General features: G+C 42.2%; 5 protein-coding genes, 1 long non-coding RNA gene and 1 other non-coding gene across 15 annotated transcripts; 4 read left to right on the plus strand and 3 right to left on the minus strand.

Moving 5' to 3' along the window:
* The first annotated feature begins 15,671 nt into the window (after window positions 1-15,671).
* On the plus strand, window positions 15,672-37,670 carry Slc24a5 (solute carrier family 24 member 5). The gene is made up of 9 exons (XM_006993930.4): window positions 15,672-15,781; window positions 16,345-16,547; window positions 29,392-29,475; window positions 29,562-29,665; window positions 30,000-30,100; window positions 31,989-32,269; window positions 34,722-34,928; window positions 36,698-36,799; window positions 37,273-37,670. The coding sequence occupies exons 1-9, from the start codon at window positions 15,672-15,674 to the stop codon at window positions 37,593-37,595; spliced, it is 1,515 nt and encodes a 504-aa protein (XP_006993992.3). The 3' UTR covers window positions 37,596-37,670.
* A 439-nt stretch (window positions 37,671-38,109) lies between these two features.
* On the minus strand, window positions 38,110-69,560 carry Myef2 (myelin expression factor 2). 4 transcript variants are annotated; one of them, XM_076570537.1, is made up of 17 exons: window positions 69,297-69,560; window positions 62,563-62,771; window positions 61,311-61,363; window positions 59,914-59,921; window positions 59,720-59,813; window positions 54,977-55,168; window positions 54,174-54,327; window positions 53,665-53,714; window positions 53,495-53,558; window positions 48,961-49,062; window positions 47,456-47,506; window positions 47,109-47,177; window positions 46,694-46,792; window positions 46,342-46,413; window positions 44,570-44,778; window positions 44,354-44,405; window positions 38,110-38,343 (listed from the first exon to the last, which is right to left on the minus strand). In XM_076570537.1, exons 1-17 carry the CDS (start codon window positions 69,443-69,445, stop codon window positions 38,180-38,182), a joined length of 1,791 nt encoding a protein of 596 aa, XP_076426652.1. In that variant the 5' UTR covers window positions 69,446-69,560; the 3' UTR covers window positions 38,110-38,179. The 4 variants fall into 4 exon arrangements, with proteins under 4 accessions (XP_076426652.1, XP_076426654.1, XP_076426653.1 ...); XM_076570539.1 differs by lacking the exon at window positions 46,342-46,413; XM_076570538.1 differs by lacking the exon at window positions 47,456-47,506 and having other exon boundaries at window positions 69,297-69,559.
* A 14,086-nt stretch (window positions 69,561-83,646) lies between these two features.
* Window positions 83,647-93,575, plus strand: Ctxn2 (cortexin 2). 3 transcript variants are annotated; one of them, XM_006993929.4, is made up of 2 exons: window positions 83,647-84,268; window positions 93,118-93,574. In XM_006993929.4, the coding sequence occupies exon 2, from the start codon at window positions 93,175-93,177 to the stop codon at window positions 93,418-93,420; it is 246 nt and encodes an 81-aa protein (XP_006993991.1). In that variant the 5' UTR covers window positions 83,647-84,268; window positions 93,118-93,174; the 3' UTR covers window positions 93,421-93,574. The 3 variants fall into 3 exon arrangements, with proteins under 3 accessions (XP_006993991.1, XP_015842909.1, XP_015842911.1); XM_015987423.3 differs by lacking the exon at window positions 83,647-84,268 and adding an exon at window positions 84,330-84,616 and having other exon boundaries at window positions 93,118-93,575; XM_015987425.3 differs by lacking the exon at window positions 83,647-84,268 and adding an exon at window positions 84,648-84,853 and having other exon boundaries at window positions 93,118-93,575.
* A 7,059-nt stretch (window positions 93,576-100,634) lies between these two features.
* Window positions 100,635-184,290, plus strand: Slc12a1 (solute carrier family 12 member 1). 3 transcript variants are annotated; one of them, XM_076570542.1, is made up of 26 exons: window positions 100,635-101,185; window positions 109,981-110,112; window positions 110,258-110,333; window positions 114,943-115,038; window positions 118,407-118,546; window positions 119,593-119,703; window positions 120,493-120,604; window positions 123,235-123,362; window positions 128,796-128,880; window positions 137,655-137,806; window positions 138,914-139,021; window positions 139,363-139,486; window positions 141,077-141,178; window positions 143,036-143,191; window positions 146,495-146,594; window positions 147,368-147,479; window positions 152,655-152,795; window positions 155,533-155,639; window positions 158,024-158,106; window positions 167,481-167,624; window positions 174,040-174,171; window positions 174,376-174,487; window positions 175,963-176,049; window positions 180,169-180,304; window positions 181,900-181,967; window positions 183,000-184,290. In XM_076570542.1, the coding sequence occupies exons 1-26, from the start codon at window positions 100,778-100,780 to the stop codon at window positions 183,133-183,135; spliced, it is 3,288 nt and encodes a 1,095-aa protein (XP_076426657.1). In that variant the 5' UTR covers window positions 100,635-100,777; the 3' UTR covers window positions 183,136-184,290. The 3 variants fall into 3 exon arrangements, with proteins under 3 accessions (XP_076426657.1, XP_006993988.1, XP_006993989.1); XM_006993926.4 differs by lacking the exon at window positions 114,943-115,038 and adding an exon at window positions 115,565-115,660; XM_006993927.4 differs by lacking the exon at window positions 114,943-115,038 and adding an exon at window positions 116,112-116,207.
* Window positions 184,291-185,261: 971 nt separating this feature from the next.
* On the minus strand, window positions 185,262-185,334 carry Trnas-cga (transfer RNA serine (anticodon CGA)). The gene has a single exon. It is a non-coding gene; the product is annotated as a tRNA-Ser (tRNA).
* A 17,079-nt stretch (window positions 185,335-202,413) lies between these two features.
* Dut (deoxyuridine triphosphatase) lies at window positions 202,414-213,317 on the plus strand. 2 transcript variants are annotated; one of them, XM_076570543.1, is made up of 7 exons: window positions 202,414-202,566; window positions 203,004-203,136; window positions 204,729-204,820; window positions 206,186-206,230; window positions 211,131-211,205; window positions 211,346-211,416; window positions 211,626-213,317. In XM_076570543.1, exons 1-7 carry the CDS (start codon window positions 202,455-202,457, stop codon window positions 211,680-211,682), a joined length of 585 nt encoding a protein of 194 aa, XP_076426658.1. In that variant the 5' UTR covers window positions 202,414-202,454; the 3' UTR covers window positions 211,683-213,317. The 2 variants fall into 2 exon arrangements, with proteins under 2 accessions (XP_076426658.1, XP_006993987.2); XM_006993925.4 differs by lacking the exon at window positions 202,414-202,566 and having other exon boundaries at window positions 202,753-203,136.
* Window positions 213,318-232,234: 18,917 nt separating this feature from the next.
* LOC143272761 (uncharacterized) lies at window positions 232,235-235,252 on the minus strand. Its single transcript, XR_013050348.1, has 3 exons — window positions 234,917-235,252; window positions 233,819-233,893; window positions 232,235-233,649 (listed from the first exon to the last, which is right to left on the minus strand). It is a non-coding gene; the product is annotated as an uncharacterized LOC143272761 (long non-coding RNA).
* Window positions 235,253-254,671: the final 19,419 nt, after the last annotated feature.

A 254,671-nucleotide genomic window follows, 5' to 3' on the forward strand; every position in this document is an offset into this window, starting at 1 on the left:
TATATATGTCCTCTCAGACTTTATTCCATCTGCCTCCTCCTCCAGGAGCTACGGGACTTACAAGAAATCTTGAAAGGAGAGCCAGGCCAGATCTATCTTTTCTCTCTCTCTCTCTCTCTCTCTCTCTCTCTCTCTCTCTCTCTCTCTCTCTCTCTCTCTCTCTCTCTCTTTCAGATCTAACATAATTCTCAGAGTCTGACTGCCTGCCAACAGATCATTCAGGCCCATCTTTCCCAGCTGCCCTGGCAGCCTTTTCCTCAGAAGCAAAACACACACACACACACACACACACACACACACACACACACACACACACACACACACACATTGCCAAGCATTAGATCTCGGTGCTGTCTGAACTGTAACCTCAGTCACTTCTTAGGATCTGGAAGTCTGCCACTCTTACCTGGCCTCCAACATTCTGCTCCACTCAACACTTACAAAACTTCCCAGGAAATAAATATCTTTCTAGGAAATACAAATAACCTTGTATGCCATGAAACTGGAACACAATAACTAGGTAAAGGCGCACACCAATTAATATCCCAATATCTTATTCCACAATGAAGACATAAATAGGATGCGGGTGTCCACGGACAGATCAACTCTTTTCAGATAAGAGCGACGTGAGACATGCAGAGAAGAAATCAATGTGTACCAGAATTAGTCTAGAAAAAGATGATCTCTAAGTTATTTGGGGGGAAGAGGGGAGAAGAAAGGAGGGCAGGGGGCTGAATAACATCTCTTCTCAGTCTGAGGTCTACACTTTTAGGAGTGTCCTGAAACTCAAGTTACAGAGTGCTGACTACACGTTAGACACTAGGTCTATGTCACCAAGTGCTAGACACTGGGTTTGTGGGATGCCCACCTGATCATAAAGTCAAATAGGAGGCAAGCTAGATATACAGCTCTCACTTTTGTTTTGGTTTTTTGTTTGTTTGTTTTTGTTGTTTTTTGTTTTGTTTTGTTTTGTTTTGTTTTTCAAGACAGGGTTTCTCTGTGTAGCTTTGCGCCTTTCCTGGGACTCACTTGGTAGCCCAAGCTGGCCTCGAACTCACAGAGATCCACCTGGCTCTGCCTCCTGAGTGCTGGGATTAAAGACGTGTGCCACCACCGCCTGGCCAGATATACAGCTCTCTTGAGAGGACTGTCTCATCCAAGACTATTGCCATCTGTATGAACAGAATGGGAAAACCAAACTTTTACATAGCACAGGTGATTTGAAAAGTAGTCCAGCCTTTGTCCAACTTATTATGGTCCTCAGTTACTCGAGAGACAGACATTTTGGAAATCAACCATCAATATTTAATGCAAAGATTAGCACTTGCCAGAAGGGAGATAAGCCCAGTTTGTCATGCCCATTACATACCCAGCCAGCACAAGGCACAAATCTTCCAACCGTAATATATGGTCTCAAGACTTTAATATTTTCCCGTGTAATTATTTGCAAAATAGTCCTGAGTGGAAGAACAGAAGAATCTTAAATAGGTTTGGTGACCAGGCAACCAGCCAGACTACACACATGTGGGAAATGATGCAGCGGAGCCTCACATTGCACAAATAACTCATTAGTCCATTTTTATTGTTAAACAAAGAATCCTGGAAATGATGTAGATTAGCTAATAGCAGAAGTGAAGGACTGCCTATTATACTATCACCTGGTAATAACTATGATTAATAACTTGGTATGTATTTTTACATGCACCTAGGACACATTTCTAATTTTTACAGGAATGTATCATTGTGTATATTGACTTTCTTTTAGCTTACTTTTAAATGTAGGAATATATTTTCATATAAACAAACAAACTCCTATCTAATCATTTTTCTATTTACAGGGCATTCAGTTACAGCATCTTAGAAAATGCAGAGTCTCCCCAGTTTTTAGTATTGTTAACAACACTACAATGAATGAATACACTATGGATGCACTTGTGATCACTCCTTTGAAACAAATTCTTTCAAAAGGAAGTTATGGTGAAAGCTATTCAGATTTCAAAAGCTGTTTTGATCCAGGCTGCAGAATTGCCCTTCAGAAGAGTCATTCCGATTTACACTCCCACATTGTCTGGATGAGGGTCCAAAACATAAATCTTAATGCTGAGTAGCCAACTCACTGACAGATCAAACTTGTGATTTAAGGATCTGAAGTCCTTTCAACACACGTCCATCATGCACATGAGCACACCCATGAATAAACTGATCATGTTAATAAACTATATAAACATATACCTATGTACACATATTTCAACTAAAATAGAAACCCTTAGCTAAGGAGTAGGCATTTGCCATTGACGCCAACATTATAGTCTGTTTTCTAAAATCTTGTTTCAAGTCACCATCTGAGTCTCAGGTTCTTTATCAACTAGATCTGCTCTGCCACGCTTCTGTTACAAAGTCTGTAGCGCCTTCCTGCAAAGGAGGACAAGGGGCCCAGCTCTCCATCTGGCTCAATCTCCTCTTAGCTCCACCCTCTACATCTCTGCAGGGAATCTTGAAGCCACTGTGTTGCTTCTTGAATGAACTTGGTCAGTTCTGAATTCTGAGTCCTGTGTATGCTCCTTCTGTATCTAAACATTGCTGTCCTTGCTAGTACCCCTGACAGTTCCTCTCACCTGTGAAAGTCCACTTGTTACAACAACATATTTGTGAAGCTTTTTTTTCATTCCCCAGCAGTCACTCTGTTCCCCACCACACACATTGTTCTGTTTATGCCTATTTTGCAATATTTATCACACTGAAAAGGAAAATATTATTCATGCCTGTCTCTTCCTTATTACAATGAATTCTCAATATTTTCTGGATTTAGATTTATTATGCTATAAGAGATGTTTAATATGGAGTTGGTAAATGTGCAACAGGCAAAAGAATGAATAGGTTATGCATTTTCTTGCTTCATCTGTTATTTCTTTAAAAACCTCAGACACTCAAAATCACTAGAAGAGCATCAGTTTTTTTTTTGGGGGGGGGGGGTTGTTGGTTTTTTTTTTTTATCTAAGGGTCAGAATCTCTTCTGGGACTCATCAAAATCTAGTCACCCTCAATAGCATGTTCTTTTCTTTGTGTGGCAGGTGCCTGCTGCCAGTTCTGACAAGGGGAGAGGTTGACAAAAGTCCTACCAGACACTTAGTACAGTGGGATCAGCCAGGTCCTAGCCCCCATCCTTGGAGGAAGAGGAGAAAAGGTTACAGGAACTCTGGATGAACAAGGGTGGGCTCATAAGCGTACAGGGAATAGGGTTTTTGCATTCCCTTCCATCAGTGACTACACCATGGCAAGGAAATAAACAAGGAGATTATGTGGGGACTCTGTTTCCACTGTAGTTACTTATCCTGCAGAACTCAGGCTAAGAAATAACAAAATGCTCTCATGCCATGTGAGCTGGTTTCAGCTTGGGTGGTGCTGACACCACACAGCACCAAATCCCAAGGCACGCCCCATCCACTGTTTCCACAGCAGAACATACTCCCTGCTGTGGTACGAATCTTAAAAGTTCTTATTAATACAAACAAACTCAGAGCCAGGTATTGGGGTGAAAGCTGAAAGATCAGAGAAGCAGAACAAGCCACAGCTGCCTCACCTTGCCAATTCCTCAGCTGATCCTGTTTCCTCAGATTGGAAGCCTCTGAGTCCTCATCCGGTATGGATCTCAGCTGAACTGCTGCTAAAAGCCTAAAAGCTTAACCAGCTCTAGTTCCTGTTCCTCATACCTTATATACCTTTCTGCTTCCTGCCATCACTTCCTGAGATTAAAGGCTCTTATTACAATGCCTAGCTGTTTCCAGTGTGGCTTTGAACTCACAGAGATCCAGATGATCTCTGCCTCCCAAGTGATAGGATTAAAGGTGTGTGTGTGCCACCATTTTCTGGCCTCTATGTCTATCTAGTGGCTGTTCTGTCCTCTGACCCCAGGTAAGTTTATTAGGATGCACAAAATATTGGGGGACACAATATATCACCACACCCTGCTGCTCTGCAAGTTAGCTCAAATCATAGACATATGCACCAATTTTCCATGACATTGAAGCCAAACACCCTGCAGCAGCCATGGCAGTCCTACCACTGAGCATCTGCAGGCAGCAAGGAGTTTGGAATTCTGGGATCAGGAATCTGCATTCCCAACTGCATTCTGGGCCAGTGGTAGAATTAGCCCAAAAGGTGGACGTAGGAACAGGACGATTCCAGAGTCCAACATCCATGACCTTGAATTTCAGCTCTGCCATTTTCTATTGTGTAACCCTGGGCAAATAATTTGTCTCTTTTATGAAGTGCCAACTTCTCGGGCGTTTTGGGCGTTTTCCCCTCAGAGAGGCACTTGCAGTCCGTACTGTGTGAAGTGGCCCTTTTTGTCACTCTCCATCATCGCCGTGGCGTTTGACATTCCTTCTGGCACTTGGTACTATCAGGATTCCATAAGATGCCTCAGTTTTTGTCCTCCGCTAATAGAAAAGCACCAAGAGAGATAGCCAGGTCTTTGTCTCACTCAGCACTTCGTAGAAACTTGAAAACTTGTTGGGTAAATAAATGGGGATAGTGGCAGCATTAACCATCAGATGGCCAAAGGAATGGGAAACTAAAGACAGGGAAAGCTTGGGAAGTTGCCTAGAAGCATGCAATGTGCACTAGTCAACAAGCATTCCATTACCTATCATTTCAAATCCAATAGTGAAAGTATGGCTTCAGATTGTCATATTTTATATTTCCCTAATAAATGACCCAGCTTCTTGCAAGAAAGGCCTTTCAGCTTACAAAAATATATAAGATTACCTGCACCCACATAACTTACTAGTCCCAAAGATTTGTATAGTTGTTAATAAAAGTTCAATGCATTTTTTTGCTTATTGATCTATTTCATGGTAAACACAAAGGAGAATCTCGTTCATTCCATGTGAAGCACTTTGTGCTTCTAGTGAACAGAGTTGGGAGAAAGGAGCACACAGCCATCCCTCACCACACTGCAGGCCGAGGTCTGGTGACAGCATGAGTCTTCAGGGAATAAGACTCCTAAGACCTGCCTAGAAACCCTACATTTTACTCTGGTCTCCCCAAAAACGATAGTGGAAAGCCTCACACTCCTGGCAGCCCTGAGTGTGACTTCCCACAGCATAAGCTGAGCTTGCTTGGAGTTACTGACTGTGTGAATGTTAGATGGGGTGCAGGTAAGTCACTCTCCTTCAATGGGAAATCCAAGTGATGGTAGTTCAAGGTTCACCTCTAGCCACATACCCAGGGACATGAGTGTGAGTCTGCAGGCAGGCAGGCTGATGGCTGAACTGTCACACTCAAAAGCAAGCATAGAAGGGGCTTAAGGAGAAGCTGTCTTTTAACTTGAACCTCTTGTTCCTTCTGTATCCCATTGGACAATCTGCCAACCTCAGAATTAGAAGGATCCCCAAGAGCAACAAAAAACAATTGTGTGGATTGGAGGGAAGATAGGAAACATTGAGCAAAAGAGAGGCTGAAACAAGACTGTAACCACACTACAACCACCATCATGGATGTTGGCTCTTCCCATCCATGCATATTAACCTTCCGTGATACCCAGGACAATATGGACAAAGAAACAATGAGGCCCACTGGGAGGACTCTTGGGCTACAGCCAGGCCCAAGAACAGCTCCCATTGGGTTCCAACAACCAGAGCTGGCCTGATACCCAAGAGTTCATAAGTCTCTAACACAAACACCTTGGGAATAATGTTTTTAATCACATTCTGACTTTGTCTTCATTTACTTTAGCCCTGTGGCTACCACCCATTGAATCAATAGCATCTATGGCTTCCAAAATCCATTGCTTACATGCCACAAAAGAAATCTGGAGTTCTGAGTGCTGACCTCCACAGAACTCAGGAAGGCCAGTGCTCATCACTAAAATGTCTCTCCAAAAGTTGTCACTGGGGTACATTGGATGGTGGGGCACTTGTGAAATAAAAGCAAAATAGAGGAAGCCCAAGTCTCAGGAAAGTTTCAGGCTCAGCCAAGCCAGCAGGGAGTTCTCATGTCTCACCCACCATGGTTGTCTATTTTAGGCTGAAATGGCCGAACATTATGCCTGCCCTGGCTACAGCTGCCTGTGCTGGCATGATCTCAGGTGAGGTAGCCTTCTGTAGCTGAGGCCTTAGCTGAAGGGTTTGGATGCTGGAGTCCATGTGTGCCTGTATATCCAGCTGCTGGGACAGCATTCCTTCAAGGGGTCAGGGAAGCTCTTGTTCATGAATATATCCTTCCAATTTGAAGAAGAAGACAAGGGATAGAGATCGGGGGTCACTGAGTGAAGGTATGTGTGTCTTCAAGTTTGAACAAACAGGAGTTTAGTTCTAGTCTGGGTAGCCAGATGGAACGCCAGCAGCATGGGACACAAGGTTTCTTCTCATGAAGTTCTTCAGACAATGCATTCAGGAGGCTGACTCGGTAGATATTGCTCCATTCTGAGGAGAGTGTGGGCCTGCAAGGTCTAGTGCACGGTCATGGAGTGTTTGCAATCCATCCCCTTCTCCCCCAGTTCTTTGACCCTGCCCCCAAACAACAGGCACGAGGCCCACCTGCAGCTGATTGTGACAGAAGGCCTTCGGGGGATATTAAAAATTTGCAGAGCCTGAGCAGCATGGAGAGAATTACAAAGCCTGTATTGGGTTTCTCTTTTCAGAACCAGAATCTCTCCTGTTCAGCCTAGACGAGCTCTGTGACTTTTGATTGCCAAGCCTAGGGGAGAACTTCCAAGCCCAGACAATTCTGAAGAATCCCTGCTGAACTCCTTCATCGCGAGCAGAGGGAGCATCAATCTCCCCTCGTCGGGATGGCAGCCTTCACACAGCAGCCAGAGGAAAAAATGATTATGCTAACTCAGACCCTGAGGGCGTTATTATATTAAAGCAAAGAAAATAAATCTCTACACCCCAGCACGCTCGACTCAGGGTCCTCGGCTTCTTTGTGCCCTCAACCCCTCCTCCGGACTCACAATGAAGTAGAGATGGAAGAGAAAATGATAAAACCGGGCTGGAGACAGGCCACTTTCCAGATCACTTATTAAACCACAAAATAGAGATGCTCTGGGAGAGCATTGTCTGAGCCCTGAGAGCTAAGATTGAGCGAGATGGGCCCAGATGAGCGAAAAGTAACAAGTATCAAAAATGTCAAATTTCACTGAATTTAAATACAGCCAACAAAAATCTGTTGAATTTTCCCCAGCTGAAGATTTCTGCCCAGCACATTCAGATTCCCTGGGAGCCAGGCTACCAGCCAGCTCCCAGGAATCACCGAGTGCAAAATGTACTATCCTCATGCACTGCCTCAGAAAGGATGGAAGAGGGGGCATTTAACCTGGGTTCTCCTAATTCTAAAGTTGTTTCAGGCCTAAAATGCTCATTTTTTTTAATGTGTGTTGTCTCCATGTATGTCTGTGCATCACGTGTGTGTAATGCTGATAGAGGCCAGAAGGGGGCATCAGAACCCCAGAACCTGGACTTGCAGATAACTATGAGCTGTGATATGAGTGCTGGGAATTGAATCCTGGTCCTCAAAAGAACAGTCAGTGCTCTTAACCACTGAACCACCTCTCCAGAACTGAGTTGTGTATTTTAAATAATACCTGATATACAAAATTGGAATAGTTCCCAGTAATTCAGAGGACTGGGATGTGCCCTACACATCCACTGGGATGTGGAAGAAAAGGGGAAAGTACAAGCTTAACCAGGCACTGGTAACTCACACCTTCCATCTCAGCACTCGGGAGGCAGAGGCAGTTAGAGGACAGTGTGGTCTACTGAGTGAGTTCCAGGACAGACAGGGCCACACAGGGAAACTCTATCTTGAGGGTGGGGAGGTGGGAGGAGAAGGTGCAAGTTTTGAGAAGGCCTAAAAGCCTACAAGTTGTTGGCTTTGTTTACCTGAGGGTTTTTGTTTTATCTTTTTTGAATTTTTTTGACAATTCTATACCTGTATATAGTGCATTCTGATTGCTGTACCTCCCAGACCCAGACCCTGACCGCTGGCTCTGCAGTCCTTTCTTCTTCCTCCTATGTGATGGGCTCTAAACCTAGGAGTGGTACAGGCGTCCCATTAATGGCTGAGCAGTCCACTGGCACTCTAGCCAGATGTGGGTTTCTGAGTTTCCTACCATCACTGCACAACAATGAAACCCTGCGGTAACATTGTGTTCCCCAATATACTGTGCACCCTAATAAACTTATCGGGGTCAGAGAACAGAACAGCCACTAGATATAGAGGCCAGAAATAGTGGCACACACACCTTTAATCCTAGCATTCTAAAGGCAGAGATCCACCTGTGAGTTCAGAGCCACACTGGAAACAGCCAGTCATGGTGACTCACGCCTTTAATCCCAGGAAGTGATGGCAGGACGCAAAAAGGTATAAAAGGCGTGGAAACCAGGAACTAGAGCCTGGTTAAGCTTTTAGGCTTTTAGCAGCAGTTCAGCTGACATTCATTCTAAATGAGGACTCAGAGGCTTCCAATTTAAGGAAACAGGATCAGCTGAGAAGTTGGCAAAGTGAGGTTAGCTGAGGCCTGTTCTGTCTCTCTGATCTTTCAGCGTTCACCCCAATACCTGGCTCCGGGTTCATTTTTATTAATAAGACCTTTTAAGATTCGTGTTACAAAACCCATTTTGACTGAGTTGCAAACTGCAGCTGCTTACTCATGCCCAACGTCAGGGCTCAGTCTTGGTTTTGATGCTCAATGTTAGTGGGTTTCCTGGCTGTCTCACTAAGGATGGGGGTCTGCAGAAGGTGACAAGGCTCGTGCAAATATGTGAAACCCTGAGCACTGGCTTACTTCCAGCTTTGGCTGGGGCTTGAGTTAGCAGTGCCACAAAAATCAAAGACTGAGAGGTCGGATCCCAAGCTCCTGTTCATGTTGAACCCCAAACTGCTTCCTAGTGACGAGTACAAGAGAAAGAAGGTTCGGGAAAGCAGCTGCGGAGACAGTGAGGACTCCAGGGAGCGATGCACTCACACTCAGTGCTCACTCCACATCTGTCTCCTCAGGCTGTTCAGGACATGGCGACAGTCACTCAGCGCATTAAATGCTACCTGTGAGACCTGAATCTATGATTTAAACAGCAAGTGACAATTACAAAAAAAAAAAAAAAAGTGCCCTTTTACATAAATGCATTATCTATACTAACCAGGAGTTGGGAAACAAAAAAAAGTTATTAACAAGCTGAGTCGGGCATAGGCATAGGCGTGGCCTCCCCTTTGCCGTGCTCAGTCCTGGTTGTCGTAGGGCAGCCTATGAGAGCCTTCGTTTCAGAGACTGGTGTGCAGGTAATAAAAGCAGAGTGACCAGCATACATGCTAACTTTCCTTCCCTATGTGTCTGTTCTTCATCACAAAGCCCAGCACCTACTCGATGCATCAGCAGGTGGAGCTGGAGAGCTGTCTGAGCCACCGAGTTAGGGGGACACCCCAGACAACTATTTGGAGACTGTGCGGATGGCATTTTATGTCAGATAAATGACAGGGAAGATCTGATGTTTTCTTACGGGTCCTGAGGGTGTTTTCTAGAGAAACCCAGTGAGAAATGAATGCATCACCCATTTCATTCCTCTGTCTTTTCGCTTGCTCACCCACAGTTGCAGGGCGCCCGCCATGCTGAACACTGAAGAGCTGGAGAAAGGCAAGTAGACAGAGCCCTCCCTGTCCTGGTGAAACTCGTCACCAAGGAGCACAACATAGTTTTCTTTCATGTTCTCTGGCATCAGACAGGCCTTGTTCAAGCCACATCTTGACTGTCACGTGGAGAATCGGAGAATGCACCCTCAGATTTTAGGAAACTGACTCATCATCACATATGAAGGAAGAACTGGTAAACCCACCACAGTAGTTCTCCATCTTCTAGTGTTACCTGAAGATCTTACTTTAAGCTTCCTTGCCTGGGCCCCTTACAAATTTTGGTTCAGTTGGCCTAAGTAAATACCACGTCACCAGTAATTTTCGAAGTCACGGGTACTTCTACTGAGGAGCCAGTGAGAAAGCCTTCCTTCTTTAGAGTTGGGTGTTGAGCAGCACACACCAACACTGCCTGCTTAATGAGCATGCAACCATTGGCTTTGATGCCCAAGCACAAAGAGCGGTTGTCTGCATCAGTGAATGTGAGGTACCCGGAGCCTTTATCTGAAACTGACACATGAGCAGAGAGCACTGAATTCTGGCAGCTTGCTTTCAAAGAAAAAAAAAAAAATGACTTCCTCTTTACAACCTGACCAAAATGCACCAACCTCCTGCATTATTCATTTCTGTTGCTATGATAAAATACCCTAATGGATGCATCTTTAAGAGACAGGAGGTTTGCTGTGGATTACAGTTGCAGGGAAGGGGTGGCAGAAACAGATGCTAGCCTGTCACACCGCATGCACACACAGGAAGCAGAGACAGAGGACAGGAAGAGGATCCAGGCTGTAAAAACTCAAAGCTCATGCCCAATGATGCACATCCTCCAGCAAAGCTCTCCGCCCCACCACAGATTGCATAACTTTTCCAAACAGCGCCACCAGCTGGAGACTGAGCATCTGGACGAATACCAGGAGTGGTGGCTCATGCCTGTAATCCTAGCACTTGGGAGGCAAAAGTCCAAAGTCATCCTCTGCTCCACACCAAGTTCCAGGACAGCCTGAGCTCCAAGACACGCCATCTCTAAACAAGATAAACATTCTAAGAAAACAAAGAAAGAGGGAGTTTCATGAATTAAGAAAAGCCAGGCTGAGCAAGGACATTCTTCTGTGAATTCAGGAAAAAGTAATTTTGTGTAAAAGTCAGAACAGGTGAAATCCCACAAAACATGATGAGAAGAGGAGCTACGCAATGTCCCTTCAAAGACGCTTGAGACACACCCTGGAACAGTCGGAGCTGTGGCGTCTACACTCTAAGACATAAAGGAAATCAGAAGACACGAACATCAACCAGAATGAGAGAAGGGAAAACTCAGAAATGAGGTGATACAAAATGGGGAGAGACTTCAAAATTGAATCTTAAGCCAGAGGGAACTAAAGAGCAATAGACACAACTGATGACATCATAAGACATCCTGAGAAAAGTGGAAAGGAAAAAGTAAGTAGACAAAATGAGTGTAGTGATAAAACAGGACTTTAACACTGGGGAAACTGAGGCAGAGGCAGAAGGGGGCAGTGGGATTATCCTGTCCTACATGGGAGAACTCATCTGAAAGGAAAGTGTGGAAGGAGTGTAGGGAAGAGAAAAGGGAAAGAGCATTGATGAGCAATTTGGAATGCTGGATACTCAATATCTATGATAGGAATTATAGAAATTGTTCAAGTCTGTGAAAGAAGAAATCCGAAGAAAAGAGAATAGAAAAACACTTTTTAACAAACACTCTAGAGATACCCTCAAAAATGATACAAAAAAGAACACATTGCACTCTGAAGAAATGAGCTCAGAACATTCAGTGCTTTAAAAAGGTCAAGAAAATAATCCTTTGAGTATGCAAAAAAGGGGGCACATGGCCCATAAAGGAAAGAAAGAGCCTATCAACTTCTCATCAACAGTGCTTCATGATGGAAGAAAACAAGGTAACATGTTTAAGATAACCTAGGGAGCAGTGTGAGCGAACAGTTTCTGTCTAGCTGCGCTGCTCCTGGGACTCTTCTTCCTATTGGGTTGCCTTGTCCAGCCTGGATAGGCGGTCTTTCACCTTGTCTTACAGTATCTTGTTCGGTTCTGTCCTCTCTTGGAGGCCTGCTCTTTTCTGAAGAGAAAACAGAGGAGGAGTGGATCTGGGGGAGAGTTGGGGGGGTGGGAGAGCTTGGAGGAGTGGAGAGGGCAAATTGTGGTGGAGATGCATTGTGTGAGAGAAGAATCTTCAATAAAAAAAAAGGAATCTCTTAAAAAATTCTCAGCATGGTAGAACTCAAACATTATCATTCCATTTGTCCTTCCACGAAATCGAGAAAATGAGTTTCTGGCACCAGATATTTAAAGGAACATCAACCTGAGGACTTGGAGAACATCTAACATGCACACTTGTGAGTCCAAGGCCAATATGGAGCTACCGGGAATGACAGAGCTAAGGCTGTATGCTCATGCTTGAGCTCTTCAGGTGAAGCGTGGTGCTCACACGGAACAGGGGGAGAGCAGAGGGCATCAGAATGCTGGACTCCCTGGAAGTTCCACTGGGGTCCCTCCTGGATGTGTTCATCATGGCAGGACTCTCTCACGGTAGCATGGGGCCAGCCTAATCCCATTATTCCCCAGGCTCATGAGAACAGGCTCCTTGCAGATGAAAGAAGGGGCATCAGATTAGAGCAGAAAAGGCTTGATGTACAGTCTTAGCTGTGAACTGAAGCGAGGTGTCACGGGGAGTCTCGAGTTACTTTATTAGGAGGTAGAGTTGTCAGAACTCTACCTGTGATGTCAGATAAGGCAGGAGGGTCATGGATGTCATACATGACGAATGACAGCCAGGCTAGACTACATAGTGAAGCCCTGGGTCCCAAAAACCAACAGAGGGAGAGGGCCATGAATTTGCATGTGAGAGAGAGACGGAGACACAAAGAGAGACAGAGACGGAGACACAGAGAAAGAAGCAGTAGCAATAAGCATCTCTAACATGTACTCTTAGACCGAGGTCTGGCAATGCTTCTTAAGCTGCTTTAATTGTATTTGTTTATTTATCTGTGTGCACATGCCTATGTCAAGGTGCACATGTGGCAGTCAGAGGACAACCTGCAGGAGTCCCTTCTCTCCTTGCATCATACGGTTCCCAGGATCACAGTCAGGTGATCAGGGTTGGTGGCGGGCACTTTTATCCGACATCTCCCCAGCCCCGCCGGCCTTGAAATGCTTTCAATTTAAAGAGTAAATAAGCATTTTGGAGGAAAAGTGCTAATCGCTAGGGTAAGCCTGGAACGTCCTTTTCTACCAGTTGATGAGGAAGCTACTGAACGCAGTTGAGACCATGTCAGGACTCTCACAAGGCATGATGAAAAGGTTCCCCCTAGCTGAGGCAACTCCGCCTTCAAAGGGAGTAACCAGTGCAGTCGATCAGAGCCCACCAAATCTAAACGGATTAGTTAACTCAAACCATTTTCAGTCTAATTAGCGACATTGGAGGAAGATAAAGGCCTTGAGGACTAGTGGCTTGTGGGAAAGACTCGGGCATGCTTTATCTTTAACTGCTCACCTTTGGGTACAAAGAGGAGGTGGTAGGGACCACCTCTGAAAATGATGCAGCACCTTGACAGCCTCTCCTCTCGAACACTCCAAAGAACCCAAGCGTCTAACGAATGAGCATGAATAGGCTGCTCGCACGGCAGAGAGAGACAGCAGACGGGGTGTGGTTCCTGAGAGCATGCCGCCTGCACTCGGCCAGGAGCATAGGGGTGAGTGTGAGGAAGCCTTGGCATGCAACTGCCCACCTGCGGCAAAAGGGCACACCCGGGAGCAGCCTGAAGGATGACACATGGAGATAGATGTCAGGACAGTGGCTGAGAACTAAGGGAAGGGGGGAAGAAAAGGAGGCCAGCATCCCAAACCCCACATAGAGGGCATCAGTGGAGACAGGACTAGACTGTGGCTTCCTGAAGGTGTCCCCAGTGAGGGGCATTATACTGCTGATCAGATACACACACACATACACCAAAGCATCCAGAGCACAGATCAGGAGAGTGGTTTCCTTAGCAAAGCCCACGCTGGGGTGCATGAAGGGGCACTAGGGGTGGCTACAAAGTTCTATTTCTTAACCTAGGGTGTTTACAAGGATCTTCAATATATATACACAACACTATAACAAAAACTGTACACTTAACTTATGTGGCTTTATCTAATTTTGTTTCACAGATTTTTTAAGACTGACGCAAAGGGAGTAATAAATATTTAAAGCCAATCTAACCTCCAACGCCTTTTTCTTGGTAAATTCATGTTTAATAGGTTACTTTATTTAGACTGGGCACTTGCATGTTTCTGGGACCTTTTCCAAGAATCATTACTCTTTTAGTTAACCACCTAATATTCCCTGTGTGCCTACTATGTGCCATGAATTTCTGCTGTGTGTCATGCATGAGCTTGGACCTTCTGGCACTCACTTCCTTTCCTAGCTCGGGTGACATGTGTTGGTAAGGCCTCCCTGTGTTTGGGCTTCTGCTGTTGCTGACACTCCAGTTGCGAGTGATGCTTTTGTTGTATGAACTGGTTTGTGTATTGAGAAGGACATCATGAAGGGCATCCAGTCAGCAGCAGCAGCAGCAGCAGCAGCGAGCGGCCTGCCTCCCTGTCCCCGCCCCATCATTACCTGGCGCTGCTCCCGTGAGCATGTGGGCAGCTGCTGCTCCACTTGCTGAGAACAGACTCTTCTTGTCTATATTTGGATATCTCGGCGTCCCAGCCTGAGCACCACACGGCACATGCAGAGAGCTGAGGGTCTGGGAGTTTACACCAGGGAGGTTCCCAGCAAAGCCCCAGTATTCCAGGTTCATGAGCATTGGGAAGCAGCTTGAAGCAGTTTCTCCGTCAAAGGCTTGGCACGTCGATTTTCAAAGTTTTTCAGTTAACTTATTATTTGATCATTGCATACATGTACATAATTCGCTCTCACCACACCGATGTTATGTACAAAGCAAAGGAACCATAACAGTTGCAAAGCTACAGAATTTCTCTGTGGAAGCTTTTTAGCTCAACCCAAGAAATAATGATAGATAGGCAGGCAGGCAGGCAGGCAGACAGACAGACAGACAGACAGTGATAAGATGACAGAACACTGGCCACATGAAAGAGACTGTCCTCAACAGATTACATGCATCTATTATGTAGTACTCACCCAACCCAAATGTAGGTAATCCCTGTTTTACAGATAGTGGGAAGGAGGAACAGAGAGGTTAAGTGCCTTGCCCTAGGTCACACAGCTAATACACATTGCTAGAACTCAACCTATGAGGTCTCCTTCAGATCCTGTGCCATCAGCCACGCCACTGCCACAGGTTTTCCAGGATCTTGGCAAGCTACAGAATGTATCTGAACGCTGGCTGCCTTGTCCAATTAGCATTTTATACAGCTCCTTCTGGCAAAAAGCACAGCTGATCTATGATCAAACAGCATCCATCCTGTCTCCTTCATAGTTCATGGCATGTGGGCTTCTCTCCATGCCCATTGCTACTGCCTTCATTCATGCTGCCCTCATTCCCCAGTTCCACTGGGACAGTCGCCTCCTTATTGACCTTTCTGCCACTAGTTCTAACTGGAGATGAAGATGAGTGATCCAAATAAAAATACTAAAGGTGCCCTGGTAGCCAAGCAGTACATATACACCAGCCCAAACAATTCCTAGAAGCAAGGGCTGGAGAGAAAGCAGGGGCAGTATCAAGCAATCCCAGGTCCTCATCAGTCTAGAGGAAGTCAGGGGCAGTGTCAGTATGAAGACATTCAATAGATGCAGCATGAGCATAGATGCAGGCTGCCTGGGCCTGCTCTCAGAGACCCCGTGTGGAAACAGCTGGAGATGCTCATCTGCGCCCCTCCCTAACTCCTCCAACTTCCCTGGGGCTTGGGTCTTCTGATCAGAGGAGCTAGGCTCCTGTGCTGGCCTCCTAAGCCGTGCCCCCCGGCAGGCACTGGGCAGGAAGGAGACTCCTCACATGATTCAGCATAAGCCTCGGTTGCTCCCTTCCTGAACCACACACTGCAAAGAGCATGCCTGAAATGCAGACGAAATGGGGCCCCGCTTGGACAAGAAGGGTCCTGCTGCTCGCGATCTTCTGGGTCTCTGCATACCTGCCTGTCCGTGGTGCCTCCCTACCCCGGCGTCTCCCAAGGGCCACAGGTAGGTGGGCAGTGGGTCCAGACACCCCAGCCTCACATCTAAATATGGGACAGAGGGGAATGCCACCCCCCCACACACCCCGCCCGACTCCTGCTGCGTCTGCTCTGTGGCTGCTTCTTGATGAGCCAGTGCATTCTCAAACGTTCTGCAGTAGTTCACAGAGACTAGGGTGGACTGGGCTGCACTTTTATTTGTTGGAGAAATGATCAGAGCATTCTTCCCTCCTAGAAACTGCAGCAGGGAATGATTCTCTGAACGTCCGAGGACAGCTTGGGCTCTGACAACAGAAAATGACATTGGACGGTGGCCAGAAACCTTTACTCACCGGGGCTATGGTTTCTTCTTGGGCAGTTTCAGAAATACCATTTAGAAGCAACAAGCAGAAGTGCTGTAATAATTCTTTGATTCTTCCCTATCAGCTTATTTCATGAAATAATCTCTTTCAAAGACTTTGTAAGGCTTTGTATCATACTCATACTTCACATGGCCACCGATTTCTCCATATTCCATCCAAACACCCCAGTTTTGTCTTTGTGGACTTGAGATGTGTAACTCCAACATCTTGTGATCTCCTTTTCCTTAGCAGGAAACAGCACGCAATGTGTTGCCTCTCCAGCATCGGAGTTTCCGGAAGGGTTCTTCACGAAGCAGGAGAGCACAGACGGAGGCATAGTAATCTACTTCCTCATCATCCTCTACATGTTCATGGCAGTGTCTATCGTCTGTGACAAGTACTTCTTGCCCTCCCTGGAAATCATCAGTGACTGTGAGTTGCTGGGAAGCTTTCCTGTGACCTTCCAGAAGCGCTGTCACACAGATCGGGTTGAAACAGCGCGGTAACAGCTCTGTCCATCTCAGCTGGTGGCAGAGTGCCAGTGTCTGTCCTGGGGTCCTGTGTGGTTCAGCCTGGGAGTTCAGGCAGGAGCACAGCTTACAGTCATTATTACACACTGCTTACTTCCAGAAGCTTCCTGTCTGGTTATTACCTAGGTGACCGTTAGAGAATATCCCCAAGAATGTACCCCGGGTGTGCTCCTGATACACTGGATACCTGGTACTCCATTCCCTATTTCAAAACCTTATTTAGTCATTTGTATTCTGAGTAGGTGATAAGCAGACGTGACTGAGGACCTCCTTTCTCTCTACTCCATTATTGGCATCCTGCCATTATGAAAACCGATATTCAGGGGTTGGAGATTTAGCTCAGTGGTAGAGCACTTGCCTAGAAAGCACAGGTCCTCAGCTCCAAAAATAAAAAATAAAAAAAAATAAAAAAAATAAGAAAACTGATATTCATGAACCAAAAAAATGAGTAAATCCTAAGCTCCATATAAAGTGAACTCAGCAATCAGATAATAATAAATTTAGATATTAAGCATTACGTGTTGGTATTTTCTGGAAACAAGATCAGATAGTCGAGGCCTCTTGCACTGTAGCGTTCCCAGAACTCTGATATAGGCCTTTTTGGGTGCACTGGTTCCTAAACCAAGGGTAAGGGATGGTTACACCATCTACACAGAAAGGTCAGTGTCTGTAGTCTGTCTCAAAGTTAAATAGCTGAGTACCTTCATTTCACAGAAAAGTCAAAGTTAAGGGCTGTGTCCTATTGCAAGACCACAGAGAACAACATCCTCCCCGGCTCCATCCCACACATGTGCTGCCCACTCAAGTAAACACACACACACACACACACACACACACACACACACGCACACGCACACGCACACGCACACGCACACACACACACAAGAATTGTCAATTCTCTTTTCTCCATCCTCCCACCCTCCACCCTTGCTGGAATGCTAGGCAAGTTATCTTTCCCTTTCACATACAGCAGCAGCAGCATTAAGAACTAAAACAGCACCTGTAACAGCAGAAGAATGAAGCCTCCATTTGTGCCATAACAATAAGAAGTTTATCATCATTACTAATATTTAAGTGGGCGCAAGTGTAGTTTTTTTTATATCAGTAGTGTATTCTATGTTGATAATACAGTTATTTTAATGTTGCTTATTTTAGCACATTATTTTAACTTAATGAAATGCAGGAACAAGCCTAAACCCACCTACATTTGCACCTCTTGAAGATCCCTAAATATCCCTAAACCTACCATTTTGTGGAGCACTTTCTGTCAGCCTTGAGTATTGCTATTATATACGTATCCATCCATCCATCCACCTATTTATCCAAGGGTCTTTATTGTTCCCATATATGTTATTGTATATATTTTCCCATATTGCATATCTTCAAAAGCATTATTTTTTAATGTTAGCATGACAGTTCATTATCTTATGACCAATTTGAGAACCTAACACTAGATTTTACTTATTATAGTGTCCAGTGAAAATTTATCATTTTAAGCTATTAATCTCATAGGCTTGCTGTAAGTAATATGCCCATATTGTATACATTCTTTGCACACTTCTCAGATTATTTTCTGATTAAAGGATAAAGCTATGCATGTTTAAGCCTTAAGCCTTATGATAAATATTCCATGAAGGGTGTGCCAATTCCAACCTCCATAGCATACAGTAGTGTCCATTCCTGGAAATGAGTATCACTTTTAATAGCTTTGTCAATTATGTTAAACTAAAACTTCATGCTATAGAGTTCATATTTCTCCGATTTGTAAGGTTAGCTGTGTTTATGGAAAATCAAAGCCTTACTTTGGTGCTTTCTTGCCTGCACTTGGTTGAGGAGTGTTTGTCTTGTTTTTCTTACTTTTTCAAGACTTTAAAAAGTTCACACAGAGCCGGATGCTGGTGGCACATGCCTTTAATCCCAACACTCGGGAGGCTAGCCAGGTGAATCTTTGTGAGTTCCAGGCCTGCCTGGTCTAAAGAGCAAGATCCAAGACAGGCACCAAAACTACACAGAGAAACCCTGTCTCAGCCATCCCCAAAAAAGAAGTTCACACAGATACTAACACTAACATAATTTTTATAATTTTCTATGGTTTGTCATTTCCTTTTATATTGTGCACATTCATAGTGTTGAAGTTGAAATATTTTAAAATAAGGAAGTCTTTTCAGCTTTCCTTTGGTTTTATATTTGGAAAGATTTCTTTACCTGCAGCCTCCAGAAGGTACTGTTTCTTCCTGGTTTTCTTTTACATTAGTTCTCCCACCCAAACTCATCTTTGTAGAAAATATCATTTTTGCAAACTTGGTCAATTCTCACATGCTAAGTGCATATATATGTCTGTTTCCATAATCCTAGCTATAATGATCTTTTCATGCTTATGTCAGTACTGCACATTTAGTTAGAAAATGTGAAAAACAGAAAATGTAAAATATTGCTCACACTTCACTAAGAATTGTAAAGTTCAATGACTCAGCTGAGCTGGCGGAATAAATCTAACAAGATTTCTGTTTATAAAAGTTGCTTGTAAAAGGCAAAATAAAAAAAAAACAACTTCCATTCCTACAGAGGACATAACTTACTGCATTAGAAATCACACGCCCTCCATATTTTCTCCATTAAGTGATTTCCCTCATTTCTCCTAACAGTTCCACCATACCACTTACACAATTCTTTGAATCATTGGCAAATATGCATTTCTCAAGAAAAATCACTGTTGTCAACAAAACACAGTAGCTTTTAGGAATGTGTGACCAATGGCCACATGACATGACACAAAAGCCAATCCTCCTCAGCTGTAATATTTGACGCAGCTCTTGAGTATCAAAATGACTGCCAATCACAGGAGCTACCCACTTGTTAAAATCTTATCATTCCTCTTTCAAGGTCTGCTTTGAAATGTCAAAGGACAACATCAGCAATAAGTAACAATCCCCACAGTTTGTTTCCATCCACGGGAACTTGCTTCCAGCGTCTGCAAGCCTTTCCTCCATGCTCCTTGATAAGCACAGATGTACACTTCTACTCATTCCATTAGCTAATGAGTAATACCATAATCCTCAGAATATCCCATGAGTATTCCACATTCATCAGAGCAGCCCCTTACTCAGATACCTATCATGATGCAATCATGGAAACCAAGCACGTCGTGCATTTGCATATGTGTGTGTGCATATATACACGTATATACATATATATGTGTGTATGGATTTATATATACATGACTTCATCTACATAAAAACCTTATAAAATAGGGACTAATACATTGTTTTACTGAGGAGGAAAGTGAAGCTAAAAGCACACAGCCAATACCAAGAGAGTCCTCCTCTCCCTGGTGTTCCGCAACCCAAGCATGATGGATGTCACCTGCTATGTGCTGTAATTTTACACATCCTCTTTTGAGATTAGTTACCATCATATGGTTGTTTCAGAAGGCCAGTTCTATTTTAGCAATCTTACAAGCAATTTTCTGCCCAAGGGCACAGAAAATTTTGACAAAAACATGTATGAGACATTCACTGTAACTATGAAGTATACTGCAAAAGCAAGAGTTGTTTACTGAAATAGGTCTAGACTCTTAGAACCTATTGAGGGATGTAAATTAATTTTATAAACATTTCCAATATGTCTGGGTTTTCAGCCTAGCATTTTGCCTAATATACAGATGGGATTACTGCACAGCAGTACGGAACTCAATGGTCACATATAATGCTGTAACTTCCTGATGGCATATATTCTCTAGCTGAAGTGAGACTGATGGGAGAACTGACAGGCCCCTGTCCCAGTACAGTGTTATCTATCACCCCAGTGCTCCCTCCCCCGGTCATCAGTGGCTTACTCGGTCAGCAGCAGAGTCTTCAGCATGGTGAAAGTCTAGGGACCTCAAGTCTACAGTCTCTGTGCGGGTTAGGGAAGGGTAGAAGCAGTGGGAAACAGTACCTCTTATTGACAATATGGCAGGACCCTAGCTAGGTCAACAGGTATTCCTACTCATCTCTGGTATGTTGGCAATTTCTCCTAGAGAAAGGAGGGTCATAAAAGTCACACAGCCCCTTCCATAGGCATCAACCCTGGAAAAGCATGCATTTGTCTCTACTGGACAGCCAGAGACAGTCCGCCGGTATCTCAGTTGTGTGAAACCACTGTAAGAAAGTGATGCTGCCTCTACCCCTTTCCTCTGATTCCGCCATCATCGCCCTCCTCCTCTGCCCATTCTCACTCTCGGATTCCAATTCTGTTTTGTCTCCTTTTCATTTAGGTTGAGTTATAAGGGGAGTTACAGGAGATTCTCTGAACACTGAGGTCTAAGTTATTATACGGGGAGAATAGCTGTCCATAGTGTTTTAACTGGAGAAGATCTGGCTTCTGTGGTGAGAAACAGAATGTAGATTCTGTAAAGGGAGGTAAAAGATCAGTTCAGCTAGAGCCAGGGGAACTAGGATTTGAGGTCTTAAACCCAAAGACTTTCCTCATCCCCGCCAGTTGTGCTCGCTAGACCCTGACTTGGAGGATGCTAAGGAATAGGTGGGGGTGCAAGAGACGGAGATGAGGTGAAGGATTCGAAATGACAAGGGAGGATGGGGCCTTGGTGGGGTGTGGTCATTTCAGTAAGACTGGCTCAAGAAGCTCTGTCAACAACTATCACGCTTGGTGTGTGAAGTCAGTCACACTGGCCTGTAGCTGTGTCTGACTTCTTGGGGCTCCCCCCGCCCTGTATCTCTTCCTCCTATATGTTCATGTGCTCAGTGGAAGGTCTATGACATTGCTGAGCATACAGGAGGGCTGGAGGGGGAGACGCGGCGGCGACCACACGCAGTGCTGGCATAACTGCCAGAGTGAAACTATTACAAGTGCCCAGCCTAGAGACAGACATGCCTGGGTCCAACTCCCAGCTCTGCAAGCTGCTAGGTCTTGGGCAGTGTTTAACATCTGTCTGCCTCAGGTACGTCAGCTGTGGAACAGCTAATTATAGTTTAGTTCAAAGACTTCTGTCCTACGTACATGAGAAAATGGCCGTCAAGTGTGGAAAGTGGATAGCCACTGAGTGCTATTACAGAATACACTTAGACAGCTTTTGACACTCCTTCACCAAGGAAAAATCAAAGTGTAGAAGGGAAATAAGTCAATAAAAATGTGCCTGGAGCAAATATCAAATCTATGGTGCATCTATGACAGCTTGACGCCAATCTTAGGGTGAACAACACCAGACAGTCTCATAAGGCAAGATGTAAGCTTCTAAGACTTTCACCTAACAACCTATGTGGCAACTTTACACTATTGAGAGTGCCTTTGGGTTTTTTTTTTTTCTTGAATCAACATCCTTATCATATTATTATATTTTAGTAATCTTTGTTCAAAAAGCAATCTCTAAATATAAACTAATGTACGTCTTTATAGTACACACATGAACACACAGCTTAACTAAGATCCCCTCTCCAGCCTACACAGAGATGAGATATGCATCTCTGTAAAAACAGAATACAGTATAGAAGCGATATCCTCTTGCTGTCTTGTGGGCATCTCGGGTACACAGAATCACTCTTGAACAACTTTCTTTACTTTTTAAAATATCTACATAGAAAGTACAGTAAAGTTCTTAATAGTCATTTGCTCTAGCCCAAATTCCAGTGAACTAGCTATAAAAATCTTTTATTTAAATGTTACTCCAATATGCTATTCAATTACAGCATCTAATCTATCCACCATGCTAACACATTTTAAGTGAAAATGATCTTCCTATGTTTTAGAAAAACACTTCAAATATTTACTTTGTTTTTAAAAATGACTTTCACTACCTCTGCCTTGAACCAGTATTTGCCTATGTTCTACACTGTGTGTCAGAGGTAGATGATTTAAAAAAAAAAAATAAAAAAAAAAGATAAGTTTTAATTCCAGGTAGAGTCAACTCTAACTGGTGAAGTTAAGATTTAGTAATTCTGAGTCTGACATTTGGATGGCCTACAGTTTGGGGGGATTATCTGACTCTTAAGCCTCATGAAATTTACAGAGGCAAAAGCTGTCTCAAAGAACAAAGCTACAGAACAGCGCCCCTTCCTCTTCCCTGCTGTGTGAGCAAGCGCAGCTCCGGAGAACCTGGCAGCGGCCCCTCGGGTGCTTTTTCCCTCCGGCCTGAACTGTGATGTCTTTGCACTGCATCTGCATCTAGAGCAGAAGAAGCTAAGCACTCTGTGTACTTCCACGATGCCAGTGCAGGAGCAGGCAGAAATGATAAAAGTCGGGCTGTGTACTAATTGCTTTCTCAGTGGGTGGCCAAAAGGGCCATTTCTTTGGCAGCAGAAAGATATTGGTCCTATCCCGCCTCTGACCTTGGGCAACAGTAACCACGAGGTTCACAGGACAGGTGGATGTGCTGTAATAAAACAGCCAGTGGTTTAGGGGAAATCCCGCTTCGGCAGAATCGGACCTTTAAAAGCATTATAGAGATATTTCAGAATTCATTCAGTTTAAAATATGAGGTGGTGAAATAAGGCTTCTCTGAGTGACCTCTCTAAAGTCTCCCATCAAATTCTTCGGCAGTGCCAGAATTTGGGTCTCCATTTTATTTTAATTCTTTCTACTACATGATATGGAAGGGTATTCCCAAAAACTATCACAAAATTTCCAACTGGGCATTACAGAAAAGAATACACTTAGGAGAAAATCTGGTGGATTTTAGAATCATTATATAAAATATAATGCTGTACATTATATAAACAATATGTTGGCACCTGAACCTATAAAGCAAGCATACCTTGGACATCTATGTCTACTATATCTTGAAGTAAATGTGGTTGTTCTTTCAGAAAAATAGAGAAAAAGAATAATAGCAATAGGGAAAACCGAACAATTTAATAATAAACTACAGCAGAGGAAAATGTTACCCAAAGGTCAAGAAAGACAATGCCAATCTACTGTAAAGTTCAGAGGTACAAACCATTTTACAAAATATTCTTACAACAATACAATAGGATTTGTAAAAATCCCCTTGAAGTTGTATTCAGCCATCTAATGGAATCTTTCCTTTCACAACTATGTTAGATCCCAGCAACATTGCCTTTTGAGAGCCAAAGAATTCCCAAGGGCCACTGCTTTTCCCACCGGACACAGCCCGCTCCACCCTGGCTCTCTCTGGAACAGTTTGTGTAATGAAGCCGTCTTCAGGCAGCACTAAAGGAAGATGGGTCACTGGGTGTGCACTGTCCCTGGAAGATGAAACACTGTCTTCTTTCCAGTGTCTTCCCTCACTGGCTTTGGAAGGCAAAGCCTAAGAATTTGTAATGCTTTTTTTTTTTTATAATATTTTTATTTAAAAAAATTTCTTTCCTTTTACATACCAACCCCTTCCCCCTCCCTTCTCTTTTCGCACTCACCCTCCCCCTCCCCCTAGCCCACCTCCATCCCCTCCTCATAGAAGGTAAGGCCTCCCTTGGGTAGTCAACACTGGCTGGCATACCAAGTTGGAGCCAGATCTACCCTCCCCCTCCCTCCCCCCCCCCCCCCCGCCCGCATCAGGGCTGAGTGAGGCATGGCACCATAGGGAATGGGCTCTAAAAAGCCAGTTCGTGTACCTGGGTAAGTCCTGGTCCCATTGCCAGGAGACCCACAAACACACCAAGTCACTCAACTTTCACCCACATTCAGAAGGCCTAGTGTGGTCCCACACAGGCTCCCCAGATGCCAGTCCAGAGTCCATGAGATCCCACTAGCTTGGGTCAGCTGTCTCTGAGGGTTTTCTCCCCTCTTCAACTGAACTCCAGGATCTTGGTCAAGTGCTTGGCTGTGAGTCTCTGCATCTGCTTCCATCAGTCACTGGATGTAGGGTCTATGATGACAATTAGGGTAGACACCAGTCTCAGTTCAGGAAAGGCTAGTTCAAGCACCTTCTCCACCATTGCTGAGTCTTAGCTGGGGACAGTCTTGTGAGTTCCTGGGGTTTTCCCTATCTGCAGATTTCTCCCCATCCCCTTAATGGTACACTCTGTCAAGATATCTCTTTCATTGCTTTCCCTCCCTGTCTCTCCCCAAACTGGGCCACCTCAAGCCCTCATGTTTCCACATCTCATCCCCTCCCCTCTATTCCCCACTCCCAGTTTAGCCAGGAGATCTTAACCTTTTCCCCTTCTTGGGGCAATCCATGTGTGTCCCTCTTAATGTCCTCCTCTTTACCTAGCTTCTCTGGGGTTGTGGATTGTAGCTTGGTTATCCTTTGCTTTGTATCTAATATTCACTTATGAGTAAACAGTGTGTTTGTCTTTCTGGATCTGGGTACCTCACTCAGGATGATTCTTTCTAGTTCCATCCATTTGCCTACGAATTTCATGATGTCATTGTTTTTTACTGCTGTATAATACTCCATTGTGTAAATATACCACATTTTCTTTATCCATCTAGGTTGTTTCCAGGTTCTGGATATTACAAATAATGCTGCTATGGACATAGTTGAGCAAATGTCCTCATGGTGTGGTTGAGCATATTTTGGGTATATGCCCAGGAGTGGTATTGGTGGGTCTTGAGGGAGATTGATTATCAATTTTCTGAGATACTACCATACTGATTTCCAGAGTGGCTGTACAAGATTGCATTCCCACCAATAGTGTAGGAGTGTTCCCCTTGTTCCACATCCTCTCCAACATAAGCTGTTATCAGTTTTTTATCTTAGCCATTCTGACAGGTGTAAAATAGTATCTCAGAGTCATTTTGATTTGCATTTCCCTGATAACTAAGGATGTTGAGCAATTCCTTAAATATCTTTTGGCCATTTGAGATTCTTCTGTTGAGAATTCTCTGTTTAGCTCTGTAACCCATTTTCCATTGGATTATTTGATATTTTGCTGTCTAGTTTCTTGAGTTCTAACTTTCAAGTTCTTGGAAATGTGCTAGAAAACTGTCAAGGATTCTTGGCTTCCAATAACTAATTTTCTCCTACTTAAGAACAGAATAGAGGGCTGAAGAGCGGCTCAGTTGATAGAGTGCTTACCTGGCTTGCACAAAACCCTGGGTTCAGTCCCCAGCACTGCACAATCTGGGAGTTCCGACACAACTGCAATCCAAGCATTTGGGAGGCAGAGGCAGGGAGATCAGAGGTTAAAGGTCATCTTTGGCAACACAGTGAATTCAGCGCCAACCTGGGATACATGAGACTATTCCAAAAATGGGGAGGGGGGTAAAAAAAGAGCATCAAATAGAGATGGTTATGGTACCAACAGCATGAAGCCATGGCAATGCTATCCCCCACATAGGTCTGCACCTATAATTCCCACATTTACAAGTTTTACAATCCATAAGACCAGACTTTGTTTCTTCACTCCCAGGTTCTGATTTGTTTGTTTGGATGTGCTACGTATTAATATTAAAGCTAGGGACTTGTGAATAGTGGGCAAATGCTGTTTCTTTGTAAAATATAAATTCCAAAACTCACATCTGAGGAGAGTTGATATTATGAATGTGAAAGTTTAAGTTGAATGACATATTGTAAGATAGTGCCTTCATTTCTAAAATGAAACAATGAATTATAGAGCAGTCCACTTTGCCTTTGTGTTCAATTGTAAAATTCTACAGCAAGTTAGTAATACATATATATCTATAAATGTACATATTGGTTACATTGTATATATTAAGACCAACAAACACAACTCAGTACTCTTGGAGGTTTGGTTCTGGGACATCTCCAAGAACATCAAATTCTGAGGACACTCAGATCTGGCATATAAAATTATCTATTGTGTTTGCATAGTATTCACCACCCTCTGAAGTACTTCAAATTATTTCTAAGTGGTTTATAATTAATACAACATGCAGTGTGTGCAAATAGCTCTACACTGTACTCAGGGGAAGTCTTGTCCATATTCAGAATGAAGGTAATTTTTTCTCTGAATATTTTTGATGCATGGGTGGTTGGATCTGAGGTATGGAATGTGTGGGGACAGGGTATGTAAGATTTACATATGTCCCATATGTATGTCAGTCTTAAGTACTAAAAGAAACACTATGAAAGTCCACAAGTCATTTCTTTCTTCTCCCTTCATTGTTCACTGAAGCCAAATATAATTGACACAAAGGCAAACAGGAATAGACGAGGCCTGGACTGGATTCTCTCATTCCAACTGCTCTCAACCCTGTTCACAATTAAGGTATCAGGGGGCAGAAGACTCAGCAGATCTGTTCAGAGCCTCACACCAGATAGTTCCAAAGGATAAACATGGTAGCCGGGGCCTTTCCACTAACGTTTTCTGTGTTTCAGAAGAAAAGCCAAGGCTTAGTTTGTAGGGTCCCCAAGGCCATTCGTGATGTACCTCCAATCTTACCACCTATTGTTTTCCCTTGGCGCTCTTCATTCCAGACTCAGGTCCATTTCAAATACACAGGTTCTATAGATGCTGCCTCAGCATGGCTGTAGGCACTTAACCTGTCTATAATACTTGTACCCACATGCATGGGGTAACACCTTCATTTCAAAGCCTCCCCTCTGAAGCTACTTCTTATTCCATGACATTTTAGATCTTCTCTATTTTCACTCTTTGCTGCTTCTAAAACCCATGTATTTTGCTTGTCTGCCCCTCCCCCACACTATAAAGCCACAAGCCTTTGTCTCTTCACTGTCACATCCTGGCACATGAGTACCTGGCATAGTTGACATCGGTACTCAGCAAAGAAAGGCAGGTGGTGACAGCTGCTTAACAAACTGCTTCCCAAACATCGTTTTTATTGTCCCTCACAGTCTGAGGGCTTTACTGAGCTCAGCTAGCAGGTTCTTGCTCAGGGTCCCTACTGCAGTCATAGTGAGAGGACTGATATGCAATCACTGAAGGCTTGCTCTACCACATGCCTGGTACCTAAGTCTGGAAGACTCAAACTCTGGAGGCTGAGAAAGCAAGGATGTTGGGGGTTTGTCTTTCAATATGGGTTCATGAGGTCTCTCCTACTTGGAGGTTTCAAGATAGCAGGACTTACATGGTGTCTAGGGCACTAAAACAAATGTCCCAAGAGAGGACACTTGAGGAAATTCTATCATTTTTTGGTGTCCTGGTCTTGCAAACATTCTTACTCTGCCATGGCCCTCAATTAGTCAAAGCAACAGTCATAAAGACTCGTCTGTGTTCACACATGCTAGCCAGGTGCTCTACCGCTGAACCATATGCTCAGTCCCCTTCTCTAATAAGACAGAAAAATTATTGGAAAGGATGTGGAATAAAAATATTATAGTAAATTTTGGGGAATTCAATCTGCTACACCCCAAACAAGGAATTTCTAAGGCCAAAAATCAATGTTCCAGCAGAAACGAAATGAGTACTTAAGAGCAAGCAAGAACAGTCTTCATAGACAAGCCTAGGGAAACACTGCCACCCATGACAGAGACTGACCCAAGTAGACCAGAGTTTGAAAACCAAAAAACTAGGCACAAAGCAGTAGGAACGGTAAAAGCAGTTCTCACCAAGAAAGGACTGCCATCAAGTCTTAGAAACCCCAAATTCTAGTGTCTGGGGATGATATGCTTGGCACATAAGCTTGCGGAGTTCAGAACCCCAGAACCAAATATGAAAAGCCAGGGGAGGCAGAAACAGGATTCTTGAGGCTTCCTGACCAGTCAGTTTAGCCAATGAGTGGCAGGTTCAGTGAGACTTCCTCAAAGTGATAAGTAAGGAAAAGACACTCGACACTGACATTGGCCTCCACATTCATACACACATAAACATGTACACACACATACACACACATACACACACACACGTTCTAGTTGAGTAATTTACCATCTAGCATACTACCTCCACCTTAAACTTGACCAGTACCTGGAGATTTCTTAAAAAAAAAAAAAAAAGACTGAGTTGTTTCTTCATTATGGCTTTTTTTTTTCTTCCTTAAATAGACCTCTCAGCTCTAACACTGAAAAAGCCACACAAGACTTCCTAACATCAGTTACGTGAATGGATTTGCATGCTAAGTCTGGAAGATACCCACAAACTCCTCAAGTAATAACACAGGACTTTCTCATGCTTTAGTGTAATTTTTGTAATGCTAGATCAAGCTTTTTATTGACTTCCTCTTATTTCCCATTAGATAATGTTGATATTAGAAGTGTGTAAACTCAATCCAACCTCATTGTAGATCTTAAGAACTTTTCTTCTTCCAAGTTAGGTTAGGAATCCTGAATTACTATAATGTGGTTTTCAAAGGAGTTATTTTTGCAGCTCACCTACAGCTGGAAGCCATCCACTCTGAATTGGCTAGTTTTACATTTATTTATTTGTTTGGGAGTAAAGGTGTGCCATGGCACATGCTGAGGTCAGAGGACAACTTTCTCATTCAGTTATCTCCTGCTATGTGGGTTCTGGGAATAGAACTCAGGCCACCAGGCTTAGTGGCAAGCACCCTTACCCCCTAAGCCATCTTATTATCTTGTATGTGTGTATATGCATGTACATGTGTCATGGTGCAACTGTTGAGGCCAAATGACAAGATTTCTTTCCATCTTTCCATGGGTTCCAGGAACTGAACTCAGGTTGCCAGGCTTACACGGCAAGCATCTTCACCCACTGAGCCATCTCGCCAGCCCTCCTCTCCTTTCTGTAAAAATGTTAAGTAAAGAATTCATAAGAAAGCAAGACACAAGATCCCTCTATTTTCTAACCTGAATGTTTCACTTTCCAGCTTCAGGTATAATGTAAAGGCATACTTTCTGAGTATCTTTATGCAGCTCGGTTATATACACTTGTCATTTCATCAGCCCTAGTAATCATTTCCTTTATCTCTAGCCCTTGGACTGTCGCAGGATGTTGCAGGTGCAACTTTCATGGCAGCAGGTAGCTCCGCCCCCGAACTAGTTACAGCCTTCTTGGGTAAATATTCCTTCAACTTGCTGCTTATTCAGTGTGTTTTTAGTTTCTTCAAGTCAGCTTTAACTTAGCTACTATTTTGCTTCCAGGTGTATTTCTCACAAAGGGAGATATTGGCATCAGCACCATTCTAGGATCTGCCATTTACAACCTCCTTGGCATCTGTGCGGCCTGTGGCTTGTTATCCCACACGGTAAGAGATCTATTCAGTGAGATGTACTGTCTTGACAGATTCTAAAATTAAACAGCCTGATGAACAACACAGCCCTGAAATGCATTCAATCAAATTTTATAACCAGTAGAAAAACATTCATTCAATTTATTTAACCCACAAATACCTTTTATTAATCAAATTTTTAAAAGTCAGTACAGGTTTAGAACAATTGTTCTTTAAAATCATTTTTCTCTATGTAAAACATAACAATATTTTTCCACAAATATACAAGCAATTTCGGTATTATACTAAGCATTGTTCTTGAATGACTTAGGCTGTAATGTAGACAGTAAATCAAACCACCCTTTTCCAGGTTTCAACACTCTCATGCTGGCCCCTGTTCCGAGACTGTGCAGTGTACGCAGTTAGTGTAGGAGCGGTTTTTGGCATAATATTTGACAACCAAGTTTACTGGTAAGCTTCAAATAACTGTCACTTGTATGTGAAACATAATTACAGAGATTTTTTGCAGTCTGATGGCTTAGTAGTATAGTTTTTCTAAAACGTTACTTCAACTCACTTCTCAAGGACCTGTCACTTCAGCAGCTACTCCAGTCTCAGCTGATGTCTTCACACAACTCCTGACGGCTTCTTCTTTCCTTCCCATTGTCAGCCAGGCAGCTTCCCTCTCCTCGTCACTGGAGGCAGCCACTCTTCCTTTTTACCATGGCCTCCTTGTTCAGAACTTGCCCAGTTCGTTGTCACTTCAAGCTCCAGCTGTTGGTGCTCTCTTCTACGAGGCTGTTGCCTACCTGGCCTTGGTTAGAAGTGGTCATAGTCACAAAAGCTTGGAGAACAAGCAGAAGCCCCTGCATTCCTATAGTTTCTCCCATCCTCCCAGAACAGAGGGAACTGCAGCCTTCTCTAACCACCAAGAATGTTACATGTCAATACTAGAAACCTGCTGCTTTCCCACAATCTCTCCACACCTAGCTGGCCGAAGAAAATGAAGAAGCAAGGGACTCGGTGGGCAGATAGAAACTTCCCAAATCGGCCCAAGCATCTCCTAGGCCAATGGTCCACAACCTTCCTAACCCTGTGACCCCTTAATACATTTCATGTTGTGGTGATCCCCAAACATAACATTTTCATTGCTACTTCAGAACTGTAACTTTGCTACTGTTATGAATCCTAATGTAAATATCTGATATGCAGATAAGTCTTAGGTGACCCCTGTGATAGGGCTGTTCAACCCCAAAAGGGTTATAACCCACAGGTTGAGAATCACTGTCCTACCTAGGATTGTTTTTCTAACAAAACATTATCATTATGCTGGGCACCACAAAATAAAGAAATATAAAACATATGGCCACACATGTATGTGTCCAGATGATGCCCAAACAGAGAGAAAAACAAGATAAATGGAAAGCCAGGCTACTATTCAACAAAGAACCCTGGGATTCAGCTGTCATCTGTGACAGGGAGCATGACAATATCCAAGCACATATAAACACATTCCCTCATTAGGGAAATCAAAAACTTTTTTTTAAGCTACAGCAGAGGAGTGATTCATTGGCTATGAAATAAAATAACAATATTCAAATGTGATGAAATTAGCTAATAATTACAGTAAAGTGGTGGGAAGCCAAATAATAGACAATTGTTGGTGCCTTAAGTTGGAAGTTCATTTTTTAAGAATTATCTTTGATCTCTTGTGAGTATAAGCCAAATTCAGGTACAATAAAATAGTCAAAGGAGGAAATAGTGCAGACCTAAAACCCCAAAACTCAAGTAGAAGAGGTAGGAGAATTGTGAATTTGAGTATCTGAGGCCAATCAAGGGTATACAGTGTTCAAGACCAGCCTGGGCTACACAGTGAAACCCTGTCTCAAAAGCCAGTAAATTCCCACCTCCAAATTTCTTCTAAATCTCTGGAGAGCAAATTGCAAAGTTCTACCTAAATCTAACATATTTTGAATATTTCACACAAAGTTCCTACACCAGAAAATCTAACAGTATATTCTTTTCTAATTATTAAATATTTGAGGAATGTAGTAAGTATGTCAATGAATAAGTTAGAAAATGTCCATTATTAGAGTTTTAGTTTGAAAAACCTCCAACTATTTTCAGGGCATATTTAAAGCAATCTATAAAGACAGATGATGGATTTTATAATCTTTTTTTGAAAAATAAATAAACTGTCTGGCTTTTATCAATGAGTTTATAACAATACTATAACCAAGACTGGGCAGGAAAAGTGTTTCAGAAAAGTTCCTTGACTTTTTGAATGCTGCTTTTGTTAGAAAACATTGTTTAAAATTATTCTAGATTGGCTCAATTATACACACACTCTCATTTCCAGGTATGAAGGAGCGCTGCTGCTGCTCATTTACGGGCTCTACGTTTTACTGCTGTGCTTCGACACTAAGATCAGCCGTTATGTCATGGAGAAGTGCGGTCCCTGCTGCCCCTGCCTTGCCAGAGTTATGGAGAGAAGTGAACAGCAGACACTGCTGGGATGGGAAGATGAGAGCCAGCTCTTCACTCGCCGCCAATCAAGGACAGACAGTGGAATATTTCAGGAAGACTCTGGCCACTCCCAACTTTCTCTAGGTTTACATGGTCTTAGTCCTATTTCTGAAGGTAACAACACCCGGCCCACTATCCCATCTAACCATGAGAAACAGTTCTCATTTCAAGTCGGTAATTAGCACATGCTTATGAAACACATTATGGAGGCAGAGATGGTGGAGTGCAAGTTCTGGCCTTTAAGAGCTTCCAATAAAGCCGGGCGGTGGTGGCGCACGCCTTTAATCCCAGCACTCGGGAGGCAGAGGCAGGCGGATCTCTGTGAGTTCGAGGCCAGCCTGGGCTACCAAGTGAGTCCCAGGAAAGGCGCAAAGCTACACAGAGAAACCCTGTCTCGAAAAACCAAAAAAAAAAAAAAAAGGGCTTCCAATAAACATTCTTAAAATGATCTAAAAGTGTGGGCCAGGGGGATATACACAGACATGGAGGACAGAGGTCAGCACCGGGTGCTGTTCCTCAATCCTTCACCACCTCACTGAGACCAGCCTTTCATTGAACTTGTAGCTCACTGATTAGTTTAGACCAGCTGGCCAGTGAGCTCTAGGGATCTGTCTGTCTCTGCCTTCATAGCACTGGGATTACACAGATGGGCTGCCATGCTTTTTCACGTGGATTCTGAGGATCTGAACTCATATGCCTACACACCAAGCATTTTACTCACTGAGCCATCTCCTCAGACCCAAAATCAGCTAAAATTTCAAAGTGTAAGTTCCATAAAAATAAATAAACTGTTACTACTATGGTTCATACATTAGGCAGATTGAATAAACTTAGAGGACATTCAAATGGGAGATATACATGAGAAAAGAGCATTTGAACTGGGTCTCGTGGGATAGGAAAGGCTTTAACTCAATAATCTGCTATTGCAGTCAGGAAGCAACAACTGATACCTTTATTGCACAGATGATCCAGAGATGTGAGCACGCTCTATGGATTGAGGCCAGGGACTAGTAAAGGCTTGCTCATGTGGCGGACAGACAAGAGTGCCGGTCACACATGCACAGTGAGGAAGCGGAGGAACGGGTGGACAGGAAGGAAGTGCAGAAGAGTCTTGCAAGGCAGGTTATGAGGGGAAGTCATAGAACTGCACACAGTGTTCACAGGAGACTGAACCAAGACAACAGGACATGGACAAAGCAGGAAAGGCAGTGGGGCTAAAGCGAGCCCAGGTGGGACCACAGAGAGAAAGCATCAGCAAACACAGGCAGCGGAGGGCCATGCAGAACCAGAAGCAGAGCTAAAGCTGGGGCTGGAGTCTTCACTGGTGAAGTGAGAACATCTCTGTAACAAGTGGAAGTTGAGGAAAGGGGCTGGTTTGGAGGAATAGAAAGAAAACAAGCAGGTGAGACTGAACCGTGTGAAGCAGAAACTAACCATGAGCTTGGGATGTTCAATATGCCAATCTCATTTCTGACCAGAAAACTTTACAAAAGCGATTCCAATTTCAGTTAAGTGATTAGGAAGGAAGCTTCCAGTTTTAATCCTTTAAAAAAAGTGACATGACTTTTTTCGTTACAAAACATACTTTGTATGTCTTTAAGGTAGAAGAGATTTATAACAATAAAAAATGCTCAAAAGTATCAGTCAAAAATAGCCATGTTAAAATTATTTCTAAATTAATCTTTAAATTAATTGTTTGAGTCTTGGTAAACTTCTATAAGTTATAATATTTGTGATTTGATCCAATCTTTGCATAAGTGCCATATAAATTAGTCCGCAGCCTGGTCCCACTTTTATCCAATCTACTTGTCATCCCTGTCCCCTGAGCACACAGTCCGGAGCTATACCAGGAGGCCACTAGGCCCAACTCTCCCTCGATTCCTTCTAGCAACTGTGAAGCACTTATTCAGTAAATGATGAGACACAATGAGAACTAGGCGGAACATTCCCTAAGCCTCATCGATTCCGGAAAAGGGAGGGAGTGAAATAGCTTGGGGAGGTGGGAGCCACGTTAACCCTAAAAGCACCAAGTCCCTAATGATCCACACTGCAGTGAAGCAGGAGTTTCACCCCATTACTCTGTAAACACTGTCACTACAACATGCAGGAAACAGTTCAAGACATTTGAGTCAAGCCCTTGGTGAAGGGGAAGCTGACCATCACAGAGTTTCAGTTAAGTTTCTTTTGACCAGCAATAACAGTAATGAAGTATTCAAATGTTCTAGGATCAGTGGTTCTCAACCTTCCTGATGCTGTGACCCTCTTCATGTTGTGTTGACCCCACAACCATAAAATTATTTTCCTTGCTACTTCATAGCTGTAACTTTGCTACTGTTATGAATCTTAATGTAAATAACTATGTTTTCCAATAGTCCCAGGTGAACCCTGTGAAAGGGTAGCTCATCCTCCAAAGTGGATCGTGACCCACAGGTTGAGAACCACTGTGGTAGATAGTCTTTCAAAAATGTATAAAGTAAACTTATTTCAACACAGCATTCTGAATGGGCCTTTCTAATATAATTGGTCATTTGAGAAAACTCAAAATTGTTTAATTCTTCCACAACAGATCCACCAAGTATTTTCAGCATGCCTGAAGCAGACTTAAAAAGAATTTTTTGGGTACTCTCTCTTCCTATTATTACATTACTTTTTCTGACAACACCAGATTGCAGAAGAAAGTTTTGGAAAAAATACTTTGTGATAACCTTTTTCATGTCTGCACTATGGATATCTGCATTCACATACATCCTGGTTTGGATGGTCACAGTAACAGGTATGTAGTTTAAGTATAATAGAACAACAAGAAAATTATTTCATGTAAGAAGAAACTGCAAATATTCACTTAAAGTAGTCTCGGGAGCATACATCTTTTCAGCAAGACTAAAAACTAATGTTGTTTACAAAAGATGAAAGCTTAATATCATAGCCCAACAAGCTCAGGTTTTGTGAGTTATATGCCAAGGGCATTTCCCACTATTACACAGCCCGGGAGTCTAATTCATAAGCTATCTTTATAATTACACAGGATTCATGAGAACTCTTCATACTGAATTCTAATCCACAATGGAAAATAAAGAAAAAATTGACTAGGGTTTGGGATAAGAGGTAGGTGCTTGCTGTTTAACTAGATGGTGTTTTCTTTTGCTTTACAATATGGCAATGAAAACACAATGCAGATGACTAAGTGAGTATTAAAAGTTTAATTTTAGGCCGGGCGGTGGTGGCGCACGCCTTTAATCCCAGCACTCGGGAGGCAGAGGCAGGCGGATCTCTGTGAGTTCGAGGCCAGCCTGGGCTACCAAGTGAGTCCCAGGAAAGGCGCAAAGCTACACAGAGAAACCCTGTCTCGAAAAACCAAAAAAAAAAAAAAAAAAAAAAAAAAAAAAGAGTTTAATTTTAGGCTTCTAGTATCTTCACAAGTAAGTTTTACTGCTTAGCCATAGTATGCTCTGCCACCCAATGAAAAACTGACTATAAATAGAAATGAAAATTAGGATTTTCTCAAAAAGCAACCTGAATTAACATATTAGAAATGAATAATCACCTTCTGATATGCTAAGTCATACAACCTGCTTTTATCAGTGAAATTCACTGACCACAGTTGGGTACAATCATCCCCTTACATGTCTATATTGCTGTTTTCACACTGGTGGGACTAAAGAATTGCAACAGAAACCACAAGGACTGCAAAATAGAAATAATCAATACCTGGCCCCTTCTCCAAACTGGCTGACCCCAACTTCTCCCAGATAACTAACTTTATTATAGTTGTATGCTAACAAATAAAAACAATAGTTTTCTTTTTTATGAAGATGGTAAGTATGTCCAGGTAGCTTGCATATTCACTGTATCCACTTTTTGCTAGTCCGAATAGCTGACATTAATAGGAAGATTAGAATCAAATACAAGATCACAGATGAGTAACTAAGACACCAACAGCACAACACTTACTCTAACCACGTTTGCAATTACAACAGTTACCTGTCCCCACCCTTTTGAAATTGGTGCTGTATGTTAGACTCGGGCAGGAAAGGAGGTCCCTGTCTACCTCAGAGATCTATGTACTTCCTTAAAACAAAACAAAGAAACAAAAACAACCCACAGTAAACAAAGTAGCCTTTCAAAGTCCTAATTTCAATCTAACAATGGATAAAATATCTCTAGGATGCCTAACTCTCAACTACTTGAATAAACTTGAAGAAAAGAGAAAGTAAGTAAAGGATCAGGTCACCATACAGCAAGCAACAGTGACACCCACAGCTTCCCCAAGATGCCAAATATGAGGAGTTCTCATTGCAAGCATTTTGGTTGCTCGATATCTTCAAATACTGTCATTAAAAATGGGTGCTGCCCTGTTACCCAAACGATCAACCTGTCTCAAATACTTTGCCATCTAGAAAACACATAAACATACATAGATTCAAAAATCTCAATCTACTTAAATATTTTTCATGAATAGGGAGGAAGCATTCAAGCTGTCTTCAAAAACTATTTCATGTAAGATTTGTGATTTGTAACCTGTAGTCTCTGTGTCTATGACAGGGGAACTATTAGGAATCCCAGACACGGTAATGGGCCTTACTTTATTGGCAGCAGGTACAAGCATACCAGACACAGTCACCAGCGTGTTAGTTGCAAGAAAAGGTAAGACTAGAGGTCTCCCAGATGCACTGGCTGTCCTTTAAGCTTGATTATCATAAAGCAAGTGAAATTAAAGGTAATAATACTTCCTCAGTAACATACATTGAAGAAAAAAGAAGTGACTCACAGGAAGCATTTAGTTTTTAATAAAGGTTAATTCCCTCAACCCAATCCCCCAAAGACTGTTTATCTGAAATGTGCATTAGATGGTAATTCACTGTCAAATGAAAATGAAAAGCAACAAGTAAGCTGCATACCTTATTAAAAATGGTTTAATAAATAAAGGTAATTATTAAATAAATGTTAAGACTTTAAATACTAACTCAAGGAAATACAAATTCAATAAGACTCTTGCTCTAACAATAACAGTTTTCTAAAACTAACCAACAAAAAGTATCCAGTGTTTTTCTTATGAAGATTATTAATAAAATATAATATCGGTGTGCACATTTTAACAACATGCTGTTCTTTTGCAGGTAAAGGAGACATGGCTATATCTAACATCGTGGGATCCAATGTGTTTGATATGCTATGCCTAGGTCTTCCCTGGTTTATTAAGACTGCATTTACCAATGCATCTGCTCCTGTGCAAGTGAATAGCAAGGGCCTCACTTACATAACCATCTCTCTCAACACTTCAATTATTTTTTTGTTCTTAGCAGTTCATTTTAATGGCTGGAAACTAGACAGAAAGTTGGGGGTGGTCTGCCTAGTGTTATACTTAGGACTTGCTACCTTATCAGTTCTCTATGAACTTGGAATTATTGGAAGTAACAGAATAAGGGGCTGTGGAATTTGATACTTTTAATAGTGTTATGAGGGAAAGGTGGAAATGGTAGAGGGACAAAAAAGGAAAAAAAAAGAAAAAGAAAAATCAGGTCTTCATTTAGGTCAAATAAGAAACATCCTCAACTTTAGAATGTAATACTTAATTACTATTCTTTAAAAGCAGAGAAAAGTAATTTAAACCAAACCAAAATCATATCCTAATTTGTCTGAGCCCTTTCTTTTCATTAACAATTAGATACAAAGCAGAGATTTTTTTTTGGGGGGGGGGGGTGAGGGGGATGTCAACTTACAATAAGATTGGGGAAATTAGAACAAACAAACCCTACTACTGGAAACAACAAAATGGCTGCTTATTTCATTAAAAATGGTGTGTCCATCCACTGAAACTCAATGACCAGACTTGCCAACTTTAGAAACGCAAACTTGAGATAACGAAAATCACAGTATATTTTTCAACATTATACTGTTAAAAGCTGGTGGGAGTTTTAAAAGTTCATTTTTACAGCATTTGTAAGCATACAACATTACTAAAAAAATGACTTTTACTAGGAGATTCAATAAACAGACGAAGGAATGTTCCAACCATGCTTGAAATTATGCATTACGATCCAAGCGAACATCGATTTCCCTGCCACTGATTTTGATGCCGTTCATTATTCTGCAGGCCTTTTCAGCTGACTCTGGGGATTCAAACCTAACTGTCCCACAGCCTTTTGACTTGCCATTCTCCATCTTTATTTCTGCAAACATTACATGACCTGTAAAAGGAGAGTTACATAATTACTAGTCCATTTAAATGGATTCCATTTCACTAGACACGCTTTAAACTCCTCAAAGCAATGGAGATCATAGGTAATTTGGTTAAACATATCAATAACATAAAATACATATATGAGAATTCTCGATTTATAGTCTGAATACAATTCCTATATAATGACTACATATATATACATACTAGGCTACATAAAATTGGAACTGGACATTGAGTTTGGTTTTAAATCCCCAATTTCTGTAGTGGACGTTATAGCAATAAAGCTAGCTAGCATAAATACCACCAACTCATCATGACCCCTAACAAGATAACACCTTTAATCAAAATTATACAGTTGCTCACTGTTCACTTTCCTGAATCTTCTTCCTTCTCTTTTACCTTCATTTCACACTTTTATCCTTACAAGAGCAAATGTCCATAAATCTAAGTTCTGCCAGGTCACAAAAGGCCCAGAATTCTACTTTTCAACTACTGTGACAAAGCCATCTATTCACTATCACAATTTGGATTCAAAATCTTAAGGACGGCATCCAATAAGGAAATGGTTATAAAAGACAGCAGATTTAAAACAGTAAAGATAAAAAACAATGTTAAAGGAAAATCTCAGAGAGGCTTCTGGAAAGGACAACGAAACCTGACAACTGTTTTTATATAATTAATCACTGTTAACTCTAAAGTAAATCTATAGTTACTGTTCGATCAGTAACATCAAAACACAAAGTAGCCTTAAAATCCATCAGTAAAACCAGAGGACTTCTGAGAGTAAAGAGGAGTGATAATCACGTGTCAATAAAGACAGACCAGTAAGACAACAGCTTAGCTCAGGAAACTAGGATGCGCGATAACCAATCTAAATAGTCCATAACTTAAGGGCACAACTACTTATGTTATACTTCCCCCACAAAGGACATACCTGTCATCAGATCATGCTAGACTTTGAATATTACAGCAGCTAGATTACTATGTGTTAATTTCAGTCGGTCAGCAAAACCAGACAGTCATACACATTTAGTTTTACAAAGGGACAAAAAGGAAGAAAGAGGAAAAGTACAAGGCAAGGTCTGTCAAATGAAACCCTTTCCAGGTGAAGGTAATGAATATTACTCTTAATGAATAAGGAAGACTGTTGCCTTGTTAAGGGCATGAGCTGAGCAACCTCTTATCTACAACATCCCAGGCCACTTTTGTGCCTCTATCCACTTTCTGCTATTGCATTTCTGTTCAGAGCCAGCTGATAACCAACCCTTCACCTTCTCAACACTAATTAAACACTCAAAGACAATGGCAGACTGATTCAGAACCATGTCTTATAAAGCAAACCAGGAAAGTGAGTGTGTCCCTAAGAGTTATAAAACATACTAATCCCAAAAAATTACATAATAATTCAAGTAGACTGAAACAGTATTTAGCCCACAACTAGTAAAACAAAAAGGAAACAGTTATTTTATTTTCTAGTAGAAAAAACTCCCCGAATGACATTGAGATATATATGCTAAAAGAAACATTAGTGGTTGGCTGTCTTAGTCAGGGTTACTATTGCTATGATGAAACACATGACCAAATCAAGTTGTAAAGGAAAGGGTTTATTCAGCTTACACTTCCAAATCACTGTTCATCATCAAAGGAAGTCAGAATAGGAACTCAAGCAGGGCAGGGACCTGGAGGCAGGAGCTGATGTAGAAGACATGGAGGGGTGCTGCTTACTGGTTTGTTCCTTGCAGCTTGCTCAGCCTGCTTTCTTATAGAGCCCAGGACCAGCAGCTCAGGGATGAGACCATCCATACTGGGCTGGGGCCTCCCCTATCAGTCACCAACTAAGAAAATGCCCTTCAGGGCTGCCTACAGCCCAATCTTACGGAGGCACTTTTCAACGGAGGCTCCTTCCTCTCCGATGACTAGCTTGTGTCAAGTTGACAAAAATTAGCCAGTACAGTGGTAAACAAAACAGTGCAACTTCCGAAACCCTCCAGCATGTTGGGGACTGGCACCCAAGAAGGAGCAACTCCATTAAGGCAGCATGCTTTGGCACAAGGTGGCACTCACAGTGATCCCCAAGACTGTGAAGAATTTTACAGGCTTTGAAGCTAGAGGGTCTTCCCTTATTCTAGCTTTCGCTAAAAACATAGGTTTTTCTAAGTTCCACAGCCTAGGGTTATAAGCTACAATGGGGTTTACTTGAGCTAGAATCTTGAAAACATGTTATTCTCTCTTGCATAAACCATCTTTCAGTATTTCAGACAAGCTTCTCTTTCCACTTTCCTCTTAGATTGTTCCTGTCAGTTTAGAGAGTCATCACTTAGGCACCCAAACTCCTAACCTCACAGTGGTCTCATCTTCCCCTTAAGACCTCTCAGCTAAGATACCAGAACCTTCTCAGTTAGGATATTTACACTCTGGAGATCAGCTCCCACACACATTTCCACAGTTAGACTACCATAAGTAAGAAAAGAATCCTAAGTTGCTGGCTGGCTTGGTTATTTCTAGAACTTGGGGACTGAGCCCAGGGCCTTTGCATGCACCAGGCGAGTGCTTTAATGCTGAGCTATATGACTCTACCAACTTTGGGGTTTGTTTTAATTTACTTTAAACTTTTTGAGACAGTCTCATTAACTTGCCCAGGGTAGCCTGTAATTTACCAGCTAGCCCAATCAGTCTTCCTGCCTCAGCCGCTCTGAGTGCTAAGACTACAGGCATTCACCACCACACTGAGGTGAGTAATACATTTCCTAAGCCCATGAAACCACAAATTAAGGTATTTTCTTTCTAAAATAATTTAGGAGAAAAAGTTTCAAATAATTCAATCTGCCTAACGTTTTACATGCTGAGTAAGGCTTCAAAAGGTCTACTGTCTTATAGGATTTCAAGAAATTAAAAACAAGACTGGCATTTCATCAAGTGTACAGGACTAAGCTTTGCCATAGATTAGACACACTGCAGTCACAAGCAGGTGTGAGAACTACTTAGCACACAATAAAAGAAAGCTTTCCACTTTATTTAGTTCAGGCTTTTGGAAATGGTATATATTTGGAGAAATTCTGGCATAGACCATAACTAAAAATAAGCCAAATTAATACATTTGTAAATAAATAACAAAATCTGCCTAAATAAAGCTATGACATTACTATCCAGAGTTCAAAACTGTTGCCTTTGGGGCTTACATTAGCAAGGCACCTGCCAGTGAGTTATTTCCTGGCAGACGTTGTGTCTAGAGTACCACTAGATTCTTGCTGAGCAAGAAAGAACATTTACTTAGCTAGCATGGGCTCAGGAAAACAAAACACAGCAAATGAACAATAAAACAAACCCACTTTTGTGGCTAGAGGTCATTATTTGTTTGTCAGGTTAAAAGAACACTATTAAAACAGAAAAACTCTGAGATGTATAAATAATGTGGTATGGCAGGAAACAGGGTTCAGTCCAAACATGTCAGATAATACTCTGGTAATAATAGAGATTTAATTCTCTACTACTGTAACTTATTTTCTGTGCCATCAATGTAACTCCTGGTTTAAAAAAAAAGGGGGGGGGGGATGATATGGAGTTATATAAATATGGTATTAAATATAAAATCGCAAAAGCAGCTTTCATAGCTAATTTGGAAGTAAAAAACCAAACTCATTAACCTTTTAACTATTGGCTAATTCAAAAGGAGAAGAGGAAAATATGAGTCCCATAGAATTGAGCCGCTATGTTTAAATGCAGACTTGGATACCTTCTCTTCTCACAAAATGCCTTCCTGTCACTATCTGTCAATGCTACCCCAGCCCCAGCTTTGGCTGTTAAGTGTTACTCCTACCTGACCTCAAAAGAGCACCTGCTTACACAGTGGATATCCTTACTCTACATAGGCTACCAACACCACCCTTACAAATAATGCACTAAGCTGTTGTCTCTGAGTGGTGAACAATTGCTGTACAAGTGAGTACTGTACAAGTGAGTACTTGATTTGACAAGGTTTTTGTAAGAACTGCCTCTTTGAACTTTAAATTAATGTAAAATAAAAGGCCCATTAACAGAATACCTTAGACAGATTCACAGTGTAGGTTCTTTAAAAACTTCAATATCTGATTTTGTTCATCTCCAAAGCCAGTGCATAGATGTAATGAGTAAATGACTAAGTGAATGAAGATTTAATCAGAGTACTTATGAACATGTTGTAATCCTCTATGTGTACAAAAATTGTAAGAGGTACTAGCTTAAACAGGTAAGAATTACCCTAAAGAGCCCCCATCTAGGGTGAAAATTAGTAAATCATTAAAATAAAAGCTAAAGGGAAATGAAGGATGAAGAGCTATGAGAGCCCAGTAGATAATATTATTCTTCACAGTAGTCCACAAAGGCCTTTCCTTTCTTTTGCCTCCAGTACTAGGAACTGCCTTGAGCCTCATGCATGATAGGCAAGCACCCTACCACTTACCAACATCCAGTCTCTTTTGGTTTCTTATTTTAATTTTTATTCCGAATAACTATTTGTTATTTTATCTTTATTCAAAATATTCTTCTCTCACACAACACATCCCAACCACAGACCCGCAACTCCTCCCAACCCTCCCTCCATCTACCCTCTCCTCCAGATCCACCTCCCACTACCCTCCACCCCCCACCTCGCTTCCTCTTCAGAACAGCAGGCCTCCAAGAAACAAAAGCCAGGCAAAAGCCCTCATGTAGCTGGACAAGGCAACCCAACAGCAGGCAAAAGGGTCAGGGATACAACCACTCCCACTATTGTGAGTCCCACAGAAACACTAAGCTAACAGCCATAAGATACATGCAAGAGGACCTGGTGCAGAGCCATGCAGGTCATGATTGCCCTGTCAGTCTCTGTGAGCCCATGTGAGCCCTGTTTAGTTCATTCGGTGGGCCATGTTCTCCTGGTGTCTTCTATTCCCTCTTGGATTTTTATTTTTATAATGAGACAGTCTCAATAAACTGTCCAAGCTGACTCTGAATTGACTCTGTAGCCCAGGCAGGCCTTGTGGCATCCTGCTTCAGTCTCCTAAGTAGCTGGAATTACAGGCTGTACCACCAGGCTCAACTAGGAAGGTTATTTTTGTGGAAGAACACTAAACTTGTTTTCTTCATGCCTTAAAATACTAAAGATATTGGGCATAGTGGCACACACCTTTAATCCCAGCACTCTGGAGAAGAGGCAGGCAGATGGATAGTTTCTGTTAACTAGAAGAGGCCAGTGTACTACTTTCAGCCCCCTTTCAGCATAATGTGCTACATGAATATCTTAGTATTGTGATTTTAGGCTGGAATTCTATATAATAAAAGGAAAACTGTTGCTCTGTGCCAGTCACTCAATTCTCTCATTATCACACACACACACACACACACACACACACACACACACACACACACACACACACACACACCACGTGGGGCAAGGAGGTTTTTAATCAATTAAGATACTTTAAAACAAAAATGAGTATGGCACAGGAAAAGCTTTATTTGAAAGTAATAAACCAGACAATAACAGACAGACCTAAGTTATATAACTAAGGTCTGCAGCTAGTCTCCTGATAGCCAAGAAGAGTTTCCAAAGGACTAGAAGAGCCACCAAAATGTATCTGTGTCTAGCAGGATTCTATGCTACCAGCTTAAGGTTCCTATAGTATGCAGGCAATACAGTGCACAGAATAGACCTTTCCATCAACTATGCATCAGCAAGCAAGTAGACATGCCTTTTACTAATGTTTCTCATGAGAAAAAAAAGAAACTTTCTAATGGAAAAACATATCAACCTCTTTAAAATCTGGTAATAAACAAAACTTTTTTACAATAAGTAATGATGTGCTATCCTGTCAAGTCTTCACTAAGCCTTGTTGTTTCTTCTAAGTCACCAGACAACAAAACTATTACTTATCTGAAGTTAAGCCAGACAAGAATATGACTGGGATAAGCCAAGATCTAAACATGGCGTTTCAAAGTTTAAAAATCAAATCGTCTCCCAAAGAAATGTCAGCATAATCTGCAGCTACTGGTATACTTACCACATTGGCTGAATTTCTCTTTTAGTTTCTGCCAAGTCAAGTCAAAAGGTAGCTAGAATGAAAAGAGAAATTAGTAACATATTATATACGTAATATTTATATTTTCAATATATATGAAAATAGTAAAATTAATAATTATTAACAAAAAATATTCAACACACACATATGAAAAGATATAAAAAGAATTTTAACTTTCCAATAAATTTATTTGCTTACATTTCTAACAAATATCTGGTTGCCTTTGGAGCCTAATCTGTCTCTCATTCCGCTTCCCATGGGACCCGATAAGAAACCTCGGTCTACATCGATGCTCCTTTCCAGTATGGCTCCAATCCCCGGCCCCATCCTGTCGAAGCTGGAGCTCATGCGGTCCAATCCCATCCCCATGCCTCCAGTCACACTGCTCATGCCACCCATGCTGCCACCTGCAATGTGAAGAAGGGCAGGAGGATTTGGGAGTTTCAAGTTTTAAAAACAAAACAAAAACAGCAAAAGGAAAGATAAGACAGAAGAAGAAAAAAGAATAATTAGTTTTGAAAAAGTAAGAAAAATTCATTTCTATAACAAAATTATTTTCATATAGAAAACAAAACTAGTAGTAGAGTTTGGAATACATTTGGCTAGTTGAGAAAACTTAACTTTAGTCAGAATACAATTATATTTGTGCTTCTATAAAATTATAATCATAAAACACATATTTAATTCCTCCAATAACTTTCATATTACAATATTTTTAATTCTTGTATTTATTTTTGCAATAATAGCAAATATAACAACTTGAGACAAAATTACAAAGAGAAATACAAACTGCTGCAACTCTAGCATACATGTTGCTCTCCATCACACTCCCTTACACCTCATCCCGTTCCTTGCCCACCTTTTACCTCAGTATGTGCACCTCTGTTTCCCACACAACTTATACTCTAATATCAATTCAACTTTCAGTAACCTAGGAACTCAGTATTACACAGAACTTGCGAAGGGGAAAAAAAACTGTTATTACTCTAAACAAAGCTTGAGAATTGAGTTCCTTTTCATATCTCCTCTTATGCATTGGTTTCACTTCCAGTCTCCCTTAATTATCCTGATCTCAATCTGAAAATGTAACTCTTCTTTCTCATACCTAATATCTCGACATGAAAATCCTCAAAACATACTATGACTTCCCAACTGGCTTTCTGTTAATAACAAGTGTAACTGGGGAAACAGAAATGCAAACACAGAGATAAAAGAGGAAGGTAAGGACATTCCTGAGTGGAAAATGAATGTTCAAGGGTGGCAGGAAATACAATGAAAAGCACATGGTAAGCAAATGTATCCAGCGGACGGGATTTCAGAAGTCATGCTTAGTAAGTTTACTTCCTGTTTCCTGAAATTTCACCACCCAAAGGAAGTCAGCAAGGTATGGAGATTTCCCAGGCACAGCCAAGTTGGCGATACCTGTCAGAAACTCAGTCGTGTGTGCAGGCTTTCTGTGAGGTTTACTACATAGGAGCTGATGCAAGGTTTTTGGCATTCTCTAGTGCTGCAACACGCTCCTGGTTTTGAAAGGTCTAAGAAGAGAGGAAAATAACCATCTCTTCGTGCTTATCCCTCAACTTCAGCAAGTCCCTAAAATTTGGTGTTCTGTCTCCATCTGCCAGAGGCATAAGGCTTACAGATGAAACAAGCTAGTAGCTGGTACAAAGTAAAACAGAAGTGAGGCTGGTATTCAAGCAACAGCTGTTTGTGACATGGGATGTGCAAAGACAGTTCTTGGACTGGCTACTGAATATACATTCTGGTGTTAGTTGAGAAATACCAAAAACAAAGTTAATTTTCAAACATCAACCAAACAGAAATGTTTAACTCATTAAAGTTTCTCAAAATATGATAAGACACATTAACACATAAGAGCAAAGTATTACTGTACTACAATAACTACTCTTGCAAACTCCTTGCAAGCACTCAAATACTACTCAGTAAATTCTATTAAAATTTAAACCTACTTATTCCAGTTCCTACTGGACCCATGTTAGAAGCTCCTATTCTTCCTGCAAACCCTCCAATCATTGCACTGCCTAAACAAGGATGGAAAGATAATATACTAATTAATTTAAATAATGACACTTCAAAATGCCCAAGGTACTATACTCACAAATAACTAAACATTCATAAAATTTTCTGGAAACAGAGTTAAAATATTTAAGATACTATAAAAGAGAGACATGAAATTAAAATCCTAAAGTGTTTTCTTCTAGTAACAAATATGTAAATTATAACTTAAGAAAATTTCACCAAAAAGAACAGCTTTTTAAGAATATGACCTGCAAAACAAAAAGAGTATGCAACCAGCCCTACCAAGTCTACCAAAGGAATCGCCAAAGCCTCGATTTATTCCAATATCACCACGTCCGAAATCTCGCTCCATGCTACTAGTCACTGCACCACGGTATAGCTCTGAAAAGACGTGCAACAAATTAACCCTTCTTCAAGTATATCAGTGCATGGAAAACCATTCAGGAGTAAGTCTAAGCTAAACTGAAGAAAACAAAAGCAGAAGTTATCAATACAAAACAGTCTGTGGCATACCAACTTACCTCTTACCCTCACTACACAACCCACTCCTCCCTGCCATGTTTACAAGTGTGCTCCAGTGCCCAAGTGCCTTCTGAAGACCCCCACAGCATCTCTTCCTACATGTGTCAAAATGAGTATCTCAGTACTAAGGAAAGGAAAGATTATAGATAGAAACCCCCAGAGTTCATTCACCTACCTCCCATTCGGCCAACTCCACCAAATCCTGCCATGCTATTCATTGCTTCCAGACCACCAAACCCAACTCCTACGAAATAGAGAATCATTTTGAGACTTGACTGTAGCTCTGTAGATGAATGGTACATTCTGGAACTGTGAAGTCACCAGTGAGTGCTTCCTCCATTCCACCTTTTGCAGGTACTTAACACATCACCTTCCTTTATGGGTGTTTTAGGCTCAAGTTTTGCCAACAGCATTTAGAACATGAGCCAACAATAAGCCATGACTTTTTTTTTCTAAAATTCTCAGTTTCTAGTTTCTTTAAAATGGCGATGAGTACATGCAAAAACAAATACTTATACATACCTCCTCCAATTCTATTCATTCCTCCAAAACCCGGACCATCCATTCCCATACCTCAAATAAAATACACAGTATGTACTTTCAGTAAATCTTATTTTGTGACTAACGAATGACATTATAGCAAAATAAATACCATTGGTTTAGTCACAATGGAACACTAGAGAAGCAGGTGCAGGGTATAGAAGGATGGTTTACAGAGCTATGTCATAGTGGCTGACTAGTCACCAGTCTTCAAAACAGGCCTCTGATCATCAGACAAGAAAAGAGTTTGCTGGTCACAAACAACAGCCAGTTGGAGAGCATCTAGAACGAGTGTGCACTCTTTCAGATACAGTGATGTCACTATAGCAGATTTAGCGATGAGACTTCAAAGCAGACTCCTCTAAACACAGCAGTTAACAGGTTGGTCAAATTAATAACAAATAGCATGTGTTTAGAAGGGAAGGGTATGATATCCAAAAATTAACAAGAATTTGAACATTTTTTTGTCTCAGACTGAGAATGACTTCCATCACTACCTTATAATTTATAAAGTTTGCATCAACTCAACAAAAAGGAAACTATGACAAATTTATCAGCCCATAAAATGAAATGCAATTCTCAAAGGATGGTCTGGGGACCTCTGAAGGGCCAAGAGATCAAAATAATCTCCATCACTAAATACTTGTGGGTTACAGGGTTGTTTTCTTTCAGCCTCTCATGACTACAACATGGAACTCCCATAAACTACATGGTGCATGCTATCACAGCAAAGAGATGCAGAAACAGCAGTACAGCTATCTAAATTAACTCAAACACTATAGAGAGATGCCAAAAACAGAATCACTCTCCTCATTTTTATTAGAAATACTTTATTTTTTTAAAAATAGTACTTATGTTGATTACATGTTTCATATTATATGCATTAAATATAATTTTTAGGATTAAGATTGGCATCAGGGTTAATTATAACTTCTAAATAAATAAGTCAATTTTTACAATTTTAACCTTTTTATAATACAGTAAATATTAAGAAACATAACATTAGCAAAATCATGTTACAGTTCTCAAACCCGAAAGAATAAAGTTTGCTGAACTTAAAAGTTGAAAACGAATCTCTAAAGATAATTGAATGCAAGCAGCAGGCAAATAGCTACTTCAAAGCAACCTTCCAAATGAAATAAATTTAAGTTGCCTATGCTATGGCATGCTGCTACCCATTCCACAAACCCTGTATTCCACAATGTGCAGGGCACGATGTTAAGAATTCCTCTATCTTAAAGCCACTTCAATATGCATGGCACTCAAGGGCAAGCTTTCACATGCCTGGCCCCAGAAGCAGTCCCGATCTGCATCTGCCCCCTTTTCATGTCAGCTGCTCTCTCCAGGTTTCGTCATTTCCTTTTCAAACTGAACTGACACCCTAAACATCTCTAAAACAGAGTTCTCTAGACGATGAAACTAATAATAAATATAAGCTTTATTAATAGCAAATAGATGACTTAGAAATGTTTCAAGAAGCAACTTACCACTTGGACCCAAATTTCCCATTACACCACTTATGTTCAACTGGCTGGCACTAATAGGTTGTCCACCTGGACCAAGTCCCATTCCAATGCCTCCAAGACCACCTAAATTACAAATAACAACATTACCAAAACTCATATAAAACTAACTTGTACTAACCGTTCAAACTAACTGTATGCTTATAATAGTATCCTACAAGGTTACAAACAGCAAGGGTTCTGGTTTTCGTTTAGAAAGCACCATATTATGAATGAAGAGAATTTTACAAAGTAGGTTTGAGCTTATATTCCACTTGAAGGTACTGAGAGAGGCCTAACAAACTGGCAAGAAGGGGGCTGAGGAAATGGCTCTGTGAGTAAAGGGCTTGCCTTGCAAGCATGAGGACTTGACTTCAATACACAGAATACACACATCTATAAAGCCAGGAATGGTGAACACATGGAATCTTAGTGCTGTGAGGTAACAGATCCCTAGGGCTCATTAGCCAGCCAGCCTCCCTCACTCCATGCAGTGAGAAACTCTGTATCAAAAAAATAAATACTGCCTCAAGAAAAACACCCAAGGCTGTTTTCTGGCCTCACTTCCACACCTACCCACTCCCAACCCCTGCAAAACACACACACACACACACACACACACACACACACACACACACACACACACACACACCAAGAAAGTGTGGAATACATTACTTCATGTTACACTGCTGTAAACTCTCTTCTCTAGAACGATATGGCCACTATCATCTTAAGATCAGAGCATTTGTGATTACCCACTAGAGACATCCCCAAAATTACTAATATTCCTTTGTGTAAGGAAGAGAGCTCAACAAGATGGCACTTATACCCCAGAGGAGTTAACTATTGGCTTGGGAAGTGGGGTAGGGATGACACGCATGACTATTTCTTGCTGGTATAGCTACCTGTACATTGCCAATGCTTCTGTAAATAACCACAATTCACCAATTCAGCAAATGAGACTTGGGTGAAGTCTATGGCTGCTACCCTTTTGGGGCTGAAGAGACGTTTGTCAGGCATCCTCAGATAGTCACACAGTACATATACACATCTGAAAATGAGTATCTTGCCCAGATTGAAGAACCACTAAAAACAGTGTTACTTTCAAATAACACTGAAATAAATACAAATAAAACTGAAAAGTCAACAATTACTGAAGACATAAGACTGAGCTTGAGCAGTGGACATAGCCTTCAGTCAGCATGCTCATCACTCAAAGGCAGAGAGAGAGAGAATTGAGTTCAGGACCAGCCAGAGCTACATAACAAGACCCCTGTCTCAAACAACCAACACCAAATCCATTTTTTAAATTCATAATAATAAGGGTCTAGAGAGATGGCTCAGTGATTAAGAGCACTTGTTACTCTTGCAGAGGACCTGGCTGGGTTCAGTTCTCGGCACCACATAGCAGATCACACGCATATATAACTCCAGTTCTAGGATCCAACGCCCTCTTCTGGCCTCCATAGACACTGCACACAGCTAATGCAGAAAAACACTCATATATATAAAGCATCTTTTAAAAATCCACAACGTTTTAAAAATCAGTGTTAACTGCCTGGCTTTATCATGACCATTTATTTACCTTTACAAAATAAATGTCCTCATATCTATTAAGCAAATATAAGGAATTTTTGAGACCTTAAATTGCTTGAGCTCTGCCATCTATGTATTTAAATTTAGGTCTTGTCTTTAAATTCAGGTTTTTTGTTTTCTTTATATATATACTGATGCTCTTTAAGTAAGTAAATAAATAAATTGGAACTACCGGGTGACAGTGGCACATGCCTTTAATCCCAACACTCAAGAAGCAGAGGCAGACAGATCTCTTGTGAGTTCGAGGCCAGCCTGGTCTAGAGCGAGATCCAGGACAGGCACCAAAACTACAGAGAAACTCTGTCTCAGAAAAGAAAAAGAAAAAAAAAAGAAAGAAAGAAAATTGGAACTATATAACCACTCACTCCTAGGCATATATCCAAAGAACTTCAAATCCTTACACATCCATGTTCATTACTGTCCTAGTCACCATGGGAAAAAAAAAAACAAAAAATAAAAAAGGAAACAGCCTAAATATCCACCAAAAGATGGAGAGATAACAAAAGCATGCTAATATACACAATGGAGATTTATTTAGCTATAAAGAAAAATGAAATCTGGAGGAAAAAAAATGGAGAACTGTAAAATATAACATTAACTGTGATGAGGCAACTCGGAAAAGCCCTGCATGTTTCTCCCTCACTTGCAAGCCCCAGCCCATAATGTGTACATGACTAAAGTAAACAGGTATAAGCTGGGTCAAGTGCAAAGCTGCGAAAAGGAGACCGAGGGTGGTAATCTTAGGTGATGAAGGGGGCAGAGTGCAGGCCAAAGGGCACAGCAGGTAGGAAAGAGGTCATAAAGCTATTTCCTAGTTTTCAAGGTGTGTATCTGGATTCGATTTTCTATGCATTGAAGTGGCAGTAACCATTTTTGCATTCCCAGAGTCCACCATCCCTTGAGGCAATTATTACAAAAGTTGGGCTTTCTTGTAATGCCATCAACCATTAGCATAAAGGAAGCAGACATGAATATTCACTAAGCCTATCTGTTACACTGCACTGACCCAGTTAGAATAAAAGTAAGGTTTAAAACAAAAATTTTTATGGGGTGGAGATCTGTTACCAGAATGAAATGTTTCTTTTCCTTCTGTTTAAAACTCTATTATAGTGCTGTTTAAGGTATAAATAGTACTGCTATAGACAAAGTACGGAGATTTTTGTTGAGCTGGAAAAGTATGGTACATATACACAATGAAGTATCACTCATCCACAGAGAAGAATGACATTATTTTCAGGATAATAGAACCGGAGATTACCAATGTTATATGAAATAAACTAGACTCAAACACCATATTTTCTTTCATGAAGACTTTAAACATAAACATGTGACATGAAGTAGAAGAGGGCTATAAAGGAAGAGGAAAAGAACTAAAAGAAGTAACGGGAGTGACAAAGACAAAATACTGCATGTCGTCTCTCATATGTAGAATACAGATTTCATTCTCCATACACACAACATATACATGGGTGGTATGAAAGAAGGCAGATTATCTGGGAAGAAGCCTGTGCCACCAGGCATGGCTTAAGACATCTTAAGAAAATAATGAAAAACAGCCAATATTTTTATACAAAAGTATAATTTACTGTTATGCTGGTTAACAGATTTAAGATAATCTCAGAAGCACCAAATGTATCAAAGTCACATTAAGGAATGAAAACACAGACTTCTTAGACTGATATGATGAAGAGTGAGCCCAAATTTGAATTCTCCACTTGTCTCTGTATCTTCCATCTGTCTGTAGTTTGTAGTTACTGGACTGTCTCCAGTCTGTGTTACAGGTCTGTGACTGCCTGAATACTGTTCTGATGTCTAACTGTCCCTACGTCTGCCTATGTCTAACATAGAGCTGCTTTACCCTGTATTCACCAACCAACACAAAAGCATGGGATGGGATAAAAGGTTCTTCAGAAATCTTTAACAAAACTTTTACAAGGGAAGAGACTTAACTAACCCAGAACACTGCAAACAGATTATCTAGTAATATCCTAGGTTGCTTCCAACATTTATGGTGGATATTTGTTTTAAGGTTGCTTTCAACCTGTTGGCTGTTTTCAGCAAATGATGACCACAACAGATATAGACACATTACTTTGGATCAAGGGCACGCAAGAATACAAAACTTAAGATTAAAGGTAGGTTAAGTTTTAAAAGCTGATTGCATGGGAGACCCAACACATAGTGAGGTTGGTCATTATACTTTTCTCTTAGAGAAAGGTTAAACTTAAACAGGCTGAGGACACAGGAGGACAGCAGGTTAAATACATAGTCTTGAATGTTCTCAAGGGGTGTTATTAACTTGGCTGTGGGGTCCAGTAAAAGTTAACTCTCTGAATGCAAGGTATTTTCCTAAGACTGCATCATACTCTGTTGGTTATTAAAGAAATAAAGGTTAAAACATGTAAAACACGGAACAGCAAAATGATTATGAGAACACCAATAAAAATATTTGGAAAGAATTTTCAACATGGAAAATTGTTGTACTTTATTGTTAAGCCCAACCTCTAAATAAGTGATATAGTAGTTTGAAGTTATTTAAATGCATATACATACATACACATACACACAAGGAAAGAGCAAGAATATAGGTAAAAAATGTTAAAAATGGTGGATAACTATGGTGAAATTATAGGATTTTTCCCCCCTTCTTGTATATGAACTCACCAAATACATTAGTACTCATTAACTAGGTGGTCAAAAACAAACAAACAAAAAAATAAATTAAAAAGTCCCATATATATCTTTTCAGTCTTTACCAAATCAAAAGCAGCACACTGTCCAAAGTACCAAACGAATCTCAAGTGAGTGAGAAGTGTGAGGACGACTTCAGCACAGGCCTAAAAACAGACTTCTGCTTTGTACAGAATGCAAAACCAGCACACAAACAAAAAACTCCAGCTGCTTTCCAACAACTGCTACTTACGTGGCAATTGTGATGTCTTACTATCATGGGAGCGGTAGTCTTCATGAGGGACAGATTTGTCATCCTAATTGCAAAAAAAAGTTTATTATAGTTAAAAACAGCGAACAAGATCTGTTGTGCTAGGGACAGGTGTGAAGCAGTGAAGGCTGAGATGAGAAAGAGGAACTCACCATTTTCACATGCATAGGTCTATCAAATAAAAACTGCCCATTGAACATGGCTGTGGAGTCAGTCAAGGAAAGCCAGTTATGATGACTATAAAATTATATTTGCAGACAAATTATCATATTTAAAGAGTCTGAAACTTTCTCTACAATTTTATTAGACTTTATTTATACTAGTCTCTTCCTCTGATTTATAACTTAATTAACCAAAATTAATCAGGTTTCATTTAAAGCAACTGCATCGACATACAATGGAGTAAGGGTCAAAATATGCACACACACACATCTTGCTGCAGCAAGAAGGAAGAGCAGAAAACAACTTCATAGCAGCCCTGGGTAGCATGGCTAATTCAAGTTTGAAGAGTGACTCTAGTACTTAACAAAGAACAAGTCTCAGTGCTGCAGACAAGAGCCTAATTTCTAAGCAAGGCAACATTACATAACATGAACAAGAAACATACAAAGGTATTAAGCCTCACCAACTTCATTTAATGCTAAAATACAAATCAGGATACAAATTGCTTGAACTGCTTCAATGGCTTGCTCAAAAGTGACAGTGCCCATGCCTCTGCTCTTGCCGTCCTTGTCTTCTTTAATATCTGCCCGTTTTACAGTTCCAGCTATGCTGAACACTTCCTTTAGCTTCTTCCAACCAACTTTGAAGTCAAGCTTAATATAAAATTGTATAAAGTTACATTCCTAACAAATGTTCCTCCCTGCTCGTGAATATAAAATAATCTTTTCCAAACTCATAACTATGAACTGTAATTCTTGTTCAACAATATACCAATGATGTTGGAATCAAAAAGGTCTTGTTGAAATTAGTTCAGCTACATCTACCTTCATTTAAATTCCCCCAATCATTTTTCAGTTCCTCAATCTTGTTGCATACATGTGAAACAAGGCATCTATTTTGACTAAGGAAAATTCGGGTTTTGGAAACCGCTGTCCATTTCATTAACTTTCAAGAGCATAAAACAAATGGCAAACCAACCACAACAGGCACTTAAGCACCAAGACTACAAAAATGAAATTCAACTACCAAGATAAACAAAAATACACATAACTGACTTAAAAAACAGTTCAACATCCAAGAATTCCACAGTTCTGTCTTAAAATGCTAACTAGTTGTATTTAAAATTGAACTTCAGACTACTACATACATAAATTCAGTTTGAGTTTAGAATAATTATATCTTTATTTACTTAAGTTAAAAACAAAAAGAATGATCTACAAACCTATCAGCATATATCTAACAAAATAATGTCATGATGAGAGTTAAGTATCAGATTAACAAAAGATTAAAGTTTAAACTTACATTAGCAACAAAAATTGTGGAACCAAGTCTACCAGCCTGCAAATTGCTGATAACCTCAGGAGGAATGTTTGGGTTATTGAGAATGGAAGGTGGCAAATTCACCAACCCAGATCCCACATCAGAGGCATGTGATCCTTGAAATGATGTCCCTGTTCGCTGCAGTGCCCGGCGAGCATTTTCTCCATCAGGATCCTAGAAAGCACACTGAATATTAATTGCCAACAAATACAACAGTGAATATATACAATTCAAGTAGCTTAAACTCAACAGCAGCTAACCCACCTGGACCAAAGTACTGACATCTGTGAGGACTAAGGTTTTACTTATTCTGTTGTCTTTGTTCATCTAGGAAATGAGTCCCATAAAAACCTGTGACTAGACAAAAGATTTCAGACTCCAAAGCTGAGTTAAGTACCTTTTTTCAGTCACTGAGGCCACATAGAAACTTGAATTAGTTTTGTTTTGCTCTTATACCGATGTAGAAGTGTGTGGTATACACATATATATGCCCTTAACTCAAAGAGTAGCAAAACACTCACTGTACCTCTCTTCTTTCCACAGAACAGTAAAGGTGAACTCTCACCACTATAGCCAAGGAATGTCAGATTCTGACTAATTCACAGCCTCTTACTAGCAGAACACACTACTATAAACTCAGGAATAGTGATATAGAGGAAGGTTTATTATCACTGGTTAACTTCACTCCTGAACAAAATACAATAATCCATTTTATAATCTCTTAGCTTCCTCAACAATGAAAGGACCTGTGTTGGGAAAAGGGAAGGGATAACAGAAGGCCAAGTATCCAAGTAAAGAATTACAGCAAGTACTTTTAGGTTCATTAACTTTTAAAAGAAATATCCTTTATTAAAAGAAAAGGCAAGTAAGAAATTGTTTCATCCACTCATTCCACTATGTAGGTCAACAACAAAACACATATAAGACTACTTAAAATGAGAGGACTATCATCTGTATGCAAATTATTATGCCAAAATTCTACTTTCTCATTCATGAACTCATAGCACTTGCACAAGATCAGTCTGGCTAACATCCTAACATGAAATGAAAAGGGACTCAAGAGCTCCTACCCATGAGGGATCTAGTGGCAGTTGATAGCTTCTAGGGAAGAGTCAGTTTTCTTTAAGGGTAGGATCCCTGGCAGGTCAGTCATAAAACAGTAGATGACCACTACCACCTCCCGACCCCTCCCTACCGTACACACACACACACACACACACACACACACACACACACACACACGCACGCACGCACGCACACACACACAGGAGAATATGGGTAGCTCAAACCGGACTCAGGTTTGAAAAGCTATTTGCAAGGGACACAAAGAGAGCCGGGCGAGCAGGGAGGTAGGAGTGGATATATATATGAAATTCTCAAGAATAAAAATGTTATATGAAAAACTCTGCTGTTCTCAGTCTGTAAATACTGATAAAAAATAAAGTAAAATAAGGAAGGATGACTTTAATAAATTCTCTCATAGCTAGAAGGACAAAAGGAAGGGGAAAAAAAAGAATGAATTGAAGAATGAGTATGCCGTACTCTAATGTGTTTTTTTCTTCATGATAAAGAAATGAAAGGATGATGAAAGTGAAGAAGTAATTGTTACCAAAGAATGCTGCGAGACGTTTAAGTTAATAAAGAGTTAGGATGGTTAGTGCTCATTCTGTCACTGGACAGAATCTAGAATCACCTGGGAAATGATTTCTGGGCATGCTTGTGGGGAATGGCCTTGATTACATTAATTCTAACTACTCTGAACTGTGAGCAGGACCGTGCCCTGTACTGGATCCTGGAGTGCATAAACTGAAGGAAGTGAGCAGAGCACGCATTCCTATCTCTCTGCTTCCTGATTATGGACGCAGCTGTCGCCGAGTCCTGCTGCCTTCAGTTCCCCACAATGATGGATCACACTGCAAACAGAGAGCTAAAATAAACTCTCCTGTAAGTTGATTTTATTCTAGTATTTTATTACAGTGACAAGAAAAGAAATTAAGACAGCCATAAATGTTTCAGGTTTGAGAATTGAAAAACGTAAAAAAATTAATTTGAGAATAGTGGTTACCTACACAGGAGTATTAAAAAAAGAAAGAGCTCCTTCAACTATTAAAATACATAGGTTGTTTGTATTAACATAAGTATATTTGTTTCGTCACACATAAACACTACAGACATTATATACACATAAATCACATATGATATTACTTAGTTTTTATTCCTCTTTTCCCCTTGCTGTCCAGCCTGCCAATCACTAACTGTTAATGCTATTAGTGGACCTACTAATACATGTACAACTCCTACTAATCTTCATGCAATTGGATAGAATTCTAAAGGCCTACTAAGTAATACTGCAAACACACCTTCATTAGATAACCATGCAAGCAGTCCTGAGCAGTTTTTATCAATCACTGATTTGTAAATCAGATATTAACAGAAAAATGACTGCTTTTACTAAACATTAGCTAAATAGTTAGATAGATCCTTCACTATTTAGTAAAGTGAAATTTGACCCTATTTTTCCTTCTAAAATATTTTAAAACAGAGGCATCCTATACCTTCATTCTAGGGTCTCCACAACAGATCTAAGCTCTACAATATGCTGCAAATTAAAGGAACACAATCACATGACCTAAGTCTTTAACACCCAGTCAATTTTGTCAATTAAAAACAGAAAGATATTATAAACACAGTATGCTTAATGTCTACAGTGTCTCTATGGAGCTTTTATACTTGTTTCCTTTAAAGTGAAACAGGATCATAAAATAACAAATTATGATCATTAAATTATTAAAGAATTATAAATTGGGATAAATTATTTGGAATGCCAACACATTTCTAAAGCCTTAGCCCTGGCTTATTCATAAAAGTGCCAAATAAATAACTAGTCAAAGCACAAAACTTAAACACTCCCTAACAAATCTCCAGGTCTCTGTCAATCTTTTTTAGATAACTATAATCCCAGGATCAAACAGGATTCAAAAAATTTGGAAGTTAATTCCAGTAAAGAATGTAGGACACATGACTATTTTGGTACCAAGCCATTGAAGCTATCATCATACTAAAGAACAAGGTATCAACCATCACTAACAGGAATAGATTTTGCAGCTTACATTTACAATACAGTTAGACTATTATAAGTACTGTGTTAACAGCTTTACATAATTATATAACAAGGATAGTAACTAGAAAACATTGGTTAACACTTTGAGTCTTTACAACACTAAATGAGATTCTAGTATTTCTCCTGTCTCAGTTACAAAGAAATGTAACAAAGCTTAAGTGATTTACTCTGCCTGGGTCATTCAGCTATTCTAGTGACAGAGAATGAGTAATAACCTATTTATCACACTTGATCTTCATAAAAGTCACATTAGGTATTACCAGTGGTATTATAATAAGTACTAAAGACTAGAGAAGAAAGGCCACATGCCTTGTCACCTGGCTAGAAAAGGATTAGCTGGAACTCGAAATCACTGTTCTGTTGAATGTTGAATGCCAGCCAATGAACAGCATCAATATTAGCACATTTCAAAGACTCAAAATAATATTACCCATTTCTTTCTTTTTTTTCTTTCTTTTTTTCTCTCTCTCTCTTTCTTTTCCTTTCTTTCTTTCTCCCCTTTCTCTCTCTCTCTCTCTCTCTCTCTCTCTCTCTCTCTCTCTCTCTCTCTTTTTCTTTTTTTTTTCAGTTTTTTGAGACAGGGTTTCTGTCTGTGTAGCCCTGGCTGTCCTGAAACTCGTTCTATAGACCAGGCTGGCCTCCAACTCACAGAGATCTGCCTGCCTCTGCCTACCAAGTGCTGGGATTAAAGGCATGCACCACCACTACCCAACTGCCTATTTCTTTCAATACAGATTTAGCAAGAATATGTGTACAAATGGGTCTATGTTCAAACTATTATGTAAAATTAACAACATAAAATAAAATAAGCTCCTTATTACCAAGATCAATTACTCCTATAAGTGGTATTTTGTAAAGTACCTTCTGATCATTTGCCACTCTATTTATACTATCACAACTCTATACAAAGAGAAAATTCACAATGTAGATTATTCTAAATTCTAGTTATACACCTAAGTTATAATACTTCTTAAATTCTAATCTTATAGAATCTAAATTAATTTTATTAAAGATGAATACCAATCTTATCCAAACCCACAAGCTCAGTGTACTATCAAGCAACTAGTAATCAACTATAACACCTATTAAATTTTCAAATTAAATAATAGTCTAAAAGCTGAAATAGTTTACAGCAAAATCTTCACCTTAAGTGAAGTCATCTTTAAATTTATGGGTCCTGATCTTTTTTTTTTCTTTAAATTGGGGACCTTCACCTACCTGTGACACGAAATCAATTAAATATAAAGAATAGCGTAAGGATTAATAGCAAATATCTATAAGCAAAATTATCACTAGCTGCTGGGCGGTGGTGGCGCACGCCTTTAATCCCAGCACTTGGGAGGCAGAGGCAGGCGGATCTTTGTGAGTTCAAGGCCAGCCTGGTCTACAGAGCGAGATCTAGGAAAGGCGCAAAGCTATACAGAAAAACCCTGTCTCAAAAAACAAAATAAATAAATAAATAAATAAATAATCACTAACTGCAATTCTTTAATAAGCATCTATCCTTAAAAAACAAGTTGTCAGACAACTAAATATGAAAAAATGAAAAGTGAACAGAAGCAGGTCCATATAATATTTAAATTCAAATACAAAAAAATATTTACCTCTTTAATATTCAGAGGTCTTCCACTAAGGTCATATTTGTTCATAGTTTCTAGTGCTTTCTTTACAAATTCTTCATCTTTGAATTCAACCACACTTAATAGGGAAAAAATATATAAGAAATGCTTATTACAACGATTTCTTATTCCTAATCACAAGATTAATTTGACATAAGATACTTAAAAAAAATTCTTACCCACAACCCTATATCCGGTAGATTGTCAATATATGCAAAAGAAAAAAAAAACATTTTAGGTTAGTAGTTGAAGTTAATGGAAGACTCTAATATTTAAGTCATTAAAAGTAATCAAGAACACATTTTCTTTTTTCTTGTACACCTCCAGAATGTAACAAGCAAGTGACCATGCATTTTCTACAAATTTTTAAATCCATCTAATATGTTATAAGCTTGGAGTACATTCTTACTTTCAAGTGACAGTGACTTTCCTTAAAATTAAAACTAGTACCACTGTACAAATTCAGTCAACAGTAAATAAAGGAAGAAACTTAAGGCTCCAATACATATGTTCTTACACAGTAGTAAGTATTTCAAAAGATGTAATGCATACAATATACTTTTAAATCTAACTAAAATAGCAAATAAACATGATTTTTTTTACAATTATTATTTTATGCGTATGCATGTATGGTTATACACAATGTGGGTCTAGTGCCAACAGAGGCCAGAGGAGGATACCAAATCCCCTGGAAGTTTCAAATGGTTGTGAGCTGCCATGTGGTGTTAGAAATTGAGCCCAGGTCCTCTGAAGAGCAGCCAGTATTCTTAACTGATGAGCCATCTCTCCAGCCCCCATGAATTTTATGTTTACTAAAGTTATCTATTAGATTAAAAATAGCTGCACACAATTTAGGAACATCTAGTTGGAAGCATGTCAAACAAATTAATCATACTAAGTAAACTTACAGAATCATTTTTTAAAAATAATTCCTGTGATTACTATTCAAAGTGCCACTTGAATATAATGACAAAGTTTGTATTTCTCATGTACCCAACCATTTTATGAATATGATGAGACACTATTAAGAGTTTTCCATTATATTCTTCAGTATACACATGCTGCTAAATCAAAATCTATCATCAGCCTTCTAGGTCAACTTAGTCATAGACATCATTCATACCAATTGGTCAGAGCACTGCCCCTTACATGGTCCTGAAGGCTACCAAATTAAGCTTGTCAATAAAAGTTTCAAAATTATATTCTAAATTAACACCTTTAAGCCACAGGCCTCTCATGAAACTCTTGGGAATATTATCAATTCAGTGACTTTTAAAATATCCCTGAAGACATCAAAATACAACAAAAAAAACTGTATTAAAATTTTATTAGCTAAGAAAAAGCATACCTTAAAGCATTAGAAAAATGAATGTCCTTTATGAATATTTGCAAAACCCATCATCCCTTTCAGGAAGCTGGTTTGGTTGGCATATCAGACTTGCTAGTATAAAAACCTCAAATCTTAAAGTAAAACAAAATGAAACTTAAGTTTCCAAAAGTCTGATAGAGTATGATACAAAAGTAAACTGCTGAGGAACTTTTAAACCTCGAGCAGATTATGGCCCACAGCACTTACCCTTGATTTTCCTTCCGCATCCTTAAAGAGCTCCACGTATGTAACCTCACCAACTACATAAGACATACAAAAGGAAGATACCAAGAAACAATACATTTAAACACCAGTATCTTGCTTTACTGCACACCTGTGCACAACTCTACAGAAAAGCACCTATTATTCACCAGCAATCAGGACCAGATCAACATACCTCCTATCAATAGCTATAGAAATTTAACTAATTTTCAGAAATTACATCATCCACATTCTCTAAAAAAGCTAACAACCATATTAGCCCAATTCATACTGCAGATCATATTTGGCCAGCATGATGTGGTTGGTGAACAAATGCACATATACATACAAATGATCCCTCAGCCTGTCATATTAACAACATTAGCACTTTTCAAATAACTTTGGTCAGCCTACACACAACAGCTGTTTTAAGGTGACTTCCTACCTGAATGTCTTCAATCATGTTTGCCATCAGTAAACTAAATTTACAAGTCATGCTTCACAGCAAGCCACACACTTCTAAATAAAGTCAGTGAATAAAACCAGTCAAATAGTTGTCACCTTACAACAGATACACCAATGCAATTAAAAATATATATATTAGAGATCATCCTCAAAGCCAAGTACATAGTTTGCAGGACTGTTAAACCTCAATTTTTCAAGAGATAACAGAACTAACTTTTACAAGATCAAGTATTGAAATTATTTTCCCCCAAAACCAAGCATGTGCATAAGATGAAGGTTTCCAGGTTATTCTGAAAACCGAACTGCAGCAGCAGTGACACAAATTTAGTACAGAACTGCAAAGACAGCATCATGGCAGTCGTGACAATGCAAGCAAAAGGAATTCCACAGCCAGATTCCAGACTCCACCAAAAACATCTTTGGGGGAAAAAAAAAATCGACCTTATTATACATACATTAACAAGCTAGATGCATTGCTTAACTAATGCAACAGTCCTTTAAAATCTATAAAAACTTCAACTAGACAAAGCAATCACTTTAACAAAATTCTTGGTGGCATGCAGATGCTGGCTTCACTATCCCACTAAAATGGCAAAAAGAAAAATACTTCATTTATCCATACTTCCTTGTAATGAAATTGCCAAGTGGAAGAAAAAGAAAAGATTAATTCACATGTCAAGAAAGTAAAGTCTTTTGTTTTTTGAGTCTGTGTGGCTAAGAGGAATAAAAAGTTTGCTCATTTCCTCCCCTTCCTATGACAATTACAACAGTAAGTTACTGTAAAAATCGTTACCTTTTTCTCTCATCAAGTCTTTAATAGCCTGCCATTTCATGTCATAGGGAATGTTGCTAATGAACACTCGATTCCGATTTGGACCTTTCTTTTCTCCGGTACCCGAATTCTTATCTTTTGAATAAGGATGAAATCGATTGGCCTTCTTATTTCCCGTAGACTTTTCTTTTAAATCAGATTTTTCTTCTTTCACTGATTCATCATTCTCCCTGTGAATTACAAGACAAATAAAAGCATCTTCAGTTGAGCTCTAAGAATGGAACTCTTGTGTGTCAATCATTCACATTTGTCATTTCACAAAAGTCTCAATTAAGCTAGAACTCAGTAAAGAAGCTGGAGGTCAGCCCAAGAGCTCCATACTGTTCAAGCTTATCAATTCCTCAGTTAACAACTGGCATTTTTCTTCTGTTAATAGTTGTAAGCATCCCAAAACCCAGTTTTTCCCAGCATACTACTTAATAAATATTATTAGACCTTATGGCAGAAACAAATAAGTTATCTCAATATCACATTTATGGAAGAATTAACTTTTTGGGCTTCCTTCAACTCTAAAAACCAATTGGGGCCAGCAAGAGGGCACTTGCTGCAGTAGCCTGATGACCTGAGTTCAAAATCAGAACCCATGTTGAAGATGAGAGAACTGACTATACAAATTTGTCCTCTGATATCAATAGGCACTTCATGGTTCACACACTCACACATATACATCATACACACAACACACACACCAATGTGCAAAATTAAAAAAAAATGTAATGTTTTAACTAAATTAAAATTTAAAACCTAACTCCTACTTGATGCATGGTGGTACACACTTATAATTCAAGCACTCAGGAGACAGAAGCAGTAAGATTACCACAAGTTCTAAGCTAGCCAGCTAGATCAGAGCTACATAGTCAAGATTCTGCACGCCCCCCCAAAAAAAAGTAAATAAATGAATAAACAAACTGAAATGATTATCTGAATTTTTTTTTTTTTTTTTTTGATTTTTCGAGACAGGGTTTCTCTGTGTAGCTTTACGCCTTTCCTGGAACTCACTTGGTAGCCCAGGCTGGCCTCGAACTCACAGAGATCCACCTGCCTCTGCCCTCCCAAGTGCTGGGATTAAAGGCGTGCACCACCACCGCCCGGCAATCTGAAATATTTTATTACTTACAGATTAACAAATTTTCCCTAGAATTTTCTCCTTCCCTTAAAATCATAATCAAAATATACAGTCACATCTATCTACTTACTTTAACACATGTATACACTCAAGTTTTATCTATTCCCTACTTTGATAAACATAGGAGATTTAAAAGGCATCCTACTATCTTCATGTTGAACATTGGCTAGGACACTTTACAGAATTGTCTCTTACTAGTAATGCTGTCTATAATGAAAGGATAGAGTTGAAGAGGGGGAAGATAATTAAACACATCATGAGGTAGATTCTATCAGTCTTTTTTAATGGAGGTAATTGGAAAAAAATAATTGGTAAGACTTTAATCACAATGCAACTACTATGATGTCATATACCAACATAGGAAAAAATAAGATATATACTTAAAGTGTATAAATGATTATATACTTAAAGTGATCCCTGCAGATTAAAATCTGAATTAATATTTAAAAACACAATTTATATTTTTAAAGCAGTATACAGGTGCATGCATGTGTGCAGGTGCACATTCATGTCTGTGAGCATATGTATGGAGACCAGGGGACAGCCTCAGGAATGTCATTCCTGTCTTTGAAATAGTGTCTGTCTTTCAACTGACGCTCCCCAAATTGGCTAGACTGGCTAGCCAGAGAAACCCGGGCATCCTCCTGTCTCCTTCTCCCCAGTACTGGAATGACAAGAACACACTTCCATGCCCAGCATTTTCACATGGCTCTGGAGATCAAACTCAGGTCCTCATTGCACATAAGGCAAGCACTTTTTCAAATGTGCTAGCTCCCCAGACCTTGAAAGCAATCTTGTTACAGAAACAACAGGAAGTTTAACTCACAGATTGCTTTAGTCAGCCTAAAGTAATTTCATTAACAAAATATCGTTAAGGCAATTTTTATAAACTTGAATGCATCAAAATCTCTAAGAATAATGAGCAAGAAAATAATTTTTTTGAAACTTCATAGATTATTCTAACAACAAACCAAATGTCATAATCCAGGCTATAAATTCTAATGTGAGCAATTTTAGAAAGCTATCAACAAACTTCTTACTGCATTAATATGAGAATTTTACACCACTTTCCTAAAGGGCAACAATACTGCCATAAATAAAGTACATAAGGTCTTTGAGAATAAACCCTATCTCCTTTGGTATCCACACTGTATCCAGCACGGTGACTGACTATAACATGTGGTGGATAAATTGTAATTTTTCTATTATCAGTTAAGGACCCACACTCTGGAGGTTGGGAAGATGGCTCAATTGGTAAAGTGCTTGCTATGCAAAACTGAGTGCCAAGGTTTGGCTCTCCAGCATCCACATAAGAAGCTGGGTATGGAAATACACATCTGTAACTCTACAGCTGGGGGTGGAGACAGGTGGATTCCTGAACCTCACTGGCCAGCCAGGCTAGCCTCATCAGTGAGCTTTAGGTTCAATGAGAAACCTCTCAGAAAGTACACACGTGTGCACACGCCTGCACGTACACAGCACACACACACACGCACACAAACCCGACTCACTGAAAATGAGTGCATGTCTGTAATATCAACACTCAAGAGTTAGAAGCAAAAGGATGGCCAAGAGCTGAGGGCCAGTCTGGACTATGTAGCACCACGCTAGCCAGGACCCTATCTCAAAAACAAATAAACAGAATCCATACTCTGAACAGATGGTGACACCATCTTTGAGAAATACTCTTAAAATCAAGAAAGAAACATTAGTACCAAACTTGCTTCACCACCTATTCAGATTTTGACAGGAACATCTTTACCATCCTTACTCTTTCATAAAAACAGCATGACCTGAAATGGGTCTTCTCAACTGCTCAACTCTAGAATGTGTCTCTGTGTGAACAGAGTGGCATTTCTGAGAATAGAAACAAGCAACCAAAATGTACAAGGCCTCTTCTCTGGTTCCTAGCTACAGCAGACATAACAAACCTTTCTTTTTAATTCCCCTGAAGAACTATCTGCATAATAATGTGCTCCCACTGAATTCACTGAATGTTTCCAGTTTGGGGTCAGGTAAGAAGATATCTAGTCTTTTGATAAGTATCCTCGATGAAATCCACTGTGAAAATGCACAGAATTCTGAAGTACTAAGTTCCTCTATTCTTCACCTGGCTGAAGGTTATGTGACTGTGATAAACTTTTGCTTATAATACTCTTGACCATTCATTAAAAAATACATTATTTGGATATTTTCTTTTTGTTTACTTAAAGGATAACCAGAGAGCAACTAAAAGTTTCTTGAAAGATCAGAAGCCAAACTATGAAATGGCCTAGCAATTCCACTTTTTGTATATAACCAAAGGGAATAAAATCATCTCGATATCTGAATTCATATTCACTATATCATTCACAATAACTTAAGATATGGAACTGAAATAACTAGAAGTCTGCTGATCAATGAAAACTTAAAGAAAAGGTGGGTGTGGGCATGTATATATTCTGGATGTATATATACACACATGCAAAGACACACACGGACACACACAGAGAGAGAGAGAGAGAGAGAGAGAGAGAGAGAGAGAGAGAGAGAGAGAGAGAGAGAGAGAGAGAGAGATTGATTGATTCAGTCTTCAGAAGGAAAGCCTGCCATCAGCATCAACCTAAAAAAACCTGGAGGAAAGTATGCTAAGTGAAATAAGCCAGACACAGAAAACCGAATACCGCAGGATATAAAAAACAAAACTCAGAATCAGAGTACAACAATCATTACCAGAAGTATGAGATGTCTGCCTAAGAATATAAATTTCCAGTTGCCAAATAAGTTCTGGAGACAATATGTAGTATAACTACAGTTACTAATGACACACTGTACACTAGAAAATCACTAAGAATGCATCTTATTTACAATACTTACAAAAAAATGCTAGCTACATGAAGTCACAGGTATATTAATTAGCTCAATTATAATAACCATCGTATAATATTTAGAGCAAATCATAACATGTTGTTTATCTTCATATATACAATTTTTATTTTTCAATTATAACTCAGCAGAGCTGAGGAACAAACATCACAGTTGTGATCTTCACTCATGATAAAACTGATGCTTTTTCAGTAAAGACTTCACTATGTCCCAATGCTGGATATTTTATAAATAGCACAATATAAATACATTTATAATTATATAAGACTAATGAAGAATCACAAGACAATTGCTGCTTTCCTTCCAATTTACTCATGTGTAGAAAGAGGGAACAGTAGCTTTAATTCCTGCCTAAAGAACAAGCCAACTAAATCTTTTGCATGAGTTCCATGATCACAAAAGTTCTTCCTGTATTTCAACAGATACTCACTAGGCCTTTAAACTTTAAGGCCTCAAGGTACACAGATGAAAAAGACTATGAATTAATTTAAACACAGTCCCTTCTGCTGACAGCAGCACTTAGTTCACTTCTAAGCAGTGTATGTTGTAAAGCAGCCTCTGGTCATCACAATTATTTTAACGAGTTCTTATCACTAACAGCATGGTAATCAGTGCAAGGTTTGGGGTTGTCAACCACCCCTATAGGTTCACAGTAGATGCACATAAGACTTAAGGCTCTACTTGTTCATTGTGAGTACCTCATGCTGCCCCATCTGATAACATTAATCCCCTTAGGAGTATAGTGGTCTCTACTCAACAGTGGGAAAACGGGGAGAGAATGAATTACAATATGGAAACATTCTATATTTACTGTTGACACCCTGTCCCCATATTTTCTCTCTTTAAATTAGAAAATGGTTCTTTCCCATCCTGCAATGCAACTGTTGGCACTATATTTTCAGATCTAATAGAGGTTTAGAGACCAGCTTCACAAGTAGCAACATCACAGGATTCAATGATTATTTTCTTCCAGAGTAAAGGGGTGGCATACTCAAGCTTAGACAGAAATTAATGATACATACCTGCCATCCCGCAGCCCATTCTGCCCCACAGATTTTAAAAAAAGTCCACATAAGCTCTAGTCCCTTACTCAAAATGGCAGTGTTATCATGTGACTTAAACATGGTCTCACACATACTTTAATCTCGTTACTTATAATATCTAAAGCAATGTATATACTATGCTTACTTTCCATACAGATACAATATGTGGTATTTTCAAATCATATTAAATCTATGAACACAGAACCCAAAGACATGCAGTGTTACAGTCATTCCACTGTTTCGTTGTTGTTGGTTTTTTATTTCTATTTTAAATGGCAAATCCCTGAAAGCAGATTCACTTACTTTCTGCTTTCTCAATAGTACATGCACATGCTCCAGCCAGGAACAAACTGCACTGAGTTCTAATCTCGGACACCTACTAAACTCGGTTCTGCTCTGAAAATGCTGCCTGTCCAAATGTCACCAGGTGGGCAGAGAAGCTAAAGTCCCTATTTAAGGTACTTCTAGCCAACTCAAAGGTAACACAATGGATTCTGCCTAATGGCACATTATTAAGGTGCCTCTCTACACAGATCATTTCAAAAACGAATATACCCTTCAGAAAACAACCACCATTGGACTTCCAAAGCTCAGGATGGGTCCTCCCAGGGAAATGGGGTAATTCCTGTTAAATACACTGTCAGTGGCTATGAGAATATATCCAATGATATCATCCTAAGATCAAGACTGTCATAATGATGCTGAGGAGCACTGCCCTATCTAATTTGCAATCAATTCAATTCAGTCTAATCCAAGAGAATGGTCCATCATTACCTCAAGCACTTCCACACAACAAGGCCAGAAAGACATTCCTCATGTGAGCATGTGTTCACTGCTTTCTACTGGGGTAGAACTGAGCAGTGAAGGATGTTTTCACCAAATAATTGACATATTTCCAACTTCAGTTTTACAGAATGGGAGACAGGAAAATAAATGTTTGCCTTCACATCGCCCCACGTGACAAGGAGAGGCAAACGCAGTATTATGCCCCTATCCCACTGCCTTGTGTAACTGAAGATCTATGGATTAACGCCATTTATTCTCTATAGACCCAGGTGACAGATCCAACCTGCAAGTCGTGGGTTCTCTTCTAAAAACACTCTTATTTTGTGGGTTGGGGAAGGGGGGGGGGGTGTCATGTTGTGGCCTAGCGCCTGCCTGGCATATATACACGAGGCCCTGGGTTTCCATGCCCAGCCCCTGCCAGATACAGAATGATATTCTCGTAACTGAATGATAGCGTCTTATATTGCACGATAGCACAACGAAGGCCACCACACAACTGAGTTTGTGTATTTAAAAAAAAAAAAAAAAGAGCCTGCACAGCCGACCAACATCGCCGCGTGGGTGGAGGAGACCCAGTGGCCTTTTCAGAAAGCCAACCACCGGGGCGGGCGACACAATGGGTTCGGTCAGCGCTCACACTTCAGGAACCACCGCGGCACACGCGGCCCTTCCCCGGGGCTCGGAACCGGGCCCGGAGGGGAAAGGTCCGGTGATGTCATCCCCGGGTCCTCCCCCCGAGCGGACGGCGAACCCCGGGCCTTTAAAGGGGGGACCCGTTTTCCGCGCGCCGGCGGCCGGGGCCGCCCGCGCCGCACCTGCTCCCCGCACCGGGGCCGCCCGCGCCTCCCGCCCTGCCCGCCCGGGGGAGACAATACATTTTAACGCCGTTGGCGCTGCTGCGCGGCGGCTTCTCGGGCTCGGCAGGGTGCGGGTCCCGGCGCGACTCGGCCAGCGGCGGCGGCGGCGGCTGCTGCTGCGGACCGTCGTCGCCCGCGGCCGCCTCGGGCTTGTCGGCATCGGCCATCCCGCCGCGGGCTCCGCCTCGGCCGCGCTGAGGGCTCCGAGCGCTACAATGGCGGCGGGCCGGCGGAGCGGTAACGGATCGCGATTTGAAAAGGCCCCGAGCGCTCGGCGGCCCGGATCTCGCGAGAGCCGGCGAGGCCCCGCGACTTGAGGAGCGAGCGGGGAGGGGGGCGGGGCTCCTGCGCGGCCACCTGCGGGGAGAGCGCGGGCCGCCTAGGGGCGCGGAGGTGGGGGTCCTCCGGGGGAGGGGCGTTTGGGTACCGAAAGGCGCCCGAGTCCTCTCCCGAGGGGGGATGCTCTACGTATCCGCGGTGCCCACGAGTGCCCCGGGGGGACCTGCAGTACAGTGCGTCCATGGCTGATGGGGATCACCAAGTTGACGACTTTCTTGGAGGGCTGAAGGGTTCTGTAGACCTTAGCAATGCAGCTGGGAAGTTCAAGTTTTTGAATACTCGAGGCAGCAACTGCTGTGGGCAATCCATAATTTTCTTAAGAGTCACTGTACAAGGAAGGGCCGGGAGGAATAGCTCAGCCGTTAGTTGCTGCTCTTGCAGAGGACCCAGGTTCGGTTCCCAGCACCCACGTGCAGAGAAGCCTTTTCTGACCCCCTAGGCACTAGGCGTTGTACGTAGTGCACATAAATACATGAAAGCAAAACATATGCATGTGGAATCAAAACAAATATTTAAAAAGTAAAGCTGGGCGGTGGCGGGGCACGCCTTTAATCCCAGCACTCGCGAGGCAGAGGCAGGCTGATCTCTGAGAGTTCGAGGCCAGTGGGCTGGTCTACAGGGCAAGTTCCAGGACAACCAACGCTGTTACACATTGAAACTCTGATAAATGAAAATATATTTTGTACAAGATTAGATACAAATCCACATTTTGGATTTTGGTTATACGTTTTTTTTTTCCTTAAATATGAAAACTCATAAATTTAACTTGAGTGCTATAATTACACTTCACACTAAAATGATCTTTTTCAGCTGAAAAAATGCAAAGACCTTTACAAACGTTTCCTTCCATTAAAAAGTGAGAGGCATACCGCAAGCATATTGTATAAGCGAGGGAGTGATCCGTAACATTGGCTTTAGGGAACTGCCCACATACACAGTGTCCTAACACAGCAGGTGCTACTGCACTCCATTGTTTCTCTTCATTCAACCCTGGGGCCTAATGTTTGCAGTTACTGGACAGGCACTGGAACCTGGCAGAGAGAGTCGGGGTTAGAGCCCACCTCTGCCACTTTCTAACTCCTCCTTGGGTAAGTCCCTTCACTTCTCAACCTCCCTTCACGGTAAGGATAGCAATACCTCCCAGAAAGAAAGCAGGTCATAGAGGGCCACGTGTTACATACAGTATTGCAGTCTCTATCTCTTAAGGCTCCCATTTTTAAGGCAGTTTTTTTTTTTCCACGAAGTAGTAAATTGCAATAACTTTCTAAGTATCCATCATTCCATTATTCTTTTGCTATCGTTGAATTTCACCAAGAAACTCAATCTGACAGTCAGTCCCTGGTCTAGAAGGTTCCTGCAAATCCTTTTCCTCATTTCAACACTTTTCAAGAGTTCTTCATGGCCAAAACATAATTGAAGATGCAGGAGGAACACTAGAGCCCTGCTGGAGGAAGACTTTGGTGAATACCACTATTTGAGAGCTGTAATCGAGATAAAAGCACAATTTAACTAAACATCCATGCATGAGACTTGCTCGTGCTGCGTAGTATCCCGATTTGAATAGTCCATTAAAAGACCTGTCTTAATGACTGAGCTTTGGAGGGCAGGGGTTTAAATTTTGTGCCTAAGACAAATGGCTCCCTGCCTACATGTTAGTCCTGATCTTGGTGAATGCATAAAGAGCAGAGGGCAATTTCAACTGAGGATCTGTGAGGGGCTCCTAGAAGAGCTGGGTCCTGAAAGACCCGGTTAAGTGAAGCAGCTTCCATGCAGAGTAGAAACTGCCCTGTCCACTGACCTTTCTTTCACCCACACTGTTGCTATCATACTTAATTGTCTTGAAATCTACAAAGGATAGAGTAAAATTCAATTCCTCCCCTCATTGGGATTTCTTTTTTTTTTTTCAGTGTATGTATGCACATTGGAAAACACTTAGTTAACAAATGCTCAAGTTTCTTCTCACAGTTCCTACTGAAAAATTGTTATCCTTCACAATTGCTCCAATTATATTTGTAGTGGTTTGACTGAGAATAAGCCCTTTTGAACACTCAGCCCCCAGTTGGTGGTGCTGTTTGTGGAGACTTAGGAGATGTAGTCTTGTTGGAGGAAGTATGTCACTAGGGGTGGGCTTTGAGAGTCTAAAGACTCATGCCATTCCCCGTTCACTCTCTCTGCTTCCTGCAAACTACAAGTTTTCAGCTGGCTGTTCCAACTGCCTGCTTACTGTGTGCCTGCCTGCCTCCTGCCTACTGTGTGCCTGCCTGCCTCCCTGCCTGCCTGCCGCCTGCTGCCTACCTACCCTCTGCCTGCCTGCCTCCCTGCCTGCTGCCTGCCTGCCTGCCTGCCTGCCTCCCTGCCTCCCTGCCTCCCTGCCTCCCTGCCTCCCTGCCTCCCTGCCTCCCTGCCTCCCTGCCTCCCTGCCTGCTGCCTCCCTGCCTGCTGCCATGCCTCCCTGACATGATGATGCTTACCCTTCTGGAACTATAAAACCAAATGAACTCTTCCTTCAGTCATTTGCCTTGGCCATGATGTTTTATCACAACAATAGAAAAGAACTAATATATTTCTGGAATAAAGTCACAGGACCACTTAGTTTTCTTTCTCAAAAATTGGAATGTGTATTTACATACAAATATGAGAGAGGGAAGCCTTCTTGCATATTAGAATTATAACTGCAGGGCAGTGGTGGTGCACACCTTTAATCCCAGTACTTAGGAGGCGGAGGCAGGCAGATCTCTGTGAGTTCAAGGCCAGCTTGGTCTACAGAGAAAGTTCCAGGACAGCCAGGGCTACACAGAGAAACTCTGTCTTGAAAGACAAAAAAAAAAAAAGTACACTGATACATCCTAGAAATGGTACTCTAGCCTCATAGTCATGAGCCCAGGCTCCACTTCCCTAATTTGTGACCATCCTAGTGTGAGGCTTTGATCCTTAGAAAGACTCCATGACCCTAGGCTATTTGGGCATCTTCTCTGCATTGCAGGTTGGAAGTTGTCCACAGCAGAAGGAAGCATCCTGTTGAGAAATCTCATATACTTTCAGTGATGGGCCAAAACTTTTTCAGGAATCACTGAGCTGTGGAAGGGGTGTTAAATAGGTAAGTGTCTCATTGACAAGGGAATTCTGTCACCAAAGGGGGGGGGGATGAAATGGAGGGGCAGCTAGGATACCATCAGCCTTTTTCTTTGTAAAAATTAAAATGCAAACTCCAGGCCAGGCATAGAGGGACACACCTGTAATCCCAACACTCAGGAGGTAGAGACAGGAGTACCTAGGATTCTGGGTCACCCTCAGCCATGTAGTAAGTTTAAGGCCAGCCTAGGCTACTTGAGTGTGCTGGTATATTATTGTCAACCTGACACAAACTGGAGTCGCCTAGGAAGAGGGAACCTCAGTTGAGACTTGTCTGTAGGAATGTCTGTGAAACATTTTATTCATTGATTTGAGGGTGCCAGCCCACTGTGGGTGGTGCCAATCCTAGGCAGGTGGTACTTACTGTGTTGGACAAGAAAACAGGCCGAGCAAGCCATAGGGAACAAGTCAATAAACAGTGTTCCTGCATGGCCTCTGCATCACTCCCTGCCTCCAGGTTCCTGCCTTGAGTTCCTGCCCTGACTTCTCTCCATGAGGAACTATAAGCTGTACCAAATTGCTTTGGGTCAGTGTTTTATCACACAGACAGGGAAGCAAACAGGGACAGAACTGAGACCTTGTCTTGGGGGGAAGTAAAAAGAAGAAAGATCAGACCATGACCACCAAAAAGAAAAAGAAAACAAAAAAAGAAAAACAGAACATACAACAAATTAAATGGCTGAATTTGGAAGCATTAAGATTCTAAACTTTGGCCGGGCGGTGGTGGCGCACGCCTTTAATCCCAGCACTCGGGAGGCAAAGGCTGTGAGTTCGAGGCCAGCCTGGGCTACCAAGTGAGTCCCAGGAAAGGCGCAAAACTACATAGAGAAACCCTGTCTCGAAAAATAAAAAAATAAATAAAAATAAAAAATAAAAAATTCTAAACTTTGTAAGTGTTTGTAGATTGAAGACTATATCTCAACTTTGTAAGTGTTTGTAGATTGAAGACTATATCTCAATGGGAGAGCACTTGTCTAACGGAGTTCAATCCACAGTTCTGTACCCTGTCCTGTTTTGCAGTTCATCCTATGATGGAAATATAGATGTTTATTACTAAATAACAGAAAGAAACATTTCAACGACTTTCTAATTCCTTAGCTTAAGTCAGCCTACCATTACCTCCGTGCCAGCCAGGAAGTCCATCGAAGGCAGATTAGAGTGTGTTCTGGAGATGCCTGCCCACTCTCCTTTGCACAGGAAGAGGTACTCCTGCTCCTTCATGTGTGGGAGAATTTGCTTCCTCCTTCCCAAATCGTGGACATTCATATTTTCACCCTCCTCTTTGGCACCCTCACAGTAAGGGGATTACCTCTCCTTGTTGCCTTTAATTTAAATATTTATATTTTGCTGCATTGTTCTCAATTTTAAATTATAACATTTGGAAGAGAAAATTGATTTCTTGGAATGAGGAATTGCGAGGGTCGCTCCCTATGCCGCTCTGACTATTTGGAGACAATAGAAGCTGATAGAGAAGAAAACTGACAAAATCAACCATCCTCCTTTCATCTGCTGATGGGAAACACATTGATAATGATGATTACTAGAAGCCCATGCTTCCTCCTCTGCTTGCAGCTACATGTTTCTGTGAGAGTATATCTCTGGTCAGTAAAATCTAAGAGAAATGTTGAATGGACCATGTAAGGGAGCATTAGAGGAAAGTCATTTAGCAGGGACCATGGTCCTTCCATCCTCTTTTGTCTCCTGTCATTGGCTTAGAATAGAGAAATTATGTTTACTGCAACAATCATCATGTAGAGCTCAGAAGTTACCTCGTAACTGGAAGCTAAGGATAAAGAGCAGGAAAATAGAATGAGGATGAGGCCATGAGGCCACAATAACTACCCTGGCTGGCATTCTACCCCCTGCCTCACTTTCTACAACAACTTATAAATGCTCATCCTGATTAAGTTGCTACTTCTTCTTCTTCTTTTTTTTTTTTGTTTTTTTTTTTTGTTTGTTTTTTTTTGTTTTTTTGAGACAGGGGTGTCTCTGTGTAGCTTTGCACCTTTCCTGGAACTGACTCTGTAGACCAGGCTGGCCTCGAACTCACAGAGATCCTACTTCTTGGCATCTCCTTATTATACACAACTGAGCTTGATCATATTGAGAATAACTTTCAATGGAAAAGACTGATTTGCTTAATACTTTCCTCTATATGATAGCTATATAAACACTACTTTAAAATGGTTTTCTGATGACACTATTCACATTTGTTTTTTACCTATTCTTTGCTTTATGCTATAGAACACTACAAGTTCCCTGTCTTATGTCCATTCTCTACTCTCCTTACAGAATAAAAGCAGGTTGCTTAGAGTGGTGATATGCCTAGGTAAGTGATGTGCATGTGCACATGGCACAGATCTATCTACTAAGTTGCGAGGAATAGTAGTCAAGGGATTCTGGATGTGCTTAATTTCCTGATGAGTTATTTGCTTATCTTCATCCCTGTGGGTCTTGAAAGTTGAGCATGCATATGGAAATCATGATTCAATAAATCTAAGGGCAGATCTCCAAGTAAACAGCTGCAGAGGAAGACGATAAGACCTGAAACTCTGCTAACTTGGAGAACCACTGAATAAGCCTTTGACTGGCCATAACCAAACTTCATGTTGGGGGACTAAAATAACTTCTCTTTCAGTATGCCAATTGGATTTCTGTATAAGTTTATCTCTATCACAGTCCTTTCAACAAGAGGCATTCATTATTGACAGATGTTTATCAATATAGTTTGTTGGAAGCAATGGTCTTGCAGTAGGTTACAAATGTGATTTATCTTGTCATGATACATTACAAAAGAGTAGACTGAATTTATTTCATGTCAGTGTATTTCAATTCACAATTTAAATATGTTCAAATACATGAAACTGTGTGATGTGATAGAAACAAACTTGATCGCATGGATTCCCATTGTTTTCATTTCTGTCTCAGGTGTCAGAGGGAAAAAAGCCAAGCTTTTGATTCAGTCATTTAGATATTTCATAGGAGGAAGGACCTCATTCGGGGCCCTATATGCTTCCATAACATGCTTCATTGGGCTGGGAGGGTGGAAGTTGAGGAATTATTGATAGAGTTTAAAAAATTAGAAAGAGCAGGAATGGAGAGGAATCACCAGCATTAGTCCCTGTGGACCGTGAAGATCTGAAGACTCCTGGTGCCCAGATATACCCTATCTGCCCTTTGCTGAGACCCACCAAGCTACCTGCAGCTGCTGCTGAGTCAAATGGTTTCTCCTCTGCCTCCTCCAAACTTTGCAACACTGTCCTTCGTTGGCAGAATTTAGATTGGATTACAACTGAAAAGAGATTTTTGAAGAAAGTGAAGTTAGGAGGGTGAGAGCAATGCTTAGTAGGTAAGAGTCCTATGTAGTGCAATTCCCAAGCCCCTTAGCACAAGCTCTGATACAGAAAGATCACTACAAAAGCATTTACAAACCTAAGGCCAGTTGTAACATAATTAAAGCATGAAAGCTAACATGTAGTTTAGGATATATTTAGACTTCACAGATTTGACTAAGAGCAAAAATAATAGTGAGAAGATAAGGGATGACTGAGTTGTGAAAAACTCATATGAAGATAAGGAAAATCATAAAATGAGACTTTTCAAGATAGCCTAGGCAGTCCAGCTGAGCCAGGGGAAAGGGGAATGCATGAATGTGCCCTGGGCGTCAGACTGGTCTCAGAGCTGTCCTCATCCAGCTGTATAAGTGGACTTAGAGTTTAGCTATTTTTTAACTTGGTAGTTGAAACATAACATACTGGATAACAACAAGTATAAAACAATGATTATCCTCAATCTGTTGACATCCCCATTTGCCACTTAGTATTAACTGATATTATAGAATCATGTATTATAACAGAAAAAGAAGATAGATTTTGAAATAATTTGAGTCAGTTCCTCAAATTCATGGCTCAAAAATGTGTGGAGACTGTGCTGAAAGCAACATTATTCTATTTAACAATGAGTGTAGTGGAGGGCTTGAGTTACGGTTTAAATGGAACTCTTTAGAAGCATGTGGACAGTAAAATTAAAACCAATTAAATGAAACTTCATTTTAATCATCACTTGGAGATGAAACACTGGGCACATCTATCTTTGCAGAAAATTTTCTAGCAAAATGTCCTGTTGTCAATGAGACTCATCAAACAGGCCAGCATTCGATCATTATCCACACTGGAGTATCATCAACTCAATTCACTTATGAGTTCACTCAGATAATTTCTTCACTCTTGACAAAATCTGACACAGACATTTTCTAATCCAATCATCCAATTACCAAATTCTCCCATCCCATTTCAGCACATTCAGCACTAGCTATTCTTGAGATCTCGGATGATAAAATGACCTGGGGGGCAGGGGGTTAAGGAGAAAGGAAAGAAAGGAAGCTAATAGTGTAATTAAAACAAAAAGCACAGAACTTTAAAGCACTCGATACTGAGCTGCAAAACCAGGGATGAGATTCTGCTCCATTTATTTATCACGGAAGCTTTTAACTGGTCTGCTTGAATGATGCTCGGATGACAGGAACAAGCCTCTAGGGAGTACAGGGTGTGCCCACATTGGGAGCAAAATGTCTGCAAGTGTGCCTCTTTTGGAGAAGTAGCAGATATCTCTTACTAAAATTTCAAAAGCATCCTTAACCCTTCTTCAAAAAGATTAAAGTATCTGGTGGAGTGCAAAGGTAAAAATGACATTCAAGATTGATAGGAGAATGTTTCTAAAAGCAATTAACTTCAAAATATAAATAATTGTCTAAATATCTTCTACAGATTACTAGATTATTAAAATTTTAAATGTAAAAAAATAAATTGAATAAAGTAATTATACCGAAATTAGTCTATACATTTCTTCAGCATATTAATTTTGTTACCCAATGTTTGAATTACCTGTGCTATGAATAAGAGGAACAATTACATTAGAAGACTCTACCTCAGCCAACCACCAACCAGATAATGTAGATTCTACAGAAAAAAAGAAAGTAACATCTTGGCTTTATTGTAACTCCAGAAAATCATCCCAATATAAAAACCTTGGGAGCAAAAATCACCAGTGAAGAGGCTCCAAGCAAGCAAAACCTCCCCCTAGAAAGAGTCCCAGGCTGATTCAGTAGAGGAAGGTCATGCTTTCTGTTTCATTGCAATACAGTCTTGCTAGAATACATTCTGAGTGAGGCTGTCTTCTGTGCTTTCTAAGTTCCTATAAGTTACCACATTTTCTTACCAGGTAGTTAGAAAAGAACACCTCCTGGGTCTGGGGAGATGGGTCAGTTGCAAAGTTGAATTATGATTGAATGGAAGGAACTGAGTTTGAACCCTCTGCATACATGTAAAAGCAGGAGGTGATGGTACATGTCTGTAGCCCCACTGCTGAGAAGGTGGAGTCAGGAGGATTCCTGAAGCACATTGGCCAGTCAGCTTAGCTGAATCTGAGCTCCAGGTTCAGTACGAGACTCTGTCTCAATGTCTCAAATGATGATGATGATGATGATTTAAAGAGTAATGAAGACACCAGTAGTACACACACACACACACACACACACACACACACACACACACACACACACACACACACACACAGAGAGAGAGAGAGAGAAATTTAACACTTCTGATCTCTAACTTAAAAGACCTTGTCATAAAGGACGGTATTTAGGGTCTAAAAGAAGAAACAGAATACACTGTGCTTTAAGCTAATTTGTAATTACCAAATTGAAACTCTTTTCTGCCAACTTAACATTTTAATATTTAATATTATAATTTGGATTTTTATTTCCACAATAATTAAATTATATATTTTCTATCTTCAATACCCTATTAAAAGTTATATAAATAAATACATAAACCTGTCATATGCATTCACCTAACAGTCATCATTTTGGCTGTGAGTGAATGACATTAATTTATTTACTCCACTTCTGATTTTATGAGATTATTTTTACAGGTGACTATAATCTGAACTTTTAAAAAAATGAATTAAAAAAATTCAAAAACCAAATAACTAAATAGAGAAAACAAACAAATTTAAAAGAATGTATGAGTTGATAATTTTTAGTTATTAATTTGATTCTTGTATCCCTGGGAAGTAAAAGAAGCAATAAATGTGATCAGTCACACAGTCTTGACAATAAATAAGAAAAAAAGCACAACACTTGCTCTGGTTTGATTTAAATAAGGAGTGGGTATGAGTGTTCCATTTGCATCTCAAGCAGTACTTGCTTTCTAAATTTCTCAGCATCTTAAAGAAAAAGTAGTAGGTGATGTGCTGACTAGCTACATACATATTATCTATAATATATATGTGTCAACTAATATCTAATAACAAGTCTATAAAGAAATCAAGCAGTTTGTATAAACCAGGAATCCTTCCAATAGCATATTTGCAGATCAAGTCCAGAGTAGCACCAAGGCATGTTAAAGGTGATTTTGTCATGGGTTGGACAAACAATGTCAATCACAACTTGGCTTTTTATTCTGAAAGTAGATCATAGTCTCTGAAAGGATAGGTGAACTTTAGAAGGCCATTTCTTTCAATAGTTTCTATGAAAGTTGCACAAGAATTTGAAGGGCATGTGTTCATTGCAAGTTGGATTAATTCGCCAATGCTTTTGCAATGGAAAATAAAACAGTAGTAGTCTATTGATTCCTATAGAAATATAACTTTGTAGACTTTTTACACTGCTTTACAATAACAAATCTCCTCAAGGGCAGATAACAAATCCAATTTATCTTTGGATCCCAGCACCTAGCAAAGGACATGGAACATAATGGATTTTTAATCACACACTCCTGAATGGGCCACTTTTTAGACTTTTAAGAGCATCATCATCTTCCATATAGCTTGAAAAGATCAAGGTCATGTGCCAACTAACACCAAAGAACCTAATTTGCAGTTAAAGCTTTCCTTTGGCACCAATTCGAAAGCATTAACTGGAAGCACTGTATTAAATGATGTATGATTTTTTTAATAGGAAGCCAAGAGGCTGGAGAGATGGCTTAGCAGTCATGAGTACTTTTTCCCTTGCCTAGGACCTGGGCTCGATTTCAGCACCCACATGGTGGTTTACAACATCCACAATTCCAAATTCCAGGGGATCCCATGCCTTCTTTCAACCTCTGTGGGCCCCAGGCATGCATGATTCATATTCACACATGTTGGCAAAACACTCATACACATAAAATAAATCTTTTTAAAAAATAGAAAACCACCCAGAACAATCTTCAAAACCTATGTATGGACTTGCGATATCAACAGTTGAATGATAACACGGTCCCATTTTTCTAGACTGAATGAGAATTAGATGTGTAACACCCAAGTGTTTTCAAAGATTTATTTTTATGTGTGTGTGTGTGTGTGTGTGTGTGTGTGTGTGTGTGTGTGTGTGTAAAAGTGTATGCCACCTGCATGTGGGTGGCCACAGAGACCAGAATAAGGTATCAGATTCCCTAGAGCTGGAGTTACAAGTGGTTATTAGTTGTAGTACACACTTTAACTACTAAACCATCTCCTTAACCCTAGCACACTGGTGTTTAAGATTAGATTCCATGGGCATTTACCATAGAACCATATTTAAAGTCATAAAATGCAATTAAAAATCTCTAGCTGTGTTAATGATTCCTGAAATGAAGTTCATCTCTACATCAGATTCATGTCACTTGGTTCTGACCCCTTAAGCCAGGCTTTTAAAAATGCTTGTGTTTAAGAGCCCTTGAAAACACTGAGGAAATACAGAGTGGCCTGGCAGGATGGCTCAGCACTTAAAGGTACCTGCTCCCAAACCTGAATATCAAAGTTCAATCTCTAGGACTCATATGATAGAACACACACACACACACACACACACACACACACACACACACACACACGTAAGTGGGGAGATGTCAAACATAGCCTGGGTCCATTTACCACAAAAATTAGAATAAAATTAATCAGATTCACAAATATTTTATTAATAGTGTACAATCAAAACATAATAAGAATACTTTCTGGGCTTATTTAAATTAGATTAGTTTTTACAATAGCCTCCTCTTTAGGCTTTATTTTTATTTTTTATTTATGTGGAGTATAGTCTGCATTCATGTATGCCATGTGTGTACTGGTGCCCTAAGAGGCAGAGAAGGGACTCTGATCCCCTGAAACTGGAGTTAGAGTTGGCTGTGAGCTGTCATGTGGGTGCTGGGAACCAAAATGGCATCCTCTGGAAGATCAGTGTCTTAGTAACTGTTCTATTGTTGTGATAAAACACTGTTACCAAGGCAACTTATAAAGGAGAGCATTCATGTGGAGCTTACAGTTCCATGACCATCATGGCAGGGATGGTGGGAACAGACAGGCAGGCATGGCAGCACTGGAGCAGTAACTGAGAACTCACTTCTTTTTTAAAAAATTTATTTATTATATACACAGTGTTCTGCCTAAATGCCAGAAGAGGATACCAGATAGAATTATAGATGGTTGTGGGCTACCATGTGGTTGCTGAGAATTGAACTCAGGACCTTTGGAAGAGCAGCCAATGCTCTTAACCACTGAGCTATCTCTCCACTCCACATCTTTTGTTTAAACTTTCCTTTTATTTATTCTTTGTGTCTTTCACATCATGCATCTCCACCACATTCATTCCCCCGTCCCTTCATATCTGCCCTCTGCCATTGCAACCCCCTCCAAAAAAATAAAATAAAATTTAAGGGAAAATAAAGAAGAAAAGAAAAAAAAAGGATAAATCATGGAAGCTGTAGTGTGACACAGTGAGTCACGCAGCAACCATTTTGTCCATGTATCGTTACTTGCAAGTGTTCATTGCAAAGAGTCATCGGTCTAATTCGAGGCCTCTGGTTTCTGCTGCACTATCAATGCTGGGCCCTCACTGGGACTCCTCATGGGTATCCTGTTGTTGTCCTATGTCGTGGAGGCCCTGCAGCTTTGGGTCTGCAGGACCTGTCCCTTCACATGCTCCAGCACATCACAGATGAAGTGGATGTTAGGGTGCACCAATTCATAACCCTGGTTCTGGGCCTGGGTTGTTGAAGGGTTGGTCAGCCCACCAGAGAGTTCACATCTTGATCCACAGGTATGAGGCAGAGAGACAGAGGCACCAGGAATGGAAAGAGTATTTTGAAATCTCAAATCCAATCATCAGTGACACACCTCCTCCAACAAGGCCACCCCATTATCCTTCCCCAAAACAAGGCAACTGGGGACCATTTATTCAAATGTCTGAGACTATGAGGAACATTCTTATTCAAATCATCACAAGCATCAAGGGCTCTTAAACAATGAGTCATCTCTCCAGCCAGTGCAACAATCTTAAAATATAGATCAGAGAAAATCACCTCATTGTTTGGACTCTCTAAGGAACTGCATTGCTAGAATACAATACTTCTAGTACCTGGCTACTTAAAGTGTGGTTGTAAGACTAGAAGCCTCTACCATCAGTTCAGACACATGGTAGGAATGAATAATCTGAGACATAATCTCACACCTACTGAATTAGCATCTTCTAATTCTCACAAATGTGAAATTCATAACTATATTAAAATTCAATCAACTGTTTTAGTTCAGAGTATTAAGAAAGGATATAGCCCTTAACACATTTGAAAAAGTCAGTAAAGCCAAGAGCATGCCCCTGGAAAAAAGATATATCCCCCATTCTTTCACAATAAGCAATTAGATCAGCTACCTCTTAAGATTTTTTAATAGATTTCCACTTAAAGAGGGACAACTTTGTAAAATATGGTCTTCTATGAACTCCCAATATACTTTGTGCAACTTTTAAAAAATATATAATATTTTATTATTTATTTGAGAATTGTATGTAATATATGATCATGTTCATTTCCCTCCCCAACTCCTCCCAGGCCCACCACCCATAATAGCCTCACTTCCTCTCAACTCCTTTAAAAAGAAGTAATCCAGAGTCCAATTTGTGCTGACCATATACTCTTACACCTAGGTATGAGGCTATCTACAGAAATTTGATCAGCTTACCAGGGCCACATCCTTAAAAAGCATCCCCACCCCCAACTCTGAAGCTATTAAATGTCAGTAACTCGTCAGTTAGGGGTGGATGCTAGTGATCCCCTCCCCACACTATGTTAGAATGTTGACTGGCTTAATCTTGTGCGGGTCTTGTGGTCTGTGAGTTCATGAGTGAAGCAGAGCTGTCTTTTCCAGAAAACACCATTTCGCTCTCATCCACCTTATAATTTTCCTCTTCCTCTTACTCAATGGTCTATGAGCTTTGAATGGGGGTGATGTAGATTTCATTTGTGGCTGGGCACTCCGCTGACACTTATTCTCTGTGCAAATTTTTTGTAAGATCATTAGATTTCCTAAGTAACGATACTTAAGGTAGCCATAAAATTTGTCTTCATTATTAAATCTGGTCACACTCACACTAGGTGGTCTCAGCTAAATAACAACAACAGAAATAATAATGTCCAAACTCTTTATCTACATTCTCCACAAATATTAACAATTTGATAGTTCATAAGAGGAGCAATTAAGCTTTTAGGGAATCTACAGGTGCTTGCCAAGGGCAGGTTCTGGGAATAGAGTCAAAATATGGTCACAGTCAAGAAATACTAAAACTGAATGTGGAGAAACCTCGAGGATGGATGAGACCAGAAGTGTCTGTTGCTTTGATGTGTTCTGCTTTGCTTCCATGGCTGTCTGTTTGCTGTGTGTATATTCAACGCTCTAGAAAGCCAGCACCGCTCTTCCTAATGCTTTTGTCACAGCTAGTGAGGCGTCTTCTTGCAGGAGCAAGGTTCGCCTCAGCGTTTCAGCACTGCGGACAGCTCCAGGCGTCTGCGGGAAGGGGTGGGGTGGGGCTTATGAGGAAAGGGGCGTGGGTAGTGGAAAGGAACACTAAACGAGTAAGTGACGCATCAGTTTTCAGTTAAACCAGTACACCTTTCACTCCGTTTTTCCCCTTTGTCTGATCAAAGGAGATATAAAAACGTAGCGCCTTCTAACAACTCGAGCCTGCTGTTTTCACGCACAGCGAAATGCCTTCGGCACAGCTGGGGACAATCGCAGAGGCAAGGATTTTCGCAATGAATTAATTAAACCCTCACTACCCTAGGAAGCACAAATAGTGACGAAGCCTGATCGCTAAGCTTCAGGGTGCGATGTGAGTGAAAATGAGCCCTTGCCTCTGCTCTTTCTAATGGACCTGAAGAACAGACCCTGTTGCTGCTGTTAGAATCCCTTCCCCATCTCACGTTCCACCTCCTTTGCTCTCACATCCACCTGCGCGCAAATATTTACACATTGCCACATCAGAGAAATGCACACACATTTTCCTGCAAACACTCGCGCGCACGTCCTTCCGCGGCTGCCTGTGTCCTGTCTCTCACCCAGACACAGACATCTATACACGTAGGCCAGAAAAAGCGCAACCCACGGTCCTGTGACTCCACGCAGGTCCTCAGAACACGCCGTTTACATTGAACCGATCCGCGAGCACAGACAAACCTACCAACAAGTCTACTGGCTGGAATTCATCTCCATGGCAACAAACATGGAAGGTGAGCCCATCCATCCCTGCTGCCTGCGAAGTAACTTTCTCCCCCTTCCTCAGCAATCACCAACAGGGTTCCAGCGCTAGTCCCGGGGAGAAGGTGTCCTTATTCTCTTGGATTTCAGAAGCAAGAGAGCTGGGTGGGGGGCAGGGAGAGTCTGTAGGTTTTGGTGTGCTCAAATTCTGAAAAGAAAAGAATGCCTCTGCAGCTGCTGATGCTGTCAAAAAAGAAAAAGAAAGAAAGAAAATGTGTTGTGTGTATACAGATTGCTGATGCTTCTCCCATGATGTCTTGTAGGAAGTTTCCATGCTTCCTGCAGCTTAATATGTAGAAGACAACTGGAACCAACACAAGGTAGAATAATAACGCTGGTCTAGGCTTCTTTGGTGAGACATGTTGAGAATTTCCAGATCGAGCTTACCAGTGCTTTGGAAGGAATGGGTGTCTGAGGAGCCACCCAAATATTCTCTTAAAGAAAATCTCTCAAGGTTGACGTCTCCGGGGCTCTGGGGGTAGATTCCTGAAGATCCTGAGGTTCTGGAACTCTAGGAAACCAAAATGCATGTACTTCAGCATAATGAAGACATCTGGGTTTGTAATTTAAGGATTTCCTTTGATTCCAACACATCCATTCCTAAATGATAGCTCTGTGCAGATATGGCCTCAATAATGCTTCCTGCTGTTCCTTCTTTGACTAGAATTTAACAACCTTTGCATTTGATATAGAGTCTGTTGTTTATTATAGAAGGGCTCATTATTTTTTAAGCTTGAGTTTGCATGTCTCATTTCATGAAATTACAAGTATCCTCTCACTAGAGACTTTTGTCTGGTGACTAGTCGTAAAATACTCTTTACCTGGAATATTACTATTGCACTCCAATTGCAACTATTTCAGATTTGGTGTTTGTGATGTTATTACTAGATAAATAAGCAGGAGGGTAATAAAACCTGTTGATTAAAATAAAGACATAGGAGGTTCGTGTGTTGTTTTAGGAGATGCATACTTTTGGCTTCTGCAATTGCATGTTATTGTGTGCAAATTTAATAACTGTTTTTGAAAAAGCAAACTTGATAGCTCCTAATCAGTAAACAGTTCACAGAAGAAAAAAAGCATTGCCTACCATATTCACTCATGGACGTGAAAGGCTACATGCAGAAGGAGCTGTAAAAATGCCCTCCTTGGTGGGTTGCCGGCAGTGACATGATTTAAATAACTGAGCACAGGGGGGTTGTGGTCGCCATCATCGATTATTTGTTGTTAGCCACAAAGCAACTCCACGACATTGGGCCTTTTGATATCTACAGGTCCTGCCATGGCCCAATGCTATGACTCATCAGGACTTACAGAGCAAGCATGACGTTTGCCATGAAGGAAAAGAGACACTTTGAATCTGGTTGCTCACTACCAAAGTATCTAATCATTCATCCCAGTGCCTGGAGTTCCAAGCAGCGTTTTATCAGTAGCAGAAGTAGTATAAAAATACGCTTTAATACTTCAGTCTTTGTGTGGAGAGACTCTGCTATTTAAGCCAAGCAGTGTTGAGGATGTTGTCCATTTTTGTGGTATATCACATTTAAAGTAAATTTACCTGGATTCAGCTTTACATTCAACTCTTTTTTAAATTCACTTATTCTTTTCACAACTACTTTTTTCATATGGGCTTTTTTTTTTTATCAATTCATAGTTTTGTTCCTTTGTAATCTATTTTTCTCATATTTCATTCATTTTTTATTTCTCAGCGAACCTATTTCTCAGGTATTAAAATATTATTTTCCTCCTGAGGTAAGCTTTACAAGATCTGTTCTATAGAAACTAATGAACCTTTGCTTCCCTATTTCTCCCAGTGATGGTAAATGAAAAATTTGTCTTTACTCCCTATGTGAAAGTGTTTTTGAGACCTTATTCATCATGAAGTAGTCAGTGTTGTAACTGAAGACTTCTGTTTATGATGTTGTCATTAGTAATATTTTATATAATGTACTCCACATCAATAGAAAGGCACAAAGCTCAGAAAACTTAATGATATATTCTCAAAAATTTAAGACTTAGTTGTTATTGAAATGAGACAAGGTATCCATTTTATATGTCAAATAATATAGAAAAGTTTGGGGAAATATTTGAAAAAGCTAGGCCTCAAATACCAGTGTTTTTGAGTGCTCAGTACATCATGTCTTGGATATGAAGACTAATATGCTCCTGTTTTTGTGTTTATCTACCTATTTATACAGAGCTGGCATCAATAATCAGGCTTCTCTTGGACCTTTGTCCGTCTCCTTTCCAACTATTCTCCTATATGGCACTTGGTTTAAAGATGAACATTAAAATCTAAGTTTTTCCTTTTAAGGTATTAACAAAATCATCCTTTCTCAACTCAATTTTTGTTTAAAACTGTAAGCTACAGTTCTTTAGATATTACATGGGTTGACTTAGATTTACTTTGAAAAAAATCAAATATCTGGTTAAGTCCTTCTTATTGAGAATGATTCAAATTTGAATACATTATCCTTCTGAGCCTTTAACTTTTATGGAAGTAAAACTTGTTTTGTCAAATTGTATTACCATCCAATTCTGTCTGGTCTTTAGCCATAATATCAAAATTTCCTTCAATTTATTAACATTCTAGAAATTTCTATAATGGTGAAATAATTCTGCTCTCAGTCCTTGCTTGCCCATGCTTAGTTTCCATTCCCACAGAATTAGACAGTTTTTTAATGTTCCATCTGGAAATCTTGGCTTTCTTAGTTTTTTTTTAATTCCTACTATGGATTTATTCATGATCCTGAGTCCTTCTTATAAGTCCACTGGGAGATCTTATTTTCCCTCTGCAAGAGGAGCATGTATTGTGGTTTATTGATAGTGGGTTTTTTTTCCTATATTCAAGTCCTATCTGGTAATAGCAAACAGCATCTTGCTGAACTTATAACAAAATTGTCCTGGATCAGTCTAGAACAAGTCTACACTAGAAAACACTATAGATGTCTAGATGTATCTATTGTCTTCTTCAGTATTGCCTTTCAATATGTCTCCATCTCTTAAGTTGAAAGTTGTAAATACTTCTATGTACTGTGATCTCTCTATTCTGCATTTATTCATCTATATCAGTTTTACTTGATAATCATAACTAAAGTATTCTCCCCACTAGGAACTGTGTGTTGCACAAAATTATCTGGATTGACTCCTTACATGAGAATAGCAAGTTGGCAATGCCCAAATCTACATTTACTTTGTAAATCTAAACTGTTTCTTATTTTCTCCCTTCTGCTTAGTGAAAAATGTTGGTTTTGCATTTGTTCAAGCTTAATAGAGTGGAGCTATCATTGATGGGTCTCTTTTCACGGCTCATTGCATTCCATCAGGTGTCAAATCCTAACTTTATAAGTGGCTTTCAAACTTACACTCTCTTACTTATACTTATTCATACAGACCTTCATTGATGCTTACATGGACCATTGTTTTCCATTTCTTCTAAATATGTAGAAGATAATTAAATTTACCAATATGGCTGCTGAGGAGATAAAATATGTGTAACGTACTGCATAGGAGAAAGGCGGTAAATGTTGAGCATAGTTTGATTTCTTTTTCATTACTCATGTAGAAGACTGAATTGTTTTCTTCTTGGAACATGGCTCCTCTCCCTTGCTAGTTGGAAGCTAGAGAGGTCATATCAACTACCATGTGACAACAGCACAATAAATATTTTGAATACAAGGATGACAACTATCAATTAAATCATTTGTGTTTGACTGGGACATAATAATGGTATTTCCATTCTGGAGTCTTTGTTCCTATTCAGGTTAAGATTGCCTCTGCCTTTCAAGCAACCACTTCGTGTCTTCAACTTAAATGAATTATTGATGAATTTCAATTTTAATATTTATTTCATGAAAATTATCAAGCAACATCTCCCCCATTTTCAGTTAACATATTTCTCTCCTTCATTCTCAAACACAAGACTTCTGTAAATGTTTCTGTTAGAAACATCAGGTTCCATCTCAGAATTTAAGTCATTAGATTCTTTTGAATCTCAACTCTGAGAACTACATATAATTTCAGCCAAGTTTTATGCTGAATTTAATAGTCATCACTTAAATGTCTTCAACCTAGTCACTGTTCTGAAGCATGTAAGAGTGTGTAGGTAAGGCTAGACCTTTGTGATACTACACTGAAGACTGTCTTCATGATTATAAAAACCCTGTATTTGTTAGGATAGCTCAGTAACTGAATCTACATAAAGCACTATAAGCCAGGCATATCTCACATCTCCCTCACAAAGAGTACAAGGGAAGGTCCATGAATTGCCAAAGTCACTAAACCATGCTGTCCTGTTTCCCTAGTTCATCATGTTAACAGCAAACAAGCAAAAGAGGATGAATTTAGCTGTTGATATCTGAAGTTTCCCTCAAAGGCCTGTCTGTGAAGTCCTGGCACCTAGTTATAGCTGCAGAGCAGTTGGGAGACAGTGAAACCTGTAGGAGGAGGTCCATCTTGTCCAAAGAAGTCCTGTCACTGCAGAGATGATGTTGAAAGTGACAGTGAGACCCTGATCCCTCCTCCCTCCAGCCACAAGTGAGCAGCCCTCCTGTGCCACACTCTAGAACCAAAATCAGGCTCACATGACCACGGCTCAAACTGCCAGAGCAGAGATCCAGAATGAGCCTTTTCTCTTTGAAACTGACAATTTGACGTTTGCCTACAATGGAAAACTGAGCAGTACAGCCTTGCTTCTCACCCACGTGACCGTCAGAGCCTTCAGTGCCAACCGTTACCTATTAAATGTCTATTAGTCACACATTACTAACGTATAATTTCCTCTTCCGCCTTTTGAAAGGTAGAATGTTTGCCTGTACTCATAACTCTGGAAGCTTTCTCATGGTTAGTCATTTCTGAAAGCATATCTCCAAGCTATAAAAACCAGAGTAGGTTAAGGAGTCATGTCTTCATCATTTATGACTTTAAAATAATTATGTCTGCCTCTTCCACATAGGCATGCTGCTCAGTATGGCACATTGTTACCAAGTTCATCAAGGAAAGTGCTGGCTTATGTCAGTCTCTACTTTTTTTTTTTTCAATGAAAAAGTTAAGAAAATATTCTATGTTGTCTTAAACTCATTCAACCCTTTAGACTTTCCTGACACTGCCCTGAAAGTTTTGGGTCACTTTTCAACATGTGTTCAAATAGCACAGCATTTCTTCTCATATTTGTTCTAGTAATTGAGAGAGAGAGTGCTACAAATTAGGTTTGTTGCCATGGTAACCTTTTTCATTTAGTAAGCCATTCTTTATCCACACACCATTCACATCCCTACTCCACTCAGAAGATTTTGAAGTATCTCATTAATATCCTTCCTGGCTAAGGCTAACAGCCAAGGATTGGGTGAAGAAGGAGTACTACACCAGAAATTTTAAGCTAAAAAATCACAGTAATCAAATATAAAATTGGCATCTGTACTTTCTGGTACAGATTAATGTCTACAGAAGATGATTATGATATAGTTTCCTGAGAAAACAAAGGGAAATTCACAGTTAGTAGGAAAAATCCACATTCTCCATCTCTGGACATGAAAAATCATGTCTTTCTGAGAAGGCTGCACTACATCAGTTTAACCAGACAGAGCAGGAACACTGGGAGAGCTGTTGAATCCCGGTGCTTATCTTCAAGGCTAGTTTTTGAAACCAAATGGAAGGTCTCTTGTTCATGTCAACTACTAATAAATGAAATTTCAAGCTCTCTGGATATTGAAAAAAATAGATTAAAAAAAAACTTCATTCTTCAAAGATTGTATCTGCCAACATATTTAATTTATTCCAGTTCAAATACTTATTGAATAGAGATGATATGCCAGCTTAGAAAGTGGTTATTTTTTCATCAATTCATTAACTCGCTGTCTAGAAATCTAAGAACAGAGTGTTATATGGCATATGTTAGACAAATTGTATAGGAAAGGGGGCTTTTGTACCTCTAGCTGGGAAGGGGTTTTATCTTCATTTAGTAGAACTATGTGAGCTGCATACTTGATTACTGCTTCTGGAAAATGTCTTTTTGTTGGTTTGCTTGTTTAGTTGATTGGTAGGTTTTTACTACTAAGAATAACAAAGTCTTGTAGGTTAATCCAAGGGCAATTAGGTTGTCTTTGTCTGTGACCAGCTATGACACAGTGCATATGTTTACTCTATGATGTCTTTAAAATATGTAACTACAGCAGCTGAGCATGGTGGCCCATGCCTTTAATCTTAACACTTGGGAGGCAGAGGCAGGCAGATCTCTGTGAGTTCAAGGCCAGCCTGGGCTACAGAACAAGTTCCAGGATGGGCTCCAAAGCTACACAGAGAAACCCTGTCTCAAAAAACAAAACAAAAAAAGTGAGGCGGTAGTGGTGCACACCTTTAATCCCAGCACTCGGTAGGCAAAGGCAGGCAGATCTCTGTGAGTTCAAGGCCAGCCTGGGCTACAGAGTGAGTTCCAAGAAAGGTGCAAAGCTACACAGAGAAACCCTGTCTCGAAAAAAAAAAAAAAAGTAAATATGCAACCACATTTAGCTAAATTTATGACATTAATCTGCTTGGGCCATTTCTACATGATGGTAAAATGAACAAATCATTCAAACTGCTCAGGTGATTTTAAAATTTCTGAGCAAATTGTTGCAGTAATCAGACTTGGTGGAGGCAGAGTTCAGTGGTCTAAATGCCCTTGGGCTCCTAACCTGGAGACGGATGGAGGATGAAGCAGGTGTAGACAGAGCTGAGTTGGGATATGTCCCCAAGACAACCTCAGCTGACACCATGTGGAACTCCAGAGCTAGGCTACTTCTTTAGCATTTCCCCCTTGGAGTCAAGACAGTCAGAGTCACATCACTCCCTCCCTCACTGAATAGCATCCTTTCCAGGAGGAAACATACCCTTGGTAGGGCAGTTCTCTGTAGCTGTGGCAACCCGTAAAAGGAGATAATAACACCTGCTGGGAATGCTGCCAGTGGCCAGGCAGTCAGGTCCTGCACTGTGGGCACACCATAGTGTCTGCTCGTAAACCAATGTTATCGGCCCCTCTGTTTTTAGAGGTTTACTTTTAGTATCTTAAATTACATTCACACGTGTGGGTACATGTACATGGGTGCTGCCACCCTCAGCGGCAAAGGCATGGGGTGTCTTGGAGCTGGAGTTACCCATGTTTATGTGTTGCTGCTTGACATGGAAGCTGAGAACTGAACTTTGGCACTCTGCAAGAGTAGGACCCCTTCTTAACTGCTGAGTATTGTTGGCTCCTCTTACCTAGACACGCCTGAAAATGTTAAATGTAGCTTACAAGGACCATGAACTTGACAAAATTCAAAAAATTCAGAAGCCGAAAGTATTGTTTAATCCTGCATCCTATGCCTCCTCCAGGATAAATAACAAAAGAACTCAGCCTTTGGCAAGATAACTCTGAGTTACTTAAGTAAGCCTAAAAAGATAACTCTTTAAAAAGGCAAAGCACACTTTTTATTTGCTAGAACACTTAAGAACAACTTGTAGAAAGGTACTCCACAAAGGGATTTAAAAATGTTTTTCCCTTTTACTGAACAAAAATTCAACCAACCAACATGCCAGAAGTAGGGAGTATTTCTGTCACTGGTAGTTTGAAGACAGGGCTCTTTTTGTAACATAAACCTTCATAAAAACTGATTATCACTATGTTTTTAAGTTTGAAAGTTATAAGCCTTATTACTCTCTCCATGCATTCCCACCTATCCCTTGTTCTATCTCAGTGGGTTCTTTTTTTATTTTATTTTATGTGTATGAGTATTTTTCACACTTATATGTCTGCGCACCATGTGTATGCCTGGAGGCCAGAAAAGGGAGTCAGATGGCCTGAAACTGGAGTTATAGACATTTGTGAGCCAATATGTGTGTGCTGGGAATCGAACCTCCATTCTCTACAAGAACAAGTGCTCTTAACTATTGAGCCATCTTTCTGGCTCCTTCAGCTGCTTTCTGAAAATGGATAAGGAGCTCCATTTTAGTTACAACTTTCTTAACATTTTAGCTGTAGTTTTAGAATATCAATCGTAGATAGGGGTACAGGAATGAGAATCTGGCTAGGAAGACTAGGGAGTTGTCTTAAAGTTAGCTGGATTACAGAGAACACACAACTTTAACTTGATTTTATGTTTGTTTAGGGCAGTGATTCTCAACCTTCCTAATGCTGCAACTCTTTAATACAGTTCCTCATGTTGTGGTGACCCCCAAGCATAAAATTTTTTTCATTGCTACTTCATAACTATAAATTTGCTACTGTTATGAATCATAATGCAAATATCTGATATTTCCAGTGGTCTTGGGTGACTCCTGTGAAAGGGCTTTCCTATAATGGGGGGCACATGTAATGGAGAAGATGCTCTAAGCATGCAGCTATGAAAACAAGAGTTGAAACAAAGAGTACGTCATAGCTGTTTAAAGAATAGACACAATGGCCCTGGAAAGAGAGACCTTAAAGCTGGGACTTTGAACAACAAGGACAGCTTATAGACTTTTTATTTATGCTATGATATTCACATGCAAAAATGCAGTGAAAATTCAGATCAAAGAAGCAGGGACAACTACCTCCCAACAAATCAAAGGCATTGAGAGTTAATCGTGCAACTATCATTTTCATGCTTGGCTTTCTATGGCACTGTGCAGGCATGGATTTCTGTGTCCATAAACCATTCTGCACTACTACAGTGGAATAAACATCTCCAGTGCCAATTTCATTCTGATCTGTATCTGATGTCTTCAGATATGCTTGATGAGTTAAGAGGCCTTGAAAATATCTGCTTTTATAATTTCTTGCCCAATGCCACACAAGAATGAAACTAAACTGGGTCCATTCTGTACCTAGGCGGAGAACTGACTCCTGCAGGAACTCCCAAGAGCCACCACGATGCACCAGTGAACGATGAGTAGCACCTACTGCAGCAATTCTTCAGCTAAGATGAGTGTCAACGAAGTCTCTGCATTCTCCCTGACGCTGGAGCAAAAGACTGGCTTTGCCTTTGTGGGCATCCTGTGCATTTTCCTGGGGCTCCTTATCATCAGATGCTTCAAGATTCTCTTAGACCCATATAGCAGCATGCCCTCTTCTACGTGGGAAGACGAAGTCGAAGAGTTTGATAAAGGGACCTTTGAATATGCGCTTGCCTGATGGTGGTTCCAGCTTCAAGCCTTTTCCAGTTGCCATTGGGACACATGTGAGACACATTTGTAATTAGCCTGACTGTGCTGCTGCAGAGAGGATCATTTCATTCACAAAATTCAATAAACATCTGTGATTGATTTATCCACCATCCTGTGTAAAATCTCATGTTTTTCTGGTCTCCCTCAGTGGAGGTTTCTATGCATAGAGCAGAAGTGTGACCTCTGCCACCTTATTCCCTCCTCTGATACCTGCCCTTGCTGTCTGCTCCTTTCTGTATACTGATGAGTTAGCTGGGGGCTTCCACAAAGCAAGACTCTTCTTGTCCCATACCAGGACCACAACATAGCTTTAGTGAATCCTGTATTGTGTGGCATTATTCTTAGGGAGACATAAGCACATGTCTATTCACCCCAGATAGAGAACCATTGATAGACTGGGTTACCTACAGGAATATGGGTGAAAGATTACTTACATGAACAGAAATGACTCAACAACAGCTTTATCACCAAAGGTCCACCTCAACATGGGTGAGCTTGGGGGCACAGTCTGCACACAGCTCCACAGGTTGGAGAGTGCCTCTTGTGGTGGTATTGTGTTCCCCAAAATATTGTGCACCCTAATAAACTTATCTGGGGTCAGAGACAGAACAGCTACTAGGTACAAAGGCTAGGAAATGGTGGCACTCACACCTTTAATCCTAGCACTCCAGAGGTAGAAATCCCTCTGGATCTCTGTGAGTTCAAGGCCACATTGGAAACGGCCAGGCATGGTGACACATGCCTTTAATCCCAGAAAATGAGCCTTTAATCCCAGGGAGTGATAGTAGAAAGCAGAAAGGTATATAAGGTGTGAGGACCAGAAACTAGAAGCATTTGGCTGGTTAAGCTTTTAGTTGGTTAAGCTTCAGGCTTTCGAGCAGCAGTTCAGCTGAGAGCCATTGGGATGAGGACACAGAAGCATCCAGTCTGAGGAAACAAGACCAGCTGAGAATTTGGCCAGGTGAGGTTAGCTGTGGTTTGTTCTGTCTCTCTGATCTTCCAGAATTCACCCCAATACCTGGTCCGGGTTTGATCTTATTAATAAGAACTTTGTAAGATTCCTGCAACAGCCTCTGGAAGGCAGCTCACATGGTCTGAGCCTCTTCCAGGAAGATCAGCTTGTCTGAGAGTGCCTCTCGGTAGTCCTCATTGCTTCTGTATGGTTGGGGAAGGAGAGAATTAGGGTATCTGGTCAGTTTCAGAGACTTTCTGAAGCCTTTGGGTTGTTTATTCCCTAAATTTAGCAAGCTTCCCTGAAGGATGGAATGTTTTCCCTCTCCTTAGAACATTCCATGTCTTAAGGAATTTCCCTCCAAGATGGAGCCTTATCTCAGAAGAAATTGCTCCACAACACTTAGGCTCAAAGGTCGTTGGACCACCAAAAGAAAGAATAGTATTTCTTAAACAGGGATCATAGGTCAGAAAGTTCACAGTGGAACACATTCAGAAAACTAACACCCAGACCTGCCAACTCTGCAGAAATGTGAAGGTTCTCAGAATTCCCAGCATTCCTCTAGGGCTTGAAGACTCTCCTGTGGTAAAATGCTGTAGTCTAGAGTGCCGGCCAGTCCTGCCTCACATGGACACTGACTGCATCACCCTCCTTCATGGCTAGCACTAGAGAGTTCCAGCATCACCCAGTAGGAGGGACGATTGTACTGAGGCAAGAAGTCCCAACAGCCAGTGCTGCCACCACCGGAGCCATACCACCCCGAGCCAGTGGTCTAATCTCTGTGGACTTCGGGGGAGAGATAACCAGAGGGCTTGAATGGCCATTTTAACTCTAGCAGCCTAAATATGCCACGCATGTCCCTGAAAAACCAGAGAGCCAAAGTGAAGTTTGAAGAGTTGCACATTTTCCAGATCAGGAGTCAGGATTCTGATGTTGGCTCACCTAGCAACTAGCTTCATCTCGCTTCATAACCTACAAAGTGACCTCAGGGCAGACAGTCTTCCACATCTGTGAAACTAGGATGAGAAGCCTATCCTGTGTCTCTCAAGGATGCTCGCAAGAGGATGGAGATATAAGAAATATTAAAGCACTTAGAAAAATATAGAACACATAAAAAAAAAAAAACATGCTCTCCATCTGTCTCCAGACCACTCCAACCCAGCACTGGGTTACACATGCCTCTGCCACACCTGAGTTTACATGGGTGCTGGAAATCTGAACTCAGGTACCTTTGCTTGCAAGGCGGGCACCTTTCCCACTGAGCCAGCACCCTGGCCTCTACGACGTTTTACCAAGGCAGCTGCTCAGGTCTGTGGCATTCCAAAACAGCAGGCACAGAGAGATTCTTGATAGAAACTTTTGTTGCTGTTTGTTTGTTCTAGTGGATTTATAAAACATTTGTGTTGGCTGTGGTTCTTCTGTGTTAACCCTGCACATCAAAGAGGCTCATGGTGCCCCAGGTGGTACAAGAACACCTCACATCCAATTGGTAATCTGGCCCAAGAATAACTCAGTAAATTGAGCTCATCTTTGTGACATGGGCTTCCATAGTGCTCCATAAGATTCTTGTCCAACTTGCAGACAAAAGGTTCCATTTGCCCCAGAGACAACATTCACCAAGACTTTTCATTTTACAAGATCAGATTTTTATTTCAAAACAAGACAAGAAAGGAAGGAAGGAGGAAAAAAGAAGGAAGGATGGAAGGATGGAAGGAAGGAAGGAAGGAAGGAAGGAAGGAAGGAAGGAAGGAAGGAAGGAAGGAAGGAAGGAAGGAAGGAAGAACACATTCATAAAGAATGTACCACCATTTCAGGGCATCAACTCCCAGCACACTACCATCCCCAGTCTCACTAAGAAGAGAACACACTGACAGTGTTTGACCTGTGGCTTTTATTTTTATTTTATTTGTGCATCTTAGTCCTTTGTGAAGATGGGGGTAGAAGAATGGTCATCACCATCTGTATCTTCAGAGCAAGAAGTGATAACTATAAAAGGCTGGTTAGAGTTGGAATACAATATGGAAACTTCAAGAAATGTTAGTATGTGTCTACAAATAGATGACTGATATCATACCCAGATCAGCTCCTATTACCACATCCAAGAACATGTTAGGGAGAACAGAAAGAAAGGTAGCACCTGTACTCCAGACAGTGTGTTCTGGTCCCTGAGCCGCCTGCCTCAAAGGCTTAAATTAAGCTCGCCATCCAAGGTTGACTTTATGGATGGTGTCACTTCATCCATAACCCCTAAACATCTGTCAGCCTCTCTAGAAGGTCTCAATCCCCTTACTAAAGGACAAAGGCCATCGTTTCCCAGTTAGAGATAACAGCCTCAAATGAAAATGTCTGCTTGATGGAAGACTGAGACTGAAACTAATTCATACACACTGAAGTCAGACAAGCACACAACAAGAAAAAGAGGCTGGCTTCTGAGGCACTCAGTCTCTGCTAAAGGAAGAAGATTGAAGAACGAATAAGGTAGTTCCAAAGGCAAGTGGGGGCTGTCAATCATCCTGGTAGAGAGAATGGAACTTGTTTGGGGTCGTCATCTTAGCAGTCTACTGACTTATTAAGTCAGTAGCCCAGCAGCAGCAGCAACAGCAGCAGCAGCAGCAGCAGCAGCAGCACCACCACCACCACCACCACCACCACCACCACCACCACCACCACCACCCCGCCCAGCTGGATCTGACATCTGACAACTTCCCATGCTGAATGTCCTTCTTCTACATGAGGGGTTCCACCCCTCACTGAGTAAACAATTCTACTCTATTAAAGTCATCTTTATGAGAAAATTAGGGCTGAGAAGATGGCTCAGGGGGTAAAGACACGTGCTGCCAGGCCTGGCACTTGAGTTCGAAGCCTGGGACAGACATAGAGGAAAAATAGACCCGACTTGCTGATGCTGTCCTCTGATCTCTAGGTACACCACATGGCATGTGCACTCACCCACCTACACAGAAATAAATAATTGTAAAAACAGAAAAGGAGAGAGGAGATTGAGTTACAGCTATCTCTTTGTAGTTCTGCCTCTGAAAGAACTTTCTGATAATACTTCCAATAGACATTAGCCTGACTAAGTACCATGGCATTCACCTGGCTAAGAGCATTGAAGGGGCTTTCCTTTGGCATCGGCATGTCCCTTGTACAATCCTGTGGCTGGTTATCAACTTACCTTTTCCTTCATCTTAATAGGAAGGATTCCTATTTCTGTCTTTAATGGCTGGTCTCAGAATCATGGGTGTAAGTAAAAAAAAAAAATCACAAACTGATAATAAATATTAATAAAGTAGTACAAGCAAGGATTATAGACAAACCAGTACTGTTAAAACATAAACATGCATTAGCTCATTTAATCCTCACAATAACTCAGCAAGCTACATGCCATTATTGTCATCATCCATGTTTGCATATGAGAACATGAAAGCACACACAGTGAACGAGTCTCCTGAATTCGGAAGTGACAGAACCAGAATTAAAATCGAGCATTCCTCACTCACAGCTCACACTTACCCACTACATCACACCATAGCAGAGCCACCCAGGCAACTGGAAATCACTTGGATAGAATCTTATTAGACACAAAGAGGACTCATTCAGTCATCCTGATTGAAAACCAGTGACAGAACCTGCATGGAGAAATTGCATGTGTTGTCTTAATCACCAACTCACAGATGGGAGCAGAAACTTCTTTTGAGGCAACTAAAATACTAGATGTGATTAAAAACTGATCCTCCATGGGAGACAGAAAAGCCACGTAGTAGCACCACTGGGAAGTGTACCCAGCCACTGGCAAGTGTACCCAGCCCTTGGGAAGTGTACCCAGCCCCTGGAAAGTGTACCCCAGCCCCTGGGAAGTGTACCCAGACCCTGGAAAGTGTACCCCAGCCCCTGGGAAGTGTACCCAGACCCTGGAAAGTGTACCCCAGCCCCTGGGAAGTGTACCCAGACCCTGGAAAGTGTACCCCAGCCCCTGGGAAGTGTACCCAGCCCCTGGGAAGTGTATCCTAGCCCCTGGGAAGTGTATCCAGCCCCTGGAAAGTGTATACAACCCATGGGAAGTGTACCTAGCCCCTGAGAAGTATATCCAGACCCTGGGAAATGTACTCAGCCCCTGGGAAGTGTACCCAGACCCTGGGAAATGTACCCAGCCCCTGGGAAGTGTACCCAACCACTGGGAAGTGTATCCAGTTTGACTTGAGCAGCTTAAAGCAGTTATCTCACTAGGCAGAAATCTTTTCAATAACTCACTGATGCTATTCTCAATCTGCTCGCTTCCTATGCAGAGAAGAGGCAAAGTTAGTAAGCTAAAATTATTTCAGGTAACATTTCCTAGTCACAAAATATTGGGACCATCTCTTGAGGTTAGTATTTTGGTTCCTATGCTGAGCAATATAAGGTCACTGGGTCTTATCAAAAAATAAGATGATGAACTAGGCCTGGGGGCAAAGGCCTACTTCCAGCTACTTGGGAGGCTGAAGCAGGAGGATGGCAAGTTCAAGACCACTCTGAGTACAGAGTAAACTCAGGACCAACCTAGACAATTAGTAAGATTCTGTCTCAAAATAAAACATTTAGGAATGGGGTGGGAGAGCTCAATGGTAGAGTACTTAGCATGTGTGAGGTCCTGGGTTCAATTCTTATTGCAAGAAAAAGAGGTAGAGACAAAGACAGACACAGACAGGGACAGAGAAAGAAAGCCAGACTGTGGGACTAAATTTATCTAGTCCCAAACCACTGAAGCAATATTTTTGAAGGATTTGCTCTTGAGCAATCTGTGAATTAAAGAAACTTTATTTTGTTTACTGTCTAAAAGGATTAATGATTTACTACTGGTTACTAGTTGATGTGGTACTTACGGTTCCCCAGGGCTAATGACTGGCAGGGCTTCTCCCACTAGTCCAGGCCAATGACTGAAAAGTCATCTCTTTCAAGAAGTTTTTAACCAATGAGAAGGAGCCGAAGGTTGTGGGCTGAAAGCTAAGGCTCCATATATGCCCGTGCCGTGCTAAAGTGGGTCACACTCCTCAGAAGAAGGCTGCTGGAGAGTGAGGTAAGTGTCTGGGCTGGGCAAAATCCTGACTTCATACCATGTCAAAAAGCAGACCCTGAGGACTGGACTGAAGACGTCAGGGACTGTGAGGTGTTAAATGTTCTAAAAAGCTGAGAGATGCAGACTTCACTGGTAATTTCACCAGGGAAGGTTATTTAAGAGTTTAAGTTATGTGTGTTTGGGTTTTGTGGTTTGTTTTGTTTTGTTTTTTTTTTTTTTTTTTAATTCGAGGAAATGCCTTAAATCACTGCCCAAGAGTTGAGTTTTTGTTTATATTGTTCTCATTTTTTTCTAACTTTCTTTGAAAAAAATCAAAATTTAAGGTACCTACCAAGAAATATCACTCCAAAGACAGTATTTAAGACTGGCACACTGCTGTAGAATTGGGAAAATTACTGGGTCTATTGAACTCACAAAATATTTCTTTAAAAGGATCAAGTAGAATATAGGTCTTTACTGAGGGCTATAATTTATTTTCATATCCCAAACACTCATTTTTTAAGGTTTACATAATACCATTTGTGAAAAAAGCACAAATATGTGAGGAAATGAAATGTTTCAAAGGCTACTAAGAATTCTAAAATTTCATCCTCTTGACAGACTTCTTTTTTCTTTTAATTTGCACATTCTAAAATGTAACTTTTTACTTGTTACACATATGAAAGTTTTTCTGAGACAAATTTATCATTGATGATGAGTGGGTTTTTGTAACTAGCAAAATACACTTTTCAAGGTTTTCAGGTTTCCTGGTTTATGTATCAGACAGTGTATAATGCTATCAACATTAAATACTTTGCAACCCCGGCATTTAGATGGCCCACGGACTCCCCTACTGTCCCAGTACTAACATGCTTTCTAAAAGTCCCAGTGCCTTCTGAGCAGACAAGACAAATAGTCACATGCTAGTGACTTCATTGGAATTTCTGTTTGCAGAGACCAGTCCCTGGTTATTTGTTAGGATTTCGTTGCTCAGGTAGCAAGGATTCCCAGACAGGTAATTCTTAGTGAAACAAATTTAAAATGGTACATCTTATGAGAGATAAATATACCTTAAACCGCAGCCCTTCTTAAATATGTTTGTATGTATCGCCTGGAACAAATTTAATTTTCTCTCTTAATAACAGCTTTGAAGATCATTCTGAAGGTTAAATGGGAGAGAATACACCAACGTTACAGCAGAGATCTAATTATTGAGTCATCTAGAACCAAAGCCAAGTGCTGTGTATTGTAACCACATTATTGTCTGTTTTGAAGCAGTAATATAGAGATTTTTAAAAAATAAATAAACATAAAAGTTAGTTCCAAAGTAGATTCTAGAAGATGTCAGTGAACACTCCTTCCAACTCAGTGCCCAGCAGCACTAGTCGTTTTCAAGTGCATGTTATAAACGAGGGCCATGGCAGCGGTGCAGCCATGAGTGATGGCGCAGACCCCCCACACTACGAAGAGACCTCTTTCGGAGACGAAGCCCAAAACAGACTGAGAATCAGCTTCAGGCCTGGGAATCAGGAGTGCTATGACAATTTCCTCCAAAATGGAGACTCGGCTAGAACAGACACCACATTTCATGCCTACGACTCCCACACAAACACGTACTACCTACAAACCTTTGGCCACAACACCATGGACGCTGTCCCCAAGATTGAGTACTACCGCAACACGGGCAGCGTGAGCGGGCCCAAGGTCAACCGGCCCAGCCTGCTGGAGATCCACGAGCAGCTGGCCAAGGTAAGCCTGAAGGGCCTGGTGAGTGTCCTTCCGCGTGCCGTTCGCTCGGGGTAACAACACTGCACATGCAGGGGTCACATGAAGAGGGCTGGTCCATGCCATCCATCTTCCTTCCACAGCTGTCTCCTGTTCCCAAGAAACAGAAAATGGACAGGGGTTTCACAAATCTTTACTGACTTGGGAGAGAAGTGCAGACTGAGCTTGGAAAATAAGGCAAAGAGTCCTCTGGTGTTTGCAGTAGGGTGGCTCAAGTCCCACGCGGCTGAACACGCCACACTGAATCCTAAGCTGCTTCCACCTCAGAGTCACCTTTGTGCTAACAACTCCACTCCAGTCTTAAACAAACCGTTGTGCTTTCGTAGTTCATACTGTGGGAGCCAGCCTGCGGTGCAGCCGTGGTGTGGCCTCGAGACACAGCTACCCTGGTAGCTGAGGCTGAGTGATGACTACTTTTTGTATTCTTTAAATAAAGAACAGAAGTGCATAAGACTCAGCGTTGTGTTCATCCTCTTCATACCTTTGCCTGAGCCTCCTGCCTCTACTAATTTAAGCTCAGAAGCACAGTGGCCAGATCTCCTAAAGAATGCACAAGGGTTTCAAAGTCTCTGAAAGACTCTAATGTTGTACTCATCATTTAGAAGCTTAGATTTCTTCTGTGGCTCCCTCTAAGATTTGTTGATCGACTATCCCCCTGCCTTTCTGTCAGCGCGTAATGAACATCACTGGTTGGTTGGTTTGTTTCTTTGCATGGAGCTGTGCCTATGTGCCTCCTTGTATGTGCTTGAACATGTGGATGCAGGTCTATATGGAAGTCTGAGGGTGATGCTGGGCATGTTCCTCGATGTCTCCACCTTATGTTTTGAGCTCTGGCTTGAACCCAGAGCTTGATGATTCAGGTTGTCCAGTTAGCTTCCCCTGGAGATCCCCTCTCTCAAGCTCCTCAGTGCTGAAATTACAGGTGGGAGAGCATACCAGCCTATTTATGTGAGTGTGGAGATTCAAGCTCAGGCCCTCACACTCACCAGCAAGTGCCTTAACCACTGAGCCATCTCCCCACCCGTGAATATCACTTTTTGGAACATGGTTACACACTCTAGGAAGAGAATTGGATATTACATATTCAAATATTGTTTATTTACTCATGCCCAAGCTTTCAGGAAAACAAAGAATGTACAGTTTATTTCATAATCATTCATTTATTAATTTTGGTTCTTAAAAGTTAAACAAGCTGGGCAGGGTAGCTCAGACCTGTAACTTCAACATTCTGGAAGCTGAGGCCAGCCTGGTCTACAGAGTGAGTTCCTGGACAGCCAAGGCTACACAGAAAAACTTGGTCTTGAGAAAGAGAGAGAGACAGAGACAGAGAGACAGAGACAGAGAGAGACAGAGACAAAGAGACAGAGAGACAGAGATATAGAGAGACAGAGACAGAGAGAACAAGAGAACAAAGAAAGAAAGAAAGAAAGAAAGAAAGAAAGGAAGGAAGGAAGGAAGGAAGGAAGGAAGAAAGAAAGAAAGAAAGAAAGAAAGAAAGAAAGAAAGAAAGAAAGAAAGAAAGAAAGAAAGAAAGAAAGAAAGGAAGGAAGAAAGAAAGAAAGAAAAAGTTACAGTCTCCCATCATCCCCAACCTCCCACTCAGGATGGGTTCTCTTAGGAATGAATCTGGAAAGGGCAATGGCTCTTCCTTTAGTTTCTTCTCACCTTCTTCCCGGAGGAAAAAATCTCCAAAATTTACTCTCTGAGCTGCATAGGACCCAACTCAATACTAGGACTTCCAGAGGAAGACCCCATGCTCCCACTCTGCCCTCTTATACCCTCACCCCACAAACTTCCTCCTCTGTCCTCTGTGCTGTATCTGTGGCAATCTGCTAACTTTAGGCTTTATCTGAGATACCTGGTATTTTAATTAAAAAAAGAGCATCATGGCTATTCAGACACAGTATCAGCTTCTACGGAGATTTTTTTTTAAGGATGGTAATTTGAAACCCTAGACAAGCAGCTTGTCAGTTTCCTTCTCTGAATGAGGTGGGGAGGAAAGAGGAAAGGCAGGGCACAGGCAAGGGGAAGGAAAGGCAACAGTAGACCTGCAGAAGGCAGGGGGATTCCAAGCTGTGGGAGGAGCAGGAAGAGAAGTTCAACATTACAAGGAGTTTCCCGTTGTCTGAAGAAGTAAAAAAAACCAAAAGTGTCCAGAAAAAGACATGAAATTCTACCCTACCAAATCCTGTACATTACACATAACTTGTAAAGCTGCCCCCTTCGTTATTAAAACTTAAACATTCATCCATCCCCACAATTTACAACAAATAAAAATCCTTAATCCCTATTAAGAAGAAGCTGGAAGCAGGGCCTGGTGGGTAATTCAGGCCAGCAATCCCAGCTATATATACCTGGACAGGATTTCCAAGTCAGAAACTACATGACAAGGGTTCTCCGAATAGGTAAAATGGGGGCAGAGAATTAAGAGTTCGGGGCTTGCTTGGTTACAGAATGAGATCAAAATCAGCTAGGACAACCTTGTAAGACACCGTCTAAGAATTAAAGCTTGAATTTCAAACAAGATGAAGCAAACCAATGATAAGGCTTAGTAACAGTGCAGTCTCCAGCACCATTAAGGAGAAGGGCTGCAGCTGAGTAGGAGGAATGTGGCTCTTAGGACCAATATTCTAAAGAGAAAGGTAGCTTCTGGGTACGTTCTAAAGCCCTGGCTTATGAAGATCTTTAAGTAAGGAAATAAAAACAGAAGCACGATTTTTTTTTGTTGTTTTGTTTTTGTTTTTGTTTTTTTCAGTATGCCTTCTCAATGGCCACACAGCTGAAATGCTGGAGCTGCCTTTGACACAGCACTCTGGAAGCTGTTTGGTGTGGTCTATCATTTTTTGAACAGATGGAATAAGACCGAGGCTTTTACATTGTTTTGTGCTCTGCTCTCTTCACCACACAGTTGACCTTGAAGATCTCTCCATATCAAAGAACGCACAGTGATCACTTGGCTTCTGAGGAAGATTTATCTTGCATTTTACTTCATAAAAAGCGTTCTGTTTTCAGTTCCCCTTAGATGGCATGTGATTGAAGCTGCATTCATTTTTTAGTATTGGAAGTCTTCCTTTCTCCTTAAATGCACTTTATTTTCTCTTCACCTAATCTGCAATACACGAGTAGAAATCTTGGTGAATGGATGATCATTCTATAAAGTTAAAAATGCAATTTTGAACGGTTAAGGACCATCTCTTATGGAAACAGAATGTAAACAAGCAAATTAATTCAAATCGTGAAAGAAAGAACAGCTACAGTAATCACAGAACTTTTCGTCTTTGAGACATTGGCAGCATCTGGATGTCTGTGAATCCCTAGGCAGAGCTTAGCAACCTTGAGGTTCCCACAAACCAGCACTCATGTCATCTTTAATATTTGGATTAGACATTGAACTTGCTACTCTTCTGGCATACAAAGGATGCATTTATCAAAGAGTGAAACCAAGATTGGCGTTACCACATAAAAGGTTATTTTGCATTTAACTACATCCAGGTAATATTTAAAGAAAAAAATCTTGGATGTATTCTCATTTTCACTTCCTAAGAAAGCAAAAATAGCTTACTGCAGGACATGCCCTGGATTAATCTCATGACAAAATTAGATTCCACACGTAGTTTATAAGGTTGAGAGCCTTTCTGCTCCTTTATATTACAGTGAGGCAAGAAAATGGCATCAGTTCTTGTAAATTTACTATTAAACATTAGTCACAAAAGGAAATATATACTCAAGGTCATTGGCCCCCAGCCCTTGACATAAATATACTCAAAATTTCAGAATACTAGCAAGTTCCATTTATGTATGAAAAGAGAGTTGTCGGCCCTACATTGGCTCTGCTTTTGAAAAAGTAAGAAAGTTATCTGGGCCAGGCAACGGTGGCACACACCTTTTATCCCAGCAAAAAAAATAGAAAAAAGAAAAAAAATTATTGCTGTACTAACTTCCATGTACAGTGGTTGCTCCACTCTGCATGTAGAATGTTCTTTTTGTATCGTGTTCTAAAGTCCGAGTGATGGAGTAAAGAACCATGAAATTATGATCAGGAATGCATCCATCAGGGGAAAAAATCATTTAATGGAAAATTTTAAATATACAATTTATTATTTTATTCTCCTTTATTGTGGTTTGGTGTGTTTGGTTTGTTGTTGTTGTTGTTATTTGTAGTTATTACCGCTCTCATTCTCTAAATCTCAGGGTCCCAGTCACCATTGGAGTTCATCAGAGAGCACAGCAATCTCCTAGGTTTTTCTCATCAGGTTTTACCAGAAAGCGTAGGTTTTATTCCCAAAACCACATCTTAAAAAGCAAGTGACTAAGGCTTTCTCACCCAATCCCCAGCATTGGGAATAGTGATTAACTAGAATACAGGTAATTGTAAAGGTGACTTCTCCAACTAAGTTGAAGAAATGAATTCTCTAACCAGACAATCCCTCTGACAATCATATTAGCACACCCATAACTTCCATGCTTTTGAAGAGTGTAACTTTCAATCACGGGAAGTAAAAGCTGTGACTGAGAGGTGGCCCCAGCTGGGAAGCACCTGCAGCATTACTTGGTGTGGATGCCTAGGGCTGTGTCCCACTGGCAAGAGAGAGTGGTAGAAACAGGGGACTGCCTCTCCAGGAGCTCTGGGACCAGTCAGCCTGGCATCCACACCAGCAAACAACCAAGGAACCCTGTTTCAATCAAGATGGAAGGCAAGGACCAACACCCACGGTCCTATCCTCATCTTCACACACATACCTTAACACATTCATGTCTGCACACAAACACATACAGATATGCACATATGTGTACATATGCACACATATGCACACACATCATACACAGCCCAAATGCGTACATCGTATTATACTCATTCAAACATGTCAGAAACACGTACACATTATACGCAACACATACAAATGAAAGTAAAAGCTACAGGTGACTGTTAGCTGCTTTATGTGTCTAGAATTCATTAAAAGAAAAACACTTTTTACTTGCTATGTGAAAAGTACCTAATGCAGAAATTTACTATACTGCATAGGCCTGTGTTGAGCTGGCTCATACATAATCCATGACTACTGAGCACTGGAAATGAGGCTAGTCTAAGCCAAGATGTGTTGTCAATGTAAAATAAACATTGGATTTTAACAACTTAATATGAAAAATACTTATATAAAGCCTGTCTGATACTTACACTGACTATAGGTTTGAATGGTGATATTTTGTACAAGCTCGAAAGAGTAAAGCATAGTTGAAAATTCCTTATAATTCCAGCCCCTTCTACAAAGTAAGGGACCACGACTGCTAGCACACATTTATATTACAAATACCTGTAATACAGTTTCCTATAAGAATTTTAAAATGTGATCATGTATATCTAAACCTAAGCTATTTCATCTGATGATTTTTCTCTTTCGTAGTAGCTACTAGGAGCTGAGAGCAAATCTCAATAGCAAACCATGTGCTCAGCAGGAACTAGACCAGTGATTCTTAACCTGTGGGTCGAGACCTTTGGGGTTGAATGACCTTTTCACAGGGGTCACCTAAAAACATTGGAAAACACAGATATTTACATTACAATTCATAACAGTAGCAAGATTACAGTTATGAAGTAGCAACAAAAATAATTTTTTGGTTGGGAGTCTCCACAACATGAGGAACTGTATTAAAGGGGCGCAGCATTAGGAAGGCTGAGGACCACTGCTCTGGACCCCAGGTTCAATCCTTAGCATGAACAATAAGTTCAAAACAAATCAAAAGTAGTTATTAGAAATTTCTTAGTTACATGATTGACCTGTGTTCAAAGCTCACATAGACGATCCATTTCTGCCCAGCCAGATCAGCCTCAATATCTTTGGACTTTGTTTACCTTTATTTTACATTGGCCTGAGTATGTAAAGTCAGCTTTCAATTACCTGTGCAAGTAGGGACTGAGGATGCTTAAGATTAAGATACTCTCAGTCTGGAGAGGTGGCTCAGAGGTTAAGAGCACTGGCTGCTCCTCTAGAGGTCCTGAGTTCAATTCCCAGCAACAACATTCTTACAACCATCTATAATGAGATCTGGCGCCCTCTTCTGGTGTGTGGGCATACATGCAGCAGAACAATATATACATAATGAATGAATGAATGAATAAATAAATAGCTAAATAAATAAATAGATAGGTAGATAAATAAATAAATAAATAAATAAATAAATCTTTTTAAAAAGATTAAGATACTCTCTGAGCAATTCAAAACTAAATTGTAACTGTAATTTTCAGCATCCTTTGTCACTCAATTTCTCCTCATTACTGTCATAGAATAATAGTAAGAGGCCCTGGCTATAGGCTGAGAATGATGGAATGATGGCCTCGCATGCGGAGCGTCCTGGATTCAGCCCTCCACACAACAAAAAGGGGAAGGGAAAAAAAAAAAAAAGAACGTGGCTTGAAATTCATCCTCTTCCTCTCCCTTTTTAAATGGACCCTGCATAAAGGGGGCAATGAAAAGTGGGTAAGAAACAAAGACTAAATAAAATACCTGAAACTATTCAGGTATGTGCAGAAGAAAAATTAGAGACTGAGAGCTATTCTTAATTTGAAATAAATGTATTTTCTCCACATTGTATTCAAGGGCTATCATACAAATAAATAAATAAAGATCTTTTTTAAAAAAGTTTTTGAAAACTTTCCACAGAGATAAAATTGTATACTAATTTTTTAAAAAATTATTTATGCATAGTTATTTTTGTTTCTACTGAGTAAATCTTACTGGTTGTCAGTCATGAGACCTCTTATTTTCCTCACAATGCAAGCACATTCTAAAATTTCCCAAGCAAGGAGATATGAATCCATAGGAAATTTGGTTTTTCTCTTGGAGCTCGGAGAACCCCACAGAAGACAGGGAGGAAGGACTGTAGGAGCCAGTGGGGCTGAGGTACCAGGAGAACAAGTCCCACAGAATCAACTAACCAGGCTTCATAGGGGCTCACAGAGACTGAAGTGGTAGTCATAGTCTGCACTAGGTCCTTTGCATAATTTTTATTTAAGAAATTTTTAAATTTATTTTACATACCAACCAGAGAGCCCCCTCTTATCCCTCCTCCCACTCCCCCTCAGCCTCTCCCAACCCTCATCCCCTCCTCCAAAAGGATAAGGCCTCCCATGGGGGGTCAGCAAAGCCGGGTACATTCACTTGAGGCAGGACCAAGCCCCTCCCCCCTGCATCAAGGCTGAGCAAGGTGTCCCACCATAGGTAATGGCTCCAGAAAGCCAGCTCATGCACCAAGGATAGATCGTGATCCCACTGCCAGGGACCCTTCGCACAGACAAAGCTACACAACTGTCTCCCGCATGCAGAGGGCCTAGCCAGGTCCCATCCTCTGCATATACATCATGGCTGCTTAGCTTGGTGTTTTTGTGGGACTCATACCGTGGGAGTGGGGGTATCTCCGACTCTTTTGCCTGCTCTTGGGACCCTTTTCCTCCTGCTGGGTTGTCTCATCCAGCCTTGATGTGAGGGTTTGTGCCTAGTGTTACTGTACATTGTTATGCTGTGTTTGGCTGGTATCTCTGGAGGCCTGCTCTTTTCTGAAGGGAAATGGAGGAGCAGTGGATCTGGGAGAGAGGGGAGGTGGAGGGAAAGAGGACTAGGAGGAATGGAGGGAGGAGATCGGGGTCTATTGAAAACAAAACAAAAAATTAAATTAGACAAGTTTGAAAAAAAAGAAATTTCCTTTTGGGACTAGAGAGATAGCTTAGCTGTTTAGGGCATTTTTTTTGCTTCTGCAGAGGACCTGTGTTCCAGTTCCTGTACCCACAAGGTGGCTCACAACCATCCATAACTCCAACGCCAAGGGATCTGAGGTCTATTCTGGCCTCTGTACACACCAAGCACACACATGGTATGCAGATGTGCATGTGGGCAAACATCTGTACATATAAAATAAATAAATAAATAAATAAATAAATAAATAAATAAATAAATAAATAAATAAATAAATAAATAAATAAAATTAATGAGAGTTCCGATATGGGATGAGTACTCTTGCAGTCACGCAATGCCTTTAGCCTCTTGTAGACTGCCAGAAGTTGCTGTTTGTGAGTATAGAAAAAAACACTTCTACGGGTTTTATCATTTGCCCCTCTTAAAGACTTTGCATGAACAGTTTATTGTCATTACTTAACTTATTTTTAAACAAAGTTGTAGTTTATTAAGAAACTATTTTAACAGAGTTAAGTATTGTCAGAGAGGGAGTGAGGGGAGAGATTGTGTTCTTACCTAAATATTAATTTGAAAAGAGGTTGGGAAAGAGGGAAGAGAGGAGGGATTGTTCCAAGTAACTGAGTGAAACAAAACACAGGGAAAGAATTCCAGCTACTCTGCATCCAGGAGGCTTATCACTCTGTCCTCCAACGCGTGGCACAAACGACCCTCGCCTGGCCTTGCCTGGCTTTCCTCCCTTGAATCTGTTGTCTTGTTTTTATCCTTTTGCATTTTAAATTCACTTAAGTCTGACCACTTTTATGTCGTTAGTGGCAGGATGGCCTCGGTTCTGTCTACCGTCCTCCAGCCTTAGCCATGGTTGGAAATGACTCACAAAGGGAACTCATTGGCTCCCGGGGTAAGAAACAATAGCAACATTATTTGCTGAAGTTATTTAAATAGTTTTTTTTTTCTAGAGTTTTATGGCCACTGTTTTGATTTGGCTTTGAAAGTTTTAAGAAACGGCTTATTTGATCCACCACTGTGTTTGTTTGTTTTGTTTTGTTTTGTTTTTCCTTGGTAAAAATGCAGAATGTGACCGTGGCCCCTGGATCAGCTGACAGGGTTGCTAATGGCGACGGGATGCCAGGAGATGAACAAGCGGAAAACAAGGAGGAAGACACAGCCGGGGTTGTGAAGTTTGGATGGGTGAAAGGTGTGCTGGTAAGAAAACTTCCGTGTTTACCAAGGAGAGCCATCTGCTGGGGGATCGGACAGGATTCACTAGGCAGCCCCGGACACCAGAGTTACTAAGGGGGTTGGTCGGGCTTGGTCCTGCACCTCTCTCCATCCTCACTTCCATCCACAGGTGAGATGCATGCTGAACATCTGGGGAGTCATGCTCTTCATTCGCCTTTCCTGGATTGTTGGAGAAGCCGGAATCGGTGAGCAATTTCCCCTCCTAAATGATTTTTATGTAAATTGTAAGCTTAATGACAAACTTGGTTCTCTATCAATGCGCAGAAGACGAAGGTCACAGAAGGCATTTACACCTGAGAACTTTTTTTTTTTTTTTTTTTTTTTTTGCCTCTGACAATGCCAGGGAGGAGAGGTGAGACGCTAACTCCTGTGAGACTGGAATTTTCCATTTGCCCAACAGGGGAATGGTCAAGCGAGTATCTCTAGCTTTCTATAGAGTTTCAAGCATATGGGTGTATAAAGCATATTTACTTCAAATAACTATGGTCACACTTTGGGATATATTGATGTTCGCATTTTATTTGCCTCAGACTATTCCACTTATGAAGACTGGCAAAAGTTCACTTAGCGAAAACCATCTGTGGGGAAGTGGTAAAAATGTATGTACGACTACATACGTTGAGCTGACTAGTCAAAAGGCTGCATTGTGAACATTTTCCAAAGAAAATCTCTGTGTTACTGTCAGATGCCAGCAGTAAACAGCAAGTGCTCATAAAATATCCCAACTCTAAGCCTAAACTGATAATTGAAATGACTCCAGTCATTGCAAGTGATTACTTATAATGTAGGTAACCAGTTTTTTTTTTCTGAATAGAAAAATATTGTATTATTCCAGGAGTGATGATTTGATGCTTTTCAATTACACTCCACTTAAAAATTCAGTTTTGTAAAAAGCGTTTTTACGAAGAATGTAAAATTTATTTGAAAAACTTATTTGAGTTTTTACCTAAGTTCCTAACTTACTGTGATACAAATCGACAGTGTTCTGTTGTATGTGCTCCTCGGAAAAACATGGATTGAGTGCTGAGGGGAGACTTAGAAGCGAGTATTGGTATGGAGAACACAGGAGCTCAGCTGTGCCTTCATCTGCTGCTCAGGGAGACATCTCCATTTGTGTGTGGAGGTACCTGGTGTTATCTACCTCCTTCCACACACTTTAGGACGCACAGTGGACAGCTGGAGCGGGAAGGCTCCCCTCCAACAGGGAGCCCGGAGCCAGCCCCAGCGTTTTTTTCCATGTTTCTTGTTCAGCAGCTGCTATGTGCCTGACAGAAAGGCTGCTTGCCGGTTTGATGATGCGTAGCAAATGAATGCCTGCAGCCGCGGGGTCCAAAATAAGTAGATGCCGTGCCATGGAAAATCTGCAGCTTAATATTGCCAAGGCTTTGCTCCGGGGCTTCATGCAAAATTAGGTTTTTAAGGGCAGTTTAGTAACTTATTGAGATCATCAAGACGCAGTTCTTTGTGTGGAGGTGTGAGCCCAGACAGCCCAAGGCAAGAGTAATTCTTTCTAATGTATGTATTTAACACCCATATGTTTGGGCAACAATCTGCACTTTAATCAGATCTTACACAACTCTTCACAGTCAACCCAGTTTCACGTTTATTACAAAGGTATAAAGGATCCTCTCTCTGCTAAGCAGTTTGCTTCACTTTTAGACATTAGTGTGTCTAAACAAAATCATTTCATTTGTGTACTGGAATCACGCTTAGAAGTCAGTAGCGATCACTCTCACCTAACGGTGTGCATGGACTTTTCTGTTGATTGGAGTTGTTGGTGTTGCTTTTTCTCATGCTCTTTTATCTAAGAGCATGGAATTTAGTGATTAGTAGAAACATCTTATCAATCTACACTGTTACAGACCTAGAGCTAACTGAACCGAATGGTCCCATTTGGGATTTGTGTGCTGATAGTTTTCTCACCCATTTTGCTGACTTCCCCACTCTGTGTTGCAGATGTTCCTCTCTAGAGTCTGAATTGAATTCATATCATCCTTCAGGTCCTGGACCATTTTTGCCAGAACTTTTGAAATCTTCATCCGGCACTAGCTCAAGTGTCGGCATCTTTGAGTTCGGGCCTGTTGGTTTGGAGGGGTCTTCTTAATGAGCTTCATACTCTTTAAGACTCAGCCCCTGGTTCCATTTAATGAGACAGCTTCTCTCTCTCTCTCTCTCTCTCTCTCTCTCTCTCTCTCTCTCTCTCTCTCTCTCTCTCACACACACACACACACACACACACACACACACACACACACACTACCAGGGAACTATCCAACAGACACTGTGTTCGGCTTACTTCTCTCTATATTTCAGAAGAAAAGACGCAAATACAAGCATTTTCTTCTTGGTTTAGGCATAGTTTAGGGAAAGAAAAAAAAAAACTATATATTTTCAAGCCCAGACCCTGGAGATAAGCCAGGAGGAATCTGGTGACCGAAGTTATAGCCCAGGCAGCCATTCTGGGACTCTGTGTCTGGGCTGCCCAATCCTAAAGACATGTGATAGACTGAGTAGACAATGCTGTCCATTTGTTCCTCATTTTGAACAACTTGCTGGGACAGTATCATTTCCAATTAACTCAACATTAGGCAGGGAAGTTGGGTGTGAAAAGTGAATGTGACCCAAAGCAAGTCACTTACACTCTGGGTTTTACTTTGCAGCTAAAGCATAGGAAAATGAGTTAATTATCTCCCAATCAATTATTTGAAGATATAGCTAAAAAACAAAAATCTTGCTGAATGGGAAAATACCAGGTGAGATGGGCTGAAGCTAGATGACTCATCTCACTACAGGGTGAGCAAGAATGATCTGACGTGGAATAGAAGGGTGCAGAAGCCTGGGATTCGCTTTCAAAGCTCCGAACCCAGAATGTGGGCATTTTAATAGGCATCCCCAGCACTTCCAGCAGCAGGTCAGGCAAGAGCCACGTTTTGAGGAATCAACAATCAGAACGCTCTCTCAGCTGCCTCTCATCCTAGGACTTTTTGTTTGTGAGAAAAAAAAAATCAAGCCTCCCACTGTTTTAAAGTGGAAACTGGTGTTCAAACAGGTCACAGAAACGTATGGGGCAGGACAGGTGGGAATGGCTCGGGAGACAACGATTGGGAAATAATGAAGTTAGAGCGGAAGCAACGTCATACAATGCAAACGTGTGAGCCCTTAAAGGGTCTAGGCTGTGCTAAACGTCCGTCCTCAAACCTCCTAAAAGCAAAATAACGTGCAAAGGCTTGGAATAAACCACCTTTCATGGCACCAGCACCCAAGGCCACACAGGAGAAGTGATGCTCCTCGGGGTGTCTCTGTAGGACAAAATATTTAGTGTGGCTGCTTCTTACAACCTCCACTCTAAGGGTCCGTGGCAGGGGTGGTAAAGTGGGTAAGACTACTTTACGTGTGGGCGAATGCTCAACAACACAGAGTGAAACACTCCGAGTCACTGAACTCGCCATTCTCTCCCTGAATTCTCTATCAGCTTCTTAGGAGGGAGTGTTAAGGTGGCGGGGGAGAGGGGGAGATACATTTCCTCCGTCCATCTTGGGTTCATAGCCTGTGGCCTCAGGCTTTAGACTGTCAGACATCAGGTTAACAAAAGAACGTGTTTATTCATGTATTGTGTACACACACGGAGGACTCTGTGGCGGGTGGAGATTCAGAGGGGTGGCCAGAACACTTGGACATCACCTTAACAAAAGAACAAGGAAAGTGCAGGAACACCACTAGACAAAGAGAAGGGAATTTTGAGTTTCTAGGGTGGCCAATTGTGGGAAGGGAAATGAATAGAGAAATTTATTAGAAGACAAGGCCTGGTCTGGAAGGCTTGCTGGATTCCCGAGGAATCTTCTACAGGCTGACGAGGCTCTGCCCTTGTCTCTGTGTGTGAACATCAGTCCTCCAGATAAAGAAAGCATGGACACATTCACACATGCGCGTCCCTGACCTGGGCAAAGAGGAAAGCCTAGAGCTGTCCTTGTGTCCTTATGTTCACTTGTGTTGCTTAAAAAAAATTCCTTATACCACAGTGATATATTCTAGTATATTCTATGCCTGCCTAAGTGACACACACACACAAACACACATACACACACACTTGCTGTGAGTTTCATGAAACTAAAAGTATGCAAACCTTTCCTTTGAATTTGTTTCTCCTCATAATCACCGCCCTTCTGAACTATAGTATCCTCAAGGGTGGCTCTTTCATCCTGCTGTATTTACACCTTGCATTTCTCCCACTGCTGACCACACAGCTAGGTATGCAGGAGGCTTTCCATAAACACTAGTATTTATGAGTGCTGTGGTTACACCGATAGAGTGCCACCAGTGAGTCCTGCCCTCCCTGCACTGTGACAGCAACTTCACACATCCACTCCTTCTAACTTAACTGCCATTTGGGTATCAGAAAATAAGTCAATTCTGAAGACACACAGCAAATAAGTTAGTGTACCTAAATTTGGCTCTGTCTGATTTACCCACCTACCTAATGAACAATTTGCTAATGAAGACATTTAACTGGAAAGTTAGAATAACCTTCATTTATACTAACAGCTGAGGGCTGGTCATCCAAGACCAGGTTCATCCTACACTTTGACCGGTCTGAATTGTTCACTTGGGGGGGCAGCACAGCTCTGCACATCCCAGATCTTGAATCTCTTAGAACCTGAATGATGATTTCCTGGCCAGCTTGTTAAATTCAAATGCGGTCCTTCAATGACTACCCAGATGTGTTTGCTTTTATGTAAATGACCCCATGAGCTGTTCCACCATTTAATCGCACTTATTTTTCCTCTCTCAACTGAGGTCTTGGTGTGATTATCATCGGCTTAGCCGTGACAGTGACAGCCATCACTGGTTTATCCACCTCTGCTATCGCCACAAATGGATATGTCAGAGGAGGTAATTAAAGTTGTGAGTCAGATCATCATTTGTAAGGTAAAGGCAACACAGGCTCCAACAGCTCACTGCTGACCTTTCTGGGGTGTTTTCAAAGGTAACGCGAGTTGGTTTCTTTTCTCCCCCAGGCAAAGGGGTGCAAGAAAAATGAAGAAGGGTTTAACCTTTGTCAAATCCCCAACTTTCTCATTCAGGTTCCTCTCAAGCAAGAGAGAAGGTCAGATGTCATGTTTCCTCTTTCACAGCCAGGGTAGCTTCTCTCCCAGGACATCAGCAGAAGTCGGCTTTTCCTTTCCAGGGCTGCACTTTAGACTGTGGGACGCTTGGATGCCACCCTTCATCATCATGAGTGTTTCTTGGACTTGATCTTTATGCCAGCATACTAACTCCATCTTCGTGGAAAGAAACCCCCCTGGGGCCCAAGGCACAGACCTGAAAAGCTAAATGAAAAGGCAGTAGAGGTTGCAGGAGTAGGGATCCCAAGGAAGAAGAGTAACATGTAATATCTTCTGTCTTTCATTGCTAACAGGTCTTGGAGTTCTTATAATTCTTCTTTCCACCATGGTAACCTCTATCACTGGGTTGTCAACTTCTGCAATAGCAACAAACGGGTTTGTTCGTGGAGGTAAAAATCTCTAAGATACCTAATATCCTCATCACGTGTTACGGGTAGGCACAAGTTTCTATATATTTGGTTACTGATGGGCACAAGGAAGTGTGGAGGAGCCGATTGCAGAGAGCAAGCACGGTGAGTGTAGTCCAAGTCCTCCCAGGTCACGGCTGACAGCATCCTGGCACATTACAGGTCCTGCTCCAGATGTGCGGAGTCCTTGGGGAAAGCTCTTATTTTCCAGATCAGTCTTCTTGCTGGTGTTTCTCGGGAAATGACTCCTCGGTATGGCTGCAGTTTTAAAGTACAGTGCATTTCAGGTGCCTCCTACCCGGTCGTGGAGTGGGACCAATCAGAACATTTCAGGTTTCTGCAGGAAGACTGACCTTCTGTGACCGACACTTCCCGATGTATTGGTGATCTTTCTACCTACTGGAGTCAAACACCTCTGTTGGGGGTTTTGCAGGTCTGGGAGTCATCATCATTGGCCTGAGCGTAGTAGTGACGACACTCACAGGTATTTCTATGTCTGCTATTTGCACAAATGGAGTAGTTCGAGGAGGTAAGCCAACTGACTTACTTTTGATTATAAGCTCTGGTTGCATTCCTGTCCAGCGGTGTTTAATAACTGGTTGTGAAGATTTTATGTTGCTAACTGGCCCCCAAGACTTGAAACAAAACAAAGCAAAATTCAGATAACGAGGTAAAATTCTCCTCAATTAAACAAGAAGAGACCTGGAGAAAGGGCTCCTTTGATCCATTTCCTGTAATGAGTCCCACTGGGTTCTCAGTACCAGGTGAGCTCTACTGGCGCCCTCCTTGGTCCTCTCCGGCTGGGTGCTCCCCAACATCCCACTTCACGGTGGTAATTCCCACACAGCCGACACTCCTGCACCCAGCCTTCAGGTTCTCCCCAAACACTCTGCTTCTATGACAACATCAAGAAAAAGAAAAATTAAAAAGTAAATAAATGAAACAATGAATTACTGTCAAGCTTTCAGGAGCAGGCAGGCCGGGGTAGAACACAAAGTAGATGAAGTTTGTCACTGTCCTAAGGGCCTCAGGGGTATGTTCACATCAGTACTGGTGCTAGAGGAGGTCAGAAGATGGTGGTAGACTTACAGGTGATTGTGAGCTGCTTGACTCAGGTCCTCTGCTAAAATAATACACGCTCTCAGTCACTGAGCCATCTCTAGCATGGTTTTGGTGTTATGAGACAATGTCTTACTCTGCAGGGCCAGAGTGGCCTTGCGTCCACCACAATCCACTTGTCTTAGCCTTCCCAATTCCTTGATTGCAGGCATGAGTACCACCCCTGCTACCCACCCCCACCCCCAAGCCCTACTCGGGGCTTTCTAAAAGGTCACCCTACCCCGTAACACATCTCCCCTCTCAGCATATATTTTATTAGCTGCTTTTTTAAAGATTTATTTTACTTTATGTGCATGAGTATTTTGTCTGCATCTATGTGTATGCACCCTGTGTGTGCCTGGTGCCCGAGGTAGTCAGAAGAGGCATCAGAACCACTGGAACTGGAATTACGTATGGTCTTGAGCTATCACATGGGTGCTGAGAATTGAACCTGGGTCCTTTGCAAGAGCAACAAGTGCTCCTAACTATGGCGTCAATTCTCCAGCCCCATCTGTCTCTTGTTTTGACTGTTAGGCCCACGTAACTGTCTAGCCAATTTGTTGAGCAAAGTTAAGGGATTTGCTCTACCAGATTAAACTCCATTTTGAGAACTTATCTATACTGAGCACAGTTCCTCCTCTGCAAAAGGCTCGCTTTTGTTCTGAGTCTATTCCATGTTGAGTCTCGGACTCCCATGACTAGCTCCACTTAAGAAGTCATTACGGTGTCCCTGTCCCTCATCTAGACTGCTCTAGTGTCAGTCACTGGCTCTAGGTTCTGAAGTGGTCACCCTCAGTTTTCATGTCACCGAAATGGGTGGACATACACAAAGCTATTCTTCAGCGTTCAAGGAAGAACACAGGTTCCCAGCCCTCCTCCTACTTTTCTTTCCACTCCACATCCTTACTATGGGAATTCAAGCTTCGTTAGGCTAAAGCCAGAAAACGAGGCTGCTTTACAGAGTGGGTAACACACACCTCGATACAGCTGCTCCTTTTACAGATCAGCTACCAAAAAACTGCATGCGATAAAATGGAAGTCAGAAATAAAAAGAGAAAGAAAGAAAAAAAGAAAGAAAACAACTGCTTTGTTCTTTTGAGTCGGGGCTTTATGTAGCCCAGGCTAGCCTCAATTTTACTATAGCTGAGGATGACCTTGAAAACTTAATCCTCCTGCCTCTACCTCCAAAGGGCGAGGATAACAGATTTGTGCCATAATTACCAGAAAAGGATGAGTTCTACCATTTCATTTTCTACCCTGGTCTGTCGATTTCTGGAAATTTTGAATCTAAAACTTTACTTCAATTACATTATTTATTTGGATACTCTAATGATTTTTTTAAAAAAGACAAAGCTTTTGAGTAGAGCTTATCGTTATTATTTATTAATTTAAATCAGGATTCTAACGTGTAAGTTTCAATAGTTTGAATTTTATTGGCATGTACCTTTCGGGCTATGTACAGAGTACAAGGTGGGTCTGACCACCAGTACTCATTATGATGACACAGGACATATTAAATGAATAAGAATCCATAATATTCTTCTGGGGCTGATTAAGAGTTGGAGTTTAACTCTAGAGACTGAAGATCTTGGCATCTCCTCCAGTGACAGACACTGCTCTCTTGTTGCAGGTGGCGCCTACTACCTGATTTCTCGGAGCTTAGGGCCTGAGTTTGGAGGGTCTATAGGCTTGATCTTTGCTTTCGCCAACGCAGTGGCTGTCGCTATGTACGTGGTGGGGTTTGCGGAGACTGTGGTAGATCTCCTTAAGGTAATGAAAGTACTTCTTTGTGTAGACAAAGTAACTCAACCTTCTTTTACAGGGCCCTAGGGGATAGTTTCATGTCCAGATATGAGGAGGAGAATTCAGTATCAGGGAGGAGCGAGCCCCAGGCATAACGTCAGAAGGTCCGGCTTTCAGTTCAGCTTCTCGTCCTACCATCTGGGAGGCATTAGACCAGTTTCCTTGACGTCTGAGGCTTGTTTTCTAAAGCGGAAAGAGGAGCTAATTCACTGCTCCGTGCATTTCACACGAGTTCCGTGCAGATCAGATAAAAAGGTTATGTGTGGAGAGTGTGTAGAATAAGAAGCTTCAGAAAGAAGGCAGGCATCATTTCCTGTAGACACACCACGGTTGCTCACAAGGTTTCCAAAGATGAAGAAAGGTCAAACATGAGGACAACTTGCTGCAGAAAATGAGGCCTTTCTTAGCTAAGCGCCCTACCCAGTGCTCTGGGAACAAGCTCTTAGAGCCTATGCAGTGTGGTAACAACTGAGCTTCCTCACCTTAAAGGCCTAGCTGAGTTCTGCTGGTGAAAGTATGTCTATGTGGAAATTAGATGAATAAATGAGCCTATTGTGTATTTCTTAAGGTACGTTCTCTTAATATTACTGAGTTTGTATTCTCTGTTATTAAGTTGAACAACACTTATTTTCCAATGCTCATATTGTAAACCACCCATTTTTATTCTTCTAAATTCCCCTTGGCACATGAAAGTGGCTAGTCCTTTTGTGGAAGCACAACAGAAAAGGTGTGGACATACATACTTTGAGTTAATGCTGCAATGTCTCCTGAAGCTGTGACTAGAAGGAATTTCTAAATTCTAGCCCCTAGCCTTGCCTATCAAAGGCCTATATCACAGATAAAGTAAAATTAGAATTTTTTTTGCCTTCCAGAACTTACAAACACTTATTTTCTTATTATCCCATATGCCCCTAGGCATCTGTATGCACTATCTTTTCTTCTTGTTGAATATTATAAAAACTGCTGAATGCAAAGAGCTATCTCTAATCACTTGAGTGATTTCCTCCCCCCAGGAGAGTGACTCAATGATGGTGGATCCAACCAATGACATCCGGATAATCGGTTCCATCACCGTGGTGATCCTGCTAGGAATCTCAGTAGCTGGGATGGAGTGGGAAGCGAAGGTGGGTGTCTCTAAATAACACTGTAACAAGTGCTGGCCAGGCCCTGAGTTAATCACAACAAAAGGAACACCAAATGCACAAAGAACAGCTGTCATCTTTTCATTACAGCAAAAGGTATGAGTGCATGCAAGGTGGACATCATAACTCAGTAGTCAGACTTCCCCTTGGGCTGCCAGCTCACAAATAATGACATTGAGACTTATTATTAATTATGAAAGCTTGGCCTTAGCTTAGGCTTGTCCCCAGCTAGCTCTTATAACTTAAATTAACCTGTTTTTATTAATCTACATTGCCACGTGCTTTGGTTACCTCTCCTCTATACCATATGTCCAACTTCTTTAGTGTCTCGCTGGCATCTCTCGTGTGCCTAGATTCATCTCAAGTTCCTCTCTCTGCCCAGAAGTCCCACCTATTCTCTCCTGCCTCACTACTGGCCATTCAGTTTTTTTATTAAACCAATCATAGCAACACATCTTCCCATGGTGTAAACAATATTTCTCGACAAGTACCAAGTCTGGTCAAGACTCAAGGTTATGTACCAGGTCGTCAGGCCATGCGTCACTTTGTTTTCTGCCACTGTGGTCACACAGGCAGCAAGGTTGATGCATCTTCGTGTACAACTATTGTGTACAACTATTGTGCAGACCAGCAGCACGGAACACTGGGAACCCAGGTCTCATCCTCAAGCCCTGAGCAGAGAGCAGGGCCACATATTAAGCTTCAGCTGTAAGGTGAGAATGTCCATTTCGCTGTTGCTTCTAACTTGGTCCTGTTCCTGTGGTGTCTCAGGCTCAAGTGATCCTCCTGGTCATTCTTCTCATTGCCATTGCAAATTTCTTCATTGGAACTGTCATCCCATCCAATAACGAGAAGAGATCCAGAGGCTTCTTCAACTATCAAGGTAAGCAGGGCTAATCAGTCGCTTCTCAGTTCATGTGTCTACATTGTTCTCCCCCATTGCTACCTCACTCACCCATCTCCAGCCACCAGAACTTCAGTGCAGTCCAGGAAAGGGCCTAGAGTTGAATTCAGGAGAGCCATGGTTGTGTTTCAACTCTTGGTTATCAACTGAACAGGTTGTACATATCCTGTTTGCTTCTCAGATTTTTCCCACTAGATTAATAATGACAACTCCCTGAGGAAACTTTGAAAAGGAACTATGGAAAGTATTTTGTTGCTGGAGGACGTGGAGTGGCCTTAATAATTTCACCAATCGTATTTAAAATGTAAAAGTAATTTTGAGAAGTCAATCTTTTTCAGTTGAAGATAAGAAGGTCTCTTGAAAGTCCTTGAATCCTGGATTATCACTCAGTGGCTAGACAATAGGAACAGAGACTACAATAGGAAAGGAACCTGCAGCTGGGAAAAATAATCAGCCACTGCTGAGCACTTAGGTCAAATCAAGTCCTCTTGTCTTCCTGGAAGACTTTGTAGCATCCAGCCTTGCTGGGACATAACCTGCTGCCGATCACTGTCAAACTTTCAAGCAGTATGGCTTAGGGGACGGGAGAGATTGCTCAGCCTTTCACAGCAGCTCACAACCATCTTTAACTCCAGTTCCAGGGCATCCAACACCCTCTTCTGGCCTCTGTAGGCACCAGGCAGGCATGCAGTATACATACATATATGCAAGGTAAAACAGACACTTAAAAGAAATGATGGGTGAATTACTTACATATTTCCTTGTGGTAACATCATAGCGTGTGAAGCTGACTTTTGTCTCCCCAGTCCACTTCTACTTTCCTATTTTCTACCCTAGCTTACTCAATACACAGCTGAGGTTTTAAAAAATATCATTTGCAGCCGGGTGCATTCCTTTAATCCCAGCACTCAGGAGGCAGAGCAAGGCAGATCTCTGTGAGTTCAAGGCCAGCCTGGTCTACAGAGCAAGATCCAGGACAGGCACCAAAACTACACAGAGAAACCCTGTCTCAAAAAACAAAACTATACATATACATATATATGTACATATATTATATATATATATATATAAAATTTGCTTCATTATGTATTCAGCTATCAGCACCTGTGACCCGCTCCCCATTTTTAAAACCAGATCGTTACTGTGGTTCCTTTATTGACTTTGGGCTTTACTGTCCTTCCTTTTCTGTCTTTTCCCTGACTCTGCATCTCCTGATGTTTCCAACTTTCTTTCCCCCTTTTCTCCTCCCAGATTTCTTCCTTTGTACAGTTTCTTCTTCTTTGTCTTCCTTTCCATCTTTTCATTCAAGTGATTTGGTGATTTGGTGACCATCTGTAGGTCGGTGTTGCCCTACGGACAAAGCGCATCACCATTCTCATTCTCTGAGAATTTGGTATAAGGACCTAAGACCAGAACTCTGGGAGGAGGAGCAGAAGACTTAGAACACTAGGAACAGGTTTACAGTGCGGCCTCCCTCCCACAGGTCTATTTGAGTTTCTCAAAGGCCTGGAAAGGCAGGTTGCTTAGAGATGCATACATGTGAGAATGTGGTTATGAGGGGGAATGTGTAGTGTGTTTGTGAGAGTGCTAACATGCTCCTGCAAAAATTATTTTTTCTTGGCAATATTTATTTGTTTATATATTTGTTTATAAAGATACATATATATATATATATATATATATATATATATATATATATAATCTTTTTTTTTTTTTTAGACAGGGTTTCTCTGTGTAGCTTTGCTCCTTTCCTGGAAATCACTTGGTAGCCCAGGCTGGCCTCAAACTCACAGAGATCTACCTGGCTCTGCCTCCTGAGTGCTGGGATTAAAGGTGTGCGCCACCACCACCCAGCTGTTTTTATATATTTTAATTCAACTTTTTTTCATACAATATATTCTGATCACAGTTTTCCCTCCCCTGAAACTCCTCCCTAATCCAATTCTACCCATCTCCTCACCCACCCAACTCCATGCCCTTTCCTTCTCTCTCTCTCTCTCTCTCTCTCTCTCTCTCTCTCTCTCCTTAGAAAACAGGTAAACAAACAAACAGAATAAAAAAAAGAACAAAGAACAAAAAACACAGACTCACACAAAAAACGAAACCCATAAAGCACAAAATCAGAAACCCTTAATATACAAGCAAAAGAACTGTAAGAACAACAACAACAAAAAAATTCCAACAAAGCAATATGAGACAAAAGTCCACAAAAATACCATTGAGTTTGTTTTGTATTGACCAGCCACTGCTTGGTATGGGGCCTCTTATAAGTGTAGTTTGTATGCTCAGTAAGACCCCACTGGAGAAGACTAGTTTTTTCCTTCTAGGAGAATTCCTTATCCCTTTTTTCTATTTCTTCTGTATTCAAAGAAAATAAACAAGTGTGGCCTCTAATGACCTTTTCAGAGCTGTCTAGAGGTCTAAGACCTAAATATGTATCTAAAATGATAGATGCTCTGGTACTTGGGGAACAGTAACCAACAGTTTAGGGTTAAGTCTGTTTCCATTCTAAGGATCTATTTCCATTTGGAAATACAGAAGTCAAGAATGTAGGCTTCTACAGTGTGGCAAAACCCAACAGGATGATGTTCCCTTTGCTTGCATTTCAGCATCCATATTTGCCGAAAACTTTGGGCCAAGCTTCACGAAGGGTGAAGGCTTCTTCTCTGTCTTTGCCATCTTTTTCCCAGCTGCCACTGGGATCCTTGCTGGTGCCAACATCTCTGGAGACCTGGAGGTATGTAGTTCCCTCTGCTTTGTAGCCCTTGTGGCTAGACTGTAGTTGTTGGTAGCATGAGAAGCTGTACAGACTAAATATGACTTAGGTCCCAGAGACTCAAGAGTGAAGGTTTCTGCAGGATTTCTTGGTTGTTCTCTCTTTCTCTCTCTCTCTCTCTCTCTCTCTCTCTCTCTCTCTCTCTCTCTCTCTTTCTCTCCTTTAATTTTAAATCTAGGCTCTTGATAATATAGTATAAATCTAAAACCCATATTCAGTGCCATCCAAAAGCAGAGTATATTCACAGGAAGTTATTTTTCAATAAAATGAACATGTTTTAGTGACTTACTATCAGAATCTTTCTTTTCCTTTAAAAAATCGTAATGACTAAGAATACAAGACATTTGAGGACAAACAAAACCAACTCGGCAATAGCAAAGCGAGCAGAGTCTGACATGAGAAGCCTGAGTACAGCAGGGAGTCTCTTGCCCATTAACTAGAGACAACCTGGTGAGGCCGGAGAGCCTCACATCTTCACAGGAAAGGAAGTGGCTGTAGAGGCTCAAATTCTGTGGAAGTAGGGGCTTGACCTTTGGCCATATTCACTGTGTATCTTCTGAGATAGCACGGCCTCAACAGGTACTGACTGAGTGAGTGAATTAAGGTGTTTAGATTCACTATGCTAGCGACCACGCTGCCACGGTAAATTCTTGAGCAGACAGCGGCATGGTGAGGTCATGTCAAAACTCAGAAAGTCACAAACTTGGGCAAAACATTTCAGCTCCTCTCCTCGCTTAATCAAATTTAGTTATGAACTCCCGTTTTCTCACTAACTAGGAAAGTATCATCACACCGATTTAAGCTCCCAGAAGCTACAGACAGGCTTTTAAATTGGAAAATCTTATGCTTTCTTTAGACTTCTTAAAAACAAGATGCTAGCCGGGCGGTGGTGGTGCCCGCCTTTAATCCCAGCACTCGGGCAGAGGCAGGCGGATCTCTGTGAGTTCGAGGCCAGCCTGGGCTACCAAGTGAGTCCCAGGAAAGGTGCAAAGCTACACAGAGAAACCCTGTCTCGAGAAAAAAAAAAAAAGGTGCTTAGTCAATTCATCTTACCTAATGCCTGAATGAAGGCCATGCAGGAGACAGCCTTTGTTAGAGTTAGGAGCGATGGAAAGAATTCTCTTACCCTAAGCCACAGTAAGAAAGCATCATAGGTCATAACCAAAAGCAATGCCTTCCGATGTTTCCACATCTGTTCTATCTGATTCTATTCTCCAACACTGGTTTCACCTCATTGAATTGATTTCATGGCATAGTAGATGAGGGAGAGGAGCCTCAGACTTAGCTAATGGGGTTGAAACAGCAGTAGGACAGCACAGCACAAGAGTCTGGGGAACAAAGGGAGTCTGGAGCTCCAGGAAGGAAGGCAAGCCTGGAAGCTACTGCATGGATGAATTTATCCAGGTAGGTATAAAAGAGAGGCAAGAAATCTAAGGAAATTTGCAGGGGGGCAGGGGCACTCAGGGAGGGAGGAAGGGAGGAAGGAGAGACAGACAGACAGACAGACAGACAGACAGACAGACAGAGAAACTATTCAGCAAATGGAGAAACCAACAGCCCATAGGCCCAGGAAAAAGGGAAGTGAAAAGTAAAAGTATCTGGGACACCAGAGCATAGTTAAAAGCCAGAGTAGCCAAACATGTTAGCTCCCAAAGGTGAAATATTCTGGACAATGGCAAGGAAACTTCTGTATCTCTAGACTTGATTTCTCTCTGAAGGTGAAACCAAAATAAATATAAAAATAATTAATAATAGTCGAGTCAGTTTAATTTAGGAAATATTGTTTATTCAATATACGAAGATATAGGTGAATACTCTGCTTCCAGACTCAGACTCCTCAAGATGGCTCCTCGCACTGCAGGGAGGAGTGACCAGGAACAGCATAATGGGTGCACAGAGCCCCATCCTGAGCATTCCGGGTGCAACAGCTGTAGCAGGACAGGAGCTGCCCTGAAAATCGGGGTCTAGGAGAAGATTTGGGAAATATTTCTAAGATGCAAAATTAGGATGTGGTTGTTACACCCAAAAAAGCAGAAACCTAATTGATTCCTTACTTATATTCGGTCCTGGCTGGGGGGCACTTTTAATGATGGGAAGGAGAAGTAGCTTGGATTTGGGATTAATTCTGGAGGAGGGTGAAAACTAAGAATGAGGCAAATTCCCAAGTGTCCTCTGTCAGCAGCAAGACTAAACATTGCCGTTTCGGTCTGATCTTAGAGTACAGGCTCATACATCAACACACTGACATCACATGTTACCCGTTAGTGCCGTAGAGTCAAGGTGTCCCTGATGTAAGGTGGACTCCACAGCTTTAGAGCTTTAAGGAGGCAGCTTCAAGGGAGAGCCATCTTCGTGTCTGCATCACAAGATTGCCTTCCACACTCCGCCTCCTATCCTGTTATGCTCCAGTTCAGTCGGTTACAACTTCACCCAGATCCCATGAAACTTTTGTGGGGCTTTTGGGAGGTGCTCATACATGAGTGCTTGTGAAGGCCAGAGGTCAACATCAGATCATTCCACACATCACTCGCTTTGGTTTGGTTTGGTTTGGTTTGGTTTGGTTTGGTTTGGTTTGGTTTGGTTTGGTTGGGTGATAGTCTCACTGGAACCTGGGAGTCATCAACCAGGCTAGACTGGCTGGTCAGTGAGCTCCAGGCATCCACCTTTCTCACCTCCCCAGTGCTGGGATTCTAAGTGTGCCCCACACTTGCTTTTGTTCCTGTGTTCTTTTTAAACATGATTCTAGGAATTGACCTCAGCCCCTCACTCATGCTTACACAGCAGACACTTTACTGAGCTACCTCCAGCTCCCAATACATTCTTAAGCAATAAAATGAAAGGTAAAACATGATGTGAATTAGATTAAGTAGGGCCCATTTCAGCCACACTGCCCTCGCCTCCCTCCCAGGAGCTGTTGTATTGCATGCACCTGCACATTTGCTCTGGAGACAATGGTGTGGAAGGAAGAGGCTGGGTAAATGTGTACCAGCGAAATCCCCATATGCAGATGTTCCTAGAAGAATTGGAGCATATGGATTAGTGGCTGCATAAAGCTGGTTACAATGCACCCATGTGGTGCAGGTGTGCATGGTTAAGTCATGATTTCCAGTGGTTGGGCTGTGTCTGCATTCACCAAGTGTGACCTTTTCAATGGACTTGATCATCATATTTAAGTTAAAAAAAAAGTTCCAACTTCATTTGCCTGTATTGATGAGACCTGTGTCCCCCAGCCAGGAGACCACTGCCTACTGGGATTCTACTTTTCTCTGCTCAGTATTTATTGACTCTTTCTGAATGCCAGATAACTGCCTGTATAAGAAAATCATGCATCAAAATATCTGTTTAATAATTCTTAAATTGAATTAAATATAATCCAATATTCTGCTTGAAAGTCAGTTTGATATAATTTACCAATCCCTTCCAAAACCAGGTATAACATGGTAAATTAAGTATCATGTGGATTCAATTCAATGTATGCACATACATTTATAAGCAAGAGAAAAGCTTATTTTCTGGTATAGGGTTGGCCTTGCCTCTTTACTGAGCTTACTTGTGGAAATGAAGAATTTAGAGAGACTGTAGAATTTAGTAGATGATCCCTTTTGCTCAGCCAGAACTGTGTTTTTTTGTTTTGCTTTGTTTTGTTTTTCTTTCCTTGTTTTAATTAAAGGCAAGCCTAAGCTCAGTATAAGACATACATATGCCCAGATATTATCAAATCAACATGCCAGGTATATCTGTATCTGATGCTTCTTCACAGTTCAGAGAGAGAGGGAGAGAGAGAGAGAGAGAGAGAGAGAGAGAGAGAGAGAGAGAGAGAGAGAGGTCTGTTCTACTACAACATCTCTCTTTAGAAGGGAGGGTTCTCTTCAGTTCAGCAGTGAGGTTTTGTTTGTTTGGTCTTGTTCCTTTAAAAAAAGATTTATTTATTTATTTATTTATTTATTTATTTATTTATTTATTTATTTATTTATTTATTATGTATACAGCATGTATGACTGCAGGCCAGAAGAGGGCACCAGATCTCATTACAGATGGTTGTGAGCCACCATGTGGTTGCTGGGAATTGAACTCAGGACCTCTGGAAGAGTAGTCAGTGCTCTTAACATCTGAGCCATCTCTTCAGCCCTTGGTCTTGTTCTTTTTAACAGTTGGATTTGTTTATTAAAAATAGAGCCACAGCCAGGCAGTGGTGGCACACACCTTTAGTCCCAGCATTTTGGAGGCAGAGCCAGGCAGATCTCTGTGAGTTCAAGGCCAACCTGGTCTACAGAGCGAGATCCAGGACAGGCACCAAAACTACACAAAGAAACCCTATCTAAAAAAAAAAAAAAAAAAAAAAAAAAAAAAAAAAAAAAAAACCACTTTTCTCTTTTCCCTTTTTTACTAAAAATAGATCTTTTTATATAACATATTCTGATTGTAGTTCCCCTCCCCCTGCTCCTCCCAATTCCTCCCCACCTTCCCATCTAGATACCCCCCTTTCTGTCTTTTCTTAGAAAACAAACAGGCATCTAAGGAATAATAATAATAAAATGACATGTACTGCAATAACATAAAACAAAAACAAGCAAATATAGGACAAAACAACCAAGCAAGAAAAAGAGCCAAAGAAAAAGCACAAGAAACACATATAGACACGGAGATACACATGTTCACACACATAAGAATCCCATAATGGGGAGGGGGGGAGAGCATGGGAATCTGTGGCTATTATGTGGAACTGAATGGTGTTGTAAAATAAATAAATAAATAAATAAGTAAGTAAGTAAGTAAGTAAATAAATAAATAAAAAGAATCCCATAAAAACACTAAACTGCAAGTCATTATATATAATATATATGCATATATATTATTTATATATATATATATATATATATATATATATATATATATATATATATATATGCAAAGGACAGGTAAGGCAAAAAAAAAAAAAACCTGACTTATGAGACAAAAACCTCCAGAGATGCCATCGAGTTCATTTTCTGTTGGCCATTTACTGGTGCACATGGAGCCTACCCTTAAGAGTGGTTGGTTTCCCCAGTGAGACTCCCATGGAGAAAGCTAATTTCTCATTTGTAAGTGGTTATCAATTGGAAATCACTTCTGGGTTAGGGATGCAGGCATATGTCCACTTTTCCTTTCAGCTCTAGGATCCCACCTGGTGCAGGTTGGTGCAAGCTCTGTGAGTTTATATGCAGCACCAAGTTTTATATTCCATTATTCATTCTAAATACTCTGTTCGAAGACTGTTCACTTTGCCATTTGCTAGATAGTTTCTTGAGAGCTTGTCTTCAGAGGCATAGTTTAACATTTTGAAAATACAAAAATAACTACTAGCACTCTGTTTCTTACTCAGTTCTGCTTTCTCCTCTGCACAATTTTTCACAGGATCCCCAGGATGCCATCCCCAGAGGAACCATGCTGGCCATTTTCATCACCACTGTTGCCTACATAGGTGTTGCTATTTGTGTTGGTGAGTAAAATGTGTTTGATGTCAGAATTTCAGGGAGCCCAGTGGTTCTTCGTGTCTAATGGCTTTCAATGGAACATAAGTACATAGAAAGTTTAGGGGGAGGTTGTTTTGCTTTAAGGTAGCAACTTTACTTCCTTTCTTGATACTTAATGATGTGTATCTTTGGGGGCCTTTGATGCAATTAAAATGCAATGCAAGCATCTTCAGCTCAGTATTTTAAAAGAGCCTATCAAATTGCCATTATGCCCTGGTCCAAAGAAGGCCACGCCTTGCCACCCTTGGTGACTGCACTGCTGAGAAAGCTGTTGCTTCTAGCACTCAGCTCTCTTGTCCTGTGAGGTAAGTGAGGACAAGAACAGAGCAAAGTAGAAAAAAAAAATCAACAAAACCCAAACCTGGCAAAGGAAAGAATAAAAGATGAGGAAGTCACAACACTACCTCATCTCTAACTTGGAAGTGTCATTGACACAAGCTGCCAGGAAATCAGAACAGCCACAGCTGTTAGCAGTGTGGAAGCCAGCCCCATGCTTCTCGGCGAGCAGAGCATGCCCATGTGCCTTTTCCAGCTGCTCACAAGGCAAGCGTTGGCTCTACCTGCTGCCTGCGGCCACATCTCCTCTTAGGGCCATGGCATGCTTATGCCATAGTGTGAAGGAAGGAACGTGTTTTCCAACATGCAGAGAAGAAACCCTCTCTGGTGCACAGTGAGGAATGCAGGCCCAGGCTGGAGAGTGGTGGGAGCTTGATGGCCTATTGACCAAATGACAAACTCCAGTAGTCCTCTGCTTACTATAAGAAAATATGGGAAAGTCCATATATAGCAGCTGGTGTTATCTCCTGGTCGTGCCTGGCCCATGGTCAGGACAAATCTCTCTCACCTGCAGCTGCTCAGACCCAAATAAACACACAGATGCTTATATTATTTATAAACTGTATGGCCATGCGACTCAGGCTTCTTGCTATCTAGTTCTTATATCTTAAATTAACCCATTTCTATAAATCTATACCTTGCCACGAGTCTCATGGCTTACCAGTACTTTACATCCTGCTCCTCATTGCGGCAGGGTCTCCTGACTCAGCCTTCCACTTCCCAGAATTCTCCTCTCTCCTTATCCCACCTACACTATACTTTCTGCCTGGCTACTGGCCAATCAGCATTTTATTTATCAATCAGAGTAACACATTCACAGCATCCACAGCATCTACAGCAATATATCTTAAATTATTTCTGAAGAAAAGAAAACCAAAAAAAGCAAAAAGCTAAGACTGTTGCCTATCTTGCTGCTTCTCTGTGAGGAACCTGGTAAGTCATTCACTGCCCTGTGGCATTCTGAGCTGAGTTACACAGGTAGACGTTTTCTGATTCAATGCGTTTGAATGTCGATGACTTTAGAATGGCACGCAAGCTATCTGAGGTTGTGTCTTCCAAATGTGGTTTTAAGTGAACCTGTGTGTGTGTTTAAGAAACAGAAGAGTTGAGGGAATGAGTAGTTAGTTGAGTGTCTGTACTTTGGCAGGGGAGGAAGACACCCATCATGGGAATCAGTGTTAACAGTGGCTCAGGACTTTGAGCAGATCTATCGTGAAGGTCACAAAACACATGATCCCAAAAAGATGGTTGGGTGTAAAGTGAACAGTACAAAGAGGCAAAATCTAGGTGGATAATTTTTCTTATCAGTCAACAGCCATAATCCCAAGTGTGTACACAGAGGATAGCAGGCTACTGCTCACAGCTATGATGACATTCACTGGGAATTCCGTGACTATGGAAGCAGGGTGCACTTCATTTCCACCCCTGGGAACTATCTTTTTTTATTATTATTATATATAGTGGTCTGCCTGCATGTGTCCCTGCAGGCCAGAAGAGGGCACCAGATCTCATTACAGATGGTTGTGAGCCACCATGTGGTTGCTGGGAATTGAACTCAGGACCTCTGGAAGAGCAGTCAGTGCTCTTAACCACTGAACCATCTCTCCAGGCCAGGAACTATCTTTTAAAGAATTCTTTTTGTCTCTATCTGTCTGTCCAGGTCCTTGTCTTCACCCTCAATTAAAACAGTCTCTTTGTTGTTGACTGCTGTACACACCAGGCTTTCTGACCTGTCGTCTTCTAGGGAATCACTTGTCTTCCCTTCCCACCTCACTATAGGAGCACAGTGACACATACCACCATGCCTGCCTTTCCATGGGTTCTGGGGGTTCCTGTAAAGGTCCTCATACATGTGCAGTGAGCACTTTACTGACTGAGCCATGTGCCCAGCTCCTAATGGAATGGCTTGTCTAGGATTAGAACCGGTAATCGTGTACTCCATAAGCAAGAATCATACCCTCAGACCAATGGGCCACCTTGGGGGCTGTCTTTAAAGGTAGTAGTAATAAGTAAGAGACCACCCACGGTGGAGTAGGAAAGCCAAATGAACAGCTTAGTTAGTTGACATTTGGTTTACAAAGAATCTGTCTTTTATATTTAAATCCTTGTGTATAGTTTACAATTATATCCATATATTTCAATCACCATTAAATACACCATGGCAGAGATTATAGTCAGAAAACCTCATAAGGAAAGTAAAAAATTAAAATATATACTCCATCTTTCTTCTTTGGTTCATTCCCTTGACATCTTATTCATACGCATCATTGTTTCAACTTCAGCACAGTGGTTGCACCTTAGTCTGCTGCTATCTCAGCCAGCAGTTGCAACTCCACAGTTAATAGCCTGCTTATCTAGCAGCGGCCTGGCCACTCCGGCCTCAGCCTAGTGAGAATTCTGCTCCCACAGGCACCGGCCCTGTCGTTGCCACTTAAGGTAGCTTTAACTAATCTCTATCATTCTGATTATGAATTTAAGACTTAAGATTCAAGAGCTGGGGTGAAAACCTGTGAGCTCAGAACGGCTGAGTAGTAACCAGCTACCCCTCTCCTTGCTGCCATCCACAGAAGACCAGTGCTTCTGGTCCACCAAGCCAGAAAACGCTGTGCCGCTCCAAATCCCACCCTTCTACTTCCTGTGTGTGTCTCTCTCTCCTGGTTGTCCTCTCGTGCTTGATGATTACTTTCTGTCAACTAGTTGCTGACAGAGCCTCCTGACCCCAGGTTAATTTTATTTAATTAACCAAATGCAAACTCAGGGTTCACAGTCTGATCAAATATCCCCCAACACATCTTTGTATTTTCTCATCCTTGCCCTCCCACAGCACTTTCTTATAACCCCTTTCCCTCCCTTTAGTATCTTTCCTCTCCCTACTTAGTTCCCTTCTACTTCCATATCATGTATATGTATATGTATATGTGTATGTGTAGGTATGTACAGAGATATACACACATAGAGAGATCCAGATTCAAATCTAAATTCTACATATGAGAGAAAACTCGCAATATTTACCTTTCTGCGTCTGGCTTATTTTGCTTAGCATGATGATTTCCATTCCATCCATTTTCTAGCAAATAACATATTTTTTTTTTCTTCTTGAGAGTATTCATTGCTCTTGAGAAGGAACCAAGTTCAGTTTCCAGCACCCACATGGTAACTCACAACCATCAGTAACTCCAGTTCCAGGGGCTCCAATGCTCTCTTCTGACCTCTGCAGGGACCAGGCACATACATAGAGGCCATAAACACATGCAGGCAAAGCATACACACACACATTAAAAAACAAATAAGTACATTTAAAAAGATAAAGTTTTTTTAAGTGCTCACAGTTCTGTTTCTGAGACTCTACCCTGGAGAAATATTTTAAAACTTAGAAGAAAAAGTTAATGCACAAAGATGTTCATCATTACAAAGTTTATAATAGAAAACAGTGGAAGTACTCAAGTGTGTGAAAATAATGAAACAGAAAGAAGATTGTCTCGCCATTAATATTAATGGCTAGTTAGGAAATATTAATATTTTTCCCAAAGTATTGCCTTATTATTTACTTCTTTGTTCAGTTAACATACAGAGGGATGTATGCCATCACAGCATCCACAGAAGTGCGTGTCAGTTCACTTGGTTCTGAGCTGTCCCCTTCTCCACTGCTCTTTCCCATACCCTCTCCTTGCCTCTTCCTTCCCACGTCATTTCCTGCTTCTGCTTTGCTATTTCCTGTGTCCCATTACTCTCTCTATTTCTCACCTCCCCTAATATCACGTCATCTTCTCTCATAATCCCCATTCTCGTTCTATGGCCTACAAACACACACACACACACACACACACGCACACGCACACGCACACGCACACGCACACGCACACACACGTATGTATAATTGTAAATCTAGGTTCTATATCTGAAAGAAAACATGCAGTATTTGTCTCTCTAAGGCTGGTTTGTTTCACTTAACATAATGATTTTCAAATGTGTCCGTTTTCCTGCCCCTGACATAATTTCATTTTCCTTTCCGGCAGCATAAAATGTCATTGTGTAAGCATCACACATGTCCTCCATCCATTTGTATGTTGACAGACATTTAAGCTACTTCCATGTCCTGGCTATTGTCAGTGAGAAGCATGGATGTACACATATCTCTGAGATACATCTACTTAGAGGTTTTTGTGTATATAGCCAAGAGTATATCTGGGTCTTATATTAAATCTATTTTCAGTTTCTTAGGAAATATTCATACTGGTTTCCATAGGGGCTATACAGGTTTACATTCCCACCAACAGTGACTAAGAGTTCATCTTTCCCCACATCCCTACCAGCATATGTTGTCCTTTGTTGTCTTTTTCTAAATTTTATTTTTGATATTATACTCTAATTACATCATTCTCCCTCCCCTTTTTTGTGTAAGATACCCCTTTAAGCCTCTTCTGCAGCATGGGTTTGGCACACTTCACAATCATGGTATGTGCCTGTCTTGGGGGCCCTTATTTCTCCATTGATTTGAAAAGATGACTTTGCTGGGTATAGCAATCTTGGTCGACAGTTGTTTGCATTGGGGGCTTGGAATATCTCCTTCTAAGCTTGGCTTTGAGGGTGGCCTCTGAGATGCCTGGTGTTGTGTTGTTTCTGCTTTGTAGAGGAGTTGCTATTTCCCCTTATAGCTTTGAAGATGGTTTTCTTTGCTATGTATTTTCAGCATTTCGACATCATGGAGATTTCTTCTCTCGTTGTGTCTATTTGGAGTTCTGAGTGTTTCTGGTGCAGGAATATCTGTGTCTTTCTCTAAATTTGGAGAGTCTCTGGTATAATTTGGTAGATTCTCGATGTCTTTAGTGCTGGCCTCTTCTGTGTTGTAGGTTCTGAGCTTTAGTGTCTCAGAGCCCTTAGATGTGGTCATGCTTGTTTGCTCCTGTGTTTCCTGTGCCGATACCTGACCGCCATGCTCCATCGACCCCAGCCTCCATCTCTGACATTCTTCCTTCTGCTTGGCAGGTTTCTTAGTGACCGAGCCTGCTGGGTTTTTATTGGATTCAGTGAGTTTTTTGTTTTCAATGCATCTGGGTTTGTTTGCTTTGCTTTTCAGAAATTTTCCTTGCTGAGTTTTCTGTGTTGTGGACTTGTCACCCGTGTGGCTCATCTCCTCCTTCATTTTTGCTGCTTTTTTTGTTTGTTTTTCTATTTGCTGATGTTCCTCTCTATGGCCTGAATCAAATTCATCTGGTAGTTTGTATCTTCTTTTAGGTTATTGATCATTTTTACCAGAAAACCGAAATCATCATGCTGCATTTTGCACATCTCTGTACCTTTGGGTTTAGCACTCATGGAGTTACTATCTCTTGAAAAAGTCATGCTGCGGGCCTTTTGAAGTTTCTTATGTTTGTGTGGTTAGTGCATCTCTTGGTTTAGATATCTCTTCTGGATTTTTTTTTTTGAGGGGGAGGTCTTACTTAGTTAGTTACTCTTGCAGTCTCATTCCTCACTACCAATGAAGGAGGATACAAACCTCTCTACTCACAATAACATCAAACCACATGAGACACAGAAATTCAATTACAGCCACTAATATGTCACCAGCCACCATGAATTGAGAATGACATTACATCAGAATGTGCTATAAATGAGAACTGAATGAGATGCAGGAAGGTGAAGAAAGATGAGAAAAATAAAAGAAATAAGGTTAAAGAGCTAAAAGAAAAAGAAGGGAGTGGAGAAGAGAACAAAAATAGAAAAAAAATGTAAAGAAAAATATTTCCCAATTGTCAAAAACAAAATTGAATAAATATAATAAAGAGGATAAAAATAAAAAAACACAAGAGTATTTTTAAAAAGTCTGGGCTGGAGAGATGGCTAGGTAGGTGTTAAGAGCACCTGCTGGTCTTGCAGAGGACCCAAGTTTGGTTCTCAGCACCCATGTTGGGTGGCTCACAACAACCTGTAACTCCAGCTCCAGGAGATCCAATGCCTGGGGCCTCTGTGAGCACCCACACCCATAAGCACATACCCCCACATAGACACACACAGACACATAATTGAAAATATAAATCTCTTTTTAAAAGAAAAGAAAAAAGCCAATGAAGCAAATTCAAAATACTATGAAATGTAGAGAGGTATAGGGGAAAAAAGGAAGGAGAGAAGGGCCAGAAAAAGAAACAAAGAAGGGGGAAATGTTGCCCCAAAGTGGGGACCAAAAAATGCCTAAAATAAGATAAATGTATGAAGATATAATACAGTGAAGATACTGATAAATATGCAGGACAGGAAAAAAAGGGATCACACAGTAGGGAAAATTATATTAGAATGTCTTCTGCCGGGTCTTCAGAATAGAAGCTGCTAGTTACAAGCGTTGGGGGAGGGCAGTCGGTTGAATCTGGGCTCTTGCCTCTCCTCTGGTGTACACTGTTGCCTAGTCTGTACTGGACAAGCGCACGATGTCTGCCAGCATTCACTGTCTAGCAGCTGTTCTTCTCAGGGCACCAGGGGCCGCTGCTGGCCACTCTGTCCCTCTGAAAGCTGGACAGGTCCTCTCACTCTCCTGAGACGCCCCGAGCATAGACCTGAGGTGCCTGTTCTAGCAGAAGGATGTCTCCTAAGTGCCCTGGGGACGTGGGAGCAGCCACAGCACAGGGATGGGTACACGTGGAGGACCTGACTTGGTACCGTCAAGGCCTCCCAAGCATTAATCATCTGCTGGAGGGTGCACCCCTACAACTTCTGAGTTTTGGGGCTCTAACACAGCAAACCACGGTTATCTCTAGAATTTCATCCACCTGTAAGCTTCAGAGGCATCGAACGCCAGGCTTGATAAAATCTCTCCCTGGCCACCTGTACTTTTCATTTCATTCACATCCAGCTCTCTGCTGTCCACAACTACCTCCCTGCACCAGTCCTCACCAATGGTTGTAACAGGCCCAAGGGAAGATCTTCACAATGCCTCCTAAGCCCCACTGCTCTGAATCCCTTTGACAAAACGGCGTCTTTCTCACCGATGCCGCCTCATCAGCTGGAGAAATCACTGTCTCTCCAAATACTACAGCAGGATTCAAGCTCATGAGGGCTTTGGCTTGTGCTAGTGCTGGGGTTGGAGCTGCCTGACCCTCACCTAGCTTATCTTTGGGAGGGGCTGCTGAGTCCCATTACCCAGCCAGGGAACTGCACAAGGGAGGTTCTGCTGGGCTTGCCACTTGGTGCAGTGGTACATCTCTGTTCAGCTCTTTTCTTTTGTGGATTTCCAAAGCCTTGCCTATATTTCTGTTTAGGATGAAGTCTAACTTTTTTTATTCTTTTTTTTTTTTTTCAGCAGTGCTCACACAGGCAGAAACTATGCCACCATCTTACTGGGTGGTGCTATCTTTATCATTAAAGCAATTAAAATTACATATATGTGACCTGAACAAGGAGGCATCCACAGACATGCTAATGTGGATGGGGGGGGGTGGTAGGAAAGCCCACAAAGCCTCAACAATAGGGAAAGAGCTATAGGGAAGGAAGGAATGCTGAGAGCGGAAGAAACCATCTTCCTCAGGGAAGAGCATGGCAACTGGTTATCCGGTACTATATGGCCAGCTCTGGAAACACCGGCAAACAGTATTCAGACTAAGCACAATGATTTCATGTGTTTAAAAATACACACACACACACACACACACACACACACACACACACACACCAATTAAACAAAAAAGAGGCCATGAATTTGAAAGAGCAAGACAAGTGGGTATGTGAGAGGGTTTGGAGGGATGAAAGAAAAGGGAGGAAATGATATTATTACATTATAATCTCGAAAAAAAACATTTAAAATTACATCTAAAGTAGAATTATAACTCTATTTCTGAAACACATGCAAAGAATACCTGAAAGCAAGGCCACATTTTCTTAGTGATTAGATTTCCTAGTGCCTTCTCTTGATTGCCGCCTCTCAGGCAACGGGAGTTATTAAAAATCGTGGGGTCAGTAGAACTGAGCTAGATATGAGCTGCATACATGTTATGCCAAAGCAGGACCCATTTTAGGAGATCAGAAAATCAGAGTCTCAGCGCCCAAGCCTCCTACAAGATAGCCTCGGGAGTGAGGACCACCCAAGGCAGTGTGAGTGAAAGCCAGGGTGTCCACAGGACTCGGAGGCTGGGAGCTCCAGTGACTGTGTCTCAAGAATTGACAGTCCGCACAGGCTCTGAATATACATGTTCAGACTCAGTGCCGACTAAGCATGTTTTAGACCCAGACCCTCAGAGAACAGGACGCTGACAAAGGCTGCCAAGATGAGGAGATGATGTGGGGGTCAGGGATTGAGCTCAGTGCCACAGCATTTGCTAGCATTTGCTTCACGAGCACAAGGCCCTGGGTTCTGTCCCTAGCACTGAAAAGGAGCAAGGGAAAAAAAAGCAATGACAGACAAACATTGTTCCCTCAGCGGCATGTGTGGTCAGAGACGCCACCGGAAGCATAAATGACACCATCATTTCTGGGATGAATTGCAACGGATCTGCAGCCTGCGGGCTGGGCTATGACTTCTCGAGATGTCAACATGAACCATGTCAGTATGGGCTGATGAACAATTTTCAGGTATGCACCTTGGGGGGGGGGGGTGTTTATTGCCATTGTCTGCATTTTCAGAATATCAAGTATAGTAAGGCTTCTGGATCTGCAATTGATTATATACTGATTGATTTGAATCAAGCAAGGAGCAGGTGGTGTGGGAGAGAAAGAGATCATGCAGGCATGGTGTGGTGGCAGTTCTTGTACTTTTCAGGCACTGTGGTAAGGTGTGAGCTGTGCCACCAGGAGGGAGCATCACATTGTTCCATAGCTTCCAGTCAACTCTGTGAGATGCCGTGCTGGATTGGAGTGCATTTTGTGTACAGGCTTTAGATTAGAAAAATCTAAGGTGGCCGCACACGGCCAAGAGACAGGGCAAGGAGAAATTGTGAATGAGAAGCTGGGACAAAAATGAGTGCAAAGCAACATGGGAAAGCATGGGACTTAAAACAAACTAATTGTCCTACGTGGTTGGTAAAGAGAGTAACAAGTAAATGGACTGAGAAGTCTGCATCTGTCTAATTTTAACAACCAACACAGACACATCAACTCAGCTGAAATCATTATTCCAAAATATGACTCAAGCTGATAGGCTCCTCATAATCATGGAAAATCTGTTCCCAGGGACCGTGTTGGTGCTGGTATCCTTCTCATTGTTATTCCGAGGCAAATCATGAGTATCTCAATTATGTCAAAAAATAAAGTCAGGTTTAAAGAGCACAAGGAAAGCAAAGGTTTGGAAACTCTTTGGTAGAAGAAGAAACAGTGCCTGTAAGGAGACTGAAGGCAGACAAGCTGTCCGCACACCTATCCAACACCACCCGCTGTGGGGTAGAGCTTCCTCCCACCAGAGCAACGGGGAGCGCGGGAGAGGCACTAGGAGAGTCCTTGACAGTACTCCCTTCTTTAGTTTTTCCAGTGTTTTCTAAATATTTTGTGGTGGGTATCTGGTGCTTGGTAAATAAAAAGAGAAGTATTACAAACTCAAGCGTGAAGTGGGGTAGTGGTGGAGCATTAATTTCTAAGAGTGTGAATCGCAGGAAGCGGAGAAGGAAAAAGCGTGTTGAAGAACAATTAACTTTCAAACTGTTTGTTGGGTGAGCTGCCTTATCCTAAACCCTCTCTCTTCTCAAGGTCATGAGCATGGTGTCAGGGTTCGGGCCCCTCATCACCGCGGGGATCTTTTCAGCAACACTCTCTTCAGCCCTGGCCTCCCTCGTCAGTGCGCCCAAAGTATTCCAGGTAATAATACAGCCATGCAAGCGTACGTACGTGCGTGTGTGCGTGCGTGCGTGCCTGTGCTGTCTCCATGGCATGCGAAACACACTGAGATAGTGGCTCCCACCAGCCATCGCTTTCCATCACTTTCTGCAACCATTAATGTTCGCATCTGGCTCAAGTGCTGTGTCTGCCACATAGTCAAGATCGATTCCGATAATATAAAGAATGATGAGCCTCAGTGTTAACTTGCGCCTCGGATTGTGCATCGCTTAATCTTTCCCAAATCTTCTTTTCTGAATCACCTAGAGAAAACGACTGTGCATAGACATAAATGACAAATGTCTCCTCTTTTTTCCCATTAGGCTCTGTGCAAGGACAACATCTTCAAAGGACTGCAGTTCTTCGCAAAGGGCTATGGGAAGAACAACGAGCCCCTGAGAGGATACTTTCTCACTTTTGTGATAGCCATGGCATTCATCCTCATCGGTGGGCAGTTTTCTTGCCCTGTTGGAAAGCCAAAGATTCTTCTTATGATTCAGGCTTTTGCTTTTAGCTTGAGAAATCAGCTGGTTTATCTTAAGACACTGTCTGGAAATGCTAGCGTTTGTCTAAGAAGGAAGCGAGAAATCCTTAGGTGAAGAGGGTATTTGAGGATGCAAGGGAGGCTGTAGGCTTTTGTCTGTTTTGGAACCTGAGTGTTAGAAGCCCATCCAGCCAAATGCAACTGAACCCTTCCTGCAATTCAGTGCATCCTAACCATGGGAGGCACACACACACCCCGCCCCCACCCAGCTCTATGTACCAGCCTGATAGCTCTAACCTGGCAAGCTGAATCGTTATGCCAGTGTTTCTTCACAGGTAGCTACTTGGCCATCCGCTCAGAAGCACCAAGGTGTCTCTGAAAGTGCAGATTTTGCAGGTCCAAACTTAGGGCTGCTGAGTTAGAATCGCTGAGGATTTGGAATCTCCATTTTTCACCCTCCCCTTCAAATCGCTCCTTGACATGAGTTTTTTTGAGAACCACTTACCTAGACTATAATTTGGGTTTTCTTTCCCAAGCAATCTAGAAGTAGCCACAAGGTCTTGAAAAAGTGTATTTGTCAGCTTCCACTATCCTTGCTCTCCCTTAAGGCCCAAACTAAGGGTTCTTCTTTGCATGTGAAACCCTGGGAACAACTATAATATATGTGTCCTTATACGATGTCTATGAAGTTGGGAGGGCTACATATAACTCCTAGTAAATTTGTTAAATTTTTAAGAAATTAAATAAAAAATGGTTTATATAGAGAGATATTCCAACAACACTATATAATGTTTAAGACTTCAAATTACTGCCCTCTGCTGCATTTAATGTTTCATTACATTTGTGTGTGTGTGTGTGCCCGTACTATCATGTAGGTCAGAAGACGCCTTGTGGGAGCTGGTTCTCTCCTTCCGCGAGGGTCCCTGGGACCTAACTCATGGCGTCGGTTTGGCAGCACACACCTTTACCTGCTGAGCCATCTCTCCAGCCTCCTTCTTCTGCATTTAAATGATCACACAATCAACTTTTTAAAAAATGTACCCATTAAATTATCCCCCTTTAAATCATTGATTTAATGTAATGCCTACATAAAATTATCTCCTTAAACTCACATGAATTTCCATCCTACATAGTCTCTTGACTATTTACATAGCAGATAAAGAATACAGGATCTGGTGCATCCAAAATTGCCCTAGAGTAACTCGTTGTGCACTTAGTCCTGGGGTAGACAGAGGTCTGGGTTGTCTGTTTTCTGACTGGCAGATTTCCTTGAGTCTTGCTCCATGGAAACCTTGCTGAGAGAGAGAGGAGGGGGGGAGGGAGGGAGAATAGATATAGATATAGATATAGATATAGATATAGATATAGATATAGATATAGATATAGATATAGATATCCTGAAAGAAAAATCACTAACTTCTTAAACTTTGACAGATTTTAGCTATGTTTCCAGTTTCCAGGAAAAGCTGAGCTTCCAGGCCTCAGCAGCTGTCCAGCCCCACACTGTGCGCAGCTGTACAGCTGTACACGTGCTAATTCTGCTTCTCTTCCAGCGGAGCTGAATGTCATCGCGCCCATCATCTCCAACTTCTTCCTGGCCTCCTACGCACTTATTAATTTCTCCTGCTTCCATGCCTCGTACGCCAAATCTCCAGGTAAGCCAAAATGAGAAACAGAAGCCTAAGCAAACAGCTAGTTTGTCTCAATAAAATGAAATACGTCTGTGGAAAGTGTTCAATCTGTGTTTTTATGTTTTCTTATATCTTAGTCGGCAGCATAATCTACTTCATTTTGGTGAGTTGGGGGATGACTTACAAAATAGAAAAAGAATCATAGGAGCAATGGCCTTTTTGACCAACCGTAAAGTCAATTTTCTCCTGTGGCAATAAATTATTCATTGCAAGAGAAACCACATTTATTTCAGCAGTAGAAAAACACCACTATTTATTTCCAGGGTAAAAGTGACCACAGAAGTGGAATAAATGTATATATTTGAGACTTCCTCACTATCAATTTGTTTCCTGCCCATGGTGCAGAAGAGAAGGATGAGCAGTTCCCATAATTACCTGCTGAGTGCAGGCAATGCAGATCGACCGCCCTGCGCACGCCAGGGACATCAGTGCACAATTGGGCTCTGGTCTTAAATGGCTTAAAATTCCACACCCAAGAGCCTTCCTCTAGCTCATCATCCTTCATCTCTTCTTTGCTTCCACTGCCCAATAAGATTCCTTCTGTTGCTTCCAGAAAGTCATCTGACGGCTATATGACTTTCACCATGAGAACTTTCATCCAAGATACTAAATAAATACTCTTGCACTTTGCCGCCATCCTCAGCCTTATTGGCAGCAAAGTTTGCAAAGGAGGCCGGGGAGCCTGTGTCCATGCAGGCAGGGCTACTTGATTAAAGAAAGTATAGAACGTAACTGAAGATTTTCAGTTTAGTGTGGTTGGTCTTTTAACATGAATCTGTGATCCCATGTCATGTTTTGCTATGATTTAAAAAAAAAAAAAAAGCCAGTTACAATAATTATCAGAAGAGTGGGAAGGAGTAATGGGAAAGGGGGAAGAAAAATAGAAAAAAAAACCCATAAACCCCAAATATGACTCTCCAAATCTACCCCACCCCCTCCCTGTCCACCTGACCTCCAAAGGCTGTCTCTCAGAAGGAAGCAGAACTAAGAAAAAAAAAAAAAAAAAATCGGGCTTTTCTAATAGCCTTCCTGGAGTGCTGTTTCCCTCTTGTGGTCATAGAGGAAATTTCCGCTCTAGACAGAGTTCCACTGGATTTCAGTGACTCCAGATTTAAAGTCGTATTCACCCATTGACCAAATGCATCCTCCAGCTCAGGTTTTCCCATCCTGACTGAATGCTTTCCTAGTCTCTTTCACTTCAAAAAACATAGAAGCCTGTGTGTATCATAACTGTGGCAGATACTTTATAAAACATAATGCTATGCATCTGTTGGGTTTAAGGATCACTGGTAGAAACATTTCTCCTCTTCTATAAGATTATTGCTTGTGAAGGCTCAAACACTGTCGTCCTCTTAGGATGATCGTAAGGCAGGCTGTTTCCATTGCTTTGCAAATGGAACAAAGGCTCACTTTATGACTGGCTCTTTCACAGACAGGAAGTTCTTTCGCCCCACCTGTTGCCCAGACGCCACTTTTTCCAACCTACCTTCTTCCTTTCCAGTCCTGGTGGTAATGATTTTGTTTGTTTAAGCTCTGGTAGTTTGGGAGGATAATCAGGACACACAGGAAGCACAGATGGGTCCAGTCTGTGACCATCTACTTTCCAGATGTTTCATATTTCCCAAATTTTACAGCATCATCTTTGGTACAAACAAGACTTTTGTAGATCAAGGATCCAAGATTTAAAAAAAAAAAAGTTAAGAGTTAGGAAATGGACCTAAAAACTTAAATTTTTATGCCAGAGGAAGACATATTATCTGCACTCCTATAATACAGCGTAGTGCACAGGCAAAAATTTTCCTATGTGATGTTTCCTTCCAGGATGGAGGCCAGCGTACGGGATTTACAACATGTGGGTGTCTCTTTTTGGAGCAGTTCTGTGCTGTGCGGTCATGTTTGTTATCAACTGGTGGGCAGCTGTCATCACCTACGTCATCGAGTTATCCCTCTACATCTATGTGACTTACAAGAAGCCAGGTAAGAGAACAAAGGTCACCTAGGATGGGCTTCCGGCTCCCTCTATCCATCCATCGACTGTTTATCACGTAGCTTCCACAAGCTTACGAGCACTGTGTGCAAGACAGTTTGTTACAAGGCTGCGTAATATAAGGACCACGGTAATCAAAAGCATGGAGCACTGTACATGCCGCGCGCTCATTCAGTCTGCACAGTACCCCGGCACATTTCATGGTATGAGGCTCAATTCAGAGGAGGAGAAATTTCAAAGAGTTGATCACATGCCAAAATAAAAGTCAGGGTGTGATAGAGCTGACATTTAGGCCACAGGCATGTGACCCCAAACCTCACAGGCCTCCCCTTCTGTCTCCTTCTAATGTCCTAGTGAGATAGGGTCCCTGTCCTCAAGGAGTTCTCAAACTCACAGCCAAGCAATGAATTATAATACAATATAGTAAGCATCACAAGGGCAGTATAAACAGATTGCTGGGAAAAGGGGGAGGCGTGAGCAACCTTGGAGTTGTTCAGAATTCTTTCTTGGTTCATAGTTTGTATTCACAGAGCCAACTACTCTACATGAGTTTAGTAAATATTTGTTGAATGAATGAATTAAGTTCTAAAACAACATCAAGCCACATGGAGGTGGGTAATGCCAGAGCCAGAGAATGAGAATCCAGGGAGAAGAACACGAGCGAATTGTGGATGCAGGCAATGTCCCAGGGTGTGGGACATTTGGGAAGTCTCAAGGCCTTAGTAGAAATAGAGTTCTTGGAGACCAAGAAGGGGCATGAGGCATCCTGGAAGGACAGCCAACCCACCAAAAAGTAAGGCCACTGTTGTAAGAAAAATCTGGGCATGGTGGGCCCCGTGGCCTGAACTTCAGCTCTTAACGTAAGAAACCAAGAGAAAGGTGAATATGGTTAGAGACATCCAGGACTCTCAGTTCAACATTGAGAGGCCCAGGGTCACCATTGCTTCCCTTCCCTTACTCTGCCAGCGAAGCAGAGATGGGAACAACTACTTTAAAGGGATTTTGTTGTTGTTGTTGTTGATGTCGTTGTTATCACTTTATATATTGTTAACCACGGGTACAATTTACAGCTGGGAGAGCCCCACCCCCTTTGGATATACAGCCATAAGTTGTGACAAACTTATAAAGGCCCTGTCACCATCACAATAAGGGTATAGGATTTCTCTAAGAGTCCCCTTAGACACCTGTGTGTTCAGGCTCCTCCTCCAGAACTTAGCTCCTAGCACCCACTTTTCTAACTTCTGTACCTATAACTCTGTCTTTTCCAGAACATCATATAAATAGAATCATGGTATACAGTCTTTATGGATGTCTTTGGATTAGTATTGAATTTTTAGATTTATCCATACTGTAGCATGTATAAGCAATTTGTCCTTTGATATTTATAAGTGGTGTTCCATATATGGACATACCACAATTCTCTGTCACTGATTGACAGTTGATGGACATGTGGGTCATTTTCAATTTGGGATATACATTATTAATATATAATTTTATATATTAATAATATATATATACATACATATATATATATAATTGAAGTGGATCTGTGTTTTCATTTTTGTTGAGTAAATGCCTAGGAGTAAGACTGTTTATACATGGTGTATATAACTTTATTGCAAGATTGTCTGCCAGAATAACAGTATTATTTTCCATTCCAAACAGCAGTTTGAAAAGGTCTTCTAGTCACTCCACACCCTTGTCAGCATGCAGTATTGTTACTTGGCTTTAAAGTCCTTGTAAAAGAGGTGTAATTCTAGCCACTGTCACTCAATTTGCATTTTCCTAGTCACTAATGACACTGAAAATCTTACATGCCATTTATATATCTTATTAAGCAGCTGTTTGAATCTTTTGTCTTTTTTTAACATGGTTTTCTAACTCAATTGTGAGGCTTCCTTCTGTATTCAGGCTCCTCTTGCAATATATGCTTTCTGGCGATTTTCTCCAGGCCTGCGGCTTCTCTTTTCACTTCCCTGATAGTTTGTTTTTATTAATACAAGTTCCTATCTTTTATCAAAACTAATTGATCTTTCTTTTTTATCTTTTATCTTTTGTAATTTGTGTGTATGCGTGTGTGTGTGTGTGTGTGTGTGTGTGTGTGTGTGTGTGTGTGTTTGAGAGAGAGAGAGAGAGAGAGAGAGAGAGAGAGAGAGAGAGAGAGAGAAATCTGAGACATCTTTCCTCAACCCAAGGCCACAAACATTTAGAGCTTTTGATAATTTGATAATTGATTAAGGTCTATTATCTACTGCAGTTAATTTTGGTATATGGTGTGGTTCGAGGTTCATTCTTTCACGTATGAATATCAAATTGACTAGTAGAGTCTTTGCCCTAAAAGAATGACTATCAGGCCAGCAAGTTAGCTCAGTAGGTGAAATGTTTGCCATGGAAGCCTGAGGACCTGAGTGCAATCTCTTAAGCCTATAGTAGGAGAAAATCTACTCACAAAACTCGTCCTCTGACCCCAATGCATGTGCTGTGGTATGCATGCTTGAGTGTGCGTGCACACACACACACACACACACACACACTAACAACAACAACAATAATAATAATAGTATAAGAATGAATGTCCTAAGGTTTGCTTGTCTGGTACATAGACAACACTTCGTATCACTCTGTTGGATCCTCAGATAAAATATTCCTTATCCCCACCACAAGCACTGAGAGACTATCTTCTGGGGCAGACCTGTCAATTCATCTCTGGGACTTCCCAGCATAAAACTTACCGAAGCCATTTAATATTTAAACTCACTGCTTTTGAAGCAGGGTGAGCTCCGAGCTCCCTCTTTTGAAGGCTTGTTTCTGGCAGGTCAGATGGAGACCCTTGCTAAGGAGCCTAAAACTCTCTTCATGAGCCCCACAAGCAAGAATTCCCAAGCTGGGCAGCTCTGCCACTCAAAATAGAAACGACTGTGCACTGCCTCTGCATACAGAAATCTCTCTCTCTTTTGTTCCCAGTTTAAGAATTTGTGGTGGCCTTGAACTTTCTGCCTGCGTGGTCATCACCACACAGCCTTTCTTATTCAGCAAGCTTTCTGGGGCTGCAGATTTACGTTGTGACCCTGGCTGGAAGAAAGGCTCATTCCTAAGGATTCACCTGGGTGCTCATGAGAGGGGAGTACACTGTTTCCAGGAGACATTATGTTGTATTTTCTCTAATGTGGGCTCTCACCATGGTTTGCATAGGCAAGAAAAATTGCAAGAGAGAGTGGTTTGTTAAAAACTTTTCAGGGCATACAGAGAAAAGGTCAATTTTGGGAGGTACCAATTTCCTCCTTTGTCCACAGATGTGAACTGGGGTTCCTCCACACAGGCTCTTTCCTATGTGAGTGCCTTAGACAATGCTCTGGAACTAACCACAGTGGAAGACCATGTGAAAAATTTCAGGTAAAGTTGGCTTTCGGGGGTCCCCTGGTATGCCACATTACAAGTGGCTTTCCTTCAGAGGAGCCAAATTCACCAGAGTGGCTGCAAGGACCTTTGTGGGCCCATTTCAAACATGAATAGCCACGCTACCGTATTTCACGAGGGCAGAAGGCCCGCTTTCTTGGATATAATTCATGCTGTTACCAAGAACAGAAATGAACAGGGTTTCCCTTCTGTTTTGAGCTCTGTCCACCCAGAGTCACAGCTCCTCACACTGCTGAGTCTTTTTCCATGCCTGGGGACAGAAAGACCTGAAGGATGTGACTTCAGAGGAATATCCGCCAGAGGGATTGGTTTTATTTGCTTTCAATCTGAGGCTTTATGATTTAATGAATTCCCTTAGGAGAAGTAGCAATTTTAGGTCTTCATTAGTTATATATTATAATGGTGCTTCACAACACAGACTAGCAAGGAAGATAAATAAAATACTGATGAGAGAGGGAAAGCTGGAGTGGAGACTTGGGGTGATGTAGTGCCCAAAAAAGAAAGGCAAGGGGAGCCCGAGACTATCCTTTCCCTACTTCATTCTTTTGCTGTGATTAATTATATGAAACTATTAAGATGTCAAGATAGTTCAAGAATTCTGGTGGGAAATCTAGGAAATGATTAAGGAAGTGGTTGTTCCATTTTTCCAAGTTTTCTTATTTTTCTTAACTTTCTCTTCTTTCCTTTGAGGGGCTCTGGGCTCACATGCTTCTTGCATTGGTCAGTTCTCATGTCTTCTTTACTTTCAGACCCCAGTGCATTGTCTTAACGGGGGGACCCATGGCAAGACCTGCTCTCTTGGATATAACCCATGCCTTTACCAAGAACAGCGGCCTCTGTATCTGCTGCGAAGTCTTCGTGGTAAGAGTTGCATCACCCAAGGGAAGTGTTCACCCAAGGGAAGTGCTCACCCAAGGGAAGCACTCACCCAAGGGAAGCGCTCACCCAAGGGAAGTGCTCACCCAAGGGAAGTGCTCACCCAAGGGAAGTGCTCACCCAAGGAAAGTGCTCACACAAAGGAAGTGCTCACCCAAGGGAACTGTTCACCCAAGGGAAGTGATCACCCAAGGGAAGTGATCACTCAAGAGAAGGGAAGTACTCACCCAAAAGAACTGTTCACCCCATGGAAGTGCTCACCTTGGGCTATTTTAGGTACCACAGAAGATACCAACAATAGGAAATCGACAGAATAGCTTGAACAAGAGTTCTCCTCCTTGATTCAGGACTAGCAGAAAAAGTAATCATGAATTTAAATGGATAGATGAAATTATTTCTGATTTCTTAGGAGGCCAACTAAAAGTGGTAAGTATTTTTAAGCAATGGCTTTTGAGTCAAGAAGAACTGAACTGTCTCAGAGATAAAATGAAGGCATCTGGGTTAATAACTGTTTAAATCAAAAGAGTGGGAAGGACTAGACCAGAATACTCACTAGTCTACAGAAGCCAGCGAGAAGGAACCAGACATAACGGCCTTAAATAGCCACCCATGGAATGTAGATTAAATGTCTGGATAATTGTGATGACACTACATATACCTGGGGAATTAAGCTAAGCTTTCTGTGACTTTGACAGAGTTAAGAGACTTCCCTGCTGTTCAGGGATGTGTGCAGGATTGACAAGTGACTGGAGGTTTTCAGAGTAGATGCTAAAAAGTCAACAGTAATTATTTACCAATTCTCCAAATGGAGAGAAAGCATTGAAATTAGAATAAAAAAATACATCTAAATCCTCCATACTATCCTACCTCTGCGTGTACTCTCATTTCTCTCTCTCTCCTCTCCCTCTGTCCCATGCTCTCTCTGTGTCTCTCTCAGTTTAAATCTTTATCAATACATGTTTACACAACTACATACTTACATATTCTTCAAAGCATTTTCCCATTTTCTTACTTGATCTGCAAGCATGTAAGACACAGAAAACCCAGAAACTCTTATTTCTATTTTACTAACTGCGAAAATGAGACAGGAAAATTAAATCATGTACTGGGCCACCCTGACAAGAAAATGGCAATTGGGATGTCAGTGGAGGCCTCCCAGGGTGCCTCTTATTAGGCCAAGAAGACTGCTTGATCCCTGGGAGAGCTGTCACAATCAAAGACCACTATTTACACTTTTTCAGGATCTGCCAAGGAACGAGGGTGAGGAAGTTGAGACCAGAGGCAGACAACTCTACAATGATGCAGTGAACTAATTCACCATATTGCATCCTGAGAAACACTCAAACATCTTTTAAACTTAGCAATATCCTAAATGCTATGAAAGTTGGCCACATTCTCTTTCCTTTCTGTGTTTAGACGACAGTAACTCAAACAATATTACTAAATACAATTATCCAGTAGGGGGTGGAGAGAGCTACTGAATAGGGAAGATTGACAGGTTAAGTTATGGCCAACTGTGACTCCAGAGAATTTGTTAAAAACTTATCAAGAGCTTTTCTCTCTTATTATCAACTTTAGTGCCCTGGATTAGTGGATTTCATTTTGACCAATATAATATAGGAACCGGTTTTGATGGAATAAGCAGTTTGGAGTGTTTTTCTTCTCTAGCAATTTAGAGAAAATTTGGTTTAGCAAGCAATAAAATATCTTCAGGACTGAAGAAATGAACAAGAAATATCAACAGTCATATATTGGCAAGGGAGAAAAGGTCTTCCATAGAGACAAGAAACCCTGCTTTTAATTAACCCTTTGATTCTCTAACTGCAAAAAGGACTACGGTCCTAGTAGACTTTTTCATGTGAAGTAAATATGTGATCTGGTACTTTCACACATATGCTGGGCAACACTTCACATTACTGTGCTGATGTCTCCATGAAAGACCCATGAATCCTACTCCCCCATGCTGAAATTCTCTTGGGAACAGAAAACAGTTACTGCATCAATTAAAGACGTCCCGGTTAGTTACTTCTTGTGAACTCCTGAGGCTATGGATGCTGTCAGAATTTTTAGATGAAAGCTCAGCTGTCAATCATCTTTCCAAGGTAACAGATGGAAAGGGATGCAGGGGAGGCAGCCTACCACTGGAATTTTATTTCCCCAAAGTATACTGATGATAGTTAAGCCAGCCTTATGTAAATGTTAAGTAGCAATGATGGAAAGGGAACTACAATTTTGTTCTCAACTCTAAGAAGCTGGTTCCCCTGGGTTGCCGAAACTAACAGTCAAGTTCGGAATCACTGTTTTGGCACTTACTAGCTTTGATTCTCTTACGCATATAGTTTAGTCTCTCTGAATGGGAAAAAAAATTACCTGTTTTAGGGTCATTGTGAGAATTATACCTGCTTTCAAGCACTATTTTGTGTCTGTCAAATAGTGAATACTGAATTAACTTTATTTGTTGTTATTGGTAATGTTATTGATGTTATTACTGGGGGAATATGATAGTTGCTATTTTCATTCCAGAAATATGCGGTCTTCAACAAAACACAGATACCTTCAAGTCCAGACGGTGGATTTGCCAGACCCCTATTCACCTAACTCATATTCAGCCATTGAAGCTCCCCCCTTCTCCCCCTCCCTCCCCTTATCTTTTTCTTATTCAGCCTCAAAATTTCAGATAAGAGACACTAAACTCTTCATGTCAGTGAGCCTCTATCAAGATGTTAATACAATACTGACACGATAAAATATAGGAAGAATGAAATGACCTAAGAATGGGCACTAGAGTATATGGTGAGATGGTTCATGGCCCAAATCAGAAAAAGGGAGAAATTGGCCTTCTGGTAGTTCCAACCAGAGAAGCAAAGAAAGCAGTCAGGAGACTCTCAACATAAAGACACATAAGTTAATATATAAATACACACATTTTTCAAAGTTCCATTGTTCAAATTGAGGAATTAATTCATGTGCTCATGTTTGGGAATGCTGACTGAAGTTAATCTCAGTAATACATTACTTGGATGGTAAAACCCATTTTTGTGATAATGGCATGTTTGAATACTGGTTAATTATGTCCCAGGATATCTCCCTTCTTGTTAGTTGGCTTTAGCCTTCTTACATTTGCATTATAGTCTAGCTTCATATTAATAAGTATGCTACAAGGACATCATAATCCCCTTTAGCCAAAAGAGATTCTGTATGAAATATTTTTATGACTTTTCAGTATGGCAAATTCAGTCATTAAAATAAATCTCTCTGTCACAATTAATGTTTAATCCAGATCTTTGTAATACTAACAGACATATGTTAGACTATATTTCTTTAAGTAAGCGCCATTTTCCCCAGGAGCTTACAATCATTGCAGCTTGAACTCTGATGGTCTAAAATCTTTCTCAGCTGTTGGTTGTTCTTCTATCTGATGGTTGTCATCAACATTAAATGACCTTCAACACAATATTCTTTCCTCCTCTTATAGTGGGTAAAGCCTTGAATGCCCAAGGAAGTGCTGGTAGTTTAAAATGCACTGACATTATGGAGCCCTGAGTGAAACTTCCCCCATAATAGCATATCTTACTTAGGTCCCGGTCTTCTGGTTCAATAACCATCCTCCTGATGTTTCTACCTTTTCTATCTTCGTTGAAGGGTCTTGCTTTTTGACTAATGTAAGATGATTAAATTGTTCAGAATATTGATAACTTCTAGAACATATGCTGGCAAACAGCTAACTATACAAAGAAATTAATTCAATTTAAATAGAATAATAAAAAGGGAGGGCCCTCAAAGCTCAGCTAGTGCTGTATGATAGAAATATAATATGTGCTGCATGTATAATTCAAAATCTTCTAGTTGTCAATTAAAAAGACAAAAAGATAGGTCAAGTTATTTTTAACAATTTCATTTGTTTAACTCAACTATGTCTAAAACGTTATTTCAGTGTGCAACCAGCATAAATGCTAATGAGATTGATTTTACATATATTTGTGTACTAAGACGTCCAGGATATCTCATATGAACTACATTTCAAATGCTCTATGGCAACCTGTGGAGAAGAGCTGTTATGCTGGGCAGTGATGACCCAGAAACTGCCTTATTTGTATAAATGTATTTGCCCTCGAGAAAGGACACCAGTAGTATCAGTGAATCAGTCCAGAGCCACATTTAAACCCAGCACTCTGACTCCCAACTCAGTGACAGTCCAGCAGCACCAGCACAAACACAACATAGAATTCGGCCTGGGATTTCAGTGAAATTATGAACCTCCATTTACAGTGATAGAAGTCATCCAAACCAAATACAAATCCCTCTGTAGACTGGAGACAGTGGGTGGTTCATCTGTCCTGTCAAACTCAGAGGCAGTAATCAGAAACACCTCTTGAACTGCATTAAGACATGAGAAGAAGAGAACTAACTTGGACCTTTATGGAAGAAGAATTATTAGTTAGATGTTGGTTTTCAGAAGTAAACCTTGAGATTACAAGATGCTTCACCACCACCATGGCTGCCTCCCCTTCTCTTAGCTGGTCTCACTCCTCTTACATCATTGACACGTGATCTTTTGTTCCCACCAAAGTCAATGAATGAGGAGGAAGTGTTAACTTGCCCAATCATTGATGTATCAATGCAGAGAAAGAATGGTATGAAGGAATTCTTACTACACCAAGAAGCAGGGCTTAGGTCCGATAGGACTGTCAGTGTGTGTGACTTGGGGCAGAACTGGCAGTTCATCATGTGCTGGTTCCCAAGAGCTCTGTCTGTTTCTTGAAAACAGGATCTAACTGAGATTTCTTTGAGGTTCATAAACATGGCTCTCACTGTTGAATCACAGGTTGATTGTGAATTCATCCTGAGCCTCTTCAATCACATTCTGAGTGTTTTCCCTGTGTGCCACCACGCCCTCGGCCTTTCTTTCCATTCTGTATACAAGGCAGTTGTTTAAGTAGGTGTTATTAAGCCTGGATTTGGGGTTAAAAAAATGAATCATGTGAGCAGCATAGGTCCTCTCCAAGGTTCTGGGCAAACCCCATTTAAAGAGGTACTTTTCCCTCAATCCCGTCTCTTCATTCAATGACGCTTAACTGGCTGGTTTTGTCACTTAGAAGACAAAAGTAGTGTGATGCATAACAGCGAGACTTCTAACTCATATTTCATTGCCTCATACAGGGACCTCGCAAGCTGTGTGTGAAGGAGATGAACGGCGGCATGGCTAAAAAACAGGCCTGGCTTATAAAGAACAAAATCAAAGCTTTTTATGCTGCAGTAGCAGCAGACTGCTTCAGAGATGGTGTCCGGAGTCTCCTTCAGGTAAGGCAGGCACTGAGGGAGGGAGCCCAGAGGCAGAAGAAGTGTCCAGTGGATGAAGCTCCTCAAACCAATGGCTGGAGTTAGGCCACTCACCAGGGAAGCATCAGAGATCAAGACAGGTGGTCAGGGAATGCATTTCAAATTCCTTGGGATAGGCAAAAGCCGAGGTTCTGTTCCATTGAACTAGGAACGATCCACTGGAAACAGAAAATGAGTCTGCCTTTGGCTACCAGCACCGTTCTGCCCCCACACTCATTGAAATGCAAATTTGTTCTGGTGTGTGAGGACATTCAGGATCCTATTAAAACTTCAAACTCTTTGCGTCTTGTACAGCAGGTAGCAGTGGTCCAGGCAGTCGCTCTTTCTCTTTTTTCTTTTGCAAATGACGGGTGGGCAGCTGCTAGAGTCCACTAATAAATGCATGTGGATCGGGGCGGAAAATCTCTCTAGCCTTGGGAATTATTTCCAGAACATTAAATAAATGTGATCATCTCTACAGCTCCATGCTGGAGTCTGCAGTTTTCTGTCTCTCTCGTTCTTTCCTTTGCCCTTCCTTTTCTACTTCCACAGTGATGGCAGAAACTTGTTCCCCAGTTCTCATCTCTGTAAAAGTACGAAAAAGAATAAGTTAAAACCATCCAAGAGACCCCCTGAATATAGCACTTGTGTTATTTCAAAATATTAACCCAGAGACCACAAACATGTTAGATGGCACACAGAGGGAGGCAACCAGTAGTCATTTGGCTCTGAACCTGCAGCGTTCCAACCTCTCCACATCCTGGATTCAGTGGATCAGCCTTTGCAGTCACACCCTCTTTCCAGGAATTCTACAATAATAGCCTGTCTGGCAAGATACCCCACTTGTGTTACGGTGGCATGACAGGGAGATAACTAACCACTTTTTGATTAGATGCGAGGCCTGCTCCACAGAAGGGAACTCATGACTTTTAACACAAACCTGGTCTAGAGCCTGTGAGTAGGGAGGTCATAGATCCTAGAGAGGAGACTTCTGTTCTTCTTTTACTAGACACGATGTTTATAGTCATGGATTAGTGCTGGTCCCACCTTCGTCGGAGAAGCTTCTCTTTGCAATGAGTGTTACTCAGTGTTGAGACTCACCACTAGTCAGGGTATGAAGAATAAATGATTGTGGAGTACTAGGCCCTAAGGGGTTATCAACATCATCCCCTCCAAGGCTCAGGAACATCACAGAAGAGGAGGACAAAGAACGTAAGGGTCAGGGCTGGGGCTGCCCCAAGACAGTCAGTGTCTTCTGGACATGACACGGCATCACACCCATGAACTCACTACAACTGTGGTTACCTGCACAAGACCTATACAAAACTGGACCTGTAACCATTTCATCATGCGTAGGGGAGGGGACTCACGAGGCCTCACCCCTTACAGAGGGACTATGAGCTGGGGGAGGGATGTCATTTTCTTCAGTGGTATATCCACGGATAAGTTGACTATGTACCAGCTAATAACCCACATATATCCATGGCCGTGCAGCTGAGCACAGTTAAACTCAGTGGGCTAAGAAGAAGGCCATCAAAATAGGTGGTTTCTTGTTAGGGAAAAAGGCTTCGGCAGGAGGCAAGGAGTGGAGAGGGAGTGAGGAGGCATGAAAAAGCCCAGGATTCAGCAGAGACATGAATAAATTTGTCTAATTCTTTTTAAGATAATAAAAGAGTCGTGAAAAAAGAAAGTAAAGAAATATACAAATAAATGTAAAAAAAATTGAACAAACAGATTCACATGATGCATATATCAAGTATGTGGACGGTCAAGCTCATGCTAGTCATCTCTGATTGTGCCTATGTCCTTCTACTCATGACTGTGTCCTCTAGAATGGCTGGTGCTGGCCATTTCCTTAGCATCTTCATGACCCAGGTGACCTTCCTTCACTAGCAGCTCTCTTTATCTTTACCTGTCAATGTCCAATTAAACTTGAAGAATCAGAATAAATAAATGCCACTTCTCCGTGAAGCTGTGAGCCGTCCGCTGGAGAACAAGTCTCCCTAGTGCCTCCTCTGCTATGTTTATTCTTGTGTTGCACCTGCTCGTGTATATCTTGTCTCCTCCACATTATCCCAAGCTCCTATCGCAAGTGCCTCAGACGTCACTTTGCAATTAGTACGGACTTGGTAATATTACCACATTAAATCTGATTAACTAGAAGCCATATCCTGTCATCTAAAAAATGACTGAAACTTTTTGTATGAAATAGAGTTGCTAAGGACACGCACTATCATGCAAGAGCATTCTGTTAGGGAAGCAGAGCTCAGTCATTCTTCAGCAAATAATATAAGGAAGTTTTCAATGGTCCTGGTATACAGAGATCTCCAAAACATGGATTTTATTGTTGATGGCATTTTGGACATCACAGGTGGAAATGAGTTCTGAACCTCTAAGTTATAACATGCACATTGACAGTTAAGCCAACCCTTACTTGATTTTAAATTATTGAACCATTTTAATGAGTGTGTCAGAAGTAATGCAAATGACTGCTAATTTAGCAAAGCTACATTCCTGTCATCTAAAATCCATTTATGGCTGAGATGATTTAGAACTGATCTTCCTATTTTATGCTTGGGTACGGGCATGAAGGACATACATTAAGATGTAATCTAATCTTCAGAACATTACTTTAGTGCTCTTTGACATCATTTTTCATTTGCAGTAGTATTTTACCGGCATGGTGAGGATTGCTCATGTGTTTATGTCCTCTGTTTAGGCCTCAGGCTTGGGGAGAATGAAGCCAAACACTCTAGTGATTGGATATAAAAAAAACTGGAGGAAAGCTCCCTTGTCAGAGATTGAGAACTACGTGGGAATCATCCAGTAAGTGATGGCTTTCAGGACGAGCCCTTGTTTATAATGTACTAACAAGGGCAGCCTACAACCTATATGCACAAAGCTCTCTTACATCAGATTCAGTTGCTGGAGAAGGACACATTCTCCTGCTCCTGTAAATTCTTTACCAAAGTGGTAAAATAAAACCCCACACCACCAATAAGAAGTGGAAGGAGGAGTTGGAGTATCAGAGGAGGTGGGGTGGGGTGATATTGGAGTCAAGAAAAGGCAAATGTTAAGGTATATAGGTCACCCAGGTATATAATGTAAGACATAACCTAAAAGTCCATTTACTCGATTGAAGGCAAAGGACAGGTAGATGCGGAGGAAATTCTCTCTGAAAACTTTTGGAATCCTGCATTGACTGTAATGCCAACAAACTGGGTGGAGAAAGAAACACAAACAGAGATAAGATATAGTCTTATATATCTATCTTATATAACATATAAGATATAAGAACTGTGTACATGCCCACAGTCTGGTATTTGATGTAGTATTCCTGTGATCAGCCTCCCCATCATCCCAAACATTCAATTCCAAGGATCAAAATGATTGAGCTTAGTTACATCAAACTGAGGAAGGCCCTGGCTTTTATAACACATTAGCAATTGGTCTTCTTGGTAGTCAAATTCAATATTAACTAAGGTGATCCAAGCTTGCACTAGTATAAAATTGAATAATTCCACCACCAAAGAGAAAGCAGGAGGAAGGGAGCCACCCACTGTTGAGGCTGGGCTACAGTTACAATCATATAGTGTCTTCTTACCAGACTCCTTTGAGTAAAAGGTTTTAAATGTCTGTACCACAAGTATGGTTGATTTCCCTTAAAATCTGTTTTACTTTTGATGGCAACTTAGACATCTAACACATATCTTATTGTGCCCAAATCAAAGTGGACAGGCTAGATTGTCCATAAAGGCTCTACTATAAAGACCTACCTTGCCTTTCTAGCTCCTAGAAGCTCCCCATGAGTGGATGTGGCTGGTGACCCTCTTTCTCCATCTCCAATCCAGCAACAGCTGCATCACACAGACCTCTTCTGTCTCTCAACTTCGTTTTCAAGCCCCCTTGTCACTATATCTGGCCCAGGCAGATGTTGTAGGAAACGCTCCCCACCTCAAAGCTCTTGACCTAGTCATATATGCAAAGTCCCTTTTGTCTTGTGAGGAAATATATTCATGGGTTTGGGGAATTAAGATGTCCTTTAAAGCCCATCAATCTTCCCATAAAAGAATCAATATCTTTTTTTGTGAAACTAATTGTCTAGTTTTTCATAATCAAGTTTAAATAGAAATAAGATTTGTTTATATAGAGTTCTGTGTCAGAATACACCTATTTTGCAAAGTGAAGATGATTTACATTTTGAATTTTGAGTGGAACTTCTTCATATCATTCTGTGAAAGTTCAGGTTGACTTCTTATTGGAAGCTTGTTGCTTATGGTGGACCATCACAGACTACATCAATGATACTGTGGAGGGTGGCCTGATCAGTCAATCACAGACTACAGTGATGCTGCAGAGGGTGGCCTGACCATAAAGAATTCTGGGTCTCAATTCTGCAGATGAGCCAACAAGGGAACTTCCAGAGGGAAACACTTAGTTAACACAAATAAGTGATAGGCTTGCTTTCAGATTTATAATGTGTACAACAGGAGCTGAGATTAACCAAAGAGCTTCTCCTTCTCATCTATAGCCAAATCTCCTTAGGCTGAGGCAGAGAAGGCATTAGAGCCTCTGCAAGTACACAGGATTTCCAGGGGAAAGCACTGCTCTGTGCAGTGCCTGTAACAAAAGTTCCTAGAAGAAACTGGAAACCGTTCTGTTTGCTTGTTGATAGGGTTTCAACAGTGCAGGCCTGGCTGTCTGGAAGTCACTATGTAGAGCACATTGACCTCAAACTCAGAGACCCACCTGCTTGTGCCTCCCAACTGCTGTACTGCAGATGTTTAAAACCATGAACTTGGTGTCCATTGTCACTGGAGATGTCTTCCCAGTGGCAGAGAAGGAAGGCTGATAATTTCAATTTTTGCAATCTATAAATGTTTCATTCTAAATATATCAGATTGTTTTGATCTAATAATAGATTAATTAAAGTATGTAGAGAGCACCTATACAAAAATATTTAGCTGGTGCAACTATTAGAACAAATCAGCTTCATAGTGAATCATCCATTTACCTCTACCCAGAATTTACTTTTAAAGGCACAAAGGAAGAAAAAACAAATCCCAAGAGGACACCAGCTCTTAGTTGTATTCTAAAGTGAATTTTAATGCTTCATGATATCAAAATACTAGAGACAAGTTTACTATTTTCCCCTGTGTGAAGGTTAAAGAAAACTCTGGAAACACTTAATGGGTTGCTTCCCCTTTCAGTGACGCCTTTGACTTTGAGATCGGTGTGGTGATCGTCAGAATCAGCCAGGGGTTTGACATTTCTCCAGTTCTCCAGGTACAAGGTAAGTATTGTCCTTATCCACTCAACAGATGGTGAATTGTTCTAGGTGGTGGGCTCAGAACAGTGCTCAGCGTGGACAAACTGATTCTCCCTCAGTGTATATGTACACTCCACATGTGCTTTCCCATGGCTAACACAAGTGGTCTTTGTCCCGGTAATTAGAGCTGTACACTAACTCAGGGGAGCCAATGATTTTTCTTATTGTAATACCACAAAGCCAACACTGAGGTAAATGAACACCTTCAGTAAAGTAGCCTGCCAAATTAATTTCTACAAGATGTTTCAGAAAATGAAGAACTTTCCCCCAAGGAGAAGCATGTATTTTACTTTCAGGTGACAGAGAACTGGTTTGTAGCTGACATGGAAATGAACTTGAATGAGTCATGTCTGTGAACCACTAAGTAACACACAGGCAGAGACACTTATTCTGATCAGTACCTGTTGCTTCACTATACAGAATTTGGTAGAGTTGTTTAGTCTTTGAATTTAAACATATCCTCTTGGTATAGGAAGTAAGGAGAGCCAATGAGAAGAGTTTCTGAAAGATTTGGAGAGAACACAAGTCATTCTCTTCAGCTGAGCTTCTTTACTGAGTCCTCTAATGACATTAAGACAAGGGAATATTTTGGGATGCCTATTGTATAGCATGCAGAGTGCAGGTGAAGATATTGGTATTAATGATAATATTATATTAATAAGCCTGATTTCTACACTTAAGAAACTGGCACTATAGTAGGGAAATGGATATTAGTGTGATCATTGTGTATGAATAAGAAATTATGGTAAAGAAGGAGCATCTAATTCCAAAGAAGCTTTCTGGAAGAAATATGGTTCGAAGTTAGGGTGGTTTGAAAGAAAATGGCCACCAAAGGGAGTGGCATTATTAGAAGGTGTGGCCTTGTTGGAGGAAGTGTGTCACTGTGGGGGCAGGCTTTGAGGTCTCTTTTACTCAAGCTTCCTTCAGTGTGGCTGTCAGTTGACTTCCTATTGCCTGCAAGATGTAGGATTCTCAGCTATTTCTCCAGTCCCATGTCTGCCTGTCTGCTGCCATGCTCCCCATCATGATGATAATAGACTGCACATCTGAAACTGTAAGCAAGCCATCTTCAATTAAATGTTTTCATTTATTTATTTATTTATTTATTTATTTATTTATTTATTTATTTATTTATTATTTATTTATTTTGGTTTTTCGAGACAGGGTTTCTCTTGTGTAGCTTTGCGCCTTTCCTGGAACTCACTTGGTAGCCCAGGCTGGCCTCAAACTCACAGAGATCCACCTGGCTCTGCCTCCCAAGTGCTGGGATTAAAGGCGTGCGCCACCACCGCCCTGCTAAATGTTTTCATTTATAAGAGTTGCCATGGTCATGGTGTCTCCTCACAGAAATAAGAACCCTAAGACAGAGGTCTAGTGGATGAGTAGAAGTTAAGTAAGCACTGTTGAGGGACAGAAGAGTAAAGAGACTTGAGAACAAACATCTCTTCCCAGAGGTGAGCATGAAGAAAGGCTAAGATGAGGAACAGGAATGGGTGGGTGTGTGCACAGCCAGAGCAGATCAGTACCACTGAAGGGGAAAGTATAAAACAGGCAATGTTGAGGGTTTCCCAAGCTGCTTCTGCCATATTCAAAGGGTGAATTGTAGTCTGCCACCAATGAGAACCCTCAGAAGAGCATAAGTCATGGTATAATGGTCAAACTTGGCTTATAAAGTCCATACTATTTCAGTCACTTGGGGTATGACTCAAAGAAGCCCAGGATGGAGAAAGGGATGTCACTTTTTCTCTCATATATGAAATCTAGGTTTAAGTATACATACATATGCATACATATATGTGACATGAAAGCAGAATGGGGTATATCTGGAGAGAGAAAGGGGGCCAGTGAGAGGGGATAGGACAGACAGCAGAAGGTAGTCTCGGGGTGGGGGGAATAAATATGAGCAAGACACAATAATATATGTATGAAGATGTCAAAAGAAACCCACTATTTTATAGGCTAAGGAGTTAACTTTTACAATTCAAGGGTGGAGAGATTCATACAAACATTCTAGGACTGAGTGTTGATGATTCTAATTTGCTTTAAAATATTCCAATAGGAAAAAGACTGTAAAAATGTGTACTTGAGAAAGATTTCTACAATAATGGAAGCAAGAGCAGGTGACAGCCCAAGCTTGGAAAGTTCCTTCAGGGATGAAGAGAGAAAGGCAGAGTGGAGAAGTACTTGGGGGGGGGGGGGATAAAGAGCAGCATTGGAGGTTGATTGAGTATCTAAGATGCAGGACAGGGAGCTGTGAAGAAAAAATGCCTTGGTTGGCTGAGTGCTGAGGCTAGCGAAGGAGATGGGAAGTGTAAGAAACGGTTTAAACCTTAAGGAGAGATGTCTATCTCAACTCTAAGGCAGTGGGAAATCCTCTTGGAAGTATTCAGGAGTTAATCAATAGTCTTAATCTACCCACATCTCAGATCCAGATTTAGATGCTGTCGACTAAACTGTGCCTCACAAACCACCAAATTCATATGCCAAAGTCCTAACCTTAGGGCCTCAGATTGGAACTGTCTGCAAAGATCGTCTTTAGGGATGTAATTAAGGTAAAATAGAGTCACACTGATGGACCACAATTCAACTGTTTTAGTGTTCTTACAAAAAGAGAATAGGACACAGAACTAAGAATTCCCATGTGGGAAGCACTGCCCTCAGACTAGGCCAAGTGGCCTTGGGATCATTATCTCAGTTAACACTTTGATACTGGAATTCTCATTTCCAGAACTGTGAGAAATAAGTTTCCATTGCTCAGATCTATTTAGTGCATGGTGGGGTGTGGCTATTCCCAGCAAATGAAGGTGGGGAATCATTGTAGATAAGGTGGAAATGGAAACTACAAGTATACAAATACAGCCCAAGAAAGCAGCTATGAAGGAGGCAGAAAGGGACCAAGTGACTGGTGTCAGAGGAGCCATAGGAATAATCAACATTGTCAGGGACCGCAGACAAGCCCAGTCAGAGTGAATGAAATATAACTAACATGACACAGGTCATTGTACTGAAAGCAGTTCCTCCAGAATTATAGGGTTGAAATCCTTGTTCAGGTCTTGTTTGGGCAGCTATATTGTTGGGGTGTCATGGGAGAAACTTCCCTGCCATTTCTAGGAGACACACTTCCGCCACAGATTTTCTGATGCTCTGGCTCTGACAATCATTATGCCCGCTCTTCCAAGATGGTTCCCTGAGCCTTGGATGCAGAAGTTGTGTTGTGGCTGTATCCACTGGGGCTGGACACCCCCGATCATTTGTTCTCTGCATTTTCATCCGTTGTGGATTTCTGTAATTCTCCCCATCTATTATAAAGAGAAGCTTCTCATATGAGGGATGAAGACCACACTTAAGGATGCAAGTACAAGCCCTTAAGATGCAGTTAAGGATTATGCTGGCTTAGTGAGGTGGCAGTAGTAGGTTCTCCTCTAAGATCCATGACTTAATTAGTCCAGGGTAGTTGGCTAGGTTTCTAGCACTGGGCATGACTTCCCTCTTGTTGAGAGGGTCTTATGTCCAATTAGACGGCTGTTGGTTACTACCAAAACGTGAGTGCCACTATTGCATCTTTAGGGCTATCTTACCATTGCAGTCACTGTTGTACTTCATGGGCATCACAGCTGTATAGGACGATTGACTGCTTCCCTCCCATGGAAACTTGCTTAGTACCTTCTAGTACAATGAAAGCTAGTCCTTGGGGAGAAGGTTTTCTGGTCAGATCCAACTCAGATCCTCCAAATCCTGCATCCAATCTATTTCAATTTTTTTTTTTATTCTGGCTTCGGTACTGTTGTTTTCTATCTAAAAATGAGAATGAAAAAATATAATTTGTATTTACATTAGGCATTTGTTTTGTGTATTGTGTTAGTCCCTTCAAGCTGATATATGTGATGTAGCTGAAAGACATCACCTCCACCTCTTACTGTTCCGGGCACCAAAATGCACCATCGGTTTATTTCTGAGAAGCAATATAGCCACTAGATTCTGTAATGTGTCTCAAAGAAGCCTGGCACTGAACTATAGCTCCTTTAATTCTCCCAAAGAACAAGTACTATTCAGATCAACTTTGATGTTTTAAGTATTTCTGCTTCTTAGCCAAGAAAGGGAAAATACAGTTGGATGCTGATAAAATAATTTTAAGTACCAACTATCTAGGTAATCAGAAATGCAATGTCACACAAATATACAGAGAACATGTGAAAAAAAAACATAATGATAGAAATTAGCTTGATGCCACAGCTCCATGCTTTGTTATGAAGCTCCAGCAATTTATGGCACGAGCCTTATATTAGATTTTTGGATTAGAAGAAACAAACTTGCAGTTCATTATATTATACTGTAATATAGGGCTTAATAAGAGCCTGATAAATCTTCAGTATTGCATTACAGTGTGTTAATGATTATCATCATAGCTTTCCCAACATGGGCCCCGCAGTGTCATCACAGATTATAATTTAGGGGAAACATTAGCAATTCAGAGCCCATATACTGCAGTTATTAAAGCAGTGAGTAGAAATCAGCTTTCTAGGTAATTTACCAGCTAATGACAATCGTTTCTGTACTATGTCACAGACTCATATGAGAATAACTTTTTGTTTAAATAAGATTGATGCTCATAACATTCTTGTTCACCACAGCAACTCACCCGATACTGATGACTAATACTTCCTCTTAATAAATTAATTTATTGCCTGACAACACACACAAAAAAAAATATGGCATTTCATGTTTTTTTCACATCCCAGAGGTATTTAGCAAGTTTGTCAATTATAACAAAGAATCCAGATTGCTCTGGTAGTAAACAAAGTGATAGAGTGTGATTCGCAATTGGGTACCCTGTGTAAGTACTGCACGATTTATGACCCGCTCAGAGCACGGTGATACCGCTGTGTCTGATCGAGTGGCTTAGCAAAATAAAGACAGATGGCCTAGCAGTAAATAATTGCTTGATTGGAAGGCGAGGCTGCGGGACTGCTTCCTGCCTTCCATCCAGCTTGACTTCACCTGGGGATCAGCAACCGATTCATCTAAGCGTTTGTGGCTCCAAGTTGATGGACCAAGGAGAGAGTTATAATTTAATAATGAATAAAGAAAAAAAAGAGGCTGTAAAATGGAAGGGGAATATGACTGCCCTCTGGCTTTCTCTGCTCCTCCTTCTGCTGGCCTTAAGAGTCAAAGCAGATGGTGAATTATCAGCCCCTAAATGGCATCTTTTTTTTTAAAAAAAAAAGGCACATTAGAACACGAGGCCATTTTGGCAACTAAATGAATTTCAAAATGCAGTCTCTCTGATCGGTTACCCTGTGGTCAGTTTATGAAGCACTTAGGGAAAGTGGTAACCACTGTGCGAAGCAGTTGGGGTATCTGGGCTCACTAGAATTGTTTTGGGGTATGCAGGAAGGAAGTTATTCAAACCCTACTCTCAGCTGACAACCTAAAGGTCATCTACTTTCACCACTACAGCCTTGAGATTCTCTCAAAACCTATAAAAGCGAAGGGCAGACAGATATCATGATCAGGTCACTGAAGAATGAAAAAGAGCAAAGTTCTCAACCTGTGGGTCTTGACCCCCTTTCACAGGGGTTGCCTAAGACCATTGGAAAACACAGAGATTTATATTACCATTCATAACAGTAGCAAAATTACAGTTATGAAGTAGCAACGAAAATAATTTTATGGTTGTGGGTCACCACAACATGAGGAACTGTATTAAAGGGCCGGCAGCAGCATTAGGAAGGCTGAGAACCACTGGTAAAGGGTGTGGTGGTACATTCCTGTAATCCCAGCACTGACAAAGCTGAAGCAAGAAAATCAGGAGTTGAAAGCCAGCTTAGGCTACACAGTGATCATGAGGCTGGCGGAGGCTACAGAAGACTCAAAGACAGTGGTGCCATGGGCTGATGTTAGAACTGGAAGCAGAAGACCTGTGTTCCTAGCTATATGATCTTGGACAAATCCCTTGAACTGTCCAAGTTTCCTTTATAACAAAATGAGGACTAAAACAGCTCTCCCTGCACACCAGCCTCCAAAGCATGTGAAGACTCTGTCATTCCTGAATATTCAAAGTGTAGTTGTAGCTGAGCCCAGGAGCACAGGCCTGTAATCCCAGCACTAAGGGTGAAGAGGTAGAGATTCAAGACAGCCTCAGCTATATGAAGACTTCAGGCTAGAGAAGAAGACTAACCCTGTTTTTTTTTGTTTTGTTTTGTTTTGTTTTGTTTTTAAAAGACAGTAGTGATGTTGGTGGCTCTGGTATAGAATAAGTAATCTTTAATGTCAACCTCATGGCTCCCCTGAATCGCCCCCTCTTTGTGACTATGATTACTTTTGCAACTCAGCTGGCCAGTCTCCCTCTTAAACGTCTTGGCAAAGTCTACTCTCCCTTTCCGGTGCCAAGCAAGGTGTGCAGTGCACCAGACATAATATAAACCCAGATTATCCGAGGGGCACTTCTGTTTCACACTGCAATGGGAGAGCTGCAGTGTGGGGTCTTCATCATCTCCTGCAGAGTAAACGATGAGGAGTCATCGCTGATGAAGACTTGCAAGCCCACTGTGCAGCCGAGATGGTGCCACCTGTGGCCCTGAGACCCAAGACGGCTAAGCAAGCTGATTTTAGCCTTCAGAACAGATCTGACCAGCCCGTCTGCTCTACAAGGGAGCTAATGAATTTGAAGCATAGGAACTGGCTCCTGGGCCTGGGGTTCTGCAGTTTGCTTGTCCTGGATGGGCTGTGGTGGAACAAACTGCTGGAATCACTTGGGGTATGCTCAGCCAGCTGCCTCCTTTATGAAAGAGGATTTAAACTATCTTTGTTCAAGCAGAGCATCATTAGTAGCTGAACACAGGGTGTGTTAGAGCCTGTCAGAGGAAGAAAAGCGAGCTGCCCCCTCCTCTGGGCAGTCCTTACAGTTGCCTCCAAGTAATTCACAGCCAACCTCCTTCCTGGAAGAGGTCTGGAAGAGAATGTCCCAGCTGGAACTCTGAGGCAGCCTCCCATACAACCCAGGTCTTTAGAGCCCTCACTAAAATGACATGTTCCAGAACCATCACTGGGGGTGTGGTTTGGCTTGGCACCCTGTGCCTGCAAATGTTTTAGTTCATCTGATGAAGAGGCTGGCAGTTAATAGAAACAAATGTAATCATAAGTAGCCGCAAGGTCTTCATGCTGGGAAACACAGAGACTGACAGCCAAACTGACCTCTTTGTACTTGAGTCCTGGCCTTGCCCAATGATAGTCACGCAAATGATTTCACTTTTGTGAACCGTGGTTTCTTTAGCTACAAAGTGAAGAAAATCGTAGTAACCATCTCTGAGCTGTTCATCAAGGAATAAAACACAGCACCCAGAGAGTGTGCAATAAATGGTGTTAAAACAACTCCCGGCCTTCTCAAGATAGCTAGTTTGCTTTGCCTGAGAAGATCCATTACCAAAAGGAGCATAAATACCCTGCCTAATGAATACATTGCTGCTCTGTTCTTCCTGAAGCTCCAAGGCACACTGTTGTTGATTCTGCTTATGAAGCTCCTACGGTGGAAAAGGACAATGTTCTGATTTTCCATTCCACAGGAGGTCTGAGACATGGTGTAAATGACTGAAGTCACAGGAAGCCGGCTGCTGAGCTCCTCTGGGTTGTGGCCCCCACTGCAATGTAAATTGCCCTCACCTTTGAATATCAGGGCAGGCACAGACCGGCCTGATCTCTAATACCATCAGGCTCATTCCCAGCCTTCCTAGGGCCGCTCCTCATGAGAACCTTTGATGCTTTGGGGAGATCACATGGCTGATTTGACTCTAAATCTCACGCCACTGGCAGAAGATTAATTGCTAAGACCTGGAGAGGGGCCAGGTGGTTCTGTGTCGCTGGACAGATTTAGTTAAGGCAGAATTGTCCCTTCACAGATAGATAAGGCAATGGCTTCTGAGGGTTGACATTTACAGAAGCCCTGGCAGGGTTTTGTAACACTGAATCTGGGTTTTCTGCCCTCTCTCTCCCTGGAGCGGGGCTTATTTCCCAAGGCTGACTTCTCAGCGGGCAATGAGATTTAGAAAATCTGATGGAAGTTTGAGAATATGCCTGTTAGCACAGTGTAACCTCCCACTTGCTAAGGTCAAGGAGAGATTATATATTGAATTATGCTATATCAAGAGATGGGGAAAGAGGGGACAGAGAGAGAGAGAGAAGAGGGAGGAGATCAGCTGGGAATTTACCAACACTATCAGAACCCAGAAAAGCTAAAAGGCAGCCAGATGCAACATCAAAGCCTGGACAGTAGTCCTGAACCTTCTGGAGAAAATTTTGCACAGTTTGACTCTTGGTTTAGACTCAAGTGTTTCCAGTGACTTTTCAAGCCATCTGGACTCCGAAATCCTCCCAAGAAGCCTGGTCTTTGGCTCTTTGCCTTTGGTCACTCAGTCCGTAATGCTATTTTTTGTCCTGCTTGTTCACTAAAGAGACACAATTAGCGCTGGGTATTTTGTTCTCTGCATTTTGTATTCAAAGATCAGAGAAGCTTATTCTAAGATCTGATTATATTTCTGTAATCCGCCCCCATTCCTTTTGAGACAGAGTCTCACTGTAGCTTAGACTGGCATTAAACTCAGATGTGTAGCCAAGGACGACCTTGAATTCCTGGCCTTTCTGCCTCCACTTCCCCAGTGCTGGGATTACATGTGTACACCAGCATGCCCAGGTGTCTGTCTGTAATTCCTGCTCTTGGTTTTCTGTTTCCGTTCAGAGGCCTTGCTGTGTGGGATGCATGCCTAGCATGCATGCCCAGCATACTTTTGCAATATTGTTACTTCTGCTGGTTGAAAATCTTACCTGGTAACTTGATGGATAAGTCAGTGTTTAAGCAGTAACAGCATCTCACTAGGTCACGTTTTCTGGATGGTAGTATAAAGGTGTAAATAAGTAGTAGTCTTCAGCTGGATGTGGTGGCACACACCTCTAATCCCAGCACTTGGGAAACAGAAGCCGGAGGATCTCTGTGGGTTCAAGGACAGCATGGTCTACAAATCATGTCCCAGGACAGCCAGAGCTGTTACACAGAGAAACCCTGTCTTAGCCAAAAAAAAAAAAAAAAAAAAAAGCAGCTCTTCTTGCCCTCACAAATCAAAGTCCCGTGACGTCATGAACGGAGCTGTTTTTCTGAGCAGCTATTACTACTTTCTGAATACAATTTACTGAAAACATTACTCTTAATAATGACTGGGGAAAGAAAATCATACCATTGCATAGCCATCTTATTGCATAATTCTATGAAATGCTAGACGTATTTATGAGATTGCCCTAGAAACTGTGTTCCTCTGAGTGAAGTCGCTGTCCATGTCTACTCTCTTCAGATGAGCTGGAGAAACTGGAGCAGGAGAGACTGGCTTTGGAGGCGGCAATCAAAGACAACGAGCGTGAGGAGGGGAAGGGAGGTATACGAGGCTTGTTTCAGAAAGCGGGCAAGCTGAACATTACCAAGCCAGCCCCGAAAAAAGGTAAGCACTTGTCAATCCTAGGAGCAAGACTTCAAGATGAGCACAGAGCTGAACATCACAAAGAGGTCAGAAGAAACATCTAAGACACTGAGTCTGGGCAGGCACCGAAATCATGATGCACTCTACGGCACCTTACTGTAAAATAATAATAATAATAATAATAATAATAATAATAATAATAATAATAATATATTTTAAAGTAGTTGGACTGGGAGTTACCTAGTGTTTATGTCGACTGAGTGCCTCAAAATAGAAATGTCTGCTGAGATGGAGGAATAGAAAATTAAGAACTAATAATACCCATCACTTTTATCTATACAATCCTTACCTTGCAGACATGTCAGGGGCATACAGTTGGCTGGTGCACTAGGCAAATGGGATACAGCTAGAAACCTATTTCCGGAAAGGCATCCTTATAACTGACCAGAATGAGAGAGCGGGTGGTTCATTGACACTAATTACTTCCTGTAGTTTCGGTCTAGTGTAAATTTATCTCTGCATGTCTGGAAGACATCCCGGGGACAGAGGATCAAACATGAGAGAATTTGTTTAAAGTTATAGAAATGGGAGATTTTTTTTTTTTTTAGTTTATTTACTTTTGAAAATTGCCTTCTTTCCTAAATAAGTCTAAGTTTGAATTTAATGAGGTCCACAGTGGCCTCTGCTGGTAGAAAATCAGAATACAGAGAACCCCTGAGACTGTCACACGCTGGTGTGAGACTAGAAACTGGTTCATTGTTAGTCCAGTGGCAGGATCCAAATGGAAGCTTTGCCAGCTCCTGGTCTAGGGTGACAGCCAGCACTGAAAAGACCACGCCCTAACTGTAAATAGTTCAACGCTGTTGGCTTGTTCTAGTGTGTGTAGCCAGCCCAAGGTGGAAAATGTACCTGGAATATGAGAATGACAGGTAACACAATTTGTATGCTGCAGGCTATGGGAAGCTTAATATTTCCCACCAAGTTTTTTCAATGATTAATTTTTAATTTATGTGTATGTACAAGTTCCAAGAGGACACCAGATACCCTAGAGCCCCAGCTAGTTAGTATACAAGCTACTTGACATGGATGGGTACATGGCTGCTGAGAACCGAACTTTCATCCTTTGGAAGAGCAGCAAGCACTCCTAACTTCTGAGCCATGTCTCCAGCCCCTTCCCATGCACTTTGAAATATCATTTCCCTCCCAGCGTGGTGGTGCACGCCTTTAATCCTAGCACTCGGGAGGCAGAGGCAGGCACATCTCTGTGAGTTCGAGTACAGCCTGGTCTACAGAGTGAGATCTAAGATATCCAGAGCTACATAAAGAGATCCTGCCTCAATACATATATACATATGTACATAGATACATAGATACATAGATACATACATACATACATACATACTTTCCCATGAGGATTATATGTTTGAATCTGAAGTCAGAATTGGTATAAAATCATTAACAAGGGGCCTGTGAAATGACTCAGCAGGATAAAGTGCTTACCACCAGGCCTGATGACCTGAGTTTGTCCCTGGAACCCATAGGGTGAAAGGAGAAAACTGATTCCCCCAAGTTGTCCTCTGACCTCCATGTGCATGCCACGGCACACATGTACAAACTAAATAAATGTTTAAAATTTTTAATTAGCAATAAGACTTGAAAAAAAAACATTTCCTTTTCCATTGTTGGTTTATTTGCAATATCAGTCTCTATGAAGTGGCATGGCCTGAGAAAGCTGCAAAAAGTTCAGAGCCAAAGCTCAGCCCTTTCCTCTTTCTAACCCGGAGGGGGAAGCCTTGGCCCACGTCGTTCCTGTAAGCAAGGCTCGTTCCTTCTGGACGTCTACTTCTCTGTCACAGCTCTTGTTTTAGTAAAAACGCACTTTTCCCAATGTCAACCTGCCGTGGTGTTCAGAAAAACAAAACCATAATGCTGTGTACTTTTAATACCTAGGAGTTCAAACACCGCTCTACAGGGAGCCTCCAGCACCCTGGGCTCCAGGTGGTGACAACTCTTTGGAGCTCTAGATCAAGCCCAAACCTGCAGGCTCTCCTAATGATTCTTCCAGGTCCTTTGATTTGCATGGACGGAAGGGCAGAGTTTGGTCCATTCTACAAATAAATTTACTTTCTCTCTCGGCAGTCCTAAGGATATAAAAACAATATGTGATCGTTGCGTTAGAACTGGCAGGCCCAGAACACAGCAACAGAGGAAACAGAACAAAGCATCTTCAGAACCCTCTAGATCAGAGAGGAAGCTCTGAAGAGGCTGTCAGCGCGGCTCTAAGCATTGCCCCAACACTGCCTCTTTGCATTAGAGCCGCGAAGTACAGCGTCTCAAAGGCAAGGAAATTAGAAATAATATAGACGGTGTGCCAAAGAAACCCGGCAACAGGAGCTTCCATAGGAAGTAGGCCTGCTTCCCCAGACACGGCTCCACTGTACCCATGTCAGAGTCAAAAACTATTAAACATGGGGCTGGAGAGATGACTCAGTGGTTATAAGCCCTGGCTGCTCTTCCAGAGGATGCAAATCCAATTCCTAGCACCCACGTGGCAGCTCACAACTGTAAACTCCAGTTCCAGGGGATGTGACATCCTCTTCTCAATTCCGAGGGCACAGCGCATGCACATATGTAAAACACCCATACACATAAATATTAATAGATCTGGGGCTGGAAAGATGGCTCCGCAGTTAAGAGCAATCACGGCTCTTCCAGAGGACATGAGTTCAAGTCCCAGCACATACACACACACACACACACACACACACACACACACACACACACACACATCCCATGGCTCACAACCTATAATCCCAGCTCTGAGGAGTCAATACCTCTGACCTATGTGGCACCTGCACTCACATAGTGCACATAGTGTACATGTTTACACACACATACACACACACACACACACACACACACACATACGTAAAATAATACAAATAATTTTAAACCAAGTCATAGTTTAAAGACATATTACTCATGTCACGTCTAATATTATATATGCATCTATCCTTAATTAAAACTCAAAGCAGTTTTTAATCTCTACGTGTCCTAGATTTTTTCATATCATTCACAAAAATTCGTACAGCTCAGAAGCTTTTGCTTTAGCTTCATTCACAGAACTCCTGAAAAAGAAACAGATGTGATCTGGGATTACAGAGATCTGTAAGCCAGGCCTTTGTGGAGCTCAGGACAACACTGTGCTCAGATGGGTGAACTCTCCAACAAAAGGATGGTTATTTTTAATGTGTGTGTAAATGTGTACGTGTGTGTGTGTGTGTGTGTGTGTGTGTGTGTGTGTGTGTGTGTAGGTGAACATTGCACGTGTGTATGGAGGCCAGAGATCATCAGCCTTAGGCACCATCCCCAGGAAAGCCATCCATCCACTTGGAGGCAGGGCCTCTCGTTGGCCTGGAATTCTCCAAGCAAGGCAGGCTGCTTGGCCAATGAGACCCCAGAATCCACCTCTCTCTACCTCGCCAGGGCTGCGGTGGGGCGTGCACGTACGCACAGACACATACACACACACACACACACACACACACACACGCACGCACGCACGCACGCACGCACGCACGCGCGCACACACACACGCATGCATGCATGCACACCACCACTCATGTCCTGTTTTCACGGGTTCTTTAAAGCCAGCACTTTGGCACCTAAGTGACCTTCCCAGTCCCCTACTCCTGATCTCCAGAAAATTCAGTCACCACATGTTCTGATTGAAAGTAAACATTTGTTCTGTTCTAAAATTTCAGAAGGTTGGGGATCTATTGAGTATTGTCACAGGCTGCATTCGTAATTGGAGCCTAACATCCCACATCCAGGCTACAACATCCCACAGGAAAGCTGCTTGTGCAGCCTCTTCTTCTAAAAAGAACGTTTTTACTAACACATACAGAATTGGGTTTCATTATAGCGTTTTTTCAAACAGACTTTGTTTGTACTGTTTCTCTCCCACTCTGTCCTCCCCTCTCCTGGACCCTCCCCTTCCCCATAGCCTTCTTCCCACATGCCTGTCACATGTGGCACTGTCCCCCCGCCTCACACACACACTCCAAACCATCCCCATAGACACACACTGCTTATCCTTTCTTTCATGGTCTCCTGACTGAAAACAAGACAGAATAAAGATCACCTTGAAGGAGGAAAGATTTCCAACGGCTCATGATTTCAGAGTTTTCACCCTCAGAGTAGAGATGACGAGGACCACTGTGGCTTCATCTCTGGCGGCAGACGCTCAAGGCTGATGCTCGTCACATCAGGGCACACCAGAAAGTACACAGGCCCCACAGCAGGAGCCAGGCTGTAACCTTCTACGGCCTGCCCCACACTGAACTACTTCCCCCAACTGTGCTGAGCCCCCCTAAAAGCTCCTCAACCTAAATAGCACCATCGGCTGAGTGTAGCTTGAGTTTTCCTGCTTTGCCCACAGTCAGGACAAATCTTTGTCACCCGCCAGTCCCACAGCCGCTCAGACCCAACCAAGTAAACACAGAGACTTATATTGCTTACAAACTGTATGGCCGTGGCAGGCTTCTTGCTAACTGTTCTTTTATCTTAAATTAACCATTCCCATAAATCTATACCTTGCCACGTGGCTGGTGGCTTACCAGCGTCTTCACATGCTGCTGGTCATGGCGGCGGCTGCAGTGACTCTCTGCCTCAGCCTTCCGCTTCCCAGAATTCTCCTCTCTCCTTGTCCCACCTACTTCCTGCCTGGCCACTGGCCAACCAGTGTTTTATTTATTGACCAATCAGAGCAATTTGACATACAGACCGTCCCACAGCACTTCCCCTTTCTTTTTTTTAAAAGGAAGGTTTTAACTTTTACACATCTCCAAAGTCAGCTTGGTATATTTGGGAATTTGGGCGTAGCTTCTCTTACTACTTCCTGCTGGAGGGGGGCGCTGTATCTTATGGGGACACAAAGAAAATTTTAGGATCATGGAGTAGTCCGTCAGACCGTATTGTCTGAGCCAGTTGCCTTGAAACGATTCTGGATGTTGAATCATCTGGGTCATGGTGTCATTGGAGACCTTTCAGGTGGTCTTGGCTGGTCAAACCTGATGTATCTTAATCTGGAACAAATCCATAGCCTCTGGCTTTCTGTGGAAACAAAAGCAGAGCCTCCTTTCCAAAGCAACATATCCTTACATCCAAATTTTGAAGTTAAGGTACCTTTAAAACACACATTTTGGCATAACTCAACAACTTTTGCAATCAAATGTTTCTCTTCAGTTACGAATATCAAAGAGAACATAATCCAGATTCTCTGTGTGGTAGCCATCTTTATGTGGCTTATGTTTTATATTACCTTGAGCCTATTGCTTTAAACTGCAGCCTTCTAAGCCTGAAACGGCGCTGTGGCTGCTGGCTCCACCCACTTCAGCTTCCCAACATGGTGGTGGTACGTTTTCCGCCAGCTCTGGGAGCCATCGTGGGTCTGTGCTTTTATCCAAGCAGCGTGTAGCCCAGAAACCTCTTTTTGTTTTGTACTAGTAAAGGCTAAATCCACCACGCAGCTTAATGTGCCACTTGCAGAGGCCTCATTCCTGCCATACTGCAGACCGAGCTCACACGCTAGGAACCCGCCAGTAGCTCAAACCGGCAGGCTGCCGCTCATTTGAGAGAGACAATTAGGAAACTGTTTTTAGCTCCATTTTAGAATCTCTTCTCAGGTTTTAGGTAGAAACTTTTGCCAACACGTTGGGCGCCATTTGTAGCTTGAGTTTTCCTGCTTTGCCCACAGTCAGGACAAATCTTTGTCACCCGCCAGTCCCACAGCCGCTCAGACCCAACCAAGTAAACACAGAGACTTATATTGCTTACAAACTGTATGGCCGTGGCAGGCTTCTTGCTAACTGTTCTTTTATCTTAAATTAACCATTCCCATAAATCTATACCTTGCCACGTGGCTGGTGGCTTACCAGCGTCTTCACATGCTGCTGGTCATGGCGGCGGCTGCAGTGACTCTCTGCCTCAGCCTTCCGCTTCCCAGAATTCTCCTCTCTCCTTGTCCCACCTACTTCCTGCCTGGCCACTGGCCAACCAGTGTTTTATTTATTGACCAATCAGAGCAATTTGACATACAGACCGTCCCACAGCAGCTGAGGTGGGGGGAAACGACTCAAAATATAAGCTTGTGGGGTATCTTTGAAGTTTAAGCCACCATACGTCTAAATTATAATTCCATGGTGAGAATAAAAGATCTAAAAATAACACACTGCTTTATAGCAAGAACTGTAGGTGGAACTGAGTGCAATTCTTTCCTTAGCTAAGCTAAATCGTGGAGTTTGACTTTGTAGAACGGAGCTCAGAATTTATCCATTACACCATGAATGTTGTTCCTCAGTAGGCTTATTGGAAAGTCACCTTGTTTCTGTCCTCAAAAGACAAAACAGATGTGTCACTGTGTCCTCCATTTCAGAGGGCAACATCAACACCATCCAGTCCATGCACGTCGGGGAGCTCAACCAGAAGCTGGTGGAAGCCAGTGCTCAGTTTAAAAAGAAACAAGGAAAAGGCACGATTGATGTTTGGTGGTTATTTGATGATGGAGGTAAGTTATCCAAAATGTTCACTGGGGAGCAGAACAAAATGGCTGTGTATGAAAAGGGGTTGGTTCAGCCCCATTTCTGAATTCCTGAAGGCCATAAATCATTTAATAGCTATGATAATGAGAATGAATAAAATAATGCTCTTGGGTTTTTTTTCTCTCAATTTCTTTCATCCTTTCTGTTGTAATTTATACTCTTTATTCCAGGGTTAACACTTCTTATCCCATATATCTTGACTCTCAGAAAAAAATGGAAAGACTGTAAGTTAAGAATCTACGTTGGAGGAAAGATCAACCGTATTGAAGAGGAAAAAATTTCGTGAGTAATTTGAGACTCGCCTTTCTGGTCATTCTGAGGATGGGCTGCTCCACTGCTTTACTTTTCAGTGCTTTGAGTTATCTGGGTGTACTGGCACATGCCTTAATTCTTAGCACTGGGGAGAGGCAGAGGCAGGCAGATCTTTCTGAGTTTGAGCTTGACCTGCTCTACATAGCAAATTCAAGGCCAACCTGGACTACATGTCAAGTTCCTGGCCAGCCAAGGCTACATAATGAGACCCTGTCTCAAAAGAAAGAGAGAGAGAGACTTGTAATTAAAGTAAAGTTGCATCATGTATCTTTGTAGATTTTTCATTAATGTACCCACTTGGAGCTGATGTGTAGATGTGAGAATAACAAATGTCCAGGAGCTTGGTGCACTCATAGTTGTCATGGGAAACCTGAGGAGACACCATGAGCAGCTCTCGGTCCTGCGTGACAGGCTAAAGTCCTGAGCTCTGTACCTTCCAGCGCAATAATGACAGAACTCTCATTCCATCAATTTTCATACTTTCTTTTCCATCTCAGGTGAATGGAATTATGGTAAACACACACATATACTCACATTTATAATAAGGATATAAGTATATCTATATATTTACTTTCAATGAATATATTACAATGCTCATACAATAATATCACATTTATTGATTCCTTTTAAGAGGTAGATGGACAGAGAAAGAAAGAAAGAAAGAAAGAAAGAAAGAAAGAAAGAAAGAAAGAAAGAAAGAAAGAAAGAAAGAAAGAAAGAAAGAAAAAAAGAAAGAAAGAAGGAAGGAAGGAAGAAAGGAAGGAAGGAAGGAAGGAAGGAAGGAAGGAAGGAAGGAAGGAAGGAAGGAAGGAAAGAAAGGAAGAAAGAAAGAAAGAAAAAGAATAACAAGCCAAATTGGACAAAATTTAAGCAAAGTATAAGACTAGAAATTTTTGAACCACCCTACAAGATTTCTGTAACTTTAAGTTAAAATTACCAATTTCCAGGGTTGGGGATCAACATAGCCATACACTATAACTACTAGTTTACCAGCAACTTTATAAAAACTTCCATCAATAAGAAGTAGGGTGCTCTGTCTGATGACAAGGAGGACTTCACATTCTCTCTCATGAAGATGAATGCAGAGTTCCCTTTGCTCTTTCTATTCTCTGGATCTCCCAGGCTTTCTTTGTTTTTACTTCTTGGATTTTATTTCTATGACAAGATGTCTCCGAGTGTGTCACACTGGGCTCTAAGTCATAGTCCTCCTACCTCTGTGCCCTGGGCGAGCAGGTGTGTGCCACCTCAATCGACTGTGAGGCTTGCTTTATGCCCTCAGTGGAGCAGCTTTGTCCATACTTAACGTCTCCAACAAATATGTTAATGAAACTCAAAACTGAAAAGTCTCCATCTGAAAGCTATACTGATTGCTTTTGATGCCTTAACTCAAACACATAGGCACTAACGTGGTTTTCTCCCTCTCCCCCTCTCTCTTTCTCTTTCAGAATGGCTTCTCTTCTCAGCAAATTTAGGATAAAATTTGCGGACATCCATATAATTGGAGACATCAACATCAAGCCAAACAAAGAGAGGTGTGAATTGTTTAACAGGCTCCTCTCCCAGCCCCTGCTCCTGTCTCGCTCTTTTTTGTGTTGCTTAATCAAGAGTTGAAAATGTAATGCATTTGCTGCAATGTCTTCTAGACAGATATTGAAGAAATTCTTTTCAATAACTGTGACACAGAGCCACCAAAACCATTTTAATAGAGAGGAGAGGGTTATGGCAAGAAACCCGAGGAAAGGGCCCCCATCCCAGGGCTAATTTAGGTTTCAGGCACTAAAGGGCTCAATGCTAATGGCCTGTGAACTTTTGTGGGAGCCTCTAAAACTATCTGAGACCTAGAGGGTGGTTGAAGTCTCCCCACCAGAAACTAGAGAGTGACAAAGTGGGAATAATCATTTAAATGCCTTCAAAGCACGGCAGCATTTTAACCCTTATCAATTGTTGAATTTCTCAACTCCATTATTATATCAGCCGTCAACAAAACGCCATAGGCTGGACAGTTTGGCCAAGTGACACTTGTTTCCCAGTTCGAGAGGCTGAGCAATCCAAGATAAAGATGCTTTTGGCTGTGTATCTGTTGAGGATTCCCTTTCTATAGCCCGAAGCCGGTCACTTCCTATGTCCTCGTATGATGGAGAAAGAATTCTGATATCTCCTCCTCTTCTACTAGGGTACTAATTCCCTCATGTGGTAGAGGGTGAGAGAGGCGAAGGCTCGTCTGAGCACTCTTTCTGGCAGATGGCCTCTTTTTCTCAAGGCAGTGTACATTAGCATATTGATGTGTAAAGTGCCATGTACCCTGCTGGTAACTCGTGTCCCAGGATTTGAAAGTAGCCCTAGTTTGGAACAGAAAGCAGTCGTTTGGTCCATGGCACCTGTAGCCTCTGGCAGCAGGTCAGGCATGTTGGTGTTAGCTCTGGGTAGTACACTTAAACAGAGAAAGCTCTTGTAGATGAATGTAGCCCCAGGTCATCAAGCTAAACCATCAAGAGAAGACTGTCCCAATTTCAGTGCCCATGGTGGCCTTCTTGGCTGGGCAGTCTTCACTACCATTAACAACTGTCCCCAGATCACTATTTTTGTCTAGCTCACCTGGTGTTATACAAAGTGGATAACAGTTTGTCAGTGATTTGCTTGGGGAAGGCTAGTGTTAAATTATCTTTCAATTCCCTTTAGTAAATCCTGCAGGCACTGTGAAATGTTGGTTAGCCATGTCGGAGGCATTTTGTCATAGAAACCTTATCTCTAAGTATGGGAGGGCCAAAGGTGAGGACAATACAAAAGCCAACTAAATGAGAAAATAATTGAGCCTAGAAAAACGTAGGACATATTGTGGTTAGAATCCATTTTTATTGTACAAACTGAATTAAAAGTCATGGGCCAAAGACAGCAATCTTTATATGGAAATCAAGGGAAAAATTGAAGCTATTAACTAGATAATTTAGCTTAAAGATGCTAGATGCTAGAGTAGTCCAAAAAACAACTCCAACAAATTACTTTGAAAGAGGAAATCTTATGTAGACCAAGGGTAAAATTTTGAATTATTATCACACTTTTCCTCCTTCCCTTTCCTCTCTCAGGGAGAAAGTTTTGTGCAGTTAAAATCGTGTTGAACTTTGGTATGAAGAAAATGATGGAGAAGACAGGATAGTTATTAGTTAATTTTAAAAAAAACTGAATTAATCCTCATTTATATTTAACAGTAGATGTTACTTGGCTGAGAGTCAATTAAAAGATACTTTAAAGAAAAATCATTTGGGGCATAGAGAGATGGCTCAGCATTAAGAGCACTGGTTGTTCTCCAGTGGACCAGGGTTCAATTCTTAGAACCTATATGCTGGCTAATAACCATCTATAATTCCAGTTCCAGGAGACCCAGAGTCCTGCTCTGGTCTCCCTCATCATTCCCTTAGCATGTTTCAGTGCAAGTGAAAGAAAACCTCAAAGTGACTTAGATGACAGAAATTATTGTCACAATTAAGTACAAGCGTAGGCTGGCTTTCAGCTAAATGACCTAGAAAATAAACTTTATAACAAAGGCCGGATTCTCTTTCATTCTTCCTATTCTCCCTTCTTATAGAAAGCCATCAATGAAAGTTTGTTTAGCTTATAAAAGCAAGGTGACTGACAATAGCAACTAGGACTCCATACTTGTGCGTTCAGTAGGAGAGAAAGTGTCTCTCCCTAGTCATTGAAGTCAGGTTCTTATGCTCCATTCAGGATTCATTGTCCCCCTAAACCACTGGGCCATTCATGGTAGGCACCACAATACTGGGTGTATATTGGTTCAAAACTACCTGGGTTTTGCTCAGTCCTTGCAGAAAGCATAGAAATGTGCTAGAATTGGTTGATGTTGCAGATGGAACAGTTCTCACCCTGGATACTGTGGAAACAACTACTAATTTCCACTCCACCTCTGTTTCTAGGGAAAACATTCTTATGCTGTGTTTTCTAGCCAGGCTCTGGATGAGGTGCAGAGAAACCCAAACTGCACTGAAATAAGAACGTGTAGACTAGCCGGGTGGTGGTAGCAGCGCACGCCAGTAATCCCAGCACTTGGGAGGCAGAGGCAGGTGGATCTCTGTGAGTTCAAGGCCAGCCTGGTCTACATAGCTAGTCCAGGACAGGCTCCAAAGCTACATAGAAACCCTGTCTCCAAAAACCAAAAAAAAAAAAAAAAAAAAAAAAAAAAAAGGAACATGTAGACTTTAAACACAGCTGTCCATCCTGAAACCAAGTTTGGGGCTGGTCAGCACAATGCTACCTCGCTTTCCCGAGGCACTGAACCCACACCATCACTCTGGCTCTCACGGGGCTCCCAGGGGCCACTGTCACTCCCTTCTATAGGCCAGATTAGCTACCCGGGAGGGAAAATGGAAGCCCCGGAGCAACTGGCCAGGTTCTGAGGCCGGACCCTGCATCTTACTGTTACCACAGCCCTCTCAGGGATGACACTGTCAGAAGTAACGGCAAATGAACGTATTGTTGAAAGAATAATAGGGGCACATCAGTTCTCTTGCTTACTTGTCGGCTCCCCACTCTGTGTGAGTCAGCACGATGGGAGTGTGCCGCATTCAGTGCCTCTTCAGTCCTTTCCAGAGGCTTACTGGCAGAGACAATTTTACTCCTTTGTAATCTCTGCACTCTTATCTGCAAATCCTAAATCAGGCCAGCTGATGAGATAATTAAATTCATCACTTCGTATTTTAATTTCTTAACCCAAAGCGTATGGATTCTAATTATCATTCATCCCAAAGTTACTAAATTGTAAGTAAGCTAAATTATATAAAACCAAAGAAAATTATTCATAGTTGAGGGCTTCTTAAGCAGAGCTCTGAAGACAACTCCTTCCATAAATTATAAGCTTCACTTTGTGCCATGGTTTGAAGAATAAATCTTAGGAGATTATCATGTACGACAAGAATGAGATTCTTTTTTGCAATTTTTAAATGTTCCATAGCTCGCAGACACTGCCTCTCGCTTTCTCCTCAATGATTTATTTTTAGATGCCCTAAGATGGCCTCAGATTTTTAGGCATTAAATGTTATTGATTTTTGTCCTCTCGCTTAACACAAACATGAATAATAGTCATTTGGAAACCTCAGACAGCAGCATCCAACACAAGGACACCATTATTTTCCGCAGACATTTTGTGCTAATACTGCTAAGCCTGTGAGAGCCCAGGCTATTTTCCTGTCTGCCCAAAGCCTCCTGGCAGAAGTGGGCATTGTGAGTTGACTGCAGGTGAGGAGGGCCCCCAGCGCTCAATGAATGGAGGTCATCTCCCAACTACAGAAACTGATAGATGTCTCCATTGATCTGCCTTCCAAGCACGTGGATACTCACTGTCTATAGTATAAGTGGGTCTTTAACTACATTATGCAGAAAACATATCTGTGGAATAATTACTATCTACATGTTCACGAATTAATAACATCGATGATCCTTGCAAACTAACCAGGCCTCAAACACACCGACTGCTTGCTCTGACTAAGGAGGGAGAGCTAGGCCCAGGGTTTCTCTCACAGCACATTCCCTGCAAAGATGACTCTTGAAAGATTTGCATACCATTCAGCTCTGATTCTTTGCATCTGTCAAATAATAAGTCCATTTCCCACTGTGAGGCCTCTTTTACAATTCAATTTCAGCTGGAAAGTCTTTGAAGAGATGATTGAACCTTATAGGCTCCATGAAAGCCACAAAGATTTGACCACTGCTGAGAAATTAAAAAGAGAAAGTCCATGGAAAATTACAGATGCAGAACTGGAAGCCGTCAAGGAAAAGGTGAGGACTTGTCTTCCTTCGTTTTCACTTTACTGTCTAATTAGATGAAAGAGGAAACAGTGGTTGGTTTCAAGAAAGGTTACATCAGGTCAAGCTGCCTTCCCTCAGCAACCCAGGCACCTGCATTTTCAGGGGCTTTTCCATCATATTACTGGATATAATCATTTAGAAAACATTTTCATTTTTTTTCTATAAAGTAACCCATTTTTAAGTTAACAAAACAAGTTATTGGTCCATATTATGAGGTCTCCTTTGAAATGTATTTTTATTAATCTAAAATTTAAGTCATTAGGTATACAATGTGGATGAAGGTAATTTGACCCACAATTTAAACAATAACAAAGACCTTTAACCTGATAAACCCAGCTATGAAAAACGAACACAAATATCTACAGAAATGTATGATGTATTTTTGCAATAATGAATACAGGTGTTGGGCCTGGGCTAACAAGATATAGCTCATCAGGTGGCCTGAGTTCAGTCCCCAGATCCCATTGTGGAGGCAAAAAACAGATTCATAAAAAGCTGTCCTCTGACATCTACAAGCACACTGCAGCTCTCACACATACATACACAGGAATAATAAAATAACTCTGTGTATACGTGTGCATGTGCATGGGTGTGTGAGTGTGAGTGTGAGTGTGCGTGTGCGTGTGCGTGTGCGTGTGTGTGTGTGTGTGTGTGTGTGTGTGTTGCACAAAGTGAGATGGATGTAAGATGATGAGCTTTCTTAGATAGCTCAACGGCCAGTAATTCCTGCACTCTGGAGGCTGAGGCAGGAGGATCACAAACCCCGGGCCAGCCTGAGGAGAAGAGAGAACAACCAGACGTTTCTCTCTGACCTGAGCTTAAATTGAAGTGTTAGGTAGTAATGATGACGAAAAGAACAGGGATGAAGATTTATGCACAAAACTCAACATGTTCATTGGACATTAAAGGACAAGGACCACAGAGCTTGTGGAGGAAGAAAATATTAAATTCTTCCAGCATTAGTGAAAACAACACTGAAATAGAACAATAAGTTGTGCGTGTGATTAAGTACTCAGTTTTAACAGACATAGCATGTAACTAAGCAAGTCAGACATATGAACCTGGTTCTGAACCAGTGAAATGCAAAAGTAGGTATTAGTCCTATCACTGTAAAATAATTTTCCAATGAGTTTACTGGTGGCTTTTTACTTGAAACCAGAGCAATGCTAATATCGTCAGAGAGCTTGAAGAAAACAGAATAGAACAGAACCCACCTTCTTAGGCTGTCAAAGAGACAGCAAGATTCAGCTGGTTTTCTTCAGAGGAAAGCCTGTTTCCAAACCCTCTGTTCTCTCTTTTTTGGTTTTGCCATCTGAGTTGCCCTGCACCCCTAGAATCTAGTAATCCACCACGTCACAGTGACAATCAAGACTTACACTACAGTTCTACAATTTCCCATGAAGCTTTACAACACTAAATCTTCACTTTTTAAGTAGACTCTATTTTTTAATAATGACTTTTAAAAATCCTATCTTCTGCATATTCATGACTTGAGGTAAGAAGATAACTTCTCATTCATAACTCTGATAGACCTGCACTGAACTCTTCCTAAATACTGTCCACAGAGTTACCGCCAAGTTCGCCTGAACGAGCTCTTACAGGAACATTCGAGAGCCGCCAACCTCATTGTACTGTAAGTGTACGGGCACCTGTGACTGGTAGGAGGAAGGGAAAGGCTGAGTGGGCTGATCAGACTAAAGGCCCAGGACTCTTCCAGTAGGAAAAAATTTTCAAAGATAAGTTGGAGCATGTTGGAGTTTAGGCAATGAAGGATGATAAATGTCACCCTAGGATAGGAATGACTGAGTCCTGTGAACTGCAGCAGGACCTGCTTGGACTTTCTAGTGGTTCAACAATACTCGTGGGTCCAGAAGCTTGTGTCCATGTTGGACTGAAGCTGCCCTTCTAGTCCTGCCCATTTGGGCCAGGCCCCAGGAGCCTGGAACTCTGAAATTCCCTCCCAATAGCCCAACTGGGCCACAGGGCTCACAAACATCTTCCCTTGGTGGGTGTTCCTGAGCTGTGTGTGTCCATGGTTGATTTCCTGAGTGGGTACTTTTGAGCTATGTGTGTCCATGGCTGATTCACCGGGTTCTGTGCAGTGTGGGAATGGATCACCAAAGGCAAAAAGCCACGAGCTTTTACATTTTCATTCTTTATCCCAGGGCCCTACCAATGTTAGGAGTCTACCTCCTGAAAATATTACTCATGTAATGAAGATTGGTGCTAAAAATGGGGAAATGTCCAACTGTTTTATTTTTACCCATGAACTGACCTATATATAAAAATATATGTATCTTCAAGTACGGTGTGGCCTGGAGGACTGCCACTTCTAATGTATGCACCCCTACACAAAGAGTCCCAGGAGATATTGGAAGGAAGGGTAACTTCCCCCATAAGGCATATATCAGTTTATTAAATTCTCTGTTTAAAGTTACAATTTTATTTTGTCTGTATAATGACTAAGCCATTTTTCTAATTTATACATGTTTGCATTATCTGAAGAATACATCAGTTTAATTTCTCTATTTAAAATAATTGCAGTGCTCTTGTTTGAGGGGGACATGATAAACGTTTCAGAAGTTTTTACTAATTCAGAAGTGCAGACAATGTCCCTTCCCACTGTAATTTTTCTCTGTTTTTAATTTTTCTTCCATGTCATCAGGAGCCTTCCAGTGGCAAGAAAAGGATCTATCTCGGATTTGCTGTACATGGCTTGGTTAGAAATTCTGACCAGGAACCTCCCTCCTGTGCTGCTTGTTAGAGGGAATCACAAAAATGTCCTGACATTTTACTCTTAAAGTGGGAAAGATGAGAAATGTTGTAACTTGGTGTCCGAATATGAAGAATATCTGGTACTTTGTGTTGTAAAACCTCATCTATGAATAATATACAAACCTCTAAAGACTAGTCTACCTGTGATTCTACATACATTTTGTCTTTAAAAAAAAAAGAATTATTATTAATGAGAGGTTTTTCCCATTCGTTTAAGGAGCATCAAAGACCATGCCACTCCTAGAGAAACACTTTGTCAGAGTTGCTGATAAACAAGAAATGAATAAAGCGTGGCTGGCATGCTAATCTGGATGTGAGCTCCAAGCAAACTTAATCTCTTGTTTCTGTGGAGTCTGCTGCATGGCCCTGGTGCAGACCTCAGTCCCACAGCAGGCTCTCCATAAGCGCTTATTGACAGGCTGGTATGGTGACAGCAGGTGCCAATCACAGGAAAAGACCTGCTGGGTCAGCGGCCTGACTCTGCTTGGCCTCCTGAGAGGCTTATGAAGATTTAAAAATCAATAACTGAAAACTTTACGAAGGGCTAGAGTCTACAGAATGTTCGAAGCAGTTACCTAAATAAGGTTTATTTAATGCAGCAGATAATATGCTTACAAGTGATCTCTGATAACACATAGCTTGCATTTGCTGCTCACTGAAGGTAGGTTAGGGAGGTGAGTGAGAGACACATGCTCCACTAAAATGAAATACAGTCGATTCTTAACATATAAATATCAATTGTCTTCCCTGATAAATATTTTTAAATTTCTATCTCAGAACTACTTTGCCTATTTTTTCCTCTAATTAAGTGGTTTGCATAGATGAAATCAAAATAGATGTCTCACTGAAAAATAATCTCATAAATTTTCAATCCACTATTAAAAATACATCCAGACCCTACATTTATTTACTTTCTGTACTTCTTATATGGGCTTTAGAGAATAAGATATGAATGGAGAAACTTGTAAAATTTAAGAATACAGGTGCTGATTTTTCTTCTTGACAGTGTGTCTATAATATTTAATCACAGAAAAAAAAAAACCCAAAAATTGTTTATCTGATAAATGGCTTGGTTTTTTGTTGTTTTTTTTTTTTCTTGGCATATTTTGACTATTTTGGGGAAACATGTGGGGGAAAATCAACCTGAAATAAAATCACTAAGATGTGTTTGCTTTGACAAAGTGTGTTTTACTTTTCTGACATTGAAATCAACAACACTCTGCAGTGGTACATGGACGTGAGCCTGAATATGTATCCCGTGGCCGCATCTGCACTTATTTAAAGCCAGGGTTCAGGATGAGTGATTCCAAGCTTAGCTGTGCTTAGAAGTTGACAGAAGAAGAGACCAAGGAGCAAGGCCCGGGCAGGGGTGTCCCTTGTCCACCTGTACTCAGCTCACCCTATCATCTGAAACTTGAATGACTAGGGACCTGGTGAAGATGACCCTGCTTCCTCTGAAACACTAGAGCAGGTCTCTGGGAAAGGCAAGACTTTGTGTCTCAGTGAGCAACACATCCTCCTCACAATGGACCTGCGCGGGTGGAGGAGCCAGAAGTGGAGCAGGGGAATGGTGAGCCCTGATGTGGGTGCTAAGGACTGGCTCGCCCAGCGACCTGGAGCAAGAATGTTCCTTCAAAGCAGCCCAAGATGGGAGGAAAGGGCCTGGGCTTTGTGTTCCTGCATGATGCAGGCAGTGGCTGCCCAGGAGGAGGTGTGAACTTGTTCTCTGAGGGCTGAGGGCTGAGGGCTGTCTGCTGACAGACGTCCCAGCTCACCCACAGCAAGCTCTTCACTAAAGTCTGGGAAAGGACATCACCATGTCTGCCAAAGGGACATTACTGTCAAACTATAGTTCAAAAACAAAAACAAAAATCCCTCTCCTTCTCAGACTGGCCTGAGCTCGTTTATTAATGGGGCCCATTCCTTAGACACTAAGGGATAGGTCAAGCCTAGGTTTGTTAGTTCGGGGGTGGTTTGGGGCTCTGTTTTTATGGACACGTAGGGTCATATAGTTCAGTTTGAATTCAAACTCCCCCACTGACCTTGAACTGATCTTCCTGCACCTACCTCCCAAATGACCTTGAACGGCTGCTCCCCCTGCATCTCCCTCCCAAGCACTGGAATTGCAGTCATACATCACCGCATCTAGTTCATATAGTGCTGGGGATCGAACCCAGGGCCTCATGCATTCGAGGCAAGCACTCTACCAACTAAGCTACACCCCAGACTTGCCAGGCCTGTGTTTTAAAGCTTCATTGACCCCAGATCTCTAGCTTTCACTGCTTCACAGACCTGCTTTCATCACCACAGAACTGTCTGAGACAGCACACAGGCCGATCGTCAGTCTTTTAATTATTGGAAAGGGGTGAAATTACCCAAATGACTAACATTTGATCTCAGTATCTTCCTCCACCTCTTCTAGTCTATTTCTATCTCACATCAGTGTGCTATTGATTGCTTAAAATATGTTCCAAGTCTTTGTGGTGAGTAAAACATTGTTCCTCAAAGATGTCCACACACGGATCCTGAGAACTTGTATGTGTATTACTTCCAATGGCAAAAGAGACTCTACATGTGTGGCTCGGGTACTAAGCTTGAGTTAGGGATAATATCCTGGTCAGTCTGGGTAGACACACTGCAATTACAAGTACACAGAGGAAAACCAGTCCTGGGTGTGGCCAGAGAACCAAAGAGATGACATCAGCAGAAGAACTCCATCTGCTGCTCAGAGCTTTGAGCACAAAGGAAGGAGGTCATAGGCAGGAAAGGCTGGAGAAGATAAGCATGGCTTCCTCTCTCTTGAACTTCTAGAAAGAAAGGCAGCTTTTCTAATGCCCTTTTATGTTTAGATTATTGATAACTGGACTGGACTTTTGACCTAAAGGATGTCAATTTCTTTTAAAGACAGTGTTTAAACCACTAAGACTGTGTCTTAGGATTTCTATTGCTGTGAAGAGACACCATGACCAATACAACCCTTACAAAAGGAAAACATTTAATGGTGTCGGGGGGTGGGGGTGGGGGGGGGGGGTGGGGGGGGGAGTACAGTTTCAGAGGTTTAGTCCATTATCATCATGGTGACTTACAGGCAGACATGGTGCAGGGTAAGGAGCTGGCTATCCTACATCTTGGCTTGCAGGCAACAGGAAGTAGTCTGTGACTCTAGGCAGTATCTTGAGCATATATGAGACCTCAAGGCCCACCTCCACAGTGACACACTTCCTCTAGTAAAGCCACCCCTCCCTCCCAATAGTGCCTCGCCCTTTGGGGGCCATTTTCTTATAAACCACCACAGACTATAGTACTTTGCTATACTGGCAATAGAAGATTGAAAGTTGAACATGAAGCTGCAGTCTGGAATCCCAGCACTAGCTGGAAGCAAGAACAAATTCACCTTTCCTCCTGGGTAGCCCACAGCCAGTGCCTGCATCATGCAGGGGCACAAAGCCCATGAGCTCAAAGTCTTCCTCAGGGAGTTCAAGGACAGCCTGGGCTATGAGAAATCCAGTCTCAAAACAAAGGAAAAGCAGAAAAGAAAAAGAAATGTGAAGTCTTGCAGTTAGAAGGTGGACCAGCACAATAAACAATTTTCAATCCCTCCAACCTGTCTGACCTCTAATTACCTTAGACACCTTCCTCCACCAAACTCTTTTCAGTGTCACAGCCCCTGACAGCACCTGTTAGCGAGTCTGCAAATGACACCTTTGTTCACAGCAATCTGCTGAGGTCCAAGCAGGAGAGGAGACCTATACAGACCTCTTGGCTGCTGCCTCCCCCTCCCCCTCCCCCTCCCCCTCCTTCTTCTTCTTCTTCTTCATTACCAATTTACAAATTCAACTCACATGCTGCTCTAGGTCACCCATGTCTACCAAAGCCTTTCCTACTTTAAAAATATCACATCCCAACCTAAGACTCAACAAAGCCACTAAAGTCCTCCATACCTTTCTTTCCCAAGGTCCCTGCTGAACCAACTTCCTTTTTAACTGTCCTGTGAACATCGATCTTTCTGGCCTTGTGAACTGGGGATCAAATACAGCTTCTCTCAGTCTCCCCAGTAATCCCCATTCTTCCTTTGTGGGCCTCTGGCCCCTGATATTTACAGGGACTTTGAGTGGAGATAGCCACGTGTTCCTAATGGCTCTACTTAGCCAGTCCATCAACGACTGATTCCCCTCATACTCAGGTTAGACCTTCTTTATCTTATGAGGCCTGGGTCTCTGCCTTGCTCAGCCTTTCTGCCCCCACCGCAGTCAGGCAGTGAGATGGATTCCATCTGTTGTCAGGTCCCACAGCCACAGGAACCAGGCTGAGACAAGCTTTTCTATTGCTTGTTTAGAAGTCTTCCCCAGTTGGAGCAGTTCAGGGGCGAAGTATTTCTTGATTGTCAGTTTCCTGTACCAGATCTACGTTTAGGCCTCCAGATGCATGCCGGATCACAGACTTCCCCTTTTCTCTCCTAAAGGTCTGGCAGACAGAGAGGGTTATTTTCTACACCTTTGCCATGTTTTCCTCCCCACTCCCCGAGTCTTCCCATGAGTTCCAAGTTCTTGGCCTCAGGAAGTGCTTCTCAGCACGGATCTAACTTGTACTCTTCTCCTATTGGCCCCAGCTGTGAAAAGTGACAAACACTTCCGTCACTACTACCTGAAATCAGAGGTGAACACAGAGCGCACTAGCTGAACCTCCCTGTGTCATGTACTTCCTCCTGCTAAGCTCCTGCTGAGCAGCCACCTAGGTTTCAGTTATATGGAGTCCTACACCGAGGTCAGGCAACCTCCACAGCGTCTTGCCAACACTGCCAGCCCCATCCATGCTACTTCCAAACACCGCGAAATTTCGCTACACAACTGTGGGAAATGTGAAAGAAATATACTGCCTTTTCTGTCAAAAGGCTACATAAGACAAAGAAAGCTCCACTTAATTTTTTTGTAATTGCCATTTGGCAAACGTCCCTCCTGATTCAGCACTGTCCTGGAATTAAAGCAAGGGCTGGAGGCCGCTTTCTCTGCTCAAGGCTTCATTCTGCTCATCAACTACTCTGCTCTAAGCTAGCCAGTCTCATAAGACTGTGAGGGACCAGTGCACTTTAGGAAGAAAAATCCAGTGGGCCCCTTGCTGGGTGTGTTTGCTCACTTGACTTAGCTTGGCTACGCACCCTTCTCGAGAAGGAGAACTTTTCCCTTCCATAATTGTGGGGTCACTTCCTTGAGGCCCCCCGGACCCAGTCCTTGTACTTTAACTGTTCTCAGGGCATCCCTGTACTCAAGTGGACTCCACTCATTAAGCAAGCATGCCAGTCCACATCATAGAGAGGAAGACTGCCACTCTAGGATTCCCGCCTTAGACACTCCAACTCCTGACGGCTCAGCTTTAGTTACACATCTCCCCACCGATAGCAAGAACTGTGAAACCGCTCCCATAGCAAGAAGGTACCTACCGCACTTCATGGAGGGAAGACAGCTGTGTGGGAAGCCCCTCCTAGAGCGCTCTACCCCAGGATGTTTAGTTTAGTCTCAGTTGTACAGCTTGCTACCCACAGCCAGGACCATCCAGTCACACATCGCCAACTCATCTTCAGTTCTGTCGGTTCCCTGTTTGGGTATCTAGGATGTGTAAAAGACTTTCCTAGGGAGATATCTCTCTCTCTCTCTCTCTCTCTCTCTCTCTCTCTCTCTCTCTCTCTCTCTCTCTCTCTCTCTCTCTCTCATTCTCCCCTAAAAGGCAACCAGGAAAGATAAAAGTAACAATTGACCAAAGTCCAATTTCCTAAACCAAAATCCAATGGGTTGTTGTTGAGGCCGCTAACAGAAGTAAGGTGGAGCGTGTACTCACAGCAGCACTGAGAATCCAACCCCACACAAGCAACAACTCGTGGAAGCTGCAGCCCTAGAGCTCTCTGCACAGCTTGCAGGCAGCTCACCAAGTCTGAGGAGTCCCCCAGCTTCTGAGATGGCTAGAGCTCAGCTTGGCTGCTCAGGGTCCCCTCCACGCCTCCTGTCACGGTGGTTGCTTACAGTTCCTCAAAGCTGACGTGGGGCCTTCAGGACTATTTCAAGTTTCCCCTTTCCCAGAAAGTGTCTTTTTGCTTTCTTTTGTTCGTTCATGTTTCTTTACCTCCACACAGTGAAAACAGAGAAGCTTAGACTCTTTCTTGGCCTCCTCTCCCCTCAGCAAGGCCATTCTCTCACCTGCAGGCCTCTTCCCACCAAGAAACCAAGACAACTTCCCACATCTTTTCCTCCAGTCCCACCTTGGGAACTTGCCATTGCACAGGCACTGAGCACATCAAAGGAATCCTTCTCTCGGCTCATGGCTCGCTTCTCTCTTGTTTTCTGGAGAGTTGATTTGTCCTGAAGTCTAGTTTTCCACTCTTGCTCGGGGAGACATCTACCTCCCCATCACTTGAGGCCCAGGATGCTTTTGCTGGTTACTGGTTTTGATGCAGTGATATCTCCAGGTTGAAATTGGAAAAGGTAGTATACTAATTCATTTTGTTTGTTTGTTTTTTCCACTGTGACAAAATATTTAAGAATAACACCTTAAAGAAAAGGTTTTCTGTGGGGTTTTTTTGGGGTTTGTTTGTTTGTTTGTTTGCAATGCTTCTAGAGTTTCATCCACTCTGGCTGACTCTATTGCTTTGGCAGAAGGTGAAGCATTTAGTAAATGGCTAAGAGAAGATGCTATTTCCTGTCATGGCAGGTGAGGAGGAAAGGACAGAGGTAGGGGAAAGGGCCCAAGGCAAGAAACACCTTCAAGACTACTCCATTAGTGACCTACTTGCTCTCAGGCTGTCTACCACCTCCCCAAAATGTCATTGAGTTATGAATTGATCAATGGATTAATCACTGAATTGATCAGAGTCTTCATGATCTAACTGCCTCTTGATGGTTGGATCCAAGCACTGGGGCCCAAGTCTTCAACACATAAGCTTTCTAGGAGAAACTTCATACCCAAACCACAACCATGTGACCTTGTGTATTCCTGAGGGACAGATATCCAGGAAAGTGAAAGCAGGCTCTGTGAGGTGGCTGCTTCTTGTTCCCAGAAGACATTTGGAGGAGAAGCCAAGGAAGGTGAGGGGTCATGCTTCCTGGTCTATGCTGTGTGAGGAACTACGGATGGCCACAAGCCCCTGCCACCATGAGCTGACCCCCTCTGCTTTGCCTTATTACACCGTGATGGACTGAATCTGAAAGCGTGCCTCTAATAACCCCATCTTTTCCTCAAATTGCTTCTGTCGGGTACTTTGGATTCAGTAACAGAAAAGCAATGAATGGGGGGGGGGGAGCAGAGGGAATCATCTCCAGCTGGATATCTATGCTGTGGTCCTTTTTTCTGCCGTTTCCTGTCCTAGTATAGGAAACCTGTCCTTCTTTATAAGTAATACACGTGTGTTTGGGGAAATCTGGATAAGCAAAAGTGACATTTAAAACGATTATTCCTTTTACTTTGACTCAAACTGTAAATGTGAGTAAATTACGAAACGTTGCATGAAGGTTGTCCAGGAAAACTGTACAAGAAAAATAAAATCTTCCCCAGTGCCAGATGGAACCATATAGTGACTCTCTGACCACAGACCAGTCAACAGAGATGGCTACATTATGAAGTTAATTTTGTAGTCCAATAAGAAAGCCCAATGAGAAAGGAAGACATGCTATAAAGAAGCACTATGAGCCAGGAAAGACAGAGAAAGCCCAAGGTTCCTCAAGGGTGTTTCAGTTCAAGGATATAACACTCCTCCATTTACAGCTCCCTATTGCTTAGATTTTCCCTTAGACAAGAAATTTAACTTTAGCTTTTCAGTCCCACTCATTTGCTGATGGGGCATCTTTGTGACTTGTCTTGGTGATCTCCATTCAGCTTAATTGAGAATGCAGCAGGCATTTGGCATGCTGTCTGTTCTGTGATTGTTAATAAAATTATACCACAAAATTCTTGCTAGGGATAAAGACTCCGGCCTTGCTCTCGTATTTAAGGTGATGATGTCTCCAGTCAAAATGTTCAGCACAGCAGGTTTGGTAGAGCTGGGAACAGTGATTAAATATGAAGGAATTCTTTCTAGAGTGTGATGAACACGCAAAATTATCTAAAAATAAATCCCCAAAGCAATGGTCTCTAACCAGGAGGGGCAACCAAAGGGTCCTGAAGTCTGGACTCAGCTTTAGCCAAGCTCTCTCTGGTGACTTTCCTGTGTGCTTTTTTTTTTTTTTTCTCGAGACAGGGTTTCTCTATGTAGCTTTGTGCCTTTCCTGGAACTCACTCTGTGGCCCATGCTGGCCTTGATTGGCCTGGTTCTGCCTCCCAAGTGCTGGGATTAAAGGCGTGTACCACCACTGCCCGGCTCGTGCTTTTCTTCTTAAAGCTATCCCTTTCACACTCTTTACTCATAAGAGCTAAATGATGCCTTAAAACTCAATAACAGTAACTCATCTATGAACTATAATTACAGAGATTGTCAGCTTTTCATGATGGCCGCCCTCGTTAAGTTAGATTGACTGTTCAGTGTATTCAAGAGAATGTCATGTTCTCAGATTTTATCTTAAGTATTCTAGCCCCACCAACTTCTGCAGGACGAGGCAATAATTTGTGAGTTAGTCCAAATAGTTTTACAGCGAGAAATACTTGTGTGATTAGATTCTAGGCCACTTAACTGCTGGTCAATTTTGTGTCCATCTACAGAGCTATTTCTTAAGATGTGTTTATTGATTGTTATGAGTGTTTTGCCTGCGTGTATGTAAGTGTATTGCATGTGTGCTTGGTGCCCATGGAGGTCAGAAGAGGGTTCTTGATCCTCTGAAACTGGAGTTATGGATGATTGTGAGCCTTTGTGTTCCTGCTGGGAACTGAACCCAGGTTCTTTGCTAGGGCAGCCAGTGTTCTTAACCATTGAGCCATCTCTCCAACCCTGCCTCCCCCCCCCCCCCCCCCCCCCCCCCCCCCCCCCCCCCCGCCGCCCCAGCTATCTGCATACTTAAGATCCCTGTGCTGGTCTCATGAAATCAAAATCCTGTGTCTGCTCATTGTGTTCTTCATGAGAGCCTAATAGGAATATTCGTATGTGATTGCTACATTATACACTAATAAAATATTTTCAAATATGTTTGCACACACTTCTAGGGGAACATTCTGAGAAGCTTCCCAAAGATATTATTTTTTAGGTGTGTGTGTGTGTGTGTGTGTGTGTGTGTGTGTGTGTGTAGGCCAGAGGTCAATCTCTGATGTCGTTTCTCAGGAGTCACTCACCTTGTTTTTACAGACAGGGTCTTTCACTGACCTTGGACTCACTGAATAGGCTAAGATGGCTGCCCAGGGAGCCCCAGTGATCTGTCTGTCTCCGAGTCTTCATGCTGTGAAAACAAGTGCACACCAAAGCCGGGCGGTGGTGGCACACGCCTTTAATCCCAGCACTTGGGAGGAAGAGCCAGGCGGATCTCTGTGAGTTCGAGGCCAGCCTGGGCTACCAAGTGAGCTCCAGGAAAGGCGCAAAGCTACGCAGAGAAACCCTGTCTTGAAAAACCCAAAAAAAAAAAAAAAAAAAAACAAGTGCACACCACTACATCTTGCTTTTTACGTGAGAGGTGGGTATCAAACTCAGGTCTTCTCATTTGTATGGGCAAACAGTCTACTGAGCCATCTCTCCAGACCCCATAATGGTGTATCGGGCCAAAAATTTAAAAATAATACATTAGCAAAATTAAGGCATTCTGAAGTTGCACAAGAATAATTAATTTTCATTAATTTTATATTTTAGACATTGACCCAGGTGGTCAGTGTTTTTGATTCCACACTTCTCTGTCTGTATCACCAGTCCCCTGTCCAGCTCCCCTACTGTAACCATCTGTTTACAAAAGCACACTTCCCACCTGCCCCAGCCTGCCCCAGACTTTCTTCCATGGTGGAAAGGCCTCCGGAACAGAAGCAAAGAGACACATTTCAATTTTGGTGTCAGAATCCTAAGTGACTTCTTGTTTTCTTGGCATCTATGTCCAAGGGTGACCTTCAGCATGAGAAACAAGGTTGCTCTGGCCATCTGGGGATGCTCTAAATTCAGATGGAGTTGGCTAGCAAAGGACAATAAAAGGACAGTCTTCCATCACTGCCTGCATCTCTTCCATTCCTTCATTATTGTCCAAGAAAATATACCCCCATGGAGAAGGGACGCAAGAGTTTTCAACCCCCCCCCCCAGATCTGAGAAAGCATTCCTACAAAGGACCCTCATCACAGGAGGTTGGGTAGAAAAATGATGACGCTGGCCAGTGATGCTGGGCAGAGGTCTGAGACGCTGGAAGAAGAGGGAGAAAGCATGTTGGTAAATGCATTGGTTTGATAAACCCCCAGTCACCAACAAGGCACTGGGGTCTCATTAATAAAAATTAATTTAACATCAGGTCCACTTGGTGTAACTGAACCATGTGAGGCCAGATTTGAACTCTCTACTTGCCTCTCCTCGTGCCTTTATCATTCTTTGTTTATTGCATGATGTGTGAATGACTGAATGTTGTCTTGTGATTCTTACCCTGTGTCTGTCTGTCTGTGTGTCTATGCCCCCAACAAAGGGCTTTGCTCTCTCTTTTATACAAAGCACAGAAAGTTTACATGGAAGAAGGAATGAGGGATACTTTACAGAAATCTTTAACAGTTTTACAAGGGATTAAGTCAACCACTCAGGTAACAAACAAATCCTATCAAGCAGCAAGCATCCACATATTATTTTTAACATTTATGGGGAATAATCATTCTGTAAGGTTGCTTTCAACCTATTTGCTGTTTCTAGCATTTATTACCATAGCATGCTTTTCTCTCTGTGCCACAGGAATGGAAGACTACATAACCTAAGATTACAACTACGTATTAGCTTATGTTGTATATGTTAACTACATGGGAAATCTGTAGCCGGAGGCTTTTCTGTGTCCTGCCTGGTCCTGCACCCACTTATAAAATAGTCATTCAGAGGCTTATATTAAAAATTATAAATGTTTGCCTGATGGCTCAGGCTTATTATTAACTAGCTCTTACAACTTAAATTAACCCATTTCTTGCTGTGGGATGGTCTGTATGTTAATTTTCTCTGATTGGTCAATAAATAAAACTGGCCAGTGTCCAGGCAGGAAGTATAGGCAGGACTAACACAGAGGAGAATTGAGGGAACAGGAAGGCGGAAGGAGATACTGCCAGCCGCTGCCATGACAAGCAGCATGTGAAGATGCTGGTAAACCACAGCCACGTGGCAAGGTACAGAATTATAGAAATGGATTAATTTAAGATATAAGAACAGTTAGCAAGAAGCCTGCCATGCCATACAGTTTGTAAGCAATATAAATCTCTGTGTTTACTTGGTTGGGTCTGAGTGGCTGTGGGACTGGCGGGTGACAGATTTGTCCTGATTGTGGACCAGGCAGGAAAACTCTAGCTACAATTTCTAACAATCTAAGTATTACCACCTGGCCATGGCATTGCCAGTCTGCTGGCATGTTGCTCCTTGGGCAGCTAGATAGCATCTCTCTGGACTCTGCCCTTCTTTCTCCCTGTAATCAGTTTGGCTTTCCTGCCTAGCTATGGTCTGCCCTGCCACAGGCCAAAGCAGCTTTATTCACAAACCAATAAAAGCAACACATATTCTCAGCATACAGAAGGACATCCCACATCAGAAATCCAAGGCAAGTAAGGTTGGTTCTTCCACTGTTCTCTTAAAGGTTAAACAAACAGGCTGAGTACACAGCAGGATAGCAGTCTTAAACTTAAGTGACCTCAAGATGTATTATTAACTTTGGCTGTGTCCAAACGTTCCAGGCTCTTATCATGTAAGAGACCTTTTCAAAATAATGCATTGCCATAGGTAAACATTGTTTAAAATGGCTACTCAAAGTACCCCAAATAGTGAGGCTTATCAAAATTAAGCACCCCGAGCACTTAAAATACTAGGTTATAATTTCATGTAAATGAAAAAGGATTAACAAAATCAAGCATTTGATTAAAGACTGGGTGTTATCCAGAAAAAAATTAATTAGATTAATTTTATATTTTAAAAAATGCTAAATCAAGCACACATTTCAATTAAAAGAAAAAACAATAAAACGTATACAAGAAAACCTGAAATAAATGTTAGTAAGTTTAAAAGAAGACAAGAAATGGTAAAACAATAATTAGAACTCTGGAAAGAAACCAATTGTGGTGTTTTGAAAGAAAATAGCCCCCAAAGGAAGTTGCACTATTAGGTGGTGTGGCCTTGTTGGAGTAGGTGTGGCCTTACTGGGGGAAGTGTGTCACTGTGGGGGTGGGCTTTGAGGTCCTATGCTCAAGTTACACCCAGTGAGATAGTTCACTTCCTGCTGCTTGCTGCTCCGGATATAGAACTCTCAGCTCCTTCTCCAGCACCACGTCTGCCTGCATGCTGCCATGTCCCACCATGATGATAATGGACTAAACCTCTGAAACTGTAAGTCAGCCCCAATCAAATTTTTTTCCTTATGGGAGTTGCTGTGGTCATGGTGTCCCTTCTCAGCAATAGAACATCGGCTAACACACCAAATCACAGTTTTAAACTCACCAGAGTGCTTCTATGCTAGTGAAGGACAGAAGCCCGAGCAGGTAAAAACAAATAAATCTACCATTTCCCATACAGGTCCATGCAACAGAGAACCATCAAACAGGACAAAACATGAGCTGGTGTCCAGAAGAGGAGGGGAAGGCCCGAGAAGAAGAGAAACAAAGTCTCTTCTTAAAATGCTTTGTTTGTTTGTTCTGGAGACAGGGCCTCACAATGTAGCCCTGGCTGTCCTGGAACTTGATCTGTAGACCAGGCTAGGGAACTCAGAGATCCACCTGCCTCTGCCTCCCAAGAGCTGGGTTTAAAGATGTGTGCCATCACATCTGACTTTCTTAGGTTGTTTTAAGCTTGAAGCATAAGAAGTTGAGAAGGATCAGAACCGCATCTGAGAAGAGGAAGCCCAGGAGGAGGGAGGGAAATTAGAGAGCGTGGCCTAGGGAAGAAGCTGCAGCCCCGGGAAAGAAGCACTTCTGAAGGGCCCGGATTATGAAGGGCCCCTAAATGAAGAATCCTGATTAATTTAGCAGTCACTTAGCACCTGAGAGCATGGGCAGGTTCACTGAGTTGTCAGTCTTCTGGGGGCGTGTAGAACCTGCAGGGGCGGTGGAAGGGCGAGGACTCTGACACTAGAGCAGCTGAGGTTGCACGGCAAACTTTGCTCCCAAAGCTCCTGTCAGTCCTCCAGCTGCCACTGGGCACATGCAATTAAATCAGCTAGCGGGACCCATAGCTGCAGCCTGATAAACTGTGGTAGGGAGATATTATTATACCCAGATCGTGGGGACCCCCAAAAGCCCACCAGGGAGACTGAATCCCAGATGTAAAAGCAGAGAGCCTTTATTTTCCAGCTCAGAGCTTGGACTCTCTGTCCTACACAGCCATTGGTGAGAGCAGAGAGCCCTGAGCCCAGGCAGGGTGGTTTTTTGTTTTGTTTGTTTGTTTTATCATAGCAGAGGTTGGAGTGAGGGGATTTCCAGGGTCCAGGACCCTGATTGGCTGACATTTGTTTAGGGATATAGGGAATGTTTGGAATATTTCCCTTAGATGCAGGCCTCCCTGGGTGGGGTCAGCTTATGGCCTTTCCTGCCTGGGTCCAGGTGTTGCCTGCCAGAAGCTTTATCTAGGCTTCTAAGCCTGTCACAGCAGCTGTGTGGTCAAGCTGTTTTGTGTCCCCCCACGATATCTAGCTCTTAACTGAAGTAGCTTAGATTTAAAGTCGATGTTTGTTTTGAACTATATCTCCACTGTCATTAACAATGATTTGTCCTGTTTCCTCCCTCAGAATCCTGACACTCTTTTTCACTAGGCTAATGGCCCTTTCTCTGTTCAGTCTAAAATAACGCCAGATGAAAAGTGATCACAATAAGTACTTTCTATACCCAAATTAACAAAACATATCGAAGGACACAATCAATGTGGTGGGTATTATAAGTCAAGCAACATTTTGGTTTGAGTAAAACACTCAGGTAAGCACTTTGAAGCATTCATGAAATGATATGACTTCGCTAATCTGGAAGATAAGATATGAGCTCACACACCAGAGCTAAGTGGCAAATAAATGATATAGTAAGTGTTGCAGGAGATAAGATGGGAGCAGAAGTCACTCCTGGCTGAGTCTTGAGTGAAGTGAGATTTTGATCTGGGACAAGGAAAAGGGAGTTGTAATTATTACATGATAAGAGATGCAAGGATTCAAACAATTTCTCACTCGAATCTCTTCAGAAACTACTAGAGAAAGGACTCCAGCAAATGAAGGAACAAATTAAGAGAGAGGCACTAGATCCATGGAACCACGCTTCAGTACAAGAGTGATTCGGCTAAGCTTTTCAGCAGGACAAAAGTCACACTGAGGGGCTGGAGAGATGGCTCAGTGGTTAAGAGAACTGGCTGTTCTTCTAGAGGACTTGAGTTCAATTCCCAGCACCCATATGGTGGCTCACAACCATCTGTAGTGAAATCTGGCGCCCTCTTCTGGCCTGCAGGCATACATGCAGACAGAACACTGTATACATAACAAATAAATAAATAAATAAATAAATAAATAAATCTTTTTAAAAAAACAAACAAACAAAAAAGTCACACTGAAGGACCTTGATGTCACAAGACACCCCAAGACCAAGTTCTCTGCACAAAGGAGATTTATTTGCCCCAAAGGGACAAAGGGCAGGGAATGAGAGACAAAAGACAGGAGACAGAGGATGAGGAAAAGGGAAAGGGAACAAGGGAGATGTGGAAAGGGGTATTTGCCTCAGAGGAACAAAGGACAGCCTCTGGACAGAGAGGAGACAGAAGTAGCCTGGAGACAAATGTAAGTTTATAAAGGTGAAAGGAGAATCTTGTATAATATTAGTGAGACCAGCCTTAATATTATACATCCCAGAGGCTCAGGAGAGAGAACTACGAACCTTGAGGACTACTTTTGGGAAATAGAATCTCAGCACACCAAACTCTATAGAGACTATAGTCCATTCACTTTAATTCTCTGGCATAACATCCTATTTACACAGCTTCAGTTCTGTTCTCATGCCTAGCTCCTTTCTTGCCTGATTTCTCTCTATACTTATCTACTGCTCCCTCTAAGTTCTATCTTAATTCTCTCATTTTAATTCTGCCTCACCTAGGTCCTTTTCATCTTTTTCATACCCAGCCTAGTACTTCCCCATCTGACTTTTCCTCATCTTCTGTCTCGTCCACATGTACTCTCTGGTCAAAATCCTCCTTATCCCTCTCTGTTCTCCGTCTCTAAGTTCTCCACATTCCTCCTAAGTCTCCCAGGAATCCAGTTATAAACCCAAGCAATAGCAAGCCCCTGGTCAGCCAGGTCACCAGGCTTGAATTCTACAGGGTCATAACGGCAGGTAAGAATTTTCCTCAGGCAGTGACCACTAGGCTTTCTTTTACAACCCCAAATGGGAGTGGTAAAAGAGGTCAACTGAGTGCTAATAACCGGCTAGTAAATCACAAAGGGGGTCTGTGTGCTCAGTCGACATTCCAAGAAGTGGTTAGGTAAGACATTAGGGGTCTATTAGTAAGGTTGTATAAGAAAGGAGGGTCTCACCCTAAATTGCAAAGAAATAAAGCTATCCGCTTGACCTAGGAGACAGGTGTTGTTTCATATGGCCTTGGATGCTTAACAGGCATTTTAGATAAATACACTGTTAGGAGTTCTTGGAAGCGCACAAGAAAATCATTTTAGGAACCAGCAAATATATATACAAAAGCTAAAATATCACCAAGACTCTTTAAGCCATGGCTTCACCTTTGGAGAAGTCCTTGACTTTTCCAAGTAGTAGCTTTTGTGATAGCAGCTGAATTTCATTATGTTTTCCTGTGGCTTGCAGCAGGAGAAGCCCTGCCTGTGTTAGGATGAGGTGTTTAATTTTGATTGAGCATGTTAATTAGGACAGCCAAAAGAGGGCTTTTGATTGCTGGACTTCAATACTTTGAGAGCTGGACCTTGGTAGTCAGCCTCAGCAGGAGGAAGTGGCCAAATAAGGGCAGAGACCTTGGTGGCTAGCTTTGGGAATGCAAGGGAATGGGGGGAAGGTGACATGTTTGCCATGCCCAGGCCTGTGTTTGCCATGCCCAGGCCTGTGTTTGCCATGCCCAGGCCTGTGTTTGCCATGCTCAGGCCTGTGTTTGCCATGCCCAGGCCTGTGTCTGCCATGCCCAGGCCTGCTAGAGCCCATCCAACCACCACAGACCAGAGCCAGACCATGGAGGAGGAGGCTCTGGGGGAAATCGTAACTGAGAAAAGATTAATGTGTGTTTCCTGTAGCATGTTTGGAAAAACAGTACAAAAATAATGGGCAGATCAGATGTAGCTCCTATAAAACAAATGGAAAAACAATTAGCTGGAGACTGATATTTTTTTTTTAAAGTATCACACTATTTATCTCAGTAGTGAATGATAGAGCCATGATAAAGGTCTTTCAAGAGAGGACTTGCTTAAAAAATCCTTATGAAACTATTCCCAGGACTGTGTTTAGGACACTGTTAAAAGAATTATCCTAATTCAGAAGGTAAGTTCTGTATCATTTTTAAAAAATATCAACACATAATCTAGAAACAGAGAAGTAAATTCCAGTACAAAAAGCCTAAACATTGGGAGTATTTCCCTTAAGGAGTGGGTGTGTGCAGAAGTTTAGGGAAAGCATCATACCTGTTTCTTATTTTGAAAAGCAATACAAGGAAGAAAAATCAATTAAAAATTAGAGGAGCTGGATGGTGGTGGCACATATCTTGATCCCAGCACTTGGGAGGCAGAGGCAGGCAGATCTCTGAGTTCAAGGCCATCCAGGTCTACAGGGTAAGTTCCAGGATAGCCAAAGCTACAGAGTGAAACCCTGCCTCAAAAAACCAATAAATAAATAAATATAAAAATTAGAGGAACTGGGGGTGGGAGATACAGTGTAGTTGATAAACTGCTTGCCTAGACTGCACAAAGCCTTGGGTTCCACCCTCAGTTCCTGTTTAAATACGGCATGGGGGATCACACCTGCAACCCCAGCACTAAGGAGGTAGAGGCAGGAGAATCAGAAGTCCAAAGTCACCCTTTCCAAGGCCAGTGTGGGTCATGAAGATACATGAGATCCTGTCTCAAACACATAATGAATTAATTAAGAAAATAAATACAATTGGCAAACAAGGCCCCAGCTCCCCCTGAGGAACTAAAGACAGTTAATGGTTGCCCACCCATGCTCAAGAAAGCAAATCTAGTTCAATGCTTGGGCCACAAAGAAGAACACACACACACACACACACACACACACACACACACACACACACACACACGAGAGCTACTTCATGAGAAGGGATTTGGTGGCAGAGGATGGGATAAGATAGAATAATTGGAGAAATATGATCAAAGCACATACACATTCCTGTACAAAATTGAAAGGAATATATTTTTGTATATGTTTGTGTGGGCCTGATTGTGTGTACATGCACCATGTGTGTACACGTGCTCTCCAAAGCCTGAAGATGGAGTTGGATCCCCTGGAGCTAGAGTTACAGGCAGTTGTGAGCCACCCAGGGTGGATGCTGCTAACCAAATCCGGGTCTGATGCATGATCACCAAGAGCTCTTAACAGCTGAACCTTCTCTCCAGACCCAACAACAATTTTGTTGTAAAGGAATGGACACAGATGCTAAGATTTGTGAAAGGAAGTAATACACAGAGGTCTGGCTGACTGAACAAGGAGACCTCTATTTGTCTTAGTGTTCAATGCTGTGAAGAGGCACCATGACCAAGGCAACTCTTATAAAGAAAGCATTTAATTGGGGGTTTGCTTCCAGTTTCAGAGGGTCAGTCCATTATCATGGCAGGAAGCAGACAGGCACAGCACAGAGCAATAGCTGAAAGCTACATCTTGATCCCCAGGAAGCAGGCAAAAATCGACACTGGGCCTGGGGTGGCCTTTTGAAACCCACCATCAGACAGAGAGGCCAAAGTCTATAGGGTCCTTCCCTTGTGGATTTTGTGTCTAACCAATAAGTAGACAATGGGCCAGAAAAAAATATACGATAGTAAAACGGCGCTGGTTGGTGGTGCTGGTTAGTTCTTAGAGCTTTATTGGGAGGGAAAGGTAAAGAGGGAAGAGCCAGGCCTGGTGGGTAGTGGCCAGTGCCTGCTGATGACATAAGACGCCAGCCCCCGAGGAATGAGAGCAGAATCCTAACCATAGACACGTACAGTCTGTAGTAACAAGAAATGTAAATAGAAAAATATTCTGATAGTAAACAGTGCTGAAGGGAGGGAGGGCAACAATTTAAGTTTTTTTCAGAACGGCCTCTTGGATATAAATGGAGTTTTGCTGAAGCCAAAGCTGGGTCTAGAAACCGTTAGAAAGACACTGTAACCAGAGGGCAGCAGGATAATAGCTCAAGTCGGAAAATGAGTAGAATGCCTCACCGTTGCTAGAAACTGAGGAAGTTCTGAACGTATAGATAAAATTGAAAGCCTGGGCCCAGAGAGAAGGCTCACTGGGAAACTGAGCTTGCTGCTCAAGCCTGGCCACCAGAGGGCCACCCCTAAACCCACCTACACGTGGAAGGAGGAAGAGGAGCTGACCTCACCCTGCATGGCCTGCAGGACTACACATACACATCATGCACTCGCACAGCCACAGATTTTCTTTTTTCTTTCTTTCTTTCTTCCTTTCGTTTTTCGAGACAGGAATTTTCTGTGTAGCTCTGGCTGTACTGGAACTCGCTCTGTAGAGCAGGCTGGCCTTGAACTCACAGAGATCCACCTGGCTCTGCCTCCAAGGCGTGCGCACTACCACCTGGCTAACGACAGAGTCTTTAAAGAGCCTCAGGAAGCAAGTGTGTTTGTTGCACACCCACCAGACGAGCGCACTGGCCTGTAGAAAAAGCATGTAAATGACTATGATCCCCCTAATATGTTTAGTTGGCATTTCTGTAAAAGCGCCTTGGGCCTTCTATTTATTCTGAAAGTCAAACTGCGTCAACAACCTGAGTTCCATGTGTTTGCGGTACACTCCTGACAAAACCAGGGAGTCTATTGAGTTCCTTAATTATCCCCTTTGTACAGTCAAAGAATCTTTTGACCTCCAGCCACGGGATCTCCCGTAGGCTTTGGCAGAGGACGAGAGACTTAAAACCTTTCTGCCGGTCCGTTTGTAGACCGCAAGGGGCCTCTTGTTTGCGCCCCGGAACGTCGGGGCGAGGAACGGCGCGCAGGAAGGCAGCTAGGCGGAGCTCGGGGCGGGGCAGCGGGCTCAGGGCCTGCGGGGGCCTAAAGCACCGGCCCGCGGCCCCGGGAGGGACCGGCCATGCTGCTCCTGGGCGCGCGAGCGCTCCCGGGGCGCCGCTGCCTCCTGCGGGCTTGGCTCCCCGCGCGCGCGCTCCCGCCGGCGGCGCAGAGCCGAAGCGGCGACCGAGCCGGTGAAGTCCCAGCCCGGGGCGGAGGCGGGGGCGCGCGCGCGGGCGGCGGTTGGGGTGGGGGAGCCGGGGAGGGAGGGAGCGTGCGCGCTGGAGAAGAAGGAGGACGCCGGGGAGGAAGCGCGCGCTGCGCGGGTGGGGGAGGCTGGGCCTGCTCAGGTAGCGGTGCGCCTGGGCGGGCGGGCGGGCGGACTCCGAGCGCGGGAGCGGGTCCACTGGGGTCCCCGAGCAGGGGAGCCCGGCGCGCTCGGTGCCTCCGCTAGGCCGCGCTCGAGCCCTTTGCGGAAGGCCGCGCCCCCGGGCCGCGCGGTGGGCTCGTCCAGGCGGGAGCTTATCTTCGGCTTGGCGGGCTCCGGTTGCTCACTGCCCTCTGCTCTCCTTCCCCGTGCTCCGTACGGCTCTCGGCTCCTCTCCGCTCGCCGCCATGCCCTGCTCGGAAGACGACGCCGCCGGCTCCGTCAGCAAGCGGGCTCGGGCCGAGGACGGCGCTTGTCTGCGCTTCGTGCGGCTCTCGGAGCACGCCACGGCTCCCACCCGCGGGTCGGCGCGCGCCGCGGGCTACGACCTGTACAGGTGAGAGCCACGGCCGGGCTGCATGGATGCAAACACCCGAGCTTTGCTGCAGCCGTGGCTCCGCCGCGTTCTCGCAGAAACAAACGTTTAACAGTTCATCTTAAGCAGACCCAGCAGGGGTTTGGGCGGAAGGAAACTAAACGGCTGACATGTCCAAAGCAGTACTGTGCAGCGTGCTCGCCACCCTTTCCAAGGGGGAAGGTCCGGTGAGCAAGGCTTGTTCTTGACAGAGGGGTGACAGCCTGCAGTGTGCACGTTAGGAAAGCTACGTAGGGGTCTAGGAAAGGGATCTGTGGGCGCTGCTTGCGTCCCTATACAGCCATCCCGTGTAAGGTCTGGGGACTTAAAGCGGGTCCCAGTCAGCGTAAAAGCACCTGCCATGGTTACCAAGCCTGATGATCCGTGTGTGTGCATCTAGCATGGCGAGTCTTGGGAGAGATATTAGATATTTTGGCCATCTTGTAAATAAGCTGGTGTTTTCTGTGCCTTGGAAGTGACTCTTGTATGAGGAGTGCAAATACCATGTGAAGAAATGGAGCTATCGTACAGTTAGTTCTACCAGACTGAATTCGGGCCTCCAGAGTACTTTCCAGTGCTGCTCATTGCAAAGTCTGAAGTCTTATCCGGAAGGGAGCTGCAGTGATAGAGACGGCAGCAGCCTTTGGCAGGTGGACCTTCGGAAATGGGTTCTCAGCAGTGTCCATGCCCAGGAGCTGCTCTGACTGAGTGACTAAGTTCACAGCCCTAGCTTGGGAGGCTTGTTGATCTGCCTGGCTAAGAAGAAGGAGTGCCTCTCGGCCTCTTGCCAGTGTTTGTCTTATCCTGGTCTTCTGCAGGGTCACCCTCATTCAAGAGAATCGGTGCACAAATAAAATGGGTCCCTATGTATTTGCAGGTTCTTAGAACTGGGCCTGGCATGGAGAGAGGGCCTAGTGAGTGCTAGCTGTTATTTGCCCTATAGCTTGGCTTTTCATTTTATTTCCAGAAAGTTAGTGAAATCAGTCTGCTTTTCTGCCCCTCGTGCTAATTCCCCAAGCATACAGCAGCGACAGTGTAGACATCTCCTTGTTCCACTGTCCAATTCAGAGAACTGTTAGCTAAGCTGTGTCCATATACACCCTCCCCCTGCACGCCCCCCCCCCCATCTTACCTTGCACTTCTGGGATAGCCTGGTGCTCACTGAGTTCTCTCTACCTGAGTGCTGGGATTAAAGGTGTGTGCCACCACCTCCACTCTAAAGCCATCTTTTTAAAGCTAAAAGGAAATACTACTTTCTGTGGAAGCTTTTTTAGATGAGTTAGGAATTTGTCATGATTGTTTATAGGATCCAAGTTTATATGAAGTGATGGCCATGTTTGAATACATTTTACAGGCATTATCGTAGCAAAGAATGTTAAAAGCAGTTTAATAAAGTGGTAGTGGTGCACACCTTTAATCCCAGCACTTGGGAGGCAGAAGCAGGAGGATCTCTTGAGTTCAAGGCCAGCCTGGTCCACAAAGAGAGTTCCAGGACAGCCATGGCTGTCACAAAGAGAAACCCTGTCTTGAAGAAAGGAAAAGCTTGATAAATAATTCATTTAATGTCTTTTTAGTGCCTATGATTATACCGTACCACCCATGGAGAAAGCCGTTGTGAAAACAGACATTCAGATAGCTGTTCCTTCCGGATGCTATGGAAGAGTAGGTGAGTGGCTTAAGAAACAGGTGACTATTTGTCATGCCTGTCCTTCATGGGGAGGAACCTTCATCATCTTAGTGTCGTGTGGGCACCAAGTGAGGAGCTGATGCTTGGCCTGTGTCCTAAGGTAGAGAGGCCTTGCCTTGTTCTGGGTCCTGGAGATTAGAGTGAGAAGCACTTGTGTGTGTCAGTTATGGCTGAGAAAGAATGGCTATGAGTCTGGGTTGAATTTTTCTGGGGCATGTCACTTGTCTAGAGAGGGAATTCAAAACTTGTCAAGAACATAAATGCTTTTTGTAACCTCAAACTAAATAGTAGGAAAAGACCAAGACTCTTCCTCAGATAAGAGACCTGGACTAACACTCTTGTTATGTGTGTGTAGAACCTCTACTGCTTTGGCCCTTAAAAAGAGGAAAATGGGCTCTGCTGGTCCGTGGCATCACCAACTATATTTTTAAAGTCCTAGGGCAGGAAAGCAAAGAGATGGAATGAGAGAACATCCCAGAAGAGGTAGTGCTCATTGACAAAGCGCCTGCTTTAGATTGTTCGGAAGCATGGTGCTAGATAGCGGGATTATTGAGATAGACCCAAGGCTTAGTTCAGCAAGTTTGAGCTATAAAATGTTTTCCCCATTTCTAGAGTAAAAAATGTACAGGAGAGTTTAATTTTTGATGAAATTCTATAGATAGTTCACTGGTATTAGAGCGCTGGCCATTACTCACTCATGTTTCATGCAAACATGTCTCCTAACCTGAATAATGAGAAGGTTCTCTGCTAAGCTCTGCGGTATTCCTTCTTCCGTCTAGGATTTGCAGTCAGCTCTCCCATCTTGAAGTTCAAGTTGGGCCAGAAAGATGGCTCAGTGAGAAAAGCATTTGTTCTGAAAGCCTTGTGACCTGAGTTTGATCCCGGGACCCACATGTAGAAGGAAAACTGAGTCCACAGAGTTGTCTCCTGACCTGCACACACACACACACACACACACACACACACACACACACACACACACACACACACACACACGTTATAATAAGTTAATATAAACACTAAGCAGAAGGTTTCAGATTGGGCTGGACTTGTTCGCTTTCCAATTCATCCTAGCAATCCATTGCTCACTTCTGTGCTACACATCAGCCATGTGGCTGGGCTTTGGGTTTGTTTTGAATTAAAATGGCATTGGGTTTTTCTCAAGTAGTCTTTCCAGCTTTGGTGGTATAGTATGGTAAATGTGTTCTTTAAGAGTGATCCGCTGAAGTTAAGGTGACAATAGAAATCTTAGAGGAGACTATGGTACTTAAGTTATACCAAAAATAATGTATCTATTTCCCCTTACCGTTTAAAATAACCACTGGTTTCCAATTTTGTTTTTAGCTCCACGTTCTGGCTTGGCAGTAAAACACTTCATAGATGTAGGAGGTAACATTTATTTCTTTATTCTATGAAATTTTGTAGTATCTTTGCCTCTAGGAATTTCTAAGTTCGAATAGGCAATAATGCTATAGTTTCAGATGCTATTTGATAATGTCTAATCTCTACTGATTATGTTCTGTGAAATGCATGGTATTTTACATCTTGCTGTACTGGTAATCTGTATTTAGTGCAGAATTGATTCTTAGCCTAGGAAAACCTTTTGTGGTTATTGAGTTATAGTTTGCTAAACTAATAAGTCAAAGGTTCTAGAAAGACAGATCTAGCTTATAAGAATTTTTTTAGCTTTGGAAGAAAGGCCATACTTAAACATTTTGCAAAATGTAGCAAGGTACTTTTCCCCCACAGTACAAGGACAAAATATGGTGCTTTTCTACATTTCTCAAAAGTGTCTTCAGTGATACCTATTTCTCTTGTTACCTTTGTGACAGTGTGATGTGGTAGCCGTCCTTGCTACAGGGTTTCTAACTGTGCCTCTATATGTAAAGAATCTTCACTTTCCTGACAGGATTCTTATATGTGTATTTATTTAGTATATGCGAGCATTTTGTGTATAGATGCATTGTGTGCATGCCTGGTTCTTTTGGAGGCCAGAAGAGCATCATCCCCTGGACCTGGAGTTACAGAAGGTTGTGAGCTGCCATGAAGGTTCTGTTAACTGAACCTAGGGGTCCTCTGCAAGAGCAGCAAGTGCTTTTAATCACTGAGCCATCTTTGTAGGCCCTCCTGATAGGGTTATGTTGTTTCTGATCTCTTAGGGCACATAACTTCACTGATTTAGGGCCAAAATCTTGACCTTTCATTGTATTAATCCATTATTTCACACCAGAGACACTGACCCTCAGATACATAGGTATGCTAGATTGTCTTGTAGTCATTTTTACAGAAACATGTCAAGAGGATTTTTGGGTTTTTTGTTTTTTTTGTTTTTTTGTTTTTTTTTTTTTTGTTTGTTTTTTCGAGACAGGGTTTCTCTGTGTAGCTTTGCGCCTTTCCTGGAACTCGCTTGGGAGACCAGGCTGGCCTCGAACTCACAGAGATCCGCCTGGCTCTGCCTCCCAAGTGCTGGGATTAAAGGCGTGCGCCACCACCGCCCGGCTTGTTTTTGTTTTTAATGAGAAAACTGGCTTAGAAATGTGTTTCTAATAACACTGTTCTCACCAGTGGAATTAAAAACTGCCCCATCCCCTCACTGTCCTGTATTTACTGTTCTGTGCCACTGTGGTGAGGGTTAATTAAGTACATGATGAATTTTGGCTGCCCAGACCTGCCCACCCATTGGCCTCCTGTTTTGGAAAGTACTGTTATCTCCCATGGTGTCACTAGGTGGTGCTGTGGGACAAGGCAGATATCCCAAAATAGTTCCTCTGTTCTGTGTAGCCTCGAGGGTGATATTTACAGTCCCGTCTTGGATTGAGAATTCCCAGGACTTAGTGAGTACATTTAATTTTCAGAAATATTTTTTGAAGGCTGGAGAGATGGTTCAGCAGTTAAAAGCACTGAATGTTCTTCCAGGTGACCTGGGTTTAATTCTCAGCATCCACATGGCAGTTCACAACTGTCTGTAACTCCAGTTCTGGGGTATCGGACACTCTTATGACCTTCTCAGGCACTGAATGTATGTGGTGCACAGACATCTATGCAGGCAAAACATCCATACACATAAAATAAAAGTTAAAAAATTTACTAACTCAAATATAGTCACTTGGGAGATACTAATTATCTAAGTTAAAGTTATAAAAGATTTTATATTTTTAGTGAAATTTCACTAAAGGGTTTTTAAAGGGACAGTCCTCATCTGTATAATAGAAATTAATGTGCCTACCTCTGAGGGGTACGAGAGCTATGTTATGTGTGTGGAGCATCCAGCAGTGTTTGGCACATACATTAATTCAAGTTAACAATTCTGTCTTCTACGGGCGTAACGGATTTTTTTATGTGGAAACTTTTTTCTGCTCCAACTTTGTTTCTAAATTTTACTCTGCTTAAAACAACTGTCTGGGGGAAAAGCATGTAGTTGGACAGTTAGTTTTCCTGGTGGTTGCTATGAGGTTATTCATAAAATCACATTGTGGTATGTTCTTGGATGCAGAGTATCTAAGAAATTTCTGTTAGGTACAAGTTTATCATAGTTGGCAACTGAAGGGAGATGCTATTAGAAGCCTGGGGCTGGAAGTGAGGGTCAAAAGGAAAAGTTGACTGTGCAAGATTGTGGTCTGAATTCACATCTGGTAGGTGTGGAGCATTCTCACTAAAGAGGTTTCCAACAATGACATGCCAAAGTCTTGACACAGAAAACCTTGCCTGAAGTCGATTAACCACTGCCAGTTCCAGTGCCTGGTTTTTCCAGTGATAGCTTTCCAAGATGCTCAGTGCACTTTCATGAAGAGATGGTAGAATGCATTAATCTTTATGCAGAGAAGATCAGTCTGTGGGGTTTTGTTTGCTTGCCCTTTTCTTTCTCTCTCTTTTTATGTAATAGTAGTACTAGGATTGAACCCAAGAACTCACACAAGTTCTCCCCCTAACCCCCACCCCTTTTCTCTAGTCCTCTCTTTATTTGCAGTTGCCCTGTGGGTGCTGGGAATTGAACTCAGCTTTGCAGGAGCAGCCAGTGCTCTTAACTGCTGGGTGATGTCTCCAGCTCCTCTTTTCACATCTTCATGAGACAAAATCTCATTAAGTTACCAGGTGGGCCTTGACCATGGCAGTTGTCCTGCATCAGCTTCCCAGGTAGTTGGAATTGTAGGCCTTTGCTACCAGGGCCAACACTGTTTTGGTTTATTTGCTTGCTAGAAGATTTTCACATTTTCATGTTCCAAGCATCTAAAATGACCTGGCCTTGTAGGATTCAAGACATCTAGCTATTTGAATACTCTCAACAGGAGAACTTTACAGACACACAACAGAGGTGTATATGTGTGTGTGAGTATGTAATTACTATATTTGCAACTAAAAACACATTAAAAATAGACAAAAATACAGAAACATGTATGACATGTAAGTTGTACATATGGAAAGAAAAATGTCCACCCATAGGGTAATGAAAAGTAAGGCCATGGAATGTCTTTTTTATTTATCATATTGGCCAGTAATTAAAAGATGGCTGCCATCTGGTCTGAGCACAAATAGACACTCAAATATTGCTTGCTGCTGGAAGTTGGAATGGCTGTACCTCTTTTTTGCCATTATCTAGCAGTACATATATGTGTCCATCCTTTGACCCAGGAAAGTTCTTTGTGACTTACTTGAGATAACACTAATAATGTACATCAAGAGTTGTTTTGTGTATCATAGAAAAACCATGAGAGCAGCATAAATGTTTGGTGTTATGCATGTAAGATACTTTCTGCATAGAGATATTGGAACTTCTCTTCTATGTACATATCTAAAAGGAATCACTAGAATTTATGCTGTTTCAATGAATAACTGATTCTTTGGAGTGGAAGAATTAAAGTAATTTAATTACTCCTATAAACTTTATTACTGTAATACTGGTTTTTATCTTGTGCATAGTGATACTATTTTGAGTAATTTAATAGTTTCCTAATAAAGTACAGCCAAAAGAATTTAGAAGTCAGTCTGGGTTATCTTTACAAACTCATTTGTAATCGATATGCTTATTAGTTGGTGCCTCAAAGGTCTTCCACAGTGGAAATTCTCCAGCCCTCTGTGGTCATTCATTCCAACATGGAAAAACACGCTCTTACCCTAAGGAGTTTCCTTGTTGAGTGCAAGCTGCATTATTCCTGCAGTTAACTAACCTTCCTCTAAAGAGTATGAAAACAGCTGGCCCAATCCTTCTATCAGCTTTTCCTGAGCATTAAGGACTAAACTAATAAACTGGTAATAAAGGCAACTTCATATAACATTTGGATTGGTGAAAGGTTTGTTGCCATTCTACTGGAAAAAAATAGACTCTCCCTTAGTCTAGACAGAATGAACTGCCTTTGACATCTGTATTAGATCTCCATGTTAAAAACAGAAACGGAGGGCTGTTAGCCACATTATCTGTGCTTGTGTAAACACATCAAGTTCCTGACTCAGGGACGGCTGGGGGCAAATCTGGGGCCTGTATCTTCTGGGCCATGGCAAGGACCTAGCTCAGGTTTCCTGTAAGAATCTATTTAATTTTATAATATCAAACAGATACTAATTGGGCCGGCAAGATGGCCTGTCAGGTAAAGGTGCCTGCCGCCAAGCCAAATGAGTTCACACCCACATGGTGGAAGGCAGGAACCGACGTCCATGGTTGTCCTCTGACCGCCACACGCATGTGTGCTGTTCCAGCAACAACAACTCATTAAGCTTACCAGCCAGTGTTTACTGAACTACCGTGGTTTTAAAACGGACGGTGTTTTGACTTGAAAGAAAAAATAATAAACGGCAGTTCTGCCCCATTTTCTAATGCAAGTGGAATATTCTAATAGCTGCAAGACTGCTTGCTGCTTAGCTTATCACCCTGGCTTTTCCCTTGCAGATCACCAGGTTTCGGAGTGTTGTTTCTCTGTGATTTAATCAGAATATCATGGAAGCTGTTGCCAGAAAAGACTTTCAAAGCCCAGCTCTTTTTCTCTGAGTTTGTTTAGCATATGGACTGAGAGTCAGCTGTGAGGTTGGAGATGATAGTTGCTCCACTCAGTTTGAAGTATGAAATGCTCACCGTTTGATAAGCATTCAGGATGGAAAATTGGGACATGCTTTTTAAATTCTTGTATTTTAGTAATATCATTTAATCTCAAACCAAGTAGGACCTAAGTGAGATTCACTTTGTGGGGTATAAGAATTTGAGAAAGTTTGGAAAAAGTTTGAAAAAGTAGTTTTGAGATCATCTAAAACACCTGGTATTCTGATGGCATAAATCAAAAAACATTATTCCTTCCTCCAGCCGGTGTCATAGATGAAGATTACAGAGGAAATGTTGGTGTTGTGCTGTTTAATTTTGGAAAAGAGAAGTTTGAAGGTGAGTTAAATATATACATTTCCATATATAGTAAATTTTAAGTTGCCTAAAACTGACCCCAGTTCTCACTGAATAAGGCAGAATAGAAAAATACATCAATAAATATCAATAATAATCTGTGTTTTGTTTTTTCTTTGAAGTAAAAAAAGGTGATCGGATTGCACAGCTCATTTGTGAACGGATCTTCTATCCGGACTTAGAAGAAGTTGAAGTAAGTGGTGTGAGCGCTGAGTGAGACTGGGTGGTGGGCCGTAAGTGGAGAGGAGGGATGCTTGGGAATGTTGGAGACGGGTAAGTGTTTTTCATCTGGATGAGTGCAGCGTTTTGGATGGTAGCGGTGATCCGGTCAGGACAGAGGGTTAGGGAGTGGTACAGAGGCTGTGACACTGACTGGCTTGCCTTCCTCCTGTCTTTCTTCAGACACTGGATGTCACTGAAAGGGGCTCAGGAGGCTTCGGCTCCACTGGAAAGAATTAAAAACGTGCTTCAAGTATTTCGCTGTTTCAACTGCAAAGAGGAGCTTTAGTTTTTAGTGTTTCATGTTCTAGGATACAGGAAGGAGGACCTGTTACATCACATTGGAACTTCTCTCTTCTGCGATTGGTGGTCACCCATAAGTCTGCATTGTGGGGATGGCGCTTACATGCAGACTTGGTAAAAAGAAGTCTACAATTGAGTTTTTCTATTGCATTATTTAAATTATAGTCCTAGTACTGGCTTTGCTCTAATTGCTTTCTTGGTTGTAAGGTTTTTTGTTTTTATTCAGTAAAGTGGAAGTCTTTATCAGATACGTTTTTACATACGCTGACTAAAGAACCATAAGGAGGTCAGGCATGGCTCAGGGCTGTAACTTCACTTGGAGGCTGAATCAGGAGGGTTGCTGAGTTAGGCCAGCCAGGGCTACTGGGAGATGCTGTCTGAGGAAGGGGTCGGTGTTAGTTACTCCTTGTTCTTTTCTGCTTTGGTGCTGTGTGACTGGCACTGTAAGGTCTACTCACTCATCACCCTGGATTGGGAACCCCGTAGACTCTAGTGAGGATAGCACTAAATACAACCTGGTGAGCCAGTGAGTTTACAGGAGTGTGGGGGAGGGGTGACAAACAGGAGCAGAAATGACTCAGGTACCTAAAATCTTGGTGCTTCACTGCCTGTGTGATGGGGGAGGGGTCTCTTCCCTGCCTTGCCACATCCCACAGTTCACTGGCCCAAGAGGACTCGTGTTTGCTTTGCATTATCTGTCGCTTTGGTTACTCTCCCTCACAGCCCTACTCTCTGTCTGCATGCACTGTAGCCTTAAGGTAGTGATAGAATAGAAATCTTCAAGATCAAGCCAAGTTTAGTATTAGTAATGATAACACTGTAATCTGGCTGGACAGTTCAGGCATTTCCTGTTGGTGTAAATTATACTCCCCCACCCCCACTGTCAGTAACGAACCTGATCATTTTAGCTGAGAAATGCTCTCTTTTTTATCATCCTAAGGGGCGTGGCAGGGCATCTTCCCCAAACGGAAAGTAAACTTTGTGTGCTCAGGACTTCCCATTGGGAGGCTGGCTGTATAGTCAGATGTTCTCACGTTGCTCTTTTTAAGTGAAAAAGAAAAGGCATGGACTGACAGTTTTAGAGATCCCTTACGAAGTGTATGAAAAAACTTTAAAAGGTGTTTATTTGACACTATATGGCTAAATTGGGAAGTTTGTGGTTTTTTTGTTTTGTTTTGTTTAATTTAGCAGATCTCATGGAATAAGTCTAGTACCTATATAAGATCATAGACAAGTTTTGATTAATAAGATCATTGTGTTTGGGTGCTAATTTTCAGATGGGTTTATGGGGGTGGGACAGATGTCATAGTCATTACTGGTCATGATCTAACTCCTGCTGAGGCACCCAGTGCCACATTCTTGCTTCCTTGGGCACATGGACACATGCAGATACAGACACACACACACAAATGTAAAACTTTTTTAAAAATATAAATCTCTAGGAAAACACACTCTAAAATATTGCTTATTTTTGCCTGTTGAACTTGGTAAGTTTTTTCCTTTTTGTATTGTCTATAAACTGATTAAAAATGGCTAAGAAAAAAGATTAAACTTTTATGTGTGCCTTTTAAACTGCATTTTCCTATGAGTTTTTTTTTTTTCCTCTGATTTTTTAAAAAATTTCTTTATTGATTCTTTGGGAGTTTCACATGTTCTCCCCCCCCCCCAATTCCACTTACCTCCCAGTCCCCCCATATCCTCCCCTCACCCTTGCAGCACCTCCCCCCTCCAAAGAAAAAAAGCAAGCAAGCAAACAAAAACTCTTGGCTTCTCTCCTACTCTCCAACAGCTCTTCATCCATCCTGGTGGCATTGGTGACCTCGGTGTGATGAGATATATATATATATCACACACACACACACACACATACTTTTGTATATACCCTTTTGTCCTATCAGCTTTACTAACAAATCATGAGTCACTGGTCTGGTTCAAGGCCTCTGGGATATCCTGTGGCCGCCCTGAGTCTTGGAGATCCTGCGGGTATTGTTCCACAGGACCAGTCCCTTCATGATGTTCTAGATGGGGTAGATGTTAGGGTGGGTCAACCCAAGGCCTGGCTGTGGGCCCAGATGGTAACCAAACTGGTCAGTCCTGGCCACTGGAGTCCCCCATCTCAGGTGAGCAGTGGAGTCAGCTCCCCCAGGCCCATGCCTCCTCACCTGCAGTGAGGGGCGGGACCATCTCTCCTGAGAGCAGGGCCCAGCTCTCCTCTGCGGTGCTGTCAAGAGACAAAGCCTCTTTCCCAGGGCCTCCAATGGTAAGTTCCAGATAAAGCTGCCGCAGAGGACCATGTCTGGGGTCATGGTCCTACCTCGACTGGGATCTGTGCTCAAGTCTTGAGTCCCATATTGCCACCACAGGTCACATAGGAGCCCAGGGTTGGGACTACAACCTGAGGTGTTGGTGTCTGGAGGCCATGAGGCCACCAGAGCCATCCCTACTTGAGTAGCAAGTGCTAACATCCAGAACTAGGATGTCGTCCTGGCCCAAGCTGCTACCAAGAGCCATGTCTGGGTCTGTGGTCCAGCTGCAGCTGGGATCTCTGTTGATGTCTGTGGCTCATGTCACCTCAGGGGGCCTTAGGAACCATTTGAGGTGAAATCAGAGGGCCGTGCTGAGCCAGTTCTTATGAATATTTTTAATATGGATGGAAAATGTGTCTTAAGTTTTGAAAAATCATAGAAAATTGAGATGGGGAACTTTACATCCAAAGTTAAGTTAGGCTCTTACTAAAAAGATTCAATAAACTTCCAGCTTTCCAGATTTTTTAATCATAAAGAGAATATGTCTCATGTCTGGGTAGGTCCCAGCTTTTATGAACACCAGACTGTGACCATGGCAAAATGCTGCCACCTGGTGGCAGCTTTCTAAAGTAAGGCTGAATTTGGGGATCAAAACACATTCATGTTTCCGTTTGTAGTGTATGGGTGCTAACATGGCATTCACTATAATTTGGCCTTTTATTAGATGATACAAATGAGACAACTAAGGTAATGAACTGTCACACTACCCCTGTGACCCTATGGTCAGCATTTAATATATTGAATCTGTAAAATAAAGATGAATATCACTAGGAAACGTAGAGATGGTGTAGCTAACATCATGCACAGCCAAAAGCTCTTGGTCACTGGTAGCAATCATCCCCAGGAGAGTAGAGTTTAATGTGTATTGATGCACACCTGAGGTCCAACACTCAGGAAGACAGGAAGATCTCACAAATTTGAGGCCAACCTGGAAAGAGTGGTGGAGAGAGGCAAATAGAAGTATATGATTATGCTATGAAAACAAGTGACGTGATCAGAAAATGGCAAAGTCAAAGTACACCAGACTAAATATGTGTAGAATATCTTGTTTTCAGTGGTAGTTTGCAGGGCTACCCTGGAGGGGACACAATGCCCGGGAAGCTACGGCCAGCTGTGAAGCCATGGAAGAGGTTTAGACAGATCACTGGGGCTGAACACCAGGACTATCTAATGCCTGACAACTCACTTGAGCTGTCATTGGCAGCCATATCATGAGCAGGGACTGACCAAGGAAAGATTGCTGCAAATGGACAGAAACCAAAACCATGCTTATGAATGAACCCAAGACAATTTAGAACAGTGAGAGGTTACAAATGAACAAGGGAAAGCCAAGGTGTGCTTGTTTCCATACTAGCCCAAGTGCAGCAATCGTGACCCTGGGATGCTAGCCCAAGGGCAGGAGTAGTGATGCTGGGCTTGGGTTCTTGCCTGGGTCTGATATCCCTTCCCCCTTCCACAGGTGATGTGAACCCCACTTTCCAATGAGATGAACACTGAATCAAAGAGAAGACTGGACTTATATCACACTATACATGTATAAGCTTCGCAGCTATCACAAAGGGAGGGGAAGTAAGACAAAAAATGTGTTTCCATAGCCTCATTCACTGTTAAAAAGGATTGTAGCTGGAGAATTCCTCTCCAGCTCCTGCCAAGCCCCGGCAGTGCCGCAGCCCACTTACAAAATAAACACACAGACGCTTATATTATTTAAACTGTTTGGCCTAATGGCTCAGGCTTCTTGTTATCTAGTTCTTCTATCTTAAATTAACCCATTTCTATAAATCCGTACCTTGCCACATGGCTCGTGGCTTACCAATATCTTACATGTTGGTATTCATGGTGGCCGGCAGTGTCTCCTCTCTCAGCCCTCCTGTTCTCTCAATTCTCTCTGCTAGTCCCGCCTATACTTCCTGCCTGACTACTGGCCAATCAGTGTTTTATTTATCAGTCAATCATCCACAGCACTTCACCTTTTTCTTTTTTTTTCCAAAAAGGAAGGTTTTAACTTTAACATAGTAAAATTACATATAACAAAACAATTATCAAACAAGAATTAGTTAGAATATTAAAGAAGATATCCTGTCTATCCTATATTTGTGAGTCTAAGGTTTTGTTTTGTTTTTTTTTTTTTAAGATTTACTTATTTATTATGTATACAGAAGAGGGTGCCAGATCCCATTACAGATGGCTGTGAGCCACCATGTGGTTGCTGGGAATTGAACTCAGGACCTCTGGAAGAGCAGTCAGTGCCCTTAACCTCTGAGCCATCTCTCCAGCCCGAGTCTAAGGTTTTATATCTAACTTATCTTTTATCATAACTGAGGAAATTATAACTATCTAGTCTTCACATCAAAGACCCCAGAAGACTATAATATTACCTGAAAAATGGGAGAAGGACGCAAGCAACTTTCAGGAGTCTTGTGAGAGTAGACAGACATCTGGCTGCCTGGACAGTCACCCAAAGTTCTGCAATGTTGGGACATCCATTTTCAGCCCACAGGCCTAGAGTCTCTCAGTCACTTTTCTCTGTCCTGCAGAAAATATCTGGCAGTTTCCTCTGCGAAGCAGGAACCTGAAGGACCATGTTTGTCATTTAAAACTCTAGGCTACAAAGGATACTATACTTATAGGAAATAAAAACCCCAAATGCTCCTCATTTTGAAACACCTGGTCATTGATTCTCAAACTACTTTTTATTTTCTTCTTGGTAGTTCAACACAGGGTTTCTCTGTGTTACTCTGGCTGTCCTGGAACTTGCTCTGTGAGCAGGCCGCCCTTAAACTCAGAGATCCTCCTGCCTCTGCCTCCTGAGTGCAGGGATTAAAGGCATGCACCACCACTGTCCAGCTCAAACTGCTTTTAATGAGTTTCTTTTACCGTCCTAGAGAAGCAGATCATTTCAGGGGTGCTATTTTGACAAGTGGTAGAGAAATCAGGACAAGTGATCGGAAACTGACAAAGTGTATTGTGGGAGGCAAAGGCAAATAGGTATAAAATCCCCACAGCTGCATGCTGGGAGATGACGGGAAAAGCTGAACATCACACCAGGGTCCTGTGCCAGGAGGAGACTGGGGTGATTCTGTAATAGCCAAATAATGCAAGTCGGAAAAGAAGCTGTCTGTTGGCTGAGATTGTCTCAGAAGAAATGAAACACTTTTTCATAGTCCAAAAAAAAAAAAATCAATATACAGCCAAAGCAAAGAAGCTGTCTGATGACGAGGCAATAAAGCTTCAGAAGGTTGCGTTGAAAGTCTTCATTTGTTTCAGTTAACTGATCCCTGTGCCCAACTCTCTCTGCCAGCCAGCTCTGTCCTGGAATGTTACCAGTCTCCCTGGAATGGAAACTGTCAGTCTCCTGGGAAGAGTGGGTAAGAAAGTGGTACTGGTCAAAAAAAAAAAAAAAAAAAAAGTTTGTGCATGCATTTGGGGACAATCACACATGCCAACTGTGGCATGTCCACTTTTCCGTTGCTTAGGGAGATTTTGGAAACCGGGTGAAAGCCCAGTCTCCCACCCCCTGGTCCCTAGCTCACTCACCTACCCCTTAGGGAGAGAAGAGGAGGTGGAAACTGTTTGTTATTTGGCAGCGCTCTTACCCTGTGAGGAAATGTCACGAAACACGACAGAATCCACTAACGAGAGTTTTATTAAGATAAAAGGGACAGACGAGTGCTCAGGCCTGCGGAAGGGACACGTGTGTGGAGAAGAAGAAGGAAGCCGGGTGTAGTGGGTAGTCATTCCAGCTTGGATCTGGAAGCTCCAACCCCCATTGAGACTCTGGCAACTGTCACGCCTACGAGGCGGGGCGAGGGGAGGTGCTGGAAACCTGAGAGCTGGATGGGCAAGCGCTCGCTCGGGGCGCGGGCTCGGCGCCTGGACCCTGGATGGTGGAGATTGATTGTGCAGAGCTCCAGAGAACACCGCTGGATTGCTAGACGCCTTCCCCAGACCCCCGCGACCTATCCATTCTTTCATTTGTAAGTCATCCACTAAATAAATCTTCCTTTTAACTACGTGGAGTGGCCTTTATAATTTTCCCCAATACCGGGAATATGGCGCTGGCTTATAAAGGCTGGGTGGCGCATGCATGCATACACAGGTCCATGTGACTACTCCACGCATGCGCGCAGATCGCATGGTTGCGTTGTGCACTCTTAAGCAACCATGCAAAGCCAGGGGTCCTGGTCACTTGAGACGCCTTGGCCCGGAAATGGCTATTTCGACCCGGAACTGGCTAGGCGGAAGTGTCTAGGTCCACCAGAAGTGCCCAACCGTGGGGGCATGTTGTGAATCTATCAGAAACAGCTTTCACCTTGGTGTTAATTTAATAGCTGTTCGGAGGGAGATCACACTTCTGTGCACATTTTGAAAGGAGAAAGTGTTTCTGGTGGAGAAACACACCTTTGGGGAGTTGGAACCGCAGCCCAATCTCAGTCAGACCTTTGCTAAGACCTAATGTTTTTTTCCAAGTAGACAACGCTGTTAAAGGTGCTGGGGCCAGCTAAGCTGAGGAATGGAGAGGCTGCCTCTCACTAGCCCTCAGTGCAGGCCTGTGCACTCATTCCCCAGGCTTCCAGGTCAGCCAGGCCTGTGTGAGCTGTGATACAGTTAGTGGAAAGGGCCACAGGGTTAAGGGGTGGGCTTCTAAAGGTTGTTTTATTTGGGCCCAGCACGAGTGTCTATATTGATCATCTTGTTAAGGAGGTAAAATAATTGCCCATTTGCTATGTGTTCTTTCTCTTCAAGACTTCTGTAGAGCTTATCTTTCTGACTGCTTTGCCCTGGGACAGTCCTTCATGTCCACTTTTGGAAGACTCAATCCTGGGCTCTTGAATAGAAAACACAGGAAGAGAGGGGCCTTTTAAAGCATTGTGTGAGTCTTTTAGGGTTACTTTTACCTAAGGGAGATAGTCTGCAAACCTGGGATGAACCTTAGGGTGAGGGTGGTTATCAGCTCCTTTGTCTTAGAATGGGGCCCAAGAGCAGCCTGAAAAGCGGAGGCAGGAAGTTTTAAGGGACTCCTCAGTTATGAAAGAGGGGACCTCCAGACATGGTAGGGAACCAATGGGAGAAGAGCTAGTGAAGAATTTCCTGCCTTGGGTCGTGCCAAGAGACTTGTTTCTTTAACAATGTTCAAGAAAGCCAGGCGGTGGTGATACATTCCTTTAATCCCAGCACTCGGGAGGCAGAGGCAGGTGGATCTCTGTGAGTTCGAGGCCAGCCTGGGCTATACAGAGTGAGTTCCAGGAAAGGCACAAAGTTACACAGAGAAACCCTGTGTCAAAAAACAAACAAACAAACAAAAAAAAAAATTTCAAGGAACCCCAAGCCTAAGTGAGAGTGGTCCCATAAGTGCCATGTCTTCCCATGGTTCCAGTGGCCCTGCAGGTGATCGCTTCCCTGCGTGACTCTAATGTCCCACTCCCACTCCTTCCCCTCCCCACATATTTTGAAACAAATCCCACACGTCGTAGCATCACGGGTGACATTTTGATCTGTCTGTTGAGCCGTTAGTGCCGTAGCTCCTTGCTCCTACCCACAAGTCAGCCACATCGATCTCTGTTTTTCATACCAGTGGTGCTTTGGAGGGGGATGAAAAGAAGGAAAAAAAATAGGTTTCAGTCAAAGTGGGGGAAGACAAGACAAGTGATGCTTCATACATCGCTCTGGGTGCATAGAGCTCCAGGGAATCCAGACAGTGAGTGCCAAGATTGGGAGGAGATCCAAGTTTTGTGGGGAGCTTCAGGAGAGCCTATGCCCTGTGCACGTTATTAAAAAGATTCCTAGCCGGGTGATGGTGGCACACGCCTTTAATCCCAGCTCTCGGAAGGCAGAGGCAAGCAGATCTCTCAGTTCAAGACCAGTCTGGTCTACAGAGGGGTTGCTGGACAGCCAGGGCTACACACAGAGAAACCTTGTCTTGGAAAAACAAAACGAAAAATTAAAAACCCAACAACAAAAAGGGAGATTCCTGAAGACGTGGGGGAGAGTAGACAGCTGGCATTTGGATTACAGCTGAACATTTTCTTGAAAGAAAATACTGAATTTAAACACCATCTTTCAATTTCTTAGTGACCAATTTCCCTTTCTGTCCCTTTCACAATCCTGTGGGCAGACACAAGTGTATGAATCCCCCAGGATAGTTTTTGAACCTTGAAACTCTCAAAGGAGCAAGGTTCAGCCATTCTAACCCCACTAAGATCTCCACTGCCTCCCATTAATCTAGTCACGTGTGAAGCTGGCACAGGCTTCCACCAGCCTGGAAAGCAGACAGCTAACTCCCCTGGTTCTCCCATGGCATTTGAGGATGGGCAGTAATTGAAGTAGAGCTAGATTTGTCAACTGGAATCTGCGGTTGCCACGCCACCTTGTCTTCAGACCCACCTACAGGGTTGGTGATCGCCCTCACTAACGCCAATGTCCAATAACAGAATCCTCAGTTATTTCTAGTGCTTTATCTTGAAAGTTCTTATTCATAGTCTGTGGGAAGAAGAATGCTTTCTGTAAGGAAAGAAAATCACAACTTGCCATCTGTATCAGACATTTTTTTTTAAATCAAATACTTTTTCATTTTAGGAAAAGAAAAGGCTTTTGAGAAAGAAAATTTTTAAGTAATTGTAAAATAAGATATTCTTGAAATTCTTGTCACGGGAGTCTTTTACTAACCCAGATGCCCACTAGATGTCACTGTTGTTTGTGTTTTTTATTTTAAAATGATGGGGGGGAAAGAAGTATTTGCAATTATAAATTGAAGACTCCCAGTGGATTCAAAACCTGGCAGCCAATGAGATGTAGCAACTTTTGGGAGCAAGCAGGCAGGAGTCATTAGGAGAGTGAGATTATGGCCTTAAAGATTTGGGTGGTTGTGGGCTTTGCATAATCACTCCTGGCATTCAAAAGGCCTAGAGAAGCCAGAGGCCTTGCCCTCCTGCCGTGTTGAAACAAAATGAAAATTGTACCGAAGGGCTAGATTTTTCTCTCATCTTCCGTTTTCTCTTTTCTCCCCACCCGGACCCCTGCCCATTTTAAAGAGAATATGACTTTTAAAGGATTGCCCTTTAATGAAATCATTTGAAACATTTTAAGATCAAGTCTTCTTGCTTTGAACTTTCTACCCACAAATTAAAACCACTTTAATCTTCATGATCTCTGAGAAAAGCATGTGGCACACGAAAGAGAAGACTTCTAGAAGTTTCCAGGGGTTTTCTGGGGTTATCCACTTCTTATATTTGCAAAAAAAAAAAAAAAAAAAAATCTAATAACCAGTTTCAGCGGAGGCCATGTACCCAGTGGTTTTGTTTTGTGTAACAGCTGTTTGCTTATTTTTTTAAGCTGTCATTGTATTTTGGCTTCATGATGGTCAAATGAGTCTCAGTATTAAGTAAACTTCCCCGACTTGCCTATTTCCCGTCCCATCAAGCATTCCCTTGTAAGAATAACAGTGTTCTTTTATTTGGTAGTGTGCAGCGTGATGTTTTTGGCATGCCCAACATTTTTGACTTGCAAAACTTTGGGACCTCAAGTGTGAGAGAGCTGAACGCTTTCCTCAGCGCCTCACAGGGTTCCAGTCTTCAAAAGTGTCCTGATGCAGATGCACTGGAGCTGGGAAAGAATTGTCAGCCTGTTTTATCCGGCCACACACCCCCTCTTCGGCCCCCCCCTCCAGAACATCACAAACAACAACTAGGAATTGTTTTTAATAAGTTACTGAAATAATTACTCTGTGAACTCTTGGGCTGCTGCTGCTGGGCCTCTGATTCTCCCAACTGGCTAGGCTGTACAAAGTGTGGTGCTTTTATTTGCAGACATTTTACTGAGATCTTTTAAATATATTGTTTATATTTATATTTATATAATATATTTATATATTGTTTATAAATACATTAAAACCAATAGCCACGTTGTGGCCAAGGTTGCATTGCTACTCAAGTCAGAGAATGGAAGAAAGGCCTTTGTTGTCTGCTCTTTAAGTACCCAGCATGGTGAACTGTCCAGTGGGTTCTGTAAGGCCATAACAACCGAAAGTCTCAATCAAAAGCCAAAAGCCCCATTTAAAAAGCAGTTGGTACCTCTAGCTCTTGGGTTATCTTTTCTTTTTCAATGTGAATATTGCGACAATAAGAATGTAGTGGACATCTCTTAAATTTAAAGATTGATGGCCACAAACTATTTGCCTCCAAATGTTGAGAACTAATTATGCCTGAAGAAAACAGATGGGGTCAACTGGAAGCTGTCAGGGAATACATTCCTAAAATCACATGCAGCTCTTCTGAAAGTTTCAGCTAACCAAACTCCAAATAACTGAACCTGCAGAACTTGGTAGAGAAAAGGACCTACCACCAGGTCTTAAGGCTGGAAATAAATACTCTTCTACAAGCTGGACACTGGTGGCAGCGCACGACTTTAGACTCAGCACTTGAGAGGCAGAGTCAGGTGGATCTCTGAGTTCAAGGCCAGCCTGGTCTACAGAGCGAGTTCCAGGACAGCCAGGGATACACAGAGAAACCCTGTAAAAACAAACAAACAAAACCTCTTCTACCAAAGAGCTGTGATCAGAGTAACAGCAAGCTGTGAGGGAGATGGGAGATGTGTCAGCCATCATCCTAGCTGAATGAAACTGCCCCGAAACAGTGCTGTTCAATTCAGTCTTCTTGTGAAGGTTCCTGTGACCATTCCCAGTCACCAGGTATTTCTTCTTTTCTACAACCAAATCCAAGGAAATCTGAATTGTGTGATGAGGATTTACTTCATTTTTACCAAACACATACATTCCTCACAGCGATGCAGAGCTCTGCTGAACTGTCTGCCCCTTATATGAAATACATCAAGTGTGGTAATGTTAGATATAGTATATCACACTTTGCAGTCTTTACTTTCTATAAAAAGTTATACTGTGAAATAATAAAATGTAAATTATATTTTAAAGTAAAAACCAACATTCATTAAAAGAAATAGCTTTCAAGTAATAATAATAATAATAAAAAACTATGAATACCCAATATAAAATTTGTCAGTTTCTGGCAGTCGGAGCTTGTAGAACGGTCATGGTGCTGGCCAGGCCTCAGAGTCAGACTGTCTGCATTCAAATCTTGTCCTTCATTAATTGCAGATTTTAGAAAGCTAGCTAACCTCGCTAGCTTCAGTGTGCTCTTTTGTTAAAATGAAAAGAATTATATTGTTTATGACATTATTATTATTATTATTATTATTATTATTATTATTATTATTATTTGGCTTTTTAAGACAGGGTTTCTCTGTATGTAGTCCTGGCTGTCCTGAAACTCGCTCTGTAGACCAGGCTGGCTTCAAACTCAGAGATCTGCCTGCCTCTGCTTCTCAAGTGCTGGGATTAAAGGGATGTGGCGGCCGCCGCCGCCGCCGCCGCCGCCGCCACCACCACCACCTGACTGTGATATTAACTTTAAAGAGTAAATATCCTATTTGCAAAATGCTTAGCCCAGAGTCTGCTCCCCTGGAAAGGCTTGATAGAATCTACTGTCCTTATCATTACTGCAAGGTTATACAATTAAGTCCTTACAAATCTTGTCTTGTTGGAATCAATGGAGTTTGTTGTGTATTCTAACTTGGTAAAGAATTTTGTAAAGAATCGAGAGGTTGAATTCAGACTTTTTATATCGCCGAAGGACCTGAAAATACTTTGTGAATTTGTGTTGTGATCAGTTTTACCACGTTAATGCAAATGTAAGACTCTGACATTTTTGTTTAAATTCTTCATATTTGTAATGGGGTAGGAAATATTTTTAAATTGCTTTAAAACGTTTTTTACTCTACATGAATTTGCATTTAGATTTATTTATTTCTATTTTATATGTATGAGTGTTTTGCCTGCATGCACCTGTGTGTACCACATTCCTACCTGGTGCCTAAAGGGTTCAGAAGAGGCACTGGATCCCCTGGAACTGGAGCTAGAGATGCTTGTGAGCTGTTATGTGGGTGCTGGGAATTGAACATGTCCCCTGGAAGAGTGAGGGCTAGTAACTGCTGAGCCATTTCTCCAGCCCCTCATAGGACATATTTTCAAGTAATTGTTAAATATTTGCCCACTTAAGAGAAAATAGAAGAAAAGGCTGATCAATAGGAAATAAGGCTGATCAATAGGAAACATACTTGCTACTTGTTCCCTACTTTAAAAGCCTCCAAGTATCTGTCCATCCGCTGAGTCTGAAATAGCGTCAGTGTTGTGTACGGCACTGAGCAGTGGACCATGCAATCCTCATCCACACAGCACTCTGCTTCATAACACACTTGAGATTGTTTAGGGATCTAGTTGGGTTTTGTGTGTTTATTTGTTTGTTTTCAAGACAGGGTTTCTCTGTGTAGCTCTGGGTGTCTTGGAACTCACTCTATAGACCAGGCTGGCCTTGAACTCAGAGATCCTCCTGCTTCGGCCTCCTGAGTGCTGGCATTAAAGTGTGTACCACCACCACTCAGTGGTGGCTTTGTTTAGGAATCCTTTAAATATTTCTTTTCACTTTTATTTATTTGTACATGTCTGTTAATGTTGGTCATGTGTATGAGGGTGCCCACAAAGATCATAAGAGGGCAAAGAAATCCTGTAGAAATAGAGTTATAGGCAGTTTGTGAGCTGCCTGACATGGGATCAAAGTTGGGTCCTCTGGGAGAGCAGCGAGTGCTCTTAACTGCTGAGCCATCTCTCCAGTTCCTGTTTATCACTTAATTCCTATGGGTCAAGAGATGGTCTGACTTCCACAAACAATCTTGTTCGTGGAAGAGCACACTAAGTGCTGTGCTTCTACAGTGGCGGTGTCTAGCCTAAGTACGGGAGCCTACCCAACACTCCCTTACTGCATTCACAACAAGCACAATGACCAAAGAAATGCAAACAGAGTCACAGTGACAAGATGCAGACATCATAAAATGACCATGCATTTCTCCGGAACACTTAATGCCTGTCACGATAGTGGGTTTTTGTTTTTAACATTGGTTGAAAGTAGGAAGTTAAAATTATATGTTTTTCTTCCCATGTGCCGTTTTTCATCACTCGTGGATTTGAGCTTGCGAGACTAGTATTATCAGTGAACTCTGGTGGGTATAATGGATGCCCCTTGTCCCTTGGAAGAGGGCAGTCAGTGTGCATGCCGGCAGGTCTGCCTCAGGCAAGATCAAAGGAGTCAAAGCAATCTAATAATAATCGACTCACGTAATTTCCCTTGTTGAGGGCCTCACATTTACAGCTAAGTGTAAGCTTGATCCTTTTCCTATTGCAGCCTTAAAAATCTTCAAGAGTTGCTGGTGTGCTCATGCTGACACCTGTTTTAGTTCTCATGACTACTGTACAGTGAGTAATATTGCTTCTTTTTTAAAAATATGTGACAAAGGGCTGGCGGGATGGCTCAGTGGTTAATAGCACTTGCTCTTCCAGATGACCAGAGTTTAGGTCCCAGCACCCACATCAGGTAGCTTACAAACTACCTGTAACTCCTGCTCCATGGAATTAGGACACTTTCTTCTGGCTTCTGAAGGCGCCTACACACGTGTGGTACGAGTGGCATATGCTCATACAAATACACACACGTACAAATAAAACAATGAATTGGTTAATTAAAAAAACTTAAGTAGCTCAACCTAGGAATCTTGGGAAAATTTAGGCCTACATCTTCCTGCCTTTGAAAAGACTGTTCATTGTAACATCATACTCAAATTGCAGCTTGATACGCCACAAGTTGTTGCTGTGGGATGTCTTTCTGTACGCTGTGAATATGTGTTGCTCTCATTGGTTGATAATAAAGCTGTTTGGCCAATGGCAAGGCAGAATAAGGTTAGGTGGTACATTCAAACTGAGGATGGAGATGAAGAAGGGTGGAGTCAGGGGAGGTGCCAGGCTGCCACCCAAGGAGCAACAAGATGCCAGCAGACTGGTAATGCCACAGCCATGTGGCAACATACAGATTAATAGAAATGGGTTAATTTAAGATGAAAGAGCTAGTTAGCAAGAAGCCTGCGCCATAGTCCATACAGTTTGCAATTAATATAAGTCTCTATGTGTTTCCTGGGGACTGAGCAGCTGCAGGACCGGGCAGGACACAGGAAAACTTCCCACCACAAGTTACCACTGATCACACACTGAATCAGAGACTTTCTTAGTTTGCCTGTTATTCTGAGATTACTAGGCCTTTCTCTTGGTCAAAAAACCTAAAACTATATTTGAAGGGCTCTAGTAGACACAAGCATGGCAAACATGGCTCTGGCAGGGCTTGCCCCTCCCCCATCCACTCTTCCATGCTAAACTGTTAGGTTACATTCCCAAAGCTAGCCACCAAGGTCTGTTCCTTTACTTGGTCACTTCCTCCTCCTGAGGTTGACTACCAAGGTCCAGCTAATAAAGTATTGAAGTCCAGCAATCAAAAGCCCCCTTTTGACTCACCCAATTAAATTTGGTGGGAGATTGTTTTGTTTTTCTCTCTAAGGGGATCACAGTGAAATTTATAGCTCACATAAACTCCCATACAATGACAAAACCCTATATTTAATGTTTTAAATTAGTTCAAAATGTGCTTTGAAATGAGCTATTTTATCTTAGATTTCTTGGCATTTCTGAACTGCATTTTAACTGTTTCCCTGTGGTGCTGGAAGAGTTCATGCATGTAGCAGTAGAAACCAGTAGTGTGACAAGGCTTCTGATGAAAAGTCGCCCTGCTCATCAGATCAAACCACCTTCAACTGCTTACTTTCTTTGCTTTCACGTTTCTCGATAGCATGCATCTCCAGCGTTTCTCCCCGCTCACCCCCTCAAATGTGCGACTCTTGGCCCAAGAGAGTGTTGCTTTCTTCACAGGGACCTTTGCTACTCCTGTCTCCTTCCTTCTCCTGCCTCTCATGATCCTAGTTTTGAAAGGCAAAGAAAGTTTTGCCTGAGTTTCTAGCTGAGCCATGGAGTATACTGTGGGCATCTGTTGGCGTGACTTTGTATGGGTTGCTTCTGCGTCAACAGCCTTTGCTCTTTTCCTGTTGCCTGGCTGTTCCTAGGTTTGTCATTGTTGTCTCCTCAAATTCTTTGATGGAATAGGACATCTCGTGAGTGGTCAGTTTCCTCCTCTTTTCTTCTAGGCCCAGCTGCAGCTCCAGGCACCAGTGGCTTCCCTCTAGCCTGTTCAGCTGTCACGCTAGGACCCAGATCTTCTCAGGAATTTCTTTTGTAAAATATTTATCTATTTATCATTTATCTGTGATGTGTGTGTATTGAGTGTGAGTGTGAAGAATGTGCCACAGTGCACACGTAATGGTCAGAGGACAGTTTTTGGAAGTCTCTTCTCTCTTTCCACTGTGGGTTCTGGGGATCAAACTCACATCATCTGACTTTCACAGCAATCCCCTTTTACTCACTGAACCATGTGGCCAGCCCTGAGGAATTTCTTATTTTTTGCAATGTCACTGATCAAACCCATGGTCTCAACCCCACCGAGCAGCAGCCTCTCTGGAGAGCTATCACCTCTGTGATCTGTGGGATTTCTCATATCCCGTTTTTCTGGTTTGGGGTTATGCCTATGCTTTGGTAAAGCAGTCTTCAGTAGCTTCCCTCCCAAACTTCATTTCCGATTGGGGAATGACAGACATAGAAGACATACTGAGTTTAAGGGGCCAATCCATTAACGTGTTGTGTCCAGTGCGTTCCTGTCACCACCATCAAGTGGGGAGCAGGGAAGGGAATGAACAAGAGCAGAGTATTGTTGGGGGATAATCTTTTTGTACACTGTGAAGAAGTGTCTGTTTTACCTCACCTGTCTAAGGCACCTTCTGAATGGGTTAATAAAGAGCTGAACGGCCAATAGCTGGGCAGGAGAGACTAGGCAGGACTTCCAGGGAGAGAGGAACTGGGGAGAGGGGGAACCAGAGAGGTGGGATTTGCCGGTGAGACAAGGAGGAAGTACAGTATGGAGGATATACAGTGTGGAGGAGAGTAATGAGCCATGTGGCAGAATGTGGATTAATGTGATTTAAATTATAAGAGCTAGTTGGGAACAAGCCTAAGCTAAGGCCAAACCTTCATCCTTAATAAGTCTCCGTGTCAGTATTTGGGAGCTGGTGGTCCAAAGAAAGTCTGACCAAAGTATATATGAAATTGCCACAATGAAATCCATTATTTTGCACGCTAATTTTTAGAAGACTGTGCCAGGATTTAGAATAGTGAATATTTCTATGCCCCGACTCAAGCACCTTCAGACTTCTCTTAGTCTATACCCCTTACCACCCTCTGCCCCCAAAGTACATCCTCATCCTCATCCTACCATCCACATTTGTGTCCATTCTTGAGCGTCATGCCAAGGGCTCACAGGGCATGCTCTCTTTTGTTCTTCACCACACTTGAGGCATCTGTGCTGGTACCTGTTCCAGGAGTTAAATCTTTCTTTCTTTCTTCTTGCTGTATTGTGAATTTATGAACACAAGATATTTGGATACTGTACACATGGATATTACAAAAAGTCTTGTACGTTTTAGGAGCCGTCACCTAGGAGTGGAACTGTTGGGTCACACAGTGGCCATGAGCCTTTTGAGGAATAGTGAGTAGTTAGAAATATTTTCTACAGATTGTATGTCAGGCTTGGCTAGAACATGCTACCAAAATGAACGCACCCCATTTCTCAGTGGTTTAGTATGTGATGTCTCTCTGGCTCACAAGTGTCTGAAATGGGGGTAACTCTACAGGACAACTGTCTTCCACACAGTGACTCAGTCATTCAAACTGCTTTGATTTGCGTCTGTGTGTGTGTGTGTGTGTGTGTGTGTGTGTGTGTGTGTGTGTGTGTGTATTCTACCACCAAGCTACCCCCGAAGCTCAAACTGCTTCCATGTGAAGTTCACCCTTCATTTCAGCGTCAGGCCTCAGAAAGCCTGGGGTTCCTATCTCTGCCTTCCATGTTTTGACCAGGAAATGTCACAGGTCACTTCGATTCACAGTCACTTGATCAGAACACAGGGGCCCGCCTAATTTGAAAGGAAGTGAAGTGTTCTGAGTAACTAAAAGAAAGGAGAAGCAGATGTCGGCCAGCATAAGTCATGTGACCTCACTTCCCACCTCTGGCAGAGCCTTGCTTCTGATTTCACGCTGCATGAGTTTGACAGGTGTCAAAGCTACAGCCAAGCAACTGTTTTCCCTGGATCTTGATTTTTCTCCCTCATCTTTTGGCTTCCTGTCTGCTGTTAAGAAGTCCAGTGCCAGTGTGATTCATTACGTAGGAACAGTTTCTCCTTGAAACTTTTGGGTTTTTTTAGTATTTTCCTCTTTATATCTTTACCTACTATTCTGACATTTCACAGTGACATGTGGTATATTTTATTTTCTTATTTTTTGACCATTATTGCTTTTTTTGTACTCTCAGATGATATTCTCAGTTTTACTTTCCAATCATTTAGTTGATTTAAAATATTTTTATTTTCATATTTAAGAGATTTATATTTTTGTATATTATTATTATGGAGCACCCTGCTAGTTTATGGATAAACTCATTCTTGATTAATAAATGGCTTTCAAGTTTTCCTCTTTTGTATCATCTTTCTTTTTTCTATGGTTTGGTGTTTATTTTAAATTGCTCATTTTAAGAAAATTCCTCTCTTGTATTAGCGAATTTCCTCATATACTCGAAATCTTTGCCTGCCAGTCTTTATTTTGGTGTTGGGGACATTTGAAAGCAGAAGGGACCCCTGTATTTGGGGGTTGGACCTAACGATGAGTGGCTCCCCTGTGGAATGATGAGAGAGGCTCCCACATCAGGTCCAGGTGGCTACCTCTCTTCAAGCTGGCCAGTCTCCCACAGGAGAGTAAACCTGGGGGTGGTGGTCATAGAGACCAGGGGAGATTTGAGAGGCTGGCCTGCAGGATGGGAGGATGGTTCCCTTCACTTTACCTCTCGGTTTCTGTCCAGCCCCTCACTCTGTTCTCTGGCATCACCGAGAGAGGAACACCGCTGGTCCAGCATTTCCAGAGAGCAAATGACCACCTTCTACCAGGGCAGTGAGAGATACTTGTTTGGACATGGAGGAGCGCTGCATAACTTGGCTCCTGTAGACTCGAGTGCCCCCTCCCCTTCCTCCCATCCTTAAGAGCAGTGAGAAGCACCACTCCTGGCCTTTAGAGTAATTTGCTATTGTTTAGTTGTACTAGACTTTCACATTGTGGGAATTTCCCTAGTCTGCTCAATCACCAGCTCCTGTTCTCTCTCCTCCTCCTCCTCCTCTTCCTCCTTTCTCTCTCTTGTCTCTTCATCCTTCCAACTGCAGCCGTCAACCCTTGTCTGATGTCCTCCTCTGCAGCCATCTTTGCCCTCACCGTCATTTCCATAGATTTCTTCAGAGTCCTCATAAATGCTCACTTTTGATTTCTTTGCTTAATTTGAATTGCAACTACATTTTTTTAAGTTTGGAGGCTAGAATATCTTTGTATCACTCCCACCAAGAAGCACCATGCATACAGAGGTAATTCTAACTTCCCTGCATCCAGACAGAAAATCATTTATCACTTGATCTCTGGTAACTTTTCCCTTCAACCAAAAATCTAGAACAAAGAAATTGCCTTCTAGTTCCCAACATGACAGCTCTTCCTTGTCCTCATAGCTGCACACACATATTATCCTTTCAGTATGTGGCCAGGTCTACCTTTTTTTTTTCTCCCTAAAAAATATCCCATTTTCTCATTTCTCATTTCCTGCATTCTTTGCTTCCTTTCAACCAACATTGGCTTCTTCTTGGGTGTTCACATAAAGGTTGCATATAAAAGCTATTATTTCCCATTCCTGCAACAGAGAAAGTAGACATGGTGTTTTCTATCTCTAAAATGAAGAGCTGCTATGGAAGACACTGCCCTCAAGGGTGAAGAGTGTGTTGTAGTCTTCTTTCACTTTTCTAGCACTTAGCCAAGAATCTGTCATGTCTCAGACATTCATTATATTGGGTGACATATGAGTGACTAAGGAAGAGACTATCTGAGGTCCCTTGGCTGTTGAAAACTAGGTGCACCCAAAGGCAAACTTCACCAGGAGGCTGGACATGCAGGTCTCTGGCGCTGCCTGACCCGCGCTGGCTCTCAGGCACTGTTCATGCCCACCTTTGTGCTCTCAGAATTGTCTCAGCTCTAGAATAAGTACATCTTAAGGAACGTCATTTTTGGAGAGTGATCTAAAAAAGCTTTGTGCTCCAAAGCCTTTTGCCCAGCTGTAAAAAAAGGCTTAGATATGCCTCAAACTCTGTAACTAACTGTTTTCCTAACTGCTAGCAAGGCCCTTGATCCAAGTACCTTGACAGCAAGGTCATCACTGTTAATGAATGCCCCACATCTAGGTACATACCCACTGCTATAATGTTCTTCTTAGCAATTCCTTCCTTTGGGAAATATCACCAAGGCTTTTTTTTTTTTTTTTTTACAAAGTACCCCTTTTGCCCGACCCTTGTTTGCTTAGCACTGACCTCAGATGAGGCTACAAACAAGTCCCACCCCACAGCTGCCGTACCCTTTGTGTCATCATGTCTTGGGCTTGGATTTGTTTTGTAGAAAAATAACCCATCTTTATGGAAAGTCCCAATGACTACAGTCAGTTGACCAGAATCCTTAGCTCTTTGTGGCTGAAACTTTCAGATGGGAAACTGTGTGAGAGAGCCACCCCTCTGTGAGAGCTCCATCCCTCTCAAAGCACTTCCTTCACGCTGGGCACCATCTCTGACACCTCCACGGAAGACCGCTAGGGCAACACATTTTCCTCTCAGAGCACCAGTGTGTATGTGAACAATAGTGTTTTTGTTAGGTAGGGGCATTAATACTCGCCCAAGTGCTGGTTGTGTGGGTCTGAAGGATGTTTCTTGAATGACTGGCAACCACACACACCCCCCATTTTGCATTTTTTTAAAGCTAGTCACTGGCGTTCATTTGTCAATGTCCCTCCTGGTCCTACGGAAACATTGTCTAGAAAAATAGCATAGTTTTGGACTTCTGCATCTTCCTGGGTTTGCCCTTTCCAGCTAAACTGTGATTGAGGAGAGAGTAAGCAGGCTTCCTAGTTTCAAACACAGTGCCTAGATTTGACAACAAATGTAAATATGGAGATATTGATTCTAAATAAGAAACTTCAAAAATTAAAACAAAATACAGCTAATATGTCAGGAGCAGACTTTCTACCCTGCAATACAAAGTGTTTTTCCCCCCAGATTTTCTTTATAAAAATTTAGACAATCACTCACTTTCCTTTGGAAATTTCCTTTATGTGAAAGCCATTGGCAAATAATTATAAAGTGACATCATCCAAGACTTCAAAAATCTTACCTCTGGAAACTCCAATGACAGGGTATCACTAGTTTTTTCTCTGGCCCACTTCAGAGGGAGTGGCCAAATAGCCAAAGGGCACATGCCAAAAGTAAGCCAGCTCACCTCTCCATGGCGTTTGACAAGTAACTGGCTTTTAATGTGCCACCAACACACAGTCATACGTAGGCACAGTAGTGCTGGCCCTGGGATCTCCAGGAGGTATTGGCCAGGAAGATGCCTGGCACTCGGGCATCTTGGGACAAACCCAACAGTTGACACATGCACTGTTGTCTGAAACTGTCTTCCTTAGATTTGATGTGCACATTTCAGATCATGCCAGAATGCTCCTTCCTGCGTGCAGGGGATGTGCAGGAAAATCACAGGCTTTTCTGAGTTCCCCTAGCCAGTTCTTCCAGCAGCCTTTTCTCTCTGTCTCCATATGTTCCTTCTATCCTCCTCCTTAGCCTCCCACTCCTTCCTGCTCACGAGGAAACTCATGTTCTCCAGCTTCTCTAACTTAACTTTAGGAGTAGTTTTTAGGGCCATCTAAAGGGTCGCTACATAACACCTGGATCCTCACTTTGAGGATCTTGGAGAATAGCTTGTAAGGCACAAAGTGACATTGTGTTTCCAAATGAATAATGAAGACACTCAGTTCTGCATAGTCTTATTCCTAATTCTCTGCATGGTCACCTCAAATTCATAATTTGACTTACCCAAGAGGAGAGTTTTCAAATCAGCTAGGAGACAAGGATCAGGTAGAGAAAAGGAGTTGTTTATAGTTATCAGGAAGTTTTGTTGTTTTTTTAACTGTTGAAAGAAATGAGTCAGTTTCATGTCACTGTTGAGAAATAGGCCCCGACAATGCTAGCTAGCATCGGAGTCTGTTTTTCACATGAAGAGTGTTTTGTGAAAGACACGCCCAAACAGTACAAGAGCAGAGCTTGGGAACCTCACTCGGTTCCAGAAACCAGAGTTCCCACATAACTGCACACAGCAGTGTGCTATCAAGTTTCCAGCTCCCCACAGTGCTGAGTTCACCACTGCCACAGGGAGGTGGAAATACCAGGAGGACTCAGACTGAGTGTTTGCAGTGCTGTGGATTACCGCGCAAAAGCCATGGCAGCCCAGCCCTCCACCCAAGCCGTCAGCCCCAGGCCAAGTTTATCAGGGATTAAGCATGCAGCCGTCCCTTTCTCCTCTCTGAGGTAACATTGTACATTGGTGTTTCTGTGAAGGTCCAGGAAGCAGAACATCCATTCTTCAGCTGATCTTGTTTTCATGCTTTGAGACATCATGATATTTCCAACAGCCGCTCTGACTGTCCCTGTGCAGAACAAAAGACTTGCTCATTGGCTTTTGAAGATGGGTTCATGGTGAGGACAGTAGCTTATAGGTAAATGTCACCATGGTTGCACTAGATTTTAACCCGTGGCCACTCTTATTCCCAATCTTTACCCAGTCCCAGGTCCTGCCCTGAAATGAGACAGGCTTACCAGTAGAATGGATGGCGTTTATCGAATGTGGACAAGAGCCAGGGTTGAACATGGACTTCTCACACTTATGAAGTGCTAAAATGACAAGATCAAATTCTGTGTAATGTGATGGGTGATTGTCACTTCCAGGAGTGGCGTGAACCCAGATCACAAAGAGGAGAATCCCAGCAGGGGTGTAGATGAGTTCTGGGACATGGCCCTCTGCATTCACTTCACTTGGCATCTGCACAGCTCGCGTCCCATGAACAGGGCCTGGCTGGTTCAGCTTTCCTTTGTCACAGCCTGGGTGGGCCACCTCCTGTGACCCTGGATGACCGAATCCCCAAGACGTCTAATCCCATGCTTTAAGAATGATCATCACCCTGACTCCTATCTCCTGCATCACTGTTTACCTTGCTAGTGGCAATCCTTGGACTAAAAATTATCCAGATGTCCAGGAGAGCTAAACACAGCCAGAGGTTAAACAGTCTTGTAGAATGACTTCCAAATAATTCTCCTGAGTAACAGAATTTTTTTTTCCTTCAAATTAAAATCTCATGCAGATGCCTGATATCTGGAACAGATGAATGTGGCATGGCAGACAATGTCCACCAGGTTTTCATATTAACCTTGATGATTCATTACAAAACTCTCCTCTTGTTGTGGACTAGAAGCCATTATCATACAGGATTCCAGAAGGGAAGAGAGAATCAAAAGGCGTCTGGTTATTTCCACACCTGTTCACTTAGTAATTACAACTTCTGCTCTGGGACCTGCCCCTGCACCCAAGCTTCCTGGATCTCAGAGTAGAGGATGGGGTTGACCTAGAACAAAACTGGCTCCCTATTTCATTGCTCAATTTGTTGCTCATGTTTCCCAACGACATCCTATTTTTTTGTTTTGTTTTGTTTTGTTTTTCGAGACAGGGTTTCTCTGTGTAGTGCCTGTTCTGGATCTCACTCTGTAGACCAGGCTGGCCTCAAACTCACAGAGATCTGCCTGGCTCTGCCTCCCGAGTGCTGGGATTAAAAGCATGCGCCACCGCCGCCCAGCAAAATCCTACTCTTGAACTCTCTGTGAGCCTCTGGTCAAAGGGATTAGGTTCCATACCACTCCTACCTCTTTCCACCAGTATAAGGGACTTTCCAATGTCCATAGCCTTGATTTATTCTTGGCTTCACTGAAGATATTAGTATATACCTTGTGAAGAAAAATGAAAATAAGATAGCTGTATAAAAGTATTAAAGTATTACCAAGCACACTTTGAAATTATTAACACAGATACTAAAGATAAAACACTGAATTTCTATTGAATGGCAATCATCATGAAACACCTAGTTAGCTCCAGAAACACACATGCAAGTTACAACAGTGAAGAAATGAGCAGTTGTTTCCAGCATCTCTTAGTGCTATGCCTGCACACTTGATCTATGTGCTACCAGGAGATTTGAAAAAAGGTAGATGCCTACTTTAGTAACGTGCTGAACAGCAGAGAAAGGCTGACAAGCTCACATATTTGGTCACACATGGATAATGGTGACTTCCTAAATAACCAGCAGAGGGGGTTTGGCCAAGCTCCTGAATGGGCTGCGGCAGAGCGGGGTGTGTTCCAGCACTGCTCCTGGGTGGTCCACATGACAGTAGCCATAGAACTCACACAGGCTTCAGTGAGGTCAGGTAGAAGCACTCAAGATCCTGGAGAAATGGTGGACAAGGATGGCAAAAAACAAAAACAGGTGTTTGGGCAGTAGCCTAAGGCAGGTCCAAAAATGATCAGTGCAATTGACAAAACAGAAAGGAAGGTACTTAGAGATGATCTGGCATGGAAGTTGGAAGCCTAATGCTTCTCTATTTTGCCCCGTTTCTATTTCATCTCTAATTTGCCCCAAGCCTATGGCATATGAATGAAGCAGGGTGTCGTGACAATTTTGATCCACAAAATGGATCAAATCAGAAGCCATGTTAACATTTTCTTGGTTAGACATGTAGTCCCAGAATCCCTTTCAACACAGCATCCTGAAAAGCCATTTCCAAGAGTCTAGAAGAGACTTATGGTTCACTTCTGTGACTCTGACTTCACTCCCTTTTCCTATCTCGATCCCCCCCTGTGTTGTGACTGGGGAATCCAGCTGAGGGAGAGGGAGAGGCTACATCCTAAATAGCCCTTCCGAGGTGAGACCCCATCTTCTACGATGTGGACCAGTCACACTCTATAGCAATGGCATTTGTCTCTTAGTCAAGGTTCTTAAAGATAATGTGAGGAGGCTGCTTTCTGATGAGCGGGAAAGGAAACCACAGGGTTTTACGTGAGAGGAATAAACAGTCACTTGTCCTGTGTGAGTTCTCAATGACAAGACAAGATTCCATAGGGCTGAAATGGAATGTTCCAACATTAATTACAAAAATTTGGCCATAATAGCTGGCTCTACCCTGAAGGTTTTTAATAACTTCTGAATTTGTTAAGCTTCCTGGTGACTTCAAGTAGTTGTCCAGCCCAGGGCCCTCCTAAGTGGGACAGTGAGTCACGGCTCCAATATTCCCCATGCACAGCTCTCTGGATGGAGGCCATCCTCATTTCCCTCCTCCACTCTGTCTTCCAGCCTCTCCCCAGATGGATTGTTAAGTCTCTAGCTTGGTCCACTCACTGCTGGGCCCCACCCCATGATTGCTTCACCTTCCCCAGGCTGCCATTATCTGTCCTGATTGCCCTTTTGGCCTCTCCCTTCCCCACCCCGTGGGGCTCTGGGCTGCATTCTCTGGGCTCTTGCCCACTCTTCTCTGCAGTTGCTGTCTTTCCATCCTCCATGATCCCCTGTTTCCTGAGTCCCCACCCTTCCTGGTCTACCCTCATCAAGATCTGTCCTTCTCGATGGGTTTCTTTCTTAATATCCCCATGTTGAAATTCAAAGGACATTGGTCATTCTCTTCTCAAGGGTTTGTCACTTTTCTTCTTGGTGCTCTCTGTTCGGGCTCTTCATCTCCTCTTGTCCACTAGTCAGCTTTTGTCCATGTCATGTGGGAACTGAAAAAGCAAGCCCAATCTTTTTTCCTTCCTTACTAGAGGTGAGCAGGAGGATAAAGGGCAGTGAGTCCATGTGTGAATGACTTTTCTTATTGTGTGTGGATGTCTTGAGACTGTCCTGATGTCTCAGAGAATCCTTAATTCTGGTGGGCCCCACTAAAACCTCGACGTTCTGAACCTGGACTGAGCGGCACATTCTCTCCCCAGAGAGCAGCCAAATCTTTGTTACGGAGAAACACTGGGGTAATCTGTCTTGTGGTGACTTCTTGCAAATATCCAGACACCAAAATGACTGGCAGCTTTTCTCATTAAAACATGTTCAAGTCATGCTCCCTGGGGCATCCCTCCTCAACGAATGCTTGGATTCCAGTTCCGGGTACTTGCAGTGTGGGCTACATTAGGGTTCTAAGGTTGTGGTACCAGTGTGCCATCCCCTGGAGAGTGTTTCTGAGCCTTAAGACACCGCTTTACAGTGAATCTGGGCATCGGTTATTCCCTGCTACCTACCTCAAAGGAAGATATTTGCTTCATGCGACTTACTCTTTCTCACTGTACTCAGTCAAGTTGGTAATCACTACACAGCAATCTTGCTTCAAACACGGCCATTAGAAATGAGAACAAAGCCCCGAAATCAAGACAAGAAAATCTTGATTTAAAGAGGAGTTATGTCCTTAAGGAGGTATGATTTTTAAGCAATTGATAATATACAAGAAAAGGGACTCTATTTGTCCTCGATGCAAACAAGAGAACTTTTGAGAAGACAATACAAGCTAGATGCTGCCTGGCTAAGAAGTGAGCAACATGTACTCAGACAAAGCAATATAAATACCGTTTGTTGATTTTGTTTGTTAAGATTTGTTTTGTTTTCCTTTTGTTTTTGTTTTTGTTTTTGAAGACAGGATCTTCAGGCCCAGGTTGCTCTAGAACTCACTAGATGGTTAAGCATAACCTTGAGTTCCCTGTCTTCCCCCCACCCCACCCCACCCCCAGCTCTATAGCACGCAATAGCATGGCCGGCTTGGTATGTTGACTTTTAATCTTTTAAAAGGAGTCAATAGACAGAGCACAGATGCTCCACAACTGAGCATAAGTAAGTGTTAGTTGATTTGGTGGTGCAAAAAAATATGTCTGTGGCTATAGTTTACAAGAGAAGGGAGTAGTCAAAATTAAAATTAAGTAAAGCCTCGGTCTCTTTGTGCGAACTCAGCAGCCACCGGGATTAATTTTCTCTTTTACATTTTCCATGCACCGTGTTCATTCTCCCTCTCCTTGCTCTGTAGCCTCCAGAATGCGATGGTTAAGGTACCAACATCTGCAGTGGGAAGTCATCCTTTAGAAAACAAACGTCACTGTTTCTAAGGCTGGGATTTCCTGACCAACAAGAAGGCAGTTTATTTACTGAGTCCTGCGAAGCTGGAAGTGGACAAGAAGGCAGAAAAATCCCCAGTGCCCGCACGCCTTCATTTTCTGTTCTTGGATGACAGCGAGGACATTCTGTGTATGCAGGTGGCCTCTTGCTGAAATGTGAAAGGGAAATTGTAAACAGTGATTTACAACCTGTTTACCCAAGTTTTCCTGACACAGTTTTCTTAGCTCTGCTGCCCACAAGGGAAACCTGGAAGAAAAGGCAAGGTTCTCAGGTTGGCTACCAAGTACTGGCCTAACTAAGGACATTCAAAAGCACAGGGACACCTCAGAGCCCAGTGACACTCCCGAGCTACACGAGGTCATCTGTGACCACATTGCATGACATCTGCCCATATAGATGGAAGCTGCTGGGGGGAGCTGCAGGCATGGATATTGATGAGGGAGCTAGGGAATAGGCCGTAGGGTGGGGCACCCCCAAACTATGACCCAAGATTTAGATTTTGGTGCCCTGGAAACTCTAAAGTAGTAGCCCAGCTCCTGTGAATCACAACTTCTTCTGAAGGGTTCCTGCCTATGTGTATCTCAAAACTGTGGAAAGAGATGTACAGGCTTAAACGGATCTTCATACTGTTAGCCGGTATAACTTCTGAGGTACCTCACATTGACATACCCACTGGTTCTTTAAATATCATAGATCAAATTTTGTGTCAGCTGAGTTCAAATCTTGACAGTTCACGCCATCCTTAGAGAAGAGAATGCAAACCAAGATATTTGAGCATCTGCTCTTTATAATTATGAGAAAATGACAGGTCATAAATAAAATAAGAGTTCAGTTTCTAAAAATAAAATGGAACTGGAGTCATAAAAGAGAGTTGTGGGGCAGGTCCTGGGGACCAAGATTACTGAAGAAAACAGTGGCCAAGAAAGAGAGCGGTCCAGACTCCAGCACATCCAGCAGCAAAGCATGCCCTGCAGGAAAGAGGCTCTTCCCACAGCCAGAGCTCTGAAGAGCCTGGGAAGAGAGCAGCTTTGTCCAGCAGCTTCTTGGTAGCTGAAGAGCATCCCAGCAGTGACTTGTGAGTCCTTCCCCATAACTGAACCCGAAGGTGCGATCTACCTTTCCCTGGAGAATGCTAGTCAAGGATGCTATGGGATGCTTGTTCACTGTAGTGTTCAGACTCCAGAACAGTATCCCCAAGTACCACTGGGAAACCTCAAGAATAGATCTATAACCAACAACATTCTGTCATTTTTTTTTATTGGCTGGGTGCCAGGGTCTGGCCTCCAGCTTTGTCCCTCCAGCACCATGAGTACTGTGCCACCCCAGTCTCTGCATATGGTATAGTGACATCTGTGGAAATTATTTATGCTCACTGATGTTGGACCTGACTTTGAATGTGGCATCTTCTTCTTGCCAGTCAAAGGCTGCATTGGGCCAAGATGCACCATCCTGATGCATGCCCTTTTTGTGTTGTTTGATGGTATTGCCATCTTACAGCCCACCCCCCTCCTCCTCCTTGTCCTCCCTGGTGGTCTTTGTGATTCTGGAAACTGAACCAGTGCCTTGAGCAGGTGGCAGGCCAGTGTTCTACCACTGAGTTTCATTCCAGATGTTTTTGTTCCTGGAGTCCCTTTGCATCTGTGTTGACTGAGATGTTTTAGTTGTAGACCTTGTGTGCTGGACTCTGCCCTCTTTCAGAATGGCTCTGTCCAAGGAGTCATCCTGCCAAGCCACCAAAAATTGTCCCATGCTTATCTTCTGGAGATCAGATGTTCAGAGGGCCCCAATACGAACTTCTCATACATCCATCTCTGAGACTAGAAGCCAGAATCCTCCCTCCCTATGTTGCTTTTTTGAAGTGAAAACAAAACAAAAACCCTTCTGAGTCCACCATTATATGAGTAGTCTAAATAGTTTATACCACAACCATTACCAAACCAATGGATGAACAAAAAAGATAGAATTCCTGAACCAGCCTTCAGAAGGAACCAATGGGTTCAGAAATGGATTCTCAATGCCTGAATAAAACCTTCCTGGGATGAGCAGATAAGAGTCTAGCCCAGACTAGACTCCAAGTCAGACCTTCCTAAGAACCAGTTACCCTGTCCATCCATCAGGACTCATCTTTCCTACCTGGGGAGGTGCCTGTTCAGACCTCTTTCTTTCTTTCTTTCTTTCTTTCTTTCTTTCTTTCTTTCTTTCTTTCTTTCTTTCTTTCTTTCTTTCTTTCTTTCTCCCTCTCTTTCTTCCTTCCTTTCTTTCTTTTTTTTCGAGGGTTTCTCTGTGTAGTTTTGGAGCCTGTCCTGGATCTCACTCTGTAGACCAGGCTGGCCTCGAACTCACAGATATCCGCCTGGCTCTGCCTCCCGAGTGCTGGGATTAAAGGCGTGTGCCACCACTGCCTGGCTCTGTTCAGACCTTTGATGTTCTAGGGAGCCTCTGTCTGAACTGTCCTGATGTCTCAGAAAAGCCTTAATTTTGGTGATCCCTACCAAAACCTCCATGTTCTGAACCTGGACCGAGCAGCATACCTTCTCCCCAGAGAGCAGCCAAATCTTTGTTACAGAGAAACGCCAGAGCCGGGCAGTGGTGGCACAGTGCTTGGGAGGCAGAGGCAGGTGGATCTCTGTGAGTTCAAGGCCAGCCTTGTCTACAAAGCAAGTTCCAGGAAAGGCACAAAGCTACACAGAGAAACCCTGTCTCAAAAAACCAGGAAAAAAAGAAAAGAAAGAAAGAAAGAAAAGAGTAATGCTAGGGTAATCTGTCTCCTGGTGACTTGTTGCAAATATCCAGACACCAAAACTATTGGCAACTTTTCTTGCTAAAATGTATTCAAGTTATGTTCCATTGGCCATCCCTCTCCAACATTCCATCCTGAGGAAGCTAGCGGCCACATCACAGGCAGCGTCTCACACAGTGATGCATTGAAGTCTTGCTAGGAGTCACATAAAGCCACGAAAGAACCTCAGAGAATGACCAACTTCTCAGTGCCTCTCAGCTTGGGCACACTCTTGGGTAGAGGCAGCCCTTCTCACCCTGCTGCTCCATTTAAACTGACCTGGTGAGGGAAGAGTATAGAAACCACTAAGACCCATTGCTACCCCCAGGAGGAAATGACAGCTAGACACCAGCTGACCAGTGTTTTACTTTTCTTTCTTTCTTTCTTTTTTTTTTTCAGGGCTAAGGACCGAACCCAGGGCCTTGTGCTTGCTAGGCAAGTGCTCTACAACTGAGCTAAATCCCCAACCCCTTATTTTTATTTCATTAGCATTATTTTTCTGAGACAAGATCTCATGATGTAGCTCAAGCTGGCCCTGAACTCCATGTGTAGCTGAGGATGACCTTGAACTTGTGATCATCCAACCTTTACCTCCCAAAGTGCCGGAAATACAGGTCTGTGCCACCGTGTCCTGTTTTCATACAGTGCTGGGGATGGGAACTGGACTTGATGTCCGTTAGGTGAGTACTTTGCCTGTTGAGCCCCAGTCCTGACCCATGACCAGCACTTTGATCACATGCTTGTGTCTGCTCAGTTCTAAGCCTGGGAAAGGAATATGACCACCTTTTCTATTCCAGCAGCTCCTGTCCCCACTGCAGTTCAGAAGGTATAATTCACCACTTACGCTATTTTAACAGATAAATTAACTTTGAACTACGTGAACAATTGGGACGACTAAATGGATTCAGAGTTAAGGGGAAGCTGAGGAGTTACTAATTAGATTAGGGTCATTGCCTGGGGATTTTGGCACTGTTCAGTAACCGTTCTCCACACCCCAAATCCACTGGGAGTAAGCAGGCCTTGACGTCATCAGTTCAGCACATATAAGTGATTTACATACAGGGCCATACCTTCTCAACAGAAGAAGGCACCAGGAAAGCCCCAAGGTTGCAGAACCATCTGGATGGCCGTGCTGAGAAGACAGAACGCATCATCTCTACTCTTCACCATCCCCATTTCCCATCTTTGAGGGGACACATTGTTAAGGATTAAGAATCGTTGGCAAAAGCATTTTCCCTTTTGGAAGAAGGGCCAGTGTGTAACAGGGAGAAGGGACAGGAGGGAAGTGTGAAGCCAGGGGATGAGTTCCCCGCAACTGGGAGACTTTCTCACTGCAAGCTGGCAGCTGCAGCAGCTTGCATCATGTGGGAAAGAAGGGGAAAGGTCTGGGTGGGAAGCGGAGGCTGAGGTAATGGCATTCCATTGTGCACAGATCCTTCCCTGCAGGGAGATACTGTCCTAGGAGCATCTCGCAATGGGCAAAGGCAGGCGGTGCACCTAAGAACACTGTGCAGATGATCACAGCTCCCAAAGCCAGGAAATAGGGCTGATCTCCCACTAAAGTCTGTTCAGCAAGGCTCCCAGATCACTGTCAGGGAGCAGCCATGAAAGAACTTCCGAGAACGACCAAGTTCGCAGTACCTTAGCACCTTGGGCACACTCTCGGGACTGACTCATATTGAACCGGAGACTTTTCAACTCTTCTTTGTGCACAATTTTGTCTCTTTACAGAAGAGTTTTGTTCTTGTTGTTTTTAACATAAACATAGTTTTAAGTAAGATATGTGAATTATTTTCCTGCTCTTCTTTTTCTTTCTTTCTTTCTTTCTTTCTTTCTTTCTTTCTTTCTTTCTTTCTTTCTTTCTTTCTTTCTTTCTTTGTTTTTTTTTTTTTTGGTTTTTTGAGACAGGGTTTCTCTATGTAGCTTTGGTGACTTTCCTGGAACTCACTCTGTAGACCAGGCTGGCCTTGAACTCACAGAGATCTGCCTGCACCACCACCCAACCATTTTCCTGCTTTTCTATTCAAACAAACTGTCACTTGTTCCTGATTCCACTATGTGGGAGTAGAAGCCTTGGAGGTTTTAGAATACTTTTCAATTCAGCATATAAAAACCAAGAGCCACCAGCAATTAATGGCCTCTTGCTTTAAGACAAACAACTGAAAAAATAGACTTTTCATTTAAGGCTCTCCAAATTTTGGTAATAATTTTTAAAGTGAACTAAGAATTTTAAGTTTTGAATTTTTGTCATTTCTTTAAAGGTTTGGTTCTTGTTTTTGTTTAACTCTAGGCTGAGAAAACTGAACTGCAAAAATTCAAATGTTTCAAAAACATTTTTTATTAAGTGTGTGTGTGTGTGTGTGTGTGTGTGTGTGTGTGTGTGTGTGTATGTGTGTGCGCGCCAGAGGACAATTTTGAGGAGTCAATTCTCTCCTTCCACCTTTGGTTGGTTCCTGGGATCAAACTCAGGTTGCTGAGAACTGCACCTCTTCCTGGATTCTGCCCCCACCCCCCACGACTCTTTCCTAGGCCCAAGCCACCCCACTAGTCCCCGGCTCCACAGCTGGGCCCTCATCCCAATGCCAGAGGCCTTCTGCCACTGAGGCATAGACCACACCAGCCACAACTGGTGAGTGACCCTCCTGTCCTGTGGCCTGCCCCCTCCCCTCACAGCACCAGAACCACTGCTGGCCCCGCCCCAACTCCAGATGAATCCTGCTGCTCCAGTCAGCCACTGGTGAGCAGTGGACAAATGGGTGAGTGACCTGTCTACCAGCTGACTGGTGCCATCACCTGGGTTCTGCTCCCCAAGACCCACACTGCATCCCAACCCCTTCCACCTCATGATCTTCCCCCAGCCAGCCCTTCCCCAGAACTCCAGAAGACTCCTTAGACATAGACACAGTCCACACCAGTTGGAAGAACAGATGCCCTAGGCCTAAGTACAGTCCACACCAGTTGATTGAACAGATGTCATAGGCCCAAGGACAGTCCACACCAGTTGGATGAACAGATGCCCTAGGCTCAAGTACAGTCCACACCAGTTAGATGAACAGATGCCGCAGGCCCAAGTACAGTCCACACCAGTTGGAAGAACAGATGCCCTAGGCCCAAGGACAGTCCACACAGTTGGATGAACAGATGCCCTAGGCCCAAGTACAGTCCATACCAGTTGGAAGAACAGATGCCCTAGGCCCAAGGACAGTCCACACAGTTGGATGAACAGACTCAGCAGTTCTACTGGAGGCCAGGTTGGTCCTAGGTACCCCAGAAGAAGACTCAGGCCTTACTGGAGGCCAGGCCAGGTCTAGAGACCCAAGAAGACTTTACCAGAGGCAAGCTTTAACAGAGGCCAGACTGGATCAAGGCCTCAAAAACTCCAGCTGGTCCTGACACTCTGCTGGACCTGAAGACTCACCAGTCACCAGAACCTTTGGCCACGTAGGCCAGAAGACCAGAGAGGAAAGAGAAGCCAAGGAACTAAACACTCAACCAACAAAGACAAACACAGGAATCAACACCTAGACTATTATCATCCCAAATCTAGATGCCTAAATGCCAGTGTAAAACCACAATCAATAACAGCCAGGGCAATATGTCACTACCAGACCCAGCTATCTTACAACAACAAGACCTGAACATTCCAAAACAACTGAAGCATAAGAAAATGACCTTAAAAAATTATGAAGGTGACAGAGGTCTTTAAAGAGGAAATGAAAATATCCTTTAAAGAAATTGAGGAAAAGAAAAAAACACTGGAGGAAATCAATAAATCTCTTAATATCAAAAACAAACAAACAAACAGTTGATGGAAACAAATAAAACTGTTCAAGGCCTGAAAATGGAAATAGAAGCAATAAAGAAAACACAAACTGAGGAAATTCTGGAAATGGAAAATTTTGGCAAGCAAACAGGAACTACAGATACAAGCATCACCAACAGAATACAAGAGATGGAAGACAGAATCTCAGCCATTAAAAATATGATAGAGGAAATAGATTCATCAGTCAAAGAAAATGTTAAATCTAAAAAATTCCTAACACAAAACATTAAGGAAATCTGGGATGCTATAAAAAGGTCAAATCTAAGAATAATAGGAATAGAGGAAGGAGAAAAATTCCCTCTCAAAGGCCCAGAAAATACAATCAACAAAATCATAGGAGAAAAATTTCCCAACCTAAAGAAGGGCACTCCTATAAAGGTACGAGAAGCTTACAGAACACCAACTAATTTTTTTCTGGACCAGAAAAAAAAAGTCCCCTTACCACATAATAATCAAAACACTAAAGATGTAGAATAAAGAAAAAATATTGAAAGCTGCAAAGGAAAATAGCCAAGTAACATATAAAGGTAGAATTTTCAGAATTACACTGGACTTCTCAATGGAGGCTCTAAAAGACTGAAGAGACCATGGATGCCAGCCCAGACTACAACACCCTGCAAAACTTTCAATCACCATAGAGAAAACAAAATTTAATCAATATCTATCTACAAATCCAGCTCTACAGAAGGTACTAGAAGGAAAACTACAAATCAAGGAAGTTAGCTACACCCATGAAAACACAGGCAATAGATAATCCTACACCAGCAAAACCCAAAGAAGGGAAACACACACACACACACACACACACACACACCATCACCACCACCAACAAGAAGATAACAGGAATTAGCAATCACTGCTCGTTAATATCTCTCAATATCAATGGACTCAATTCATGAATAAAAAGACACAGGATAACAGAATGGATACAAAAACAGTGTCCATCCTTCTGCTGCATACAAGAAATACACCTCAACATCAAAGACAGACATCTCAGAGTAATGGGTTGGAAAAAGATTTCCAATCAAACAGACCTAAGAAGCAAGCTGGTATAGCTATCCTAATATCTAACAAAATAAACTTCAAACCAAAATTAATCAAAAGAGACAGAGAATGACATTCCATATTCATCAATGAACATATCCACCAAGATGATGTCACAATTCTGAACATCTATGCCCCAAATAAAATGGCAGTCACATTTGTAAAAGCAACATTACTAAAGCATAAATCACATATCTGAACCCTACACATTAATAGCGGGAGACTTTAACACCCCACTCTCACCAATGGACAAGTTAAACAGAGATATAAGGGAACTAACAGATCTTATGTCTCAAATAGACCTAACAAACACCTACAGAATGTGCTGTGGACATCATTCTATATAAATAAAACACTGATGGCCAGTGACCAGACAGGAAGTATAGGCAGGACAAGGAGAGAGGAGAATTGGGGAAACAGGAAGAAGGGGGAGAGACACTGCAGCCACCGCCAGGACAAGCAGCATGTAAAGACGCCGGTAAGCCACCAGCCACGTGGCAAGGTATAGATTTATAAAAATGGGTTAATTTAAGATAAAAGAACAGTTAGCAAGAAGCCTGCCACAGCCATACAGTTTATAAGTATTATAAGTATCTGAGTGATTATTTTATATGTGGATTGTGGGACTGTGGGGCTTGGTGGAAGCTGGAGAGAAGCCCTCCAGCAACAAGAATGTTTCACCCAAACACCAAAGAATATACCTTCTTCTCAGCACCTCGTGGAACCTTCTTCAAAATTGACCACACACTGGGTCACAAAGCAAGTCCTAACAGACACACACACACACACACACACACACACAAAAAAAAAAAAAAAAAAATTTGACTAGCCCCCTGTATCTTATTAGATCACATGAATTAAAGTTGGAGTTCAACAATAAAAGAAAGAACAGAAAGTCTACAAACTCATGGAAACTGAACAACTTTCAACTGAGTTACCACTGGGTCAAGGAAAAAAAAATAAAGAAATGAAAAAAACTTCCTAGAATTCAATGAAAATGAATGTACAACCTACACAAACTTATGAGACAAAATGAAAACAGTGCTAAGAGGAAAGTTCATAGCACTAAGTGCCCACATAAAGAATTTGGAGAAATCTCATACTAGGGACTTAATAGCATACCTGAAAGTTCTACATCAAAAAGAAGCAAACATACCCAAGAGGAGTAGATGGCAGGAAGTAATCAAACTGAGGGCTGAAATCAATAAAATAAAAACAAAGAGAACAATACAAAGAATCAATGAAACAAGGAGTTGGTTTCAAACTAACTAAAAGGCAGAGAGAGAATATCCGAATTAACAGAATCAGAAAGGGAAAGGGGGACATAACAACAGATATTGAGGAAATCCAGACAATCATTAAATGAACATACTTCAAAAACCTGTACTCCATAAAATTGGAAAATCTAAAAGAAATGGAAAATTTTCTTGATAGATACCACATGCCAAAATTAAACCAAAATTGGATGGGCAATTTAAACAGATCTATAACCCCTAAGGAAATAGAAAAGTCATTAAAAGTGTCCTAACCAAAGAAAAGCCCAGGGCCAGATAACTTCAGTGCAGAATTCTACCAGGCTTTCAAAGAAGAGCTAATACCAGTACTTCTCTAATCATTCCACAAAATAGAAACAGAAGGAACATTGTCAAATTCTTCTTATGAAGCCACAGTTACCCTGATACCCAAACCACACAAAGACTCAACAAACAAAGAGAATTACAGACCAATTTCCTTCATGAATATTGGTGCAAAAATACTCAATAAAATACTAGCAAACTGAATCCTAGAACACATCAAATCTATCCACTATGACCAAGTGGGCTTCATCCCAGAAATGAAGGGATGGTTCAACATATGAAAATCTGTCAATGTAATCCACCATTTAAACAAACCAAAATAGAAACAAAACCACGAGATCATCTCATTAGATGCTGAAAAGGTCTTTGACAAAATCCAACATCCCTTCACAATAAAAATCTTGGAGAGGCCAGTGATGGTGGCCCACTCCTTTAATCCCAGCACTCTGGAGGCAGAGCCAGGTGGATCTCTGTGAGTTGGAGGCCAGCCTGACTACAGAGTGAGATCCAGGACAGGTACCAAAACTATACAGAGAAACCCTGTCTCAAAAAACAAACAAACAAACAAACAAACAAAAGTATTGAGAGATCAGGGATACAAGGAACATACCTAAATATAATAAAAACAATATAGAGCAAGATGACAGCCAACATCAAATTAAATAGAGAGAAACAGCAATTCCACTAATATTAGGAACAAGACAAGGCTTCTCACTCTCTCCATATCTATTCAATATAGTACTCAAATTTCTAAGGTAGAGTAATAAGACAACAAAACATCAAGGGGATACACACTGGAAAAGAAGTTAAAGTAGTGCTAGTTGCAAATGACGTGGCAGTATACATAAGCGACCCCCAAAAATTCTACCAGGGAACTCCTACAACTGATAAACACCTTTGGCAAAGTGACTGGATACAAGATTAACTCAAAACAATCAGTGGCATTCTTATATACAAATGATAAAAGGACTGAGAAAGAAATCAGGGAAACAACACCCTTCACGGTAGCTACAAACAACAAAAAGTATCTTGATGTAACTCTAACCGAGTAAGTAAAAAACTTGTACAACAAGAACTTCAAGTCTTTGAAGAAAGAAATTGGAGAAGATATGTAGATGTAACGTTCTTATTAAATAAACACAGAGCCAAATGCAGAGTTAAAAGCCCAAGACGTCAGGCCAGTAGCTAAGAGCTGAGACTAAAACCGCCTTCTTATCACCTGCTGCTACTGCCATCCTTACCCTGAGAAAGAGGCCTACTTCCTGTGTGTCTGTTTTTTTATTGACTTTCTGTTCTGCCTTCTCATTGGTTGTAAACCCAACCACATGACCTCCTCATCACTGCCTATCTATACAGACCTCCAGGTCTCTATGGTTTGCATTGAGATTAAAGGCGTGTGTCTCCAAGCTGGTTATGTCCTTAAACACACAGACTCTGCCTGCCATGTGATCAGATTAAGGGCATGTGCTACCACTGCCAGACTTCTGCTAAATGGCTTGTTATTAGCTCTGACCTCCAGGCAACTTTATTTATTAACATACAAATAAAATCACATTTTAGCACAAATAAAATATCACCATAAAGATATCAGAAGATGGAAAGATCTCCCATGCTCATGGATCAGCAGGATTAACATAGTAAAAATGGCCAACTTACCAAAAGCAATCTACAGATTCAATGCAATCCCCATCAAAATTTCAACACAATTCTTTAGAGACCTTCAAAGAACAACACCCAACTTCATACAGAAAAACAAAAAGCCCAGGATTGCTAAAACAACCCTGTACAATAAAAGAACTTCCAAAGGTATTACCATCCCTGATCTTAAGCTCTACTACAGAGCTATAGTAATAAAAACAGCATGGTATTGGCATAAAAACAGACAGGTGGTTCAATGGAATCAAACTGAAGACACAAACATAAATCTATATACCTATGAACACCTGATTTTTGACAAAGAAGCTAAAATTATACAATTGAAAAAAAGAAAAAAAGCATCTTTAAGAAATAGTGCTGGCATAACTGCATGTGTACATGTAGAAGAATACAAATAGATCCATATCTATCACCCTGCACAAAACTCAAGTCCAAGTGGATCAAAGACCTCAATATAAATCCAGATACACTGAACCTGATAGAAGAGAAAGTGGGAAACAGTCTTGAATGAATTGGCACTGGAGACAACTTCCTGAATATAACACCAATAGCATAGACACGAAGATCAACAATTAATAAATGGGACCTCATGAAACTGATAAGGCAAAGGACACTATCAATAGGACAAAACAGCAGCCTACAGAATGGGAAAGATCTTCACCAACCCCATATCCAACAGAGGACTGATCTCCAAAATATAGAAAGAATTCAAGAAACTAGACATCAAAATATCAAATAACCCAAATAAAAAATGGGCTACAGAGCTAGACAGAAAATTCTCAACAAAAGAATCTCAAATAACAAAGAAACACCTAAAGAAATGTTCAACATCCTTAGCCATCAGGGAAATGCAAATTGAAATGACTCTGAAATTCCATTTTATATATGTCAAAATGGCTAAGATCGAAAACACAAATGGCAAATTATGCTGGAGAGGATGTGGAGCAAAGGGAACACTCCTCCACTGCTGGTGAGAGTACAAAATTGTACAGCCACTTTGGAAATCAATATGGCAGTTTTTCAGAAAATTTTCAATCTACCCCAAGACCACTCTTGGGCATAAAACCAAAGGAAGCTCAGTCATACCAGAAGAACACTTGCTCAACTATTTTCATAGCAGTTTTATTCATAATAGCCAGAACCTGGAAACAACCTAGATGCAAACATGGTATATTTACACAATGGAGTATTACTAAGCTGTTAAAAACAATGGTATCATGGAATTTGGCAGCAAATGGATGGAACTAGAAAAAAAAGTCATCCTGAGTGAGGTAACCCAGACCCAGAAAGACAAACATGGTATGTACTCACTCCTAAGTAGATATTAGCTGCAAAGTAAAGGATAATAATCATTATATAATCCACAGACCCAGAGAGGCTATGGAAGGCCCAGCGGGAGGTGGGGGAACCTATGGATCTCACTGGGAAGGGGAAGTAGATAAGATCTCCTGAGTGGGCTGAGGGTGAATGAGGATGGGAACATGAGGGTTCAGATTGTGGGGTAGATGGAGGGGAGAGTACCGAAAGAGATGATTAGAAACAAAGAGCACTTCAGGGTCAGGTAGAAACCTGGGATAAGGGAAAGCCCCAGGAATCTACAAGGATGACCTCAGCTAAGACTCCTAGCAATACTGAATATGTAGCCTAAACTGATCATCTCCTATGATCAGATTGATGATTACCCCAATTGTCATCAGAGAGCCTTCATCTAGTAACTGATAGAGACAGATGCAGTGACCCACAGTCAAACATTAGGCCAATCTCAGGGAATCCTGCTGAAGAGAGGGAGGAAGGAATGTAGGAGCCAGAGGGGTCAAGGACATCACAAGAAAACCCACAGAAATTACTAATCTGGCTCATAGGATCTCACAGTGTCTGAACCAACAACCACGGAGCCTGCATGGAACTGCCCTAGGCCTTCTTCACATAGGTGACAGTTATGTAACTTGGTCTACTTGTGGGACTCCTGATGATGGGAGCAGGAGTTGTCCCTAAAGCTTTGGCTGACCCCTGGGAACCTATTCCTCATACTGGATTGCCTTGCCCATCCTTCATACAAGGGGGGGGGGGTGCTTAGTCTGACCACAATTTGATATGCCATGCTTTGTTTATACCACCTGGGAGGCCTGCCCCTTTCTGAACAGAAACAGAGGAGTGGATTGAGGTGGGGGAGGGGCAGAGGGAAGATTGGGGGAGGGAAGGGGAGGAGAAGAGGGAGGGGAAATTCGGTTCAGATATAAGTAAATAAAAAAATTAAACAAAACAAAAAAATGTTGCCAGGCTTACACAGCAAATCCCTCTACCTGCTCAGCCATCTCACCAACTCAAAGCTTGTATTTTTCAGTGGGAAGACCATTCTTCCAATAATTCTGTATTACTTTCAGGCACACGTTTTCTCTCTGTTCAGGAGCAGCATGGCATCTTGTCTGAACTCCTGGTCCTGGCCTGGTGACTGATTCTCAGTGTCTATTCCGAGTCATATACTATGACGAGAACCTGTCCTCACTGCTCTCTGTCACAGTTGTTTTTGACATCTCCTGGGACATCCCTGCTGTCTCTAGTCTCCAAGGCTCTTTCCCTGGAGGAGATGGATTCATTCTCAAAGCAAAACAGGAACACTGAGTGCATCCAAATTCATTTTCATTCTTACCTTCCTTTATTCTTTGGTGAATATATTTTGATCACACTAGTGCTTTGTGCTGGCACCAAGGGCAGAGGTAACCAAAAGGATTTGCCTCATGCGGGCCCTTTGGGAGGGAGATGGAAGCCGACTTACAGCACAGTTCACATCTGTGGTGGGAGCTTGAATTATGGACGTTAGGATGATGGCATTGAGTGTAGGGAGACAGAACGCAGACTAGGGGTCAGCTGGTACTTTTAACTAAAATTAATTTTCTCCTATCACCCCAAGGATGCCCAAGACATGAAAGTATAGGTTAGAATTTCTTAAAATAAATACTCATCAAAGGGGGCAAGAAGTTTCACAAATGAAAATATTGACAAAACCTAGATTTTCTTAACAAGGGAACAGGGAAGTATCTTAAATGTCAATCCTTAAGATGACAGAGACATATATTTAGTAACAAGTTATACATTTCACCCCTTGAAAAAGCCCAAAGTCAAGAACCTAGACATATAAAACATTGTTATATATACAACTGCCTTGCACAGTAGAGAAAACACCTCTCTTCCATCTCTCCTCGCCCTCCATGTTTGAATCTGCAATGTTCCCCAACAGGCCATGTGTTGAAGGCTGTGATAGGCACTCGAAGCACAGCTGTTAAGGGGATAGGACTGACTCCAGGGAGAGGGAACCTAGCCTGCGGTCACTTGGTACACACTAAGATTCCTTTTTCTCCTATTACTGCAAGGAAGACTGAGCTATGAAAGCATAGCTTAGAATTCCTTCAAGTAACTACTCATCACTGGTGAGATTATGGCTCTCGCCTCATCGGTGGAGTGATGAAGGAGTCGTAATTAGATGGCAATATTGGGAGGTGGTGGAGACTGAAAGATGGAGCCTAGGTAGAGTAAGAAGGTGGACATGGACATGCTCAGAATGGTGTGTGTTGTTCCTGATCCTCACTCTTGCTTTCTCTGCTTCCTGCTGCTATGGCGTAGGCAGTTTCTACTTCTACCACGAGGAACTGCCTCACCACAGTACCAGACACCCAGAAACTACCGACAGGGAACTAAAATTCCCCGGTCAACAAGTCAAAACAAATCTTTCTTCTCTTAAGTTGATTTCTCTCCGATATTTTTATAGCAATGAAAATACTATTAACACAATCCTAACTAAAACTCTTGGAAGCCCACTTTGGAAATGAAGAGGGTAGAGGTTGTCGAGTTTCATATATGTGAGTCAACATGGTGAATGTCAAATACAACTCACTGGAAAGGAGCTTGGGGACTAAGGATGGTTAAAATATGGGTCTTATGAATTCATAGCTACTGGGGGAGCATCCGGATGTTCTCAGGGTGGGGAGTGGTGGTGATGGGGTGCAAGCCTGGAGTGCCAGATCTCAGGGACAGAGATGTTCCATTTGAATGTTCACTCGAGGAAAACCCTGCGATGCATTACCAGCACTGCCTCATTACCAGCACTGCCTCTGCAGGGTGGGGTGCTGAGTGAGGAATCTTTCAGCTCGCTCCCCTTGCTAGACTCCACCTTGGCAAGCTTCTTTGTGGATATGCTACATGGGCAGCTTTGGAGTCTACCTTTGGCATGGTTACTTGTCCTCTTAATAACCCTGTGTCATTCACTGTAGACGATGGGTGTCTCTCTCTGTGTTACCTGTTCCTTTTTCTTAGTCTTAGCTCTGATTTCTCCATCCATCGTTTGGCTCTTGCCTACAACACAAATCTGACCTCTGTTCCCATAGTTTCCATCTGAATTTCTGCTTGGGAGCTGATACTGTTTCACTGTGACTGGCCTTTCTTGGGACAGAAAAGAGCACCTGGAGATGGTACTGGAAAACTCAAGTTCACCTCTTAAAATGCTTCAAAGTGAAACTGGAAAAAGCCTTTCTTCCCATGTGTTTCTGTTCAAAACCATCAGGCCCATTAAGGAGGCAGCTATGTCCAAAGAGGCAAGAGCTGAACTTGGGGACCAAAAGCAACCTAGGGGTAGAAAGAGGCTCCTGCTGACTCATGTGCCTTTGGGTTCATCCTCACAGGTCTTGTTAACCCTGAGTGTTAGCTGAGTAACTGATGGGGCAGCCACTATTGAAGGCCAGGATGTGACCTAAGCCACCACAGATCACATGTAACGTGACATGCTCTGGTTACTCACAAATGACTCAGGTGCTCATCTCCTCAGCTAGGGTTCATTTCAGACAAGGACTTTAAGCTCGGCTTCCTCCACCTGGTTTTTTCATGTTCCCCAGGTCCAGTGGCTCCAAGAAGAAATACACTCACTACCTCAGAAGCCTTTTCCCATAACTTCAACTCAGTTAGGCAGCCCAAGCAGGAACACATTAGCAAAATAAGGCAGTACTGTGGCGATTGTGTTCAGGGTGAGGGTTCGAATCCCAGTTTTGCTGTTCCAGCTGTGTGACCTTGAGACATTCCCTGAAAGTTCTGTAGGGTCCTCATCAGCAAAATGAAGCAAATTGTGCAGAGAGGTGTGAGAGGTAATAAAAAGATTACCACAAATACTAAGGCAGAGTAACTGAAAAGCAGACAGCTGTCCTGAGGTGGGAAACAGGGCCTTCTCTGCCCCAGAGGCAATGCATCCCATGACTTAAAGTGTGATGGACACTGGGCCAGTGACACAGGCCTGTCACCCAGCTGCTTGGAAGTCGGAGGCAGGCAGATTGCCAGTTCAAGGATTTTCTGGGTTACAGAAGGAGTTTAAGGCCAGTCTGACTCTGGCTCACAAGAAAAGTAAAAGGGGGCAGGGCTTGGTGTGTAGCTCAATAGTAGAGTGCTTGCCTAGCATGCATAAAACCCTGCACTCGGTCTCCAGAAGCGAAAAAACCCAGTGTGTGTGGTGGGTCGATGAGGACAGAGCCGTGACTGTAGATCAGAGCAGGGCTGTTTATAGAGCAGGGCTGGCTGTGGCACTCAGGCTCTGACAACTGAGGGGTCCTGAGATGAAGTGGT

This window comes from Peromyscus maniculatus, chromosome 4 (assembly GCF_049852395.1).
Source record: "Peromyscus maniculatus bairdii isolate BWxNUB_F1_BW_parent chromosome 4, HU_Pman_BW_mat_3.1, whole genome shotgun sequence".
Classification (NCBI taxonomy): domain Eukaryota; kingdom Metazoa; phylum Chordata; class Mammalia; order Rodentia; family Cricetidae; genus Peromyscus; species Peromyscus maniculatus.

What these genes read in the sequence shown, in the direction of transcription:
- Slc24a5 (XM_006993930.4), top strand. Translation starts at nt 15,672, where the DNA reads ATGGGGCCCCGCTTGGACAAGAAGGGTCCTGCTGCTCGCGATCTTCTG. An exon ending in TCTTAGTCCTATTTCTGAAG is followed by an intron (nt 32,270 to 34,721) that starts GTAACAACACCC and finishes CTTCCACAACAG; the next exon opens with ATCCACCAAGTATTTTCAGC. An exon ending in TTGGATGGTCACAGTAACAG is followed by an intron (nt 34,929 to 36,697) that starts GTATGTAGTTTA and finishes TGTCTATGACAG; the next exon opens with GGGAACTATTAGGAATCCCA.
- Myef2 (XM_076570537.1), bottom strand. Translation starts at nt 69,445, where the DNA reads ATGGCCGATGCCGACAAGCCCGAGGCGGCCGCGGGCGACGACGGTCCG. An exon ending in TGAAGCAGTTCAAGCAATTT is followed by an intron (nt 53,715 to 54,173) that starts GTATCCTGATTT and finishes CTGACTCCACAG; the next exon opens with CCATGTTCAATGGGCAGTTT. An exon ending in TAAGACATCACAATTGCCAC is followed by an intron (nt 49,063 to 53,494) that starts GTAAGTAGCAGT and finishes TTTGTAATTTAG; the next exon opens with GTGGTCTTGGAGGCATTGGA.
- Ctxn2 (XM_006993929.4), top strand. Translation starts at nt 93,175, where the DNA reads ATGAGTAGCACCTACTGCAGCAATTCTTCAGCTAAGATGAGTGTCAAC.
- Slc12a1 (XM_076570542.1), top strand. Translation starts at nt 100,778, where the DNA reads ATGTCAGTGAACACTCCTTCCAACTCAGTGCCCAGCAGCACTAGTCGT. An exon ending in AACTACGTGGGAATCATCCA is followed by an intron (nt 155,640 to 158,023) that starts GTAAGTGATGGC and finishes TTCCCCTTTCAG; the next exon opens with TGACGCCTTTGACTTTGAGA. An exon ending in TGGAAGCCGTCAAGGAAAAG is followed by an intron (nt 180,305 to 181,899) that starts GTGAGGACTTGT and finishes TACTGTCCACAG; the next exon opens with AGTTACCGCCAAGTTCGCCT.
- Dut (XM_076570543.1), top strand. Translation starts at nt 202,455, where the DNA reads ATGCTGCTCCTGGGCGCGCGAGCGCTCCCGGGGCGCCGCTGCCTCCTG. An exon ending in GCGGGCTACGACCTGTACAG is followed by an intron (nt 203,137 to 204,728) that starts GTGAGAGCCACG and finishes ATGTCTTTTTAG; the next exon opens with TGCCTATGATTATACCGTAC. An exon ending in TGGAAAAGAGAAGTTTGAAG is followed by an intron (nt 211,206 to 211,345) that starts GTGAGTTAAATA and finishes TTTTCTTTGAAG; the next exon opens with TAAAAAAAGGTGATCGGATT.